Source organism: Oryctolagus cuniculus, chromosome 4, assembly GCF_051225735.1.
Source record: "Oryctolagus cuniculus isolate XC-2025 breed Fujian yellow rabbit chromosome 4, ASM5122573v1, whole genome shotgun sequence".
Taxonomy (NCBI): Eukaryota; Metazoa; Chordata; class Mammalia; order Lagomorpha; family Leporidae; genus Oryctolagus; species Oryctolagus cuniculus.
In genome coordinates, this window is record NC_142870.1 from 96,579,287 (window position 1) to 96,867,644 (window position 288,358).

Here is a 288,358-nt window from a genome sequence, read left to right on the forward strand (position 1 = left end):
CAAGACTCCCAAAGTACAGGCAACAAAAGCAAATTGGGGGGCTAGTGCTGTGCTGTAGTGGGTGAAGCCACTGCCTGCAGTGCCGGCATCCCATATGGGTGCTGGTTAGAATTAGAGTCCCGGCTGCTCCACTTCCGATCCAGCTCTCTGCTATGGCCTGGGAAAGCAGTAGAAGATGGCCCAAGTCCTTGGGCCCCTGCACCCATGTGGGAGACCTGGAAGAAGCTCCTGGCTCCTAGCTTCGGATCGGCGCAGTTCTGGCCGTTGCAGCCATCTGGGGCAGTGAACCAGCAGGTGGAAGACTTTTCTTCTCTCTCTCTGCTTCTGCCTCTCTGTAACTTTGCATTTCAAATAAATTTTTTTAAAAAGCAACCTGAACAAATGGGATTATATCAAACTCAGCAGCTTCTGCATAGCAAAGGAAATGATTACTAGAGTGAAGAGACATCCAACAGAAAGGGAAGGAACGCTTGCAAGCTACCTATTCAACAGAGGATTCATATCCAATACAACTTTTTAAAAAAAATGTATTTATTTACTTGAAAGAGTTACACAGAGGGAGGAGAGGCAGAGAGAGAGAGAGAGAGAGACAGAGAGAGGTCTTCCATCTACTGGTTCAGTCCCCAGTTGGCCGCAACGGCTGGAGCTGTGCTGATCCAAAGCCAGGAGTCAAGAGTTTCTTCCAGGTCTCCCACGTGGGTATAGGGACCCAAGGACTTGGGCCATCTTCTACTGCTTTCCCAGGCCATAGCAGAGAGCTGGATTGGAAGTGGAACAGCCGGGACTTGAACCGGCACCCATAAGGGATGTTGGCACTGGAGGCGGCAGCTTTACCCGCTACACCACAGCCCCGGCCCCACATATCAGCAACTTTAAGAACTCAACAACAAAGAAATGACAAAGCGAGTTAAGAAATGGGCAAAGAACTGTATTTCTCAAAAGAAGTACAAATGGCCAACAAATATGTGAAAAAAAATGTTCAACATCACTAGCCATCAGGGAAATGCAAATCAAAACCACGATGGGATATCACCTCACCCATGTCAGACTGGCTAGAATCCAAAACACAGAAAGTAACAAAGCGAGGATGTGGACAAAGGGGAACACTTACACACTACTGGAGGGAATGTAAATTAGTGCAGCCACTGTGGAAGACAGTATGGAGATTTCTTAAAAAAAACCAGAAATAAACTTGCCATAGGATTCAGCAGTTCCACTACTGGGTATATGCCCAAAACACATGATACGTTGTATGAAAGAGATGCCTGCCCACCATATTTACAGCAGCACTGTTCACAATAGCCAAAATATGGAATCAACCAAAGTCTTCATCAGATGAATGGATAAACAGAATTTATTTTATTTTATTTTTTTTGTGGGGCCAGTGTTTTTGTGAAACAGCAGGTTAAGCCGCCACTTGCATCACCAACATCCCATGTTGGAGTTCTGGTTTGAGTCCCAGCTGCTCCACTTCTGATTCAGCTCCCTGCCAATGCACCTGGAAAAGCAGCAGAAGATGGCCTAAGTGCTAGGACCCTTGCCACCCACGTGGGAGACCTGGATGGAGTTCCAGACTCCTGGTTTTAGCCTGGCCCAGCCCTGGCAATTGTAACCATTTAGGGAGTGAACCAGTGGATGCAAGACCCCTTTCTCTTTGCCTTTTCTTCTCTGTCACTCTGCCTTTCAAATAAAGAATTTTTTTTTTTTTTTGACAAGTAGATTTAGACAGTGAGAGAGAGACAGAGAAAGGTCTTCCTTTCCGTTGGTTCACCCCCCCAAATGGTTGCTACTGCCGGCGCACCGCGCTGATCGGAAGCCAGGAGCCAGGTGCTTCTCCTGGTCTCCCATGGGGTGCAGGGCCCAAGCACTTGGGCCATCCTCCACTGCCTTCCTGGCCACAGCAGAGAGCTGGACTGGAAGAGGAGCAACTGGGACAGAATCTGGCGCCCCAACTGGGACTAGAACCTGGGGTGCCGGTGCCGCAGGTGGAGGATTAGCCAAGCGAGTGGCGGCGCTGGCCAAGAAATCTTTAAAGAAACAGTTTTGTGTTATGTATTTGAAGGAAGGGAGAGTGAGAGACCTCCTGTCGGCTAGTTCATCCCTTACATGTCTGCAACAACCAGAGGGTGAAGCACACCAAAGCCAGGAGCCTGGAACAATCCAGATCTTCCATGTGAGTGGCAGGGCCCCAAGTACTTGAACTGTGACCTGCTGTCTCCCAGGGTGCACATTAGCAGGAACTGGAATCAGAAGTGGAGCCAGGACTTGAACTCTAATATAGGATGTTAATGTCCCAAGTGGCATCCTTATCACTCCCCAAATGCCCACTCCCCAAAATCACATTTTTGGTGACATAACTGTTGTCCTGAACATCTGATTTGGAGCATCGCTGCTCAGTTTGAGGGGAAAGACAGCATGGCAGTTCAGAGGAGGCCTAAATCAATCTCAGAGACAGGGGCCCGAGCAGACCGAGCATCTTGGAGGTCAGTGGGGTAGCCGTGACCTTCTCCGAGAGGTAGCTCAGATATCAGTGCCTGGAGAGTCCCAGACTGTACATTTGTGTGACTCTGTTTGTCTTTGACTTCCCAGGCCCTAGAAATCTATACTTAGTACTTGCTGGGTGAATTATTTTGGTAATGATTTTTTTTTAAGATTTATTTATTTATTTGAAAGACAGAGAGAGAGAGGTAGAGACAGAGAGAAAGGTCTTTCATCTGCTGGTTCACTCCACAATTGGCTACAGTGGCCGGAACAGCACCGATCCGAGCCAGGAGCCAGGAGCTTCTTCCAGGTCTCCCACGTGGGTGCAGGGGCCCAAGCACTTGGGCCATCTTCTATCACTTTCCCAGGCCATAGCAGAGAGCTGGATCAGAAGTGAAGCAACCAGGACTGGAACTGGTGCCCATATGGGATGCCGGCACTGCAGGCAGTGGCTTTACCTGCTACACCACACTGGCCTGTGTGCATCTATCTTGAGATTGTTAGGGTTGGAAATGCCTAGAATTAATGACGTAGTTTTTTTCAATGGTTACATTCTGGCAAGGATCAGAAAAACAGCAATGGCCTTGATTCCACAACTTGTCATTGTGACCTTAGGGGTGAGTCTATTTCAGCTCTGAGTCTGTTTTCACATCTGTAAAACTAGGGTTCGGGGGTGGGTTCTGTGGTGCAGGGAGTTAAGCTGCTGCTTTGGGACTCCCACATCCCATATCAGAGTGTGTAGGGGTCGGCGCCACGGCTCACTAGGCTAATCCTCCGCCTAGTGGCGCCGGCACACCGGGTTCTAGTCCCGATCGGGGCACCAGATTCTGTCCCGGTTGCCCCTCTTCCAGGCCAGCTCTCTGCTGTGGCCAGGGAGTGCAGTGGAGGATGGCCCAAGTGCTTGGGCCCTGCACCCGCATGGGAGACCAGGAGAAGCAACTGGCTCCTGGCTTCAGGTCAGCGCGGTGCACCAGCCGCAGTGGCCATTGGAGGGTGAACCAACGGGAAAGGAAGACCTCTCTGTCTCTCTCTCTCACTGTCCACTCTGCCTGTCAAAAATAAAAAAAAATAAAAAAATAAACAGAGTGTGTGGGATTGAGTTCCGCCTCCACTTCTGATCCAGCTTCCTGCTAATGCTCCTGGGAGGCAGCAGATGCTGGCTCAAGTACTTGGTTTCTCCCGCTCATGTGAGAGGCTAGGGTGTCCTGGCCCTTCCATGGCTGTTGCAGGCATCTGGGGAGTGAATCAGCAGATGGATGATCTCTCTCTCTCTCTCTCTCTCTCTCTCTCCCCCTTCGTGTGTGTGTGAACCCAGGCGCTCTGATATAGGACACAGGTGTCTTGAACGGCTCGCTCACTGCTCACTCCTGCCTCTGCGGGACTTTGCTTGCTTCCTGCCTGCAGTGAGGCGAGATCATGTGTCTAACTTCTTGCCAGCAGGATGTGGGCAGATCTGATGTGTCTCACTTTTGGGCCAGCACTGTAAACAGCATGCTTTTTCCACATCTCTCCCCTTCCTGTTAACTCAGACCCGTGGTGACCCACCTGCACCGGAACAGCTGAAGATAATATCCTAGGATGGCCCAGCATGCGTGTGAAAAGCCCCGACCCCCTGAATGACCACATGGAGAGAGTTGGAACCTCTCAAGGTTTGCATTACCTTAGCAGAAGCTGCGCTCAGGAGCCAGTGGTAGCTATCAAACCATGCACCTGCTAAGAGACATAGGTGTCTTAACCATTCGGCCAAATGCTTGTCCCTCCATGAACTTTTTGAAATCCCTGCATATACTCTACAACGCATTTGGAACATTCATCAAGATATATCAAAAGTTGGGTCTTTATATATTTCAAAGGATTAAAATCATACAAAGTACACTCTCCAATAATTACAAATCAGTGATAAAAGTATATCCCCCCAAATACTCATATTTAGAAATCAAGCAAAACTGCCTTAAATCACTCAAAGAAGAAATCACAAATAAAATATTCTGGCTTGAATAATATGAAAAGATACATACATTTTAAAAAAAGATTTATTTATTTGGAAGTCAGAGTTACAGAGAGGGACAGAGAGATTGAGAGAGATCTTCCATTCACTGGTTCACTCCCCAAGTGGCCATATTGGCCAGGCCAAAGCTGAGAGCCTGGAACTCCATCCAGGTCTCCCACATGGGTGGCAAGGGCCCAAGCACTTGGGCCATCTTCTGCTCTTTTTCCCAGGCCATTAGCAGGGAGCAGGATCAGAAGTGGAGCAGTTGGGACAGGAATTAGCACCCACATGGGATGCTGTCATTGCAGGTGGTGGATTTACCAGTTACGTCACAACCCTGACACTGATACATCAAATTTATAGGATATGTCTAAAACAGGACATGAAGGGACATGTGTACACACACACACACACACACACACAGAGAGCAAGCGAGCGAGCTCCCATCATCTGGCTCACTCTCCAATGCCTACAGCAACTGGGGTCAAGAGCAGAAGCCTGGAACTCAATCCAGGTCTCCAGGTGGCTGTCAGGAACATGACCATTTGAGCCATCATTGCTGCCTTCCAGCTGTTAGCTAATGGAGTCAGGAGTGGAGCCAGGAGTGGAGCCAGGTATCAAACCTAGGCACTCTGATATGGGATGTGGGAAGTGCCCAAACCACTTTCTTGACCGCCAGGCCAAATGCCCACCCCAAAATTATAGTTCTAAATGCTTTATTTAAAAGAGGAAAGGCGAGCTAAGCATTGAAGTGTAATGGGTTAAGTTGATGCTTCCTTGCAATGTCAGAACCCTTATTGGAATGCCAGTGAGTCCTGGCTGCTCTGCTCCAGATCCAGCTCCCTACTAATGCACCTGGGAAGGCAGCAGAAGATAATTGAAAAGTCAAGAAAGGTAACTCACCATACTACCAGACTCAAAAATTAAAACACACACGATCATGTCAATAAATGGAGAAAAACACTTTCCCCTCCAAAACGTATTCATGGTTCTCACTAGGCCTATTTAACACTGAACCAGAAGTCCTAGACATCTGGGAACTCCTTGTAAATAATTGTAAATTGTGCTTGTGTATATGAAAACCCAAAGAATTCCTTATGAAAGGAAAAAAAAATCCACCAGAACAAATGACTGAACTCAGCAAAGTTGTGGATTACAAAGTAAAAAAAAAAAAATACAAAAATCAATTGCATTTCTGTGTTCTAGTAGTAAGTAATTGGAAAATGAATTTAAAAATGATTTCACTTGCTTAGCATAAAAATCATATAGAAGTTAGGAATTTTGCAAGGAGTTGCCAGATGTCTCACTGAAGGCAACAAAACATTGCTGACAAATTAAAGATCTAAATAAATGGAGAGAGATGCCACAGTCAGGGATTGGAGGCTCCATATTGAGATGCCCAGGGGCTGGTGCTGGGGCATAGTAGCTTAAGCCTCGTCCTGCAGTGCCGGCATCCTGTATGGTCGCCAGTTCATGTTCCGGCTGCTCCTCTTCCATTCCAGCTCTTTGCTAATGGCCTGCAACACAGTGGATGATGGCTTAAGTGCTTGGGCCCCTGTACCTATGTGGGAGACCCAGAAGAAGCTCCTGGATCCTGACTTCAGATTGGCCCAGCTCTAGCCATTGTGGCCATTTGGGGGAGTGAACCAGCGGATGGAAGAGTTCTTTCACTGTTTCTCCCTCTTTCTGTCTGTAACTCTGCCTCTCAAATAAACACATCTAAAAAATATTAAAATGTCCATTCTTTCCAAATTGAATGGAATCAGCTGATTCCAAAATTTCTATAGAAATGTAAAGAATCTAGGAAAACCAAAGCCCAAAACAATCTTGATGACTGCCAGAGGACCTATGGTACCAGACTTCAAAGCAAACTACAAAGCTATGATGACCAAGGTAGTGTGCTGTTAGTGCAAGGGCCAATGAGCAGAACAGAACAGAACAGTGTTGAGAACAGACCCACACTTATGTCATCAATTTAACTTTTTTTACAGCTGTATCACATCTGTTTATTCACAAAGTGGAAGAACACGGATCTTAGTTAAAACAAACGCTTGTATGTTACATCATTTTAACAACTCAGAAGTTATCTCTGACTTAAAAACGCTCTTAAAAACATTTTCTTAAATTAAAATGCAAGGATGCAACTAGTATACAACTGTTGCTGATGTGCAATTACCATGCAACCCTAGCTCCTTTCATTGTTTCTTTTTTTATAATTTATTTGATAGGTAGAGTTATAGACAGTGAGAGACATAGAGAAAGGTCTTCCTTCCGTTGGTTCACCCCCCCAAATGGCTGCCACAGCCAGTGCTGTGCCCAAGCACTTGGGCCATCCTCCACTGCCCTCCCGGGCCACAACAGAGAGCTGGACTGGAAGAGGAGCAACCGGGACTAGAACCTGGGGTACTGGCGCTGCAGGTGGAGGATTAGCCTAGTGAGCCACAGCGCCAGCCAATTGATTCATTTTTAATTATCTTTATATACAGAAGATCAACTCTATACTGAGTAAAGATTTCAACAGTTTGCACACACACAGACACACAAAGTATAAAGTACTGTTTGAAGATCAGTTTTACCGTTAATTCTCATACTACAACACATTAAGGACTGAGGTCCTACATAGGGAGCAAGTGCACAGTAACTCCTGTTGTTGATTTAACAATTGACACTCTTATTTATGATGTCAGTAATCACCCGAGCCTCTTGTCATGAGCTGCCAAGGCTATGGAAACTTCTTGAGTTCACAAACTCTGATCTTATTTAGACAAGGCCATAATCAAAGTGGAAGTTCTCTCCTCCCTTCAGAGAAAGGTACTTCTTTCTTTGATGGCCTGTTCTTTCCATTGGGATCCCACTCACAGAGATCTTTCATTTAGGTCATTTTTTGCCACAGTGTCTTGACTTTCCATGCCTGAAATGCTCTCATGGGCTTTTTAGCCAGATCCAAATGCCTTAAGGGCTGATTCTGGGACCAGAGTGCTGTTTATGGCATTTGCCATTCGCCATTCTATGAGTCTGCTGTGTATCCCGCTTCCCATGTTGGATCGTTCTCTCCTTTTTAATTCTATCAATTATTATTAACCAAGCCACTATTGATAATTCTATGCAGCACATCTCTGGCATTGAAGTCAAAAGGTCAAAGGCAAGTCAAAGTCAAAGGCAAGAATTGCATTAGGTCCTAGCCTAATGCTGCCATCCATCCTTGGTGTGAAATGGACTCCTACGAAAGGAAATTGGCTATCTGGGACTGGATAAATGTTTCCTTTTACTAGATAGCATTTTTTGGGCTTCAGCAGCAGATAATCTCCCCGGAATGGTACAATGCGAGCATCAGGATTGCATCCACTCAACTCAGAAATACGGTCTGAGCAAAGTCCCACACACGTCACAACATACTGACTCCGAACTTCCTCTCCCTTTGTATTCTTTGTAACAATTGGATATTGCATCTCATCTTTATTTCTTGAAGGGCTTTCTTTAGCCATTTCAATATCACTTACTTCAAAATTAGTTAAGACAGAGCCACCTGCTTGTTGGAAATCCTGGGCTAAGGACAAAGCAACATATCGACAGTCTACAATGCCAGTGTATGGACAATCTACAGGCATCAGACCCCTGCAATATGATGCCCTCTTCTTTGTATCTTCCTGCTGGATCAGCCTCAGGCCTTGGGCACCATTCTCAGGCCTCTTATTCAGGGCCTGAAGTCTGGGAATTTCTTCTTGTTCAATAGCTACTATAAGCTGGCACTGGCGCTGGTGCTATGGTCACCCCTGCACAGTGACCAGGGCCTCCCTGATGCTGACCCACATGCCCTGGGGAAGCCCCCCACCGTAACGCAGCGCTGCCACCATCACCTTAGCCCCCTCCCCTCCCTCAGCCTGACTCCACCAAACCAACTGAATGAAGAGAATATTTTCAACAAATGAAGCTAACCCAAACAGATAACCTTATAGAGGTCAGGAGAAACGAAGACCCTCACAGTAAACCCATAAATTAACAGGGGATGACCACACAGCTAGACATTAAAGACCAAACCAGGCCAGCACTGTGGCATAGTGGGTAAAACTGACACCTGCATTGCTGGCATCCCATATGGGCACTGGTTTGAGAGCCAGCTGCTCCACTTCTGATCCAGTTCTCTGCTACGGCCTGGGAAAGCAGTAGAAGATGGCCCGAGTCCTTGGGCCCCTGCACCTGCACTGGAGACCTGGAAGAAGCTTCTGACTCCTGGCTTCAGATCGGCTCAGCTCTGGCCATTGAGGCCAACTGGGAAGTGAACTAGCAGATGGAAAACCTCTCTCTGCCTCTCCTTCTCTCTCTGTGTAACTCTTTCAAATAAATAAATATTTTTTTTTTTTTTTAAAAAGACCAGACCATAATGCACTCAAAAGAATACACAGGGAAAACATCTTCACAACCTTGGGGCTTTAGAAGACACAAGAAGCACTAACCATAAAAAGAAAAAAAAAAAGACATCATTAAAATAAAACTCTTCTGCTCTCCAAAATCATTAAGAAAATAAACAAGCAAGTCACAGACTGAGGGTGGTGGTGGTACTATAAATATACACATCTAATGAAGGACTTCTTTATTCTATATAGGATTCCTACTATTGAGCAATAAGAAAAAATGGCCAGAGATCTGGACATTTCAGGGAAAATGATGTCATCAGTAAGTATATGAAAATTAAGCATCATTAGTCATCATGCAGATTAAAACCACAGTGCTGTAACATTAGGATGGCTAAAACTACAAAGACTGACAGCAGCAAATGTTGGCAAGGACACAGAACTGGAACCCTCATAACTGCATGTTTACCTCCACTTTGGGAAATCTTTTGGCAGTTCCTTATACGGAAATTTTACTATTAGTTGTTTCACAAGTGTAATGAAGACATGCCCACAAAGAATACGTGAAATGTTTGTTTGCAATAGCCCGAAACTAACTAATCCACACGTTCATAAAGGATAAATATGTTCAAGAATCAGAATATCCTTGAGTAGCACAAAGAAACAACTATGGATACATGCAGCAATGTTGAATTTCAGACATGTAGAGCCACAAAAGCAGACATAAAGGTGAACATACTGTATAACTCCATTTATGTGGAATTCAAGAACAGAAAAATGGTTGCTGAGAGGGGAATGAATTCCCTGGAAAGGGGCATGAGGGGAACTTTCTGGAATGATGGAAAGTTTATTTCTGGATTGAGGTTAGGGTTACACAGGTGTATAGATTTGTCAAAAGTGATTAAAATGCAAGGCTAAAATGTATGCACTTTGCTATTTACCATTCACATCTGGATACAAAGCATTTTTGCCTCTGAAAATTAATATTAAAAATCTGATGTCAGAGGGCTTTCTGTGGTTTCTAAGAGCTGTTCACAGGGATGTGGTGACTTCTCTCCCTTTACAAAAATCTTGTCCTTTGTCAGCTCTTCAATATAAAGCTTATTTTTGAACTCACTAAATTTTCTGGTGAAACTCTGCTTCATATATATATATAGTTTTAACTATATATATATATATATATATATATATAGTTCCAAGTTTTTTTCTTGTACTTAACAATTCATCATGCTCTCCTAGTTACACATTAGAAGTCACAAAGTCACCTCAAAAATAGTTCACTAGGACTGGTGCAGTGGCGCAGTGTGTTAATGCCCTGGCCTGAAGTGCCGGCATCCCATATAGGCTCCGGTTCAAGTCCTGGCTGCTCCACTTCTGATCCAGTTCTCTGCTGTGGCCTGGGAAAGCAGTAGAAGATGGCACCCACGTGGGAGACCTAGAAGCTCCTGGCTTTGGATTGGCGCAGCTCCAGCCGTTGAGGCCAACTGGGGAGTGAACCCTCGGATGGAAGACCTCTCTCTTTCAAATTAGTAAATAATAAATAAATCTTTAAAAATAGTTTACTCAACTCCTTTTAAATAAAAAAGCATGCCCGGATAGACTGATTTGTCTAGGATGATAGTTATTCATTTCAGAAACACATAAACTGTGCATTGTTTTGTAAATACTAATAGTTGGGCAAAGATAATAGCTTAACTTTGTAAATAAATGTGGATTAAACAACTGTGTGCTCTAACTGGCAACTATGAAAATATTAGAAAATTGGAATATCTTAGATATATGTGTATATATCCGTTATATTTTAAAAATGCACATATTTTATATGGACCAGAGCATTTCCAAACCCACAGGTGCTTTGGCTGCTTCCGTGAATACTGTGGCTTTCGGGTGAAGTGATTTGTGCCATGGCTTTCGGGTGAAGTGGGTTGTGTTGGTTTCATAGCTGGTGCATTTCTACCATAGCCTTTGGCAAAGCTGTGCTGGTGATTTATAAAGCTGGGCTAATTAAAGGACTTCCGCATTAAAAAAAATCCTGCAGTCAGTGAAGAGCATAAATGATATTCCTGTACTATAATGGAAGGTAAACATGGAAAAACTGAACTTGAAACAAGTTTGGCAGTTCTGGTTGTGATGAACAGAGAAACGCTTAAAAATGCTTAAATGATGGAGAAACACTTTTCATTTTATAGGAAAATTTTTATTTGATAAATACAATTTCATAAACTTTAAAAAAATTACTGAGACCTGTACAGTAAAACTACATTTACCGACAATGCTGAGAGGCTCTGAAGGGTTACATTAGACGGCCACAGTGTCTGAGGTCTAAAATTTTAAACTAAATATTGCTACAGTCATTCCTCATAAAAAATCTAACAATTACCATTATTACAAACATTAGTTATAATCTGTTCCTTGCAGGAATATCATTCAAGTTATTCCACATAAAACAGCACTTTAATAATGCTTTAATCTTATGAAAATAGATGACTCACTTCAAGATAGAAATGTCTACATAGGGGGTCCAAAATTAATAAAACATGCTTTACACAGAACCCTTTGGTGTGTTGATTTTATTAATACATGCTTGTATCATCCTCTAAATCGATCTTAGGGGAAAAAGACAAACACGGAAGACCTTTCTTTCTCTCCCCAGCTCCCAGATTTCCAGAGTAGCATATTTGACAAATTTGGCTCTTAATTGGATTTTTCTTAATGGCCTTGACTTCTGCCTATCAGGATCTCAAGCTGATCAGACAAGTTCAATTTCATAAACCTCTGCAATAGGAGTGAAGTCAGCGCTGATGCCTGTAACAGGGCTGAGTGCAGGTATTTCCTCCCAGGATGATTTGCCCCTGCTTCAGGGCACTCAGGATACTGCGGGCACTGGGTCAGGTCTGGGAGCCTCGGGACATCGTGGTGATTCAGCCGCGAGGAGCAGGGCAGTTACAGATACTCAAACACTGTGAACTCCCTTCGTCCTCGACACAGCGAGCCTTGGGGGCTGTCTCTCCCTGACCCGCACTCTGCTTCTCCCAGGCTGAGCCTACGCCTGCCAAAGCTCAGGCAGGGTGCTGAGTCACTGACAGCTGATGGGCAATTTGGAGACCTGACTTGGCACCTGCCATTATCTTCAGGCCTACAGCCCAGGCCAAAGCAGGCAAGTGAGGCAAATAGATTTGAGACCATTAATTAACTAGCGCTAACACATTTAACATCGGCACCCTGCTTTTGGCAGATAAGTTTATTATCAACATCATACTTTCCAAAGAATTTGAAAGAAACACGCAGAGGGAACTTCTCTGAGCTTACTGGTTATGTAGTAATAGTTTTACAACATTAGCAGTAGGAAATGACAGAAAAGTTGTGGATTGTGTTGTTACTTTCTTAAATAGAAGATCCTGTTCTTAAAATTACAAGATAATTGTTCCTTTAAAGGTACAGTAGGCTTTGAACAAAGGGAGATGTGCACACAGTAGGTAGATACCATTTACTGTGTGTGTGTGTGTAAAACAGTCTCCTTAACTAACTCCACACGGGGAATAAAGGAAATGACATCAGTCCCGCCTGGAGCAGCATGCAGGCCAGCGGACTTCTGTCTTGCTGCTACTGGCCATGTGTTACTCGATGACTCGCGACCCTTCTCTAGGGGGAGCAGTTTGTCCGGTGGCAAAGGAACACTGTAAAGCAGATGTGACACAGGCTCACTGGCTGTCATTCTGTTATATGTGTGTTTTATAAAACAAAGAGGAAGCCAATTCCATGGCCGCCTTTACTAGACTACTGCACTGGAACATGAGCTGGTGAGTGCGTCCCTCGTGCCTGCATTATTCCTTTGGTGAATTTCCAGAGTAACTCATCTTCCCCGGCTCTACACTGGGAATATCAAAGTTAAAGAAGGACTAATTATGCAAATTACATTTTTAGCTATCAATTGGTAATTTAATACCCTTGCATTATTGAAATAGGTAAATATATTAGAAAGAAAACAGTTTACCAGCAAATATGAAAGCTTTGATTCCTGTCTTGATCATTCTTTCCTTACCAGCCCAAATGCAGAAGTCTCATATTCATGACAAGGGAAAGCAGTGGGAGATGCACAGTCTAAGTCCTCAAAAATGAATTATTATATTTTCAAGGGAAATCTGACAAAACCTCATTTAACCATTTTCTTATAATTTAAAATATATATTTATATAATCATTATATGCTTAGATGTGGGTAATAGTTCTTAAATAACAATCATCTCTAAATTTTAAAACATTTCTTTTTAACAAAATAAATGACAGTACTTGTAACTTTGGGAAGAGAGTTCAACTATTTTGAAGTGCAACTAAGTATAGTAACATGTAGCTGATTAATCATTCTCAGCACTGTAATTTATTGCTGCCATTACCTGATAAAAATCTCTGACAATGTACCTTATAATGGGACACCAGGCAAAATGCATATGCAGTAACTTTCTGCTGTAACTTAGAAAGGATATGCTAACCCCAAATAGGATAATTCTCATCTGAAATCCTTTATTATAAAGTTTAGCTTACAAAAAGGCAAGAGCAATTCTAGGTTGGCCACAAAAGAGGCTTTTCTCTTTTTTATTGATTGAGTTATCCATAATATTTCGATTTGTATAATTAAAGGTATTTGCAATATTTAAATACTGTCCAAAATTGTTTTTATTGATATGGTTGAACTTTACATTATCATAAAATACTATGAACAGAAGCTTCAGAGAAAATAAGGCAAATTTAGATACTTAAAGCATGCAAAAGATTCAATGATAACACATTAAATTAATAATATACTAATGGTACCCAATTTACCCACTATGGGTTCTTCATATTCTGTGACAAAAATAGTAAACATCAGTTTGAAATTTGGTGAATGGACCTGATTCCTGATTTATATGTAAGATATTCTACACCCTTTGCATTTATATGGTGCTAACTTTACTGGTTGTGTTACAGTACTTTAGGAGAAATCTGTTACCAGTATCAATTCACTACCCAGACTGCAGTAAATAATGGTTGGAAATGCATTCTCCTAAATTCACCTGCAAACTTCTAAAGCACTACTGAATTACCAAGGGTCACGCAGGGACCGAGATTCCTGACTATTCATGTTAGCTTCTCCCATGAAAAGCTTCAAATATAACTCTAATAAAAAAATAGAGTTCTCAACACAAACTTTCAGCATAATTTACAGAAGCAGATTTAAATAGAGTCAATAACCAAGCTAATACTAAAAAATACACATGAAGGAGGAAATCTCGCTTTTTCTCTTGATATTAAAATATAGTGGCCTCAGCAACAGGCTGAAATGCCATGAGGAGTCCCATAAGCACAAGGGACAAATCCAGACAAAGAGATAGAAAATGTCTCTTTATTCACAAACTGTGGCATGTTCAGGCTCAAGGTGGAATGTGCAGGATTCATGTTAAGCTTTCTGATTGTTTGCCACTGTAACTCTGTATGGGGGTGAACTACTCGAGGCTTCAGAAAGGGATTTCAGAGCTAATGTGGCCATTCACGGGATGATCGTACTCAATTTTAGGACAGGAGGTGAAATGGCTCCCACAAAGTACTACTGCCCCCTTAGCAAGTAGACGAGTCCATTGTGGAGAGAGTCAAGATGCTCCTGTCGTTGGTATAGAAAGGATCCGACGCACTCCATGATCTAAAGTAACAATAAGAAAAAAGTTTGGCTCACCAGGACCTAGGTTTTAATTGAGAAAAAAATAGACTCTGACACAGGATCAAAATGCAATTTGAGCTTTAAAATAATGAATGATTCATTTTTTAAATGCTAAAGAAAAGTTCCTCATGCTACACTGAATGCTCTATTCATGCCATCCAAAAACTTGGAAAAAATAATGCCCTAGTCATCATACAGAAATATTAGCCAAAATGCAGACATTCATTCGCATAAAGACAATCTCCATAGGTAGTAGAGCATGAGATACTTTTAAAATATTAACAATTATTAAGAAATAAGTATTTTATTAAGAGTAAGCATATTTAGTTTTACTGAAAAGCAATTAGGTTGTATTTTGACATTGCAGAAGCAAACAAAAATCCCACTTACCAAAAGCTCTGGAAATAATTAGTAGTTTGTTCATATTACTGGTCATTTCTTCTCTACTATAAAACTATTCTAAATATTTTAGCCTGATCAGCTTTTATGTAGTAAATGGTTTACTCAATAAGTATCAAAGACACCTGTAGGTCTCCAGTGTTTTCACTCCACTCTGAACACATGATCCTCTACTGGTCTGGAAAAGTTAACTGTTGTCTGAATGACAAGGTCCTTAAACAAAGTCATTCCATAATACTTTACTGGCAGCTGTAAACTTAAATTAGCTTGAGTTAACTTTAGCTAAAATAACTCAAGACCAAAAGTAACCGAACATGCTTCACATAGACTGGCCTAGTTCAAGGACAACATTAGGATTACCAAATAAAAGGTAGTTTTTCTTGTGAGATTAAATTGATGCCAGAGTTCCCACTTTCTCTAAGCAGAGATGTTAGTGCAAGAGACTAACATTTCAAATGGTCCCAATCCATCCTATACCTGTACATATCTCATTTCCTAGAGATTCTAAGCTTGGACTCAGTTTATGTTCGAATCAGTCATCAAGGGAGCTCAGCCACAGTGAAGTCTGACACGTTGAAATTTTACAGAGTTGGCAGACAGAAAGACAAGCAGCGATGGCACCAGTTCTCTAATTTAGTTTCTGGAAAACCTTGAAGTATCTCAGCCTATGGAAGGACCTGTTCCCCTCTGTTCTCTAGCACCTCGCACTGTGATTGGCACTTATTAGGTACCTGGGATTTACAGAATAAGTGAACAAATGAAATTATACAATTTCTTAAACAGCTAAGTGTTTGTAGGGGAAGCAGTATACTTTTAACTGTAACTTTGTAACTATCAGTGCCCAATTATCTGGAGTCAGGTGTCCAATTCTAAACTGTCAATGATTTATGTTAGTTTTTCCTCTTTCCAACCATTGCTTACACAGAAGAATCATGTTAGGTAAGTTTTTCGTTTTTTTTCTCTTTTCAGAGCATACATGTGCAGCATTCATAGCTTAAATATCATTTTTGACAGAACATTAAACACCTCAACCACATATACACTATTTAAACTCCTTTCCATTTAAAAGATAGTTTTGATTAGGATAAAGTTGCTGTTGGTAAAATACAGGACATCATTCACTGCTGAAATGTAGCTCTGTAGGATGTGACAGGGCACATTGGAGCACCATGACCCTCCCTTTGAAACTAAGCTTGCAATATGGCATTTTTCCTTAACAACAGCAATACAATCGAAGGAAAATTTTTGTGCCTGGGTGGTAAAAATTCCATCAGGAGACAACTCTGTCACATAGAAGCACTAGTTGTATTTCTCAAATGATGTCCATCACTCTTTTGCTTATTTATTTGAGAGGCAGAGAGAGAGAGAGACCAAGAGAACATGAGCTCTCATCTACTGGCTTATTCCCCAAATGGCTGCAAGGATGCTGGGAACCAGGAATACAATTTGAGTCTCCCATGTGGCTGGCAGGAACCCAATTACTTGAGCCACTACTGCTGCCTCCCAGGGGTCTGCATTAGCAGGAAGCTGGAGTCAGGAGCCAGAGCCGGGAATTGAACTCAAGCAATCTGACATAGGACATAGGTGCCTTATTGGTGGCTTAATGCCTAGGCCAGATGCCTGTGCCTAAAAATGACTTTTAAAGTTAAAATATTATGTTAATGGACCTATGGAAATTTTCAGATAGCCCTTTGAAAAGCACCAAGTAGCTCTGTGTGTTATATGATTTTATCCTCTAGAAAAAAATTATGAAATCTGAAAAGATTTTTTAAATCACTCATCTGAGGAAAAAAAGGGAGAAAATGACAATAATAATCAATAATATAACCTGAAATGTTAGATAAAATTGGAAGGGTATTTATAGTCTGTCAAATATTATATTAACTACTAAGTTAAACATTAATTAAGGAAAATGAAAAAACAAAATATCAGAAAAGAAACAGTACAATTTTAAGTGAAAAGAAGTACAGATGATAACAGCCACCTTCAGAACATATCAAAGTGAGTCTGAAAGCCCCGGGGCAGGTTCCACAGGGGTAATGCAGCAGAAACATAGCTATGTGATGAGAGTGACAGCACAGTACCTACACAGCCGACAGCAAGAAAATGGGCATATGTGTAAAGCAGAAAACACTTTTTGGCTCTTTTAAAATTAATTCTAGTTAAAAAAATCATTAGCAAAGATATACTTTGCCATTAAGGAGAAATTTCTGTTAAAATAGAAATTTTAAAAACTCTGTAGATATTTTATTGTGGTATTTTAGTCTAATTCTCATCTCAGTTCTTTGCAGTAAAGCTGTGTTATTATATTATGTTAAATAACATAAATTAGATCCTTCTGGAAAAACCTTTGGGAAACTCACTAGCCTAGGTATATTACAGAACTATTTTCTTATATTTTACAATACAATTGTGTACATTATAACAAAGTACTAATAAATTTAGTTGCTCATATAATCCTTTTATATGAAACAAATTACTACAAAATGATATCACAGTATTATGGAAATATTTTGGATCACATGTTATTTGTAATCAACTCAGAATAAATGGGAATTGAAACAAGAGATGTTATATTAATACAGACATGCCATTTATAAAGTTGATTGTACCATAAAGGCATGGGCCCAAAAAAAAAAAAAAAAAGAAGAAGAAAAATAGCTAAAACTAAAGTGACTACAAGTTCAACAGTAAAGGTTACCTGAATTTTATGATACATGAATGATATCATACTCTTCATTTTTTAGAACACAAAGCTAACTAGGTATTAAAATTCTTTCATCAACAGAAGAGAGTGGGGCCTTCTCACCCTTCTACTCCCGCTCTTGAGCCACACTTCCACTCCTAAGCCACGGCACAAGCAGGAAATGACCATGCTCAACTGGCACACTGAGGACAACGGGAATCGACCTCAGCTCCCGCCCACCGGTGCCAGGCTGCTCTGATCTGTTGAGTATGATATCATTCACTTGAAGAACAGCAAGCACAGAAAAAGCCATTTCTACTCCGTACCTTTTGGGGGAAAGTATGAAGAAATGAATCCCTTTCATTTTCAGGTGAATTTTAAATGGCATTTAACAAAAACTGGTAGTTTTGGTTAAAATCCACAGAAGCAAGCACTGTGATAACTCTAATTCAAGAAACAGATTCTGGAGGGGACAAAATGCTAAGATTCTTCTAATGTGTACTTTTAAAAGTCTATTCTAATTGCTACACTTTTAATTAGAGAATAAATACCAAACAAATGAAACTGAAAAATCATAACTTATTTTATAACATTTTTACAGACATGAGGAGTAGGGAGCAGAAATACAGCCTTTTATGTTCATAAATATCTCAAAAAGCCTCTGAGGACTGACTAGAAAACGCTCATGAAGAAAAGCAAAGCCTTTTGATTTGTGATGATTTTGTAAAGACAAAAAGCAAAATTTAAGAAATGCAGGTAATGAAACAGTATATAGGTGTAATTTAAAAAAGAAAGTTATACAAACTATGAAAGAGTAAAATACACACATTCCTAACCACCACATTTTGCAAAGATTATAAAACACTTTTTTTTGCTCATTAGATGAAGTCTCTTCAAAGGTGCTTTCTCTTCCTCTGTGAATGACAGAACCCTCTGCCCCAAGCTACCGTGCCATCTACCAGCCAAGTACGCTAGTACACTGTGGCCTTCCTGCTTCAGTTGGTAACACCAGCTGCTGATTTATTAGGGATCTGCAGGGGCAGGGTCATCCTGTTCCAGCCCAGAGGCTACTCATCTGCAGCACAGGCTACTTAGAGAAATTTCACACCTGCTGATGTGGGTAGGACTACATCTTCCTATAACTCGTTCCAGCATTCTTCTAACAGATGTGCACGTTGTTTCTCCTTCTGGGAAACAGCATAGGGAGTCCACGCACTTGATACTTGAATTTGTTTCAGTAAGCTAGAGGAGTTGAAGCAGAAAAAAATTAGTTATTTATAGATTTGGGACTTACAAAAAGCAATAAAAAACTTAAAACAAGCACTTTGCAGCCAAAAGTAATTTATATAGATAGACATGCTTTCCTAAAATATGGAAATGTATGAAAGGCTTCGATTTAACAGAGTATATTCTTACAAAAATACTTAAAAGTTTTATGCTCTAAATTAGGTGTCTACTAGAATAATTACATAAAACAAGTAGCTGGATATTATTTAAATCTGCAAAGGTTTAGGACTTTATCTCTTCAATACTTTATTGTGGTTAAAATGGTTTATATGTCAACCACTCAGAAACTTAATGAATTCTAATTCTTCTTGAGGTTTTTGTTTAGGTGGGACACTCCTGACATTCTTATGAGAAAAGTGGAGTGTCAACTATCTTGAAGACTGGGAAGGACAAATCAGGCAGGACCTAATCCCAATCTTCAGGAATGACAGCTACAATAACCACAACAACAGGGACAAGCACTTTACCAATGTTTACTATGTGCCCGGTTCTAAGCACTCTATATAAATCTATTCCATGATTACCTTTGGAAAAGGTATGATTCACCTTAAATCGCTAAAAAGCAATTAAATGCCAATCGTGCTAATTCTTTTTTTTTTTAACAGCAATGGCACATTGTTAAAATGTATTAATGAAATAATTCATACAATCAAGATTTAAAATTGAATTCAATTTTCAAATACAGATTTATATTGATTCAGGCATAGACAGCCCAGTAAAATAACTTAATTCTATACTTTTAACAGTCTTAATGGTGTTAAAATGGAAGGGAAAAATGGTGTGACTATGTCGCTCAATGAATCCCAACCCTGGTTTTGCTAGTCAAGAGTGCTCCTAATTTGTCAAGGGTTGCCATTTTTTTAAAAGTTATTTTATTTCACTTTTCTTTACATACAGAGCATCCTATATAACAAATCTTTTGAAGATTTTGAGGAAGAACAATAAAAACAAATTCCCTAGAGGTTGGGAATCATGGTATGTTGGGGACAGGCAATGGTGGAAATGCACACAATGGACACAGAGACAGATGTGGTGGGGCAAGAACAGCCTGGCACCCTGGTGAGGCTCAATGATCCTACTGGATCCGGAGCAGTGCAAGCTACAACTGGGTTCATTTGGCAACTATCCAAACAAGAAAGAGCCACATCGCACTTGCTCTTTCATCATAGTTCTTGGTTTAGCATCCATTAGGATACTGTTCTTCCACTGTGTTTTGTTTACAGACATTTCATGAAAAAAAGTTCTGCTGGCAATTGTTTGGGAAACACTAGTTCAACTGAAACTCTACCAGGGACTCTTAAAGTAAAGGACTGTCAGTAAGTCAGGATTCACAGTCAGTCTCCAGAGGGAAACGAGACATCCTAATTCTCCAACTTGTTTTTGGAGTAAATTCCCCTATCCCTCACCAGGAAAAGTTAATCAACATGGGGATGAACAATAATATTCAGAGTGGGGCAGGTACAACGGCACAGCTGTGAAGCTGCTGCCGGGGGCACCGAGTGCCTGATCCAGTCCCGGCTGCTCTGCTTCCAATCTCGCTCCCTGCTGATGCGCCTGGCAGGCAGCAGATGATGACCCGTGTACGTGGTTTCCCACCACCCATGTGGGAGACCCAGATGGAGTTCTCAGGGGAATGAACTGGGGGTTGAAAGATTTCTTCCTTTGTCTTTCAAACAAAATAAACAACTTTAAACACATATTCAGAGGAACAGTTTTGGAAATAAAGTTTAGGTAACAGGATTTAATCAGGTACCCAATTTTTACTTTGGGCCCCTGGGTTCCAGTTTCCCCTAATTTCAATTTTACCTTCTGCAAGAACCAGGATTCTGGGGCTTCCACAGGCTCAACGGATAAAGTACAAGGCTCAGGGGACCCTGAGTGCGCTTTCTAACCGGCCTCCATGCTGCCTTTCCTGCTCTACTTCCCAGTGCTCCTGTGTAGGCACCACACCAGCCGGGCAGCACTTGCTACCTGTGGTATATGGCAGGGCTGTCACCAGGTAGGGTCAGAATGCTGACTACCATGCCCAAGTTTAGTTTAAATTCCATCATCTCCTTGAAACTTCTCTCCCTTTGCCAACCATGACTAGTCACTTCCTATCTGGATCCTATTCCAGTGTTTTTATCATTTAAATGGCACAAGCACTTAAATTCAACTTTCATTTACTGAGTAGAGTACTGTGCCAGTTCCCACAGGGGATAGCAACCTTGCTCTCAGTTTAGAGTTAAGGGTAAAGAACACGGCGGGAGAGAAGACAAGCACAGGAGAGCATGCTACGCTCCATGCCAGGGGAAGAAGCCGCACGTGGAAAGTTCCACAACCTTTAACAACCCTAAGAGGCACCGAGATCATCCCCATTTTTGCAGATAAGACAAAGAGATACAAAATCTGTTCCATCACTCACTCAGCTGGGGCTTGAGTCTTGGTTTCTCTGATTCCAGACCCCAAGCCACTTTACCATGCACCATATTGCCTTCTTCTAACTGTGGTGTGAGGCAGACTGCTCAGAAGAGAGGAGGGAAAACTCAGGCTCAGTGGTTGTTGCAGTTACTGGTAAGAGGGCAAGAAAGTCTGGATGAAAAAGATGGTATTCGGCACATATCTGGAAGGATGGGTGGGATTTCAGTAGCTGGAGAAGGGAGAGAAAGGACATTCCAAACTGATGGAAGGAAATGAGTAACTGTGTGGGCAAAAGTGTGGATGGTATGTATCCAGCAGAAGCTCAGCCTGAGTGTAAGGGAGTACTATTATTATTATTGCCCTCTTGTGAGTAGCCAGTGTGACTCACATTGTGATCCCCACACTGCTGACCCATAAACCCTCAATTACGGGCCTGTGAGGAGGTCAGTGCTTCTGGTCTGTGAGAGTGACAGCTTTGAAAGTTTTACAGTAATCTGATAGAACACTCTTAACTGTTCAAGCCAATAATTTAAGAATCTGAACTTATTTCATATATCTTTTAAAATTAATTTTCCTAATTCTTTAGTTTACTTACAAAACTATTGGTTCACGATGGACTGGGAATTAAAAACAAGAAAACAAAACAATGAACTGGTCCTTCACTTCATGGAAATACTGAAACAGACCAGAAACTCAAGAACAAGGATCTTCTCTGGTATTTCTTAGATGAATAACATGTGACGGGGCTGGCACTGTGGCTAGTAGGTTAAACCCCCACCTGTGGGGGCGGCATCCCATATGGGTGCAGGCTCGAGTTCTGGCTGCTCCTCTTCCAATCCAACTCCCTGCTAGTGGCCTGGGAAAGCAGTGGAAGATGGCCCAAGTGCTTGGTCTCCTGCACCCATGTGGGAGACCTGGAGGAAGCTCCTGGCTCCTGGGTTCAGATCAGCCCGGCTAAAGCCGTTGCGGCCATTTGGGGAGTGAACCAGCAGATGGAAGACCTCTCTTTCTGTCTCTCCCTCTCAAATAAATAAATCTTTAAAGAAAATTAATAATATGTGCTTTGCTCATAGCTGGTGCTCAGTCAACTGAAAGGGATTTACAGAAGCTGACATCCAGCCAGTCACTAGCAAGTGCTGGTCCATCCACGTGCAGAACGCAGCTTGGGTGTGGATCTGACCTTAGGTAATTACATTATTTTGCATGCGTCACTTTTTCAGTTAAGAGCAGGTATTAAAATATAGGCAACCCGGCCAGCGCCGCGGCTCACTAGGCTAATCCTCCGCCTAGCGGCGCCGGCACACCAGGTTCTAGTCCCGGTTGGGGCGCCGGATTCTGTCCTGGTTGCCCCTCTTCCAGGCCAGCTCTCTGCTGTGGCCAGGGAGTGCAGTGGAGGATGGCCCAGGTGCTTGGGCCCTGCACCCCATGGGAGACCAGGAAAAGCACCTGGCTCCTGGCTCCTGCCATCGGATCAGCGCGGTACAACGGCCGCGGCGGCCATTGGAGGGTGAACCAATGGCAAAGGAAGACCTTTCTCTCTGTCTGTCTCTCTCACTGTCCACTCTGCCTGTCAAAAAAAAAAAAAAAAATATATATATATATATATATATAGGCAACCCAATGGAGAGAACAAACACTTTGAAGTTTCAGAAATATTATAAAGAAATGACTTCTTCAGATCACTTTCTGAACCAAATAAAATATATTTCCTTTATTCCTTAAACCAAATGAAGCCTGGCTAGTTTGAAAATGCTAACTGCTGGTTAACTGTGTAAAGTTATCTACAGAAAATGCTACCCTAACTTCCAAACTCGACTGCTTTCCCACGTACACATCTTTGATCCCAATATTCAGGAACTGGGAGCTCAGCCAGAGTACACGGAGCCACAGCTGCCAGGATAACCTGGGGTGGGGATGGGACGGCTCTGAGTTTCGTATCATCTGAAGAGAGGGAATCATTATATTTTGGGGCAAGGGAACAGAGAAAAGAAAAAATGCAAACTAATGGGAATCAGACTGCACCTGGTGGCACAAAAAATTAGCTTTTAAATTGTCAGAAATTTTGGTTAATTGGTAAGCCTCATTCTCCACCACACTTGCTTCACAGGAACGACCACATAATTTAAGAGCTAGAAGGTCTGCCAAGCAAAACAACTATGGATATTCAACATGACTATGTATGGCAAATGAAAATGTTCATCTTTTTAGACCTTCCTTCTTGAAATAAATTCTGGCTCGCTGCTCTTATTTCCACTATTTTCATATCAATGACGGTAAACGCTACAAATTTCTCTTAAACAAAAATATCTTCCTTAAATCTTATGTTAGAAAACTGTATGGCATTCCTAATTTATTTTTTAGTTATTTCTATAACATCTTATCCTATCAAGTCATTTCTAAAAAAAGTTTAAAGCCTGCCAAACTGTTAACCACATTAGGTCTTTCGCATTTCAATTGTATTACATCCTGTGCAATCAATGTGACCATCTTGCATAGCCTTAAGGGAGATATCTGGAAAGAAGCTTTAAACTGTAATTATAAAAAAAAAAAAAAGAAAAAGAAAAAAATTTGTGTTTGTGGGAATGATTTTCTTTCCAATGTAAAAGTCATCAGACATTACTAGTTTCCAGATCGACTAGGATTTGGCTGGAGTCATCAAATATCCGCACCAAGTAACAGCTTCCTCTCATCACTGAGAAGCCCAGCAAGGAGTGCAGTGCAGCGATGGGCAGCACCTGGATGGCTGCGGTCTGACTTGAGCCTGTCTCCCCCAAGCATGCGTCAAGCTCACGTTCGTCCTCTAAACTCCCTTCCCTCTTCTTTCCTAAGTAAAGCAAACAACTTGGAAATACTGGAAGTTGAAAGACAGTTTGAAAGAGGATTATAAAACATCAAAACTTCTATACTGTCTTTCAGGGATTTCCAGAGAGCAGATTTCTGTATGTGTTGCCTAAACTTAACTATGAAAATGACCATACGGTACAAATTACATTTATTGGTAAACTTATTTTGATAATTTGGCTTATTCTGAGTTTTAAAGTGGACTGAGGTCCCTTTATTTTAATGATGTACTTATTCAACTAGTTATATAAATAACAATATGTGACTAGGACTCTGTAGTTTAAGCAAAAAAGAATATCAGTATCTTTGAAAAAAAAATCTCCAAATTTAATGGAAAGGGTAAATTACCATAGGGTGTAAGGGAGAAAATTCACTTATCATTTCTTCCAAAGGCAACCATAATAAGGTACCTGTTAAATTCTAAAAAACACCCCCCAAAAAACCAAAAATTTCTCAACAGCTTTGTACATTTTAATAGAGAAATTAAGGCAAAGTGGCACTAGATCCATGTCTTATGAGATAACCACTTGAACTCAAACCCTTGGGGAATGTTTATCACACATGACATAATTTTATAGTGTTAGTATACTTGGTCCCAAGAGGATCTGTAGACTCCTCAGGGCATAACATCAATCCTGGCCAGCTCTTACTCTTGCAAGCTATTCACACGAGCTTTCCTTGCAGCTCGACAGGGTACGTTAAAAATACTAAAAATCTTTCTATACCAAAGCACAAGATAAATATATTGTAACTATGATCATGTGAGGCATACTAAAACAAAATATAAATTCACAATGTTTTAGAATTTTTTCTCAATTTATAATAATAATAAACTAAGGGCCAGCTTTGTGGCATAGTAAGTTAAGCATCCGCCTGCCATATGGGAGCCGGTTTGAGTCCTGGTTGCTCCTCTACTGACCCAGCTCTCCTCTATGGCCTGGGAAAGCAGAAGAAGATGGCTCAAGTGCTTGGGACCCTGCATCCATGTGGGAAACCCAGAAAAAGTTGCTGGCTCCTGGCTTTGGAGAGGCTCAGCTCCAGCCGTTGTGGCCATTTGAAGAGTGAACCAGTGGATGGAAGACCTTTCTCTGTCTCTTCCTTTCTCTGTCTGTAACTATCCTTTCAAGTAAATCAATCTTAAAAAAAAAAAAAAAAAAACACAAAAAACCAGATTTATTTAGGGCAAGTCACTAAAGAAATCTAATTTTAAAAAAGATGTCATACAATAATGCAGATTCTTCAAATTATACATATTCCATTGTTGACAGTACTAAAGTTAAAGGAGTTACAGTCTTCAACTGGCTTTGTTCTAAAGTGTTGCCACTGATTTATCCCACATGAGACAACAACATATCTTCTTGACTAGTAATTACAATAAATAAAATGACAACTAGTTCAAGCAAAAATATAATTATTAGTGATGGGAATTTTTAACCCTCATAATTAATCAAAATATTCTTCAAATTCCAGATAAGTCTAGGTCTTTTTAAAATTTATTCCTCAAAGGAGTGGTAATTCAAGTTCTCTCTTTTTTTTTTTTTTTGACAGGCAGAGTGGACAGTGAGAGAGAGAGACAGAGAGAAAGGTCTTCCTTTGCCGTTGGTTCACCCTCCAATGGCCGCCGCGGCCGGCGCGCTGCGGCCGGCGCACCGCACCGATCCGATGGCAGGAGCCAGGAGCCAGGTGCTTTTCCTGGTCTCCCATGGGGTGCAGGGCCCAAGCACCTGGGCCATCCTCCACTGCACTCCCGGGCCACAGCAGAGGGCTGGCCTGGAAGAGGGGCAACCGGGACAGAATCCGGCGCCCCGACCGGGACTAGAACCCGGTGTGCCGGCGCCGCTAGGCGGAGGATTAGCCTAGTGAGCCGCGGCGCCGGCCTCAAGTTCTCTTCAATTCATATTTTTTAACTACAAAAGTGTAATAAATAAATAAATAAAAATTAAATAAAAAATTAAATAAAAATTTAAGAAAAGTAAGAACAGGTTTTCTTGAACATATCATCAAAACAATTACTCCATACTAATTCTCTGTACTTATCCACTTGATCATTCAGTTCAAGAGGTAGATAAGTAATTTAGTGTGACTACATTAAACTATATTAAATGAAATGTACAACTATAACTTCAAAGAGGAAAAAGAGGTCAGAAACCATAGAAATAGCATAATGTATTTTCAAAAGAAGTGAAAAGGACTAATTTCTTGAATTCACGATAACAAGTTCTAAGAATACTTAGTTATGTTAGAATCTGAGGTGAAGTATGATTTATCACTGTGGCTCCAAAAAAGACTGATGAATACTCATGGGTGGACATTCAGAAAATGTGAAGACCACAGAAACAGAACACAACTAAATCAAAACAGCACATGAGAAATGATGTAGGAATTAGTAAAGAAGAGGTGGCAATGTCAGGTCAGTTTTCCCACAGCATGCCCCAAGCACGAGAACTTAGCAGAGTCCCCAGGAAGGTCCAGCGCGGTACTACCTAGTGCACGCAACAACTCTGCTGCTCGCTGCAAGCCTCAGCTAGCAGGTGCCTACTGTCCTCCCCTCTGTGCTGGCTTTCAGCAAGTTCATATGCTGAGCTGACTGAACCCTTATCTTCTTCCATCTGGAAGGACAGAAAAGCAGTGAGTCTCAGTTCAGAATGACACTCTCACCATACAGAGGTTTTGAATCAAAGCCACAAGCTGAGGTCCACAATCTGGGAGGCACAAATGAATGTTCACACAGTAGCACATTTACTATCACAAAAGACAGCAAATAGCAGCTTCTTAAGGGGAACACAACAAAGCACACAAAGCCACAATTTTCCAGTGCACAAAGCTAAATTAAGATCAGGTAGGTTTCCTTTAATAAAACTCAGTTTCTTCTATCAAATTTATTGCCATCAAGATTTAGGGTTCCTACTACAAAGGTATGCTAATGTCCCACCTCTTGAGCTCCCTTCTCAGGGAAGTTTTCTAGTGGGACTTCAGTAGAGCAGAAGGGTCACATGGCCTTACAAATGTCACAGATATGTGGGTCAAGGGCTACACTTGATTGATTAGTTTACACAGTAAACTTAATCCTTAATTTGAAATATGTTTGGTGGAGGTCAATTAATTTATGTGAATTTCAGTTCTTTTTTTTTTTTTAACTTATATTTACCTTAGAGACCTTCTAAGGAAGTTTACTTTAAAAATGTGCCTGTAGCATCTTTATTTTAACCCTTATTAAATTATGAGACAATGTCAACAATGAAAATTTACTTTTTGCATCATCTGTATGTGAATTAGGACTGATTAATAACTATTTCTATAAAAATGCAGTAGAGTCCTTTGGATTAAAGAGTATGCTAAGTTTGTAGAAGATAGCTTACAGGTTTTGTTTATAACACAGGGGAAGGGAAAAAATCCTCAAAATAAGCTTTCTTTTAAAAATTGCTTATAGTTTTATGCTAATGGTTTTTAATCTGATTAAATATTTGAAAGCTCTTGAAGATATCTAATATCTACACAATTTTCCTCTCAATTGCAAGAGTAAACAGTTAAACTACCCATGGAATGTTGATCAGAGCAGCTTAAAACACAAGATGTCTGTGGAGATAATGTATATATATAAGACATACAAAATATACTGTTCAATTTATAGATGCACTAAATAGTAGCAAGGATATGAAATACTTTGGCAGCCATTACAGTGTACAAACACAAATATGCACATGTATTTACAACACAGATTAAGGCAAGATAAAAATGGACAACTTCTCAGTTCTAAGTAACTACATCTTAAAAGCTTAAACTTTATGATGAATTTTTATAGCTTTAATTACCCAACATGCAGAAGCATTCTCAAAAATGAATAACATGACAAGCAGAAGCATTAGAATTATGCTAGAAAAGGTAGTTAAGGCAAAAAAAAAAAAAAGATAACAGATCTCTGTCCTGTTATCATGTTGAATTTCCATGTGAATTTTCTTCTCAAAAGAGAAATGGATTTTTTTTTAGGTTTTAACACACATTACTAGTAAAGGTCAAATTCATCAGAGACAGAGCTGTGCTAACAAAAACGCCCCACTCTTCATGCCTCTGCCCATCTTTTGGATACTGTTTAATTGACCTTTAGCATGCAGAAGGGTTAATGAGGTTCTACTCCTCCTACTCTACCTAAGTTTGCTCAGCTGATTCCTTGCCCTCGACAAAGGCTGCAGTGCGATGAACTCGTCACTTAAAGCGACTGTGTTGGAGTACATCTATAAGTGGACAGAAAAGGGATGGGACACACAACAAGTCAGTGAGCTGCATTCATCACCTATGAGACAGACACAGGACAAGCTTTGCAAATAATGTACATCTTTTCCTACAAAAGTAGGTAATATCATACATGACTGACATTTGTATGGCTGTTGGTTTTGTCATCAAAAGAATTTATTCTTCATTCTTAACTCCACATTGTTATTCTGGAGAAAAACAAAGCTCAGAATAAATGTTGACAGCTCTTTTGATACCAATTTTCTTGCTACTTTTGTTAAACAACAAAATAGCTTTTTAACCATTTCTCCATCATCTGAACTCAGAAGTGATGGTATAAGGCTAAAACACTCATTACTACATATAGCAAAGGAATAATGTCATATATAGGATTTAAATGATCATATACTGTTTCACTAAATAAACAACCAACCCCAAACTTTGCAGCAGGCTAGACAATTACTGAGAAGGTAGAGATTTCCTTCTTGGATTAGATAACCTAGTACATCTTGGGTGAGCCTTTTGGAAATGAATTCAGTGAACCAAAAAAGGAGATTATACTGGGTTTCACACACAGATAAAATTATTTACTGCCCATTCAATTTGTAATCAGTTTTGATTTATGGTATGGTAAAGGAATTTATATACATTATATTATCTGTATAAGCATTTTAAACTTTTTTCTAAGGGCCCATCTTAAGGTATCAAATATTTTCTATGTAATCCTTCAAAAAAGAAGCAACAGAAAAGATAACAAGAAGTAATATCTTTGTTTTATCATTAAGAAATCTTGATGAAAATACAAGCTTGCAAATACTCTGCCCAACACAGAATTTATAAGGAAAAATGAAAATAAGTTTGAATATTTACTTTTATAAAGAAGTAAGAATTAAAAGTGAAATAACTGATGGACTTTGGTGAAATATAGTTTTATGGAGGCCACAAAGGGAAAATAAATTGTTTGCTCTAAAATATATATATATTGCTATGAAAAATACATCATGTTAAAAATAAATGATTTTGCTTTAAATATTTCTGAAAATTAGAAACAGGAAGTGGGAAAATTTTTCTGAAATATATTTAAGCAATACATTGCAGAGTAGAGGAGTCTGTCTATACTGACATAAACATTTGTACAGCCATAGGCAGAGTAATCTGAACTTGTAAAATTTCAGAGCCCCATCCGGAGGTCCGTTATCACAGCAACACTGGCACCTGCTTCATACTTACAATGGCAGTGTCTTCACTGAGGACTGTTTGTAGAAACAGTGTTAGTGTCAGGTGTTATTGTCTTGCACAGTCATGTAAGGTAATAATTATTATTCTGATTTTACAGAGGAGGAGATTAAGGTCTAGCGAAGTGACCTGATCATGGATTTATGTCTTATAAGTGAAACAGTACTTGAATTCACATTTGTCGGGTTTCAAAGGTCTATGCTACCTCAATGATGTTAAAATGAATATTGGCTAGGATTAAGTTTCCACAGCAACTAAATGTTGAGGAAACATTGCTGATATCACTAATAATTAAAACCAATTCACTATTTAGGAAGCCTCATTCAGTTACCTAAATACTTAGGAAGTATGTGTTCTATTTGCAGGATGAATCTGCAACTAACTGCCCCAAATTTAAACAAAATTTGCTTGTTATGAAACAAATATGTAAAAAAAAAAAACCAACTTAATCTAGCATTTACAGTACATAAGCATTAATTAGAATATATTCTTCAGATATGTACTCAACACTATGGTACAGTTAGAAAGCCAACTTAAGATGGACTTCTAGCTCCTGTACTAGTCAATTATACAAAAAAGACACATCCAATTAACAGCTACAATTTCTTGACCATCTACTATATATTCTTTCATTTAATTCTCACTACAAAGGTAATGAGAAAGACATTTCTATTATAATTTTCCCAAAGAGGAAGCTGAGATGAAAAGTCACAGAATTACTAAGTGGTGGAGCTTGGATCTGAACTGAGACCTCTCAGGCCCCAAACCGCATATTCTTTCTTATTTAGAATGAAACATGGATATTTAAACCCCATATGCTTAAGCACTATGTAACATACTATGACTGTGTGCTATAGTTCAACATTTATTAATAAATCCTTAGTCATATAACACTTTATAAAAATCTACTCTATAAAGATTATTTAGGTTAAAGAACTTATTTCATACCTTGTAAAAACAAAATAGCATAAAAAATTATTCAAATTCTAATGTTTCAAAAGACATAGCTATATATCTCAATATATATCTGATTAAATGCTGTGAAAATATTATTTAAAATATAGCTATTGTTATTATCTGGATATAAATTAATAGTTCTGTATTCAAAACCTAGAGCTTTATTAATAATAATGTAATTTTAAAATATTATAATTTATCAGTAGTCATAAAATTAAAAATAATAAAACAACTTAAAATCATATTTGACAATGTTCATACTGCAAAATACTTGATACAGGAACAGGTAATTTCCTACTTTCTGATGTAAGCAAATTACAGTCATAGTTGTTCATCATTAAAGCTCATAATTAAAAAGATGTTGAATATAAAAGGTGGTTACCTGTGCCTTTTCAGTACTTGTAGGATGGAGTTGTCGGTCAAATACCTTCTTCATGACATCAAGAAACAAACATGTAACAACCATAAGAATTATGGCAAACCAAGCAGAACCACTTGATAGGAGCTGAATAAATACAAAGTACATATTCTGGGAACCCAAAAAGGGCCTGCAAAGACAGACAGTGGACTTCATAAAAGTAAAACTCAAAGACTTAAACCAAGACACCAAACAAACACACTATACCTGAAAGTAACAATTTTAAGAGCAGTCCAGGAAAATGTTCTGAATTGATAATTAATACAAGATGGGCTTTTCAAAAAATAAAATCCATTTCAATTATTTTTAGTAACAGTTATGGTTTTTATTAGTAGGGGAGTGACAAGCAGTTGACTAGATAACCCTCATTAAATGGTGGGACAGCAAGAGAAATACAGTAATTCAGATTAAGAGACTAAGAAAAGCAACAAAATATTTTCTACTGCTTTATTTATTTATTCTGCTTATTCATTCATAGGCTCTTCTTTAAAAACATATTTTAAAATAAATATACTCACAAATAATATTTCTAGATAGTAATAGTATTATAAAGATGTTCTATTGGGGTTTTACTTATCATTTTTGTTTTTTTTGTATATATCACTTCAAAAGAATATAGGGGAATACAGAAAGAAATGGAGAAGAGGATTATAAAAAAGCAATACTAATAGGAATATCTTTTTATGATCCTAAATGGAAGTTAATGTTTAGCTAATCTAAGTTTTTTTGACTAACTTCCAAAGTCTTTGCCTGATAAATGGATCAAATGCACATTAGACAAATATAATATAAATTTTCTAACAGAGAGACTTTGGGTGTCCATCACTTACCACAGAATCTTAGTAGAAGCATTAATTTTTCATAGATCAGAATAGTTAGCTAAGTATCTGATTCTACCAATGAAAATTAACCATATTACTAACCTGTCAGAGAGACATTAACTCAACAATCAAAATTTAATGGTTCTATTGGATTTTATTATACACATTAATAAATAATCTGGAGGTAATATGGTTAGTATAAAGAACACTCACTGTGAAGCAAAACAACTGAAGTTTAAATCCTGACTCTGCTACTTCTCTACCTTTGTAACTTTGGAGCTATTTCCACATAGGAAAAATGGGGATAATATTACTGTGGAAGATTCCAAGATGGTGGAATAGGGAGGGAGCTTACTGCTCTAGGCTAAGGGAAGATAGCTTTAAAAAGTGGAAAGAGTGAGATCTCGGAAAAGTTAGGGAGAAAACTGCAGTGGAAACTCCGTGGAAGGAAGAGGGATGCTGTGGCTCCACAAGGAGGCTGTGGATGCACAGCAGGAACACTGACACAACAAACCCCAGCACCCAAGAGCCTCAGCACCAGCTTTGGAGAGTGAAGTGAGACCAGCCTGCACCAGCCCAAGCCACTGGTGAAATCAGCATATGAAAAAGTTATCTGTACTCCCATGTTTACTGCAGCTCAATTCACAATAGCTAATATACGGAATCAACCCAGATGTCCATCAACTGAAGAGTAGATTAAAAAAAATTATGGTATATGTACACTATGGAATATGACAGAGCAGTAAAAAAGAAAAATGAAATCTTGTTTGTAACAAAATGGATGCAACTGGAAATCATTATACTTAGTGAAATAAGCCAGTCCCAGAAAGACAAATACTATATGCTCTCCCTGATCTGTGGTAACTAATAGAGTACCTAAAAGGTAATCTATAGAAGTTAGATTGAGACTTGGAGATGCACTGATTTTGAAGAGCCCTTGTCTTGACTGTTGAGAAACAGGTTTTTATTTTTCATACCATTTGTTAAACTCTTAGTTTAGGGTTAAGCTTATATGTTTAAGATAATTAAGATAGATCTTAGTAAAAAATTTGAATGGGAATAGGAGAGGGAGGAGGGAGAAGGGTGAGAGTATGGGCAGGAGGGAGGGTAGGGTAGGAAGAATCACTGTCTTCCTAAATTTGTATATATGAAATGCATGAAGTTTGTATACATTAAATAAACTGTTTCTTGGTAAAAAGAAAAAAAAAGTAAGATTAAAAAAAAAAGATTATACTGTAATGAATCATGCAGTACCTTAGATAAAACTTCTAGAATATAGTAGATATTCAATAAATGTTAGTTTTTCACCTCCATGTCAGTAAGATCAACCAAAAGAAGTGACTTTATTATCAGGATAGGGTATCAAAACTCTTCTAGGTGAAATTTATTCACAATGAAATCATCACAATAAACATTTATTATAGGTCAATCAATATAATCAAAATATAATATAGTAACTCACCAGAGAATCCCTCCATAAAACAAAGAAAACACAAAATAAAATATAATAGATCCCCAGGTAACAAGATGATTGATCCACGTCCAAAAATGAGTTTCCAGAGCCATCTAAAAAATTTTTAAAAAATCCTTAGAAATATAAAATAGTAAAGCTTTAACATGTTAGATAAAACTAAAGAATAAAACATTAATTTTAAGTGTCTAAAAGTCTCATGGCATAGTCTCTCAAAAGAAAAATACTTATGTAAGAGTCCTTTAAGAAACTGAATAATTTCAAGTTTATAGTATTTTTCTTTTGTGAGGAAGCAATGCTGAAATTTCATCTGATTATTCTCAACTACATGGCCCAAAACAAAGTTTGTTGTTTTGCATTACTTATAGAGAAGCAAAATTTCAATGACTATTATTTTTATTTGACCATAAGAATTAGCTAAGACTTTCTAAAATAATAAAAGATATTTTTGGATAAAATTTAAATGAATTATTAAAAAAGAGTAAGTGAAATTACTCATTATTCAGTAAGGAAAGGGAAATACCTAAAACTAAAGAAATGAAGACATTTAAGTACTAATTATATAAACACAAATGTGTCCAAGTTCATAATTTCAGTACTAACCTTTACTGTGACTGTAATAACCATGACTGTGAAGACCAAAGTGCCAAATGTCCAGTTCCCAAACATCTAAATAGAAAGAATAAACTATTACATTTTGTGTCATGATGTTAAACCAGACATCTGGTTAAAAAGTAATTTCATTCTTTATCATAAACATCACTTTTCTTATACATCATGATCCTTTGGATAGCATCAGACTGAGAACCCAAGAATGGGTTTAGAATTATGTTGCACAGGCTGATTTAGTTGTTCATAGCTACTTTATTTCTGTTACAAAGTAAAAATGCTAACAAAGCCATGTTCTCCCAACCAGAAGTTACAGCAGACCACTTGGCTTGCCACACTGTATAAGCAGAGCAGAAGAAAAGAAATTTACCTTAAAAATCAGTATCTGAAAGGAAAGATAATGGCCACTAGAATTACTCTTCAAAGGATTCCATGTAAAAATGCAGTTAATGCCAAAAAGGATTCTTTTTACTAAGGTTTATTAAACATACAGAATCCCAAAAGAATATCAAGATTTTATTTTCACATGTAGTAGAACAAGAGATTAATATTAATTTGGCTTACAAAGTAGTCATAATTTTAACATTAGTTTAAAGAAATATTTGAAAATGTCATTTAAGAATAGATTTCTAACAATTAGCATTACTTGATAAATTACTTAGTCCTACCTATAAACTAACTTTATTGTTAAATCTCGTAAGTTTCTATAAGAATTAGGGCACACAAAAAAGGACAGTAGATAACAAACCATCAGTAAAATAAACAGTTATTATAAGTTACTATAAAATAGTTATTACCAAAAGTGAAATATTTATTAAAATTCAAGTTATTTATATGAGAGGGAGGAGGAGGAGGTGGGGGGGAGAGAGAGAGGTAGGGGGAGGGAGGGAGAAACTAGAGAGACAGGGAGAGCTCCCATCTGCTGGTTTGTGGTCAGGGCTGGGCTTGGCCAAAATCAGGAGTTGGGCAATCCATCCAGGTCTCCCATGTGGGTGGCAGGAAGCTATTTACTTCTGCATTAGCAGGAAGCTGGAGTTAGGAGTCAGAACTGAGAATCTAACCTAATTCTGATCTGGGACACTGCTGTCTTTACTGTTAGGATAAGTGCCCACTCTCAGATTACAGACATTGAGAGTATTTGGAGAGTTTACTTGTCAAGAGAAGAATGGGAAAGTCATACTGAACTTGTTCTTACTTTCTTACTTTTATCATCTATAGAAATGATTCAGAAATGCTGAAGATAAGTGAGTCTCAACTCAGCACTTGGAGAAGTACCAGTCTTGTCTTTCAGGACTGTGGGGACAGATACTTCAATGTAGCCAGGGGACTTCGGCCATAGCGGATTTAGGGCTTCCTCTTGCCTAAGCCCTTTCCCAGGCCTTAGAAGGGGTCATGGAAACACTGTCACATTTGATGGGGGTGGGTAATATCATAAAGAGTAATGATTTCAACGGAAATCACTTAGTTTAGACTGTAGTCTCTTTCCATTATGACTTCCTGTTTTGCTGGTTGGTGATGAAGTGGGTGGAGAGGGTATTTTGGGAACCTGGCTGAAGAGAAATGAGTTGAGCTTACATTTGGTTTGGATGAAGTAGGACACATTTATGTCACTCACAGCACTTTCACATACAGTAACTTTATATTTGTAAAGTTTCTTTTTTCTTCTTAAAGAAGGTTTGGTAAATTTTACTAAACCTGGATCTATGCCTGCTCAGAAGAGACAAAGATTTTAAAAATAGTTTCTATCCAATTTGCCTCCTTCTGGAATCAGCTGCAGGTAGGAAGCATGCGTGCACCCAGTGTTCAGATAAAGAAGTGGGGCAGACGGCTGGTGCAGCGGTTAAGATGATGTCTGCATTGCCTTTATCACACAGTCGAGTCCCTAGACTTGAGTCTTGGCTCCATTTCCAATTCTGGCTTCCTGTTAATGTGCATCCTGGGAAGTAGCAGGTGATCACTCAAGTACTGGGGTCCCTGCCACCCACATGGGAGATCTGGATTGAGTTCTGGGCTCCTAGTTTTGGCTGTTGTGGGTATTTGGGGGAGTGAACAAGCGGATGAAAAATCTCTGTCTCTGTTTCTCTGCTTTTCATAGAAAACAAATTAAAAATAATTAAACCATATCCCCTTCTTTAAAACAAACAAACTCAGCCTTGGACTGAGCCCTGGACATTGCTCCATGGTGATTTTGTCCCTCAGGAGACATTTGGCTGAGTCTGAAGACATTTTTGGTTATCATTACCAGGGAGATGTTGTATGTGTGCTACCGGTATCTAGTGGGTCGTGGCAAGGCATGCTGCTAAACATTTTCCAATTCAGAGGACAGCCCCACAACAAAAAATTATCCAGCTGATTCTGAGGGCAGAAAGAAAAGACTGAAAGTGGGTAGTAAAAAATATTAGGAAGTCAAAGTTAAGTATGGAGGCTGAGAATAGAAGGAACACTGTGCCTGATGGTCAAATTCCTAAGGTCTGAGACATGCTCTTGGATTCAGTAATGCAGAACTGGTGGTGACAATAAAACCGTGATTTTAGATCATAAAGATCTTTAAGGGTGAACAGGAAGACAGGAAGTAGAAACAGTGACAAGGAATAACTTAATAACTTATTCAAGTTTTGCTCTAAATACAGAAAAAAATGTCACCAGAGCAGGCAGTTGTAGGTCCGGAAGTATGTTTTTTATTACAATATGGGACAGCATGTTCATAGGGTATTGGATTTGAGCCAACAGAGGACAAAGAAGGGCTAACTATAGGAACAAAGTCCTGGGTTAAGGAAGAATGAGTTTAAGAACAAACAAAAGATGAAAACCTTCTCTTTATCAGGCTTGACTATCCACCTATCTGCTTAAGAATTTGAGAATTACCTTTCTTAGAGTAATTAGTTGTTCAGCTCTCCAGTAGAAACTAAGTCATCAATGGTAACAAAAGACCAATTGTCATACCATAAGAAGAAAGATATATGTTTCTAAAGTTCAGTTACATCTGATTTTCAATTAAGTATCTGGAATATTGTTAGTTCTTTAAGTATGTGTCTCATGAATAAACCAGCATACAAGGAAATGCTACAATGGATTAGATAAAGATACCTTTACCATATAATCTTCTAATAAAAATTCTTATCTATCTTTAGGAATTAAATTATAGATGTTTTCTTGAATGACTGGATTAGAAATTACAGTAGTTGAGTTATTTGAATCGAAATAAAGGACACTGGATTCTCTGTGGGATACAGATACAATGTAGCATATTTCCAGCTCTTATCACCTAATGATTAGCTTTTAACAATTCATAACATGTATCGCATGAAAAAGAAATTAAAGGTCAGAAATAAGAAAAGAAATAATTAAAAATTACAGAAAAATAGAAAATACCACAACAAAGGTTTGTGTTTTTGCTTCTCAAAATTACAAGCTGAAATTTCATCTCCTTCATTCTACACTGCATTGCTAACTGTTCACCCCCAACTAATCGCCAAATGGCCTGAATCTTCAAGGCTTGATGAAGAGGTGAAGAGTTACTTTCTCTTTTGTCTTTATTTTCCATTTAATTTTTAATGTAATAGAATATTGTGTTTTAGCTTGGTAATGAAGGTCTGACAATCTCAAACTCTTTAATGGAGAAGCCTAACTGGAATTAGACTGCTCTAACAACTTTTCACTTTTTCTTCCCATCCTATATCTTTTAAATTTTAATTTACTTTTTTAAACGAGGTATATATTTTCTTTCTTTTCTTTTTTAAAGATTTTATTTATTTGAAAGACAGAGTTACAGACAGAGGTAGAGAGAGAGAGAAGTCCTCTATCCGCTGGTTCACTCCCCAAATGGCCACTACGGCTGGAGCTGGGCTGATCTGAAGCCAGGAGCCAGGAACTCCCTCCAGGTCTCCCATGTGGGTACAGGGGCCCAAGGCCTTGGGCCATTCTCGGCTGCTTTCCCAGGCCACAGCAGGGAGCTGGATGGGAAGTGGTGCAGCTGGGACCTGAACAGGCATGGATATGGGCTGCCAGCGCCACAGCCTGGGGATTTAACTTGCGGTGTCACAGCGCTGACCCAAGGTATACATTTTCATGAAGAGAAAATATCATTAATGATAGATATTTTCCTTTGAGGCCCTATACACTTTAGTAGTAAATGGACAAAACAAGACAAAACAGGAAGGGATCTCCCTTTGAAAAGTAGTTAGTGTGGTGCTGGTGTTGTGGTGCAGTGGGTTAAGCCGCCGCCTGCAAAGATAGGGGATGCTGGTTTGTGTCTCGGCACATAGCACATCAGATACACAGCAGCTACTATGAAAACACAGTTCTCAGATGAGAAGCAGGAAGGGGCAGACCACAACCCACTGTGTGAGCTAATTTCTGAATTAGCTTGATTGTCTAGTCATTTCAGTTTCATTTTCAGATTATATTCTCTATAGCCTTTCTGCTTCAATTTCTATTTGTGTGAAACTTTATAAAGTTAAAAATTTTAAACTTGTATTTACATTTTAATTTAACATCTCAAACTATATGAGTTAGATCTAATTTTTATTTTATTTTCTATGACAGAAAATTATCAAAAACCAAACCAAATAAAACTATTTAAGCATTTTCTTTCCAAAACTAAATATTTTACCTGGCCATTTCCAAGCAGAGATGCATCTTTGCCAATTAGAAAATAGGATCCAAAAAAGAAAATAAAGGCATGACTGAAACCCAGGATGGTCCAATAAAGAAATGTTTTAATGCTTAACAGACGATTTTTACTAATGTCTCTAAATTAAAGAAAAGGAGAAAGAGAAAAAGTGACAAATTAGGATTTATTATTTACCTGTTAAATAATAATATTTGGTAATTAAAAAATAAATTCTAATTTAAAACTGCTTGAAAATATTAGCAGAGAAAATAAATCCAAATTTACAAACCACCACTTCTAATATCATACATCCAAAGTTCAAAATACTTTCTCATTTGAGAAAGAAATGATACAGGCATAATTCTTCAGTTTAATTGTGACAAGCTGAGCTATCTGTATTATGTTCTTCTGTGAACCTTCAGTTACTCTGCCATGATGTTCTCTTTAGTGAGGTCATCTGAGTGAGGGTCAGCATTTAGATTCATTTTTTAAAAAAAGATTTGTTACTTACTTGAAAGGGAGAGTTACAGAAAGAGGGAGAGAGAGAGACAAAAAGAAGGCGAGAGAGGGAGAGAGATATCTTCCATTCGGTGGTTCACTCCCCAAATGGATGCAATGGCTGAGGCTGGGCCAGGCCAGGCCATCTGTGTCTCCCATGTGGATGGCATGGACCCAAGAATGTGGGCCTTATTCTGCTGCTTTCCCAGGCTCATTAGCAGGGAACTGGACAGCAGGTGGAGCAGCCAAGACCTAAACCGGTACTCATATGGGACGCCAGTGTCACAGGTTGTGGTTTAACCTGCTGTGCTACAACACTGGCCCCTAGGCTCCTTACTAATGTTCCTCTCAACAACAGCTATCAAGAGAAGAAACAACTTGTGCCACTCGTGGGTCATGCATACCCTGTCTTAGATATCCAGGAAAACCAAAGAGAGTTATTCCATATCTGGATAATGGATACCTCTATAGACACTTCTGTAATTACTTTACAGCAGACCCCTATGTTGGTCCAGAGGAGGATTCACATCTCTGTGTTTTCTTGGTTTTGGCAAAGCAGGAATGAAGCAGGAGAATCTGGGAAGGTAATTAATGTCCTCAACCCAGCATTTGGCAGTGATTATTACTCAAAAATCCGGTAATACCAAAACATAAACTACTTTTTTTTGGAATTCTAGAGATAACTAATTAATGAGTAATTTCTTCTATGTGAAAGACAGTATTACTGGTTTACAACAGTAAGTACAAATTACATAATCATCCAATGCATTTCTAGGATAAAAGTATTCATTCTTCAAAATGTTGGGAAAGTTATTCAAATTTTCTTTGATGATCAATAACCAATTAAGCCATAAGACAACCAAAGTACTTTCCTTAGTAAAGTATTAACCGCCAAGACACCACCTAATATATTTGGCTATATTTTTAGGTACATTTTAAAACTGGTAACTATTGCACACATTATTTGCAATCAGAAATGCTGTGGACATTTAATATCAGAAAATACTTACCGATAGAGGGTAGGCTTGTTCTGTAATATATGAGGGTCTATATGCTGTTCCAAAAGACTATATATCAGAATAGGTAGGGAAGTAAAACAAATGTTGTATAAAGTCAGGTACACACTGTCATACAGTGTCTAGAAAGAGACATTGGAAAAATTTTCAGAATTTAAACTATGTATTACTATTACCCTTTTGTATATAATCCCAAAGCAGCATATTAAATATAAGCATACAATTGTAGGTTTTACAGTTGACATCAAATTCCGTTTAAGTAATTCCAAGTAAATAACTCCAATTTATTTTTACGTAGACATATAATATTCTTAGATTTATATTCTTTGTAGAAATTGGAATGATTTGCTGTTGATGTTTCTGAAATTGCAGTGAATTGGATCTAAATTTCAAGATTCTCCACAATTTGGCCCTTGTGATATATTTTTACATATTTTTCCCACAAGCATCCTAGTGTCTTACCATGCCTTAGAAATGTAATACATATGATTTTGCTCTCATGGCTTGGTCACCCCATGTATGTCCTACATTTTCTTTAAGGCAATGAACAAGATTCTTCTTCTATGAACTTTTTTCATGGTGGTGCCAGTCCTTGATGATAGCTTCCTTCTCTGAGGAGTCATAGGTGATACTATTGGTACTAACTGCTTAGCACTTTGCTAAAGCTTCAGATACTGATTTTATTGTTATTAACACTGTCTCCTAAATTACAGTGTAAGGTCCCTGAAAACCCTAAATCAATCCAGATCAGGTCACATTGTCATATGATCTTACAGCATTCTTATTATCCTTATTTCATTCAGATAAAGAAATTGTTACTGGCAATCAGTGCTCAACCAGCTATTTGTAATTCAGAATTATAGACTAAAACCAGAGAAGACAGTGATTAAGCACAGAAACAGCACATGAAAAACAAAGATAATTAAGCTCTTAGTTTTTCAACAAATTAGAAACAATGCCTTAATCAATTTGAGATGTATAATGTGTTATGAAGAAAGGGGGCTCAACTAATCAGACGGAGTAGGTCCAAGTCACGGGTGACTCATCAACTTATGTGATCTTGAGCAAGCTACTTGATTTCTGTGGATTTCACTTTCTTTTTCTATGAAATAAAACAGTTCAGGAATGGCAAATACCTGACATGTGTGCCACTGAAGACTTCTCCCATGTCCGTGTCCACCACAGCCACTGCTAAACAATCACAGCATCTCCTGTCTGAACCTGTGGTCTCTGAAACCTTTTCAGAACAGTACTGGAGAGACCCCTATCAATTATTTAAAGCTAGTTCCTAAGATGAAACTTGCTTGCCATCCTGGCTAAATCAGTAAGTTTCCTTTCAGACCTAAAAAAGTTCTCAGTCAAAAATGAAACTGAAATGAATCTCCAATGCTCATCTGGCCTGATTTGATAAGGAAGCTACAGAAATATCACAAATAAGCTGAAAAAAGTTATCAAATTCTCTGAGAAGCTGTTAAGAGTTCATACATAGTTTAAAAAAGCATCCACAACTGAAAAATACTTTTGCACCAACACTTACTTCAAACTGAAAACCACAATAAACATGAATGCTATGCTGATCAAATATATGGATCAGAAAGTTTTGTTTAGTTACCTGCAGGACTAAGAAAAAAATGAAAAAAATCCTTCCAAATGTATTCAAAATTTAAATATACACATCTTACTCTAAAAGGACAAAACACAACTTCTGTTTACTTACTTGTTGGGAAAACAAACAGTAGAACTGATATAAAAACTGGGGTGTGATAAAACACACATTCTGAAAAACAAGATAAAATGAGATATAATTAAAATATTTAGGTCTACAAGAGAAAACAAATTCTGAAATGACTAGCTACTAAATTGGTCACACAACTTAGATTGATATGAAATAGATGATTGGTCTGTAAGGACTTGTCTGCATAAAATGGGAAAGTAGAATTCTCATTTTATTAAAAACATCTCCCATCTTTCTAAGCAACAGTGTATATGTCAGAATGAAAAAGCCTTAGCTTTGGTAACTGACAAGCAATGTCGTAATTTTTAATTTATAAACTTCTAATTTTTATTCAGTACTTTTATAGTTCAAAAAGTAAGATTTACCTAAACATTAGGACTATGAAAGCTTTATATATTACAAAAATATTTAAAGCACACAATAAATGGACTACCAAAACACCTTTCCATCTCAATGAATTGATAAGTAAAAGCTGGAGTAATAAGCTAGAAAAACACTACCATGCTCATCTGATACCAATATGCAGTCCACTAGTGTTCTTTCATTAGCTTGCAGCTGTTAATTACAGAAATATATGCAATATGAGACACTCTGGTTTATCAAGTGTCTTGGTAGCAACGGCTGTTTATATGGGTTCCAGATTCTACCCTCCCAAAAGGGTCCAGAGATAGAACAGTATTTCAACACAATTAGTTTCCTTGTAATCCTATGTTTTATTTATTTATTTTTTAAAGTTTTATTTATTTACTTGAGAGACAGAGTTATAGACAGAGAGAGGTCTTCCATCCACCTGTTTTATTTTACGCATATAAAACCACTATATTAAGGAGTACATACATTTTAGTACACTATCAAGAGGTCAGGCAGGGCACAAAAAGTGTTAAGAAACTTTGCTTGAAACCATCATACTGGAGTGACATGAAAATTTACTTACTGGTTCAAGACAAAGTAACTTTAAAAAAAAAAAAAAAGATTTACATTTGAAAGTTGGGATTATAGAGAGAGATTTTCTGTCCCCCGTGTTGCACCTCAGATGGCTGCAATGGCCAGGGAGAAACCAGGCTAAAGTCAGGTGCCAGGAGCTTCTTCTAGGTCTCTTCCATGGGTGCAGGGGCCCAAGAACTTGGGCCATCTGTTGCTGCTTTCCCAGGCTCATTAGCAGGAAGCTGGATCAGAAGTGGAGCAGCTGGGACTCCAACCCTCACCCATATGGGATGCCTGGATGTCGCTGTACCACAATGCTGGCCCCAAGACAAAATAACTTTAAAGAAAATCAGATTTAGTGGAGTGAACCAGAAGATGGAAGATCGACGTCTCTCTGTCTCTCCCTTTCTAACTCTGCCTTTCAAATAAACAAAGTAAATCTTTAAAATAAATAAATCAAATTTATTGTATCCTACAACAAACCACGTCACTTTAAACTGTAAGTTTTGATATTTTGACAAATTCAAATACAATAAAATTAGAGAACTTTTCTATCACCAGCTCTTACATTGCTTTCTAGTTAATTCTATCAACTGTACCTTTTGTTCCTAGCTACCACTGATTTGCTTTCTATTAGTATAAATTAGATTTATTTCAAAAATCCTGTAATTTTTTACATAATGAAACTACCAGAAGTGTTTATGGTTACAACATTCCTTAAGCTGAAACTTTAAATTACTATATCAATAATTGATTTTATTTATGCATGAAACTTACCTTATAAAAAAAATACTGTACAAGGGTAGCTATTCTAATATAATAAAAATGACCATGAACAAAAAGTAATTTGGAGAGGAATTTAAATCTAGCTATTGCATAGTCACTATTTCTTGCAGCCTGTCTTCCTTCTTTACCCATGATTCCTGTAATACAGAAAACAAAAAAGCATGATTACTGTTAACACACAGAATAATTTTCATCATACATCTGAAAATATCTTAATTGTTTATAGTGGTTGAACCTGAACTTACAAAGAACACTAAATCCTCATTTACAGCAGATAGCAGTTGTCCCTAAAAGTTATTCTACTTAAATATGTAATAGACAGTTGGAATACATACCTGACATGTAACATCAATTTTCAAGGAAGTATAATAAAATACAATATTATAAAAATAATATTGAAAGTTAAGGATCTAGTAGGTGCATAAATTATTATACTGATAAGCATAAAACATGGAGTAATAGAATTCTGACAGAATGCTATGAAATAGCTTGAATTTCACTATTACCAATGAATATATTCACTGAAATTATTCATATTGAATTGTTTGAACCTAGCAAAAAATAAGCAAGTTTAACTCTTTTAAAACTTTTATGTGTAAGTGCTTTTTCAAGAAAAAAATATTTAAAATAAAATTTTAAGTTGTACAATATCATTTAAATAATTGTAACCTTTTATCTGACAAATATGAGTATAATTTTTAGGTTACAATAATCATTTAGGCTTCAAAACAGCAAAAGAGTTATTGCCAAATTCATTTATTTTCAATATAAAATAAACTTTTAAAGCTTACTTTTCAAAGTTAAATTTTAAATTTTGTTATTAAAGTTCAAAAGGCTCCAAAATGTACAAAGAAAATTACCTATTCATGGTGCCTAGAGAAAACCACTGTTTTCTGTCTATATCCTTTTAGAATTTCCTTCTGCATACTTTGTGTCTGTGTATTTAATATATATAAGCAAATGTGTACAAAAATGAGATAGTTACAAAATGCTTTTGTTACTTAATAGAGTGTGGATATCGCTTATAATATATCCACGGGTACTTCAAAAAGATATGGAAAAATTGAATTAAAAGGTAAGCTATTTGGGGCCAAAAAAAACCTTTGCAATCTATACATAGTCTTTTCACAATATAAATTTTCCATGAACTTTGAGGCCCCCTCATATCTTTATCAACATATTCAATCATTTTATTAAAGAAATTCCTGGATGCATAACTGCAATGTCAATAGGCAGATATGGGGATTTAAAAAAGTTCATGGAAAAATAGGATTAAAATATAACGTGCATTTTCCATGAACTATGTACACTTACAATTTCGTTATGAATAAGAGTGCAGGGTATACCAATCTATAATTCCAGTAAGAATGCTTGAGAGTATCTGTTTATCTATATCTTTGTCAACTCAGGTTTAACAATTTTTGTAATTGCTGCCAATCTGATAGGCAATTTTAACCAGCATTGCTTTGACTGTTAGAGATTGAATACTTTTTCATTCCTTCTGCATATTTCCACTTAAGTTTTTTCCTATTCTGCTTACTTTGTTAATACATCACATATTAGGAATATCTGACTTCATCAGATAATCTGCAAATATGCTAGTGTGGCCTCTGGTTTTAAAATTTATTTTCCACCTTACGAGATTTGAAATGTGTCTTTCATGACCTACTTAGCAAAGTTTTTTGTACTTTAATATATGATATAGAGAGTTTCATCAAATTATGGAGATTTATAGAAACAACAATGTACAAACTAGAGAGGACATCGACTTTTCAAAATGAAGAGTTAATTATCTCAAAGAGGAAGGAGCTGATCTGGGAGATTCATTGGAGACATCAGACTTGACAGCTTCTCAACACAGGATATTACAGGCACTATTCTAAAACAGAGACTTGTCCAACTCTTCTGTCAAAGTTTATCCTTCAATAAAAAGTTCATATCCATATTTTCCTCTTTTGCTCTTTATTTGTAAAATAAACTTACAGAGGAAGAGAGGTCAGAATATGCAATGATTAATAAATTAAGAGGTTAAAATATGCAATGATTAATAAACTTAATGTAAGGAAGTAATATCAGTATTTTGAATCCAATAAAAATTTTAGGTAAAAATAGAAAATTGAATAAAGGCTTTTACTGAAATCAGAAACTATCTCACATTTTATATTTTTATTACAGTCTGGGTAATTTTCTACACCTAAAATTATTTTCAAAGTTCACTGTAGAATCTTTAGATTCACAAATAAAGTAAATAACAATAACATTCTAAAACAAGATTTTAAAACCATCAGGGCAACTCTGTAAATCACAAGCTTAGATTTTAAAAAGAGTAAAACAAGGTGTGCAAGTACTCTATAAGTTACAAAATGCATGAAAAAATAGTTTCTTTTATTCAGAAGAATTGGCAAAAATAAAATTCACTACAGTGGTATTTAATTCCTTAAAATTTGGAACTAAAATATCCTAAATGGTGAGTTTAATAGATTTTAACAGAGCTACACAATAATATACTGCTATGTTGCATTTAGTTTTGATTCACATGTCTACAAAAGGAAAATCTGAAACCACCAAATAATTACATCAATTTAAAAAGTTTAGGAAAAAAAAGTCAATCACCTATTCCAACATGTGCTTCCTGTATCATGCTTACATCATTAGCACCATCCCCAACAGCCAAGGTTATAGGTTTCTCAGGGGAGATTTTTATCAATCTGATTACCTGAAAGACAATGAATTAGCTCTTTATCATAGAATTTCAGTTTTCTCATATTTGCATAAAGCCATTTATCTGACCTGACTCTGAATTAAAAGAATGGTAATGAAAGAACTAATCTTGTAATATATAAGAAATGCACTGATTTTCACTTTTTTGAGAGATGTCTCCATTAAGATTTTAGGGAAGTCTTTCAGAAACTCATAACAAAACAGTATAACGTTTGCATTCTATCTCTTAAATACATTTTATATTTTAAAAAGCTTAATAATTTTGTTTTGTTAAAAAATCGCACTTTAATTGAATTCTGTTAGGAAAATTTTTTTCTTTCTCATGAAATGATTCTTTTCACTTGATACATAGGAACGATAATTGCTTTCTCTTACAAAAAAATTGAGAAAATTTTAATAAGCAATCAAAACTAAACCAGATGAAATAAAAATAAATCTTACAAATTCTTCAATGTACTTTTATAAAAAACCTGGACATAATCTGTTTATTCTCCAGTTTTAGTTTCTATAACTTACGGTATCTGAGTTACAATAATTTAGGCACTGTAATGAAATTTTACAAAGCCCAAAAAATTAGATGTCTAATCTATTAGATGCATGTGAAATAATCAGTACTTAATGTGCACTGCAAAAGATATTTGTGAAAGATACAGTCTAAGACCTCAAATTTCATATCTGGAATTAAAAAGAGTTTGTATACATTTCCATTTCAATCATGGGTGGCTGAAATTTAAATATTTCCTGAATATAGTTTTATATTACATTAGGTTGCTTTTCAACTTTTCTACTAAAGATCTGTTTACCACTTGATGGGCACTTTTAGCAAACAACTATCATTTCATGAGAGTAAGAACCACTCGAAGGTGCAGATGGATTGAAGTCTTCAAGGCTCCTTTACCAGCTAAGTAACTAATTTGTGTAATATTAGCTATCACACTTCAAATTTGTATTGCAGCAAGATAAAAAACTGCTGCCCCTCACAGATTTTCTAGTCATTATAAATACTTGAAACTTGAATGTTCAGAGGACTCTGAAATTCATTTAATATATATGGTTAAAGTGATTAAGATTCATATTCTACGTATCACCAAATGAAACTAGGTAAAGCATTAACTTAAAAATATTTTTAGATTTAAATATCTTCATGGGAATTCTCATAAAATATGCATACTTTCGCTTTCTGCAGTGGTGCCATACGACAGCATAACACAGCTGAACAATTCCTGCAAACTTCCATAAATAGTTTTTCATGTTCCCTGAGTGCAAGAGAGAGGCTGGTTCCATCCACCACCAGCCCATGCTGAATCACATGATCTTCTGTAATTCTAAAAGAGAAAACAATGATACCCTCCATAAGATACCCTGAAGTAACATTATTTACACTCATATAGAAAAAAGATTCTTATGAAAGATGAACAGTTCACTCAGTCTGTTTTAAGACTGACAGATCAGGGAACAAATTCAGTTACATAATCTGAAAGTTAAGATTAAGAAGAATTGAGAGACACTGATATGATGAGAGTTCAGTTATGTGATGAGTTTATACAGAAATACAATAACTATATATTTTTTCTTATTGAAGATGATGTATTTATTATTTGAAAGTCAGAGTTTCAGAAGGAGAGGGAGAGACAGAGGAGAGAGATCTTCTATTTGCTGGTTCACTCCCTAGATGGCTGCAATGAGCAGCGCTGGGCCAGGCCAAAGACAGGAGCCAGGAACTTTACTCAGGTCTCTCATGTGGGTGGCAGGGGCCCAAACACTTGGGCCATCTTTTGTTGCTTTCCCAGGTACACTAGCAGGGAGCTAGATTGGAAGTGGAGCAACAGGGACATGAGCCAGCACCCATATGGGATGCTAGTGTGGCAGGCGGCAGCTTTACCTGCTACACTGCAACACCAGCCCCAGTAACTATATTTTCTAAAATGTGAATTATAACACATAATCTAAGGATATTCTCACAAACTGTGAATATGGAAATTCTTACAAAAATATAAATATTATTAGCTACAATTGTAGCAAATTCTAATTTTGAAAAATTAAGTCAATCAAGAATGTTCAGGTAGATTCATGAGCTAGATTTACCATGTGTGTGAGCAGGAAGGAAAGAAATGAAGGACTCAATGCTGTCTTACTGTAACTGCTATAATGGATGATAATGACACATATTACTATGTTGGAACAGGAATAACACCTCACTTGTCATATGCTATGCAAGTGCTACTCAAAAGTATGATCTGACTACCGGCAGCTGGGCAAACTATTGGCTGCCAGAAAATGTGAGGAGGAATCTACTCAATGTACATTAAATTAGGGTTTTCTCTAGACGTATGATGATCTCACAACCCATGGGATATTTAAGAAATATGAAAAAGGGGCCGGCATTGTTACACAGTAGGTTAACGCCTGTGACAACAGCATCCAACGTAGAGCAGCAGTTTGTGTCCCAGCTGCTCTGCTTCCAACCCAGCTCCCTGCTAAAGTGCTTGGGAAAGCAGCAGATGATGGCCCAAGTACTTGCGTCACTGCCACCCATGTGGGAGATGAGGATGGAGTTCTGGGCTCCTGGCTTAAACTAAACCAGCCCTGGCCATTGGAATGATTTTGGGAATGAACCAGTAGATGGAAGATCTCTCTCTCCTCTCTCTGTGACACTCTACCAGTCAAATAAATAAATAGATCTTTAAAATATATGGAAAAGCTTATAGAGTTATGAAACACAGTAGACAGCACCTGTTCATCTCTGTAGCCTCTTAGTTTGCTACGGCCCACACCCTCTCCCACCTACCTTGTTCTGGGGCTACATTTTCCTATGGATTCTTGAGAAAGCCTCCCTCCCAGCTCTGTGAATGTGCATACCTTCCCCCTCTGCTTTTGGTATTTATCCAGTTAACTTCTCACCTCTCAGGAGGCAACAGGGTTTCAGTTCTTCCAGAGCTCTCCCTGATACTCTAGGTCCAGGCTAAGTTTCCCTCTCTGCCTGTCTCAGTCACAATTCAGTTGTGACAGATCTATGACAATGTATTTACTTCTCTGTTTTTCCTACAATCCATGTATTTTGAGAATAAACAACATATTTTATATGACTCTCTGTTCCAAATGGCTAGATAGGAGACCATATATGTTTGTGAAGAAAGGGATATATAAACTAAAGCAATCAAAGGTATGGAATTCCTGGCTCTACCTAAGTTTTTCATAAACATTTTTAGAAAGACACTTCCTGAAAGTCTATAAATTGAAATCCTATTAACTTACATGTCTATAGAAGAAAACATATTCTACCAAAAAGACTTAGTATCTTCAAAATATGGTATACAACTGATGGAAGACCTCGGTCTCTCCCTCCCTGCCTCCCTCTTGCTCTCTCTCTGTTTCTGAATCTCTAACTCTGCCTTTCAAATAAAAAAATAAATCTTAAAAAAACCACAAAAAATGGTATAAATTTCACACAGCCAAGTGCTATAGTCTGTCCCCTCCAAAATGCATGCTGAAACTTAAGCTCTGTAATGGTGGTATTAAGAAGTAGGGCACTGGCCGGCACTGCGGCTCACTAGGCTAATCCTCCGCCTTGCGGCACCGGCACACCGGGTTCTAGTCCCGGTCGGGGCGCTGGATTCTGTCCCGTTTGCCCCTCTTCCAGGTCAGCTCTCTGCTGTGGCCAGGGAGTGCAGTGGAGGATGGCCCAAGTGCTTGGGCCCTGCACCCCATGGAAGACCAGGAAAAGCACCTGACTCCTGGCTCCTGCCATCGGATCAGCGCGGTGCGCTGGCTGCAGCGCACTGGCTGCGGCGGCCATTGGAGGGTGAACCAACAGCAAAGGAAGACCTTTCTCTCTGTCTCTCTCTCTCACTGTCCACTCTGCCTGTCAAAAAAAAAAAAAAAAAAAGTAGGGCATTGAAGTTGGTGCTGTGGCTTAGCAGGCTAAGCCTCTGCCTGCAGTGCCAGCATCCCATATGGGTGCCAGTTCATGTCCCAGCTGCTCCAATTCTGATCCAGCTCCCTGCTTATGGAAGATGGCCCAAGTGCTTGGCCCCTGCACCCATGTGGGAGACCTGGAAGAAGTTCCTGGCTCCTGGCTTTGAATTGGCCCAGCTCCAGCCACTGCGGCCATCTGAGGAGTGAACCAGCAAGTGGAAGTCCTTTCTCTCTGTCTCTCCTTCTCTTTGCCTGTAATTCCAGCTCTCAAAGAAATATATATATATTTTAAAGAAGTGGGGCCTTTTGGGAAGTGATGATCGTAAGGGCTCTGCCCTCACGAGTGGATCACTGCTCTAGGACGCAGCATTCCTGGAGGCAACAACAAGGCACCCTCTTGAAAGCAGGCAGCAGCCCTCATCAGGTAACCTGCTGGTGCCTTGATCCTGGATTTCTCAGCCTCCAGGAGTGTGGAAAAAACAAGCAAACTCTCGTCTTTATAAATTACCTGGTTTCAGGTATTTTTCCATAGTGCACAAATGGACTAAGAAAGCAAGCCTTAAATCTACTTTGAGTATAGTCTTCACTTTAATATATAAACTTACGTTATTTATTTGTTGGAGGGGGAGGGGGAGGGGAGAGGAAGGGGAAGAGAGATGGGGAGGGAGGAGAATGAAAGAGCAAGCTTCCATCTACCAGTTCATTCCCCAAATGCCTGAAAAAGCTGGGGCTGTACCAGAACTGAAGCTGGGAACTGGGAATCCAGGTCTGCCACATGGGTAGCTGGAGCCCAGTTATTTAAACTGTCACTGCTGCCTCCCAGGGTCTGCATTAACAGGAAACCAGGAGTCAAACTCAGACACTCTGATGCCAAACACCGACACCTTAACTGGCATCTTAACTTCTAGGCTAAATGTCCACCTAGGTTCTTTACTTTGTAACTTTTGCACAAAAAAGGAAAGGAACAATACTAATCATTGTAACATATTCATGAAAAGCACTTATATTTGAAGACTTAAAGATATATGCTAAAATACAAATAGTATCTATAAATGCTTATAATTATTAAGCATTTAATATTTTTATTAAATGCATAAATGTATCTATAACTTTTAGTATTTTTAAGTATATATTTATTTATAATCAGAAAAAAAAAAGGAAATGAAATTTCAACAAACTTTTATTGACTAGGTTGAAATCATAGTAATAATTGAGTACAACTCCTAATAGAAGTCTACTAATGAGAATAACATCTTTTTGGGTGGGGAATAATATTTCACTTCATTAGAGTTCGAAGTTAATGTTCCCTACCTACCTACCATCAACATTAATTGTAAACATTTCCTTGTTAGCACTGATTCATCTGTAAGGAGATTTTAATTTTAATACAACAGAACTGTATATATGATCTAGATGTTAAATTCATTCTTGAAAATGTCTTTCCAAGCAGGTAGGCCAGCTAAAATATCACCATATAATAAACATAATAGTTTGCCTCCTAGATCAATAATAAAATCATCTCCACTTCACTGTTTCTTAAAATTGTGATATTGTAAGCCCATTCTTCTTTTCTTGTTTTGACATGATGGTCATACACTGACAATAAAGGGTACAACATGGTACTATACAGCATCCCCCACATCAAGTTCTATGAGGGCACTTTAAGATGTTCATGGAAGGCAGAATTAAAAATTCACAAAGGTTTTGAAATCCGTGCACAGCTTTTTTCTTCATACACATTTTCCAAGAACTTTCTAAAGGCCCCCCTAACTGCGGCACTGTGATTTGCAGCGGACCAAGCAGCAGTGTGAGGTATGGGAGAGCACTTCAGAGGTCTCTGCAGCAACTAGTCAGCTCTGCTGTTGGAAGAGAAAATCAGTCATTTGACACCATGTAACAAATCAAAGTGGCTGCACTCCAATCTACTCTACAGACACTGACATTTGAATTTCATTTAGTTTTCATGTCATGAAATTGTATTCTTTTTTGGATTCTTTTGTATCCATAAAAAAAAAAATGTAAAAACCACTTGACCCTGTCAAGAGCAAGCAGTGGCAATGGGACACAGTTTGCTGATCCCTGACCTGAATGATGTAGATACCTATATTCTTACCTTCTGGCAAGCTGCCTTAATTGTTCAGCACATTCGCTGTCTGATTTCTGGTTTGTAAGTTCAAGGATGTTCATGGTTCTATGAAAATGTCCACATGATAAACTCACACTAACAGCTGTTTCATGTTTATCTCCAGTAAGTACCCATACTTTGATGCCAGCCATTCTCAATGCTTCAATAGTTTCTCGAACTTTATCTTGCAGTCTGAAAATAATAGGAAGAAAACTGGTAGCAGAAAATACTCTTCTAACTCACTATGTAAGTATAAATCAGACAGTATATGTGAGGTAAATTTTGGAGTCCTTGACATAGGAATGCAATAGCATAGCAATGTAACTGGAATTTTCTTCCATTACAGAAGAATCAGGAATAATCAGATTAGTAACGATCTGGCTAATACAAAATTAAATCTACAAATTTGTATTTTAAGAGTGTATCTTCAAAGGTGATTTTGACAAGATCAATTTATGTGGTCTTCACAGAATCCTAGTTTATTATTAGGAAATCTAAGTTTCAAATCTCTCTCTTTTTCTAAGAAAATTTCTCTAATCACTCATAGTTCAAAAATCACACTGGAAAACAAAGGACTATACAATTTCAGGTAAGTCTCAGAAATCTCATGAGAACTAAAAAGTTAATGAAAATTAAAATGTAGATTTAAAAATCTAAAAACACCCTTAGATCTAGGGAGTACAGGAAAACAAAACAGTCCTGATTTGTAGGATTCAGCTTAATACAAGAAACTGTGAAACAGTCATTGAGATAGATGCTGGGGAACACAGACAAAGAACGAACATGCTTCCATGAATTCACGGGCTAACAGAGAAAAAAAATCTCTAAACAAACAGTCGTAATTCAGTGCTGTAACAGCAGAAATAACTATGAAACATGGAGACTTCACAAAGAGATTTTTAAACTGTTAGGTGTCAGGAAAGAGCTTGCCGTAGTGGGGCTAACATTTGAGCTCTAGGTTATGAACAGGTATTCGTAGATGGAAAGGGAGGACTCATCCAGGCAGAAGGCACAGCCTTGCCTTGGAACAAAGGTACAAAGCAAATGTTTTAACTACAGTTGGTGTGCAGTGGAGAACAACTGACAGCATGGCATCATTCAAATGAAAAGCAGGAGCGGGCAGCGGTGAGAGGGAGGCTGGAGAATGACACAAGTGCTTCAAATCTTTGTATAGTATATACAGGAGTAGTCCAAAAACTCAAGTCTACAGGGAAAACCATGGAGAGCTGGTTTCTTTCCTCTCTTTCAGATATGTGGCTGGAATGAAACTGTAGTGACTGGGAAAAAAATCAAGGCTTTAAGTCTCTATTTTGATTTTAAATATATTAAGTTATTACAGGATGTTAATCAGTGAATGCATTTCACACATTAGAAACATTTGGCTAGAAAAATTTTTGCAGAAAAAATGATACTTGCCTGTCTTCCACTGCTGTAGCTCCAAGTAATATCAGGTCTTTCTCTATATAATGGAAGACATCTGCCAATTTCTCTTCCCGCTGCTGCAGGGCAGTCCTGGCTTCAAACAGGCGTCTATCTATCACTTCATATTCTTTTGATGTAAACTGTCTATATGCTACACACAGAGTTCTTAGCCCTTTCTACAACAAACCAAAAACATTAAAGATAAATGTTGAATACAAATAACTAATGGAAAAATAAGAGGTTTTTTCATACTATTTGTTGAATTCTTAACATAGTTAAACATATGTGTATAAAGTCAATTGAAAATAGATCTCAGTGAAAAATAAGAGTGGGAATAAGAGAGGGAGGAGGAAAAGGGGTGGGAGTACGAGGGGTAAGAAGAGGGTAGGCACTGTGGGAGGAATCACCATGTTCCTAAGGCTGAAATTATGAAGTATATGAAGTTTGTAACTGTAAAGCTGTATAGTTCTGCATACATTCCTATAGACTCACTTCTAAGGGTACAGTTTTTAAACCGTAAGACCCAAAATCCCCTTAAGCTGGGTGGTAAAAATATCATCTTACATGTTAAAGTGATCATATGGATAGGATTAAGTGTCTGGTAATAATAACATATAGAATTTAAAAGGAATGAATGCTCCAACATGGAAAACAGTCTACACAACAGACTCAAAGAATGACAATCGCTTTAAGCAGCACTCTGACCTCAGAATCAGCCCTTAAAGCATTCTGGTCTGGCTGAAAAGCCCACGAGAACATTTCAGGCACGGAAAGCCAAGACACTGTGGCAAAAAATGTCCTACATGAAGGACCTCGGTGGGTGAGACCTCAGTGGAAAGAAGGGGTCGTCAAAGAAGGAGGTACTTTTCTCTGAAGGGAGGAGAGAACTTCCACTTTGCTTATGGCCTTGTCTAAATACTGACAGAGTCTGTGGATTCAAAAGGCTTCCATAGCCTAGGCAGTTCATGTCAATGTCAAGAGCCTTGGGGGATCACTGATGGCATACATAAGAGTGTTAACTGTTAAATTAACAACAGGAGTCACTGTGCACTAACTTCCCATGAAGGAGCTCTGTTCTCAAAAGAGTTGTATTATAATTATGTCTAAGTGTTCACAAAAGATGTATCATTCTTGGGTGCTTCTTTAAAGTTAATTAAGTTTCTAAAAAAAAAAAGAAGTGAAATTAATTTCAAGATGCAATGACTTTGAACAGCCCTTGTTTGGACTATTGAGGAACAGTTTTGTTTTTTTTCCCCCCATGAAAACTGTTGAACTCTTTACTTAGTATAGAGTTGGTCTTCTGTGTATAAAGTTAATTGGAAATGGATCTTAGTGAAGAGTGGAACTGGAAATAGGAAAGAGAGGAGGGGGTAGGATGGGAGTGTGGGTGGGATGGCAGGTATGGTGGGAAGAATCACTATATTCCTAAAGTTGTACTTATGAAATGCGTGAAGTTTGTATTCCTTAAATAAAAGGTTTCTTTAGCGAAAAAAACAGAAGCAATGATAGAAGGAACATAGGAAACATCTATATATACAAACAGTCCAGCTCTCTAGGAATAAAAATGCATTATGCATCAAAACAGATCTATTTTCAATTAACTTTATACCCAAAAGATTAACCCTATACTAAGTTGATTCACAACAAGTACTTCTGGAATATCAATATGCGCCAGCACTGTTTTACATATTAAAATGATGGTAACATAGAACAATGTCTGTGTTCTCTTGGATGGGACAGTGTGGTAGATAAATTAGAGCATAAACAATCAGGAAACAAAAAAATGGCGAAAAATAAACTATAAACTAGTAAAAGAAGAAGGTGAACAGAGATGAATATGGGGCACACATTAACAGAAAATAAGGCATCCTGAGGTCCAAGACTAAAGGAGAGTTGCTCAGTGATTTTCCTGCTCACATGAATTACAGCTCTTTGTTTTTGTAAGATTCATCTATATCTTTCATTTTAAAAATAAGCCCTCTTATTTAAATATAATTGAGACATAATTCACATTCTATAAAATATTCCCCTTGAAAGAGTGCATACATACCCAAGGGTTTTCAGTATATTCAGAGTTGTGCAATTATTATCACTAAGTCCAGAACATTTCAGCAACCTCAAAAGGAAAGTCCCATCCAGCTGCTTGCAACCACTAATGCACTTTCTCATTCTATGAATTTGCCTATTCTAAATATTTTTTTAAAGATTTTATTTATTTAATTGAGAGACAGAGTGACAGACAGAGGGAGAGGAGTGCCGGGACTAGAACATGCGTCCATATGGGATGCTGGTGCTGCAGGCAGAAGATTAAGCTACTGCGCCATGGTGCCAGCCCAAATTCTTTTTTTTTTTTTTTTTTTTTTTTGACAGGCAGAGTGGACAGTGAGAGAGAGAGACAGAGAGAGAAAGGTCTTCCTTTTGCCGTTGGTTCACTCTCCAATGGCCGCCGCTGCAGCCGGCGCACCGCGCTGATCCTGGCAGGAGCCAGGAGCCAGGTGCTTTTTCCTGGTCTCCCATGGGGTGCAGGGCCCAAGCACCTGGGCCATCCTCCACTGCACTCCCTGGCCATAGCAGAGAGCTGGCCTGGAAGAGGGGCAACCGGGACAGAATCCGGCGCCCCAACCGGGACTAGAACCCGGTGTGCCGGCGCCGCAAGGTGGAGGATTAGCCTATTGAGCCACGGCGCCGGCTGAGCCCAAATTCTAGATATTTTTAAGCAATGGAATAGGTGACCTTTTGTGACTTGCTTCTTTCATTCAGGATAATCTTTTTGAGGTTCATCCATGTTGTGAAATATATCAGTATTCTACTCCTTTAAACACCCCAAAATGTTCCATTATATAGATATACTAAATCTTATCCATTCATAAGTAGATATTTGCATTTTCCCATATTTAGGCTATAGCAATATACAGCTTGTAAAATTAATGTACAAGTTTTTGTTTTTAATTCTCTTGTGTGTATACTTAGAAGTCGAATTGCTGGGTCATATAATAAGTCTATGTTTATCTTCTGAGCAATTGTCTAATTATTTTCCAAAGTAGCTCTACCATTTATAATCCCATCAGCAATGTATGAGGATTCTAGTTTCTCTACATCCTCAGTATTCGCATATATTCTTTTTTTTTCTTTCTTTTTTTTTTTTTTGACAGGCAGAGAGGACAGTGAGAAGGAGAGACAGAGAGAAAGGTCTTCCTTTGCTGTTGGTTCACCCTCCAATGGCCGCCGCAGCTGGCGCGCTGCAGCCGGTGCATCACGCTGATCCGAAGGCAGGAGCCAGGTACTTATCCTGGTCTCCCATGGGGTGCAGGGCCCAAGCATTTGGGCCATCCCCCACTGCCCTCCCTGGCCATAGCAGAGAGCTGGCCTGGAAGAGGGGCAACCGGGACAGAATCCGGCGCCCCGACCGGGACTAGAACCCGGTGTGCCAGCGCCGCAGGTGGAGGATTAGCCTAGTGAGCCGCGGTGCTGGCCGCATATATTCTTTTAATAGTCTCTCTCCACACACTTTTTTTTTTCCCTTTAAAGATTGATTTATTTGAAAGTCAGAGTTACAGAAACAAAGGGAGACAGAGAGAGAGAGAGCAAGCGAGTGAGCTTCCATCCACTGGTTCACTCCCCAAATGGCCACATTGACCAGGGCTGTGCCAGACTCTAGTCAGGAACCTGAAGTGTCTTCCAGGTCTCCTATGTAGGTGCAGGGACCCAAACAGTAGGGCCATCTTCTGCTACTTTCCTAGGCACAGTAGCAGGGTGCTGGATTTAAAGTTGAACAGATGGGTCTCAAACCAACACCGATACAGGATGCTGGTGCTGCAGATGATGGCTTTATCTGCTATGCCACAATGCTGGCCCCAGTAACTCCCTTTTTTAATAGTGTTCTTCGAAGTTGTTCTTAAAACCAAAAGTACCCTTATTCTAATAGATTTGAAGAGAAGATACATTTTAGCAGGTTAAGTCACTGTTACAGTATAACAGAATGGCAGAATTTCCATAATTTTTAATAAATTATTAATTAAAAACTCAGACTTTTCATGAATATATTCTTTTTGGAGTTTTTTAAAATACAGAATTTATACTCACCAAAGCAAATTCATCTACATGAATTCTTGTTTTTTCTATTTCTCCACCTATACACTTGGGGAGAATAGATGACTCGGCTCCTTTAGCAAACAGAAATCTCTCACCTAAAAAGAAAAGAAAACAAGTTATCAAGCTTTTATTACTAGATAAATAAAACTCTGTGAAAGTTCATATTGGTTACCTGATGGTGCTTGAACAATTACACTCATTCTCCTACGATCTGAATCAAATTCTAGAACATGAAGCAGTTTGTACCTAATGGAAAAAATAATAAACATAAAAAATTTACTTTTTTCAATTATTCTAAGTGCAAATTTGGAAAGGGCCCATATTAAAGATACAAATGGCTAATCTAGAACAAGAAATTTATCTCAAGCATATTTCATGTTAATTTATTAATAACACTACATAGAAATAGAAGGAATTAACATCAATTGAGTACTTACCACAGGCCATATACATTATGTACCTTCTGTCATTTAATACCTATGAGAAGAAGGTCTTACCTCTTCTTTACAGAGGAAGATTACTAAACTCAGAAAGGTTAAAATTTGCTTAACATCACGTAAGCTTGAGAGTGGTAGATCAGGGACTGGAATCCAGACCTGCACAGGTCCCTGTTTTTCTCACTTTTAAGAAAGGTGACTGGAGGGCCATGTTATGTAGCAGATAAAGCTGCCGCCCATATGGGCACCGGTTTGAAGCCTGGCTGTTCCACTTCCAATCCAGCTCCCTGCTAATACACCTGGGAAGGCAGCAGAGGATGGCCCAAGAACTTGGGCCCCTGCACCCATGTGGGAGACCCAGATGAAGCTCCTGGCTCCTGGTTGTGGCCTGACCCAGCCCCAGCCATTGAAGCTATTTGTGGAGTGAACCAGCAGATGGAAAATCCCTCTCTCACTCTCTGTCTCTTCTCTTCTCTAACTCTGAATTTCAAATAAATAAATCTTGGGGCCAGTGCTGTGGCACAGTAGACTAAGCCTCTGCCTGCGCTGCCACCATCCCATATGGGTGCCGGTTCGAGTCCTGGCTGCTCCATTTGTGACCCAGCTCCCTGTTAATGTGCCTTGGAAAGCAGTGGAAGTTGGCCCAAGTCCTTGGGCCCTTGTACCCATGTAGGAGACCAGGAAGAAGTCTCTGGCCCTTGCTTCGGATTGGCCCAGCTCTGGCCATTGCGGCCATATGAGGAGTGAACCAGCAGGTGGAGGACTTCGTTCTCTGTATCTCCCTCTCTGTGTCTGTGACCTGCCTCTCAATAAATAAATAAATCTTTATAAAAAAAGACACCTGGTTATGTATGTACAGTGGGGAACAAATGTCCCTCTAGTGAGTCGTAAAAGAATTTGTGTGGATAGGTACATGTAGCTTGGAAAATATTGCAGATGAATCATATATAAATAATTATGTACATATAGAATGCTTTACACATCTCAAAGAAAATTACTGAACTGAATAATATGTTGATGGAATGAGCTAGACAGGCTGCCACATGATAAAAGCTGAAGAATAGGCCTAATTAGTATGAAAAGGCATTGTGGAAAAGCACAGCTGGATGGGGCTGGCGCTGTGGCACAGCGGGTTAAAGCCCCAGCCTGCAGTGCTGGCATCCCACATGAGCATCAGTTTGAGTCCTGGCTGCTCTACTTCTGATCCAGCTCTCTGATAACACACATGGGAGAGCAGCACAGGATGGCACAAATCCTTGGGCTGCTGCACCCATGTGGGAGACCTGGAAGAAGCTCCTGGCTCCTGGCTTCAGATTGGCTCAGCTCTGGCTATTGAAGACATTTGGGGAGTGAACCAAAGGATGGAAGACTTTTCTCTCTCTGTTTCTACCTCTCTCTATACTGTAACTCTTTCAAATAAATAAATCTTAAAAAAGAAAGAAAGAAGAAAGAAAAACACAACTGGAGTTGAGATATCAGAATTGATAAAACAATGAAAGGTATAAGTACAGTAAGCATGGACTAATTTATCAACGAGTGTAAAGATTAAATTAGGAAATATGAGGAAATTTTTCTTTATTTAGCAGAAATCCATGAAACTCAACTCTAAGAATGTCTAAAAATAAACATCTGGGTGCCGGCGCCGCAGCTCACTAGGCTAATCCTCCGCCTTGTGGCGCCGGCACACTGGGTTCTAGTCCCGGTCAGGGTGCCGGCTTCTGTCCCGGTTGCCCCTCTTCCAGGCCAGCCCTCTGCTGTGGCCAGGGAGTGCAGTGGAGGATGGCCCAAGTGCTTGGGCCCTGCACCCCATGGGAGACCAGGATAAGTACCTGGCTCCTGCCACTGGATCAGCGCGGTGCGCCGGCCACAGCGCGCCGGCCGTGGCGGCCATTGGAGGGTGAACCAACAGCAAAGGAAGACCTTTCTCTCTGTTTCTCTCTCTCACTGTCCACTCTGCCTGTCAAAAAAAAAAAAAAACAAACAAACAAAAAAAAAAAACCAAAAAACATCTGGGTAAATTCTGAAATCAATAAGCTGAAATACAGATGAAAAAGTCAGAGCAGAATATTGTTATAAATGTGATGAGATTCACAGAAATACTGACATCATTCTAGTGCCAGAGGTCAATAAACTTTTTCTGTAAAAGGCCAGATAGTAAATATCTCAGGCTGTGCAGGCAACCTATGTTCTCTGTCAAATATCCTGTTTTTTTTTTTTTTTTTAAACATCCTTTAAACATGGAACATCATCTTTGAGTTGTACAAAAGCAAATCATAGGTCAGATTTTGCCAATAGGCCATAATTTCCTGATCTCTATTCGTACTATATATTTAATATAGAGAATAATCCCTGTTAAACATAAGAGTGGGAATAAGAGAGGGAAGAGATGTGTAGTTTGGGGCGTGCTCGGGCTGACTTGCCCCAAATGGTGGAGTTGAAAACATACCAGGGGATTCCAATTCAGTCCCATCAGGGTGGCATGTGCCAATGCCATCTCACTATTCCAAGTGATCAATTTCGGTTCACAGTTGATCGTAATGAGAGGACTGGGAGTCAGGGGGAGCACATAAACAAGTCTAGTACCTGCTAACGCTGACCGATGGAATAGATAAGGGGGAGAGTGGTCCAGCATGGGAAGGGGGATGCTCAGCGGACTCGTGGAATGGCAGATGTCCTGGATGGCGCTCTGGCCTCAGAGTCAGCCCTGGGGGCATTCCGATCTGGCTGAGAAGCCCATGAGAGTGTTTCAGGCATGGAAAGCCAAGACACTCTGGCAAAAGATCTCTGCGAGTGAGATCCCAGTGGAAAGAACAGGTCTTCAAAGAAGGAGGTGCCTTTCTCTGAAGGGAGGAGGGAGCCTCCGCTTTGACTATGACCTTGTCTAAACAAGATAGGAATCGGAGAACTCAGAGGGCTTCCATGGCCTTGGAAACTCATGACTGGAGCATAGGGAGACTGCTGATGCCATAGACAGGAGTGTCGGTTGGTGGAGTCAACAGCGGGAGTCACTGTGCACTTGCTCCTCATGTGGGATCTCTGTCCTTAATGTGCTGTGTATTGGGATTTAATGCTATAACGAGTACTCAAACAATATATTTCACTTTGTGTTTTTATGGGGGTGCAAACTGTTGAAATCTTTACTTAATGTATACTAAACTGATCCTCTGTAAAAAAAAAAAAAAAAAAAAAGAAATTATCAACTCCCAACTTGACTCTCACTGGGATTAAACATGACAATAGGTCTGATCTGATTTCATCATCATTTAAAAAAAACATCTATTATTTTTCACTTTGTGTTTCTGTGTGGGAGCAAGCTGTTGGAGTCCTTGCTTAATGTATGCTAAGCTGATCTTCTGTGTATTAGGATAATCGAGGATGGATCTTGGTGTGAATGGAGGGGGAAAGGGAGTGGGAGGGGGGAGGGTAGTGGGTGGGAGGGACGGTATGTGGGGGAAGCCATTGTAATCCATAAATCGTACTTTGGAGATTTATATTCATTAAATAAAAGTTAAAAAAAAAAAAAAAGAAAGAAAAAAAAATTTTACCTTTCCAGTTTTCCAAGTATTTTAACTTCCATAGTTTCTTCAGTATTGCCCACAAAAACAATGCCAATTCTGGTGATTGAAAGAAGAAACGTAAAATTTAAGGGTTTATATCCATACTTATTCAATACACAATTATAACATAGCTAGAACAGAAATACGTAAAAAGTTCAAAATGTATTCCAAAACCCCTTCTTGTGCAAACTATATCATTCCTTTGAAGAACTCAGAGGATCACAATGGACCCATAATGATTCACATGCCAGTATTTCTCAGGTTTTATTACATAGAGTGGACAGTACCAGATTTTTAAGAGCTCTTTAAAAAATCATTTAGGACCAGCACTGTGTGTAGTAGGCTAAGCCTCCACCAGCAGTGCCAGCATCCTACATGGGTGCCAGTTTGTGTCCTGGCAGCTCCACTTCTGATCCAGCTCTCTGCTATGGCCTGGGAAAGCAGAAGAAGATGGTCCAAGTGCTTGGGCCCCTGCACCCGCATGGGGGACCAGGAAGAAGCTACTGGCTCCTGGCTTTGGATGGGCCCAGCTCTGGCCATTGTGGCCATTTGGGGATGAACCAGCAGATGGAAGACCTCTCTGTCTTTCCCTCTCTGTAACTCTATCTCTCAGAGAAATAAATAACAATCTTAAAAAAATCACTTAATAAAATGACAAAATTGATGACATACTTCAAGTTCTCATTTAAAATTCAGTTAAAATTCATTTCTATCTTAATTTATTATGAATTTGACAGCTTACAAGTATGTATTTATGTTTGAAAAGTTTATGTGAGAATTCTCCAACATTCTAATGTTTAATTAAAAGGTATTTTTCTTAATATTTGGGGAGAAGACTAATTACCGTGCGGCAGCTTCCACCAGGGCCTTTTCGTCTGGTGAAGATGCATAGTACTCCAACTGCGACGGTGCCAGGCTGGACTGCCAGGGACCATCACCAATGCCATCAGTTTGAACACTGCTAATCTGTACAGTGTGACAGAGACTGACTGCTTTAAAGAAGAGATCGTGTTCTTTAATCTATAGAAACATAACAGACATAATAGACAAATGAGACAGAATTCTAAGAGCTAGAACAAGAACACTACGAACCTGATTGCCCAAATAAACAGCTGGTTGCTTGACTTCAAAGTCACTGATTTAGGACTTTTCAATACACATGTATCTTTTTAGGAGGCATAAACAAAACTGTAAATAAAAGGGAACACTGTTGCCAAAAAAGTGAGGTCTCAAAAAGCATATTAAATAACTGTAAGCTCCATTTCTCAGTAAGTCTTTTTCACCTGAAGGCAGTACTGCTTTTCTTAGCTCAATTCTATTTAGATACCCAGAGAGCTAAGGCAGACACATATTAAGAAAAAAGCTAAACTGTGCTCTAACCACATATCTAGGATTATATTTTATAGCACTGACTCAAAAGATACACATTTCAAATAAATAATTCCTTGCTCTGCTAACACAAATATTTTTTCTTACCAATCATTAACTATTGAAGAAAAAAATTATTTCACATGAAGCTCTTATTTATTAATTAAAAAACTGCTTACTAGTTCAGTATCATTTTCAGGACTGGTTCTGAAAGAGGAACTGCTTGTAAGATGGGATAAACTGTTAACATGGGATAAACTACTCAGATAAGACAAATTTCCTTCTGAAGAATCTGGTGTTGGTCCTTCGGGTACAAGTCTACCATTGATTTCTTGGTATTTCATGCCATGAATTGAACATTCTCGAAACTGCATCTCATTTTCTGTCAGCGTACCCGTTTTATCTGTAAACACATATTCCACCTAGAGAGACCAAAAACAAAACAAAACAAAAATAGAACTTCTGTGTTCATAGCCTTAAATTAAACAACCAAAGCCTTGTCCTTTTTCTCCTGAAGTCAAGTTCACCTAGTAACATCTCATAATTCTTATAATCCAAGCATAACTAAATAATAAAGATGCTAAAGAAACAAAACAGGCAACATAAAATATTTTAAATTTATTTACACTCTGAAGTTTTTAGTATATTTAGATATATGTTCACCTCTAGAGCTGACTGAGAATGTCATGTCAGAACTTTATTTCTACTTCATGGCTAAGGTGCTTTTTAAGTAGTAGGACTCAGGCATTATCTTTGAAGTAAGGGTGAAAGAGATGCTGAATAACCTAGAATGAAAAAGGTTCCTGGGCCAGGACAGAACTGGAAATAATGCATGCCAATGATAGCAACATAGAATTTAGAGGTGAGAAGTTGCCTAAGACAGACAAGAACTTGAAACTAAGGGCAACAAACAAATTCAGTGAAAAAATAAAGGCTTTAAAGAAAAGAGCACATTCCAAAAGCAGATAGGACAAATTATTTTAACCATTTGGAAATTAATTCTAGAAAATCCTAAAAGAAGATGAGTCCATGAAGAAAAGGATGCAACAATCAAGTCTTGATACAACCAGGATTACAGTGAGGATCTGACTACTGTGATGATGATGACTTCAGAAAGAGTTATTTAAAAAGGGTATAGACATCACAAGGAAAAAACAATAAACAATAAACTCCCTACAAATGTAGATGCAAGTCAAATCTAGGAACATATAAAAAGGATTATCTACCATGGATATGTGAGATTTATTCCAGGAATGCAAGACTGATTCAACATAAAAATCAATGTAATCCTCCATATTAATACAATAGCACTTTCATTACCCTATTAACAAAACAACCATCTCAAAAGTTGTAGAAAGGGGCTGGCGCTGTGGCACAGCAGTTTAACACCCTGCCTGAGGCGCTGGAATCCCATATGGGCTCTGGTTCGAGACCCAGCTACTCCACTTTCGATCTAGCTTTCTGCTATGGCCTGGGAAAGGCAGTGGACAGTGGCTCAAGTCCTTGGGCCCCTGCACCCACGTGGGAGACCTGGAGGAGACATAGCTCCTGGCTTTGGATCTTGGCAGCTCTGGCCGTTGCAGCCATCTGGGAAGTAAACCAGCAAATGGAAAACCTCTCTCTGCCTCTCTCTCTGGTTAACTCTTTCAAATAAATAAATAAATTAAAAAAAAAAAGTTGCAGAAAAAGCATCTGACAAAATCCAGCACACTTTATGATAAAAATACTCAACAAATTAGGTATAGAAGGGAACTTCCTCAATCTGACAGAAGATTCCTATAAAACACCCAACACCTACAGCTAACATAATATTTAATGAGGAGAGTCTGCACTTGATCTTAGCAAAAAGGCTGAGAAGCGATAATGGGGAGAGTCTGAAAATTACCCTTTGAAGATCAGGAATAGATGTCTATTGCTCACTATTTTTATTCAATACTATATCAAGGGTTCCAGTCAGGGCAATTAGACAAGGAAAAAAAAATGAAAGTCATCCTAATTTTAAAAGAAATGTTAAACTATCTCCATTTGCACGATTTTATAGATTGAAAAATTGCCTGGGAAAAGTAGAGGAAGATGGCCCAAGTGCTGGCCACCCACGTGAGCATCCCGGCCCATCACTGGCCATCTGGGGAGAGAATCACCAGATGGAATCTCTCTCTCTCTCTCTCTGTAACTCTGATCTTCAAATAATCTTTTAAAAAAAGTTTTTATTTAAAAAGAGGTAAAGCTGGAAAAATATTGTTTTCATCTAGAAATAAAACTAATTAAGAAGCTGTATTTCAAGTTTTATATTTTCTAGTGAAAATACATCCGAGATGTAGAAATTCTGCTATATAAATTAATAGCAAAAGCTCTCACTATATTCTTCCCATTGCTAAGTGTTTGAACTCATTTAATCTTCTCAACAACTCCATGAAGTAGATATGATTTTATTTTAGAACAGAGGAAGCTAAAGAAGAATAAATTAAGTTATAAGAAGTCACAGCATGGCTGGCGCCGCGGCTCACTTGGCTAATCCTCCACCTGTGGTGCCAGCACCCGGGGTTCTAGTCCCGGTTGGGGCGCCGGATTCTGTCCCTATTGCTCCTCTTCCAGTCCAGCTCTCTGCTGTGGCCCGGCAGTACAGTGGAGGATAGCCCAGGTGCTTGGGCCCTGCACCCACATGGGAGACCAGGAGGAAGCACCTGTCTCCTGGCTTCAGATTGGTGCAGTTCACAGGCCATAGCAGCCATCTGGGGGGGTGAACCAATGGAAGGAAGACCTTTCTCTCTGTCTCTCTCTCTCTCATTGTCTAACTCTGCCTGTCCAAAAAAAAAAAAAAAAAAAAAAGTCACAGCTAGTAAATGGTGACCCTAGAAATAAAAGATAAAACATTTTAACTTTGCTATTTGATACTATAGATTGCCCAATATAAGTAACAAATGTGCAAGTGGAATTTTAAGGTGGATAGAAAAATACACCACTTACCTATACAAGTCAATTAAAAATATTTTAGATCAGGAAGATGAGAAATGAGGGATAAAGAAACTATTATGACATAAAATACATCAGCAGTGAAACAGAAGGTAACATTCCAGGGACAATAAGAATAGACACACCTCTTAGTCATGGAGTGATCTTTCAGAAAAAGATTAGGGGCCAGCATTGTGGTGCAGAGGGTTAAGCATCACCTGTGAAACCACATTCTGTCATTACAGTGCCAGTTTGAGTCTTGGCTGCCCTGCTTCTGGTCCAGCTCCCTGCTGATGCTCCTGGGAAGGCAGCTGAGGATGGCCCAAGGAGTTGGGCCTCTGACATCCATGTGGGAGACTCAACATGGAGTGCAGGTTTCTGCCTTGGCCTGGACCAGCCCTAGAGGTTGCAGCCATCTGGGGAGTGAACCAGTAGATGGAAGACCTCTCTCTCATTTTCTAATTTCCTTTCAAATAATAAATAAATAAATAATCTAACAAAAAAAAAGAAGAGATTTGAGAGTAGGAATGAATAAAATATATTAACTTTGATTTTAAGTTTAACCTTTTAATTTCAGTGATAAAGAGGTCATTTTATAACCCCCCCACACTTTTTTTTTTAATATTTATTAATTTACTTGAGATAGGGAGAGACAGAGAGAGGTCTCTCACCTGCTGGTTCACTCTCCAAATGGCTGTAGTGGGACAGAGCTGGGCAGATCCAAAGCCAGGAGCTAGGAGCTTCTTCCAGGTCTTCCAAATGGGTTCAGGGCCCAAACTCTTGGGCCATACTGCACTGCTTCCCCAGGCCTTAGCAGGGAGCTGGACCAGAAGAGGAGCAGCCGGGACATGAACCGGAGCGGATATAGGATGACAGTGCTGCAGGTAGACTTAACTTACTATGCCACAGCACTGGCCTCATTTTGTACCTTCATAAGTATAGTTTCTTAGATAACAAAAAATCGAAAGAACACAGCAGAGTGTAAAATAAAGAAGAGTTCATTAGTGTAAAAACAGAGTAAGAGGTCATAAACATATATGAAATACTTGCAATCATAGAAGTAAAAACAGAGGCTGAGATAATTGGTATTAAAATGTAATCACTCAAAGTATCTTTCAAGGTAGACATGGGTATGCACACAGAGTGAGAAAAGACAATTCAACCATGAAGGAAAGATGGGAGAGAAATGGGATAGAAAAGACTGGAAAAAACATTTGTTCAGAGAAGCAGTAAAAATGGGTTATGTTTTTAGGTCTTGAAGAACTGTGATGAATTAATATTTAGCATAAAGTATTTAAAATCTCCTAAATGCTACTAAAAATAAATGGAGTAGCTTCTGGTTAAAATTGGCAGGTCAAGCACATGCAATTTTATCTGTTTCCTCTTGAAGCTTCACCACAATGAGAGTACAGAAATAAAAAGGAACAAAAATAAAGGTAAAAGATCCAACATGATAGGGAAGATTTGAGAAGAATTTTGAAGATGAGAAGAAGGTGAATGAAAAGTAACTGATCAGGGCTGGTGCTGTGGCATAGCAGGTAAGGCAGCCACCTGCAGCGCTGGCATCCCATAAGGGCACTGGTTCGGGTCCAGGCTGCTCCACTTCCAATCTAGCTCTCTGCTGTGGCCTGGGAAAGCATTAGAAGATGGCCCAAATCCTTGGGCTCCTGTACCTGTGTTGGAGACCCAGAAGAGGCCCCTTGCTCCTGGCTTCGGGTCAACGCAGTTCCAGTTGTTGGAACCATCTGGGAAGTAAACCAGCGGAAGGAAGACCTCTCTCTCTCTCTCTCGAAGACCTCTCTCTCTCTTTCTCTCTGCCTCTGCCTCTCTGTAACTCTGCCTTCAAATATTTGAAAGGCAGAGTTACAGAGAGAGGTAGAGACAGAGAGGTCTTCCATCTGCTGGTTCACTCCCCAAATGTCTGCAATGGCTGGAGCTGCGCTGATCTGAAGCCAGGAGCTGGGAGCTTCCTCCGGGGTTCCCATATGGGTGCAGGGGCCCAAGGACTTGAGCCACCCTCTACTGCTCTCCCAGGCTACAGCAAAGAGCTGGATTGAAAGAGGAGCAGCCGGGACTAGAACCGGCAACCATATGGGATGCCGGCGCTTCAGGTCAGGGCTTTAACCTGCTGCGCCACAGCACTGGCCCCAATAAATAAATCTTAAAAAAAAAAAAATAGTAACTGATCTAGCAGAGCTTAGAATCTGAGAGCTAAACAATGTAGAAATGTAGCCTCTGAAACTCTCAAGAAGTAGATACACCAGGCATCCCTGAATGTGAGAGTACAGAATGGGGCTGACAATAGGAGGAACCAAGAGGAGTTTAGATCCCGAACTCCTGGGACAGGCACTATGGTGCAGCAGGTGAAGCCACTGCTTGGGACAATCACTTCCCACACTGCAGAGCTGGTGCAGGTGCTGACTCTGTGAATGTGTCCTGCGAGGCATCAGATGGTAGCTTGAGGACCTGGGTCCCTGCTGCTCACATGGGAGACTGCATGGAGTTCTGGGCTCCTGGCTCTGGGCTGGCCTAACCCTAGCTCTTGCAGGCATTTGGGGAGTGAACCAGTGGATAACACAGCGCTCTCCTTTTCTCTCTCTCTTTGCCTCTCAAATACACACTTAACATTTTTTTCTAATTAAAAACAACTGGTAATCAGAATGGCACTGTATTTCTGAAAAGCAACACTGAAAGCTAGAAGACAATGGAGAAATATCTTCAAAATTTTGAGAAGAAATGATTTTCTATCTGGAACGCAATGCCCAGGTCACTTACAAATCAAACGTGAAAAGAGAATAAGGTTATTTTCAGGCAAGCCAAGTCTCACACATCCCTTATCAGATCGACTGTTAGAAGATGTGCTGCATCAAAATAAGAGAATAAGCCACAGGCAGGAAGTCACAACACGCAGCAAACAGGAGACAGACAGAGGAATTTCCAGGGTGGTAGTAGCGGGAAGTCCTGAGTGACAGCTGAGAAGCTGGCCCAGAGAAAAGTTCAAATGGGGCAGAAAGATTAAAGTCTACAAAAGAACTGCTGAAAGGGAAAGAGAGAAGGAGGGAGGGAGGGAAAGAAGAGCAGGGGAGACGGAGGAAAGCCTACATTTCCTGATGTGTTTGAACATGTAGAGATGCTGCAAATCTGTCAGAGACTTATCTGTGGCACGTGGAAATTAAACAAATGAAAAACAGACCACTTAACTCTAGGGAAAACAAAATATGTTAAGAACAAAAATGCAATTATAGGTCATACATGAATAACTTTAACAATGCCAATAAATAAATATTTATAAATCTCAAATTTTGCTATGAAGAGGCAAAAAGGGAGTATGTATTTGGGTTTGTCTTTCTATTTCAAAGCAGATGATATCTACAAATTGAAAAGTCCAAAAAGAATACCAGATAGAAATATAGTGGTGAATAATGGAAGAAACAACTTAGGATTTAAAAAAGGGGAAATAAGAATTAGGGGTACAGCAGAGTTGCTTTTTCTCTATTAACTTTGTAATATTTTCTGTTACATTAATCCTCATACACATATTGCTTTGATAAAAATAAAAATTAGAAAAAAAATTAGGATTATTTTCACCTGTCCAAGCTCTTCATTCAGATCAGAAGTATTGACTTGAGCTTTCTGATCTGATTCTTCATGATAAAGATCAAGATCCCAGCCAATAAAAAATGATCCAAGAAATTTCTGCATTTCGACTGTCACATATAATGAAATTGGAATGATGAAATTGTAGAGTACCAAAAAGGCAAGGAAGTCTGAAATAAATCTCAGAATCTAGGAAAAAAGAAATGGTTGTCTGATAAGAGAAAATGCCTGAGAATTTCTTCAGCATCATTGAAGAAAATCATTAGAAAATTTCATGTCTAAATAGACCATCAACTATATTCTGAGGTAGAACAATATTACGAATTGAAATTCATTGATTGAATTGGCTTTTTGAAACTACATTTTCTCCGGATATCTTACTATTCATTAGAATCTTGACCAAAGTAAAGGAATAAATGGTTAAACTCAAATAATTTAATTTGCTATTTTTCAGATGTTAAAGTCACCTGGTATGACTAAAACTACTTTTGACCACATTCTAACTATAAGCTCTGTAGTGTACTTATCTATTCTACTCCTACCCTTCAAAGTCACTGGTAACTAAAACTCAGTATAACTTTAGAAAAAGTATACAACAATTGCTAGGCTAAAGTGTTAGAAATTACAGCTCTTATAATGGATTATGCAAGAATGGCCTACTTCAACAGTGTAGCAGCAGCACACTCTAACATGTATTCTGTGAAAGACAGAGTAGGTAACTGTCAAAGATACTGAAAATAGGAGCCTGTGATCATCTGTTTTGTGGTCTCCTGAGATTCAAATCTGTCTTCCAATATACATATTTTAACTGAAAGTGAAATTTGGAGAAGAATTATTTACCATAATTATAGAATAAATTTTCTTGGTAGTCTGTTTAAAATTTTGTATGACCTAATTTGTATATTATTTCATACCATGAGGATTGATAATGACTTCTTAAATTATTCACACAGAATGGAAAATAACATACTCTAATTCACTTACAGTATCATAAATAGAACAGAAAACTGAATCTGTAGTACTGAAGTGGAATGGAATTATAGAAAGACCTAGGTTTTGTGGTGTCTTTTAATTATGCAAGTCCTGGTGCTGGCGCTGTGGCGTGGTGGGCTAAGCCTCCACCTGCGGCACTGGCATCCCATACGGGCCCCAGTTCAAGTCCCGGCTGCTCATCTTCCAATCCAGCTCCCTGCTTATGGCCTGGGAGAGCAGTGGAAGACAGCCCAAGCGCTTAGGTCCCTGCACCCACATGAGAGACCCAGAAGAAGCTCTTGGCTCCTGGATTTGGATCGGCCCAGCACTGGCTGCTGTGGTCATTTGGGGAGTGAACCAGCAGATGGAAGACCTCTCTCTCTGTTTCTCCCTCTCTCTGTCTATAACTCTGCTTCTCAAATAAATAAATAAATAAATCTAAAAAAAAAAAAAAAAAGGTTATTCAAGTCATGTCATAAGGAACCCAGCTGCTAACTCCCTAAACTTCAAAAGAGCACACCACTACAAACATGGTGGTCACTCTTCATTTGCAATGCCATTTTGTCACCCTTTAGTACTAATACTCTTAGGAAACTACAGTGGTCCTTCCTATCAGAAGAGACTACCAAAAAGCATTAATTGTGCTAAAGAATAAAGTTTCATTTACAGCCGAGTTAAGACCACCACAAAATACCTTACTACTATTTCTTTGATGTTCTGTTTTTTGGTTATACCAAGGCTCATCCCATTTTTCTTCAGCTTGCCATGTATATTTCAAGATAGTACTGATGATGGCTTCAGAAATAAGGATTATAAGATAAATGATCAAAAATGTATTCATTGACCTGAAGTAAGAAAAAGAGAATATAAAACATATCAATTATGTGTTACTATAATCATGTGCTTAGAAAGATATTAAAATATATAAGAAATCAACAAAGAAGATATTAAAATACATATTACTGTAGCAGTTTCAAAGAATATAGTCACTATTTTTTAACATATGACCATCTAGCAGAATATATTTATCAGCAAAAAAAAAAAAAAAGAACCAATATACAAGTGTATTCATGGCTTTTGCTTGTTTCTATTTGGATTACTGTGTTACTGTTGAGTTTGAGAATTCTTAATTCTACTATTTCTAAATATAAGGTCTTTGGGAGATTTGTGGTCTGCAAATATTTCCCCTTGTTGGTAGCTTGCCTTTTTAAAAACAGTTTTAGGGTTTTCTCTTTAGACTTTTTTTTTTAAAGATTCATTTTTATTTACTTAAAAGGTAGAGTAACAGAGAGAGGGAGAGACAGAGAAGACAGAGATCATCTAACCACGAGTTCACTGTCCCAAATGCCCACAACAACCAAGGCTGGACCAGGCTGAAGCATAAAGCCAGGAACTCTTATGGGTCCTCAGTGTGGGCAGCAGGAACCCAAGTACTTGGGCCATCATCTGCTGCCTCCCAGGCACATTAGCAGGAGGTAGTAAGTATGGATACCAATTGTTCTGGTACCATTTGTTGAAAAGATCATCTTTTCTCATTGTACTGCTTTTGTGCATCGCCAAAAATCAACAGAGTATATTTGTAGTAGTCTATTTTTGGTTCTCTATTTTATTACACTGATCTCTGTAGCTATTTCTCCACCAGTACTTCTCTGTCTTGATTTCCACAGCTACACTCTAAGCCTTAACATTAGACAAGGGGCAAGCATTATGGTGTAGGAGGTTGAACTGCCATTTGGGATACTGGTATCCAATATCAGGGTGCTGTTTCATGTCCTAGCTGCTCTAGTTCCAAACCAGCTACCTGCTAATGTGCCTGGAAAACAGCTGACAATGGCTCAAGTACTTGAGTCCCTGTACCCATGTGAAAGACCTGGATGGAGTGCCTGGCTCCTGGTTTTAGCCTGGCCAAGCCCAGGCTATTGGGGCAATTTGGGGAGTGACCCAGCTGATAGAATCTCTCTCTCTCTCTTTCAAACAAGTCTTAAAAAAAAAAAAAAAACCACCCAAATACAAAGCATCAGATAGCAATTCTTCTCATTTCATTTTCATTTTCAAGACTCTTAGTTGGGGCTGGCATTGTGATATAGCAAGTTAAACTGCCATCTGCAATGTTGGCATTTCATACTGGTATCAGTTCAAGTCCCAGCTGCTCCACTTCTAATACAGCTCCTTGCTAATGCAACTGAGAAAGCAGAGGAAGGTGGTACTAGTCTTTGAGCCCCTACCCTGATATGGGAGACCTAGATGGAGTTCCAGGCTCCTGGCTTGGCCTGGCTCAGCCCTGGCAATCGTGGCCATTTGGAGGTGGACCAGAAGATGGAAGATCACTCTGTCTCTCTCTCTTTCTGTAATGCTGCCTTTCAAATAAAACAAGAACAACTCCTGGCTATGTTAATTCCTTTGTCTTTCTATGTAAAAATTCAGAATAAGTTAATTTATCATTACAAAAAAATATAGCTGGAATTTGCTAGGAACTACATAAAACCTATTAATTACTTTTGAGAGAATTGGTGTCTTTACTATATTGAGTCTTTCAATCCATAAACACGGTATATTGTCCCATTTATTTAGATCTGATTTCTTTCAGTGTGTTATAATTTACAACACAGAGATTTGTATTTTGTTAGCTGTATACTTAGGTTTTTCTTTTTTGCTAGGGCAAATGTAAATGGTATTGTGTTTTAAATTTTGGTTTTTGTCTGTGATTGCTTTTTCTATTCTAATCTAAGTACTGAATGTTATAAATTTATTCTGCAGCACTGCTTTGACTGCAGTCAATATGCTCTATTATCGCGAACTTCTAGGTATTCAAAAATTTTTTCCACTTCTGTTGCAAGTTTTCCCATATGTTTATTTAAATATTATTTTAGGCCCTATACTATATTTATAGTATCTGCTTTAAAGTTCTCATCTCCTAATTTCAAGATTTAGATGATTCTGGAGATAGTTGCTACTAAGTGCCTTTTATCTTTAAGTATGAATTACATTTTTCACATGTCCTCTTTTTTTTTTCCTCTATATTTATTTTTATTTATTTGAAAGCAGAGTTATAGAAACACAAAGGGAGAGAAAGAAAGAGGTCTTCCATCTGCTGGTTCACTCTCCAAAAGGCTCAATGGCCGGGCTGGGGCTGGGTCAGGCCAAAGTTAGGAGCCAAGAGCTACTTCTGGGTTTCCCACGGTGGGGTGGGGGGGTGGGGGAAGGTCCCAAGCACTTGCGCTGGAATTGCAAGCAGGGTGCAGACTCAAGCCCCAGCCACTATGAGATGTGAGAGCCTCAAACAGTATTTCAACAGCTGCACCAATGGACTTTATAAATAATAGGTTGCATAGAATCTGTGTTCTTTTATGCTTCTCAGAAAAGTAATGATTTTTATTCCAGGAAGCTCAAACTTTGTGGGGCTTAAACCCCTAACTTTATCTCCACTGTAATGGGCAGCAACACAACTCTGCTAAGTTCCTTCAGCTTCCTGCAGCTGTTTTCTGTTTTGTTTGGGCCAAGTCCACTAGGATCTCCCTTGTATATGCTTAGCTTTAGCAGTCAGCCACGGATTTGGGCAGAATTTACACACCGCTTTTGGAATTCATTCTTTCCTGTGGCTTCCTAACTGACATGTTTACCTTCTTCTACCTTGACCTCTGACACCTCACTCCGGGAAAGCTCACACTTTTTAGTGTCCTAAGCAGCACACAAATTGGTGTATACTCTCAAGCAAAACACTATATTCTTAAACCTTTCCCCTCCTGCTTTAATCTTTCAGGAATACACTCCTTGCCAGTTTCTGCCTGCTTTGGGCCACTCTCCAGTTCTTTCAAATAGTTGTTTACTTTAAAAAAATATTTTTCTTTTTTTTAATTGTTACCAGAGAAAGGTTAGTCTAAGTGATTCTACCATTTATCTAACAGTATTTATTTTTAAAGCCATGCTTTAGAACTTAGTATATGCTAGACATCAGGCAAAATGCTACATGTTTTGAAAAAATGATTTGTTCCCATCTCCAAGAATATCATGTTTACTTGATTTGACAGATATATTTTTATACATTTAATATTTCATACATTCATGAAATGATACACACATATATAACTATAATTACATGTAAATAAATTAAAAGAGACAGTTTTCTTACTTTTCTACTGCAGAGCGTTTCTGTGATTTGCTTTTGTAATTTAATGCCATTTTAGTTTCCATTCCAGTGTATACAGCGACGCCTGCAAAACAAAACAGTCTTTTAAACTAATCTTATAGTACACTTCACAAGAAATAAATGGACTCACCAGCACAAAAGCTTTCAGGAAAACATATCACCTGTAAATTGCAATCATTTAGCTTCCTTTTAAATCTTTAGTTTTTAAGGTTGTTCAAGTCTAAATTTGGGGCATCCCAGTCACTCAATCTGATGGATAAGAGGGGTATGGGGGTTCTGTTGCAGACTTAACAACAGATATCTAAATGGAAAAGATACTACATGAGTTAGAATTGGTGGAGGAAAAGGGTCTAGAAAAATAAAGATGACAGGGAGGGATATTAGAGAGAAAGCCAACAGTATTAACAAGACAGGAATGGAAAAGCATGTCATTAGCTTGTAACAGTGGATTGAGGCTGCAGTGTGAAAAGCCCTGGATCTAGAATCCAGACATCATTCCATAAGCAGTGGAGGGATCACCCAGAAGTCTGTCAGAGCACAAGGAAAGTGCTCTTTAAATATGTGTGCCTTGAGGTTGGCGCTGCGGTATAGCAGGTAAAGCCACTGCCTGTGATGCCAGCATTCCCATATGGGTGGTGATTTGAGTTGCAGCTGCTCCACTGCCATCCAGCTCCCTGCTGGTGGCCTGGGAAAGCAGCGGAGGATAATGTTTGGCCCCTGAACCCAAGTACTAAACCTGGATGACTCCTGACTCCTGGCCTGGGTCTGGCCCAGCCCTGGCTGTTGCAGCCATCTGGGGAGTGAACCAATGGATGGAAGATCTCTGTCTTTCCCTCTCTCTTTCTTTCAAAATAAATAAATCTTAAAAGTCCTGGTTGCTCCTCTTCCAGTCCAGCTCTCTGCTGTGGCCTGAGAAGGCAGTAGAGGATGGCCCAGGTGCTTGGGCCCCTGCACCTGCATGGGAGACCGGGAAGAAGCTCCTGGCTCCTGGCTTCAGATCAGTACAGCATGCGGGCTGTAGTAGCCATTTGGGGGGTGAACCAACGGAAGGAAGACCTTTCTGTCTTTCTCTCTCACTGTCTAACTCTGCCTGTCAAATTAAAAAAAAAGAAAAAAAAGACTAGCCCTTTAAAAAACTTTGTAGTCCATGCTTTGAACGGTACTTCTGCCACTTACTAGTTCTAGATTCTTGGGTAAATTATCTCTAGGAGTCTCAATTTTCTCATCTTTCAATGGGAAAAAAATACCTCATAGAGTAGCTAGGAAGTTTGAATGAAAAATCAGCAAAATGCCTAGAACCAGACATCAATAAACATTCACCACATCCTTAATATGATTTAAAAAGCACGGTAGGGCCAAGCTCACCTTCTTAAATATCTGTCCTGGGATTTTTATTGTTAGAATTATTCCTTAAAGGTAAGTACTACTCCTCAAATGACAAGGTCATGGAAATTATATAAATGTGGGAAAATAGCCAGAATAATGCAATAGGTATAGGTGTTGGTGCTGAGGCAAGCAATAGAAAGAGGCTTTAAAATGGTCATGGAAAATGGAAGTAAAAGATGATATAAAATCTTGGTGAACTTTCTGATATGCTCTTGTTTAAGATGCAGCTAAAGCCATGCAATTTTTCAAGAGTGTGCAAAATTTGGATCCCTGCTTTAAGCTAAATGGGATAAAGGTATTACTGCAAGAAAAGTATGTTCAAAGAGTGTTATCTGATGGCTTCTGCTATCAAAACGTTATGGATTTTAAAAAATAATTGTAAAATATATAAAACATAGAATTCATCATTTTAACCATTTTTAAGTACATAATTCAGTGGCACTTAACACAATCACAATTTTGTGTAACCATCCTTACTATCTAACTGGAGTACAATTTCATTATCACCAAAGAAAACTCTGTAGCCACTAAGCAATCACTTCCTCTACTCTCAGCTCCTGGGAACCATTTCTCGGCTTTCTGTTTCCACGAATTTGCCCATTCTGGATGTTTCAAATAAATGGAGTCATACAATACACAGCTCTCTGTACCTGGCTTTTCTTTCACTCAACATAATATTTTCAAGGTTCATCCACGGCACGCATTAGTACTTTCCTATGGCTAAATACCACTTCATCACACGGATATACTATATCCTATTTACCCATTCATTAGCTGACGAACATGTGAATTGTTTCCCACCTTTGGCTATGGTGAACAGTGCTGTTCTGAACAGTCTTGTACGGGTTTTTTAAAACACCCACTGTTAGTTTTTTGGGGTTCTATATCTAGGGTGGGACTGCTGAGTCATGATAATTCTATGCTTAGTGAAGAGCTGCCAAACTGTTTTTCACAGCAGCTGCAACATCTTCCATTCCCATCAGCAAATGTAGGATGATTCTAATTTTTCCATGAACTTGCCAACACTCATTATTTTCTGGGTTTTTAAAAGTGATGAATGGATTCCTTTATCAGAGAGCTTAACACTAAGACATAAAATATAGTACAGGTAGAAGGAAAAAAGAGAATGAAGAAAAGGACCTCAAAATTTGTAACAGTGGACCCAGATACTAAGGGCACTTGGAGCTAACAGCTGAAGGTTATCATCATCAGCTTCACAATTTTCCTAGGGTTGATTCAGAATGTACTAATTTAATTTAGCTCTCCAAGGCAAGAGCACTATTTTTCATCCTTTTGATCCAGTCAATATATGTTCCAACGGTAACTGGTATACAGCCAAAGGTAAGAATTTGTTGAAAGAATTAATATAGAAATGAATGTAGGAATGAAAGAGTCAGCAGTTTTTAACTCAGTACAAGAATAATCATAGTAAATTTACAGAAATGGTTTATTACACAAGGATACATTATAATGTTCCTCATCCACCATTACTAGAAGTGCCAGAATTATCTTCTTAGCACTCAGTTTCACAACTATCCACAAAGACAATATAAGAGCAAGGTTCTAATCTACTACTCAAAAACAAGACCAACAACAAATAATACAACACAAAACTACACTAATACAATCTTTGTAACAAAATTTTATCTTAAATACCAGCTAATTAAATAATAAATTATCCAAACAAAAGATCACAAATGGCTGTGCTTTTAAAAATACTTTATATAAAGGATCAACACAAACCAATAATTAAAATTATGTACAAACCAAAAATTTCTTTTGTGTTTTTTAATCTAGCTCCACGAAGCAAGAGACTCTCTGGCCCCAGAGGTCTATGGAAAAAAAGAAAATAAACAAAAGCATTGAATATATTACCAATTCAATTCAATTCTAAAATGTAATCTTCAATAGGAGGTATTTAAGTTACAGCTACAACGCGGCCTAGGCCAACCATGTTAGGTACTGTAACAACAAACACCTGCTTTAGCATTTCAGTAACTTTAAGGTTAGTGGCTTAGAAATAAGATTACGCGTGTAAATAAACCCCCAAAGCCACTAGTTTAAAAAATTTTAAACAAATATAACAAAACCATATGATTAAGCAGTGCTTCAAGAATGCTTAGCAGAAGATAAAAGTTTTAAAGTTTTTGAGCAAAATTAATAAACAGTTTTGGAAGTAAGAGAATTAAGATGCCATGTAAACATACATTGTGGTATGACATGTATAAATGCATGAGTTTGGCACAATTCAAATTACATGGATTACAAAACGTGATGTAGACAGGACGTTAGTGCTTTCTGAGGGCAAGACTGCACAGCTCAACTTGACTACTTGCATTGTATACTTCTTGGAGCATGGGTCTTCTTGTTTGAAATTCTCTCCATGAAGGAGAAACATAACGACAAGGAATAACTAGAAAGGAAATTGTATCTTCTTAGTGGTAGCCAAATGATAAGTTTGTATGGATAAGTTAAAAAGTCTTTATTTTGTTGATCTTTACAGTTTTCTGAAACATACACACAGTTATGCAACCAAACAGAATAGGAACCATTTATGAAAATACCTACAAACCCAAACATTTAAAATAAAATCACAAGCCAAGGAGGACCAGGTGTTTGGGACATGGTTAGTAAGTATGGTTTTATTCCATACTCATATCATGGATATTCAAAATCTAACATGGCAACTATTCAGGAGCTATAAAATGAGGGTTTTCCAAAAGTTCATGAAAAATGCGTATTATGAAAAAAAACTATGCACAGATGTAAATGTTTGCACCAAAATAAACTTATGTTTAAATCCCATTTTAAAAAATCTCTTTGAAGCTCTTTCCTACTTGGTGTTGATTTTAACAATCAGGACAGATCTCTGAGCTACACTGGTATATAAAATTGGGGTATAATCACTTTTTCTGATTAAAAGAATTTATTAGTTCATTTCTTTGTAAAGGGTACAGTTCATTTCTTTAACTCTAGGAGTAAAAGTTACATAATTGCTATTTTTTATTAACCGCAATATTTTAATGCAATTCAGACTACACACATATACTTTTTTTATTTTTCACCATAAAAACAAAACCTCATAATTGATCAGCAGGGGTCCTACACAGTGGACAAAAACTCTTAAAACAACAGTTTATTGAACATGCTCCTATGTTAATGCTCATTAAAAATGTGAATCAGTGTTGATGCATGATATTTTTGGTAGCTTATCTGAAGGATTTCATTAAGAAATACCCAATTCTTTCTGTTAGTAACTTATTTCATGCAGCCAGTATAAATCCAAAGTGCTTGGATTCTAAATTAAGCCTTGCAGTCGTCAATAACAATGCAATCTCCATATTGTATCAGCAAATTTTTTACTGACCCAAATCCTTTCGTTTAGGCACCTGAATACTGAGGAAACTGAACAGAAACAATCAACCAAGCAAAAAGCCAGGCAGAAGATTCAGTGACTGGACTGGCTCCTGACTACTCCAACTTGCAGGGCATGATTCTAAATGAAGAAGACCACGGTATTGATGCTTGCTCAATGACACATAAAACATTTTTCACATTCTTTTCCATAAGTGTCGGAGCATGAAAGGTGTAAGGATATGAATAAAAGCAGCTATGCTTCCTTTTACAGTTGACTCTCTAATATGATTAGGAAAAGCAAAACAAGTACACCATTTTACTAAATTATTTTAACATTATTTCATAGGATCTGTTTCATCCTTACTTGCTCTGCTGCACATTAAGCAGCACATGTAATGTGAAAGGCTTTCAAATGAACCCTTTCCCATAGTGTGCTGCTTATTTACCTGATCTCCTTTTATCTTTTAATCCCTCCCCCAAAAGTTCTCACTTAAAAGTAATCAGATAACATGAATTTATTCTTACCTTACAATTTCTTCCATTTGTTGAGTTATTATCATTCGTCCCATGAATCTATCAAAGAATTCATCACATTATAAAAATATATGATGCTCTGCTTATGACATCAATGGGTAGAACATTCAGACAGTTTTAGCACTATTCTCATATAGGAGATAAAACTGACCTTTTGTATACATGAATGGCCTAATATTCATGTTATGAACTAGAAAGACAGTTTTTCAGTTTTAACAAATTTAATATTCTTGCCATCTCTACTCCAGCTACAAATGAAGAAATGGATGAAAAATTTTTCAAAATGACAATGGAAATGTTTGCTAGGATTTGGCTAAGAGTTTGAATGTTCCCCAAAGATCCTTGTATTAGGGACTTGTCCCCAAAGCCTTATGTTAATGATTAATGGAGTAATAGTAAAGGGTAATGGGTTAAGGGTGGAAACTTGACCTAATTATGATGTCTAGGAGTGGGCCTCAGGGGAAGTCCTTAGGTCACTCACTGCGGCTTGCTTTCAGATGATGCTCTCCCTAGACTCTTGATTCTACAAGGGAAGAGTGCTTCTTGGCTTACTATGTGAATCCTTTCTCCACATGCATTTCACCCTCATCAGAAGCCAGACTACTAGGGCCATCTGATCTTTGACTGTGAACTTCCAAAACTGTAAACCAAATAAGCCTCCTTCTTAAGAATCTCCATTCATGTTCTTTTAATTAAAGCAATTAAAAGTTGATTATATGGGGCTGGCACTGTGTCACAGCGGGTTAAGCCACCGTCTGCAGTGCTGCCATGCCGTGTAGACAGCAGTTTGAGTCCCGGCTGCTCCGCTTCTGATCCAGCTCCCTGCTAATGCATCTGGGAAAGCAGCAGAGGATGGCCCAAGTCCTTGGGCCCCTGCACCCACATGGGAGACCTGGAAGAAGCTCCTGGCTCCTGGCTTTGGATTGGCCCAGCTCTGGCTGTTGTGGCCATCTGGGGAGTGAACTAGCAGATGGAAGACCTTTCTCTCTGTCTCTCCCTCTCTCTCTAACTCTGCCTTTCAAATAAATAAATAAATATTTTTTAAAAAGTTGACCATACAAATTTTTTAAAATATTTAATTATTTATTTGAAAGGCAGAGTTACACAGGAGAGGAAAGGCAGAGAGAGAGAGAGAGAGAGGGGTCTTCCATCTGCTGGTTCACTCTGCAATTGGCCGCAATGGCTAGAGCTGGGCCAATCCGAAGCCAGGGGCCAGGAGTTTCCTCCGGGTCTCCCATTCGGGCACAGGGGCCCAAGGACTTGGGCCATCCTCCACTGCTTTCCCAGACCATAGCAGAGAGCTGGATGGGAAGTGGAGCAGCTGGGTCTCGAACTGGTTCTCATATGGGATGCTGACGCTTCAGGCCAGGGCGTTAACCCACTGCGCCACAGCACCGGCCCCCAAAAAGTTGACCATACAATGTTATATATCATTACTATTACTAGTTTGGCCATCATGAGAATTTATCATTGCTATATAAAGAAATTTACATTGTCTAGTCAACAATGAATGTTCACATATTTCATTACAGTTTACTGAAGAAAGCCTCCTGTGATTTAGAATTAGATCATACTTTGGAATCAGATCTGATTTGGAATCAGATCATACTTTGACCTATTCATTCATTCAACAATTATTCATTGAGCAACTACTATGTATGAGTTAACTGGTAGGGACAAGGTGGTAAGTAACAACCTTTCAAAACGTTGTTAGCTTTCCAGTTATATTTCAATTGTTTTAAGAGATTATTTTATTTATTTGAAAGGTAGAATGATACAGAGGGAGAGACACAGAGTAAGAGACTTTCCATCTGCTGGTTCACTCCCCAAATGGCCATGACAGTTAGGGCTGGGCCAGGTTGAAGCCAGGAGCCAGGAACTCCATCCAGGGCTCCCATGTGGGTGGCAGGGCCCAGGTACTTGGGCCATCTTCCACTGCCTTCCCAGGTACAGTAGCAGGGAACTGGATCAGAAGCAGAATAGCTGGGACTCAAACCAGCACTCTGATATGGGATGATGGCATTGCAGGCAGCAGCTTTACCCACTGTGTCTCAACATTGGCCCTAAAATATTTTAATTTTTGATTGCCTGAAATCTAGAGTGAGTGGCCTGTTATCATAATGAATTTTCCATTCAATATCTGCTTAGTGAATATACAATATAAATTTTCACATACTCTTAAGCAATAATTTGGAATTCTATCATTCATTCAACAATGTTCATGTACCTGGTACTGCTTTAGGTACTTCAGTAGATAAAGTGAACTGTATACACACACATCTTGCTGATACGTATCATAAAGAAGTAATTAAATACAAGGAAAATTTAAGTGCATAAAATTAAGTACATAAAGATGTTTGTTTCCTCAACTGTCAACAAATACATAGCAAGGCCTGCTCTATGCCAGACACCATTCTAGGTGCTTCCGGTACATCAGTGATCAAACCACACAAAGTGGCTTTCTTTGGAGTTTACATTCAAGTGAAAGAGAGGTAATAGCAATAAACATAACAAATGACTAAATTATACAGTATATTAGAGCATAGTATTGTTATGAGAAAAGAGAATAGGTAAGAAGGAGCAGGCCACCTAAGTATTCAACGCAGGCCTCACTGAGGAGGCGATTTTAACAAAGATTTGAAGGTGGTAAAAGAGTTACACAAGGACTAGCTAATGAGAAGGTGGGGAGGCGTACGCATATCTAAAGAGAAGCAGGGAAGCCAGTGTAGCTGGAGTATGAACAAGAGGGAGGAGGACAGGAACTCGGGTCAGAGGAGAGTCTGGGGACCAGGGGAGGTCAGGAAGGTCTTACAGATGGTGATAAGGATGTGGGCTCTGCCTCTCACTGACATGGAGAGCCGCTGCAGGGTTTGATCAGGACAGACCTGACTCACATGTAACAAGAATCACTGTGGCTGCGTCTGTGAGAATGGACCGCAAGGGAGAGAAGGGGAAAAGTGGAAAAACCAGCAAGTGGGCCTTTGAGAACAGTGATTCAGGCAAGAGATAGTATTGGCATAGATGGAATTGGTGAGAGAGTCAGATTTTGGATGAATTCAGAAGGTGAACTACAGAATGTTCTGAGGAATTAGGGTGAGATGTGAAAAGAAGTAAAGAAAGATGAGCAGAGAGATGGGAGGAGTCATGGTTGAACCCGGGTTTTTGGCTTGACCCAACTGGAAGGCCAGATTGTCAGTGACAAAGATAGAAAGACTGTTGGCAGAAAAAGTCTGGGAGGGATCAATAATTTCTTACCCTGACTTTTTGGAGATTTCTACTAAATTTCCAGGCAGAATTATGGAACAGGCAGTTGGATGTAAGAGTGTAAAGTGTGGGAAGGAAGTGTGGATGCAGAGATAAATCTGGAAGTGATCAGTATGTAGGTGGCCTTTAAAGTCATCAGATTGGATGAGATCACTCAGAGAATAAGTGCAGACAGTGAAGGGTACAGGTAGGGAAGGGAAGAGGCCCTCTGACATGCTCTGACACGGAGAGTTCAGGGGGAAGAGGAGAAATCAGCAGGACACACTGAGGAGGGACAAGAGAGGGCGGAGACCAGGAAATTAAGTACACAAACTGTATCAAATGGAGGAGGGAAGCAATGAACTATCCAACTGATTTGTCATAAGGCACCATGTCATATGTCTAATATAAAAACAACAGAGTTGGGTATTAAGAGTTTAATTTGGTTCTAGTACACTCACTTGGATTATTACATAGTCATTAAATACAATCATTAAGAACACTAGTAAGATGGAAAACACCTTTTCTTAAAATACTTTTTTGAACTATAAAACCAATCTATATTCTTTCAAGAAGTATTAGAAAGTATGAAAAAGTAGCTATTTTAAAAGCATCTGAAATATTGCCATCAGCAAATAACCATTAATGTTATGATAGATAATTTCTCCAGGTTTTTCTTCCTCTATCTTGCTATCTAACTACTCAGCTACTGGATCACACACAAACATTATTTTTACATAACTGGGATAATATGAAATCTGTATTTTTGACATATTTTGATATGTAGCTATGTCATGAAATTCTCTTAAATTTTTTTTTTTTGCTTTCTTTTTATTTATTTGAGAGGCAGGTAAACAGACAAAGAGCTCCCATCTGTAGGTTCATTGCCCAAATGCCCACAATAGCCATGGCTGGCCAGACCAATGCTGGGAGCTAGAAACTCAATCCAGGTCTTCTATAAGGATAGCAGGGATCTAACCACTTAAGTTACCACCTGCTGCTTCCCAGTGTAACACCAGAAGAAGCTGGAATCAGGAGTGAAGCCGAGACCTGAACCCAGGCAGTCTGACAAAGCTTCCCAAGTGGTGTCTTTTTTTGTTTGTTTGTTTGTTTGTTTTTGACAGGCAGAGTGGACAGTGAGAAAGAGACAGAGAAAGGTCTTCCTTTTACGTTGGTTCACCCCCCAGTGGCCACTGCGGCCAGCACACTGCGGCCAGCACACCGCACTGATCCGAAGCCAGGAGCCAGGTGCTTCTCCTGGTCTCCCATGGGGTGCAGGGCCCAAGCACTTGGGCCATCCTCCACTGTACTCCCGGGCCACAGCAGAGAGCTGGACTGGAAGAGGAGCAACCGGGATAGAATCTGGCACCCTGACTGGGACTAGAACCCGGGGTGCTGGTGCCACAGGTGGAGGATTAGCCTATTGAGCCGCGGCGCCGGCCCAAGTGGTGTCTTAACAGCTAGAACAAACACCTGCCCCTAAAAACATCATTTTTAATATTCCCATATATCCTTAAGCATTCTCCTACTTGAACACTTAATATGCTTTCAGAATTTCATTTATATAGAGTAAATAAAATGAAAAAAAGAAATTTATATAAATATTCTCTTTAACTCCTATGAATTCTTCAAAGGTAGAAACTATTCTTATTCATTTTATCTATCATGTACCTCAATGAGACATTCATGCTCGATAATAATTTGTAGAATTGGGCCGGTGCTGTGACGTAGCAGGTAAAGCAGCTGCCTGTAGTGCTGGCATCCCATATGGGCGCCAGTTTGAGTTTTGGCTGCCCCTCTTCCAATCCAGCTCTCTGCTATGGCCTGGGAAAGCTGTAGAAAATGGTCCAAGTCCTTGGTCCCATGCACCCACGTGGGAGACCCGGAGGAAGATTCAGGCTCCTAGTTTCAGACTGGTGCAGCTCCATCCATTGTAGCCATCTGGGGAACGAACCATTGGATGAAAGACCTCTCTCTCTGCCTCTGCCTCTATGTAACTCTGCCCTTCAAATAAATAAATAAATCTTAAAAAAAAAAAAAACTAGTAGAATAATTGAATAAGCAAAAACAGCAATCAAAGTCTTTTTGCAGTATTATTGAGTTATTTTTCTATTATAAAAAACATGCTTTGGGAGTAGCTGTCTGCACAACAGTTGAGATGCCATCTGAAACTTGGAATCCATTATCAGAGTGCCTAGGTTGGAGTTCTGGATCTACTTCCAGTGTGTTTCCTGCTGGGGAGCAGCAGGAGATGACTCAAATGCTTTAGCCCCTGCCACCCTCCTGGCTTTAGCTTGGCCCAGCCTCAGCTACTGGGAGCATGTAGCGAACGAATCTGTGGAAGAAGATCTTTCTCTGCTTTTCAAATACATAAATGAATTTTTAAAATACCTTGTTTAATGATTATATTACATTTATATTTTAAATAACATATACACTGCTATAAAGTGGAATTGTCTGTTAATTTAAAAAGTATTTTTACTTTCTCCCCATTTTCCAAGATAAGTTAAAAACCATAGACCAAAGTACTAGTCATATTTGATCTCACATTAATCTTATGTTTGCTTAATTCTGCATCATTTTGAAGTCTCATAACTTTTTTTTAAAGATTTTTATTTATTTGAAAGTCCAAGTTACACAGAGAGACAGAGAGACAGAGAGACAGAGAGAGAGAGGTCTTCCATCTGATGGTTCACTCCCCAATTGGCCGCAATGGCTGGAGCTGCGCCAATGAGAAGCCAGGAGCTTCCTCCGGGTCTCCCACATGGGTTCAGGGGCCCAAGGACTTGGGTCATCTTCTACTGCTTTCCCAGGCCATAGCACAGGGCTGGATCTGAAGTGGAGCAGCTGGGTCTCGAACCGGTGCCCATATGGGATGCTGGCTCTTTCGGCCAGCGTGTTAACCTAGTGCCGGCCCCTGAAGTCTCATAACTTTTAAAAATTCACCATTACTGAGATCATAATAGCAATAAAAACATCTTAAGGTACTTAATTCTTCACAGTTAAGAGAATCTTGTAGTTTATAGTGTTTAAAGCATTTAAAAAATTATAAAATTTACTTTTAAATATGTAAAGATTTAACTTTGATGAAATGGAAGATTTTACAACATCACTTGGAGAAAATCCCCTTTACAAAGGTGTAATCCAAAATAGACGTGCAGATATTTGAAAAAGCCAATGACTAAAGATAAGAGTTTGAAATATTTCAACTAACAAGAAGCTGAAGGCGATTTTTATAATCTGGTTATAATTTATAGTTTACTATCAATTACTGAGTAAAAATGAGTTTAGTTTCCCATCCATTTCATAATCCAAGATGACTTATACTATAGTTGTATTTAATAAACTATAATGTTAAAAGAATTTAGTTCTTCTGTTTCTTTCCCTGTTTTCAGAAACAAGATCTATAAAAATCTAACAAATGGGGGCAGCACTGTGGCATAGCAGGCTAAGCCTCCATCTACGGCGCTGGCATCCCATATGGGCACTGGTTAGTGTCCCAGCTGTTCTTCTTCTGCTCCAGTTCTCTGCTTATGGCCTAGGAAAGCGTGGAAGATGGTTCAGTTGCTTGGGCCACTGCACCCATGTGGGCAACCAGAAGAAGCTCCTGGCTACTGGCTTTGGATCGTTCCCAGCTCTGGTGATTTCGGCCATTTGGGGAGTGAACCAGTGGATAGAAGACCTTTCTCTCTGTCTCTCCCTCTCTCTCTCTGTAACTCTACCTCTCAAATAAAAAAAGTTTTAACAAATAAAGAAAACATTAGGAGGTGGGTATTCAGTGCATCAGTTGCATCCCATATGTGTGCCTGGTTTTGAGGCCTGGCTCTGATTCCAGCTTCCAGCTAATGAACACCATGGGAGGTCGCTGGAAATGGCTCAATATTTGGGGCCCTGACACTCACACAGGAGATGCAGAGTGAGTCTCGGGGGTTCCTAGCATTGATCTGGCCCAGCCAGAGCTGTTGTGGACATTTGCAGAGTGAACCAGCAGACAGGAAAGCTCTATGTGTCCACTTTTTTTAAAAATTAAAGAAAACATTTATTTTATGTTTCCTGTAATGGAGGGTAAATAAAATGAATAAGATTAGTTTCTGTCCTTAACTCATAGCTATTAAAGATAATATTTAAATAAAGTTGTAAAAATTTTATTATGTGCTATATATAAGGAAATACTGAAAGCTATATAAATTGTAAAGTTCTGATTTAAAAGAGATATATACTAGTGAAACTCAAGACATAGCTCCTGCCTTCATGGAACTTATAAAAAAATCATTAGATAATTCTTTCCAAGGGAATCATTTTTTTTAAAAAAAAGATTTATTTTATTTATTTGAAAGGCAGAGTTACAGAGACAGAGAGGGAGACACTGGGAGATCTTCCACCTACTGGTTCACTCCCCAAATGGCCACAACAGACAGGAGTGGGCCAGGTTGAAGCCAGGAGCCAGAAGCTTCATCAAGGTCTCCCACCTGGGTGCAGGGGCCCAAGTACTTGTGCCATCTTCTGCTGCTTTCTCAGGGGCATTAGCAGGGAGCTAGATTGGAAGTGGAGCATTAGGGGACTTGAACCAGTGTCCATACGGGATATCAGCATTCCAGGAGGTGGCTTAATTCATTATACCACAGTGCTGGCCCCAGAGGGGAATGAGCTTACTTCTACTATAACTACTGTTATAAAGTGAACATACTAGTTCATAAGGAAATAGAAGGTAATGGGAAGGACCTTGTGAATGATAGCATTCTTTTGAATTAATATCTTTTGCTTAGAATTCTGGAAAATTCTGTGGTTAGTTTTTTTCCCCCCTAAGATGCACTTTCCCTGACTTTCCCACAAATAATGCCTCCAATTAGCCAAAGGATTCATTTTATGATTATGGTTATAAAGCCAAATTTGTAAACAGGACTTAAAATGAGTATGCTGAATGATCACACCATACCTGTACAGGTCTGCTTCTGGTTGCTGGCATTCTATCACAGCCACTAGGGTGTCCAAATTGGCAACTGTTTGTAACACTGCTGTTTCTGGAACCGCCACATGAGTCTGGGGGGAAAAGGATTAAACCGAACAGTTTCAGGATCTGACTGAGCCCTTAGTTAGCAAAACAGGAGAAAGAAGGATGTAAAATAAAGAAGGAGATAGTTAGCTACTGTGATTTGGCCTTTCCTGTCTAGCGAGGCCACTTGCATATGAAATAACTGTGTGTATAGTCACTAGTGCTCAAAGTTTATCATAAGCAATTTCATTGGGAAAACGTGAATTTTCACCCTTGACTGTACTCTGACAAAATTTCAAGCTGTTGGTTATTTTTTAAAAGCACCAAAAATATTATGAGACTGTATTTTTCCTAAAAATGCTTTCAGTTTTTAACTTGAACTGACTAAACCATGTAAGACTACTCTTGAAATAAATCAATATTAGTTGCTTTTTAAAAACTTCATGTATTTTTAAATTTCAGTAATTAAAAAGATTTTTCCTTTATGAGGTCAAATTTTATTATTGAAAGCAAAGAAAAATAAGACCATAGCCATATACATCTCACTATATTTTGTTTACCAAGACCAATAATGAAAAATGTACATGGAACAAACCTTCAGGTTAGTTTCTCCATCCAAACTAGCAGTTGTAACGTGACATGAACCATCAAGTCTATCTGAGGACAGAAGCACCAAGTCTGCAGGGAAAATTTCATCTTTGGCTATTCGAACAATATCACCTACCTATGAAGAATATGGGGAAAAGTGAATATACAAATTTTAAAAGGCAGGGACTTAGTTGTATTTGGTTCTAAGTAAACGGCCTCTAGGAGGAAAGCAGGTTTTGAACTAAAATATAATCCAGATTAGAATTATGTGCTACCAAAATATAATGGATTTCTAATTTACCAGATGCATACCCGAATATTTTTTGATCTAGTTTTTACAAGGCCACCACTTCGAACAACATAAACAGGAGCTCCATTTACTTCATTATCTGAGTTATGTCTCAACCAATCTTCGTACCCCTGTAATATCCAAAGAATAAAAAATATATTTTCAGCATAATTTGAAAATATTTTTAAATATTTTTATCAAATGAGAAAAAATTTAAAATTGGCAAACATTTCATTCACTAGAATTATATTTGGCTATTTTGACACATATGCTCATAAGTAGTGGACATTCATTCCTACTAGAGACACTCTTGCTTTTTATTATACACATGTTCCTGGTTTCACAGGATAGTTCCAGTTACTTCTCACTTTCCTTATAGGAGGCTCCATCTGTGCAACCTTAGGACATTTCCTCAAAATTTACTCTCCACTAGGAGATTTCTTTCATGCCTGTCTTCAAATTATATAAATATTCTGGCAATTCTGAAATGTATATCTTCATCTATCTCTCTCTTCTGGACTCCAAACCTGAATATTTAACTACATTATTAGTATCTCCATTTGAATGTCTTATGAATATCCTGAACAAACTCAAAACTAAATTAATAATATCATTCTCAAAGTCTGCTGCATTTCTAATGTCTCTCATTTTCACAAATGGCATGATTATTCACCAAGGTACTCATGCTAGAAAGCTGGGAAGACAATTTTTGACTTCTACCTTTTCCTAACAGTATTCAATCACTAAATTAAATTATTTCTATGTGTAAATGAAAAGGCATAAATTCAGAGGACTATTACAGATAATAAACAGAAAAAAAAAGAGAACAGATTTTGAAATGGAGGTAGAGTTCCATCATTTCTTAAACAACAGACCATTTGCATTAATTGTAACTACAGGTTCAATATCCCTATTTTGAAATTCTGAAATCAGAAATGCTTAAAATCCAGAACTTTTTGAGCACTGACATACCACAAGTGGAAAATTCCATATCTGATCTCATGTGAACCTTTCTTTTATGAAGAAAATCATGAAAAATAATGCATAAAATTACTTTCAGTCTATGTCAATGAGGTGTATATGAAATATAAATCAGTTTTGTGTTTAGACTTGGGATCCTACCCTGAAGATAATTTATTATGTACATGTAAATATTACAAAATTCCTCTCAGCGAAAGTCCAAAATCTCAAATACTTTTCATCCCAAGCATTTTGGCTGAAGAATATTAAAATTCTAGTACTTCAAAAAATATGTAAGCTATAAGGATCAATGTTAAAATGAGAAACACGTATAACCATTTCACCAAAAAAAAAAATCTTTTGGTTAAATGTTAAGGAGTGGTGATTTCCTTTTAAGTGGAAATGCAAATCAGTATTTTTGTATTTGGTCTTACCTTTCTACTTCATAGATTTTTAAGCTTCTAGAGAGTAAAGACTATTTTACTAGAGCACTGTATCTTCCATTACAGAACTGGAGAAATGACTTACTATGTGCATATGCTTGGGAAAAGTTAAAAATAAGTAACTGACCACCTCACTAAATAACTATTTTGATAAAAGCACAAAGGGCAAAGATGGCCTAAAAGGGGATAAGAGAAGAAAGGAAGGTTGGAATTCGAATGAAAATGACAGTTAAACTAATAAGCAGTATTTATTATACAGAACAACAGGTAGTGACACATGATTTCAAGAACAAAGGCTCAGGGAAGGAAATCAGAATGTGGCATAGTAGTCAGAAAAGGCCAAAGTTTTAAGTTTCCAAGTTAAATGAGTGATTGACCTGTACAATTATTTGGTGGAAGAACTTCCCAGGAAGCAAGAACTTCCCAGAAAGCAAGCCTTGAGATAGGAGCACACTCACTTCTGAGTATAAGAAGACTGTGGCTGCAGCACAGCAAATAAAAGGAAGAACGGTAGGGAGTGCAGTAAAAGAAGGAACAGGGACTAGAGTGTGCAAGTCCTTCTAGATCACTATAAAGACTTTTGTTTTGGTCTAAGTGTGATGGGAAGCTACTGCACAGCTTTAAGGTGGGAGGGTAGTTATGATCTGACTTTAAGAGATCTGGCTGCTGTGTGAAAACCGTAGGAGGGAAAGTGCTAGAACTACTGGGAGAGGAATGAAAATGTCCAGGGAAGGGAAAATGATGGCTTGGATTATGAGGTTGATCTTGAAGACAGGAATAAAAAAGTCAAAGGATAATGCAGCCAGAGCTGGTGGTGGTGGATGGCAGTGCCATTTAATAAACTGAAGGTTAAGAGGGTAGTATAGTTTTAGAGGAAACAAAACCAAGAGTTCTGTTTGAAATTATTCTAAGATATCCAAGTGGCAATGTTGTGCAAACAGAGTTTGGAGTTCAGATAAGTTTCAGGACAGACAAACATTTGAGAACCATCAACAGACAGATGACACTTTAAGCCACTGGATTAGATGAAGTCACCTAAAAAGTATTTCCATACAAGAGACACATATCTATTACCTTGAGGCAATGACATCTGCAAAATCAAGTAAACATGTGACAGTATGAGGAGACTTGGATGCTTACTAACTTACACACGAAGTCCTGTCTCCAACAGAACAGTGAAAAAAGGAAAGGCAAATTTAGTGAGAGCTGTGGCATAATATTCTGACACACCAGATGTATGACATAATTGCTAATCTACAAGCTCCTTTTAGTCTTCTTATATAAGTGATAAAGAACATACTTCATCTCAGAAATGTAAAAATTTTGTCAATTTTATGCTGATATTAATTTATACCTTATCCCTATATTTTTAAAATGGAAATTAACCACTATTACTTAAGAAATTTCAGTCACCACTCTCTCAGGTGGAAGAGCTCATTCTATATTAACTCAGACCCTGTCAAGATATGACAAGTGGTAACCAAAGTGACAACACATTTCTATGAATTTAATTCTTATTCAGTATGTTTATCCGATAATCTTGTTTTTCTACAATCAGACTTTGTCAATTTTATTTCCCCCAGAGTACCACTTTAATAATCAACTTCAACAGAAAATCATGTAAAACAAAGGAAAGCTCTACAGAACTTTTTCCCTGAATCAATTCACCATTCATTGCATCATTAAAAACCACAAATTAGACTTAGAATCCAGGTTCTTGTTTCTGTAGCCCAACAACTTTTAGATAAACTTCTCCATCAGATCATAATTTAAGGATGTCCTTAAACCAAACATATAATTAAATATAAATTAACTCTAACTCATTGTATATATGAGGGTGTCTTAAAAAACTCATGAAAAAATGTACTATGAAAAAATTATGCATGTATTTAAGACCTTTTTTGCACCAAAATAAACTCATCTTTTAATTCCATTTTTCACACATTTTGAAGTCCCCTTACATAACTCCTGTTTTTGAATGCTTTAGGCATTAACAAAGAAACAATATATTTTAACAACTGTAGTCATTTCATGAGTGACCAGGTACTGAAACACAACATAGCAGTTAAGTTTAATTTTACCATACATAAAACAAATTTGCTGCTTTCTTATAGAAATACTTTTCACAGTGATAAAAGTGACTTTGGAATGGAAATACAGTTTTTAACAACTTCAGAGTGACTTTGCGGGAAAACAACAACAGAAAATATTCCCATACCTGTTTTATAGCAGTTACTGTTATCACAAAGAATAATGGAAGTCCACTGGTAATTGGACTGGTAGGTGTATCAATCATAAGCTAGTAAAAAAAAATGCAGATTATTATTTTTTATATTGTTCACATCACATGATCAACATCTAAACTCTCACACTGTTGTATGGTCAGTATAGTTTAGCTCACAATTTCTTAACTTCACTTTGTTGGCTATTACATGGGATTGGTAAAATACTTATATCTATTGCACACTCATTGTATTGCCAGAGGGGACTCAGTCACTTTTTTCTTAACACACAGGTTAATTCTTCCTCAATATTCATCTACAAGTGGTGCTACAGCCACTTGTATATGCACATTTCTCTGCACAGCCTGATAAATGCTGAAAAGCCTGTCAGCAACTATTTTTTAAAAGATTTATTTATTTATTTGAAAGGCAGAATTACAAAGAGGCAGCAGTAGGGCGTCCTTCCATCCACTGGTTTACTCTCAAAATGGCCACAACCCCTGGAGCTGGGCTGATCCGAAGCCAGGAGTCAGGAGTTTCTTCCAGGTCTCCCACACGGGTGTGGGGGCCTAAAGACTTGGGCCATCTTCCACTGCTTTCCCAGGCCATAGCAGAGAGCGAGATCAGAAGTGGAGCAGTCAGGACTCAAACAGGCGCCCATATGGGATGCCGGCGCTTCAGATAGTGGCTTTACCCGCTAAACCACAGCACCGGCCCCCTGTCAGCCAATTTTATGCTGGGATTCAAAATAAACTCCATAATAAAAAAGAGACCTAGGAATGGGACTATGAAAGAGGCTTTTTCTCTAAGTGATTTTTTTTTACATTGTAGCAGAGCCAGAGGGAGATAGAGCTAGGAAAACGATGCTGCAATTATTTTCTAAATCACAAAATTGAGGTTTCAGTAAATCATGGAAGAAGTAAAATAAATTTGTAATAAATGATACATATTTCAGGAGATATATATATGCTTACCCTGATTGGAACACTATAAAATAAATAAATATATTGAAACATTACATGATATCCCACAAATTTGCATAATTTCAATGTACCAGTTAAAAATAAAAATTAAATAATACATTTGCAGCAAATACCTAGGGGTAGAACCTAGATGTAATGAATTATTAATGTTTCTTTACTCTGAGTAGGCTGATCCATTTGTTGTATTTCATAGACACTTTAAATTTCTGGTCTTGGGGCTAGCACTGTGATGAAGCAGGTGAAGGTGTTGCCTGCAGCACCGGCATCCCATATAGGTGCCAGTTCGAGTCCCAGCTGCTCCACTTCTGATCCAGCTCTCCGTTATGGCCTGGGAAAGCAGCAGAAGATGGCCAAGTCCTTCGGCTCCTGCACCCGCGTGGGAGACCCAGACAAAGCTCCTGGCTCCTGGCTTTGGACTGGCCCAGCTCTGACCATGGCAGCCATATGGGGAGTGAACGAAAGGATGGAAGACCTTTATTTCTGCCTTTCCCTCTTTCTGTCTATAACTCTGCCTGTCAAATAAATAAATCCATCTTTAAAAAAAAATTCTGGTCTTTCCTACTGATTTCACAAAAGTATACCTTTTTAAAGGAAAATGAAAATCAATAGTTTAGAAATATTTATTTATCTGAGAAAGGGGCAAAGACAAGAAAGAGCTTCCATCTGCTGGTTCACTCCCCAAATGCCTGTAACTGCCAGAACTGGGCCAGGCAGAAGCCAGGATGCAGGAACTAAATCCAAGTCTCTCACAAGTGGTAGTGATCCAATTACGTGCGCTATCACCGCTGCAGGTAAAGCCACTGCCTACGGTCTAAGCATCCATATGGGTGCGTGTTTGAGTCCTGGATGCTCTTCTTCCCATCCAAGTTTCAGCTAATGTGTCTGGGAAAGCAGAAGAAGGTCCAATTGCTTGAGTCCTTGTACCCACGTGGGAGACCTGGAAGAAGCTCCTGGCTTCAAATCATCTCAGCTCCAGCCGTCACCACCATTAGGAGAATGAACCACAGGACAGAAGACCTCTCTCTCTCTCTGTCTCCCCCGGCCCCCATAACATTGCCTTTCAAATAAATAAGTATTTAAAAAAAAAAAAAAAACTTCATTTATACTCAAGTTTCACAGGCTGTTCTGTTGATACACATATATAGTATACACAAAACAATCTGAAAATTAGGAAACTGTCAAATAGACTGTAATGAACAGAGGTTTAAGCTTAGAAAATGATCTCCTAAATAAAGGTTCTAACCTCATAGGGATGCTTAAAAGTTGATATAAACAAATTAAAACCTATAGAAAAACTTACTTTGTACCATGGTGATTCCATAGGTAGATATGTGCAGAAAACATGAATGAAAGAAGCCAAAATATTTATATTATGAGACAAAGCATCTGAAAGATGATGGGTCATATTTGTGGCTTATGCTTATTAGCATTAAAGCATAACAGTGATGAAATGAGCTATAATTAATCTTAATATGCAGAGGTGATTTCTTAGAAATTTAGAAGTGACTTAAATCATTGCAGTGACTGAATACAATGAGGATGCTTAGCGGAAAAAACTGGACCCACTGTCAAACAATTAAGAACACAAAATAATTTTTCCTTATTCTGAGATATATTTTTAGAAACCTTGTTTACAAACTTAATTGAGCAACAAAGCTTACCTGAACCAAAAATATAATAAGAAAATAAAAGTTTGCCACTCTTCTGAATTGTTCAAATAAATTTTTTGGAACAAAATTCCACACAGTATACTAAAAAAGAAAGAGAGATCAATAAATTAATATTTTAAAACATACATATTATTATATATAATAAGAAAGGTAAAATAAGATTTTACCAAGATTTTAGACAAATTCATGTAACTTTTTTTTGCTTTGGAGCCAGTATTGTAGAGCAATACGTTAAGCCGCCACCTGCAATGCCAGTATCACGTATCAGAGTACTGGTTTGAGTCCAGGGCACTCCACCTATTTTTTTTTTTTTAAAGATTTATTTATTTGAAAGTCTGAGTCACAGAGAGAGAGTGAGAGACAGAGAAAGAAATCTCTAACTGCTTTTTCATTCCCCAGATGGCCACAATGGCCAGGGATAGGCAGGTCTGAAGCCAGGAGCCAAGAGCTGAGAGCTTCTTCCAGTTCTCCCACATGGGTGGCTGGGGTCCAAACACTTCTGCCATCTTCCCCTGAGTTTCCCAAGAAAGTAGCAAGCAGCTGGTTGGGAAGTGGAGCATCCAGGACTCAAACAGAATGCTGGTGTCTCAGGTGGCAGCCTTACTGGCTATGCCACAACACAGGCCCCTCATGTTACTCTTGATGTTACGGAAGCAATTTATCTGGTTTCTAAAATTCAGAACTTTTATTCCATTTTCCATTTTATTTATCATTTATTGATAATTTTAGTATAATTTTTAAAAATTAGATAAAGTGGAACCTATCAATCTTGCTATAAAATTCTTGATTTTCTTTCAGAAGTATAGAAAGTAAATCTATGGGGCTGGCACTGTAGTGTAGTGGGTTATAGCCTTGGCCGAAGTGCCAGCATCCCATAAGGGCGCCGGTTCTAGTCCTGGCTGCTCCTCTTCCGATCCAGCTCTCTGCTATGGCCTGGGAAAGCAGTGGAAGATGGTCCAAGTCCTTGGGCCCCTGCACCCACTTGGGAGACTCCGAAGAAGCTCCTGACTCCTGGTTTTGGATCGGTGCAGCTCCAGCCATTGTGGCCATCTGAGGAGTGAACAAGTGGACTGAAGATCTCTCTCTGTCTCTATCTCTCTCTGTCACTCCTTCAAATAAATAAAATAAATCTTAAAAAAGAAAGTAAATCTAAAATATTTTAATAATTTCATTTATTTTATGTTTATCTAGTTCAGTGTCAGAAACAGGAAATGTTGGGGCTGGTTCTGTGGTGCAATAGGTTAATCCTCCGCCTGTGGCCCCAGCATCCCATATGGGTGCTGGTTCTAGTCCCGGCTGCTCCTCTTCCAGTCCAGCTCTCTGCTAATGGCCTAGGAATGCAGTGGAAGATAGCCTAAGTGCTTGAGCCCCTGCACCCATGTGGGAGACCTGGAAGAAGCTCCTGGCTCCTGGATTTGGATCGGCCCAGTTCTGCCCAGCTTTGGCCATTGCAGCCATTTGGGAAGTGAACCAGCAGATGGAAGACCTCTCTCTATGTCTCTCCCTCTTTCTGTCTGTAACTCTGCCTCTCAAATATATAAATAAATCTCTAAAAAAAAAAAAAAAACAACCAGGAAATGTGATTACAAAATTATTCTTTGTTTATTATGGGATATGGAAAATTAATCTAGAATGCTAAAAAATGTTTTAGATAGATGATCACTGGGATAATTACTAAGAAAATTTCAAAAAGGATATGAAAATTTGTCACAATGTCAATTTTAAAAGGTAAGACAATAGAGTACGGTGGTCAAGAGCATAGATGCTTGGGGATTAAACTGCTGTGGCACATATCCTAATTATAGCACTCACCAAATGACCTTGGACTTAATCTTTCTGCATCCTACTTCATTTCTTTATAAAATGAGGATAATCAAGTTGTATCTTACAAAGGTCTTAAAAAATTAAATGAACTAACACATTTATGAAGCACTGAGGATAGAACCCAGCTCACACTAATTACTATACAAGTGTTTGTTATTACTATCATTAATCAGCTCGTAAGTCTATAAAACTATATTACAGGGATAGTGTTATACACTACAATTTTTACTGGTATCACAATTCAAAACATAACTTCATATATAAAACAAGGAAGGAGTTTATAGAACTTTTACTTCACCCTAAGGACATTCTCTCAGTAGAATGAAAGATCCCTGAGGCCAGAGACATTGTTTTATGCACTCACTTAAATATCTACTTGGTACATACTTGGAGATCAAAAGTTTTGTGGGATTAATGAATGAATAAATAAGCATGGCTGAATGTGTTTTTTTTTTTCAGATAAATATGATGTCAGGCGATGAAGCCTTAATGATTACTAACCAAGTCAAGATTTTTAAAGACACAGTTTAACCTAATTTTCTCTGCTGTAATTCAAGATGGCTGCTATTTCTAAATTCTCATATGTCACAAGTTCACTTTGTGTATACAAATATTATAATATCTAACATTCTCTCTTTGTTGGAATTATATCTTCAATTCTAACCTAGGATGTATAAAACACTTTCACTCAGTAGTGGCAGCACCAGTATAAAAAGGGAATATTGAGAGGCAGAACTCATTAATGTTCAGGATAAAAGTGACAGCACCCATATAGATAGATACATTCTTGAAACACAGCCAAAGACATGAATTTCACATCTCTACATGTGAAATTATACATGAAATCTATAATCTCAACAAACACATAAAATCTACAATTAAACGTGATGTTTAACAACATGAAATCATAGCAAAGGCATACAGACAGGTGAATTCATCATGAGTTGGCGGAATGGCAAGTAATCTGGTGTGGAAGGAGTTTAAGCAATAGCAGCACAATGAAGAATAAAGAGATGAGAGACAGTATTTATGTTAAAAATTTTAAAAGGCAATGTTTACGTAAATATATAATTTTTGAAACTGTAGCCAAAACATTTTAAACCTAAGACTTCTGCTAGAAAAACAGCCACACCCAGGTAATTCATTTAATTCCAAAAGTTTTCCAGAAGGACACACAGCTTCCAGCACTAGTGTGGGAGTTAAATGGTCCATTGACCACCCAGTAGATGAGGATTGTAAAAACTAGATTTAAAAAAGCTATTTAAAAGTCTGGAAAGTATCCAAAATATAGATAGAAACCAGAAGAGTTTAACTTCAAAAAAACTGCAAATGGAAAAGTATAAATTGTGAATTGTTGGTTTCTTAGCTTAGAAGGGAGAAAACTACAACCTTATCAAAAAAATGTGGCTTAGCTTAAAGTTCAGGACTAGAAAAATAGCTGGAAATAAAAAAGGGAAAATGTAGGTAGGGAGAGAACCACACAAAGAAAATTATCCAAATTCAGAACCTAAGCTATCCAAACCCAAGCTGACAGCTGAACTATACATGAGAAAAGAATGCACTACTGACACTGATATCTGCAACAACAAAGGTGAATCTCAAAGCATCATGTTACGTGAAAAGGAGTCAGATACAAAGACTTGCTTGTATATAGGAAAGTCTAGAAAAGACCAAACTGTAGTCACACAAAGCAGATCAGTAGTTGACTGGCTTTGACGGTGACAACAAGTGAGAGTGGTTACAAAGGAGCAGTAGAGAATTTCGCGAGTGAGGGATATGCTCTCTCTCTATCCTGACTGTGGTAGGGGTCACATGATAGTACACCACTGTCAAAACTCATCAAGTGACACACTCAAACCCAGTGAATTTTACTGTACATAAATTATGCCTCAAGTTACAAACCAATCTTAAAGCTCTCACTAGTTCTTTCATAAATTACTCAGAACTGTCTCACTGAAGTTCCTCCATCCTTCCGATATTTACTCTTCATTTCCTTTGTTTCAGAACATTGTTCAAAATGAGAGATGTCCCCAAGGTAATGTTACATATGTGAACATGAAGACAGAAAAAAGGGGGCATCACTGTGTAAAATGACACCAAGATTAGAGGGGAGAAAAAACATTAGTCATTTTGGGAAGGAGCAGTAACACAAAGATGTTTCCTGCGGTGTCCTATCAAGCAATAGTTATGGTTTGAGGAGAATGCTACCTTAAGTATCTTTGACTCACATCCTTATGACTGCACTATCCAATAGGAGAGCCACTAGTCATATGTGGCTACTGACGCTTAAATGAATTTAAATCCGATTACAACTTTGCTTCCTCGGTTGTACCAGCCACATTTCAAGGCCTCAATGGTTCCATGTGGCTTGTGGTTAACCTTCTGCACTGTGTGGAGACATTTCCAACAAGAGTAGAAAGTCTACGGGGTAGCAGCACTCTATAGTCTTCACCTTCAAAATGAAACTAAAATGTCTTAGAAATGCCATGGAGAAAAACGAAACAAGGAAGAATATGTAAGAGTGAAGCAGTAGTTCAGCATCATAAAATGTTTACAGAAGAGTGATAAAATTGGAGGAAACATGCTTTAAAGTTACAAGGAACTGAGTTCAAACTCCAGTCTAGCCACTAACTAGTGTGCAACCTTGGGAAAATTATTCCATTTCCCAGCACTTCAACTGGAGAAACACAATAAAATCAGTATAACAATATTTTGTAAAACAGGTTTTATGGCAGCTACCTAAAAGGTTTGCTGCAATCACAAAATGTTATAATATTAGAACTACTCAATACAGTATCTGACACACAGTATAAATATTGGTTCCTTAGTTTAATTTCAGTGAAGATAAATTTTTTTGACTGTTGACCTAATACCAGCAACTAACAACTTACTTTATTTTATCATTTTGATTAAGATAAATCTATCAACCACCATTTTCCTGAACTTGTAATTGATATAAATACATACTTTAGGGGCCAGCGCTGTGGCACAGTGGGTTAACACCCTGGCCTGAAGCACCAGCATCCCATATGGGCGCCAGTTAGAGACTTGGCTGCTTCACTTCCGATTCAGCTCTCTGCTATGGCCTGGGAAAGTAGTAGAAGATGGCCCAAGTGCTTCGGCCCCTGCACCCACATGGGAGACCCAGCAGAAGCTCCTGGCTCCTGGCTTCGGATTGATGCAGCTCCAGTCGTTGCAGCCATCTGGGGAGTGAACAAGTGGATGGAAGACCTCTCTCTCTCTCTCTCTGCCTCTCCTCTGTGTAACTGACTTTCAAATAAATAAATAAATCTTTAAAAAAAATACATACTTAAACATAGGCTAAAACACTTTTCAAAAAGTTTTAATAATGAAAGGATTAAACCTTACCTTAGATGAAATGATCCGATTATCTATAAATTTCTGAGGTGTATAAAGGCCATTCTGAGGAAATCTGTTGGCTATGTAAATAGTTCTTGTGTCACTTTGATGTGGTGGGTCAAAACCCTAAGACCAAGCAACAGAAAAATATTAATCTCAAGGTTAGTTATTATGATACTTCACTGCTGTTTTATTTACTTGAGCACATACAATATTACTGGTCTTAAACTGGTTATAGATACCAATGTGAATAACTATAAACACAGCAAGTCCTCTTTATAAGAGCTATGGAAGCCAGGTGAAAGAGTACAATGCCTTAAAAAAGGTTACCTGGAAGAAAGCAAGAAGAAAAGAGCTGCCAGCATTACCACACCTCCTAATCTAACCAATAATGAATAGCATTAGAGTCAATAATTAAAAAACCTCCCATCAAAGAAAAGAACAGACCAGACAGCTTTACTGCTGAATTCTAACAGTTAAAGAAGAATTAACACTATTCTTTCTTATTTTATTTCAAAAAATGGAAGAGGAGGGAATTGTTCCAATTCATTCTATGAAGCAGCATTACCTTGATACCAAAACCAGAAAGGACGCCACAAAAAAAAAAAAAGACAAGCTACAGCCAATATCCTTGGTGATATACTGCAAAAACCTTCAACAAAATACTAGCAAACTGAATCCAACAGCACACTGAAAAGGTCACTCACTGTGATCAAGTGGTATTCATCCCAGGTATGTAAGGACAGTTTAACATCTGCAAATCAATAAATGTGATACACCACATAAACAGAATGAAAGACAGAAACCATATGGTCACCTAAATAGATGCAGAAAAGGCAACTGATAAAATTCAACATCTCTTCATGATGAAAACTCTGACCAAATTAGATATGGAAGGAACATAGCTCAACATAATAAAGGCCCATATACAACAAGCCAACAGTTAACATTAAACTGAATGGGAGAAAGCTGAAGGCTTTCTAAGATCTGGAAAAAGAGGATGTCCACTTGACTTTTATATAACATAAAAGCTAAAGCAATTAGGCAAGAGAAGGAAATAAAGAGCATCCAGATTGAAAAGAAGAAAGCCAAACTGCCACTGTTTGCAGATGACACGCTGTTACATACAGAAAACCCCAAAGACCCCACCAAAAATCTGTCAGAACTAAGATACATGTTCCATTAACTTGCAGGATACAAAGTCGGCGTACAAAAATTAGTAGTATTGTTATACACCAACAGTGAATCATCTGAAAAATAAATCAAGAAAGTAATCCCATTTTCAAAATCAAAATCAAAATCAAATCCTGGGAATAAACTTAACCAAAGAGGTAAACTGTATCTATAATGAAAACTATAGCACTGATGAAAGAAATTGAAGAGAATACACAAAAGACAGCCCATGTTCATGGACTGGAAGAACAATGCTGTAAAATGTGCATATTATCAACTGACTTACAGATTCAATGCAATCCCCATAAAAACCCTAATGACATTTTTCACAGAGCTAGAAAAAACACTACTAAAATTTGCATGGAACCACAACAGACCCCGAATAGCCAAAGTGATTTTGAGCAAAAAGAACAAGCAAGAGGAGTTGGCATGTGGTTCGGCAGATTAAGACGATGCTTGCAAAGCAGGAATCCCATATAGGAGAGCTGGTTCAAGTCCCTAATGCTCTGCTTCTGATCCTGCTCTCTGCTACTGCACCTGGGAAAGCAACAGAAGATTACCCAAGTGCTTTGGCTCCTGACTCCCATGTAGGAAATCCAGATAGAGTTTCTGGCTCCTGGCTTTGGCCTGGCTCAAAAATAGATATTGAAATACTGCAGTCATTAGTGAATGGAAAAACCTCTCTTTTTCTTCCCCAACCCCACCCTACAACTCACTTTAAATGAATAAATCTTAAAAACAAAATAAGAGCAAGTCAGGAAGAACTACACTATCTAATATAAAATATATGACAAAGCAACAGTAATTAAAACAGCACGGTATTGGCAGAAAAATAGATCCAATCAAAACATAGGCCAGTGGAACAGAATTGCAACCCTAGAAGTAAATCCACGCATCTACCATCGAGTGATCCTTTACAGAGATGCTAAGAACATGCACTGTGAAAAAGACAGTCTTTTCAATAAATGGTGCTGGGAAAACTGCTATCCACATGCAGATCTTTATCTCTCACCATTATCAATTCAAAATGTATTAAAGACCTAAATGTGAGACCCAAAATTTTGAAACTTTTAGAAGAAAACATAGGGGAAACACTTCAGGACACTGGAGTAGGTGAGGGTTTTCTATACCAGATCCCAAAAGCACAGGAAACAAAATTTAAAACAAGTGAATAGGATTTCATCAAAGGAAGAGAGTTTTTGCATGACAAAGGAAACAGTAGACTGAAGAGCCAACTCACACAACAGAAGAAGGTATTTGCAAGCTTTCATTCTCAGAAGGGATTAATTTTCAAAACATATATGGAACTCAAACAACTCAGTAGTAAACAAACAAGTAAAAGCCCTTCCCAAATAACCAAAACCCTCAAATAATCCAATTTAAAAATGAATAGATCTGAATAACATTCCTCAAAGGAAAACATACAAATGCCAACAGGTACATGAAAAAAATCCTCAGCACTGCTAGTCATCAGAAAATGTAAATCGAAACCACAATGAGCTATCAGCTCACACCAAAAAGACTGGCTATTATCAGACACTAAAGATCTTAAGTGTTGTCAAGGATGCAGAGAAAAAGAAACCCTTGCACTGTTGGTGGGAATGTAAATTAGTATCATTGGAAAACACTGTGGCTTTTTTTTAATGTTCCTCAAAAAGCTAAAAATGAATCCACTACATGATCCAGCAATCCTACTACTCGGTTTTGTATCCAAGGTAAAGAAAATCCATCTGCTAATGAGACATATGACCTCCCATGTTCATTGCAGCATTTTTAAAAATTTTTTTTGTTTTTATTTTTATTTATTTTTTTTAAATTTCTATTTAGTAAATATAAATTTCCAAAGTACAGTTAATGGATTACAATGGCTTTCTCCCCCATAACTTCCCTCCCACTCGCACCCCTCCCATCTCCTGCTCCCTCTCCCATTCCATTCACATCAAGATTCATTCTCAATTATCTTTATATACAGAAGATCGATTTAGTACATATTAAGTAAAGATTTCATCAGTTTGCACCCACACAGAAACACAAAGTGTAAAATACTGTTTCAATACTAGTTATAGCATTACTTCACATTGGACAACACATTAAGGACAGAGATCCCACATGAGGAGTAAGTACACAATGACTCCTGTTGTTGACTTAACAATTTGACACTCTTGTTTATGGCGTCAGAAATCTCCCTAGGCTCTAGTCACGAGTTGCCAAGGCTATGGAAGCCTTTTGAGTTTGCTGACTTCGATCTTATTCCGACAGGGTCATAGTCAAAGTGGAAGTTCTCTCCTCCCTTCAGAGAAAGGTACCTCCTTCTTTGATGGTCCCGTTCTTTCCACTGGGATCTCACTCACAGAGATCTTTCATTTAGGTCTTCTTCTTCTTCTTTTTTTTTTTTTTTTTTTTGCCAGAGTGTCTTGGTTTTCCATGCCTAAAATACTCTCATGGGCTCTTCAGCCAGATCTGAATGCCTTAAGGGCTGACTCTGAGGCCAGAGTGCTGTTTAGGACATCTGCCATTCTATGAGTCTGCTGTGTATCCCCATTGCAGCATTATTCACAACAGCCAAGAAATGGAAATCACCTAAGTGGCCATCCAATGATGAATGGATTAAAAAAAAGTGATACATATTCACAATGGAGTATAACTCAGCCATAATAAATGATGAAATCTTGCCATTCACAACCCCATGGATAGAACCAGAGGTCACTATGTTGAGGAAATAAGCCAAGCTCAGGAAGACAAATATCATATGATCTCACTCACATGTGGGCTATAAAAAAATAGGTAATCCAGTGGCTAGGGAGGAGAATAGGGCACCCAGGACGGGTAAAGGCTGACTGACTGAAAGATAATAGGTTACAGTAGATAGGAATAAGATGTTCTTGGATTCTATGGCACAGCAGAGTAACTACAGATATTCCATAAATATGCACAATTTTTATGTTACCTCAAATCCAAACAAAATGAAGTGCTTTGGTCAACTAATAGTTTTTACTCCATTCCCCAAAATAGTAAAGTGACAGTTCTAAAAGGAGAATAACCTTTCCCTTATTCCCAAAGGTGACATAATATCTACTTGCACATTTTGAGCTTTTTCAGTTATGATTAATTTACAGAATCTCATCCAATCATAATGTGTGGGTGTATACGTGTATTTTTCACACATAAAACAGTTAAACTTAACATACATGACTATAGCAAAATTATGGTTAAATATCCTTTATGAAAAGTAAACCTGCAACTTCAGGTCACTAGTATCAAGTAACTCTACAACAAATTAGGCAAGCCATGAACTAAATAAAAAAACAAAACTGCCCCCAAAATGCAAAAATTGAGTTAGAGCAGAGCCCATAAATTGGCTTCAGTTATGTGAATCCCTGAAATTATATGCAAAATTCCATATATGTGCGTTTTTTGACAAGAGTATACATAGGTTTCATCAGATTTCCATTATGTAAATAAGCTTGAAACCTAGCAAAAGAGGATTTTTATTTTTCAATAGTATCTGTACCCTCTTTAGCAAGAGTCAAAACAAACATCTATTATCAAAATAAATCATATAACTACACTGTTAGTTTAAAGTTAAAGTATAGTTTCACACTATTTCTAGCAAGCATTATCAGCAATGCTGACACTGATGAAGAAATACAATCCAAAATCCCTAATCATTAGGGTGGTTATGTGTCAGGGTTCAGAAACCGTTGGCACGTATTACATTTTCTGTTGTCATACTAGACAACAGAACTCTCAACACTCAATGCTCACAGTCTCATCCCCTTAAAGTTTCTTGCCTGCTCCTTCCTCTTCTAATTTCATCTTGTTCTGGGCAAAATAACTGTGATAGACTAATGCCACTCTAGCCACTCTGATTTTATGTTGAAATCTGATAAAAAGTAGAGAATATGAGTATTGTAGGCCCAAGTTTAAACTATTTAAAAACTATCATACTTTAAGAAGCATGAAATTCAAACACTTCTTTCCTCTTCTGACTGGTTTTGTGAGCATATGTTAAAGCCACAGGCTCTGAAAAAAAATAAGGCTGGAAAGCATGTAAGGGGGAAAATTTCATGGTGGCAGATAGGGAAAGAACTAATATAAAGTGCTGATTTGAAAGAGACTCCTGGAGCTGGTGCTGTGGCATAGAGGTACTGGTTGCAGTCCTGGCTGCTCCTCTTATGATCCAGCTCTCTGCCTATGGCCTGGGAAAGCAGTGGAAGATGGTCCAGGTGCTTGGGCCCCTGTACCCACGTGGGATACCCAGAAGAAGCTCCTGGCCTCAGATGAGCTCAGCTCCAGCCGTTGTGGCCATTCAGGGAGTGAACCAGCGGATGGAAGATCTTTTTGTCTCTGTCTCTCCCTCTCTCTGTCTGTAGCTCTACCTCTCAAATAAATAAATAAAATCTTTTTTTTAAAGAGATGCCTTTTGTAACCATAAATTGAAGAGACACAGGGAAACCAAACCAGCTAATAGCCATGTGACTTTTAGAAGCTGGTCTCTGGCATAAAGCAGTATTTGAAAATTAATTAAAACATCTTACATTTTCTAATAAAATATGTCAGACTCTGCTCTATCTTAAAATCCTTAAGATCTTGGGATGGTGTCTGGCAAAGCCGTTAAGATGCTGTTGGATGTCCACATCCCTTATCAGAGCGCCTGGGTTTCAGGCCTGGCTCTACTTTCAATTTCAGCTTCCTGCTAAAGTGTACCCTGGGAGGCAGCAAGTCATGGTTTAAGTACCTGGGTTCTTGTCACTAATATGGGAGACCAGGATTGAGTATACGCTCTTGATTTCAGCCTGGCCCAGGCTCGCTGTTGCAGCCATCTGGAGAATGAGTGAAAAAATGGAAGATGTCTCTGTCTCTCTCTGTCTCTATTTCCCTGCTTTTCAAATAAAATGAGAACAGTTTTTTAAAGCTCAAAGAGCTTACAGAAAATACAGTAATTACAAATAAGAGCCAAGAGAATAATGTGATTAGCCATCTTGTAATATAACTAAGAAAACATCATCTTTAGAGTTCATAGTGATTGAAGTAAATTTGTGCCTTCTACCATTCTTATACGTGATCTCCTTGCTCCATGATAGAAAGAAAAAGCTTCAAAACAAAGAAAAACCCTAAACAACAATAAAAAAGAAGCTTCAAAGTAAAAGCTGCAATAGCATTAAGTCATTAAAATAAATGAAGAGAAGCTGTATTTATATCATACACTTTACAGACAGACAGTGGTTTATATTAGCTAGAGTTTCAATGTACACAAGCACATGAGGACAGCCTAGCAAAAATCCCAGTTCTGAGGAAGAACAACTTAATGCAGCTTACCAAAATCTACAAAGTTAATCTGGATTAGCATTAATGGCATAAACTTTCAATAAAATATAATTACATGAAATAATATAAGAGTAAAATAACCTGACACTGTTACCAGGACCAAAGTAAAGGATGGGAGTAATGTAACACACCCATGATACACACTACACAGTACTTTAACTTTTTATTTCATATTATGTAACTTTCATTTTGGTATTTAAGGTTCCTTACCATCTACCAGATCAGTCTGAGGGTCTAAGAACCCTGGCTTAGTGCAGCTCTGGATTGGGACTGGCTTTCAAATTATGAGATATAAAATCTACAGTGATTTAGAAAAAGGTAACTCAGAATTCTCAAATTATCTGCCCGTACTACAGGAAGCTCATCTCATATAGGTTATGATACTACTTCCCAAATTTCATTTCCTTCTCTAACATACACCTCCAGCAAAAGTCTACTCATCCTTCAAGTTTCAGCTTGAGTTTCTTTCTTTTTGGAGCACTAGCTGAGGCCTATCTTTTCCTAGAAACGAGAAGGGTATGGTTATTTACTACTCTCACCAGACCTTTTACATCCTTCCATTATAGATTTCATTACACTGAATTGTAATTGCTTGTCTGTATATACATCTCCCCCTCAAGACTGTATGTACTCAGATATGTATCTGTACAAATTAGTTATTTAGTGAATATTTATACCATGTATTAAATTCTCCAGTTCTCAGGTTCTAAGTTTGGTTTTAAAATATCTTCAAAATAAATTTTCACCAACATTAATGTAACTTCAATGACATTTAAAAGGAAAACATTTTTAAGTGATCTGTGAAGTCTACCACAACTAGTGAAATAAGAAATGGTAGGAAACTGTTTTCCTGGTGTTCCTACTTTTGTTTTATTCTCATCAAAGCCGTTTACTATGGCTTTACAATAGGAGGGTGTCCACTTCTGGATGTCAAAAAAAATCAACTTTATTTATTGGAAAGGAAGAGCTAGAGAGGGAGAGATAGAGAGATCTCCCATCCGATAGTTCACTCCCCAAATGGCCACAATGGCCAGAGTTGGGCCCACCTGAAGCCAGGAGCCAAGAGTTTCTCCCACTTGGTTATGGAGGCCCAAGCAGTTGGCCCATCTTGCACTGACTTCCCAGGCACACTAGCAAGGAGCTGGATCCAAGTAGAGCAGTTGGGACCGGAACTGGTTCCCATATGGGATGCCAGCACCACAGGCAGTGGCTTTATCCACTATGCCACAGCCAGCCCAAGAAATCAACTTCTATCAGGGAAATGTAAATCAGAATTACAAAGAGATATCACTTAACATCCATTAAAAAGAACAACAGGGATGGGGATTTGCCTGAGCAATTAAGAGGTCCATGGCCCATACTGGAATATCTGGGTTTGATTCCAGGCTTCAGCTCCCAATGTCAGCTTCCTCTAAGTGCAGATCCTAGGAGGTAGTACATGATGTAGCTGGGTCCCTGACTCCCACGTGAGACACCTGGATTGAGTTCTCAGCCCTTGCATTCTGTGGGTATCTGGGGAGTGAACTTGTTGATGGGAGCTCTCTCTCTATGTCCCTCAAATTAAATAAATAAATAGAATAGAAAAGAACAGAATAATAAGTATAGGCAAGAATGTGGAGAAACTGAGACTCTTATACAGTGTTGGTGGGAAAGGTTGAAGCAACCCAAGCATCCAAAGTGTTCACTGACATATGAATAAGCAAACAAAATGTGGAACAGCTGTCCCGCGGAATCTGCCAAAATCCATGAATGCTCGAGTCCCTTATTTTCCCAGTATTTGTATATAACCTAGGTATATCTTCCTATATAGTTTATCTCATTTCTAAATTACATATAATACTTTAGCATATATGAATGCAATGCAAACAGTTGTTATACTATATTATTGGGGAATGACTAGGAAAAAAAGTCTGTACATGTTCAGTTTAGTTTCAATTAAAAAAAAAAAATATTCTCCATTCATGGTTGGATGTGGAACCACATACCAGAAGGCTAAATATATATATATACATACATTATAACATTATTGCACCTTAAAAAGGAAGAAATTTTGACACATACTGCAATACTGTAGGGAAAGAGGGCCCCAAGGCAGAGTTAGAGAAAAAAGGGTGGACTCTGGGCAAATTCCAGGAAAATTCCACCCTTGGTAGACAAAATGTAAGAAAACACAATTTAGAATAGACCAAAGGGAGGAGGAGGGGCGATATGGTGCCTAAGATAAGGCTATGAGAAACATTAACCAAATACCGACCCTTCCTACATACAGACAGAGGTGAGGGGCATCCAGTTACTGACCCTTCTGTGTGTGGAGAGCAGTAGAAGAGCTGATCCAAATAGGACTCCTACTGCACGCACTAGGCGTGGGACCCACACGTCACAGATTAGGGAGCAGGCAGAAAGAAATAACATAAAAGAGACCAGCCCCAGGGGCTGCACTGTGGGGCAGTGGGTTATTTCCAGGCCTGCAGAGCTGGCATCCCAAATGGGTAATGGTTCGAGTCCCAGCTGCTCCATTTCTGATCCAGCTCTCTGCTAAAGCACCTGGGAAAGCAGCAGAGTATGGCCCAAGTCCTAGGGCCCCCTGGACCACTGTGGGAAACCCAGAACAAGCTCCTGGCTCCTGATCGGCTCAGCTCTGGCCAATGTGGCCATTTGGGGAGTGAACCAACAGAGAGAAGACCTCTCTCTCTCTGTCTCTACCTCTCTCTGTAATTATTTCAAATAAATAACATACATCTTTAAAAACAAACAAACAAAAAAAGAGACAGGGGCAATGGATTCCCAGGTCTGGAACCTCTCCCTCAAATGGGGGCGCTTCTGTTGCTTTTCATAAATAAACTTGCTTTCACTCTTGCACTTTCGCACAGACTTTTCTCCTTATTTTTATACAAAGCAACAAGCCCAGGGGCAGGGAGAAAGCATCTCCCCAAACAGGATGCATCAATATGAAAGAGCCTTGAAAACAGTGTCTCCTGGTCTCTCATGCAGGTGCAGGGCCCAAGGACTTGGGCCATCCTCCACTGCATTCCTGGTCCACAGCAGAGAGCTGGACTGGAAGAGGGGCAACTGGGACAGAATCTGGCGCCCCGACTGGGACCAGAACCCGGGGTGCCAGCACCACAGGCAGAGGATTAGCCTATTGAGCCACGGCGCTGGCCAGGAATTCTTAAATAATAAAAAAATCGTTTTCCTAATAAATTTACCCACAAATTTTAAAATTCTGTATGAAAAATGATACAACAAACAAATACAAGGGATAGACAAAGTTTAGAAGGCTCTTTAACATATACAACAAAGACATAATATGGAATATTATGGAAGAAATAAGAAAAATACAAGCTACCCAATAGAAAAATGAGCAATCTATTCAAAAGCATGAAATAAAGGACATCTGAATTTCACTAGCAATCAGGAAAATGCAAATTAGGACAAAAAAAGATACTGTTTCACACCCATCAGTCTGGTAAATTCTTTTTTCAAGTCCAAAGTGTTGACTAAGTTGTAGGGAAAGGGGACCTGTCATATACTGGAAAAGAACTTCAAAATATGTAGTAAAAGTCACAACATGTATACCCTATGACCCAGCAATTCCAATATTCCATTTCTAGGTATTCCACTTACAAAAAAAAATACACTACAACTATTTTTGTAACAGGAAGAAAACTGGCAACAATTCAAATGTGCATTAGAGAAGAACCTCCTGGAAGACTTAGCTGCAGCAGGGTTTTCTTCATCTTGGTAGCTGCAAAGCCTAGCAACATGCTACCACAGCACACACAGTTCAGAAAATGCATGAGTAATGGGGGGAACTTGTGATAACCTTAAAAAGGGATGCAGAGTTCAGAACAGCTTTTGTTGGATGGCAAACTAAAATAGACAAAAAAGCAAACAAAATAAAAACCCTGCTTTCATTTGATAAACAAAGTAAGTAATTATGAGTATGTTAAATAGTGTTAAGTACTAAGAGAAATAAAGCAGGAAAGGGGAATAGGCAAGTATTAGGAGTTCGAATTTTATACTAAGTGGCCACAAAATGACTCACTCAGTGATAAGGCAGTATTTGAATAAAGGCTTATAAAGGAGAGGAGACAGCAGTTATCTGTGGGAAGAACAGTCCAGATAGGGATAACAGCCAGGACAGAGATCCTGAGTTTGGGGTGGGTGTTTAGGTTAGGAGTTGAGGCACCTGTATCACTCTTCAGCCTGGCCCAGACCTGGGGTAATAGGCATTTGGGGAGTGAACTAGCAGACCAGACCGGAGCTCTCTCTGTGTCTCTGCCTTTCAAATAAATGGAAACAAAAACCAAAAACCAAGAAACCCTGAGACAGCAGCATGCCAGGGACTTCAGAAGTGCAGGGCAGCCAGTGTAGATAAAGCAAAGGGACTGAAGAGTGGTGAGGAATGCTAAGTGGTCTGGGTGATGTGTGTGTGGAGGGGAGCAAGCACCTAAACCAAGAACTCTGAACAAGAGAGCAAGCTCTGGAGAGAGTTCAGGAAGTGGAATTACACTCCCTAACCCGTTTAAGTACGATCACCCTGGCTGCTATGTGGAGAATAGGCTGCATGCTGAGACAGAAGGGGAGAAACAAGAGATGGACTAGAAAGCTTTGGCAATAATCCAGGTAAGAGATAGGGGTGGCTTTTAGTCTGAGGTTGTGGGAGAGGAAAGGGAGATACATGATTCTGAATATATCATATTTTAACAACACACATGATTTGCTCCACAAACATTTAAAACTGTACTCATTATTCCATTCTTTTATAAGTCTTTTTAAATTTTAATTATCAAATGAAAATTACATGTATTTATGATTACAATATTGATTTTTTTGGGGGGGACTCATGTGCCCCCTCTCTGATTTGTCTTCCTCACAGATGAATTCATAGGGGAAATGTAGTCACTTTTAAAGAACTTTAGGGGTCGATGCTGTGGTGTAGTAGTAAAGCCGCTGCCTGTGATGCTGGCATCCCATATGGGTGGCAGTTTGAGTCCCGGCTGCTCCACTTCCGATCCAGCTCTCTGCTATGGCCTGGGAAAGAAGTAGAAGATGGCCCAAATGCTTGGGCCCCTGCATCCACGTGGGAGACCCGGAAGAAGCTCCTGGCTCCTGGATCGGCGCAGTTCCAGCTGTTGCAGCCAATTGGGGAGTGAACCAGCAGATGGAAGCCCCCCCCCCCCCTCTCTCTCTGTCTCTCCTTCTCTCTCTATATAACTCTTTCAAATAAAGAAATAAATCTTTAAAAAAATTAAAGAACTTTACCTATGGGTTACAGCATGAGGATGGGAGGAAGGGAAGCAGGAAGAGAATGCAGGGAATTACAGTTATATGCTTAAAAAGAGTTATCTTTTGGAGATAAATATCAACACTTCTATGGGTGAAACTGTAGAATGTCTTGGATATGGCTCAAAATAACCCAAAAAGGTAGGGGGAATGGAAAAGTAAGATTGGCCACAAACTGATAATTGTTAAAATTGAGTAAAGGGGAAATGAGCGTTCATTTTCTGAGAGGCAGAAGCAGAGTTTCCCTCTGTTGGTTCACTCCCCAAATGTCTGTGACGGAGAGGGCTTAGATCTGGACTAAATCCAGGTTTCCCATGTGGGCGGCAGAACCCCATTACTTGACCCATCATTCACTGTTGCCCATGGTCTGCACTGGCAGGAAGCTGGAGTCAGAAGCTAGAACCAGGTATCAAAAGGTACACTGATATGGGATGTAGGTGTCTTAACCACTAGACTACATGTCTGCCCTCCACTTTTGCAAATGCTTGAAATTTTCCATAATTTAAGAATGCAAATAACATGTACTAGGCATACTGGCTTCACATAATAATAATTAGTTATCTATATACAGCATCTGTTTTTCTTCCTAACTTTTGCATAATGTAGGGGAGTGATTTAACGGATGGTATCAGTGCATATTATCCTATTCTTTCTTTCCTCTGGGTATTCCCATTCCAATTAAAATTTGAAGATAAACAAAGCTTAATTAATTAAAATCTGTAATTAATTTGACATTTGAACTAAATTTTGTATAATAGTTTTAAAGAAAGTCTGACCTTCTGCATAAGCTAACTTTTTAAAAAAAGATTTATGTATTTATTTGAAAGAGACACACAGGCAGAGGCAAAGGCAGAGAGAGAGTCTTCCATCCACTGGTTCATTCCCCAGATGTTTGCAATGGCCGGAGCTGTGACAATCCAAAGCGAGGAGCCAGAAGTCTCCCATGGGTGGTGCGGGAGTTTCTTACGTGGATGCAGGGGCCCAAGGACTTGGGCCATCTTCTACTGCTTTCCCAGGCCATAGCAGGGAGCTGGATCGGAAGTGGACCAGCTGGGACTCGAACTGGCGCCCACGTGGGATGCCGGCACTGAAGGTGGCAGCCCTACCCACTATGGCATAGTGCTGGCCCCATAAGCTCTTAATATTAACTGGGATACACTATCTGTTATAAAATTTGAAAATAATTTGGCAATATAATATAGTCAGCCTCTGTATCTGTGGTTACCACATCCACAGATGCCAACAATCACAGACTGAAAATATTTGAAAAAAAATTGTGTCTGTACTGAACATGTAGCATTTTTTTCTTGTCACCATTCCTTAAACAACATAACAACTATTTACAAAACATTTATATTACATTATGAATTATAAGTTATCTGGAGATGATTCAAGTATGAGAGGTTATATGAAAATACTATGGCATTTTATATAAGGGACTTCATTTGCAGATTCTGGTATTTTGGAGGGGTGTCCTACACAGATACTGAGGAATGACTGCACCATGTTCAGGATAAGGAAAGAGGAAAATAGCCCTTTTGGCTCTCTGAGCACCACCACGGCAGTCGGCAAGAACAAGCGCCTTACAAAAGGCGGCAAAAAGGGAGCCAAGAAGAAAGTGGTGGACCTATTTTCTAAGAAAGATTGGTATGATGTGAAAGCACCTGCTATGTTCAACATACGAAATATTGGGAAAACACCGGTCACGAGGACCCAAGGAACCAACATCGCGTCTGATGGACTCAAGGGTCGTGTTTTTGAAGTGAGTCTTGCTGACCTGCAGAACGAGGAAGTTGCATTTAGAAAATTCAAACTGATTACGGAGGATGTTCAGGGCAAAAACTGCCTGACTAACTTCCACGGCATGGATCTTACCCGTGACAAAATGTGCTCCATGGTCAAAAAATGGCAGACCATGATTGAAGCTCATGTTGATGTCAAGACTACCGATGGCTATTTGCTTTGTCTGTTCTGTGTTCGTTTTACCAAAAAACGCAACAATCAGATACGGAAGACTTCCTATGCTCAGCACCAGCAGGTCCGCCAGATCCGGAAGAAGATGATGGAAATCATGATATGGGAGGTGCAAACAAATGACTTGAAAGAAGTAGTCAATAAATTGATCCCAGACAGCATTGGGAAAGACATAAGAAGGCTTGCGAATCTATTTATCCTCTCCATGATGTCTTTGTTAGAAAAGTGAAGATGCTGAAGCAGCCCAAGTTTGAATTGGGAAAACTCATGGAGCTTCACGGAGAAGGTAGCAGTTCTGGAAAAGCCACTGGGGATGAGACGGGTGCAAAAGTCGAATGAGCTGATGGCTACGAACCACCCGTCCAAGAATCTGTTTAAAATTTAGACTTTGGCCAGCACCGCGGCTCACTAGGCTAATCCTCCGCCTTGCGGTGCCGGCACACCGGGTTCTAGTCCCGGTTGGGGCGCCGGATTCTGTCCCGGTTGCCCCTCTTCCAGGCCAGCTCTCTCCTGTGGCCCGGGAGTGCAGTGGAGGATGGCCCAAGTGCTTGGGCCCTGCACCCCATGGGAGACCAGGAGAAGTACCTGGCTCCTGCCATCGGATCAGCACGGTGCGCCGGCTGCGGCGGCCGTTGGAGGGTGAACCAACGGCAAAGGAAGACCTTTCTCTCTGTCTCTCTCTCTCACTGTCCACTCTGCCTGGCAAAAAATAAAAAATAATAAAAAATAATTTAAAAAATAAAAAAATTTAGACTTTAATAGTGACAAATAAAATGTCCTATTTGTGGGGAAAAAAAGAGGAAAATAAAAAACTAAATTAAAGGGATCATTTTAAGTGAGGCAGTCACAGCATAAAAAATATAGCTTTCTAGCTTTCTCCTGAGTGTACCCAAGAGTCACACAGCCCCCCCTACAGCCATTTCCAAGTGCTAACGAGCAACAGAAATTCGATGCATGCCTCACAGTACTGGAGAAAGCTTCCTGAATCAGTTACAATCACATATCCAGAGGAATTAAATACAAACATCTATGGACTTCTAACTGGAAATACTGGCTTAAAAATAAGTCTAGTAGTTTTTCCTATATAAATATCTCATCAGGAATGTTTTTCTTATACTAAATTTTATAATAGGAACTGTCAGGAAAAAAAGTAAAATATGGAACACTTGAGAATAAAATTATATCTATGAACTCAATAGAATCAGTTTTGGTATTCTGAAAGAAGCATGCATTTCTGGTAAAAACTAGGCCAATCATGAATGTTATCCTGTTTATAATGATCAGCAGATAACTACAGAAAAAAACAAGAGAATAAACATCACCATATCCTACCCACCTCCACAGCACTCAACGCTGACTCTCCAAATTCTTCCTAGTGGACCAGATCCTCGACATACTAAACAGTGTCATCAGGTACCCTCTAATCTCTTGAATGTAACATGGACTAACATCATGCAAATAGGAAAATTCACAGCAAAAAAGCATGAATGAAATCACAAAGTTCTTGGAACTGGAATCTTTCTTGGATCTGCCTATGCCAGAGGTTATAAATCATTATCATAATCTAAAATAAGGGGCCAGCATTGTAGTGCAGCAGGTTAAGCCACCGCCTGCAACCCTGGCATTCCATAAGTGCTCCAGTTTGAGTCCAGGCTGCTCCACTTCTAATCCAGCTCCCTTCTAACGTGCCGGGGAAAGCAGTGGAAGATGGTCCAAGTACCTGGGCCCTTGACACCCATGTGGGAGACCTGGAAGAAACTACTCACTTTGTCCTGGCCCAGCCCTGGCTGTTGCAGCCATTTGGGGAGTAAACAGTGAAGCATGCTCTTACTCTGCCTTTCAAATAAATAAAATCTTTTTTAAAAAATCTAAAATAAATGCTATCCAACAGAAATACAAGCCATATAATTCTTAGTTTCCATATTTAAAAATATTTAAAAATTAATTTACCTTATTCATTTATATAACCCAATATAATTTTGACATGTAATCAGAAATTAGATATTTTACATCGCTTTTCTTGCCAAATTAAGTCTTTAAAATACAGGGTGTATTTTACACTTCCAGTACATTGTAACTCAGAGTGGGCACATTTCAAGTCTTCAATAGCCATATACCACACTGGAAAGCATAGGTCAAGAATATAGTAAATGAGTATAATGTTAATCAAAAAGCTCTTTTGAGGACCTGGAATGAGGTCCCTATTTCAGTGCTGCTGGAAATACCTAGAATTCCTCTAGTATTTTACCCTTCAACCAAATGAAAAACTGAGTTTCCAAGAAATGAGGGTACTTCAAAAAGTTCACAAGGAAAAAAGGAATTTAAGATGTTTATTTTTCTGCAAATTTTTTGAAGTCCCTTCTTATATATCTGAACAAGAAGCATGTATTTAAAGATGTAGATTCTTAAACATTAATTCCTGAAGTTTAAACTCAGCCACACAAAAATAAAACTGTTACAGGCTATTGTTTCCTTCTGCAATTCCTCTGTTTCTCAGAAGACAGGCAAAGAACATAGGTACTTTCCAACTGATGCTGGATTAAATCAGGTATTCATTTATTCAACCAACATTTGGACAATAAGTACCTACAATGGACAACCTACTGTCTTGAGCACAAAGGTTATAATAGAAACAAGATAGAGTTCTTGCACAAAGACATTTACAGTACAGTCTCACGAGACATGGAGACTTAGATGATATGCCATACAGAAACACAGGCTAACTTTTAATGTTATGCAACAGCACTAATGAAACATAACATAAGCCACAGATGCAAGCCACATAGGTAATTAAAAACTTTCTAGCAACTACCTTTGAAGAAAGTAAAGAACAAAAACAAAACTGCAATAACGTTTACTTTACCTAATATGACCAGAACATTATTTCAGCATGTAAATAATCAATATAAAACTGGACATTACCTTGTACTTTTCATACTGTTTTTAAAATCCAATGTGTATTTTATATCTAAGAATATCTCAACTCAATTTCAAGTGTTAACAAACAGTAGTATCATTATGTAGGATAGACCTACTTTTTTTTTTTTTTTTTTTTTATTTTTTATTTTTTGCCAGGCAGAGTGGACAGTGAGAGAGAGAGACAGAGAGAAAGGTCTTCCTTTGCCGTTGGTTCACCCTCCAACAGCCGCCGCAGCCGGCGCACCGTGCTGATCCGATGGCAGGAGCCAGGTACTTCTCCTGGTCTCCCATGGGGTGCAGGGCCCAAGCACTTGGGCCATCCTCCACTGCACTCCCGGGCCACAGGAGAGAGCTGGCCTGGAAGAGGGGCAACCGGGACAGAATCCGGTGCCCCGACCGGGACTAGAACCCGGTGTGCCGGCACCGCAAGGCGGAGGATTAGCCTAGTGAGCAGCGGCGCCAGGATAGACCTACTTTTTACAAAACTGCCAAAGAGTTTGGCATTTACAGGACAAAAGCATGCTCACAGGTTAAAACAAAAGAGAAGGAACAAACACTAGCAAGTAGTTGATGTGGAGTATGATGAGCAGGACGAAAGAACAGGGTCAAGCGGACTGGTTCCCTTGGAAAAGAGGAGGGGCTGCAGCTTCTTTTGTGGCAGGTGGAAAGAAGGGAAGAATTAAGTACTCCTGTAAGTCAGTTTGGTGAGTGGGAATAGGTGGGAGAACGGGCAAGTCGAGGGAGTTCAGGTTAAGAGTTTCCTGTTTTTCTCACACAACCAGAACAGAATCTTATCAGCCTCCTTCTACAACTGTCAATACAAATCTGAAGGAATTACATTTGGGGAACAATTTAAGAAATATTTCTGATAGTATGACATATTAGGGTATGCTTTTCTAGCGTTACAGTCATTCTCTAGCTTTCTTCTGGTCAGTCTTGAACTTTGTCACTTTACCTCCACATACGAATACTACCAGATTCATTCTTCCCTCATCTATCCATCATTTACTCAGCAAACACCGATACAATGTCTACTCTACAGTCAAAGAAGTGAGAGCACTGACCACAGGCTCTCACTGAATTCCATGTATTAGCATAGAATAGCCCCATATTCAGCATATTCTAATACCTGCATGCAGTGTTTTAAAAAGATCTTATGACCCTGCTCTGTAAAGAAATATTACATGTCAATTAAAATATGTATTGACAGGGGCTGACACTGTGGTATAGCAGGTTAATCTGCCACCTGCAATGCCACTGGCACCCCACATGGGTGCTGATTCGAGTCCTGGCTGCTCCACTTATGATCCAGCTCCCTGCTAATGTGCATGGGAAAGCAGCAGCAGATGGCCCACATACCTGGGCCCCTGCCACCCACTGGGAGAGGTGGATGGAGTTCCTGGCTCCTGGCTTTGGCCTGATACAGCCCTGGCAGCCCTAGCTGTTGCAGCCATTTGGGGAGTGAACTAGCAGAAGGAAGCACTCTTTCCCTCTCTCTTGCTATCTTGGTAACTCTTTCAAGTAAATAAATCTTTAAAAAAAATATGTATTGAAACATACCTTCACTTTAAAGTCTAAAAAAGTGCTGTTCAATAGAATTTTCTATGATAAACTGTTCTGTGTAATGTTAACATGGTGCCAATGGCCACTCTGAGATCAAATTTTAATAGTCATAATTGCTTTAAGTAGCACTCTGAACTCTGAACTCTGGCAAAAAAATGTCCTACATGAAGGACCTCGGTGGGTGAGACCCCAGTGGAAAGAAGTGATCATCAAAGGAGGTATTTTTCTCTGAAGGGAGGAGAGAACTTCCACTTTGCTTATGACCTGGTCTAAGTACTGACAAAGTTTGTGGATTTAAAAGGCTTCCATAGCCTAGGCAGCTCATGTCAAGAGTCTCAGGTGATCACTGACATCGTACATAAGAGTGTTAATTGTTAAATTAACAGGAGTCACTGTGCACTAACTTCCCTGCAGGACCTCTGTCCTAATAGAGTTATACTATAATTATGCCTAAGTGTTTGCAAAACAGGTATCATTCTTGGGTGTTTCTTTAAAGTTAATTTTCTAAAAAAAAAAAAAAAAAAAAAAGAAAAGAAAAAAAGAAAAAGAAGAAGTGAAATTAACTTCAAGATGCAAATGACTTTGAATAGCCCTGGACTCTTGAGGAACAGTGCCCCCCCCACCCGCCCCATGCAAACTGAACTCTTTATTTAGTATAGAGTTGGTCTTCTATGTATAAAGTTAATTGAAAATGGATCTTAGTGAAGAATGGGACTGGGAATGGAAGAGGGAGGAGGAGGAGGGGTGGGAGTGTGGATGGGAAGGGAGGGTATGGTGGGAAGAATCACTATATTCCTAAAGTTGTACTTCAGAAATGCATGAAGTTTGTATTCCTTAAATAAGAGTCTTCTTTGGGAAAAAATTTTTAATAGTCACATGTGGTAATGGCTACCAGACAGCTCTACATATCAGAGTATGGTGAGTAGCTAATGACATTTCTACTATTATAATAAAGGGGTCATCTCTAATGAGTTACTACATCTGTGCTGCTGAAAAGAGTACACTATGAATAATATTAACTGTACCAGAACGACACCATGTGAAGATTTTCTTAGCATAGAATAGCTTACACATTGTGAACTGAAAAAGGAAAAAGGGAAAAGATATTCTAACTTTTTTTCACTTTATTTTTCCAAAGGAAAAATAACACCCACCTGATTTTTCCATCCTGTAAAGCAGTGAAAATACTTATCACAATAAGAAGTCAAACCTTTCCTTTTAATTAAAAACAGATTACTAGAGCATAGAAGTTTCTGTAATAAAATAACTTTTTTTTGGCAAGACAACCTAAATAGTTGAAAAATCAAGATTCATATGAATAACATATGCTTGTAACTCTAAACAATCTGTCCTTGTGATTCGCTGATCAATTTTTCCAAATCTGTCCCATTTAGCTAAATTTTAAAATAAACCCCTAATTGGGACGGGTGCTGTAGTAGTAGTAGGTTAAGCCTCCTGCCTGAGGCACTGGTATCCCATATGGACACAGGTTCGAGTCCTGGCTGCTCCACTTCCGATCCAACTCTCTGCTTATGGCCTGGGAAAGCAGTAGAAGATGGCCCAAGTCCTTGGGCCCTTGCACCCATGTGGGGGACCTGGAAGAAGCTCCCGGCTCCTGGCTTTGGATCAGCCCAGCTCTGGCAGTTGTGGCCATCTGGGGACTGAACCAGTGGATAAAAGACCTATCTCTCTCTCTCTCTCTCTCTCCCCTACTCTCCCACCCTCTCCCTAGCTATTAACTGCTTCTCAAATAAATAATATTTTAAAATAAAATAAACCCCTAACTAAAAAACATGGTTATTCAATCCATTCAGCAAATGGAATTATAATTTTAACTAGATTTTAGTTAAATAATTATTGGTGTAGTAACTAGAATGAGTGCTTATGACTAGGATAGTAATATGTTTTCATTACTCTGCATATCCAATATCCTTAATGTATAATTTAAATGACTACACAAACTTAAGCAGAGATACAAAGTCCTACATGAGCACGGGTCTGATTACATACTTAGAAGATCTGATAACTTAAAAGTAAATCCAGTGAGTTGAGCAAGTAAATGTCAGATAGCATTTTTTATGCGCAACAACTTGTTCAACTTGTTAACCATCCCTGTAAGACAACTGCCTTGTTAATTAACCACACAACTTCTAGTTCTGCCTCTTAGTTACGTTCTGTTTGAAGCCATTTTTGAAAACACTGCCAGATTTTGTGTCTTGAAGATGACAGTGGTTACACAACCAGGATTTTTTTCGGGCTAATAAAAACCTAACACTGAGAAACAGTGTCTTAGTCTACTGGGAAGGGCTGTAAGACAACCAAATTGGAATGATTTTCCTAACAATACAAACACCATCAGGTGAATAAGCCTTCTACATAATATGGAGAGCTAACAAACCAAATACATGAGATCAGATGTGTAATAATTAACTTGCAGAGTCAAATTACAGTTCTATGGCTTATTGCAACAAAGCCAAAGTATTACAACAATCTGGTATTATAATGACATCATTAGTTTGGTTTCCTAATAAAGCATATATCTGGAATATCTGAATTTACAATGAGCTAAAAATAGAAAGCCAACATTTGTGTCTGAGGGAGTGGTAAGTAGTTCTAATTTTGTTTGCAAGATTTTGGAGGTGGGGTGGAGAATGATGCCCACTGCAAAATGAAGTAAGAGAAAGCTAACTCTGCAACATCATAGAGTCTTAATATTAAAACGCGCTTCTAGAACAAGGAAAAAGCGGCATAGATGCTTCAGTCTTACCAAAATAGTTCTCCTTCACTGAGACCACTGCCTTTAGCATCACTAAACCAAAGCACTGAATCGCAGAAGTACTTAACGCGATTCGGAAACCAAGCAGTAGCACACCTCCCCATACAGATCAGGTCAGGCTTCTTGAGCCAGGGGCAAAGTCTGTCCTAACTGTTCTCGCTGCCTTCCTTAGTGCTGTCGTCTCTGGCCTGTAGTTGCCAGGAGGCATGAAAGAGTTTGTTTTTCCCTCTGAGTTAATTCTGGGAAAAGTAGGGCTTTATGCTTTCAATCACCCTTTCCTCAGATTCCCCTTTGGCCTCCAGGTGTTCCAGTAAACCTGCCTCTTTCCAAATGCCCCTGAGCAGAACGGGTGAAACGTGCGGGTCCCGTTCCCAAAGTTTCACCGGCGCTGCGGTGGGCAGGAAACCGCAGCCCTACTACCTTTTCCCAAAGTCGACGCGGAGTTGGAAGATTGGCCTTCTTTCCCCTATCCAGACCCTCGGTAAAAAATTCCTTTCTCCGAGATCTGTCAGACTGGACAGGGTACCCGGCTCGGCGATCGCCGAAGACAGCCCTCCTCCTCCCTTCACCCAGACGCGTCCCAAATGCGGAGGCAGGAAACGCACGCCTCTCTCAGCTCCCTCACCCAGCCGCCTCCGAGGGGCTCCCCGACCCCCTGGGGACCCTCGCTTCTGGCCGCAGCTGCCCAGGAGCTGCCAAGAGGAGGAGGAGGAGGAAGTAACCAAGAAGCGCCGGCAGGGAGCGGTTCATCAGCGCCGCTGTCCGCCGCCCGGGCTCGCAGGCTGCGCGCGGGGCTTCTCCGGCTTCGGGGCCCGCGCCCGCCTCCGCCGCGGCCTAGCCCAGCGCCCGCGCCCCGGCCTCGCGGCTCGGCGGCGCCGGCCTGTCCCAGCCACCCGGGGCCAAGAGGCCGCGCAGAGTCGGACCGCCCGGAGGTGGAGGAGCGGAGGCACCTACCAGCTGCTGCCGGACCCAGCGCCACATGCCCCCGCCGTCGCCGTCCGGGTCCCGCGGGGCGCGGGGGCCACGGGGCTGCAGGTGGAGGCCGACGAGCCGTGGGGGGGTTGGGGGGTGGGAGCGGGCGAGCCCCTCCTGCTGAAGTTCCGCTCGCCGCCGCCGCCGCCACCTCACTCCCCGCGCCGGGTCCCCATCCTGCCGCGCCGGCCCCGAGGTCCTACAGGCGCGGTCCCGGCGTCGCCCCCGCCCGGCGCTGCCGAGTCTGCCGCCGCGCCGCAGCCACCTTCATTATTGACCGTTGTCACCCGAAGCACCCCCTCCACCCCACCCCCGCCCTGCCCGGCTCCCCGGCCCCACCCGGGCCCGCCCCCGGCGCCCCGGCCCGGCCCCGGACGTGACGAAAGGGGGGCACGGGCCGAGCCGGGCCTGCTCCGAGCCCGGGCGGGCAGTGCGGGCGGGGGCTGCAGCGTGGGAAGGGGTCGGGTCTCGGACACGGCCTGGGTCCCGCGCTCCCGCGGTGTGCGGGGAGCTCCTGTGGCGTCTGGGGGGTTCCGCCTGTCTCCCGAGCCTGCAGCTCGCGGCCGACTTCTCGGTCGCTACCTCCTGTTGCCGGTCTGGTCCTGGCTCTCCGCCTGCTTCGGTCCACGCGGCCGCCAACACGCAGACGCACAGTCTGGAGTGTGCACGACTGAAGGTTAATCCCCAGAAGTCCCGGTTTGGGTTGGCTTTTACCTTCTCAGAGCCGGAGGTGGTGTCCCCCTCGAACTCAGCCCATTTCTTTAGCGAGGGATGGGATGATTTTGGAAGGCTTGCAGTTCCCCTTGTCCCGGTTCGACATGGACCGGTCGGTGTTTGTAGGAGAAAGGACGAGATATTCTGCCTTGCTGCGCTAACTTGGACAGGTTACGGGAGAAAATACTTTGTCGTTAACTGCCAAACCCCTGAAATCAAAAACACCTTAGAAGAAGTAGCTTGACCTAGGTTAAGTGTGTGGATGAGGAGATAACGTAAAAGCAGGTGGCACAAGGCTTTGAAGGTCTGGCTTTGTTCAAAACCAGCTCCCTGTATACATCCTGTTATGAATATGTATTATGTGCGGTGTTTTTATTGAATTAAAGCACCCTTCACCAACAGACAGACGCTTGTGGTGTAAAAAAAAAAAATGTAGCAGAAACAGACATCTAAATGAGATTTGCATGACTGGGCAAGACATTGCATATGTGTACTCGGTCTTGTCGTTTCAGTAGATATTCAGTATTATGTAATGCTTATCCAACACCACAACTAGAGCCTTTTTTGAGGGAAACTGATGATTTATAATACACCTGGTGGAATTTTGTGTTATGAGCTCCCAGCTTCAAAAACAGCTAGATACAAGTATTTAAAATGAGAAAGTAATCTTACTTTTGTTCTTATGATTGAACCTTACTTTATAATCCTAAAATGAAGTTTGAGGTTCTTCCTTGGTGGAGCACTGTATATCCCAGGCCCTTTGTCAAACATTTGCAAGCTCTGATTTAGCACCCAGCAATTCTTCCTATTATATGGGTGCAGAATGGAGGCTCACTTTAAATAATTTGGCAAAGCTGGGTTTCTCTTGAACTGTCAGGAAATAGAGTTCATGCAATATTAACAAACCAAAATAATGACCATGTTACCTTATTCGCATGCAAATGGTTGGATTACAAATTGGATCTGAAAATTTTTATTTATATGCCACTAAAATTTGTCAAGATAACATAAGAAGTAGCAGTCCAGAGGACACTTTGTGCGTCATTATTTAACTTTGTCCCAAATTTTGGAAGATAGCAAGTGGGAGGAGTTGACTCTTAAGTGCTATGAAAAGATAGGGTAAAAAATTATCTCAAGATAACCATGTAAATATCATGATTGAATATCAAACTTTCAGGAGCAGAATGAGCAGTCCAAGCAGTATTTTGTTCTAAGTATTTTTCAAGAGCAATATTACACACTTCATAGTAATGACAGGAGCGTGAGATGGGGAGTATTTTTATACTGTGGTTATAACCTGTAAGTGGTGGTTAAGTCCACTTAATGTGTCATGATCAGTAGTTTTTAAAACTAGAGTAGAAAACAGCATACACTGCACATTGTAATATATTGTTTTGTGAAATTTTGGGTTCAGGTGTGTGTATGCACACACATGCGCATGTGCACAGTATAGAAGGAATTTCTTTCTATTGGCTGTGGCTGGAAACGTTTGAGGAATTTTGAGAATGGAACATGCAGGACTTAAAAAGGCAAATACCAGCGGTAAAAGAAAGGGGGGAAAGAATGATAGAAGGCAATATTCATTCATTTATTCCCTGCTATTTCTTACATGTTTCAAGCATCAAAAGTATGCATAACAACTGCCTGAAACCAGCAGGATGGAGGGCCCCCTTCTCTTTGAGTGGAATTCACAGTCAAGCTGGAAAGAGGAAGTACATAACCATCTAATACAGTGTATAATAAAGAATTATTCTGACAGTAGTCACTCATTGTAGAAAACTGATGCCGGCGATAGCAGTTGGGCAGGGCTTCAGAACAGAGCTGAGCTTGACAAGGGAGGCTGAAGGGAGGCAGAACAAACAGATGTTTGAGGCCCAGCAAGTGTGGAGTCGTGAGAGGTGGGGTTGGGAAGGGAAGTCATAGAAAGGGGGAATTTCTAGCTGCTCACAGAATTCACAGGAAATAAATCATTCCTGGAGTTTTCTAAACAAGGAAATGGCAGGACAAAATCAGAGCCATAATTCACAGACACTGTGTGATAGGCTGGAGAGAAGAAAGGTCAGGCGGGAAATTCTGCAACAGCGCAACAAGAGTTGAAAAGTGCTGGCCTGGGAAAGAGCCAGAAGTGACTGCATGTTATTGGAATAGGAAGTTGTGTGTGATGGATGACAAAGAAACCTGAAACTTCAGCCATTCCAAATGAGGTGACAGATGCTCCAAGAAAGTAAATTTACCAGCATCATATAACAGCCACTGAATTCATGGTAAATATGGTTGTGTTCATGTGCGAACTTGTTAATATGATTCTGTGCTAGTTATACTTGTGAGACGTGTTCATTCCCAGGAAAAACACATCTCCAAGTTCCATGTAATAGTGATTCTGAGGTATAACACAGACAAAACAAAGAGTGTGAGTTTTCTTGATCTTGGACCGCCAATAGCACAGACTGTCACTTGTTAAGGTCTCAATTCACAGCTCATTCATTTTGGTGCTCACAGTGTCTAAAGAGTGCTTCCTAAATGTGAGATGAATGAGGAAGTCAAGGCCAGTGAGTGAGTCGTTAGGGAAACCTGATCTAGTTAGGAATACCAGTGATGCAGAGCAGAGCATACAGACTGCTGGATCCACAACTGTATGCAGTGAGACCAGGGGTCACCACCTGTTAGATCCAGGGGACTCTGTTGCATGCCTGCCAGGCGACTTTAAGGGCCGGTCTGCTGGGAGAATACAGAGATTGGCCAATCTCTTGCTTTGCAACAGATTTCTGTAGCCATGGAGCTCTCAGAACAGGCCCCAGAAACTGCTCTGTCTCAGTTTTTAAAGAGGCAACTATCCACTTCCTCAAAAGTTGTTAGTGGATTACAAATGATTCCACTTAAAAGTCATTTCTTTCTGACAATATTCCCAGAGATGAGCATTGTGGTGCAATGGGCTAAGCTGCTGTTTGTGACACCAGCATCCCATGTTGGCACTGGTTCTAGTCCCATCTGTTCCACTTCCAATTCAGCTCCCTGATGGTGCTCCCAGGAAAGCAGCAGCAGATGTCCCAACTGCTTGGACCCTCGCCACCCCTGTGGGAAACCAGAATGGAGTTTCAGGCTCCTGGCTTTGGCCTTGCTCAGCGCTAGCCATTGCAGCCACTGGGGAAGGAAGATCTCTCCCTCTCTCTTTTTCGATGTCCATGTATCACTCTGTGTTTCCAGTAAACAAATATGGAAATCTTATTTTTTAAAAGGCAAGCCAAAAAAATTGTAATCCCAGGATTTTCAGACTAAACTTTAGGCTTTTTCTAGTACTGAACAGGCCTATGTATTTTATCCTCTTGTGAAGAATTTCATTAGGAAAAATATCACATTACATATTTTCATCTGTTCTTGAAAATCCATCGAGCAGATGCCAGTGTGGGCTAAGTTATATGAACTGTGTTTTTTTCATTGGGTTATTTATGCTTACAGAGAAGTGAAACTCAAAGCCACTGTGAAAAATCAGAGTCTGTTAAAATGATCTCATTCTTGAAAGGTAAAAAGGATGGAAAATATAAATGTGTTCTGCACATCGCTAGGTTTATTTTTAAAATTTTTATTTTTATTTGTTTGAATGGAATAAACACAGAGACAAGACAGAGAGTTCTTCCATCTACTGCTTCACTCCCCAAATGCCCACAGCAGCCCGGGCTGGGCCATGCCAAAGCCAGGAGTCTGGAACTCACTCAGGGTCTCCCAGGAACACAAGTGCTTGAGGCATCATGTACTCCCCCCCTCCCAGGGTGCACACTTCTCAGGAAGCTGGACTTGAGGCAGAGGAGCTGGAACTCAAAACCAGCACTCTGACAGGGGGTAGGCGGTGCAGGTGTCCCAGGCGACACTTTAACCTGCCGTGCTACAATTCTCACCCCCGTTTCCTCAATTTTTATAAAACAGCATTCACCCTTACCCTGGTTCTCATGACCACTCATGCAAATGAACATGCTATAAATTGCCCATGCGACTGCTTAGCGCGTATTAGCAGGAATGCTCAGCTGGGGGAGTACTGTTTATGGAGGATTTCCTGAAGTCCATGCACGTGAAAGAAAAATCATTAGAACTCTTTGGTTTTTTTTTTTTTTTTTTTTTTTTTTTTTTTTGTTTTTTTTTTTTTTTGGCTCTTCCTGTGATCACTTTTACTGAACTGCAGTTTGGGAGCACACAGCTTAGGTCTAGGGACAGAGAAGCAGGGTCAGGAGCCCTACAACCATGTCTGCTGGGGAGAAGCGAGCGGCTGAGACCAGGGCTCACTCGCACGTTGTGGCCTCTTACCAAAGCCAGCTCTACATTTAACTGTGCTTCTCTTGAGCAACTAGTTTGTTTTATAATCTTGTGGGCATTTCGAATTATGTAACTGAATATGCTTCCTTTCGTGTTTGTGTTGGTTGTTTAAAAAGGCAGAGGCTTACATATATCAAGTTCCCAGACCCTGTGATAATTATCTGATTAATTACTTTTACTCCAACTTTTTCATTTGCCTATTCTTAGTTTCCTTTTGGCTGGTTACTCTTTTAATTGTTTTTAATTTATTTGAGAGGTAGAGCGAGAAAGCCCTCTCATCCATTGGTTCATTCCCCAAATGCCTGCAATGGCCCAGATTGGGCCAAAACTCAGAGCCAGGAACTCAGGCCAGATCTCCCACGTGGGTGGCAGGAACCCAATTACTTGAGCCATCACAGCTCCCAATGTCTGCATTAGCAGGAAACTGGAGTTAGGAGCTGAAGCCAGGCGTCATACCTGGGTACTCCAACATAAGTGGGCATCTTAACAAATAGGCCAAGTACCTGCTCCTACTTACTCTTTATATCTTTATAAAAATATCTTTATATATATAATTTATATATTTTTAAAAAGATTTATTTATTGAAGGGCAGAGTGACAGAGAGAAAAAGATCATCCATCCACTAGTTTATTCCCCAGATGGCTGCAACAACCAAAACTGGGCCAGGCAAAAGTCAGGAGCCAGGAACTCCATCCGGGTCCCCCATATGGGTGGCAGGAATTCAAGTACTTGAGCCATCATCCATTTCTTCCCAGGCACATTAGCAGGGAGCTGGATGGAAGTAGAGTAACAGGGACTCAAACCAGCACTCCAAAATGGTTGCAGGCAACCCAAGCAGTGGCTCAACCCATTGTGCTATAATGCGACCCTCACTCCTCTTTATTTATATATACTATATATATATATATGTGTGTGTGTGTGTGTGTGTGTGTGTATAATATATAATGTGTGTATGTATCTTTTCTAAATCACCTTGAATATTTTTTAAATAGAAGAAATAAAGGGGGCTGGTGCTGTAGCGCAGCGGGTTAACTCCCTGGCGTCCTATATGGGCGCCGATTTGAGTTCTGGGTACTCCACTTCCAATCCAGCTCTCTGCTATGGCCTGGGAAAGCAGTAGAAGATGACCCAAGTCCTTGGGCCCCTGCACCCACATGGGAGACCTGTAAGAAGCTCCTGGCTCCTGGCTTTGGATCAGCGCAGCTCCAGCCGTTGTGGCCAATTGGGGAGTGAACCATTGGATGGAAGACTTCTCTCTGCCTCTCTTCTCTCTGTGTAACTCTGACTTTCAGATTGATAAATAAATCTTTAACAAAAAAAAAAAAAAAGAAATAAAGGAAAGCATATGACATGTCACTTATGATTACAAAGTTAGTTTTAAGGGGCTGGCTTTGTGGTGTAGCAGGTAAAGCCACTGCCTGCAGTGCTGGCATCCTATATGTGTGCCAGTTTGAGTCCCAGTTGTTCCACTTCTAATTCAGCTCCCTGTTAATGCACTTGGGAAAATCGTTGGAGGATGGCTCAAGCGCTTGCGCCCCTGTATTCATGTGGGAGAGCTGGAAGAAGCTCCCGGCTCCTGACTTTGGCCTGGCTCTTCCCTGGCCATTGCAGTCTTATGGGGAGTGAACCAGCAGCTGGAAGATTTTCTCTAATCTTTCAAATAAAATATTTATTAAAAGAACTCAAATATGTGTTTGTTTGACCATTCCATAAAAAGTAAACAAGTACTAAGTGACAAATGGGAAAATCAGAGAATCTTCTAAGTGGTAAATAAAACTTCACAAACTATTTAATTTGGTCTTCTGGTAAGGAAGTTTTCTCAAGATAATTCCTATTCAAATATGACATAAGTCTGTCATCATAGTCAATCTATTATTGATGGTTTTATAAGACTTAGTCATAAAATTGTACTTAAACACTTGCCTGTTCTGATGTCCAGGTACTGGACTCTGGCTGTCCACCTCCACTGTCACCTATTTTGCCGCCAGTCAGTTATTCAACAAATGTGTGCCAAGTGTTTAGCAAATGCCAGCATTGCGCTAGATATCTGGGTGAATATTCGCATAGGCCTTGCCTTCAAGAAGTTCATGGTCTAAGACCTGGGGTACTGTCCCAGAATTAGGTTGTTGATATCAGCATAATTTTATGTCTGCCAGCATAAGTTTAATCAAAAACATTGTAGGTAAAAGAAATCAGAAAGGTGCTAGCTGTACCTACATGGGAAGTTACAGGTCTGTAGAATACAGAAGCTCTATAGAAAGAGAAACTTAGAAATTCTTAGATCTGTTACCCTGATTTGAAACTTGAGACCTATTTTTTTCACTGATCAGTTCTTTCATTCTACGAGGATGTGCTAATACCTTGGATGGAGCAACCCTTCTTGCTAATCAGCATGCACACACCCAGGGAAACTTCCTGTCTGTAGAAAAGGAGAGTGATGATGTTGTCAGCGTGTGAGTGTTCATGCACACATTTATGCATATGCGTGTAAATGCTTGTGCCAGGAAGAGAAGTTGGGGGAGGTGATGTGTGTGTGTTTTGTTACTTAGCTCACTTGATATTTATCCAGAGTTACTAATCAGTGTAAAATGTAGGTTCAGTCCCCAGGGGTGGTTGTTAGCTTCACACAGAGAGAAAATCTCTGTCCTATGACCATCGTTTGCACTTCCAGTCCCAAAATGCAATGAGAGAGAGCAAGTGACTCAATGGAATCAGTAGCATGACCAGAAAGCTCAGTCGTCTGATGGTAGATAAATATTATCATTATAAATAAGACAGAGGATAAATATTATCAGCATAAATAAAAGATAAATGCATATTAACATTATAAATAAAAATAAATTATAAATAAATAAATATTGTCAGGGCCAGCACTGTGGTGCCGAAGGTTAAAGCCCTGGCCTGCAGTGCCAACATCCCATATGGGTGTCAATTCAAGTCCCAGCTGCTCCACTTCCGACCCAGCTCCCTGCTAATGTGCCTGGGAAAGCAGTGGAGGATGGCTCAAGTGCTTGGGCCCCTGCACCCATGTGAGAAACCTAGAGGAAGCTCCTGGCTTCTGACTTTGAGTAGGCTCAGCTCAGCTCAGCTTTGACTGTTTTGACCATTTGAGGAGTAAACCAGCAGATGGAAGAGTCTCTCTCTCTCTCTCTCTCTCTCTTTTTCTCTTTCTGAAATTCTGTCTTTCAAAAACAAATCTTTAAAAATAAATAAATATTGTCATAAAGAAATTGGATCATTTAGGAGGAGGGGAGAAATCCTTAATTATAATAAGAAAAGTAAAAAACTTTTATGTGCATGTTTTCTTCTGCATTATTTTAATATGTTCTTTTTAAATGTAAGTACCTGTATAGAAAGTAGTGTTACTTAACCTTAAATAATATAATAATACGTGTGACTTCTAAGGAACAGGCTTTAGTTCCACTGAGGAACGAATGCAAATTCATGTGATGGTTCCACAAGGTTGCATTAGAATCCTCAATGATGTGCTCAGTTCACTTCACTGAGTGGTTTTGATGCTTCAGGTGAGATGCTTTCTGTTGTGTCAGTGAATTGACAGCAGATTGGGAGTGATGCCAGCGTGTAGGTTGCACGATCCTTTTGATTTTCAGCTCTGTTGTGTTTTATCAAGTTACTGTTTAATCCCGATGCAGTACTTGGTTGTCCCACTACCTCCCATAAAATGAATACCCCAGCAGCTGGGGCCGGGGTGCTAGTCACATGCCAGAAAGAACCAATCTTACTTGAGGCCACTTCGTGGCTGCCTCAGAGTCTCAAAGTCTCAATGGGAGTTTTCGGTAAGGCTTTCTCGAAAGAATGTAGATGGGATTTGTCTCCAGTGGAAACTTAGAAGTCTCTTCTTCCTAGATTTTCCTTCTTCCCCTCCCCACGTGTTCCTGTTCCAAATTCCCACCCCTCAATTCAGAGGTCAGGGAGAGCCGCTGAATCTAACTTGGGAAAATGACAAATTACTTGCATTCTTCAAAGCAGGACATTTGCTATGATGATGGCCTGTTTTAACATAACTTTGATGCTGTGTTATTAGTTTGCATATTAATGCATGCAGTTTTTTTTAAATTGTGTAGAACAGTAAACACCTTTATTGCCTGAGGTCGGACAGGAGGGAGGAGGACTGAACCTGCAGCTGGAAGTCCAGCCCATTGCCCTCTAGCATGCAGCCATCGGCGCCCGCACTCTGGTTCCAGGTCTTTTTTTATTATTATTTATTTATTTATTTATTTATTATTTTTGACAGGCAGAGTGGACAGTGAGAGAGAGAGACAGAGAGAAAGGTCTTCCTTTTGCCATTGGTTCACCCTCCATTGGCCGCCGCAGCTGGCGCATTGTACTGATCCAAAGCCAGGAGCCAGGTGCTTCTCCTAGTCTCCCATGTGGGTGCAGGGCCCAAGCACTTGGGCCATCCTCCACTGCACTCCCAGGCCATAGCAGAGAGCTGGCCTGGAAGAGGGGCAACCGGGACAGAATCCAGCCCCCCAATCGGGACTAGAACCCAGTGTGCTGGCGTCGCAAAGCCTATTGAGCTGCGGCGCCAGCCAGGTTCCAGGTCTTGCTGGGACACAAGCAAGCAGCCTGCCCTGCCAGAACCTCGCCTCCAGGAGACAGATGATTTTGCATCCCTTTTACTTTTCATTATCTATTTTAAAATTTTTCTTTGGGGCCGGCGCCGCGGCTCACTAGGCTAATCCTCCACCTTGCGGCGCCGGCACACCGGGTTCTAGTCCCGGTCAGGGCGCCGGAATCTGTCCCGATTACCCCTCTTCCAGGCCAGCTCTCTGCTATGGCCAGGGAGTGCAGTGGAGGATGGCCCAAGTGCTTGGGCCCTGCACCCCATGGGAGACCAGGAGAAGCACCTGGCTCCTGCCATCGGATCAGCGCGGTTCGCTGGCCGCAGCGCGCCAGCTGTGGCGGCCATTGGAGGGTGAACCAACGCACAGGAAGACCTTTCTCTCAGTCTCTCTCTCTCTCTCACTGTCCACTCTGCCTCTTAGTAGTTTTTTTTGTCTGTTCTACTTAATATGACTGGTTTAATTCTGTAATTAATACACAATTATTCTTAAGTGTTGAAATTTAACTGAAATGTGATCCCTGTTAAACATAAGAGTAGGAATAAGAGAGGGAAGAGATGTACAATTTGGGACATGCTCAAGCTGACTTGCCCCAAATGGTAGAGTTAGAAACATACCAGGGGACTCCAATTTAATCCCATCAAGGTGGCATGTACCAATGCCATCTCACCAGTCCAAGTGATCAATTTCAGTTCACAATTGATCATAATGAAAGGACTAAGAGTCAAAGGAAGCACATAAACAAGTCTAGTACCTGCTAATACTAACCGATAGAATAAATAAAGGGGGGAGTGATCCAACATGGGAAGCGAGATACTCAGCAGACTCATAGAATGGTGGATGTCCTAAACAGCACTCTGGCCTCAGAATCAGCCCTAAAGGCATTCCGATCTGGCTGAAAAGCCCATGAGAGTATTTCAGGCATGGAAAGCCAAAACACTCTGGCAAAAAAAAACAAAAACAAAAACAAAAAACAAAACAAAAAATAAACCACACAACTAAATGAAAGATCTCTGTGAGTGAGATCCCAGTGGAAAGAACAGGTCTTCAAAGAAGGAGGTACCTTTCTCTGAAGGGAGGAGAGAACCTCCACTTTGAATATGACCTTGTCTAAACAAGATAAGAGTTGGTGAACTCAAAAGGCTTCCATAGCCTTGGAAACTCATGACTGGTGCATAGGGAGATTACTGATGCCATAAGCAGGAGTGTCAATTTGTAAAGTCAACAACAGGAGTCACTGTGCACTTACTCCTCATGTAGGATCTCTGTCCTTAATGTGCTGTGCATTGAGACTTAATGCTATAACGAGTACTCAAAAAATATATTTCACTTTGTGTTTCTATGGGGGTGCAAACTGTTGAAATCTTTACTTAATGTATACTAAACTGATCTTCTGTAAAAAAAAAAAAAAAAAAAAAAAAAAAAAAAAAGAAGAAGAAATTATCAATTCCCAACTTGATTCTCACTGGGATTAAACATGACAATAGGTCTGATCTGATTTCATCATCATTTAAAAAATCATCTATTATTTTTCACTTTATGTTTGTGTGGGAGCAAACTGTTGAAATCTTTACTTAATGTATGCTAAACTGATCTTCTGTATATAAAGAGAATCGAAAATGAATCCTCATGTGAATGTAAGGGGAGAGGGAGTGGGAAAGGGGAGGGATGCGGGTGGGAGAGACGATATGGGGGGGAAGCCATTGTAATCCATAAGCCGTACTTTGGAAATTTATATTCATTAAATAAAAGTTAAAAAAAAATTTTCTTTGATCATGTTTTGTTTGTAATCTCTTCCTCCTCTTACTCCTGGGGAGTCAGCTTGGCTCCTGTCTTGTGTCCCAGGTGCGGTGCAGGTGGCATTCGTAACACCACGCTTAGAGGTGCTACCTAATGAGCTTGATGCAGTTCTCCCCCGGGTCTTGGTGCCGACCAACTGGTTACTCGATGCATTATAGACCATGTCGACCTTCCTTCAGCCCCAGGAGAAGTTCTGCCCATCCAGTCTCAGGGCACAGGACTGCTTGTCACCTCCCTGCACATGGACTGTGTGTCTGCAGCAGGGCCAGTCTTGGTGTTGGCAGTGGGATGTCCCAGCTCGTGCATGTTTCCCTCCCCACCGTTCCCCTCTCTTTTCTTCTCCCCTCTTCTTTCTTTCCATCTTTCTTTCATTCACTGTTTCTTTATTTTCATGTTCTTTGAAAGAGAGACAAAGAGACAGCGAGATTTTCTACCTGTTGGTTCAGTCCCCAAATGCCCACAACAGCCACACAGTTGAGCCGGACTAAACAAATCCTAGAAGCTGGAACTCCATCCAGGTCTCCTATGTGGATAGCAGGGACCCAAGAACTTAAGCCATCTGCTACCTCCTAGGGTGTGCATTAGCAGGAAGCTGGATCAGAGGCAGAGAAGCTGGGACTTGAACCAGGCCCTCCGATATGGGATGCAGTCTTCCCAAGCAGCATCTTAAACACTGAGCCTAAAGCTTACCCCTGTGCTTGTGTTTCTTGTGGTAGGGCTTTTGCCCCCAGTACTGCAGTACTTGTGCCAGTTGTTCTCAGATGCCCCTGGCACAAGGCTGGTTGGGTGTCGCTCCCCATCTTCGTGGAGGAACGACACAGGACCCTGCGCTGTTCTTTCATCTGCTCAGCCCTCCCCGGGTTTGCTGCTGGTTCTTCCCGGGTTGGCTACCGACCCTTCCACCTCCGTGGAAGGGCGGTTCCCCCTGCCACATTCCCCACTTCCGCGGGGGAGCGGCACACCGCTGGCCGGCTCTCTCGGGGGCTGCACAGGTGTTCCTCAGGTGTTCCTCTTAGATGTTCCTGGTGCATGCCGTCTCTCTCCTCCTTTATAGTCCTCCTCCGCCAATCCCAACTCGGCTGCCCACACGCCGAGTACGCTGCTCTCCTCCAATCAGGAGCAGGATCAGTTCCTGGAGGTCATCACTCAAGTTGGCAAGAGGCAGCTGCGTGGAAGCTGTTTTCTCCTCTCCCAGCGCCATATTGTGGGAGAGCAGATGCATAGAACAAGTCTTAATTCCAGTAACTCAGTCCAGTCCGGGTTGCTCCCCACAGTTGGGTTGGGAAGAACAATAGTATTTTATTAGATCACTAATAATTACAAAACCTTATTAATCAGAGGTGAGCAAGCACAGTGCATCTTGCTTTTTAACTTCTCTTTCTTCATCTGGCTGAAATTTCTAGGGAGTGAGGGCCAGGCATTTGGCCAAGTGGTTAAGACACAGGTTTGGATGCCCGCATCCCATATCTGAGGGTCTAGATTCTGTTCCTGACTCTGGCTCCTGACTCCAGCTTCCTGCGAATGCAGACCCCAAGAAGCAGCAGATGATGGCTCCAATGATTGGGTCTCTGTGACCCATGTGAGAGACCCAGATTCAGCTCCCAGATCCAAGCTCCCAGCTTTAGCCTGCCACAGCCTTGGCTGTGGTAGGCAGTTGAGAAGCAAACCAGCAAATGGAAGCACTCTGTCTTTCTCTCTCAAAAAAAAAAAAAAAAAAAAAAAAATAGAGAGGACAGTGCTATGGTGCAGAGGTTTAAAGCTACAGCCTGCAGTGCCAACATCCCATATGGGTGCTGCCTTGAGTCCTGGCTGCTCCACTTCCAATCCAGCTCCCTGCTAATGCACCTGGGAAAGCAGCAGAAGATGGCCCAGGTGCTTGGGCCCCTGCACCCCATGTGGGAGGTCCAGAAGAAGCTCCTGGCTCCTGGCTCCTGGCTTCAGCCTGGCCCAGTGCCAGTTGTTGCAGCAATTTGGGTTGTGAACCAGCAGATGGAAGATCTCTCTCTGTCTCTGCTTCTCTCTCTCTCTGTAGCTCTGCCTTTCAAATAATAAATAAATCTTTTTTTCTAAAAAAGACTTAGAATACAAATACGCTTAATTAAATTTGGCTACCTGTAGAATCTGCCATATACTTACAGAAATCTGTTTAGGTACTGTTCAAGTCCCAGTTGTTCCACTTCTAGTCTAGCTCCCTGCTAATGCACCTGGGAAGCTCCTGGCTCCTGGCCTCACCTGGCACAGCTCTGATCATTGTGGCCATGTTGGGAGTGAACCAGCAGATGGATGATTCTCTCTCTCTGTCTCTCTCTCTCTGTCTCTTCATTTCTTTGGGAAACAGGATGCCACTTCTACTGAGTTAATTTTACAGTACAGAGGTTGGTTGGTTGGTTGGTTTGTGCTTATTATGCCATGAAGTCACAGAGAATGGCTTCCAGAAGCTCAGGCTCCTTTCCCTGGGTTCTGACAAAGTGGGCTTCCCTGAGTGGAGCAGGCTAATGCTGCAGTTGAACCGAGATACTTTTCTTGTTGGCTTCCTTCTGGTTCTGATCATTTTCCTTTGCACGTTTCAGGAAGCTATCTTGGCTCTTAAAGTGCTTACCTTGCTCAGTAGGCACATTGATTCTCTTGGTAAGAATCTTGCCCTTCACTATTTGTTTCCAACAGTAATGACATCGTGCCGGGTCACACTGCAGTTCTGCCATGGTCACACTTACGGGCATTCCTTTTTGAAAGGTCCCCGTTCCCTTGATGTCTACAATGTCACCTTCCTTGTAAATGCACATGTGTATGCCCAACGGGACAACTCTGTGTTTTCAAAAAGGCCTGGAGAACATGTATTGGGTGCCTCTCCTCTTTCCCTTTGTGTTTGTCACCTTGGCAAATTACTGGGAGATGGTGGTTCTGGCCAAAAGTCAATAAATAAATATTTTTTTAAAAAAGAAAATTTTAATCGTGAAAAAATAATCACACTATTGAGTCCTATACATTCTGGGCTGGTGCTGAGGCATAGCCAGTAAAGCCACTGCCTGCAGTGCTGGCCTCCCATATGAGCACTGACTGGTTCATATACCAGCTGCTCCACTTCCCATCCAGCTCCCTGCTCGTGACCTGGAGAAAGCAACAGAAGATGGCCCTAGTACTTGGCCCCTGCACCCACATGATGAAACTCCTGGCTTCTGGTTTCAGTCCAGCCCAGCACTGGCTATTGCAGCCATGTGGGGAGCGAGCCAGCAGATGGAAGATCTCTCTCTGTATCTCTGTCTCTTTTTCTCTGCTGTAACTGATTTCCAAATAAATAAATAAATAAATAAATATTTTTCAAAAATAAAAAAACTATACTTTCTTATAAGTAATGCAGAATTCTTCATGACAAATTTAGTCATTAATAAGGAGAGACATCCATATGGTGCTTACAGAAAATAATTGTGTAACAGGACATCTTTTGTGACCACACAGTGCAGAGGCTCAAAGTGTGAAGTATGTGTTTATATTTCTCTCTGCAACAAAGTGACTCTGTGGATGACAGAGAGATCTTTCATACCTTACTCTCACCTCTGGTTCTTATCTGTGTCCCCAGCTGGTTTCACCTTCCTTCCCTGCAAACAGTTGTCTTTATTTTATCATTCAGACAGACTGAGCCTGTTGAGAACTGATGAATCAAAGAAGCAAGAAAGTGATGTGTGCGTACTGTATGTTTAATACTCATGTGCAGTCTGGGTAATGGAAGTATGGTTTTTTTTTTTTTTTAATTTTCTGTTCAAACAGAGTTTATGTGAATAGCAGCCTCTGTCCTCTCAGGCTTACTTGAGTGGAAAAAATCCCTTTGAGGCTTTATCAGAACTTGTGGTACAATATTGATTAATTGGTAACACAAATTAGCTTTGAACTTACCATCAAAATATGAAAAAATATATTTGGATCAGTTCTGGCTGGTGCTTTCTTGGGTGGTTGTTACCGTCAGACACATTTCCCTCATGATGAAGGTGAAGATTATTAATTGACAGAATTAAAAAAAATAATCGATTGACCTTTCCAATCATACCTGAATAAAGCCTTCAACAAGAAAATGCTGTTAATTTTAGTGGTAGCTAAATTCAATAGAGTTTCGCTTCATCTCAACCACATTTTCCAAACCACCAGACCACTAAATGTCCGCTTGAGACTTTAAGGTCAGGGTAAAATGAGATAGCAATTCGGTAATTAATTGATGTAATATAGAGTGACAAGAAGCAATTTAGGCTCAAAACCCATAAACCTCAAATCCATTAAATTATCATGTTTTGAATGCTTTTTTTTAAAGTGATTTTAAAAATAGCCATTTCCTTTTGGGTTATATACTCATAGTCTGAGGAACTACTGAATTGTGTAGGAGTAGAAAGCCTGCAGGAGAGTCTGCAGACTTGAGCTGAGGGCTGTCTGCTTCCTGGCTCCCCTGCGACAGTTCCCCTGCAGGGGCCTGCGGTGGCCATCTGCTGCCGTCACCAGAGGACAAACCAAAGGGGCCACCTGGTCTGGCACTCGAACCTCCAAAGCCCTGGGCTGAATAAAACTCTTCTTTCTGTAAAATTAAGAAAGGGAGAAGGCATTTGGCCTGGTGGTTAAGATGTCTGCCTTCCACATCAGAGGACTTGGGTTCAATGCCTGGCTCTGGCTCCTGACTCCAGCTTCCTGTTAGTGCAGACTCTGAGAGGAGAACAGTGAGGGTTCAAGTAATTGGGTTCCTGCCACCCTCATGGGGGAACCTGGATTGCATTCCAGCTTCTGACGTGTGGGCATTTGGGCAGTGAACCAGCAAGTGGGTGCTCTCTGTCTCAGTCTCTCTGCCTGTCAAATTTATAAAACTAAAAATTAAAAAAAAAGCTGATGTATTTCATTAAGGAAAAATTATTACCTACTTGCTCTTTGAGCCAAAAGTATTATTTAATCTCTGATATAAACTCCAAAATGTAAAAAAAAAAAATTGAATTGCAAATGTTCAGTAACAGTCAAAATTCAAGTCACTTCAGGGATGCTAGAATTAATTTTACCATTTTGTCAGTTCCTTTATATTGTGCCTTCTCTGAGTTTAATGTATCAATGCAGTTATGTTTATGAATTTAATTTTCTTGTACACTGTATGACCAACTAGGTAGATTCCCAGATGATAAAGTGGCATGTAGTAATTACTTCGTTTTCCTTAAACTTATTCACTGATTTTTTTCATACTATTTCCCATGATCTCATTTGATCTTACAGACATGAGTGGAGTAATCTCTTGGTACCTAGAGAAGCTATAAACTCTGCCCATTTTGCCTAGCCCTGACGGGTCTTGTAGTCCACTGCATCCATTCTAGTCCACTCACCAGGCATTAACTAGCAACAGAGGGAGACTCGATATTGATGCCTGCCATTTGCTGAGCACTTCCTAGGAGTCAAGCCCTGAACTGAACACCTAACACAGTATCTGATTTAATTCCCTGTATAATCTGAGGATGGTATTCGCGTATTCCTGTCACAACACTAATTGTTATAGCTACCATTTATTGAGTTAGTATGAACTGAGTGCTTTACATAGATGATATCATTTAATCCTCACAGCAACTCTTTATTTTAGGCATAGTTGTGTCAGCTTGATGACTAAAGTGGTTGCTAAAATTCTGACATTCTTCTGTAGTGGCCAGTGAAGAGCTGCTGCCTTGAGTTTGCCAACTGCTTTCTGTACCCTGCGTCTCCAGCTCTTCCTCCATCTTCTCTTCTCCAAAGTCAGAATCTCCAGGGTTAACCCTGGGCACAACAGAGGCTGTCTGGGATCCCTTCTTGAGGGCAAGTCCAGAGTCTTTTCTGATTGGTGGGTGCTCTGGCCATGAACAGGAATGCAGGCATTGATTGACATTTCTGTTTTGCAGGAGGAGAGTCACTGAAGTACATAAAAGTTAAGCCCCTTGACCAGTATCACCCACCTAGGAAGTGTCAGGGTCGGGATTCAAACCTAGGTCTCTCTCGGGTTAAAATCCTTGTTCTTGACTAGTCCGGTGTATACTAGAAAGCAGAGAAAGCCAGCCAGCCATTGCTGTCGACTTCCCAGGCTCCGTGAGCATAGTGTTGGGGCCATGTATTCTGTGTCTGATTATTTGTACAGGGAATTTCACATTTCATGAAGTCTGTAATACTTGAAACTGTGAGAAAATCTTCAAAAACAAAAAAAAAGCTGTGCGAATGCTGTTGTCCTAACTGGTCCCCAGCCTTACTAATTTGCATGCAGATTGATGATGGGAAATATTTTGTATTATTTTTCCAACATCCTATATTCACTAATTTAGCCCATGATATATTTTAGAATAATTTCTCTAGAGGTAGAAATTACCCCATTCATTTTGTGACCACGACACCAGATCAGCAACCTTGAAATTGTCTATCCATTAAGTACACCAAGAATGATAAATTACAGAAGTGACACTTTTATGTGCTTTTATTTTCTTGGCCATGGTAATCTGTTTACTTGTGTTCATACCTTATCAGCATTTATATACTTTTAAATTATGTATACTTGTATGTGATTTTAATGTCCAAAATCCAAATGCTGAAGACTAAAAACACTTGGCATTATATTTTATTTCTCTACTCCGTCTTATCTACCATGTCTTTCTCTCCATTTTTGGTAAAAAGCTAACCTCCAGTTTAGTATACATAATGTCCAAGACGCTTGTACTCATAGACGAACTTCTCATATTATCACAGTACTCTGTATCTTTTAAAGGCAGTCACTTAGACCCAAGTCTGCTGGCCGCAACATGCATTTATTTATCGCAGTGCAGCAAAGCTCCTAGAATTGGGGATGCCACGTGCATGTGTGAGAGCAGGAAAATTTGACAAGGGGAAAAAAGCAGAAATACTCTGGACATCGTGGAAGAAATGGTGCATGTTATTGGTAGGTGGTATTTGGAGAGAGAAGTCACAGTAAGACCACTTGAAGCTATGTGTGGCAGCAGGGACAAGTCCAAGAAGGTTTCTTAATGAAGGCCCTAAGATTGCAGCTGAAGACAGTCTGACAGAGCAGGTGTTCGGTGCAGCAGTTAAGATGTCACTTGGGACACCCACATCCCATATTGGAGTGCCTGGTTTGAGTCCCTGCTCCTCCACTTCCAGTCTGGCTTCCTGCTAACCTGCACCCTGGGAGGCAGTAGGTATTTGGGTCCCTGCCACCTCCCTTGGGAGACTTGATTTCCAGGCTTCTGGCTGCAGCCTGACCCAGCCCTGGCTTCTGAGGAATTTTGGAGAGTGACTCACCCAATGGAAAATTTCTCCCTTGTGTCTCGGTCTCTCTGCCTTTCAGATAAAATAAAAACAAATAAGTAAAAATGTAAAGGCAGCCTGACTTTTGCCTATCTCTTGCTGTGATCTTATGAAATATATATTTGTTCTTGTCCTCCATATGCTGACATACAACTCCTAGAATCCTTGGAATCCTTGGAGTGTCTTTGGTATGCTGATGAGAGACTACACTCCCCTGGGTAGCCTCAGGCTAGGAACTTGTTGCCATGGGAACCAACCTTGCTTGGAGAATTGGAACTCTCAGTTTCACCACATCCCTACTTAGGGAAGTAGAGAGGGGCTGAAGGTTGGTTAAATGGGACAGGAGAGGCTCTAACATTTGAATGGCCAGTGATTTAATCACCCCTACTTAAGGAAGCTTCCATGAAAACCTCACTAGCAAAATTCATGAAGTGCAAGGAGTGATCATGGGAACCTTAATTTATACCTGGTCTATCCTGTTCTTGTGACTTGCCCAGGAAGCGGTGGTGGTAGAAAGCAGGCTTATGGGACTGAGCCTGTAACCTATAGGATCTAATGCTACCTCCAGGTAGATAGTCCTGGAATTGATCTGAATTAGAAGACACCCTGGTGGTATCCACTGCAGAACTGCTGGTTGTATGTATGAGACCCCTACACCCCTGGGGTCCCGGAATTATTCTGTGTTGTGAAGTAAAGTAAAAGAAATTTCTCTGTATATCCTTATACTTGATCACCCATTCAAGTGTGCAGAGGGCTTTTGGGCTCTCACTGTGGCTCCTGAGACCGGCAGAGGAACCAGCTGGCCGCAGCACCAAGCAACCTCACCCCAAAGGTACCTGCTGGTTCTCCTGGGCCCTGAGCAACACCTGAGGCCCTAGGTTATGACCACACAGCGCTCTGGGGATGTTTACTCCTTGTGCTTTGAGTAGCATTTAGGAAGGGATGCAGCCTAGCACAGAATCACCTTTTCACAGATTCAAGGTGGCTGCAGGCAGGATCTCAGCGTGGAGAGCTGAAGGTAGATGTTTTCCTCATCATTCCCTCCGAGGGGATCTGAGTCAGTGGGGAGGAGCCAAGGCAGGAGCTAATGTGCTTATTGAGGACTGGAACAAGCCAAGCAGGCGTGGGAATGCCCTGGGGGCCATGGCAGACCTAAGGGGCCTGGAAGGGGAGGGCTGACTCTCCAGCAAATGCACTGGAGGGGTCTGAGCCAGTGACCATTGCAGTAACTTCATTTCTTTGCATTTTTCTCCCCCTGGCAACTTGGAGAATGCATACTGTTAGCAAAAAGCTCACCCGAGCATGGCAAGTTCTGTTCCCTTTAGGGCCACACTGAGAGAGTTCACAGTGCAGTCATTTCGCAGTAGTGGGGAAGATACTGCCAGGGGGCGGAACCGACCACCACCTTTCAACATGTGCCTCTTGAGCACCTACTGCACAGCCCTCATTGCAACGTTTTGAGCACCTGTTGCACACCAGGAGCTGTATTTGCTATGGCATAATTCAAGGGAGACGGGACAAGGGACAAGGATTGTCACCACAAGGACACAGTTGGCTTCTGGGTATGGTCCCTGTGCATCTCTCTGCCTTTAGATTCCCGTTCTGTGGCTCAGTGTGACTTGCTGCACGTCTGCCCTGTGTTTTGGAACGGAAAAGCTTTGCTTGACGTACAGTGATGCAGAGGTGATGACTCAAGGAAGACTCAGAGAAATCATTGTTTCATAGGATCTGGGCCCAACAGCACAGGATTAGAAAACCTGTCGTATCAGTACTTGATCGGATATTGTGTGTTCAGTTTAGCAAACCTCTCAACAGAAGAAACCAGAAATATATCTTATTTATTTACAATGGGAAATAAAACTTCAAAAATGGGGGAGTTCATTGCTGAAGTTCTCTTCATCTCCTTTTCTCTGAACAGGAGCCTCCTAAGCAGCTAAACCTTCAGACGATACCTTGAGGAGCCAAGACTTAGAAGAAGAGATATTTGTGCATTTGATGGCATGGTGTTGAGAGAAGCAAACACACGATGCATTCTGGCTCCAAGGTTGCACCCTCCGAACAGACCCGATCCTTGGCAGAAGCAGCTGGACGGGTTCATTTTCCTCAGCCAGCATATAGTGGGATGGGTATGTCTGTGGCTGATCGGATCTCGTTACCATTCTTGCCTTCCATGTGTTAGGTGGCAGGCAGTGTAGTTTTTCTAAGGCGACTTTGCGCATCTCAGTGTTGCCTTTGGTTTAACACCCAGAGTGCAATTTGATTTCCCCTTCCGGAGTATCTTCTCCCAAGTGTTGTTCATAGAATGACTATTAGAGTTTAGCTATGGATTATTTTGATGTCCTTTCTAACATTTTATTAGTTTTGGAAATGTAAGAAATAGAGCGTGTGCATCAATGGCAGGCTAGGTTTAAAATTAGTGTTTCCTATGGCCTACACCCTTTGATAAATCTACTAGTTTTCAAAAGTGAATTCTCTATTGTTATTGCTATTCTAATTAGCATGCTTATTATTTAATTGGGCACTAAGGTGCCAATTAAAAGAAGAAAAGTCTTACATACTAGGGAAAACAATTGATTAAATTTCCTAGAAGTAGAATCCGTGGGAGATAAAGGATGTTCTATATAGTAACTGCCACATGGGCTTTCTCGCTCTGTAATTGTGTCTCTATAGGTCAGGAAAATTGCTAAAGCCAACAAGGTGTTCCAAATGGATAAGCAAAACTCCTTGTCAGTTTTAGATCAGCTCAAGTCAATCTGGTTGCTCACCCACGAGAATCCTGGCTGGTATACAGGGTCTAGCCGGGGACAAGTTTCTGCCGAGCACTCTGGGAATGTTGTCTGCAGAGCTGCCTCCTCCTCTCACTTGCTGCTTTGGATTCTGCCCGAGCCCTGGGTAGGCTTGGGAAGTCTCCTTTCCAGCAGAGCGAGCAGTGAATTGACCCGTAGGTGGATGGCCACAGGATTGGCTGCTAAAGCCACTGGGATTTCTGCTGGAAGAACCAAACAGCAGGGAATACATTCCAGTCCCCAGGGAAGCCGCCTCCCCCAACCTTGCCTCCATTCCATCCTCAGGAAAGCCAATTAGTAAATTAATATTTGCCAGATAAATTGATTTTTCAGAAGATAAGCTCTTTAATTTCTATCTAGATACTTTTTTATTTTTCTCCAGTAAATGGGAATGGGAAGAGGCTAATAGTTTTGTTATTTGGAGCAAATTCCCAACTCAAAGTGCTATGTTGTGTCCTCTGAAAATTGACATGTGAACTCCCAATGTGCTAGTATTCAGAGGTGAGGCTCTGGGGTGGCTGATTAAGTCAGGAGCATGGGGTCCTCTCCAGTGAGATTAACCCCTTACCATGTGCACACCTGGCAAGAAGGCTCCGCCCCCCCAAAGCGTGGAGGGAACCCTTCCCAGACGCCCTATCTGCTGGTGCCTGATCTTGGACTTCCTGACCTCTTGATCTGTAAGAATACATTCTTGTTGTGACTGAGCCAGCTGGATCAGTATGTTTTGTTACAGTGGCCTGAACAAGCTAAGATACCAAACTCAGGCGTAGAATTGAATATAAAATAAAATAATATTTGCTACTAAAATTTTAATGATTAGCTTATGATTTTGATGTTATACTGCAGAATCAATCAATACTCATCACTGTCAGCTGCAAGATGTGTGTGTAGTCTCTGTATTACACATTTCTGGGATGAAATGGATGCTCATTTTCCGTCAAGGTCAATGAGAGTATGGTGTCTAGTTTCCAAAGATGATTAATCAACATTTTAATCTGTACTGTAATACTGATCAATTTATTTATGTCAATGTCTGATTACTGTGGATAGAGGTGAAGAATGCATTCATGTATCTATCTCTTTATTTCTTTGAATAATTTTCTTGGGATAAATCCCTCAAAGTAGAATTAGTAAAACAAAAAGTGTGACTATGTTGTGGCTAGTGCTTAATCCATCCTGTGCGATAAGTAAGGACCTATGGCTTACTGGCCTCACAGCGCATGCCTCCTTTTGTGGTGAGAATGCAAGGGTTACAGGCACACTTTAACAGCAGAATTTGTGCTTGTTGTTATTGTTTTTTTTTTTTAAACAAATGTGAGAAATAATTCATTTGCTATTGACAGGGCAGGGAAAACTAGACAAAAAAGCTCTCAATAGGCTCTGGGGAAGAAAGATACGGCGCTTCAAAGGAAAAAGCCAATTTCCAAATGGAAAGGTCTGGAGTACACGAGCAGCACCCTCCAGGCTTTAGTCACAGAACAAAACTGATCTGAGTTCTATGCAAAGAATTCCCAGATAATTGAGGCAAATATAAGATGTATCATCTCTTTTACATTTCAATATGCATTTTTTAAAAGATTTGTTTACTTATTTGAAAGTCAGAGTTACAAGCACAGAGGGAGAGACAGAGAGAAAAAGAGAGAGAAAGCGAGCCAGCTTCCATCCACTGGTTCACTCCTCAGATGACCACAACCACCAGGGCTGAGCCAGGCCAAAGCCAGGAGCCAGGAGCCAGGAGCTTCTTCCAGGTTTCCCACGTGGATAGCAGAGGCCACTGCTTTCCCAGGCCATTAGCAGGGAGATGGATTGAAAGTGGAGCAGCTGGGAGTTGAATTGGTGCCCATTTGCGATGCCAGCAATGCAGATGGCAGCTTAACTTTCTGCCCCACAACCCCAGCCCCAATGTGCATCTTTTAAAAAAGAACTTCTCAAAAATAAAAAACAAAACCAGAAAAGAACTATCCTTTGAAATAGTAATGATATCTCACTCCTCCCAAAAAAACTACCAAAAAATATTTAACACTATCAAATAGCCAATAGTATACATTTTCCTTATTCTTTTGTGTTTTTTAATTTATTTGACAGGTAGAGTTATAGACAGTGAGAGAGAGAGAGAAAGGTCTTCCTTCTGTTGGTTCACTGCCCAAATGGCACTATGGCCGGCGCTGTGCAATCCAAAGCCAGGAGCCAGGTGCTTCTTCCTGGTCTCCCATGCGGGTGCAGGAGCCCAAACACTTAGCCATCCTCCACTGCCTTCCCAGGCCACAGCAGAGAGCTGGACTAGAAGAGGAGCAACTGGGACTAGAACCCAGCACCCGTATGGGATGCTGGCACCACAGGTGGAGGATTAACCAAGTGAGCCATGGCGCCGGCCCCTAATCCTAAAATTTTTAAAAGCAATTTACTCAAATCTGATGAAGCAAGATCTGTATATTGTTGTTGATTGATACATATCTTGAATGTTTTCTTTTCCAATTTTATAAGTTTCTCCATAGATCTCTTTCCTTTGTAATTTTATTGTTGACGAAAAATAGTTAGAGTCTTGTAGAAGTCCAGTCACTGCCTGGACTTTGTTGACTGAATATCTGCGGGGTTATTAAATATGTTCTTCTAGGCTGTGTATTTTCCATAAATTAAAATCCAAGACTCAATCATTTTTAGATTGAGGAGGAGAGGGTAAGTGACAAGACAACCATAAAAGGTGTTAAAAACTTGCATCAGTGGCCGGCGCTGCGGCTCACTAGGCTAATCCTCCGCCTAGCAGCGCCGGCACACCAGGTTCTAGTCCCGGTCGGGGCGCCGGATTCTGTCCCGGTTGCCCCTCTTCCAGTCCAGCTCTCTGCTGTGGCCAGGGAGTGCAGTGGAGGATGGCCCAAGTGCTTGGGCCCTGCACCCCATGGGAGACCAGGAGAAGCACCTGGCTCCTGCCATCGGATCAGCGCGGTGCGCCGGCCACAGCGCGCTGGCCGTGGCGGCCATTGGAGGGTGAACCAATGGCAAAGGAAGACCTTTCTCTCTCTCTCTCTCTCACTGTCCACTCTGCCTGTTAAAAAAAATTAAAAAAAAAAACTTGCATCAGAAGCTACATAGCATCTGGCTGTCTCCTGTTACTGAGCCATGCTCGTATAGTGATGTTTTAATTCTATTTTTTCTTCATTCATTGGCTGTAATACTATATAAAAGAAACTTTCCCTCACCAGCTAGCAGGTTACTCTGGGGCACAGGTCATATTTTCTTTTTTTTAAGATTTATTTATTTATTTGAAAGTCAGAGTTACACAAAGAGAGAAGGAGAAGCAGAGAGAGAGAGAGATAGAGAGAGAGAGAAAGAAAGTGGTCTTCACTGGTTCACTCCCCAAATGGCCGAAATGGCTGGAGCTGGGCCTGTCCAAAGCCAGGAGCCAGGAGCTTCTTCTGGGTCTCCCACACAGGTGCAGGAGCACAAGCACTTGGGTCATCTTTTACTGCTTTCCTAGGCCACAACAGAGAGTTGGATTGGAAGTGGAGCATCCAGGACTCGAACCAGTGCCCATATGTGATCCCAGCACTGCAAGCAGCAGTCTCACCTGCTATGCCACAGCACCGGCCCCACAGGTCATATTTTGATCAATGGCTACAGTCAGTGGCTTAAGCCACTGTGTGCCACAATGCTGTCCTCTGAAACTCAAATTTATTTACTACTTACTCGGTATCCAGAGCTGAGCTAAGTGCTTTATTTAATCCTTATAACACCTTCATAAATAGGTGGTATTATTATTCCTAAAGTGCTAACAAGGAAACTGAAGTGTAGCCAACTTTGGGGAACTTGCTCACATGGAAGGCAGATTGGTATAGTAAGGTTTGGAACCCAGCTGTCTCTGAAGTCAATATGCATGCTAGACACAACTGCACAAACTAGCAGTTATTCTATTCAGTCAGGATGTAAGCCAAACCTTCGTTGTACAGAACACATAGTAAACACCTCCTCCAAGAATGCTTTGATGGTTAATTTTCTATCATCTGGTCTTACATTGTTCTGGGGGTTTCTTGAAAGATATTTTTGCATGAGATTAACTTTAAAAAAAAAGATTTATTTATTTATTTATTTGAAAGGTGGAGTTACAGAGAGGCAGAGAGGTAGAGAAAGAGATCTTCCATCCACTGATTCTCTCCCTAAATGGGTGCAATGGCCTAAGCTGTGCCGATCTGAAGTCAGGAGCCAGGAGCTTTTTCCAGGTCTCTCATGCAGGTGCAGGGGCCCAAGCACTTGGGCTATCTTCTACTGCTTTCCCAGGCCATAGCAGAGACTGGATTGGAAGTTGACCAGCCAGGACCCATATGGGATGCTGGCACTACAGGTGGCGGCTCTACATGCTACGCCACAGTGCAGGCCCCTGAGATTAACTTAAAAAAAATTATTTGCAAGGCAGAGAGACAGAGATGCTGGTGCCGGGTTGGGCCAGGCTGAAGCCAAAAGCTGGGAACTCAATGCAGGTCTCCTGCATGGATGGCAGGGAGCCATCCACTTGAACCATCACCTACTGCCAACCTGGGTTCATATTAGCAATAAGCTGGAATTGGGGGCAGAGCCAAGACTGGAACCCAGGCATTCTGATATGGCTATCCCAAGTGGTATCTTAACTGCTGTTCCAAATGCCCACCCTGAGATTAGCACTTGAATTGGTAAAGCAGGTTGCCATCCTTAATGTGATGGGCCTTGTTCAGTCAGGTAAAGGCCAGAATAGATTGACGCGTCTGAGCCTCCCCCAGGTAAACAGGAACTCTGCAGTGGATTGTCCTTGGACTTTAGTTGCCCCATCGGCTCTCCTCTGGCTCTCTGCCTGCTGGCTCACTGCAGTGTTGGGCTTGCCAGTCCCTATAATCACATGAGCCAAGTCCATATAATAAATCTCTTTAGATAGCTAGATAGATTCTATTGGTCTGTTTCTCTGGAGAACCCTAATACAGGTTTATTTTAAGAAACCCAAATGAAAGAAGCAGTGTTTAAATTGCCCCTAAATTTTGCAAGACTGACACAATAATTTTATATGAAAGTGGCCTTTCCTTCCCATGAATCATATTCCTGAAATAATGTGCTTCTAAAAATCATGAACAGATGGTCCTACCTGCTATATCTGATTTTGTGTTAAGAAATGACTAAAGGAAACAGATTTTGGTTTTGTCATCATCAGTTTTCTTCCCATATCATTTCATTGGTAGGACTGCAGATGTTCTATTGGTCTTATGCTACTACTTTATGAGACAAAATTATTTATTAACTCAGCACACATTGGCAGGCCCAATGCTAGGCATTGCAAATGGACCCTGATCCTACCTAACTGAATTGAGAGTCAGGCAAATTAAAACCATTACAATACAATATGATATCTCCTATGCTGGGGGCATGTCCCAAATGCATTGAGTACAAACAAATGATATCCAAATCTATAGGAACGCCAAGAAGACATCTCAAAAACAAGTTTTAATATGAAATGTGTTTTGGTGGGTCATCAAGGACTGATTTTCCTTTTCGATTTTCACTGAAGGCACGTTCCATGTTGTAGCAACATGAAAGGAATCCTGATCCTATATTTTCCTAGTTGCTTGGCTTTCTCTATCTGGTTCTAGAATTAATAAGGATTCTACCTTAATACCCCGGTATTAATATCATGTTTTCCTAGGTGATTTTTCATCCACTACAGAGTCTTGGAAGGGTGTTTCAGAGGAATGTTCCACTGAATGAAGTCATGCATCATCAAAATGTTGCATTCCTTTTTCTCCTCTGAACTCCAGATCAGCCTCTGACTCTAGCTGCAGCCCTACAGCTAAATGATTCATTTCTCCATTGGTTTTTCACACTCAAAGGCAATTAAAGATTTTTGAAATTGTTTAAAATAATTAACAATAAGGTCTCCTACTTTTCTCTCTTCTCCGGATTAGATTTCCTTGTGAGCTATTCCTGGGAGGTAATATTTAAAAGCTTGATCTTCATTGACATTAATGAGATTAAAAGATGTTAAGCAGCCCCTTTATACCTAATTACTCAATCAAAACCAAAATTAATCACTTCAATGAATGCTGGAATTTAGTGTTCTCAAATTGGACTCCTTGCCAAGTTGCCTCTCCTAGTAACTTTCTTGATCTAATTAGAATTATTTTAAAATTATTTATTCAAGAGGTAGAGGTTCAAACAAAATAGAGGAGAGAGAGAGTGTGCTCCCATCCATTGTTTATTTCCCAAATGCCTGCAATGGCCCTGAGTTGGACAGGGGATGAAGCTGGAAGGCAGGAACTCTATCCAGGTCTCGCAAGTGGGTGGTAGGGACCCAAGTACCTGAACCATCCCTGGCAGCCTCCTAGCATTAGTAGGAAGCTAGAAGCATGAGCCAGAGCCAGGAATAAAACTCAAGCACCATGATATGGAACACGATGTCCTACCCAGTATCTTAACTGCTAGACCAAATGTCTGCCTCCAGTTAGATTCTTTATTAGAACACATTTTCACATCTGTTGACAGAGAAGTCATGGTGAAGTTTTAGTCAGAGTCCTGTGATTTGAAACTGGCCAAATTGTTTATATATATATAGCACATACAATTTGAATCAAGGGAAGGTAGCTTAGCTGTATTTCATTATCATGAAAGAGTTTCTGACCCTTTCTATCCCTTCTTCCCTCACAGAATGGCATTCTGGATGACAGTATTAGGAAAAGAAGAGAGATTTTAAAGCTCAGACAGATCTGTGATTTACTAGTTAGAAATGTACCTCTTAGGGCATACATATGGCATCTTGCTGCTTGGAAGGTGAAATAGCCTGATAATCTTACTGGGACTTGGGAGAGGGTGGCATGTAACAAAATTCAGTCTATTTCATGCAGGCATCAGTGGCTAACGGCATCTGAATTGAGGGGACAGAGCAGCAACACTGTTCGTAAAATGGCACAGTCTTATGTGTGGCACCATCTATGCCCCAGACACCATCCTAGGCTCTACTCTCCACCCCCCCACCCCCCATTGCTGGAAGCCAGGTGACCAGATGGCCCAACCGCAGCTGTCAGCTCCACCCCCACCCTAATAGGATTTGCTGCTCCTACTTCCCTGCCCCCTGGCAAGGGTTTAACAGGACCTGCTTCTTGTACACATGGGCTCTTACTCTCTCCCCCTCTCCCCCAGCCCATCAGGGCTTCCCCTACCCGACAATAAACCTTTCCCTCACTCCGGTGTTTGACGTGTTTTGTGGCAGCCTACAAACCCCATTTCTGAATCTTGTGAGGACTGTATTGTAAATCAAAGAGGTGTGTCTGTGATGAGATGAAGCATACCAGGGTCTTGCCCTGGAAATGAGGCCTGCGGTAGCTAAGAGAAAGGAGCACAGCCAGCTTGCTGGAGGTCAGAGCTGGCTCCAGTCTCACAGAGACTTGGGAAAGAGATGCAGCCAGGCTCAAGGACCAGCTGCGAACCTGCATGTTCGTTGTTGTGAGACTAGATGGAAATAGTGACTAGTTCTCACCTGGGCATCCAGGGCTTGCTTTTCATCATGGTTGAGCAGAGGGGCATCATCCCTAGAAGAGAACCAGGTAAGAATTAGGCTGCACCTGGGCAGGATGGAAGTTCCAGCCAATTATAGCAGAGTTAACAGAGCCCATCCAAGTTGGGGTTAGCCTGAGAATTAAGAACCAGGGACTTGAAGGGGGTCCGTTATGCAGGCTGACCACACGCAGGAGAGATTGCTACTAATACGCTCCAGAGTTCCATCAAACATTTCCACTTATGCCACATTGTCCAGGATGTAGGCACATGGGCAAAACTAGTGACAAGAAAGGCTGGGAAATTTGTCTTTCATGTCAAGTGACAGCTTATCCAGATAAAAAACTGAGATTCTGTTGAGGAAGAAGAGGAGGATTGGTATAGGGAGGCAATACTTGCTACCATGGTCCCTCTTGTCCTCTGTAAGAGCTTTGCTTTTTCTTTCTAAATCCTGACTGCCACTTGCTAGTCCTATGACCAAGAATAAGATAACTACTTATCTGTATCTTAGTGCTAGCGTATATAAAAAGGGCCGATCACTACCTAGCTTACAGGTTTATAAACATTAAGTAACAATAATATATATAGGCAATACTAGATACATGCTGCTTCCCCTTGTCCCCAAGTTGCTTCTGCTTTTCTCTTGGCTCTTCTCTTTTCTCTCTCTCTCTCTCTTTTTTTAAAATATTTATTTTATTTATTTGGAAGGCAGAGTGACAGAGAAAGGGAGAAAAAGAGAGATGGAGAGGGAGAGAGAGATCAACTCATCTCAGATCCTGCCTCCTCAAGGAAATTAGTTGATCGTATAATAGAACATTATGTGAATTCTTGGCATTTACCAATTACAGGGTTCATGATAATTTTTGAAGACATTTGTTAATTTGGGTCTAAACTGGCATACTCCTAACTGGTGCCTTAGAAACAGTTGATATGTCATGCTGACAACAACATTGAGGTTGTAACTTATTTAAAATAGTTATTTTTGTGTGTGCCTGCTCTAAACTACGAAATTCATAATTTATGGAACAGTAGCACTGTAGTCCTTGCTGCCGTAGAGTAAGCCATTTCTGGCAGCACTTTTCTCTTGTCATATGATGGTCACCTGTTAGACCTCACAGTCACAGACTCATACCCGTGGCTCTAGCTGCTATTTGCTCATGTAATGTTAAACCTAGATTAGATCTGAACCCGTTGCCATGTTCAGTGGTTGAAAAAGTCCCTTTAGGATAGCAATACCTGATTGTTCTTCCCACCTGCTCTTTGCCTGGTCTCTGTTATCTTTGTTACCATAGAAACAACTTGGCGGGGTGAAGCTGGAGCAGATCCACTCTTTCGCGGCGTGGAAAGCAGCGGCTGCATCACTGATGTGACATAGAAGAGTTGAACCTCAGACAGCAGCTAGTCTGGCCTTGGAAGGAGGATGGGGGAGGGGACCTCAGCCTCTGCACATTGTTTTTCTGCCCCTCCTCTTTTCCCTCTACAAGTCCCGGATGCCCATTTCCCCCCTTGGTTATTCTCTCCCACTTAGACTCCTTTGTCCTTTTCCAATTCTGTCCATCCGGCCGGCTCTGAGTCCTCTCTCCAGGTGTGCAAGGACTGTAAGCTTTGGAATGGAGTCTCTTAGGAGCTAGAGCACTTGATTCTCAATCTCCTGCTGCATGTAATGGAAAACCTACTTTTCAGAGTTATTTTGAGGATAAAATAAGCTATTTGTGCCTACCGTTCTGGCTATGCAGTAGGCATTCCATAAATGTTGGTTTCTTTTCCTCCATTTTAATCTTTCTCTTCTGACCACTTCTGTGTTCTTCTTGCCTCTAAGACTCTGCTTACCTCAACTGTGGTGCGTGGACCAGCACACTGGAGATGCCTCGTCTTGGGCCCCACCTGGGCCTCCTGAGTCAGAATCGCATGTTAATACCCCTGTATTTCCTAGAGGTGATCCAGATTGCAAAGTGCCACTCTAAAATGAACACTTGCTTGTGCTGGTACCCCTTTTGCTAATGGGAAGAAGGAAGAAGGAATGGCCACCACGGGTTGCAAACCTGCCTGGTGCCAGATGCTAGTTTCCGGACCATCACTTCCAGAACTCTTCCTCGCTCTCTGAGCTTGGCACTGTTGTCTCTTCTTGACCTATAGGCAAAGAGACTAAGGGGGTTGACTTCTTAGCCGAAGATTAAATAGGAATGATACAGGCGAGACTCAAACACCTTGTACTATCTACTCCCAAACCACGTAGGCCTGTGGTTTTTGTTTTTGTTTTTTTTTTCCTGGAGAAGATAGAAGTGGGGAGAAAGAGAAAATTAAAACCATAAGTCCTGTCAAAATATGGAGACATAAAAACATGAAAGGTAACCTTGTGTTTCAATGACATCAGTAGAGAACCATGTCCTTGAAACTAATTCCAGCTGTCCTTAATTCTGTTCCTTGCCCTTTGTTTGATATTGACATTTTGACACCTAATAGAGGTTAATAAGATATTTCCTATACACAAAGTAGTTGTTTAATTTTCAGCCTCTTTAGTGAAATGACGTATCGGCTAATTGTGGCAACTAGCCCAGCATACGATTGTGTGACTTCGTTCGTGAGTTTTTCCAGATATCTTCTTTCTCTCGATTAGACTGTGAGACTGTTGAGGAGAGATAGTCCCTGCACTCTGCCTTCTCCTTCCTTCCATGTGATTTTATAATGGCAAGGGGGAAAATCCCACCAGTAATTGTAATTCTGGAACGGGAAAGGAAATTTTGCTTCAGGTATGTAGTAATTTTAGTTCATTTGCAATGAATGTCAAGAGACTTATTTAAGAATGTTATAAAGGTCAAATACAAGAGAGCTTCCAAAAGTTCATGGAAAATGCATATTATGAAAAAATCATGCACACATTTCAAAATTGTTTTGCACCAAAATAAACATCCTTCATTCCACTTTCCCCTAAACTTTTTGAACTACATGCTTATTCGCCTCTGAGATCTCGCCACAAGCTTAAAAATCAGTTCAGGTTTCCAGCATTTACCTTTTCGATTAAGAATGTTCTAGAAGAATGTAAGGTTTATTCTACATGGGTCAATAATTGTATTTTATTTATTTTGACCCATATGGAATCACTGGTATAATTTTTGCAATTCACATTAGAAACAAATATTTCAGTTAATTTTTGAGAACTATCAAGTACAAGGTTGTCATAAAGTAGAAAAGTTCATAGTTATGGAAAAAATGCATAGATTTCAAAAAGAGAGAGATGGCTCACTCCCCATATGGGCCAATCCAGGAGCCAGGAGCTTCATCCAGGTCTCCCATGTGGGTGCAGGGGCCTAAGCAGGATCTGAAGTGAGCAGCTGGGACTCAAACCACCACCCATATGGATCCTGGTGCCACGCAGGCATCCCTGCCTATTAACTTTTGAAGTGTACTTTCATTTAATTTTCTTAGTGGGTTTTCCAAACCTGATGTTTTCATGCTTTTCTAATTCCAAAAGTCTTATTTAGGGAATTTGTTCTAAATAAAGCAAAAAAACTGGACAGAGATTAGTGTAAAAGACAAAATATTCGTATAAAATACCACCTCTTGATCTAAAATGAAATTAGCATAGATTTCTTCTTCAGACCAAGATATATATCTACTTTACAGGATAGTTTTATGGGTTGTTTTAGATATTTCATAGCATGCAAATATGACCTGTGGGGTTGGCGCTGTGGCATAGCAGGTGCAGCTGCCGCCTGCTGTGCCTGCATCTCATATGGGTGCCGGTTCGAGTCCCGGCTGCTCCACTTCCTATCCAGCTCTCTGCTGTGGCCTGGGAGAGCAGTGGAACATGGCCCAAATCCTTGGGCTGCTGCACCCGCGTGGGAGACCCAGAAGAAGCTCCTGGTTCCTGACTTCAGATCAGCACAGCTCTGGCCATTTCGGCCAATTGAGGAGTGAACCAGCAGATGGAAGACTCACTCTCTCTCTCTCTCTCTCTCTGCCTCTCTGCCTCTCTGCCTCTCTTCTCTCTGTGTAACTCTGACTTTCAAATAAATAAATAAATCTTTAAATAAAAAGAAAATATACACTTAGAATTATGCCTGACACGTGTTTAGTATCCAGTAAATGCTAGATATTAGTTAATGCTTTTTTTTACTGAATGATGCACCACTAGAAGTGCTCATGCTATACAATTTGTCCCATCAATTGTTTCTGAATAGCTGTTAGGTGTCCTTCTACTGAAGATTGTTCTCTATGATGTATTTGACATATTTACTTCTTTGAATAACAATGAAGCTTCTGAAAGTCCACCCAGTGTTATCAAATGATTGTCAATCATGATGTCAATCATCAGACTGGAAAAACCTCACCATGGAATCGTATCATATACAACCACCTCCTAACCAACACCCACACATTCGGACATATGTAGCAAAAGGTACTGCTTGCCTCACCCTTTGCATGTGGAGCAGCGAACAAGAAAATACCTATGTCTATGAAAATAGAAGGTTAACTTTTCGTGAAAACATAAGGATTTTTATTTTGGGAACATCTTTTAGTGCATTGCACATGTGTGCTACTATATTTTAAATTAGCATCACTCAAGCTTTCTGAAGTGTGATGTACTTCATTCCTTCTTTTATATCAGGTCCAATAACAGTGGTTCCTAAAAGTCATTGACCAGTTACTTCATGCCTGTGCTTTCCTTCTATTAACTTGCAAAAACCCTGTGAAGTGAATATCCATTATTTCCATTTTGGAGGTGTGGCACACGAGTTTGAGTAACTTCCCTAAGGTTAATAGCTAGTCCATGGTGGAACCAGAATTGGAGCCAGACAGTCTGGTTCTAGCAGCAGCTCGTCTTACACCATACTATGTAAGAAGTCTTCAAAAGTTTCATGGAAAATGCACCTTATGAAAAAACTACACATGAATTTCAAAAAGTTGTACAACAAAATAGACTTACTTTTTCTGTAACTTTTTGACGTCCTTGTACACTAAGATCTCTATTAGTGAGTGGAATATACTCATAGACTGTTCTACAAAATGCTTTATGCATTTGCCATGGGGTTGAGTTTAAATCAAGTGAAAATCAGAAATATGACTATATTAGAGTGAACTCTTATAACATTTCTGTAAAATATTTTATATAGAAATATATCCTAACCAGTTAACTTGAGTTTTGTTTTCTTAAGCTCTAAGCTGTTTTTCTTTTTTTAAATAAACAATTCCATAGTGAAGTTCACTTTGTCAAGGAATACGTTGAATGAGACAAAAAATAATAAAATTATCAACTTGTGTTTGCCTGGTGTTTTATTTTGAAAATTTTACAAATGGTGAATTTTCTGGTACAGGAGAGGTGATTCTTTACTTTGCAAGACAGGTCTTTCTCTAAGAATTTCGTAATTACAGTCATGTAACTAATGAACTCTAAAGCTTCACCGATACTATCCACTGCCCTCAGGCAGCAGTAAGGGGGGAAAATGTTACCGAGTTAGTGGCCTCAGGAATGCTGGACTGATAGGGGAAAGTTTGCGCTCGTGTTAATTCCAAAGAGATTTTTAAGAATGCATGGTGTGGGAGCCAGTGCTGTGGCACAGCAGGTAGGACCACTGCCTGCAGTGCCGGCATGCTGCTCCACTTCCGATCCAGCTCTCTGCTGTGGCCTGGGAAAGCAGTAGAAGATGGCCCAAGTCCTTGAGACCTGCACCCACGTGGGAGACCTGGAAGAAGCTTCTGGCTCCTGGCGTTGTATCAGCACAGGTCCGGCCATTGTGGCCAACCGGGGAGTGACCCAGCAGATGGAAGACCTCTCTCTCTCTCTGCCTCTCCTTCTCTTTGTGTGACTCTAACTTTCAAATAAATAAATACTAATAAAAAATTTAAAAAATGCGTGGCGTGTAAGTGATCTATTGGTTTATACAGGCATCCCCCTGAGCCCTGGCTCCGTGATCAGAATTCCATTTGGGGAAAACTGTCCTGAGAAGCTGGAGGCTGGTGAGCAGTCTCCACATTGTTCACTTTCATTTCATAAGCCCCCTGGTCAATTTGAGATAGGCCTGGGTTTTGGGCTAGGGGTAAAATCTTCCCCAGTCTGCGAGTTTTTCTGCTGCTTGGACTCCCCTTAGAATCATTCTTGTCCAAAGTCTGTCCTGTCCCTTCCAGAAGAGCCCCACAGATAGCTGGGCCTCATTGCTTCTCTAGGGAGCCCCTGACTTTCTTCTTCTGTTCTTCTCTTTCCTCTTTCTGTCTTGCTTTGTTCTCTGTTTACCAGATCCTTATAACATCCACTTACTGTTTTTTTTTTTCTTAATCCTTTCTTCAGGGCCATACAGAACAAAATCATACCCTCCTACAACTAACTAGAGACAATTCTTACTGTTATTCATTCTATTTAAAGGTTATGGATTCTTTCAAGCACTTTTTATAAACCAAGAGTAACTTTTGTTGAATGCCTACTATGTGCCAGGCTGCTAGGCACTGTTCATAGCCACTTCTAACTAATCCTCACAACCTGGCCAGATAATACAATGACAGCTCATACTTAACACAGTCTTTAGAATCCACTCTCCTAGGATATGGGCACAAGTAGAGGACTTATAGTAGTGGTAGGCATTCATTATATGTTAACATATTCTAGTAAGATTTCTGAGAATTTTTAAACTACAGTGTTCTACATTTATCCTCTTCTTTCTTCCTTTTGCATTTTATCTCAATGGAATTCACCTGAGAAGACTTTTTGGCTCCTGTTGGACTGGTTCTCCCAGCTTTGTATTCATCACATGTCAGTCAAATGAGTGATCATTCAAATGAGTGATCAAGGATCGAGGATGGGGACCTGCAGTTTTCAAAAGTTTCTGTTTATTCTGGGCCTGACCTTCTCTGCACAGTTCTTTGAGGTCTGCTTCTTCCATGGATGAAGCACTATCCTGGGGGTTGGCATCCAAAAGCCGAGTTTCAGCTCAAACAGAAAGCTGCCAAAAACTCAGCTGTGGTTAAGTTTCACATATTAAAATCCATCCTGCAAAACTGTACCTTCTGTTGCCTCAGTTAAAGAGAAGGGGAAATGGTCCATGGCTTGGTTGATCAGGAGTGGGGCTGCTGGTGGCAGCTGCCACTCCAGCCTAAGAAGTGGCAATAACTGTTGGGAGAGCACCATTTAGTAGACAGGCAGTTAGGCACTTAGGATATTACTATTCTTTCTGGACATCGCTCTCTTGCTCCTAGGAGTAATAGGTTGGGCTTTGGGGCCAGTTGCCTTGGGCTCACACTGCTATGAACTGGGCAGGACTGGTGGAACCGGTCCTAGGTGGTTAGAGCAGCCACGGCTCTAACCCAGGATACTGTATCCCAGGATACTGCCCTTCAGGAAGGGAGCTGCTCTGAGGAGAGTTGCCAGTCAGATTTAGGAAACACGGGAAGAAGCCTGGTGGGAGGAGCCTGGGCCTTGGTTCCTGGGTGCTACACCCAACCTCAAGTCGTGCTGGGAGCTGTGCCTGCTTTGAATCTGACTGTGTCAGTCCCACCATTCCTTATTTTCTGTTTTTTTCTTTGGCCCCCTCCTAATAACTTCAGTTTGACACAGAGTTAAGCTATGGTCCACAACGTCACCTCTGGTTATTTGCTGTGTCACAGGATGTTGTGAAGAGTTAGATGGGTTCATAAGCAGTTAGGTAAGGTTCTTGTTAGGATCGAAAAAAGGGACAAGGTCTCTTCAAAAGTGAAAAGAAAATGCTCCCTCATGGGGGTGGCCTCTAGCCACGCATAGTTTCATCATAAAACCTGAGTGTTTGCTAAAAACAGCCCAGGGATGCCTCCCTGAGACCCACTAATTGCTGATTGGACAGAAAGTTCCCTGATTGGTTGTTATCCCCTACCTGCTGATAGGCGCTAATTGCTATCCCTGACTTTCTGAGTGTCCTTGAGTGGCTATTAACCCCTACTGCATGGGCCAATCAAAAGTGTATTTTTCCATGCCCCACTGACTGGAAATTGCTTTAGTCCCTTAAACTAGCCAAATAGTTACATGCCCTTTTTGTGTAATAAAAAGTTTGCACTTGCAAGCTGTGGGGACAATTCCTCCCTTGGAAGCCCCCTCCTGAGTGGTGCGTCAGGAGGCTCCTAGCTTTCAATAAAATTTTCTCTTTTCACTCTTTTTGTCCACCTGGAAATTCTTTTTGGTGTAGAACAAGACCCAAAACTGTCCTCCGGCTATAAGAATGTAGGTCAGAAGCAGAGGGGGCTCTCCAGAAAGCTAAGGAAACTTAAGCGTTGGAGCCCCCATCTTGTATTGGCCTCTTCCCAGGTCCTGGGAGGGACCAAGCAATATGTTTATATTGTTAAAGGACAAAAGTGTGTTTTAAAAAAGGTAAAACCATGAGTCTCCTATAAATAAAATGAACATGTATCAAGTATTTCACTTAACTCATTAAATGATGAAGAAACCAGTAAGAGGTTATAATTAGTCCAAGGGAGAATTCACACTAAATGTGATATGTAGATGGATAGACCCCAAAGTAGTCAACATCAGTTGTATTAATTGACAATAATAAGAAATAACAGGCAATAATCAACTGTATCCCACAATATAACATATAATTGTATTTCCATATACAGCAATCATTTACTTTATTATGAATTTTCTCCATTTTACAGGGTTGTAACATATCGCAAAGACAATGAAAAGACACAGGGCCCTATAAACTCAAATAACCAAGTTGGACATACTAGAAAGACACTCAGTAACTTCTTTTTTCGAGGAAGGAACATCCATTTCAAAGCTGTACACCTTTTTCCTAGCAATGTGGTCAGATACTTTTGTAAATTTCAGTAGTCAGATACTTTACCCGCAATTGATTAATTTTGCAGTAACTTTCCATTCCGACTTGACTTCTTTGCCACACTTTCCCTCAAGGCCTTGAAGTGGTAATGAATGTTTTGAGATCCAGCTAAGTGACCTTTGATCTGTAAATACGTCTAGTGGAGATTTTAGTCAGGTGTCCACACAAGGCCTGCTGTCACTCCCACATACAACACTTTTGCTAGTTGTTCAGATGTAGGAAGTGGAATGACTTCTTAGAATGTTCCTTCTGACCTCTGTGCTGACACATGTCATCCTTCAACCAAAAGCACAAGGCTAGAATTCTTGTCATATGTATATGTTCCACAGCACCTAGTACCAGAGGTACTAGGTTCTGAAAAAACAATAAGTCTTTTTTTTTTTTTAAAGATTTATTTATTTGAAAGTTACACAGAGAGAGGAGAGGCAGAAAGAGAGAGAGGTTTTCCATCCGATGGATGGTTCACTCCCTAGATGGCCGCAATGGCCGGAGCTGTGCCTATCGGAAACCAGGAGCCAGGAGCTTCTTCCGGGTCTCCTACGTGGGTGCAGGGGCCCAAGGACTTGGGCCATCTTCTACTGCCTTCCCAGGCCATAGCAGAGAGCTGGATCAGAAGCGGAGCAGCCAGATCTCGAACTGGCGCCCACATGGGGTGCCGGTGCTTCAAGCCAGGGCGTTAACCCACTGCACCACAGTGCTAGCCCCAGCAATAAGTCTTAAAATATTAGGACTAATCTGAAAAATTTTTCTAAACTATTATAAATTTAAAAACAAACAAACTTGAATGGTAGAGATTTTCTCAACTTGACTGTCTTCCAAATATTTTATTTATTTATTTATTTTCTATAAGACAGAGAGAGAGATAGAGAAAGGGAGAGAGAGAGGCAACATACTCCTACCCACTGGTACACTCCCTAAATGTCTGCAAAGGCCCCCAGCTTGGGCCAAAGCAAGGATCTGGGAACCTAGTCCAGCTCTCCAATATAGGCAGCAGGAACCACTCGCTGAGCCATCAGCACTGCCTCCCAGAATTCACATTAGCAAGAAGCCGGAGTCAGGAGCTGGAGCTGGGAATGGAACCCAGGCACTCCAGTGTGGGGTTGTTACGGAAAGCTCCATCCCTGTCCTCTGTGCCAAATCACAATAATGAGGACAAGGTTTTGGAAGAGGGAGAAGACATCTAATCTATCGACAGGAGCAGGTGGTAGCAGGCCTCTGGGGCGCAAGGACTGCCGTTCTGCTGGATGAGGGTGTTTTGGAGCTTAGCAAGGGGCAGCAATCCAGCCCTGAAGCCTCAGCTTCCAGCTTTACAATTAAACAGTAAAACTCATTTGCTTATGTTACTTTTTAAAAAAAGATTTATTTATTTATTTGAAAGTCAGAGTTACTCAGAGAGAGAAAGAGAGGCAGAGAGAGAGAGAGAGAGAGAGAGAAAGAGAGGTCTTCCATCTGATGGGTCATTCCCCAATTGGCTGCAACGGCTGGAGCCGTGCCGATCCAAAGCCAGGAGCCAGGAGCTTCTTCCGGGTCTCCTAGATGGGTGCAGGGGTCCAAGGACTTGAGCCATCTTCTACTGCTTTCTCAGGCCATAGCAGAGAGCTGGATCAGAGTGGAGCAGCCAGGTCTCGAACCAGCGCCCATATGGGATGCTGTCATTTCAGGCCAGGGTGTTAACATGCTGTGCCACAGTGCTGGCCCCCTTATATTACTTTATATCTGGCTATAGGATGTGGGTGTCTCGACCACCAATCCAAATGTCCACCCCCTTTGAAAATATTCTAGTTATTTATTTGAGGGTTTGGGGAGAGAGAGAATCTTAAATACTTATATGACTATGAAATACGACCTGTGAAGCTGAAATAAGTTTTGACATATACCAATAATTAACAAAAAAAAGCCTCAGGTAGGCTAGAGGAAATACTAAGCCAGCTTTCCATTTTCTTTACTGAAAATATTACCAAGTAGTTTTGAAATGAAGAGCTGATTGAAGGATATACAGATGAAAATGTAGCAAACAAGTGTTGTATTACAGAAGGTTGCCAGGCAGGTGACTAATAAAAATATTGCTGCTTTTGGGTCTTGTGATGTGTCAGCTTCTCAAAACTTCAAATTAGCTTTTATTTACTTTCTTGTTCTAAATAAACAGTCACTTTCATACTAACTTATTCTGTCTTAAGCAGTCTTTCAGTTAAGTGTCCACAATGTGACAACACAGTTTCCAGCTCCTGCCCAATGCAACTCATAGTCAACCAATATTAATTAAGAGAAGAAAAGCATAAATTGTGGCAGTCTAAGATTCAGGTGGATACGTCTTGGGTTTGCAGGATGAGTGGAGTGTGAAGAGGTGGAAGAGTAGTGGCCTTAGCAGAGGCATAGAGATGGCAAAGACCATGGTGATGTCAGGATAACTAATAGTTAAGACTGGCCCAAGCCAAAGTCTGTGTCGGTAAGTGGTGGGAAAATTGGAAGGAGGTTTTAGGGCTCGTTAAAGCACAAGGATCCTGAACATCACACTAAGGGAGTTTAACCTCAGCATTCAGCCACAGGGCGGTAGCTTGGACGTTTGTTGCTTTTGCCTTTGCGGAGCTCATGCCTCCTCTGGCAACAGCAACTTAGATTCTACAGGAACCCGGCTTTTCGGGCTCTTACTGCATGTGGGCTGGGTGAGTTGACCTCACTCTCCAGGCTCTAGGGTTGGTCCATGCTCCAGGGCTTTGGAATCGGATTCAGTGTTAAGACTTTCGGTGGGCAATTGAGAGAGCCCTCCCTTTCTGCAACTGAGGCTTCCCCTCATAGCAGAAGTCTGCAGGTGCTGGCAGAGAAGCCGATCCACAGCCAAGAGGTGGAGGAAAGGAGACTTCTAAAGATAGTGCTTGAGTAGCTCAATCCAGCCATGCTCAAAACTGCTACCTGGGCCTTTTCATTCAGGTGTATGTCAATAACTTTCTTTTAATTGCTAGTTCTAATTGGATTTTATTTATTTATTTATTTATTTATTTATTTATTTATTTTTAACAGGCAGAGTGGACAGTGAGAGAGCAAGACAGAGAGAAAGGTCTTCCTTTACCATTGGTTCACCCTCCAATGGCAGGAGCCAGTTGCTTCTCCTGGTCTCCCATGGGGTGCAGGGCCCAAGCACTTGGGCCATCCTCCACTGCACTCCCTGGCCACAGCAGAGAGCTGGCCTGGAAGAGGGGTAACCGGGACAGAATCAGGCGCCCTGACCGGGACTAGAACCTGGTGTGCCGGCGCCGCTAGGTGGAGGATTAGCCTATTGAGCCGTGGCGCCGGCCCTGAAAACTTCTGATTAATATAGGCAATAGATGCTTGTGAACAGGGTTTTATGACGATTAATCTGGTAGCAGATAGGGTACAGAAAGCAAGATCCTGGCAGTGGAAATAGAAAGAAAAGAGATGAGCAGTGGGAGAATGAAGAAGCCTTGATGATCAGAACAGAGCAAGAAAGCAGGACTGGAATTTTGAGACTCCTAAGTGCGTGATAGAGAGAACCATTCGTAGAAGTTTGGGAGTCAGAAAGGGCACCATGTTCTTCCGCCCCTCCAAGGGTAATGCATTTATTCTTAGGATATGAGTTTGAGATGATGATCAGAAAAAAAAAAGTAGAAATATTTAGGAGGTGGTTTAACAATGGAAGTGAAACCTCCCGAGAAATCTCAGCCAATGTGTTGCCGAGATGAGAAAAGGCGATGATCTGAGGGCAGAGGTGAGCCTGCAATCGTGAATGAGAAGTAGCCTGGTGGGCAGCAACGTCAAAAGGAACAGGGCTAGGAATGAAGCAAGCCTTTCCCCTGCCAGACTTCTCCACCTGCTGCAGTTCAGGAAGCCAAGTTTATGAAACAGGGACATGTCCTTGGGTAGGCACAGACGCTGAACCGTGCCCCACAGAGCCAGAACTGAGCGCCTGAAAGTTGTGAGTGGGGCTGAGAAGCAGGAGAAGAGGGAAGAAAGTAGGGTTAGGAGGTTTGATTAGAAAACCTGGATTTCAAAGAAAGTGAACCTTTACTTAGCGGGCCATCGACTGCTGCGACCTGCAGAGAGAGGGGAAGAACATCACTGAGCTATAGATTTACTGGAGGTGGCGTTAGAGTGAAGTGAGTGGATGGTGTAAAAGCAGGGGCAGCGGGTCAGAGCTAGAACGTGGGCAGGGAAAGATGGGAGGGAGCAGAGGAGTGTAGTGATGGAATACCTTAGCAGAGGATTTGGGTTTGGTTTGTTTATTTCTAGGGTAGAGGAGGCTTGCTTCAGAGGATGGAGGGCAGAGACAGGATAGTGAATCCGGGAGCTTGAGGATGAGAGGGAGAGGGAGAGGGAGAGGGAGAGGGAGAGGGAGAGGGAGAGGGAGAGGGAGAGGGAGAGGGAGAGGGAGAGGGAGAGGGAGAGGGAGAGGGAGAGACCCAGCATAAAGAGGAAGGAGGGGTGAGTGGTGGGGAGAGCAGGTGGGCGAGGTGGCAGTTCATTTCCTGCTTGAGACCAGCAGAGAGGAAGAAAAGGCATAAGAGAGAAACCTGGGGGCCCGACAGGGAGGAAAGGGGCCGTCTCTCATGCGCTTCCAGCTTCAGTAAGACAGGAACATGAGGTGTCTTGCGCGTTCAACAGTCTTAGAATCAAGTTACAGCGAGGATGTCCAAATCGCTTTTCTCCCCGGGAGAGTTCACGGAAGATTATGTTACTGTAAACTGATGTTTAAGCTAGGAAAAAAAAAAAATAATGAAAGGGACATGCAGTCTGCTGCAGACTTTAGCTTTGTAATGTTCAGTAAACACGGGGCAAATTGTCAGTGTTGGCAAGACAGGAAGCAGATATCGCAATCCCACAATGACATAATCCATGCAGCACAACTTGTCATCACTTCTGTAAAGTAAAAGTACAAGCTTAATGGAAGGGGACATGGATTTCACAAATGTGGGCTGTGAAATATGCACTCCTTTCTCTGGGAGGATCCCCAAGAAACCAATGATCAAGTCTGGCAGCTGTGACTTACTTGGCTGAGTAATAAATACATCAGAGAAACCAGAAAGACTTGCTGTGAATCAGACGCAGAGCCAGGAGGTAGCCCGTCCTGGGTTCTTACCGTCAGAGCCAGCTACCCAAGGGCAGAAGAACTGGTGCGACCTGCTGGGAAGGAGACACCATGCTGCCTCGTCTGGGAGAGGGTGCTGCCTTCCTGCCCCTGCCCCCGGGGTTGGACTCTTCCTCAAGGCAATGCTCGTTGCCCTGGAAAGGTGGCTTGTGCCAATGTGTGATGGCAGTGATGCCCCCACCCAGGTCCTCCCATTTTGATGCAGTCATTCCGCATGCAAACCTCCTCCCAGCTGGCAACCCCATCCTTTCCTGGCACCCTCTGTGCTCCTGGGCATACCTCTACTTGAGTCTACGTAAGGAAATAAAAAGCAGAGTCGGTAGAGGCATTGGGAGGGCAGGTGTGCGACGCGGGACAGGACTCTTATTAACAACTTCTTACTTAAAGATAGCCCCTTCAAAGAAGTATAAGCCAAGCAAGAGCCAAAAGTCTAAGCTGATGCTTGTAGGGGCAAAAAAGAAAAAGAAAAAGAAAAAGTGTGGGGAAACATGAATATGTCTTGCAAAGTAGGAAGCTGAAATTATCTCAGTATCAAGGATAAGTGTGGACGTGACTGAGTCGCATCATATGACCACGACAGATGAGACTTCCCAGCGGCATCCAGGGGTCCCAATAAAGGCACAACCTGGGCATCCTAGGGGTCCACACTGCCCAGGGAGTGTTAGGCGGCACGGTCACAGTGATTGGGCGCTACTGGCCATCAGTTAGAGATAATTTGACAGCGATACTAAGTGTCCGGCATTGACAGCAGAAACAGTCAACCCAAGGACAAATGACCCCATGGAACATGCTGCTGTCACCCCGTTAGAGGTCCCAGAGAACGCTCACTCACCGCGCTAGGTTTCACAGCTTTCAGTTGGAAGAATCAAAGTCTTTGAAAATGCAACATACAATGAAGTTGGATATTTTTGATTAATTTCAAAAGGACCCCAAGTCTGCAGAGAATGAATAAAGTTGTTTGCCTTTGTCTAAAATAAGATATGAATGGCTTGACAATTGCTCAGGCCTCTCATTTCAAACCTCTGAAGCAGAAATTCCAACTAGCAGGGTTAGACGTGGCAAACCATGGAGCAGGAGAAGTTTGTATTTTGAGTCCCTAAATATCAACCTTTTTGTGCTGCGACCTCCTTCCCAGCAGTAATTTTCTCTGCCGCACTCCTACAAAGCCTTATGCAATGACCCCTGTGCTTGGTAGAGTGCTGTACAGTTCAGGGAGTGCTGGTACTTACGGCGTCTCATTCATCTTCTTGTTTCCTCCCTTTCCCTGTGTGCTTCCGCTCTCCTTGCAATCCATCCACAAGTCCTGTTGGTTTACCTCTGCTTTGTATCCACTTTCCTGGCCTCCACCCTGGTGAGGCCATCATTGTGTGGGAACTCAGAGATCTTGGCCCTGCCCTGGCTCTGCCGCTTACATCGCTTAGGAAAATTCAGGTTTTCCTAAACATGGTTTTGAGAAGATTGATATAAAAAATTAACTTTAATCATTCCTTCATTCATTCACTGAGCAGATATTCACTGAATGCCTGAGATACAACAGGTGTTATTCTGGGTGTTGGTAATAAAACTGGGAGCCACATGGACAAGATCCTGCCCTCATGTGCCAGCAAGTGAACAGGATAATTTCAGATTAAGGATTGAGACCATAGTAAACAGGATGACTAGGACGAGGGAGGGGGTTTTAGAGGAGTATGATGGGGGTACCCAGGAAGCAGTCAGGAGAAGATGACAGTGGCGCAGTGACTTAAAGCAGGAGAACTAGAGGCCGGCTACTGGACATTCCAGGCAGAGGGGGAGCTGAGTGTGCTGGAAGACGAGAGAGATGCCAGAAGCACAGCAAGCAATGCTGCAGCAAGAGGCAGAAACCAGGAAGGAGAGAGGAATGCTAGGAGGCGAGTTCTACTTCTCTTGAAAAGGAAATTTCATTTACTTGTTTTATTTGGTAGGGAGAGAGGGAGAGAGCATGAGAGAGAGGGAGAGAGAGCATTCCCATCTGCTGGTTTACTCCCCAAATGTCTGCAAAGGCCAGGTCTGGACCAGCCAGGAACTCAACCTGGGACTCCCATGTGGGTGACGGAGACCCAAGTGCCTGAGCCATCAGTGACTGCCACCTAGGGTCCCCAGGAAGAGGAAGCTGGAATGGAGAGTGGCACTGGGCCTGAAACCCAGGCATTCCAAGTGGTGTCTTAAATGTCTAAAATGGTTTAAAATTGCATGTTAAATGCGAAGGAGGATGTTGAATGGTTTGGAGTGGAGGACTGACACGAGATGAAGAATTAGGTAGAAGACATTGTGTGGCTGGTGTGAGGAGAGGGGGCAGGGAGTGGAGGGAAGAGGCAGAAACGACCCATAGAGAAGTCACTGACGGCTATTGCTGGAGATCAGCAATATTTATTTAGCTGAAAGGCAGAGTCGCAGAGAGAGGGAGAGGGAGAGGGAAAGAGATCTTCCAGGCACTGATTCACTCCCCAAATGCCCACAACAGCCACGGCCAGGGCACAGCCAGGAGCCAGGAACTTCATTTGGGTCTCCCATGTGGGTGCAGGGGCCCAGACACTTGGACCATTCTTTGCTACTTTCCCAGATGCATTATCAGGGAGGTGGATCCAAAGTGGAGCAGCAGGAATTGAACTGGTGTCCATATGGGATGCTGATGCCGCAGGCTGCGGCCCAACCCGCTATGCCACAGCGCTGGCTCCTAAAAGTGACTTTAAAGTGTTTTTTTTTTTTTAGAGGCATAGTTTTGTTCATATAATAAACAATACTATATATAATATTATGCTAACTTTGGAGAGGTATAAAATATAGAGATCTAAATAAATATACTTATTACTATTGAACAGTGGTTCCTAGAAGAGAAATAAATCATCTTAAATTTCTACATTAAGTCTCCTTCCACACAGGTGGTACTGTAAAAGCAAACAATAGGGCTGTATTTTATTAGATGCTAGTAACAAGTGAGCTATAATATATGATAGAATAAATTCCTGCTTGGTCTATATAGACAGAATAAACATATCAATAAACATGGGCACAAAGCATATGTCAACATAAAACCAGTTTGAATGCATTTCAGTACAGATGGTGACAGCACATGTAGCCAAACAAAAATTTCAGTAAAAGCTAGCACAAATGACAGGAACGAATAATGGCATAAAAGGAACGCCAACATCACAGTCATGCGGGCAGTTAAATGGTTTACAGATATTCACACACAGAAAGCAACCAAGAAAGAGATTGAATTCCTATGGAAAACAGTGTTACAATTAATACCATATCCCTGTAACAATGAGCAGAAACAAGAAAAAAGATGCTGTGGAAGTTTTTTTTTAAAGATTTATTTATTTATTTGAAAGGCAGAATTACAGCGAAGGAGAGGCAGGGAGAGAGAGAGAGAGAGAGAGAGAGAGAAATCTTCTATCAGCTGGTTCAGTTCCTAAATGGCCAGGGCTGAGCAGAGGCCCATGGATTGGGCCATCCTCTGCTGCTTTCCTAAGTGCATTAGCAGGGAGCTAGTTGGGAAGTGGAGCAGCTGGGACTGGAACTGGTGCCCATATGGGACATCCGTGCTTCAGGTGGCGGCTTAGCCTGCTGTGCCACAGTGCCAGCCCTACCATAGAAGCTTTATCTTCAGACTGTCGTAAATCTTTTCCTTTAACATCAGCCAAACCAAACCCTTTGTCACTGCTGAATCCCGATGTGTTTCTTCATCACTGGGAGTCACTGTGCTGGAAATGGAGTCAACATTCGTCCCTAAACAATAAACCCACACTTCAACCGATTTCATCACTATTCTTAGCTTTACAAGAGTGCATTTACTATCAACTCACTATTGTCGCTCCCCCTCTTCGTGGAGGAGCAACACAGGACCCTGCGCTGTTCTTTCAGTCTGCTCGGCCCTCCCCGGGTTTGCTGCTGGTTCTTCCCGGGTTGGCTACTATCCCTTCCACCTCCGCGGAAGGGCAGTTCCCCCTGGCCACATTCCCCACTTCCGCAGGGGAGCGGCACACCGCCGGCCGGCTCTCTCGGGGGCTGCACGGGTTCCCTTAGATGTTCCCCATAGATGTTCCCCGGTGCATGCCGTCTCTCTCCTCCTTTATAGTCCTCCTCCGCCAATCCCAACTCGGCTGAGTACGCTGCTCTCCAATCAGGAGCAAGTCCTACAGTTAATTGGTTGAACTGGAGGCAGCTGTGCGGAAGCTGTTTACTTCTCTCCCAGCGCCATATTGTGGGAGAGCAGATGCATAGAATAAGTCCTAATTCCAGTAACAGTATAGTCCGAATTGCTCCCCACAACTATGTACCTTACTGCTTTCTTCAAGTCTGTAATTTTCTTGGTTGTTGCAAAACCTGAATACCATTTAGCAACCCCATTACAGTCTTTCCTCTCAAAGTCTTAAATTACTAAACTGATTGTAATGTTTGAGAAATGCTTGTGTTGCTTTTGAACCACAAATTATGGGAAAAAACCCCAAACCAAAAAAAGCTATAATATGGAATATAAATTTTTACAGGACTAATATAAACTTTACACTGATTGACGCTGTAACCTCTGATGCAATCACTGTAAGATAACTCTGCAAGCGTGTTTTATGTTGCTGCACCTGCCACAGGTGAGTGTCAGAATTCACCACCCTCCCTGCTTCCTGGCATCATTCTTCTTCTTGTTAGTACTTAATTTAACCTGGGATGACTCTTGGGATACCTCTTTCAGAGGGAAAAGTACGTAGCAGACATTAACTAATGTGATAGTTTAAATCACTTATATACATAGACACAGTCTATTTAGGATTTATTTATGTATGTGCAACTCAGAGTCACAGAGAAAGAAGGAGAGACAGAGAGAGGGAAATCTTCTGTGTGCTGGTCTACCACGCAGATGGCTGCAGGGGCCTGCACTGGGCCAAGCTGGGGCCAGGAATTCATCTGGGTCTCCCACGTGGGTGGCAGGTGCCCAGGTCTCTTATGAACATCTTCATTTGGAGAAGGCATCTTAGCCTTTAACCCAGCTGAGCTCTAGTTTCTCCACTTGGGTGATGTGCCTGTTGCAAGGACACAGTGAAATAGCCTAAGTCAAGCATTTGGCAATAGCGCCTGATTCAGCAAACGTTCCTTGTTTGCTTCCTTCACCTCTCACTGGTAGACCTCCTCCCATACACTGAGGACATCGCCGAGTCTCTAAGACGGGGCCAAGGGAAATACATGAGAACTCCATGGCTGGAGAACCACTTGGTCCTACGCTTTGCCAAGTTAAAAACTAAACCATAAAACATTGTAGTTAACAATGAAAGGGAACTGTGCCAGGTGGGACTGTCTAAAACACAACTCTCTCTTTACACAGAGTCTGATTCTCCTACTCTATGAGAAAGGAAGAGGAGTGCTTTGGCCTCCGGGTGGGTGCCCCAGAGGGAAGAAACCCTCAGTGTCTCTCTCTGCCACCTGCCCATACCCTCCGGCATCTGCCAGTGGCCCCTCGCTGGGTAGGCAGGGTGCAGTGGACACAGCAACCGCCATGGGAACCCTGCTGGGCTTTCAGGGGACCTCCTACTGTGGCTCCTTGAAAACCACTGCACTGGCTGGGTGACTCAGGAAACTGCTGTCTGGCTTGTGGTAGCCAGGATAGGGATCTGTCCTATGTGGTTGGTTATAACCCAGGGTGAAGTGGGATGGGAGAGAGTCATGGTGGTGGAGACATTCTATGTTAGAATGTTTGATGAGTTTAATTTAAAAATCATTAGATCTCCCCTCCTTTCCCAAGCACAACTGGTATACAATACCCATGGTAGGTTGTATAATGGTCCTGAAAGATATCCAGGTCCTAATCCCTGGAAGCTGGAATGTTGCCTTCTGTTGAAAAAAAATTTTTGCAAGAGTAATTAAATTGAAAGATCTCACTTGAGATGGGAGAGGATCCTGGATGACCCAGGTGAGCCCTAAAGGGAACCATGAGAATCCTTTCAGGAAAGAGGCAGAGGGAGATTTGGGACCGAGGAAGGCAAGGTGAGCACTGGAATGAAATGCTTGCTCTCCTGCCAGCTCTGGCCAAGGAAGAAGGGGCTGTGAGACACGGACTGCAGCTTGAGGCGCTGGAAAAGGTGAGGAAACAGGTTTCCCTCCATAACGCCCCAGCACCGCCCTGCCCACATGTTGCGTGAGCCCACAAAACCTCTGATATTCAGAACTGTGAGAGAGTAAATGTGTGTGTCGGCCTCAAAGCCTGTGGGCTTTTGTTACAGCAGCTACAGGAAGCGAATACAGAGTCCTACATGTAAATTTTTTTTTTTTTCCCCGTATCTAAGGTGGTGCTGTACAGAAGGGAGCCTGGGCCCTCTTCTCCCTTCCCTTAGGGAAAACGTAATTGGCAGGGGCTCGAGGTGACACCAAGTCCAGTCTCTCAGTGCTCATTTCCCTCTGTGGTTTTCTTTAAGAATAAAGCAAAAACCTGGCTTTGGACAAAGAGGCTTCTTCCCAGGCAGGCCTCGCCTTCATGCCCTCCCCTGCCACGTCCAGGTACTTCGAACTCTCGGGATGTGGTGAAGTGATCTGTGGATGGATTTTCAATTAATTCTCTGCTTTTATTTTATTTCCAAGATTTATTTATTTATTTGAAAGGCAGAATTACAGAGAGGGAGAGGCAGAGAGAGAGAGAGAGAGAGACAGAGATCCATCTTCCATCCACTGGTTCACTCCCCAAATGGCCACAACAACTGGAGCTGAGCTGATTCGAGGCCAGGAGCCAGGAGCTTCTTCCAGGTCTCCCACATGCATGCAGGGGGTCCAAGCACTTGGGGCCATCTTGCGCTGCTTTCCCAGGTACGTTAACAGGGAGCTGGGTTGGAAGTGGAGCAGCCAAGACTCGAACTAGTGCCTGTAAGAGAGGTTGGCACTGCAGGCAGCGGTTTTACCCGCCCCACCACAACACTGGTCCCCAATTCTCTGTTTTTAAGCTTTGACAACATGTCCCATCTTCTGTGGCTCCTGGTACCTCCAGCTCCTGAGCCTTGATATATCTGTAGTCACATTGCTTTGCTTTGTCACATTCGCTTTTGCTCCTCTTCCACAGAGCTTTGCAGTGGCTCTTTCCCCTTTGGTAATGCAATCTACTTTTTGTCGTGTACAAATGTGTTACAAATCCTGATCCCCCCTCTCCTATGCCCTTTGTTCTTACGGGTTTATACCTTTTCTCTCACTTAGTGACACTTTAGGAGGACTTAAATAGGAGAAGAAATTGATGGATGTGAATAATCTATGTGTTTGACCAGATGTCAGCCTTTACTTTTAGTGGTTAAATTTGTTCCTTTCCTTTCCTTTCCTTTCCTTTCCTTTCCTTTCCTTTCCTTTCCTTTCCTTTCCTTTCCTTTCCTTTCCTTTCCTTTCCTTTCCTTTCCTTTCCTTTGCTTTCCCTTTCTTTCTTTCTTTCTTTCTTTCTTTCTTTCTTTCTTTCTTTCTTTCTTTCTTTCTTTCTTTCTTTCTTTCTTTCTTTCTTTCTTTCTTTCTTTCTTTCGGGGAGAGAGAGAGTGAACACCAGACTGACTGACAAAGAGAGCTCCCATCCACTGTTTCACTCCCCAAATGCCTGCAAGGAGCTGAGAACTCAAGCCAGGTCTCTCACGAGGGCAGCAAGGTCCCAGCTACTTGAACCAGTGCTGCTGCTCTAAGGTGTGCACTAGCAGGAAGCTGGAATAGGGGGTGGAGTTGGGAATCGGACCCAGGTACTCCATCTGATTTGGAATGCAGGTATCTCAACCTCTATGCCAAATGCTTGCCTGGATTTTTTCCCCTTTATTTATTTATTTGAGAGACAGATACGTAGAGAAAGCACTCTTATCTATTGATTTATTCTCCAAATGCCTGCCATGACAGGTCTGGGCTGGGCTGTAGCTGGGAATCTGCAACTCAGTCTGGATCTCCCATGTGGGTGGCGGGTGGCAAGAACCCAATTACTTGAGCCTGCTGTCTCCCAGGGTCCCCATTAGTAGGAAACTGGAGCCAGGTATTGAATTCATGCATACCAATTTGGCACTTGGGCATCCTAACCAGTGTCTTAACTGTAAGGCCAAATTCTCACCTCCTCAATTTGTTTTTGTGTCTTCAGAATAGCACATGATGGAATTAAACAATAAAACTTTTTGGAGGGAAAGTGAAACTTTACTATTGTCCTCTTAAGGTCCCCAGCTGGACCCGAGAGAATCAAATTGACATCAGATGATTAACAGGAGAAAAGTATGACAACTTAAGTTTTGCATGACACAGGAGCACTCTTAAGGAAATGGAGATCTAAGAAGATGTTAAAGCCGGACTGAATGAAGAGAGGCAGTTGCAGAAAGTAGTTAAATTATGTGGGGAGGCCACAGGGAGATAGGAATTATTTTAACAAAGTCCACTTGTATGGAATTCTCTTGGCAATGCCTCCTTATTGCCAATGTTTCTTTTCTTCTGGTACAAAGAGAGCATCTTTCACCCAGGAGTTTTGAGTCTCCTGCTTTCAGTAAGAAAAGAGGAAGTAGAATGTCCTTATTGCAACTGTCATTTTTGAGCCTTTGGCTCAAACTCTTACAATGAACTGGCATATTGTGAGGTACTTATTCTGTCACTTCAGTTCCCATGATCCCTTTAATTCAAGAAGGCAGTTCTTTTAATGTTTTAAAAATTTATGTATTTATGTATGTATCTTTGAAAGATGAAGGGAGAGAGAGAGAGAGAGAGAGAGAGAGAGAGAGAGAGGCCTTTCTACCACTGGTTCACTCCCCAAATGCCTGCAACAATTAGGCCTGTGCCAGGCTGAAGTCAGGAGCCTGGAGCTCAGTCTGGGTCTTCCACCAGAGTGGCAGGGACCCAAGTGCTTGAGCCATCCTTGGCTGCCTCCCAGGGTGCTCATTAGCAGGAGGCTGGAGTCAGAGTAGAACTGGGACACAAACCCGAGCGCTCCGGTACAGGCTGCCGGCCTCCCACGCAGGGCCTTAATCACTGTGCCAAATGCCTGCGCCTCTCCATGGGTCCTTTTGTGGAGTTTTCATGTCTCCCTATTGAATCACTTTAGTTGTATTGGTTTTAGCACATGTGGTCTTCATCTAATATCAGTGTAGAAAACTGTTAGATGCTCTAAACCCAGTTGTGTAGTTTAGTCTTCAAACACTTCTATTCTACAGCTCCAAATTCTGTTTAATGATTCTCAAGCCCATCCCTATATTTCATCCTCCAAACTCCCTACTCGGTAAAAAATTGTCAATATTTTTCAGGTGGCTACTTTTACTTTTGAGGCATTTTATTATTTCCTAATAAAATAATAATAATATCTGCCTAGAACTCTATTGCTTTACAAGTGTCTTCGCACGTACTCTCCGGGGTTTTCCTCCTCACCACCTGTAAGGGTGGCGGTGCAGACAGTCCCCAGACTGACAGGAAACAGACACTGGGTCCACTGCAGGCCACTGCAGCTCCCAGCAGGGTGCTCTTTCCACTTTTCAACCTCTGGTTACTTTCTCCTCATTCATTGTCCCCTGCCGCAAGTCTCAGGCTACAGCCACTTTACTGAGTGTTGCTCTTCCCCAGGCTACCGTGTGCATGCGCTGACTCCTCTCATGCTTGGGTGTTCATTCGACGTCCTGGGCGTGTCTTCTTGCCACTTCCTGCCCAAGCTTTTCAGACTTATGGTCAACGTCCTCCGACCACCTTTTAGCGCCTACTATCAATGATGGGGTACTTCCTGGACTTACTTAATTTTACACATGAACTTACCAGTCCCATGGGATAGTTCTACTACACCATTATCATTCCTGCTTACAGGGCTGGGAGTGACAGGGGGCATAAAAGCAAAATTGTTTGCAATGCTACCCTTATACCGATTAGGTGGCAGGCTTGGTGTGTGAGCCCATGCTGTCTGCTCTGCAGCTTCACAGAGTCCCTACAGCCACCTTGGTGCCATTCCCACTCCTCCTTTTCCTTCCTTCCTTCCTTCCTTCCTTCCTTCCTTCCTTCCTTCCTTCCTTCCTTCCTTCCTTCCTTCCTCTCTTTCTCTCTTTCACCTATTTATCTATTTGCAAGGCAGAATTAGAGAAAGAGAAGGGGAGACAGAGTGAGAGCGAGAATGAGAGAGCGAGAGAGAAAGAGGGAGAGAGTGCTTCCATCTGCTAGTTCATTTTCCAGATGGCCACAGTGGAAGCCAGAAGCCAGGAGCCAGGAGCTTCCTCCAGGTCTTCCACGTGGGTGCAGAGGCCCAAGCATTGGGGGCCATCTTCCACTGCTTTCCCAGGCGCATTAGCAGGGAGCTGGATCAGAAGTGGAGCGGCCGGGACTTGAACCAGCGCTCATATGGGATGTGGTATAGTGGGAATCTCAGACAGAGAGGCGTGACACCAAGGCTTTGGTCCAGACTCTGGACCCTGGCGCTAACAACTGTCAGTCTCCTGTTCTATATTTGGTTACATATATTTTGATTGGATATTTTGGAATTATAGCATGGCTTACATAACTATTGCAAAGCTGCACACGCATATACCAAAACTGCTTGGGTTGCAAGGTGGTTTTACTTGGAAGTTTCTTTCCGTGAAAGTCCCTACCGTATCTGCCCCTAGCCAGTTCCCCTTTGCAGCTGAAGTTTTCATTTTTTTTTTTTATCTTGGGAGAAGTCATTGCCACATGGGCACTGTAGGCCACAGCTTAACACACTGCACCACAGCGCCGGCCCCCCTTCCCATCCCTTAAATCCCATTACACAAAGCCGCTCAACTACACCCCAGATTAAAATCCAGTAGGATTTTAAGCCAACTGCAACTAACTCACTTTTTCTCTCGTTTCTTCCCCTTAAATTGGGTCTCATTCGTTCTTGCAATGGCCAAAGATGCATGAAGGATTTTTCCAGCCTTTGCCCATCACCTGACGTGAAGAAAGTCCAGGCTCACTTGGACCTCAGACCAAGTCCTTGGAGAAGGTGTGGGTTGAAGCTGAGGTCTGTTCTTAACCTTCACGTTTATCTTGCCCTCTTGTTACCTGCAACACTAGGCATGGTGTGTTTCTTTGGGTTGTTCTCGTAGACAGTCTCAAAGTCACAAGGTTATTTTATTTATTTCCTTAGCATGAGCTTTTTTATTGGCCTGTCTCCCCCTGCTTCTCTGTACTGTAAACAGGATTGTATGAAATAATTTGAACTAAATGCATCAAAATGTTAATGGTTAAACATTTTTTTCTTTTGAAAATTAATTAATTAACTTTGTTGAAAAGCAGAGAGAAAGAAAGATCCTCTATCAGGGCTAGTGCTGTGGTGCAGCGGGTAAAGCCGCTGCCTGCAGTGCTGGCATCCCATATGGGCACCGGTTCGAGGCCTGGCTGCTCCTCTTCCGATCCAGCTCTCTGCCATGGCCTGGGAAAGCAGTAGAAGATGGCCCAAGTGCTTGGGCCCTTGCACCATGTATGAGACCTGGAAGAAGCTTCTGGCTCCTGGCTTTGGATCAGCTCTGCTCTGGCTGTTGCAACCATTTGGGGGAGTGAACCAGTGGATGGAAGATATCTCTGTCTCTGCCTCACCCTTTCCGTAACACTGCCTTTCAAATAAATATTAAAAAAAAAAAAAGAAGAAAAGAATCCTCTATCTACAGGTTCGCTCTTCAAATACCACAATATCCAGGGCTGGGCCAGCCCAAAGTCAGGAGCCAGGAACTTGAATCAGGTCTCTCACGTGGGTGGCAGTAGCAGGGAGCCGGAATTGGAAGTGGAGTTGGGACTTGAACTCACGCACCTTGATATGTATGTGGGTGTCAAGTGGCATCTTAACCACTGTGCCAAATACCTGTCTCATCTTTTTGAAAATTGAAAAATATTAATTGTGGTTAAAAACACATAACATAAAATTTATCATCTTTACCACTTAAAAAAAATTTTTTTAATTTATTTGAAAATGAGACAGAGAGAGAGAGAGAGGGAGAGAGAGAGAGAGAAATCTTCCACCTGCTGATCCACTCCCCAAATATCTGCAATAGCCAGGTGTGGGCAAGGCTGAAGCCTGGAGCCAGGAGCTTCTTCCGGGTCTCCCACATGAGTGGCAGGAACCCAAGTACTTAGCCATCTTCTTCTGCCTCCCCAGGTGAGTAAGCAGGGAGCTGGATGGGAAGCAGAGCATCCCGGACTAGAACTGGCATCCCACGGATACAGGATGCTGGCACTGCAAGTGTTTCCTTGTCTCTGCACAACCCTTAACCATTTTAGAATGTACAGTTCAGTAGTGTTAACTATATTCTCATGATTTCTCACTGGTCTGTGAAGGTTAAACAAATTTAAAACAATATGGTTCTAGGCTGGTGTTATTATTAGTTTTGTTAGGGAAGAAAAAAAGAGTCAAATGTTGGACATTTAGGCATCTGGAAAATAGTGGTAGGCAACTGAGTGGGTTGAAACTGGGAAACAGGGGGCTGGTACCGTGGCTCACTTGGTTAATCCTCTGCCTTCGGTGCCTGTATCCCATATGGGCACCAGTTCTAGTCCCGGCTGCTCCTCTTCCAGTCCAGCTCTCTGCTGTGGCCCGGGAGGGCAGTGGAGGATGGCCCAAGTGCTTGGGCCCTGCACCCGCATGGGAGACCAGGAGGAAGCACCTGGTTCCTGGCTTCGGACCGGCGCAGTGCAGGCCGTGGCGGCCATTTGGGAGGTGAACCAATGGAAGGAAGACCTTTCTCTCTGTCTCTCTCTCTCTCACTGTCTGTAACTCTACCTGTCAAATAAATTAAAAAAAAAAAGAAAGAAAGAAAGAAAGAAAGAAAGAAAGAAAGAAAGAAAGAAAGAAAGAAAGAAACTGGGAAACAGGAAATTTGGGAGGCTGGCATTTTAGGGAGGGTTTCATGGTTGCCTCTGTGTTGTAGTATTATGCATGATCGTTTTTTCTGAGTATTTTCATTTTGATGACTTTACTGTGTATGTGTTTTGTTTACCAGTAGTGATACGAAAGAAACAGAAAAGAATAAAGCTTTGGCAGATTCAACTTCTGACTCAGTGATATCACTACAATGGAACAGTACTTTAGGCATGCTTTTGTAGGGCTCCTTTCTTGGTTCCACCCAAGATGAAGCAATTTCAGAAAGTTCAGGAAGCTACCGGCAGCAGGAATTCCTTGAGGCTATCCAGGTACCTTTGGACCAGCCGTGTACAACCTTGTCCGGGGTGTAGACCCTCAGATTAAAGCATCCTTTGGCGCCACCTGATGTTAAGTGGAAGGAGTTGCACTAATGTAAAACAATTTAGATGGTACTATCCTCTTTAGCTTAGAGAGATAAGGAGCCTATTTTTGTACCTATACATTGTTAACTTTTCCCCCAAATTTAATACTATGTGATGTGGTGATATGATATTCATATTGATACCAGGATTCATGAGTCAGTTAAATAGTGGTTTAAGCAAATATTTATTTGAAATATATATATATATATATATATATATATATGCATACTTGTATCAGGTTCTTCTTCTCTTTGTATCAGAGGATGTCCTAAGATAGCTCCATTTTAAAGTCCAGGAAGTGGAGACACAGAGGAATTTAGTAACTTGCTTAAGGTTGCATATCCAAAACTTGAACTTTAAAAAAAGATTTATTTTTTTGTGTGAAAAGCAGAGTGACACACACAGAGAGAGAGAGAGAAAGAAAGAAAGAGAGAGAGAGAGAGAGAGAGAATCTTCTGTCTGCTGGTTCACTCCTTAAATGGCTGAAGCCAGGCGCCCAGGACCCCATCCAGGTCTCCCCTATGGGTGGCAGGAACCCAATCACTTGGGCCAAACTTTTGGCCGCAGGGCTCACAGTCACTGGGCACTACTGCCCCCAGCATTGAGACAGCAGAGCTAACGGCCTCCATTTCTTTAGCAATGACCGTGTCAGGTCAGTGCCTCGTGTGCTCCCACTTTATTTAGTCACCACTGTAACTTTATGAGGAAGATGCTGGTTATCTCATTTTAGGGATGAGGGACTTGGGTTTAGGGAAGTTAAATAACTTATCCAAAACCATACAGCTGTTAAATAACTGAATCTAGGCATGAAAATACAGGAACAATGTCTCAAAAAATGTGGCAGTGTGGTCCATTTTATTTATGGGCAAATAGCACTACAATTGCCAGGCGGGCACTGTAGCATTGTATAGTAGCTGAAGTGCATAATGATTTCTCGAAAAGACCTAGAGAAAGTTAAACTGTTGTCTTGAAAAGAGCAAGACATGTGTGCAGCATTGCATTACAGAAAGTCTCACAAAAACGGTCAAGATCCATTTTGAAAAGTGAGAGACGTGCCATATTTTTGAGACGTTGTTTCTGTATTTTCAAAGTTTTGCTCTGGCTTCCAGATATCATACTGTTTTATCTGGTTACTTCCAATGTATTTCCTAGAGTAGCTCATGTCTCACCTCTAACATCAATATACAATTGTCACTAAGAGAAAAAAGAACGAAGACAAATGAAACTTCAAAAGAGGGCATGGAGATAACAGATGGGAGGCTTAGTGAATAAAATTTGTTTAATCTATTTTGATTCTTTGGAGAATTTGTTATTGCCTGTTTTACTTGTATTCTGGATAGATGAACTGTCTAGATGGTTGAATTCTAATTCTTTTTTTTTTTTTTTTTTTTTTTTTTTTACAGGCAGAGTTAGACAGAGAGATAGAGCGAGAGACTGAGAGAAAGGTCTTCCTTTTCTGTTGGTTCACCCCCCAAATGGCTGCTATGGCCGGCGTGCTGCACCGATCCAAAGCCAGGAGCCAGGTGCTTCCTCCTGGTCTCCCATGCGGGTGCAGGGCCCAAGCACTTGGGCCATCCTCCACTGCCCTCCCGGGCCACAGCAGAGAGCTGGACTGGAAGAAGGGCAACTGGGACAGAATCTGGCGCCCCCACCGGGACTAGAACCCAGCGTGCTAGCACCACAGGTGGAGGATTAGCTAAGTGAGCTGTGGTGCCGGCTGGATAGTTAATTCTTAAGAGATGAAGTGTTACCATACATGGAATAAAATGGTTATTTTTAATTTTTAATTTATTAATTTGTATTAATTGGAAAGGCAGAGAGACAGAGAAAGAGAGAGACAAAGATGGGCAGACAGAGAGAGCTTCCATCTGCTGTTTTTCTCCCCAAATGCCTGCAAGAGCCAGGGCTGACCAAAGCCAAAGCCAGGAACTGAAGACTTAATCCAGGTCTCCTATGTTGGTGACAGGGACTCAAGCACTTGAACTATCTATCACCTGCTGCTTCCTAGGGTGTACATTAGCAGGAAGCCCGAGTTGGGAGCGTAGCTGGGGTGTTCCAACATAGGATGTGGGCCTCCCAAGTTGTGTGTGTGTTTTTAAAGATTTATTTATTTATTGGAAAGTCAGAGTTACATAGAAAAAGGAGAGGCAGAGAGAAAGAGAAAGAGAGGTCTTCCATCAGCTGGTTCACTCCCCAATTGGCCGCAGTAGCTGGAGCTGTGCTGATACGAAGCCAGGAGCCAGGAGCTTCTTACAGGTCTCCCACGTGGGTGCAGGGGCCCAAGGACTTGGGCCATCTACTGCTTTCCCAGGCCATAGCAGAGAGCTAGATTGGAAGAGGAGCAGCCAGGACTCGAACCAGTGCCCCTATGGGATGCTGGCACTGCAGGCAGCCGCTTTTCCCACTAAGCCACAGCGCCAGCCTCCCAAGTTGTGTTTTAAGGCTATACCAAAGACCCGCTCCTGAAGTGATATTTAGACATCACGCCTATCTTGGACTATGTGATACTTAACATGTTTGTACACTTAATCTAGGAATGGGAAACTATTTTCTCTGTGGCGCTGCGGACTGCTCTGTGAGGGTGTCCTGACTCTGCAGCCTAAGCCCGATCACGAGTTCAGCTGCAACTCCGCGCTCACCTCTTTTGTGCGATCTGTAACTTTTATTCCCTGTTCCTTTGCCTGATCTCTTTCCACTCAGAGACCATCTCAGGTCACAGAGGCAGCCTGGAGCACCCAGTGGCAGACGACACCCGAGCCCACCCTGCCGGTGAAGAAGGGACAAATCAGGACTGACGACCTAGCTTCACAACAGGTCCAGACTGTCTCAGGGGAGTGGTGGCCTCGGAGGCAAGGCAGTAGGGACTCGGGTGCCAGAGCCTCAGGGGGGCGGATGGGGACAGCAGGGTTTCTGTCCCCCACGCTGAGGGCTGCGAGGGGCCCAGCTGGAAGACACGCAGGGGTCCCCGCTGTCTTTCACTGAGTCTGATGACACGTTCGCGTTCCTTGCAGTCTGGCCATCTTAGTGAGCAAGCATTTTATTTGTCAGTTCTACAGCTGTAGGTAATCTCGGTGGGAAAAGGAACTTCTTGGAGAGTGTTAAATCATAAGCAGAAGAGCGAGCTACAGGTTGTTTTCCACAAAGCTGATGCAGCAACGGAGTGCAAGTACAGCTTCTCTCAAGTCTCTCCGTACCAAGAGCTTTCTGTGGCGCCTGGAGTAAGGCCCTTGCAGACCCTACACGATGTGGCCGCAGCCCTCCTACCCCTCAGGTTTGCTGCAGGCCCTTGTACCGCAGCAGTGGCTCTCAGCGCCCCTCGCCCACCACCAGGCCTCTGAGCTTCTCTCTTCTGCCCGAGGAGGAAGCTCTCAGACAAGAGCTGGCAGGAGAATTTCTTTTGCTCCTGCCCCTACCTCCCGACCAGACCTGGCACTCCCAAGATGGCCGTGTGCAGGGCAGCATGTCCCTTTCTCTGGGGAAATACATCCTCGTTTTAGTGGCATGAACCTTCCATGTTGTCACTCAGTCACCTCTGTAAATTAAAAGCTCATGGGTACAAATGAGACACTCAGGAGAAATACGAGGATTCCCACTATTATTCAGAATTTTAACTGAGTCCTAGTCTGAGCAATAAGATTTAAAGAAAAAGAGTATAAGAATTGGAAGGAAACAAAATTGCCACTATTTGAAGAGGACATGATTATGACATAGAAACTCCAGAAAGCTAAAATTTATAATCAAATTCAACAGTAAATCAAATATGAAAGTTAATTGCATTTCTGTATATCAGCAACCAATATATAGAAAATGAAAGAAGAATAGCTACTTTGTTTTTTCTGAGTGTGTATGTTTAACACTTGACAATTGAATTCCAAAAGTAAATAGGTAGAGCAGAGGAATTATTACTATAAAACCTAGGAACATTGTTAGAAGAGGGGAAAGTGATTTGAGTCAGGGTATCCCTAAAATTAGGCAATGGTCAAGAAGGCAGTGAGATACATTTTTTTTAGAAAGATGTTATTTATCTATTTTAGAAGCAGAGTTACAGAGAGAGGGAGAGACAGAGACAGAGAGAAAGGTCTTCCATCAGCTGGTTCACTCCCCAATGGCTGCAATGACCAGAGCTGAGCCAATCTGAAGCCAGGAACCAGGCACTTCTTCCGGGTCTCCCACATGGGTGCAGGGGCTCAAACACCTGGGCCATTTTCCACTGCTTTCCCAGACCATAGTGGAGAGCTGGATTGGAAGAGGAGCAGCCGGGATTCGAACCGGTGCACATATGGGATGCTGGCACTGCAGGTGGAGGCTTAGCCCACTGCAACACAGGGCTGGCCCTAGATACATAGTTATTTCATTCCACTCCCACATTGATGATTACAGAAGTATGGCACCTGCAGGGGCTGTGGGATAGGATTCTTTCACTAGGTAGGCATAAAGTAAAACTCTGAGGGGATGAAATTCAGGGCAGGTGGGAGAAGAATTAGTGGAAATAGGCTGGAGTGGATAAGATCCTTCTTGGGACAGCAGAGGGTAGCTAAGGAAGAGACTGTCCAGTTGAAGGTTTGCATTTGACATATAAAAGGAGTTATGGCGTTGACGCGTATAAAACTTCATACATCTCACAATTTATCCTCAGATTCATCTTGCATAGGAGGCAAGTACATAGCATGGGTATTGTATCTAGGATGCTTTTGACTTCAAATGTTTTAATGTGGCAAGCAAATGCATCACTCAATGAATTGTCCATTTATCTTTCTATATATGTCTTGTGTTTCTCATCAGAGGATTCACAATAAAAAATGTATATATCAAAAGGATTTATTTGAATCTCTTGAGTAATTTCCAAACAAATGCACGTTGGAGGGAAACATCTTTGACAGAGCAGACATTCTGAGTGTTGGTTCAGGGGCTGGGATCCACCATCAATGTAGCGTGAGGATCAGTCTGGTCTTCCCATGGAGAACGAGTTTCCAGCTGGAACTCTGGTGAAGCTGGCGCCAGCAGGGGGTCTTCCTACCCACAGAAGGGCAGCAGTCACGGCCACACATTGTTTGACACCGAGATGCCTCCTCCAGCCTGCACCTGTGTTGACTGTAACTTAAGACCGAGTGATCAGAGCTCGGGACAACATAGACAGCAGATGACCATCTGTTGAAAAAGGCATCTCATCAGTGTTGTTAACATGCTTGCTCTTGTCTTTTTTTTTTTTTTTTCCTTGAGGATTTTCTCCTTTAGTTTTCTGCGGGCTTCAGAACAACCGCTAAGAAACAGTTTGGTGTTACTGAGGGTGGGTGGAGTTTTGGCGCTGTGGATACGGGAGGGAAGAAAGTAATGTGCACATTGATCTGGCTATGCTTGCTCAGCTCTGAAGTGATGACAGAAATAATGAGGACAAGAATATTGGCTTTGAGAATGGTTTGGCAGCAATTTTATTTGTTGTGCCATAAAATGGCTGGCCCGTGGCTGTGTATGCAGATTTTGAAGAAAAATTTCAAAGCATACTCAGGAGGCATTGCACGGTAATCCCATTATCTGATAACAGGATTTTGTGCACATGCCTCCCACATGCAGCATAAGGAACTCCCCCACCTTTTAGTATTGCTGTGAAATGCAATTTGCGTGTTGATGAAAAGTTTACAGAACATGGGCCTGTGCCACGAAGCTCAACAAAGCCAGCGCACCGTGTGGCCAGTTTCTGAGCTTGACCCCTGTCGTTCCCATGATCCCCCTCCTTATTGATTTCTTTCCCTTGACCAAGAGAGCTTTGGGATGGCCTGCATTGACCCAGAAACTTTCAGAATGAGCTAATCAAATAGGTGCGGTAGAAATCGACCCTGAATTTCTAACAGACTTTGGGGACAGGCCGTAACAGGATGTGGGGAGGTGATGGCAGAACACAGGGTGTGAGGAGGCCAAGAGACATGATTTATGTTCATTATTTCAGCAGAAAGAGTCACAGAGACAGGGAAAGCTAAATCTAGGAGAAAATGCTTGTTAGAGTCCAACACAGGCAGTGCTGTAGGAACAAGGTCCTGGGGTAGGTGATTAACAGCAGTTCAAGTCTCTGCTGGAGAAGCTCGCATCCCGTATCGTGTGCCTGGTTCAAGCCCCAACTGGTTCACTTCTAATCCAGCTGCCTGATAATGTGCACCCTGGGAGACAGCAGGTGATGGCTCAAGTATTTGGGTCCCTACCACCCGCGTGGAAGGCTGGATTTAGTTGCAGCTCCTGGCTTTAACCTGGCCTGTACCTGGCTGCTGTAGGCCTGTGCGGAATAAAACAGAGAATGTAAGGTCTCTTTCCATCTCTTTCTTTCCCTATTTCTCTCTCTCTCTTTCTATTTTGCAAATAAACATGGAAAGAAATGCACGATCTTCTTTTTTTTCTTTCTCAGAAGCCTTTTACAAACTTCTATGCTCTTCATAAACACAACTTCATACATTTTTTTTTTTTTTTATAAAGGTACTGTTAGGGGCTGGCATTGTGACATAGCGGATAAAGCTGCTGCCTGGGCTGCCAGCATCCCATATGGATGGTGGTTCGTGTTCTGGTTGCTGTTTTTTTTTTTTTTTTTTTTAAGCTTTATTTATTTATTTGAAAGCCAGAATTACAGAGAGACAGAGAGAGACAGGTCTTCCATCTGCTGGTTCACTTTCCAGCTGGCCAGAATGGCTGGAGCTGCACCGATCTAAAGTCGGGAGCCAGGAGCTTCTTCCAGGTCTCCCATGTGAGTAGAGGGGCCCAAGGACTTGGGCCACCTTCTACTGCTATCCCAGGCCATATCAAGGAGCTGGGTTGAAATGGAGCAACCGGGACTTGAACTGGTGCTCATATGGGATGCTGGCACAGCAGGCAGTGACTTTAACCCGCTACGCCACAGCACTGGCCCCTGCTGTGCTTCTGATCCAGCTCCCTGCTAATGGCCTTGGAAATCGGCAGCAGACCACTCAAGTGCTTGGGCCCCTGCATCCACATAGGAGACATGGATGGAGCCCCTGACACCTGGCTTTGGCCTGGCCCAATCCTGGTTGTTGTGGCCATTTGGGGAGTGAACCAATGGATGAAAGACCTGACCCTGTCTCTGCATTTCTCTGTCTCTTCCTCTCTCTATATAATTGACTTTCAAAATAAACAAATCTTTAAAAACGGTCTTGGTATTCATATTTTAAAGTTTTGGTTCACACATGCTCTACTTAGCTTCCTTTTTGATGGGATTTAAAATAACTGGCATACATCTTTATATAAATGTTATATAAGGAGCAGCAGGTGTTCGTGACATAGATGCTGTGAAAAATACAGAAAAGTATACACTCATTACTTCTATTGCTTGTGAGTGAAGAAATTCAGATTCACAGTTTGTTTTCTGGAAAAACTGTCGTATGGTAGTCACCCGTTAACACGGGAACTTGATTCTTCTCAACAAGCTGATCAAGAAGGGAAAGTTATTCTCATTTAATGTATTTATCTACACCAGTGCTCATATTAAAATGTAGTTGTATGTAGTTTAAACAGTGCATGATTGTTCAAAGTAAAATAGATTAAGCCATGATTATAGAGCAAATCAACTTAGTCTATTTAGGAAAATTCTAAATCCTAAAGATAGTATGAGATTTGGTATAGGACTCCTGTGGGTGCCTGGTGGGAAAATAGGCTATTCTAGGTGTTTTCCTTTCTACACAAATTTTGGGAATCTGCTGGTCTATTTCTACAAACCAAAACCAAACAAATAAATAAACAAAAAATGGCTGAAATATTGATTTGGGATGTGTTGAATCTGTAAAATCTAGTTGGCAAAATTAGTATCTGAATAATATTGAGTATTCTGGAGGCAGGCAGTGGGGCCAGCAGGTTAATGCCCTGGCCTGAAGTTCCAGCATCCCATATGGGCGCCGGTTTAAGTCCCGGCTGCTCCACTTCTGATCCAGCTCTCCGCTGTGGCCTGGGAAGGCAGTAGAAGATAGCCCAAGTCCTTGGGCCCCTGCACCCATGTGGCAGACCTGGAGGAAGCTCCTGGCTCCTGGCTTCGGATCTGTGCAACTCCAGCTGTTGTGGCCGTCTGGGGAGTGAACCACAGGATGGAAAACCTCTCTTTCTCCCCCTCCCCCCTGTGTAAATCTGACTTTCAAATAAATAAATCTTTAAAAAAATATTAAATATTCTGGTCTGTGACTTCTTACATCTATGTAGGTTCTTAATTTTCCTTAGCAATGTTTTACTTTTTAGTGCATAGATTTTACACTATTTAGCTAGATTTGTTCCTAAACATGTCATGTTTTTGATGCTTTTGTCAATAATTCTGCTTTTAAATTTCAATGTTCAATTCTTCATTCTAGTATATAGAATTATAATTGACATTTTTAATATTGGCCTTGTATTCTACAATCTTAATAAATTACGGTTTTGAGTATATCTTTTTTGGTAGATTCTTTAAGACTTTCTTCATAGAAAATTATGTCTTCTAAAAATAAAGCCAAGCTTATTTCTTTATTTCCAATGGCTGCAATGGCCAGAGCTGAGCCAATCCGAAATCAGGAGCCAAGAACTTCTTTTGAGTCTTCCACACAGGTGCAGGGGCCCAAGTACTTGGGCCATCCTCTGCTGCTTTCCCAGGTGCATTATTAGGGAGCTGGATCAGAAGTGGAGCAGCTGGGACTAGAACTGGTGCTCATACAGGAGGCTAACCTGATGTGCCCCAGCACTGGTCTGGACATTCTTATCTCATTTCTGATCATTGGGAGAAAGTACTCAGTCTTTTATCATTAAACAGAGAAGTGATTTTTGTTTTGTAATGTCCTTTATCAGCTTCTACCTTAAGAAAATAGAAAAATAAGAGCAAATGAAACCCAAAGTAAATATAATAAGGGAAAAAAATAAAGAGAGTCAGTGAAATAGGAAACAGAAAAACAATAGAGAAAAAATCAATAAAATAAAAGCTAATTATTTGAAGAGCTCAACAAAATTGATAAGTTTTGAATGAGAAAAAGAAAAAGACACAAATGACCAAAGTCAGGTATGAAAAATTGGACATTACCACCAACCCTATAGACATTAAAAGTAAATGAAGTTTCACATAGAACTTTAGTCTCATGAACTTAGCAACTTAGGTGAGATAGGTGAATTCTTTGAGAGGACAAAATGTCAAAACTAATGACATTGGGAGGCACTGTGGCGTAGGGGGTAAAGCCACCACCTGCAGTGCAGGCATCCCATATGGGTGCCAGTGCAAGTCTTTGCTGCTCCACTTTTGATCCAGCTCTCTGCTATGACTTGGGAAACACAGTGAAAGAGGGCCCAAGTCCTTGGGCCCCTGCACCCATATGGGAGACCTGGAAGAAGCTCCTAGCTCCTGGCTTCTGGCTTCGGATTGGCACAACTTCAACCAATACGGCCAATTGGGGAGTGAACCAGTGGATGTAAGACCTCTCTCTCTCTCTCTCTCTGCCTCTGCCTCTCTGTAACTCTGCCTTTCAAATAAATAAGTCTTTAAAAAAAATAGAAGAGACAACGACATAAGAAATCCCAATAAGGCCCTGTCATTTGTGCTGCACTCCTCACCACATTTTGAAGTTCTGATGTTACGTTTTTTCATCTTTCCTGCCTCTCACCACTTCAGTAATTATAATTTGTAGTCTTCACAGTAAAGCTATGCATCTTTCCAATCTCTTTTTAAACATGACTATCTAAAGCTTTAAATTCCCCCTCTTAAGCCTGGTTTTATATGCAACCTATAACTTTTGACATACTGTATTTTATTTATGGTTCAGTTGAAAATGTTATCTAATTGACATTATGGCTTATTCTTTGATTCTATTATTTATTTTATTTTTTTATTTTTTATTTTTTTGACAGGCAGAGTGGACAGTGAGAGAGAGACAGAGAGAAAGGTCTTCCTTTGCCGTTGGTTCACCCTCCAATGGCCGCCGCGGCCGGCGCGCTGCGGCTGGTGCACCACGCTGATCCGATGGCAGGAGCCAGGTACTTCTCCTGGTCTCCCATGGGGTGCAGGGCCCAAGCACTTGGGCCATCCTCCACTGCACTCCCTGGCCACAGCAGAGAGCTGGCCTGGAAGAGGGGGCAACGGGGACAGAATCCGGCATCCCGACAGGGACTAGAACCCAGTGTGCCGGCGCCGCAAGGTGGAGGATTAGCCTAGTGAGCCACGGCGCCGGCTCTTGGGTAGTTTAGAACTGTACTGCTCATGGTTTCTAAGTACATAGACATTCCCTACTACTCATTTTTCATTTCTACCTTGGTACCCCTGTGGTTACATTCTTATTTCATCTTTTAAAATCCATTAAGATGTTTCATTAGAACAGATAGTCAATATAGTCAACTCTTTTTTTTAAAGTTTTTTTTTTTTTTAATTTATTTGAGAGGTAGTTACAGAGAGAGGGAGAGACAGAGAGAAAATTCTTCCTTCTGCTGGTTCACTCCCTAGATGGCCATAACGGCCAGGGCTGGGCCAGGCTGAAGCGAGGGCCCAGGAGCAAGGAGCTTCATCCATGTCTCCCACGTGGGTACAAGGGCCCAAGCACTTGGACCATTGTCCACTGTTTTCCCAGACACATTAACTGGGAGCTGGATTGGTTGTGGAGCAGCCGGGACTCGAACTGGTGCCCATATGGGATGCTGGAATGGCGGACGGTGACTTAACCTGTTGTGCCACAGCACTGGTCCCCATGTACTTTACTCTCAATTCCCTCCCCTCTTTTCTGCTCACTCCTTGGAAGGAAGATCCATATCCCTGGGAGTATCTACATCTGGAATTCTTTCATACTGGGTACTTGCTCCTTTTCTGCATTCATCATTAATTAATAGCAGTATGGGCTCATGGAAATTTATCTCTTACTGTGATCTATAATCTGGGACTGCGTGATTCTTTTGTTGTTTAAGTTGTTCTGGCTTCAGCCTTTTGGAGCTTTTGTGGCTGGCTTCTGAGACCCTTATAGATTCCCCCATCAATGTGTGTGTGTGTGTGTGTGTGTTGGGGGGAATACTTTTTAAATTTTGGCACCACGAGAAGCTCCAATTCATCTTGTATCTTTCCTGCCCTGGTCCTAATCAGTCGTTTCTCCAAGGAGCTCTGGTATCAGAAACCAAGGTCTAGGTGGCTGGTGTGTTCATTGTTTCTAGGATGCTCTTTCTTCTAGGACTTTTCAGCTGACAGAGCAAAGACATATGTGTGTGCACCTTTGTATATGTACAAATTGTGTATACTTGTGTGTACACATATTTGTAAATATTTCCATATGTAACTGTATCTAAATTATTAAATATGATATGATATGATAACTACTGAAGTCTCTAATTCATTACCAAATACATCATTTGAACTTCTTCCCTTGCCTTATTTATAAATTCCCATGTTGACAGTAAGAAAGCCGCTTCTCACCATCTGCTTTTTTTTAAAAAAAGATTTACTTTATTTATTTGGAAGTTGTAATTACAGAGAGAGTGGGAGAGACAGAGACAGAGAGATCATCCCTCCGGTGGTTCACTCCCCAAATGATCACAACAGGAGCCAAGAGCCCACTGCATTTTATTTTATTTTATTTTGTTTTTTTTTTTTTTTTTTTTTTTTTACTTAATTGCTCAATTCCTGTACACATGCATCATAATATCACAGCTGTCAATCACACCTCTAAGGGACACATTTTATTGATCAGAATAGAGTGCTCCAGCACAGTTCTTTTTGCCTTTGGTCTCATGGATGCCATGAATTTCAAAGCAAAGTGTCTTTTGAAGAGTAATTTTAAATTTTAATAAAGTCCTGCTTAGGGTTTTTTTTCCCATGGGTTGTATGCTTATAGGATGGTATCTAAAACACATCTCTAGACCTAAGATCACCTATAATTTCTCCTGTGTTGTCTTCTAAAAGTTTTATAGCTTTGCATTTTACATTTATGTCTATGGTATACTTTGAGTCAGTTTTTGTGAATGGTGTAGAGTTTGTGTCTGTACCTTTTTTGTTTTCTATAGCCTCCGGTGGCTACAGTGCCATTGGTTGAAAAGGTTGTCCTTTCTCCATTGAATTATCTTTGCTCATTTGCCAAAGATCTTGCCTTTTTTAAAAAATTATTTATTTGAGAGGTAGAGTTATAGACAGAGAGAGGGAGAGACAGAGAGAGAGGTCTACCATCCACTGGTTTACTCCCCAAATGGCTGCAAAGGTCGTAGCTGAGCCGATTTGAAGCCAGGAGGTTCCTCCGGGGGCCCAAGCACTTGGGCTGTCTTCCACTGCTTTCCCAGGCTGTAAGCAGAGACCTGGATTGGAAGAGCAGCAGCCAGGACATGAACTAGAGCCCATACGGGATGCCAGCACTGCAGGTGGAGGCTTAACCTATTATGCCACAGCACTGGTCCCAACTTCTTTTTTTTTTATCAAGTTAATTGCTTCAAGTATTTTGTTACAGTAACAAAAAGTTGGCTAATACAACTGTGTTATTATTATTATTGGTAGTATTATACTGTTGTATTGTGTTATAATAGTTTTGGACTTGTTTCTATTAATGTAAATTTCCCCCATTTGTTTAACTCTTTCTTCTTTCTTCTGTTTGCCTTTTAAAAGTTAATTCAGCTTTTCAGTTGGATTTTTTTCTTAACCAAATGTTTCCTCTGCCTACTTAAATGGCATATACTCTTTTTAAAAATAATTAATGCTGAAATTTTTATCATATATATTAAATTTAAGTTTAAAGTAAGTCAGTTTGTTGAATACTATTGTAAAAAAATAAGAATACTATAACACGTCCCGATCAGATCAGCTACCCAGCTCCGATTCAAGTGCACTTCGAGGTTAGACTTTAGTTCTGCACTTTACTTCAAACTCTGTAAATGAGACTCATTCTTTCCCTATCTGTCACTCTTTCTTTTCTTATTCCTCCTCTTGCTATTTCTCTTTTCCATACAAATGATGTATTCTTAAAATTATCCACATCTTCACCAATTTATTATCTTTGCATTTAACGTTTTTCCTTTTATGATACTTTCCTTTTGTACTGAAGTACATCTTTTAGAAATTCTCAGGGGCCGGCGCTGTGGTGCAGTGGTTAAAGACCTGGCCTGAAGCACCAGCATCCCATACGGGTGCTGATTCTAGTCCCAGCTGCTCTTCTTCTGATCCAGCTCTCTGTTATGGCCTGGGAAAGCAGTAGAAGATGGCCCAAGTCCTTGGGCCCCTGCTCCCGCGTGGGAGACCCAGAAGAAGTGCCTGGCTCTTGTCTTCGGATCAGCGCAGCTCTGGCCTGTTGCAGCCAGTTGGGGAGTGAACCAGCGGATGGAAGACCTCTCTCTCTGTCTCTACCTCTCTCTGTAACTCTGTCTTTCAAAAATAAAATAAACTTTTTTTTTGACAGGCAGAGTTACACAGTGAGAGAGAGAGACAGAGAGGAAGGTCTTCCTTCTGTTGGTTCACCCCCTAAATGGCTGCTACGGCTGGTGTGCTGCACCGATCCAAATCCAGGAGCCAGGTGCTTTTCCTGGTCTCCCATGCGGGTGCAGGGACCAAGCAGCTGGGCCATCCTCCACTGCCTTTCCAGGCCACAGCAGAGAGCTGGACTGGAAGAGGGGCAACTGGGACAGAACATGGCGCCCCAACTGGGACTAGAACCCGGGGTGCTGGTGCTGCAGTGGAGGATTAGCCAAGTGAGCTGCAGCGCCGGCCAAATAAAATAAATCTTTAAAATAATTCTCACAGTGAAGAGCTTTTGGTAGCAAATTCTCTAAGTTTTTATTTAACTGATGTCTCTAAAGACATTTTTCATCATCTCTAAACAGATGGCTTTACTGAATACAGCATTTTAAGTCGACAGTTCATTTCTCTCAACACTTTGAAGTTATTAGCCACCTTTCTTTTGTTTTTCATTGCTACTATTGAGAGTCGAATAATCATTCCTTTTTTGTAGGTAACTTCAAAAATTATTTGAGAGAGAGAGAGAGATCGAGAGAGAGAGATATCTCATCTATTGGTTCATTTCACAAATGCCTGCCAAATCTCAGAGCTGGGAAGCCAGTCTTGGTCTCCCACACTGGTGGCAGGGATTCACCTAACTGGGCCATCACCTGCTGTCTCCCAGAGTGTACATTATCAGGAAGCCGGAGTTGGGAGTGGAGCTGGGACTTGAAACCAGGTAACCCTATTTGGGATTGGAACAGCTTTTTAAAAAAAACCATTTATTTTATTTAAAAAGCAGAGTTACAGAGAAACAGAGAGAGAGCAAACAAGAGCAAGCTTCCGTCTGCTGGTTCACCCTCCAAATGGCCACAATAGCCAGAGCTGGGACAGACCAAAGCCAGGAGCCAGGAACTTCATCCGGGTCTCCCACATGAGTGTAGGGACCCAAGGACTTGGGCCATCTTTTACTGCTTTCTCAGATGCATTAACAGGGAGCTGGATTGGAAGTGGAGCAACTGATAATTGAACTGGGATGCTGGTGTCACGGGCAGTGACTTAAACTGCTATGCCACCATGCTGGCCCTGATGTGAATGTCTTAACTGGCATCTTAACCATTGACCCAAACATCTGGTGGAAGGCAACTTTTCCTGTGTTCTTTTTGTCTTGTGTGGCCTGTAATTTTATTTATTTATTTATTTAATTCAGTTAATATAAAGAACAGATTTCAAGTAGTTCTTAGATATAATTCTAATGTAATGATACTTCTGCCCCTCTCCTTTTTCTTTCCTTTTAAAATGTTTGCAATAATGTATATACATATATGTATATATATGCACATGCATATATATGTCTATATATACATATATGCTGAAATTCTTATGTATATTAAATTTAAGTAAGTTTAAAGTAATCATACACACACACACACACACACACATATATATGATTTATTTGTTTGAAAGAGTTATAGAGAGAGGGAGAGGTAGAGAGAGAGAGAGAGACATCTTCCATCTGCTACTTCACTCTCCAGATGACTGCAAGGCCCAGGGCTGGGCCAGGGCTGGTCAGGGCTGGGCCAGGCCCAACTCAGGAGCCAGGAGCTTCTTCCAGGCCATTATTAGGGAACAAGATTGGAAGAGGAACAGCCAGGACACAAACCAGTGGCCATATGGGATATCCGTGTAGTCAGTGGCTTTACCCACTGTGCCACAATGCAAGACTCACAATACTATATTTTTAATTTACTTTATATTCACAGACTTAATGCTCTACTGAACAGAGAGTGCAGCAAGTAAAAAGTGGAAAGAGCACTGTTCAGCAGGACACAGACAAGGGCTGTAAACAATGACCGAATCCCAAGATGTTAATTTTATTGGACAAGGTGTATCTTTGTAGATTTATTTTTATTTACCTTGTTTATTGTACATTGACTTCCTTTAGCTGTGAATCTATATATTTCATAAATTCTATAAATTCTTGGTCATTTTCCAATATTGTGGCTCTTCCATTTCCTTTATTTTCTTCTTTAGAACTCCAACCAGAAGTATTTTAAAGTCTTTTATATTGTATCCTCTGTATCTTTTTAAGATATATTTATTTAATTGAATTTATCAGAATCACAGAGAGAGGAAGAGACAGATAGAGAGAGGTCTTCCATCTGCTGGTTCACTCCCCAAATGGCTGCAATGGCCAGAGCTGGGCCAATCTGAAGCCAGGAGCCAGGAGCTTCCTCGGGATCTCCCACATGGGTGCAGGGACCCAAGCACTTGGGTCATCTTCCTCTGCTTTCCCAGGTACATTAGCAGGGAGCTGGATTGAAAGTGGAGCAGCTGGGACTCGAACTGGTACCCATATGGGATGTCGGCACTGCAGGCAGCAGCTTTACCTGCTATGCCACAGTGCTAGCCCCTGGCTTGTGTCTTTAAGTCAAAATACTTTCCCCTTTTTATGACAACTCATCGTCATGCATAAAAAACAAAACTATTTTGGGAAGAGTACTCTAAAGATTTCCTGTTTTCCTTACAAATCCAGAAGTGCAATAAAGGGTAGTTTATTCAAGACCTACTTGTTTTTAGGGAAGGGCGGCTTTCCAGAATATTCAGTCTCTCACTGCCAGAAGCAGAAATCTGAGGGCCTTTTTTTTTTTTTTCAAATCTCAATCTCTCTCTCTTTAAATTTTTATTTATTTGAAAGGCAGATTTAGAGAGAGAGAGAGAAAGAGAGAAGAGAGAGAGGAATCTTCCATCCACTGGCCCACTCCCCAGGTGGCTGCAATAGCTAGAGTTGAGTCGATCTGAAGCCAGGAGCCAGGAGCTTCTTCTGGGTCTCCCACGTGGGTGCAAGGGCCCAAGGACTTGGGCCATCTTCTACTGCCTTCCCAGGCCATAGCAGAGAGCTGGATTGGAAGTGGAGCAGCCGGGACTTGAACCAGAGCCCCTATGGGATGTGAGATGCAGGCAGTGGCTTTACTCGCTGTGCCACAACACAAGCCCCCTCAAATATCTCTTTAATAAGGTTTATTATTTATTTATTTATTTGACAGGTAGAGTTATAGACAGTGAGAGAGAGAGACAGAGAGAAAGGTCTTCCTTCCGTTGGTTCACTCCCCAAATGGCCATCACGGCTGGAGCTGTGCCATTCCAAAGCCAGGAGCCAGGTGCTTCTTCCTGGTCTCTCATGTGGGTGCAGGGCCCAGGCACTTGGGCCACACTTCACTGCCTTCCTGGGCCACAGCAGAGAGCTGGACTGGAAGAGGAGCAACTGGGACTAGAACCGGCACCCACATGGGATGCCGGCACCGCAGGCAGAGGATTAACCAAGTGAACCATGGAGCTGGCCTTTAATAAGGTTTAAAATGGGGCCAGTGTTGTGGTGCAGTTGGTTAAGCTGCCACCTGCGATGCCAGCATCCCATATGAAGGCTGGTTTGAGTCCCAGCTGCTCCACTTTTGATCCAGCACTCTGCTAATGCTCCTGGGAGGGCAGCAGAAGATGACTTGAACACTTGGACCCCTGCCACCCACATGGGAGACCCTGGTGGAGTTCCAGGCCTCCGGCTTTGGCCTGGCCCAGCCCTGACTGTTGAGGCCATCTGGGAAGTGAGTCAGTGGATGGAAGAGATCTCTCTTTCTCTCTGGCTCTCCCTCTGTCTTTCAGATAGTAAATATATAAATGTTAAAAAAGCGCTTTACAACACGTACAAGCAGGTTTTCCAATAGATTTCAAGAGCGCGATTCAGACAACAATGCCTATGATAAGGCAGCGTGGCTCCTCGCTGCACCTCCCCGGCTCCCCATTCACTTCTCCTGCCCGAGGAGTGTAAACTTGCCATGGAAGGCTACATTTAGAATGTTCAAATGAGCAATTATCTTTTAACACCAACACAAGTCATGCATACAATTTGGTAGATTGAAGATTACACACAGAAGAGCCTTGAAGTTCATTGCAAAACAAATAGAGGAGCGCGAGGACGGTGCTGAGTGAAAACCAATGAGCTTCCTCCGTAAAACGTTCGTGAAGCAGCACAGAAATTAGTGAGTTGATATTAATGAGATGGGCCGCCGCTAAGACTTTATGAAGCCTCTCTCTTCAACCTCCGTACACGCCCAGAGCCTCCAGAGCTTGGCTGCAAATGCGGTAGCCTGTAAAATTTCTCCGTGTGCAAACCTGACTCTGAACAGTTTGTGACTGTTTCTGAATCATATACCTAAAGTTCGAAAGAGCGGATAAGGCAGGAAACCATAGAGTCGTCTTGGTGACACGGGTTATGTTTTTCAATGATATACGCTGTGTCTTTTTCCATGTGCGCCTCTCAGGTCACAAAAGACCAGATGCGGTTAAGTAGAAACTGTTGACATGAGCAAGCAGAGAACTGGGTTTCTGAAACCCACGCCAGGATCTTCAGCGTGGGCCTGATTGGCGCAGGGCAGCAGTTGAGACTGGACGAGAAGGCTTGGCCATGCAAAGTCTTGGCGCCCACTCCCACTTTAAATCGTCTCTTCAGCTTTCTTAGCTGAACTTTATGTTCACTTCTGCCTCTCTGGGTGCCAGTTCCTTCCTGCACACTAAGGAGACAACGCGGCATATTCCATAAGCTTTCTCCTTGTACTAATGGTTTGGTGTGCTGTGTGTACCCGGGATAAACCTCGGGCTAGCAGTCTGTCCAGGAGCTGTCCCTGAAAGTCTCACCTTAGATTGCAATTCCCACAGGACACGCAAATATCCCGGGTCAGTCGCTCCCCCGTTTCCCAGTGAAAGCAAAAATGAATGCTTTCTGGAGAAAACTTGGAGGTGTCCGCCACAGCCTCCCTCTGCTGGCATTTGTGCCACAGCAAAAGAGAGGCCCAGTTCTTCCACCGTGGCCCTAAACAGGCCTGCCGCAAAGCAGTTTGCTTCGTAAGTGCCGCCTGTTCTGCAGATTAGTTTCTTTTTGGAAAAAGCGTCCCTATCCAAACGACTCCGCTAGTTCATCTGATGCTCCTTAGAGGATACTGAATATCTCCTTTAGGTGCCCGTGACGGCACTGCTGGCTCCATTCACTTCCCCCTAAGGTGAAGCCCACACCTGAGAAGATACAGCAGAGCAGTGGAAAGAGATGTGCACTTCCGTGACACCCTTGGAGCCCCTGGCTGGAAGCCGGAAGTGGATTTTTCAGTGATGAGTCAATGCATCGCCCTCGCTCTACAAGACAGATTTGGGTTTTGGTCCCTTGCAAATCAAAGCATCCTAATGAAACTATCTGCTATTAGGGTAGAACTTGAACACAGGACTCAGATAAAGGTTTATCACCTGTAATGAACAACAAAGTTCTAGGCCAAACGTGTCTGTTGTAAGGAAACCAAGGCTACAGAGGTGCAGATTGATGAGACAGGAAGTCATTTGCATTTTCAAAAGCAGTTTACATGTCTTATAGGAGGTTCCCTGCATTTCACTCACTACATCTCGGTATTTAGCCAGCTTTTCTAGTAAACTGGAAATGGGATCCCCCGGATACGGACCTTTTCAGGGATGTGTCTGCTGTGTGAGATGGAGGCACGCCTGTTCAGGGCTTTTGGTGTGCTTAAATGTCTCCTCTGTACTCAGCTTCTGAGGATCTATCTGGTCATGGGCAGCTTTTTATGGAAGATGTCCAAGCTCCTTTCTCCAGCAGCTTGGAGAGTGCAGTCTGGGGTTTGGAGCTGGACATACCTCTGATCAAGCAAACAAAAACAAGTGACCAGGTAGCACCTACACGGTTTCTGAAGAATGCGTACTGAAGTACATTCATAGAGATGTAAACGGTAGCAGGTGCACAGTTACCCACTCGCTCATCGTGGCACAGTGACTCTCTCTCTTGAGAGAGTTTTTGTGCTTAACTCTAGGTTTAGAACCATGTAAGTGAGGTGCCCTTATATCCCAGTTTCCCAGAATAGTCCTAGTTTGTGCTATAATAACTGGTAGAGGTACCAGTTCCTGCTTAGAAACTGCATGATTGAAGAGGGGAGACTAGCAGGTGGAGATGCAGAGATCAAATTAATTTAGGAATAAACGGACAGAATTATAGAGTGGATCAGTGTCTGGAAAACTAGGCTAGAGGGTACCATTGTGTAGGGAGAGTTTTTGCTACCATGTATCACATAAATAAAGTTTGAGTTACTTTTCCGCAGTGTAAAGTGGCTACCGCGAAAGCACTGTTTTGACTTTGGAAATGAAGTCCAGCCACAATGCCAGTGGCTAGCGCTGTTATGGATCACTAATACAGGGTCCAACTCTTTGGAAGCAGAGTAATTAGCTCACCTCTGCCCCTTACTTTCTGCATCTCATCACTCTTTTCCTTTTGACCCCAGGCTTGGCCTCAAGCAAATTCTGTAGCAGCCACCGCCAATCGCTGATAGCCAGCCCGAGTCAACACATATTTGAGCTTCTTGACAGTTGTTTCTACCTGCACCTAAAGGTCAGAATGAGGACTAACACAGCTATGTGTTTTGCAAAAAGAATGTTCTCCCCTTTTATCTTCAGCTGGAAAGCTATAGGAGGAGACAAAAGGATTTATTCAGTTTTTAACAAATATTTAAGTTTCATGGAAGAAAAGGAGTGAGATTGAACTCACAGGTGTTAATGGAAAAGTGACATCCGACCTCCTAGTGGGCAGAGGTAAACTCAGGAACAAGATAGCTCCCCCGACAGACGTGCTAGGAAAGAGCACTGCAATGGCCACCTTCGGCCACAGAGGGGCGCTCCAAGCCTACCACTGACTACCTCCACCACGCTGATTTTAACGATCAGTTCTAGAACCAGAGCTTCCAATCTTTTCTCGGTGCCTACGGACTTTAAAGTTTCTAGAATTAAAAGTACGCATTCAGGGCTCGGTGTGAGGCAAAGCCTTTTTGATATCCAACCCTACGGCGTGCCAGCACTGTATTCTAAATGAATTCATATTTTAAAAAAGTAATAGAAATGCGTTCAATTTGAAAACAAATTTCTTCGTCTGGAGCTCTGCTGTTCAAACGATGGAATTATATGGGGTCAAGGTAGTTCTCATTTAAAGCTGAAGTGTGGCTTATCAGAGGCTACCGCTTTCATCATAGAAATTAAAATGAGACCTCGGGCAAACAGAATTTTAGGTAAATGGAGCTGTGTTTCAACGTATTTTCAATATCTTTAGCCCTGCATCTGGAGCCGAAATCTTCCTCCATATTCAAAGGCCCCATTGCACTTCCAAATCCGCAGGGATAGGGGGTGGGACCACGATGCGTACTTGATGCCAGGGTCGCCCTGATCATTCGCGTTTTAAATTCCAAAACGAAACCATCACAGGGGCGACCCTTCCCTTTCCCAGCAAAGCAAAAAAAAAAAAAAAAAAAAAAAAAAAAAAAGGCGTTGAAGGCCCGAGGGCTGGAAGGCGGGCGTCCGTGCCGCCCTGCGCTGACCCGGCTCAGCCTGGCCCGGGCGCGGAGCCCGCACGTCTGCGCCCGGCTGGCGAGGGGCGCGCGGGCCGCTCTCCGCTCTCCGCCGCGCGCCGGGGCCAACGGAAGGGGCAAATTGGTTTGCCACGGAGCAGCGGGTTGAAAAGGCAGCGTTCAAAGCCCTGGGGAGCGGCAGCCCAGATTGTGGGCCCGGCCGAGCCGCGGGCTCCAAGGGTCCCCGGGGCGAGAGGGGAAGGGGCGGCCGGCCGGGCCGCGCGCGGGCAGATGGAGCCCGGGCCCCCGCGGCCGGCGCGCGGGGGGCGGCCGCAGCGGCGTCTTCCCCGTCGGTCGGTTCCCGAGAGCTGGAGGAGGAAGCGCTCGGCCTTTCATGTCCAGCGGCGGGTTTCTGCGGTTTCGCACTCCCGGCGGGCGCTGGTGCGACGCGGGGGTTGTGCCGCGTTTGAAGTTCCCCATGTATTATTAAAGAGAAGCGGCACTGATAAGTTCTGAGGACTCAGGGAGCGAAGTCAATATTTACTAAACAAGAACGCGCAGACATCAAGGAACGGCTCGAACCGGGTTTCTGGATCCCGGCGCGGCCCCCAGGGGAGGTGCGCGCTTCCCTTCGGTCGGTCGGCGCGCGGCCCCGCGGCCCTTCCGCGCCCGGCCGGGGATACCCGGGCCGGGGTGGAACCCGGTGCTCTGGGGCTTTACTCCCTTCAGAGTCCGTGTTTATCTTAGAAGGACGGGAGTGACTCTAGAGACCAAACTTTGGGTCTTTCTTTTACAAAGAAGCAAGAAAGTAGCATTTTACCGCTGTAGTTTGAGGATGGGTTTGTGTTGCTGCCAACATTTTCTTAGCCCTAGGCTGCTCCCAAATGTACCCGAATTGTGAGCCTTTGGAAGAACGTGCTTATGCATATTTCAAAACATCGTGTTTTACACCATAGCTGTACAACGTGTACATTTGTCAATGAGAAAAGAGACAAAAATATATTTAGAGTTTATTTGGCAATGGATGGGCATGATGGTGTCATTCATCAAAAGCGTTCACGTTAGCTATTTTTTTTGGAAATACAGTGCCAGAGCTCCTGTGTGCTGCTATGTTCCCCCAAATGCTAGCAACAGCCAGGGCTGGGCCTGTGAAGCCGGAGGGAACTCAATCCAGGTAGGCTCGCTGGGAACCGAGGACTTGAGCCGTGGGCTCTGCCTCCCAGCAGGAAGCTGAAGTGTGGAGGCAGAGTGAGGAACTCACCCCAGGGACTCTGCTGTGGATATCTCAACCACTAGGCTAACGGCCAGTTCCCCTTCAGTTATTTTATTTTCAAAAGCTTTTATTTATTTTCATCTTATTTTGAAAGTCAGAGAGACAGACAAGGACAGATCTGTGGGCTAGCTTACTCTCCAAATGCCTCCAGCAGCCAGCACTGGGCCAGGCCAAAGCCAGGAGCCAGGAACTCAATCGGGATCTCCCATGTCGGCAGCAGGGACCCAGGCACTTGAGCGATCATCTAGTGCCTTCCAGGATGCGGGGTACCAGGAAGCTGGATCTGCAGCTGAGCAGCCGGGACTTGAAGTAAAGCAAAGTAAACCAGAAGATCAACTCAGCTTGACTAAGCTTCCATATGATAGAAATACGGCTTGATGTAAAGACCTTAAAAATACTCATTTATTTGAAAGGCAGAGAGGGAGAGACAGAGAACTAGAGAGAGAGCTCCTGTCCACAGAGTCGCTCACCAAATGGCTGCTACAGCTGTGCCGAGCCCTGCTGAAACCAGGAGCCTGGACCTCCCTCCAGGCTCCCACGCAGGTGGAAGGGGCCTAAGCACTTGGGCCGTCTTCTGCTTCCCCAGGCACATTAGGAAGGAGTTGGATGCGGGAGATGGGGATGGAGTTCCTGGTTCCTGGCTTTGGCCTGACCCAGCCCTGGGTGTTGTAGCCACTGAGGGATAAATCAGTGGATGAAAAACCTTTCTTTTCTGTCTCTCTCCCTTTCTCTCTGTCACTCTGCCTTTCAAGTAAACAAATAAAAAAAAAAAAAACAGAATTGCATTTAATACACATACCCAAATGAACACTGTAGCCTAGCCTGGGCTACCTTAGAGGTGGTCAGAACATTGACAGTAGCCCACAAGTTGGTCAAAATCATGTAACAAAGTCCATTTTCTAATAAAGTGTGGAATCTCTCATGTAATTTACTGAATGCTCTATTGGAAGGGAAAAACAGAATGGTTGTCTGGGTGTGTTTTCCACCATTATAGTCAAATCCTAACTCAAGGACCGTCTGTGTTTGCTACAATAGCATTTGAGACTTCCTGAGTATGCATATTGTATTAGTCTGCCAGGACCGCCATAACAAAAAGTCAAAGACTGGGTGGCTTGACCAGCAGAATCTGATTTCTCCCGGTTTGGGGGCTGCAAGTCCAGGTCAAGGTGTTGGTTTCTTCTGGGTCCCCATGGCGGCCTGTCCAGCTTCTCCTTCTCCCTGCATCCTTAGATGGTCTTTTCTCTGTCTGGGCCCATATTGGTGTCCGCATTTCTTCTGCTTAGAAGTGCACCAGCCAGACTGGATAAGAGGCCTCGTTTTAACTTAACCACCCCTTTGGAGACCTTATCTCCAAGTACACAGACATTTGGAGATAGTGGAGTTAAGGCTTCACCTGTGAGTAAGGATTTGTGGGGACACAGTTCAACCCATAACATGTGTTTAATGGGTAGATATATCAAGCCTTTCTATTTGTTTTATTTGAGTCAATATCAGCAGAAATAAAAACATGGTATAGAAGCCAACAACACTATAGCATTTAAGTCACAACAGTGGACAGGATTTCATAGTCCATTCATGTAGCTGCGGTTACATTAAGCTGGAGCCCACCAATGAGAGAAGCTTACTTGAAGAAGGGCTTCCTTCCTTCCCTCCCTCCCTCCCTCTTTCCTTCCCTCCCTCCTCCTTCCCTCCCTCCCTCCTTCCCTCCCTCCCTCCTTCCTCCTTTCCTCCCTTGTTTCTTCTTCGATTTGTTTTATTTATTTGAAAGGCAAAGTTACAGGGAGAAAGGGTGGGGAAGAGAGAAAGAGAGAGAGAGGTCTTCCATCTGCTGGTTCGCTCCCCAAATGGCCACAACATCTGGGGCTGAACCAAGCTGAAGCAGGGAGCCAGGAACTCCATCCTGGTCTCCCACATAGCTGGCAGGGACCCAAGCACTTGGGCCATCTTCCACTGCTTTCCCAGGCACATTAGCAGGGAGCAGGATCAGAAGTGGAGCAACTGGGACTTGAATGAGTGCTCATAAGGGATATTGATGTCACGTATGGTAGCTTAACCCATTGTGTCACAATGCTGGGCCTCTTTTTTTCTTTTTCTTTTTTCTTGTTTTCCTTACATCAGCATCAGTTTGGGTTATCTGCAACTCCGCTTCTTTACTCTAGACATGGAGACACACAACAGTCTCTGGGGCACTACTGGTGCTCAGGCTGAGCTTTGAATCTCGGAGAATCCCCAGCTGGCTGTTGTAGCTTCTACTGGGAAGTGATACACATCCTTTGGAGCTGTTTAAAATACAGTTGTTCAGTTCAATGAGTGTTTGTGATTGCTTGTGGAGTTATTCGCTTGGGACTTTTGGAGGGTGAGAGAGAAGGGAAGGAGAGTTACCGCCATCAGGTGCTGATTGGTTTACTACGTAGCCTGCATGACCTGTTGAGATCCTGGAATCTTCTTGGGCAATTCCAGTCAATGGCTGTGCTTCTTCCTGCCTGTTTGTCCTTTCCTTACTCCTTCCATAAATCTTTATTGAAAACAAGTATGAGTAACGGGCATGACAGGTGTGGTGTATGCTCCCATGGAGCTCACTTTCCAGTGGGAGGAAACAGACAATGAATAAGGATTCAAGTAGAGAGGACAACTTCAGCCGAGGGAGAGTGGTGCAAAAACCTCCACTGGGTGAGATGCCAGAGAGTGCCAGGTCGCGCTGAGGCCGGTTGACACACGATGGGCAGGAAGGCCTTGCTCAGTGGGTGACGCAGGAGCTGAGACCACGCTGAGAACAAGCGGCTGGTTGCACCTGCTGAGGCACTGACCAGTCCAGAGTCCCTAGGGCAGGTGAGGGCAGAGCAGAAGGCAGGCCAGTGTGTCTGGATGTCAGTGGGAGTGACGATGGCAGGTGCGATCTCAGAAGTGGGCAGGGCCCAGGCCATCCAAGCCTTTGTGGCGCTTTGGTGAGCAGTGAGTGTATTCCCTGCTGCCTTCGCCGTCAGGTGAGGTGGGAAAGCAGGAGAAGGTTTAAAACCCCACAGTGGCGACCTCTGGGGTCTGTGCTCCAGCGATGTCTCAGCTTGCTCTGTGGAGCACGGCCAGAGGGTGCTGGGGCATGGAGGTCTCCCGTGTCGGGGTTTGGCCTTTGTCAGACTGATGCAGCGAGGCCTCAGTGTAGGTTACAGCACTTTCAGGACAGGCACGTGCTGTTTTCTCTTCCTCCTCCTCTTCGTCTTCCTTCTTTCTTGTGTCCTCACTCCTAGAGGGTCTAACGTGTTGGCAGCATAATGGGCCCAGTCAAAGTTCGCCTGGAGTGGGCCAGCCCTCTGCAAAGCACTGCCATAGCTTTGAGGATGCTGTATTGGCCCGGAGGACTTGCCATTTGCTTTGAATGTGTGGAATCAAATTCCTTTAATGGTTTCAACTTCATGTCTTCATGGAAAGAAAGCCACTGCATAGTGAAGAGGTGGTGTTTTCTTTAAAGATATTTTAAAGACTTTTTATTTATTTATTCAAGAGGTAGAGTTATATACACAGAGAGGGAGAGACAGACAGAAAGGTCTTCCATTTACTGGTTCACTCCCCAAATGGCCGCGATAGCTGGAGCTGGGCTGATCTGAAGCCAGGAGCCAAGAACTTCTTTTGGGTCTCTCACATGAGTGCAGAGGCCCAAGGACTTGGGGCATCTTCTGCTGCTTTCTTAGGCCACAGAAAAGAGCTGGATTGGAAGAGGAGCAGCTGAGACTCGAACTGGCACTCATATGGGATGCTGGCTTGCTGGGGCCGCAGGCAGAGGCTGAGCCCACTATACCACAGCGCCGGCCCTGAGATGATGTTTTCTTTTTTCTTCTTTTTCTTTTTCTTTTTTTTATTTTTTGACAGGCAGAGTGGACAGTGAGAGAGAGAGACAGAGAGAAAGGTCTTCCTTTGCCGTTGGTTCACCCTCCAATGGCCGCCGCGGCCGGCGCGCTGCAGCCGGCACACCGTGCTGATCCGATGGCAGGAGCCAGGAGCCAGGTGCTTTTCCTGGTCTCCCATGGGGTGCAGGGCCCAAGCACTTGGGCCATCCTCCACTGCACTCCCTGGCCACAGCAGAGAGCTGGCCTGGAAGAGGGGCAACCGGGACAGAATCCGGCGCCCCGACCGGGACTAGAACCCGGTGTGCCGGCGCCGCTAGGCGGAGGATTAGCCTAGTGAGCCGCGGCGCCGGCCCGAGGTGATGTTTTCTTAACACATCTTTACCACAATGAATATTTTCTCCTTCTTGAAACTAGTCATTGTGGCATAGTTAATAGAGTAAAATTGAAAGATTGGGGGCCTTTTGTTGCTATATGAAAGTAGATCAGTCATTGCGTCTTGTGAGTTTTCCTTCATTCTTTAGTAGCAATGATTAAAACCTTGCCTCAACCGATTACCAATTCTTGTTTTCTAAATTTCTCTTCAGTGTTGTCAGAGATACCAATAAAGAAAACAATCTGTCTTTAGTTGACCCCCTATAAATATCTTTCCTTTGGCATCTTGTATTTATATAGTTGTAACTCTGGACTCTCCCTGTTCACTAGTCCTAAACACAGAGGTGTTGGAGGAGGTCCCAAGAAGCTGCCAGTAGACGTTTGGATGCTTTGCTCCCACTTACTGCAGGTGAGGACCAGGGGTGGAGGGAAGAGCTGCCGCTCGGGAGGGGGAAGCCAGGGGAAAGGAGTTGGTGTGGCTGCGAATGGAGGTGGAGTAGAGCCAGAATTGGGGGTTGGGGATCCCTGCTCTGCAGGCTTTGAGGCTGTGTCTGCTTTGGATCATAAAATAAGAGTCTTTTCCTGCTTATCTTTCTTGATCCTGTAATAGCTAAGAACACAGACTTTGCTCACTGTGTGACCACACACAAATTCTTAAACTCAGTAAGACTCAATTTCCAATGCTGCAATCTGGGGCTAACCGTAGTAACCATTCTTTGTAGTATCTCCTTGAGAATTAAGTGAGCTGGGACATGCGATGCAAATTTGGCGTATGTCAGTATTCAATAAATGTTCACTATTGCTATTAGGGACACATTATGGTAGTGACACCTTTTAATCGAACCCAATTAAGAAAATACAGAAAAGGGCTGTCATTGCACTGTGACACAGTAAGTTAAGTTGCCACTTGCAACACCAGTGTCCCATATTGGAGTGCTATCTTGAGTTCCAGCAGTTCTACTTTGGATCTAGCTCCATTTGAATGAACCTGAGAAAACAGCAGAAGATGGTCCAAATGCTTGGGCCTCTGCTACCCATGTGTGAGGCCAGGTTGGTGTTCTTGGCTCCTGGCTTCATCCTGTCTTAATCCTGACGGTTGTAGGCATTTGGGGAATGAACCAATGGATGGAAGCTCTCCTTCTCTCTCTCTCTCTCTCTCTATCTCTCTCTTCCTCTCTCTGTGTTGCTCTGCCTTTCAAATACATACATACATACACACATGCATGCATACATGAAATTTTTAAAAGATAAAAATGCAGACAAGCAAAAGGGAATAAAATATGTACAGTCCTCTCATCCAGAGATAGAAACAATCTACTTCAAATCATTTTCTCTGCATTTCGTAAATTTCATTTTATTATATGTATCTATTTTTAACATTGTACATCATTATATAATCTTCTATAATATTATAATGACTAACTGAATAGAACTCTATTGTGCAGAAGTACTGTACTGTAGTTTATCCTGCCAAATTCCTTTTGTCTGACATCCAGGATAGCTTCCAAATTTTCACTATTGCAGAGCATGCAGCAATAAATATCCTTATGCACACTTTCTTTCTTGCATATATCCATGATAATTTCCTTAGATTCAAATTATAGAAGTGGAGTGCTGTGTTGAATAATATCTGTGTCGTTAGGTTTTAGGATCTTTACTGCCCAACCAGAAACCTGTTAAAGTCTGTATTTTAGCAAGTAGTGTATGAGGATAACCTGTTGCCCCACACCCTCACTAACCCCAGGCATCAGCTTTGACAACACTTTTCCAATCATTCTCCCAATATTTCTTGAGTGCATGCTATGGGCCAGGCAGTATTCTAGGTGTGAGATGCAAAGACATCCCTGGTCTCATGGATCTTACATGGAGCATGCTAGATGATGTAGTTGTGAGAGAGGCAAATAAATCCAGGCAGAAAGAGAGAGAGTGCAGTCCGGGAATGGAGTGATGTGAAATTTTATATAGGGCTTCAAAGAAGACCTCATAAAGTAGGCAAATGTGTGCAAAGACCCGAAGGAAGTGAGCAAGTGGGCCTTGAGGATTTCTAGATGACCTTCCCAGGTAAAGGGAAGATCGAGTGCAGAGACCCAAAAGTAGGAACATTTCTGGCAAGTTCAAGAAAGAGCTAGGGAGTAAGTGCACAGCATAGCAGTTAAGATGCCCGGGTCCTGTGTTGGAGTGCTGGGCTCCAAGGCCTGCCTTTGGCTACCAACTCCATCTTCTTGCAGGGCCTGGGAAGAAGCCATGATGGCTCAGGCTGGGAGACCCGCATTTAGTTCTTGGCTCCTGTCTTTGGCCTAAGCCAAAGCATGGCTGTTGTGGGTATTTGGGGAGTGAATCAGTTGATGAAAGCTCTGTCTGTCTCTGCTTCTCAATCTCTTGTTAACTAACTAAATAAATAAAAAGAGAAATGGCCAAGAGACCTGCAGAGGAGAACAGAAAGCAAAGAGGTTGGAGAGGTGACTGGGACTCAGGCCACGTAGGGACTTTGGCATCATCGTGAGGCCTCTGTGTGAGAGGGGCAGTCATGGGAAGGTTTAGAGCAGCGGAGAGACATCATCTAATGGGTGTTCTAGAGGATTCCACCGGCTGCTGTGTTGAGAACAGACTGAAGGGACCCAAGGGTGGAAGCAGTAGGGGGCATGGCTAGAAGGCTATGGTGTAATTTGAAAGAGGGAGGATGGTCTTTTAGACCATGGAGGTGACCGTACATTTGATGAAAAGTGGTCCCAAAGCAGGGGCAGAGAAACAACAGGATTTCTCGTGAGTAAAAGAGAGGAGCCAAGGTTTTTGTCCTGCACAGCTGGAAGGCTGGTGTTCCCACTCACTGAACCAGGAAGCCTGCAGGAGGACCAGGCCTGGGGGAGGCTGGGGGCTCAGTGTAACCACGATACCTTTGAGATGCCTTCTGGGCATCCGTTCGGACATGTTACCTGGGGAGTGGAGTCCATGAGCGTGAAGTCGGGGAGTGAGTGACTGAGTCTGGAGGAAGCAGTGGTTTAGGGAGGTGAGCAGGCTCTGGCTGGGGAGCAGTGTCTTTTTGAAGCAGGATAGATTCGAGTGTGTTCTATGGAGCATGTTAGACGAGAGCAATCCAGTACAGAAGGACAAACTGGTGATCGTGAAGAGGGAGAATCATGGGGGTGATGCCTTTGAGTAATTAGACAGGTGGGGGGCCCAGAGGACAAGGGGAGGGGTCGCCTTTGCATGGGGACACAAACAGCCCTTCCAGAGCAGCGGGAAGGAAGGCAGCCGGATGAAGGTGGACACAGCCGGTGGCGACGTGAGGTGGCAGAACTTTGTGGAAGTTTTCTTTCATCTGTTTCTAGTTTTTCAGTGAAATAAGGAAAGAGGTTATCAACTGAGCATGAGAGGGCTTGGAGAGCTATGCCAGGGTGTCCGCAAAGCTCACCGCTGCTGCAGCAGGCTGGGGGATGTGCGGGCTGGGCCAGCACCGCCCTGAAGACAGCACTGCGGTGGCTCTGGGGAGAGAGCTGCAGTGTGCACAGGGGAGGAGGCCTGCAGGGGTGACGAAGTATGCTTTGGGAATGGGACACACAGAACTTGCTGATGCATTAGAAGTGGGAGTCAGAGAAGGGAGGAACCAAGAATAACATGGTTTTGAGGGGCCAGCGCTGTAGCACAGTGGGTGAAGCCAGCGGGTGTGATACTGACATCTGTATGGGCACAGTTCAGGTCCCAGCTGCTCCACTTCTGATCCAGTTCCCTCAAAATATGCTGGGGAAAGCAGAAGAAGATGGCCCAAATCCTTGGGCCCCTGCACCCACGTGGGAAACCCAAATGAAGCTCCTGGCTCCTGGTTTCAGCCACAACCACTGGCTGTTGTGGCCATTTTGGGAATGAACCAGCAGATGGAAGATCTCTCTCTCTCTATCTCTCCCTCTCTCTCTATAACTCTGCCTTTCAAATAAATAAATAAATAAATACAACTTTTCTTTCTTTCTTTTTTTTTTTTTTTAAAGAATAGTATAGTTTTGAACAGGACCCTAAAAAGGCACTAAATTATAAGTGCTTCAGCTCTATTGAAATGAAGTCCTGGGAGCTTTTACTCAGAAAGCTCACACAATGAAAATTCACTATATTTCTTATCATGTCTAAATATCTTGCCTAATATTCTGGTCATCTTTGGTTTGAACTTATCGTGGTTTCAAACAGCATAAATGATTTTAAAGGAGGCTGTGGGAAGTCACTGCGCTGGGTGAGTGTGTAGTAAATCCTCATTTTGTACATGAAGGGACCAAGGCCCAGAAAGGTTGCTGGAGCTAATTACAAATGTCAGGGAGGAGGGGAAATCAAACAAACACTGCTTCATTAATTTAGAATAATGAATAGTACTTTACATCTTAGATTGCAGAACAGTACAAGCTCATTTTGTTTTATAATGCCTGGGACAGAATCTCATGCAAATAGATACTTAAGAAATGCATTTGACAATGATTCTGCATGATACATTAATTGCCATTGATTGTCAAAAGACCCTTCTAAATATGTATAAAGGAATTTACAATATTGGCAGCCTCTTATATGAAGGTTATGAGCTTCCAGCTCTTCCAGGAAAACTAAGTACTTGTCACTTCCTGTATCTGTGCTTTGAACAGAAACATGAAAAGTAGACAGTAAATTTTAAGCACTGATTAAAAGTTTTCCATGGGATCTTGATTTTTCTGGTATATGTCTAATTCATAAGAGTCTTTGATAGTGGGATTTCATGGCAATGGTTTTTTAAACAATGTTTTCTATGCCAGTCAATCTTGTTCCTGGAATATAATGGCTTCCCCTGAAAAGCAAAGTGACAAAATACTAGAAATAGCTCAGATATTTTATTCATTGCCTTAAAGCTATCCTTTAGTTGTTCACATAAAAATAAGCTTATCAGGCACTCTCTAGATCTCGGGATTGTTTCGAGGAAGGCTTTGCCTTTACAACTTGAATATCAGCCCAGTGAGGACAGGAAAAATTCATGCTTCTGCACACGCTCCACACAACAACTGGCATAATACACACTAGTTGTTCATCAACATTGTGGTATAAACATCATCCAAGCCCTTACATTTTAGTTTCTGTTCATTTCACTGGGTACATTTTAAGAAGTCACGTTTCTCTTGGTGTACAAACGTGCATGTAAGAACCACATTGTCCTTGGATTCGATTCATCTACCTCTGACAATTAACTATCTAATTAATTAATCATCTGATAATTAAAATGACCTCCTTTTGGCTGATACTGGATCCCAAGGAAGGTTCAAAAGAAACTTGACACATCGTGTTGTGTCATGTTCCATTGTGACACATCCCCGCTCTTTATCACGTTATGTCATATCTGATCCCATTGTGGTAATGTCAAGTGAAATAAAACATGGTACCATATCAGAAAAAATCCAGTACATTAGATTTATATAAGTTCATCCACCCTTTACTCTTTCAAAATGGGATAGTCGCTAGATAAAGCTGGCAAATTTAGCATCATTTAGACATCAGCAAATCTAGAACTGTCAAGTTCACACCACCAGGCTTAGCCTTTCCTTCAATTTCTAGTTCTAGGCTTATTTATTTATTTTAATTTTAAAAATATTTATTTATTTGAAAGGCAGAGTTACAGAGAGGCAGAGGCAGAGAGAGAGAGAGAGAGAGAGAGAGAGAGAGCGAGTGAGCTTTCATACACTGGTTTACTCCCTAAATGGCCACAACAACTGGAGCTGGGCTGATCTGAAGCCAGGAGCCAGGAGCTTCTTCTGGATCTCCCACAGGGGAGCAGGGGCCCAATGACTTGGGCTGTCCTCCACTGCTTTCCCAGGCTCAGCAGAGAGATGGATAGGAAGTAGAGCAGCTGGGACCTGAACCGGTGCCCATATGGGATGCTGGCGCTGTAGACATTGGCTTTACCAGCTACACCACAGCAGCAACCCCTAGTTCTAGGCTTAGATTAAAGCTCTTTGGAGAACATACCGGCTTATGTGGCTTACAAGTCTTGCATAATCTTGTGCTTTTTTCACTCCCCAAATGGCTGCAACAGCTGGAACTGGGCTAAACCGAAACCAGGAGCCAGGAGCTTCTTCTGGGTCTCCACGTAGGTACAAGGGTCCAAGGACTTGGACCATCTTCTGCTGCTTTCCCAGGTACATCAACAGGGAGTGGGATTGGAAGTGGAGCAGCCAGCCGGAACTTGAAACAGTTCCCATATGGGATGCCGGCACTGCAGGCGGCAGCTTTACCTGCTACGCTACAGGGCCAGCCCCAATCCTGTGCTTTTGTCTACTGAATTCTTAAGACAGCATTAGTCCTCACAGTGAAGGAAACTTAGAATACAGAATCTTTCCTTGCATTTAAGACACACCATTTTTCTCCCCCTGTCTCCTAAAAAGTGATTAACAAGAAAGAATTGCAATGGAAACTGCAAGAAAACCCAAGTTTTATAGTCTTCATTTGTCATACTATATCAATGGCAGCAATATTATTACCTTTGTATTGGTGGATACAGCTTTGGTTCCAAGATAATATACTGATTTGCAAAATTATAGTAGGATTCTATGGTCTTGTGGAATACTGTGAATCCATAGCAATATGGTATATGTTTAATATTGTAGAATACACAGTAGGCATGGGCCTTAGATAAAAATCACAGTTTTCCCTTACTGTGATTAGTGTATTTTGTTACCCTGAAATAACATGGAGTTTTAGAAGGATTTATGCAGTAAAAATGACCTATGACTGACATGCTGCACCTTTAATAAGCTACAGATGACATGAGTCTCTTCTCAAAGGGGATATTGGCTTTCTGTATATAATTAATAACAAGAAAACTGTATCCTGACTTTAAGGTCTGCAGTAGCGTCCTAGAACAAAAAGGGCCATAAATTAACATCAATTATGTATTAAAGTTCCAATTAACCTGGCTGACACTGATATACTTTAACAAGGCACATTTAGATAAAAGAAGAAACTCTCTAATTACTTGGAACAGGACCTTATGACCCATCCTGCTCTTTTATCCCAATTCCAACCTAATGAACAATGAAGTGAGAGGGAGAACATTCCACATAAGGTGACAGTACAGCACCGGAAAAGATCCCCTGGCTACTCTTCTAGAGCCAGAAACTCTAAGAGGGATATTATCTTGTCTTTGAGTTCTTAAAAAAACATATACAGCCTCTGAGAAAAAAGGGTATATATATTTTTAAAAATAATATTGTTTGGTTTAGAGACAGAGAGAGAGAGAGAGAGAGATCTCCCATTTGTTGGCTCACTCCCCCAGATGTCCACACTGGCTCTGACCGGGCTCGCTTAAGCCAGTGTAGGAAACTGATCTGAATCCGGGTATCCCATGTGAGTGGCAGGGATATAGCCACTTGAACCATCGCTGCTGCCTCCCACGAAGCTGGAGTTGGGAGGTAGAGCTGGAAATCAAACCCAGGCACTCCAGTACGGAACATGGGTGTCTTATCTGCTAGGCTAACCACCAGCTCCGGAAGTCAAAAAGGGTGGCATTCTTTGGGATTTCCTATTGGAGCCAGTTGTGCACATTACAAACATTTACTTCCCTCATTCTGCCAGGACCCAGGTTAGATACATTCTCTATGAAAAGAGCTTATTGATCATAATTACTTTTGCTTTGCTCACTCTCCCTGACCCCTAATCTTTGGAACATCTTCCTGTTTTCCATTTGACTTAGGAAGAGCCTTCTGGTCCCCGATCCCCATCTGTTGTCCAGGTGGCTCTTAGGAATTTGTTTATCTCTCTTGTGTGTCCACTGCCTGGGCATCTTGCCCACTTAGTTCTCTAGGTCCTCGTGTCCCTCCTGGTGCCTGTTGGCTTCATCCACTATGGCATATGTATTTGTATGCTGCACATTGCATGCTTTGAAGTGCTTCTTCATCTGAACACACAGAAATAGCAGATGAAGATGTCCTTAGAGTGAGTAGGGAGAAAATATGGTGACTGTGGGCCCTAGAGAGGGCGTGGGAGCAAGGTTGATCCTAATAGCTGAGGAGACAGAGGAAGGAAGGACACACAGAATGACATAGGAAGTGATTTATCCTCATCATCTTTTTATCTGTCAGTGGATTGTGATCAACTGTCATAGTCCTCTGCCCTCCTGCAGTGATCGCTTGTTAGATATTTACTAATTTCCTGATGTCCTGCGTCTGTGGTCCAACTCCGCCTCCACAGTGCACAGAGGAGCCTTGTGTCGTTCGTCTCACCCTTTATTCAGCCAGGCTTCCCTACTCAATCCCCCTCGCTCCCCCCACCTAGTAGCACAAGGCATAAATACTTTCTTCTAGGCTCTTCCCTGCCTACATCCAAAATGAGACAAACTTTTTATAGACATGAATGAACTCAGCTTTTAGCCAAATATGAAAGAAAGCGTCAAGAAATGCATCTAAATAAAGCAGAATTTCTACTTATACATTTGAATAAATATATCTGAGTTCTTTCAGGGCCACAAGATATGTGTGAATAGATACTTAGATCTATCTAAGTACTAAGTAAGTATCTAGAACAGATGCTTATGAATAGAGATGAAAGTAGACATACAGAATTTAAATGTTGTCAACATATGTGGCCAACGAAATTATTGCCAAAAATAGCTCTGTCCATTTTCCTTGCAGAGGAAAGTGATAGTAAAAGCATAGAGTACAGGATGCTGTTAATGCCGTGTGAGGGCTGGGATCTAAGGTTCAGTGATCTGGACTTAGGTAGATGGGGGAAGGTTAGGTGAAGAAGGCCCTAGGAATTTCCTTTGTAAACCGACTCTCTGTTCTTAACTCATTTTGGTCTATGTGCCTCAGACGCAGAGCTCACAATTTTTATGTCTCCAATTTTGTGTCCCCCCGACCCCTTTTCTTTAAGTAGCCGGATTGTATGAAAAGTTCAGTCCATGAGTTTCTTATAAAGCAAGCTTATTGATTTATTTTTGTTTATTTGAAAGTGGAGAGAGAGAGAGAGATTTTCCATCTGTTGATACACTCCCCTAAATACCTGCAACAGCCAGGGTTGGGCCAGGCAAGAGCCAAGAGCCAGGAACTCCATCTGGGTCTCCCCTGTGAGTGTCAGGAATTCAAGTCCTTGGGCCATCATCTGCTGCCTCCCAGAGTGTGCATTAATAGGAGGTTCCATTGGAAGTGGAGAAGCCAGGAGGGACTCATCCTGGGAACTCTTAACACATGATGTACACATCCCATGTGGTGGCCTAACCCACTGTGCCACAACAATGCCTTAGTTTTGTGGTTTTCTGAACTTGATTTGACAAACTAACTCTGTTATCTTAACTTTTTTTTTTTTTTTTTTTTTTGACAGGCAGAATGGACAGTGAGAGAGAGAGACAGAGAGAGAAAGGTCTTCCTTTTCCGTTGGTTCACCCTCCAATGGCCGCTGCGGCCGGCACACTGCGCTGATCCAAAGCCAGGAGCCAGGTGCTTCTCCTGGTCTCCCATGTGGGTGCAGGGCCCAAGTACTTGGGCCATCCTCCACTGCACTCCCTGGCCACAGCAGAGAGCTGGCCTGGAAGAGGAGCAACCGGGACAGAATCCGGTGCCCCGACTGGGACTAGAACCTGGAGTGCCGGCGCCGCAGGTGGAGGATTAGCCTAGTGAGCCGTGGCGCCGGCCTTAACTATTTTTTTTTAAATATTTATTTATTTGAAAGAGTTACATAGAGAGAGAAGGGGAGGCAGACAGAAAGAGGTATTCCATCTGCTCGTTCACTCCCCAATTGACCACAATGGCCAGAGCTGCACTGATCCGAAGCCAGGAGCCAGGTGCTTCTTCCCAATCTCCCACACGGGTGCAGGGGCCCAAGGACTTGGGCCATCTTCTGCTTTCCCAGGCCATAGCAGAGAGCTGGATGGGAAGAGGGGCAGCGGGACTAGAAACGGCGCCCACATGGGATGCCGGCACTGCAGGCAGAGGATTAACCTACTGTGCTACGGCACCGGTGCCCTTAACTCCTCTTAATACTGCCCTTGCTTCACTGGAAACGTTAGTCCAAAGACAAACAGGCATTCTTACAAGTTTCCAAAGAGAAAGAGCATGTTCCATAAAAAAGCTGAAAACAGTAGCAGGGACCTTGTTCCATTTGTTTGAAACATGAAATCCAGAAGACAATGGAATGTAGCACCTACAGAAGACTGATATACAATTATTACAATCTTTTTCATACAAGAGGAGAAAAACAAATGAGTGAACTCTTGACCCAACAGATGGTTCAAGCCAGCCCGGTCTCCTGGCTGGATGACTGCAGAACCGGAGGCTCCTCTCCACACAGCAGCTGGAGGAGCCCCGTGATAGCAATGGATGGACTGAACCGTGTCTGTGCTCCAAACCCCTTAGTGGTTCTTGTGTTTTCTTTGTTTGCTTTTTTAAAATTGGATTTTTTGGCTTTATTTAAAATGCAGAGACAGAGAGAGATCTTCCATCTGCTGATTCACTCCCCAATTACCTGCAACAGCTATGGATGGAGGCCAAAGCCAGAAACCTAGAACTCTTTGTGGGTCTTCCACTTAGGTGACAGGCATGTGAGTACTTGAGTCATCATCTCCTGCCTCCCAGAGTGAGCATTAGCAGGAAGCCAGCTGGTAAGTGGAGGAACAGAGACGCAAGCCAGGCACTCCAATATGGGATGTGGGCGTCCCAAGCAGTGACTTAATGCCTACACCATGCATCCACTCCTCTCCTTGGCTTCCTAACTTCACCTCCAACCCTTCTCCCATTCTCACATCTTACTGGTCACAAAGGTCACCAACTAGTTGAATTTTTGAGAAGGTCTTGGAATCAATCACAGTGCTTATTAAAAATGACTAGATTCTCGAACCCCAATATCCAGATCAATAGAACTAGAATTGCCAGGAGGAAGTTCCTGGAATCTGCATATTTCCAACTTTTAAATTCAATATTTCCTCCTGTGGTTCCTATCTTAAGGCAAGTTTGGAAAAATCTGAGTTTAATCTTATAACAAATTAATCCAGTTAGATTTCTAGTAACAATAATTGCAGCTTGGGCAAACGTGTTTGGACTGGTAGTTAAGATGCCAGCGTCCCATTTCAATGCCTCTGGCTACTGACCCCAGCTTCCTGCTAATGTGCGATCTGGGAGGCAGCAGTGGTAGCTGAAGCAGTCAGGTCCCTGCCACCTACATGGGAGATTTGGATTGTATTCCCTGCTTCCAGCTTTGGCCTGGAGTAGTCTCAGCTGTTGTGGGCATTTTGGGTGTAAATGAGTTGATGAGAGTTCCCTCTCTGATGCTCAAAAAAAAAAAAAAAAAAAAAAAAAAAAAAAAGGAAAGATAATTTAAAAAATTTGTAGTGTGTTTTATGTGCCTGAGTGGGTATATGAGTCTGTCTGTCTGTCTGTCTGTCTATCTATCTATCTATCTATCTATCCATCCATCCATGTATCATCTATCAAGAGTTTAACAGGGAATTTGTAGCAGGAATCCTATATGAGAATTCTTGAAATTGAACAGATTTTTGTTATTTGACCCATTCTTTAATTCATTTTCATTACAGTTTCAATTATAGTTAGTCCAGTTGTGTTTCAGCACTAAGTTCCTTTTATCAACAGACAGATGCAGCTGGAAATTCATAGACACGATATTGTACTCATTGAAAGGAGCTGATCTGTTCATTTTAATGGGAGGAGGGAAGGACTGAGACCCATGGTCTCTCTGGTAATACTTCTGTAAGACACACTAGGATCCTGTGGCTGACGTTTGGTATAAGGGCTAATTATTCTCCTCCTCTGCGTTCTCTGAGAGCAGCCCTGTTACAGCCTGGGACCATAATTCGAATTGCTATGACTATACATATTGGAGAAAAAGCTAGTTAGACCCACAGTACTCAGTTTTAGAAGGCAGGGAATTGTCAAGATGGTTAAGTGTGGGTAACAGAAAACACCATTTGATAATTAAAGCAAACAATTGTTTTGAAAATATAATTATGGCAAAAACTAATTCCTGGATACCAGATAAGTAAGATAATATTGCATAAAATAAGATCCTTGAAAACAAAGTAAATGTAATCTTGGTGGAGAGACAAAGCATGTAAAAACATGAAATAATTAAAGAGCAATGAAACAGTGCTCTTGTACAAGTTACCTAATTGCTATGATTCACACAGTATCCTCACCAACAAAGTGGTTATAATAGTGTAAGTCTCCCAGGGAGGCTTGTGGATTAAAGTAGATAATTCACACCCTTAATAAATGGTCCTGCCACTAACTGAGGAACAAGAGAGGTTCGGAGAAAGAAGTAATGACTGCACGTGAACATTGCCAGGACAGCCTGTATGGCGACGGAGAGACTGGAGCTGGCTTTTGAAGAAAAATACTTGACTTCTAGGTAGGAGAATTAGTATGGGCAAAGGTGTGGGGGTGGTAAAGGCCACTGGGATGTGGGTCAGAGAAGGCAAGTTTGACAAGGCAGTGATACGTCTCCAGAGTAGAAAATAGAGACAACAGAGAGAAAAGATCAGTGCCCATGATTCTACCACTCAGAGGTAACCACTTTGGTATGCTTCCTTCTACCTGAATTTTTCTCAATGCAAATGTTTACTTTTATAATTAAAACATAATTTGGGGTAAAACTACACAGACACTTTTGTAGTTTGCTTTTTAAAGATAATTAAAAGTTTTTTGATTGATGTGATACTTTTTTTCTGAAAAATTTAAGTTTATTTTCACTTTATTTGGAAGAGAGAGAGAGGAAGAGAGCGAGCGAGTGTTTCCATTCACTAGTTCACTCCGTATATGCCTGCAGTAGAAGGGGCTGGGCCAGTCTGAAGCCAAGAGCCTAGAACTCAGTCAGGGTCTCCCATGTAGGTGGCAGGGGCCCAGGCACCTGAGTGATCATTTTCTGTCTCTCCCACGTTGTGCTTTAGTTGGAAGCTAGGATTTTAAGCAGAGCTGGGACTCAAACCCAGGCGTTCCAGCGAGCTTTCCTCATCTTTGTACCAAATGCCCACCTTCCATGTAACGTATACACCTGTACACCCCGTCAAGTGGCCAAATTGGGTAATTAGCATTTTCGTTTTCTTACTTTTTCTTGATGCTCGGAGGCTGCCAGCTCTTCCAGCTCACGTGGCGTACGTATCATGCCCTGCTGTGAACTGTGGTGGCTGTCCCCGGCCGTGTGGTGGGCACCAGCACCTGTTACTGGTCTCTGTGTTTCCGCACGCGGTTTCCAATCTGCCTCTCAGCCCCTTCCTCTGTCCTTCCCAAGCCGGAGTAATCACTGCTCTGAGTTCAGATCAACAATTTTTTAAAACTTTCACATATGAGATAGAACATGTAATATTTGCTTTTTTTGTGTCTACATTATTCACATTTTTGCATAACTGCATTTTCTTTGCAAGTGTGATTTGTGATGGTCAGAATCTGTAGCCTTGAAATTAATGTTGGACTTTCAGGTTGCTCTGTTTTTCTCTAGCACATAACACTACTATGAGAATGATTTAAGAAGTAACCTGATTTCTTTTACTCCACAGAAGAAATTTCTAGAATGACATGTCTTGGTCTAAAATATGTGAATATTAAATTTTATTAATAAAATTGTTAAACTGCTTTGCTGATAGGTACTGGTTTGTAATTCCACTAGCAGAAGATGAGAGTGCGTATTTCTCCGGGCTCCGCGGCGTTCTTAAACACGGGAAGAGCGGTCTGGCAGCAGCAGGGGGATGGGAGGCAGGCGTGCGGGCACCACCCAGTGATGCGGGGATGCCAGGGCCAGGCACTGAACTTCCGCAGCCCAAGTATGGATAGAAAGGAAGGAACGCGACGAAGAAAGTCTCCCTCTCTTCTGCCTGTCCTCTTTCCCTCCCTGCCTCTCTTTCCCTTCCTTCCTAATAACTTGCTTTTCCCATTTATAAAAAAGCAAATATGTATCACTGTAGAAAATGCGTAATCTATAGACATGTAAAAAGGTTAACATACAGCATGTATCAATCAATGCATTTTATAAGTGTTTTCACACATTAAACATTCTTTGCGAAAGTGAAAGCATTCCCTTTCATGGATGTAGCAATTTATTCGCCCATTTTCCACTGATGGATATATGAAAGACAGACTTCTTACTTTATAATGATGCTGTTATAAATACCTTTGTCTGCATAGTGTCTTTATTTCTGATTTTTCCCCTGGTAGAAGGAATTACTGAACAGATTTTAGGTTTAGGAAGCATTTTCAAAATATGAACAACAGTATTCTTACACACAGACCCACAACTAGGACAAATAAAAATGATCCTTCTGTTTCTTTTTTTTTTCAAAAAGATTTATTTATTTATTTGAAAATCATAGAGAAATCTTCTATCCACTGATTCATTCCTCAGTGGCCACAACGCCAGGACCGGGCCAGGCTGAAGTCAGGAGCCAGGAGCTTCATCCGGGTCTCCCAAGTGAGTCCAGGAGCCCAAGCACTTGGGCATCTTCTGCTGCTTTCCCAGGTATATTAGCAGGGAGCTGGTTCATAAGTGGAGTAGCCAGGACTTGAACTGGCACCCATATGGGATGCCAGCGCCACAGGCAGAGGCTTAAGCCCACTATGCCACAGTGCCAGCCATAGTGGTACATTTTTATCATCTGATCTTTAATTATGCCCTGTCTTATATCCTATTTTGGCTGATAACATAGCAACTTCAGCTTTCTTTTGGTTATTGTTTTCCAGGAATATTGTTTCCATCTTGTTATTATTCGCCTTTTCAGTCCTTTTGCTTTTGGTGTGTCTTTGGCAAACACATCTGGATCTTTAGTGGTAAGTTTAGTCCACTTTTTTTTTTTTTTTACATGGATACATTTTAGCCTATTTCCATTTTTTTTTTGTTTCCATTTTCTTGCACTAGCCAATCATACTACCTTAAACATGCCAAGGATAGCAAGGTCATGATTCTATCTCAGTGACTCATAATCTGCTGTCAATCAGACTTATAACATCAGAAATGCCTTGGGGTGGGGCTCATTGGTTTGTTTTAACAAATATTCCAGGTGGTTTTGCCCTGGTTACTCACGTTTGAGGGGCATTGCTCTAATCCAAGAGGTTGCTACTTTTTTTTTTTAAAAGCTTTGACCATCTTAGCAATAACTAAGATTTTTGAGGGTTTAATTTGTTCTTGACATTGTTACAAGGCTTTTCACACATTAGTGGATTTAATTTTCACTAAATTCCCAGGGGGTATGTATTTTTTTAACTGAGAGAGAGAGAGAGAGAGAGAGAGAGAGCAAGAGAGTACACTCTCATCTGCTAGTTCATTCCCCAGATGCTTGCAATGGCCTTTGGGTAGGACTGAAGCCAGGAACTGGCTGCTCTGCTGTCTGTCTTGTGAATGGCAGAAACCCAATCACTTATGTCATCACTGCTGGAGAAATCACTTCCTGCCTTAGCAGGAAGTTGGAATCAGAAGTGAAGCTGGGCATCAGATGCAAGTACTGCAGAGGGGGGTGCACACATCTTCTTTTAAAAAAGGTTTATTCATTTATTTGAAGGATGGAGTTACAGAGAGGCAGAGGCAGGGCAGAGAGAGAGAGAGAGAGAGAGAGAGAGAGAGAGAGAGAGACATAATAGATAGATTCCACCAACTGGTTCACTTCTCATATGCCAGGTCTCCCATGTGGTTTCCAGGAACCCAAGCACTTGGGCCATCTTCCTCTGCTTTCTCAGGCCATTAGCAGAGAGTTGGATCAGAAGAGGAGCAGGTGGGACTCGAACCAGCGCCCATATGGGTTGCAAGCATCGCAGGCGGCAGCTTAACTTGGTATATCACAGCGCCGGCCCAACTGATGAGCCTTAACAGGGCCTTTCCGATTGTTAGACAGTGGGACTACAGGCCATGTTATGGAATCGATGGAGGCTGGGTGGTGGGGTAGGTGACATTCGTGGCATCTCCCACCATAATAGTGTGGCAGACTACACACGGGGGAGACCACAGAGCCCCCGGGCAGAACAGGCACTTACAGAGCCACATAAACAAGCACATTGGCCGTTTCTGGGTTGGTAAGTGTTCTGTGAAGACCTTTGCAAATGTTATTGATGAAGCAAACTTTTTTTTTTTAATATTTACTTATTTGATGGGCAGCGTTACAGAGAGGGGACATACACACACACACACACACAGTTATCCTCTGTTTCACTCTCCAAATGGCTGCAACAGCCAGGGCTGGACCAGGCTGAAACCAGGAGCCAGGAGCTTCATCTGGGTCTCCTACATGGGTGCAGGGGCCCAAGGGCTTGGGCCACCTGCTGTTGCTTTCCCAGGTGCATTAGCAGGGAGCTGGACAGGAAGTGGAGCAGCAGGGATTCCAACCAGCTTGCATTTGGAATGCAGGCCTTGCAGGCAGAGGCTTAACTTGCTGCACCACAACCCTGACCCCACAGCAAACATTTCTCTAGAGATATATTTGATTATAAATCTGTAACTAAACACCAAATTAGGGTAGAGGGGACTTTTGTGGGTGACAAATAACCTCACCTCTGGAGCTGTCTTGGGTTTGGAGTGTCAGACTTTGTAACTCTTTTGATTGTCCTAAGTTCCCAGGAGGTCTGTCCCTGTGTGTGACTATTCTATTTTTTCTTCCACATATACAAGTGGTCTTCCATAATTTCACATAAAATGTGCATTATCTTTTAATTCTTTTTTCCCATGAACTTTATTTATTTATTTATTTTTTGACAGGCAGAGTTAGACAGAGAGAGACAGAGACAGAAAGGTCTTCCTTCAGTTGATTCACCCTCAAAATGGTCACTATGCCTGGCGCGCCACGCTGATCCGAAGCCAGGATCCAGGTGCTTCTTCCTGGTCTCCCATGTGGATGCAGGGCCCAAGCACCTGGGCCATCCTCCACTGCACTCCCAGGCCACCACAGAGAGCTGGACTGGAAGAGGAGAAACAGGGACAGAATCTGGCACCCCGACCGGGACTAGAACCTGGAATGCTGGCGCTGCAGGTGGAGGATTAGCCTAGTGAGCTGGGGCGCCAGCCATCCCATGAACTTTATAATACTGATTTATTTATTTGAAGGGCAGAGTGAGAGAGAGAGGGAGAGATACACAGAGAAAGATCTTGCATCTACTAGTTCACTCCCCAAATGGCCATAACAGCCAGGTCAGGGCCAGGCTGAAGCCAGGAGCCAGGAACTCCATCCTGGCCTCCCACATGGGTGGCAGGGGCCCAAGCACTTGGGCCATCTTCTGTTGCCTTCCCAGGTACATTAGCAGGGAGCTGGTTATGAAGCAGAGCAGCCAGGACTTGAACTAGGACTCTGCTACAAGACACAGGCATGGCCAAGAGGCAGCTTAATCTGCAAAGCCTCAACGCTGGCGGCTCTGTGAACTTTTTCAAGTACTCTTGTATCAAGAGTATTATTGTTCCTACCTTGAAAATGCTTAAAGCCAAGCACACCAAAGTGAGAAATACTCTTGAATTCTCAAATGCTCATGCAGGCAAACGAGGAACCCATGTTTTCGGGGGGTCAATCCCAATCTCTTCTTCATTCTGGAGGCTGTGGTTCTGAGCGTGGATGGCCTGTTCTATTTCTCCCGTCTTCTTCTGTTTTCCTATAGCCGCAGGCCTCGGGCCTCTCAAGAAATCTGTCCAATAACTTGTCAAATCATCTCAGTCTCACCCGTGAGCATTCTCCGGGGCTGTTGTTTCCTGTTAGCAAGAAGTTCCCTCACTCAGCCGTCACAGCTCCCTGCAGTCAGGGTCTTCTGGAATGCCCAATACTGTCGGGATATCATGCCAAATGTGTTTACAACAGGACACAGTTCGTTCAGGCTCAAAGCTGTCTGCACAAATAAATCCCATGACTGTTCTTCCTCTTTCCACCAGTCCCTTTGAAATCGAACCATGTGGTGTGTATAATTGGCCTTAGTGCGGACATATGCACTTGCTTCTTTGGTATGCCTGCGTTGAATGGTGCCTATGCCAGGTGGGGGTGGTTGTGCTAGGGTTGCCTATGTCTTTCAAGGCCTGGAGTTTTGGGTGCATTCTCTCGGGTTGAAAGGGTATTCTCCCAGGGCCACGGACAGCTGGATACTTCCTAGCGATGGGAGGATCAAAGTTCTGCTTTTGCATCTGACTTGTATTGTCCTGGAGTGCTGATGCCCCACCCTTTAGATCTCTGGACCTGTATCTGTATTTTGGTCCTAACACAATAATATTGTTACACCCTGTTCTTTAGTCTGTAGAATTCACACACTGGTTTATGTCTTTAACATTAAAAATTTGAGTTTGTAGAATAGAATCCTTCCACCAAAAAATCATGTCTAAATAATGATGTTCTTTTGTTTTGTCCAACGACAAAATATTCTCTATATATTTAAAACAAGAAAGGAAATGTTTCCCTTTATACAAGAACCATTTAGCTTACATTTCAACACCATAGAAACTAGGGTTAGGATCTTCTCTGCCTAGATATATCCCTCGTTTTCAATTATCCTTTCTACTTCACCAAAACGACATTTGCGATGCCGCCACCATGTTTACAAGGTTTTCCTTTAATGCTGGAAGGATCGCACTGGGCCCGTTCCCCCACTTTGTCATCCCAGCACTGTCACTTTAAGAGATGCATAGCTTGGGGCAGTCTGAGGGCAAAGGAGTCTCTCTCAGACATTGTGCCACAGCAATGCGGAATAAGATTAAAACATGCCTCACATGAAGAGTGGCCCCTTTTAGCTCTGTCACTTCCACAGGATTAGAATCCTGGAAGGAAAAGCTACAGAACTTCCTTCCTTTGAGAGTAGGAGCCTCCCTCCAAGAAATGTCCCCCGATGTCCTGTTAGCATCATTTACAAAGTGAGAAAAATACACAGGCTCATTAGTAAGAGAATGGGCTAAAGAAAGGGAATTATTATAAGCTGTTCTGCTCATCCAGAGTCCATGAGGAGGAGAGAGAGAGAGCCTTTCTCTTCCCAGCTTTTTATGTGCTTTAGAAAAACAGAAGTGATTGTGTGGTACCACGCCCAAGTCCCAGGTAAGAGGAGGTACTTCCTGGGGAGGGGTCCCCTGATGGACAGGTAGATGAACATGGCAACACAGAGCGAAGCAGGTATAACTTCCAGTTCATGAACGTGAAATTATCTACCTGAGCTGTCCCACGTCACTACCATGCAGAGACAGTTCAATATGAGGGCACCCCCTGAGTTCTAGGAGACCAAAGACACTGTCTAGATTTGACACTTCATCCCAGGGGCGTGGTAGTTAGTAGGTACTCATAAATGTTGATGAATGAGTGGAGTTTGAAAGAATCTTAGAAAAACCTGACAGCAGAATGTTTCATTTCACGGAGGGGAAACTTGAAAACCAAGGGAGTGTATTTTTTTCACTTTGTAAATAAAGTTTACCACACTGCATGCCATGTTTGGGCCTGTATTTACAATTTTTCTCTAAGTAAAAGGCAAGAACCTGGAAACTTAATTTAGGCCCAAGCCAGGCCATAGCAGTGGGAATATTGACCATTGCATTTGATATGAATCTTAGTTTTTGTTAGCCTTTGTATTATCTCCCCATCTCATTCCAAGTCATGCTTCTTTTTTTTTTTTTTTTTTTTTTAACTTGCTGGTCTTCCTCAACAATTCCCAGAAAAATATAGTGTTGTGTCCTATGTCGAATAATTGTAAAATTCATCTAGAAAATTTCAGATATATTTTATCAGTCAATATTTGTCTTAATGAATTTTGGTTGGATTCTTCTCCATTCACGAGTAGAAAGAAAGAATTCATTAGATAGAAATAATAGATAATTGCATTCCACATATTTGTCTTACTGCTGTGTCGTAATTATATGGCCATATGGATAAACCTTCTTCAAAATAAAATGTAATTGATATCTCCCCTCCTCTTAGTCTCATGAAAAATCTTCCTTGGGAATCAACCCATTGAACCATTCCTACATAGATTGATATATTGCATTTCATCAGTGGGCTTATATTTTTGAGTGCCAATGTGTGTTATTTTCCTACACAAACAGCTATGTTTGAAGCTTAATGAAGTAGGAAAGGCATTCAGGAAAAGCTAGAGCCAACATCTTGTATGTTTGAACCTGTCTGTTCTGCCAGTGACCCATAGAGTGAAGCGCTGTGTCAGCTAATCATTTAGCTGACCATTGCTGACAGACAAATACCTTGTGCTGAGCTTGGAGGGAATAGCACAAAAACACCAGAAGTCAACAAGGTGACACACAATTCCTGTGGGGTCCTATACTTTTCTTCTTTTGCCATTGTTTGGAGCTCAACAATTACACGCAAAAATGCATCCTATCTGCAAATAACATACACATTTTAAGCATCTAAATTACTCTGTTTTGAGAAGGTGTTTTTAAAACCACTTGGACACATATTTTTCCAATGATGATAATTAGCAGATTAATAATATCATAGTCATCAAAAGAGATAGCAGGTTTTCAAAATCATGCAACAATAGATGAGTCCCTACATGGCTTTAATTGGAACACCTAATAATTATAACCTTGTATGAGAAAGAAGAAATGTTTTCAACTGTAAACACAAACACAGAAAACAACAAAAATTTGTCAGTGTAAGACCGCCTGCTTATGTGACTACTAAGCCAGAAAGCAGCTGCTTCATTTAATATATTTTTCCCCAGAGGATGTGGAGGTAGAGTTTCCAACATTTTGCTGACATCAAAAATCTACTTGGCCCATGGCGTGTAAATTTTTTAAAGATTTGAAAGGCAGAGTTATGGGGGGAAGGCGGGGAGAGAGATGTCTCCCATCTGCTGGTTCACTCCCCAAATGGCAGCAACAGCTGGGGCTGGGCCAGGCCAAAGCCAGGAACCTGGAACTCCATCAGGGTCTTTCACACAGGTAGCATCAGCCCAAGCACTTGGGCCATCCTCTGCTGCTTTCCCAGGCACGTTAGCAGGGAGCTGGATTGGAAGTGGAGCAGCTGGGACTTGAACCAGCGCTCATACAGGATGCTGGTGTTGCATCTTAACATGCAACATGCAGGCCGGCGCCGCGGCTCACTAGGCTAATCCTCCGCTTTGCGGCGCTGGCACACCGGGTTCTAGTCCCGGTCGGGGTGCCGGATTCTGTCCCTGTTGCCCCTCTTCCAGGCCAGCTCTCTGCTGTGGCCAGGGAGTGCAGTGGAGGATGGCCCAAGTCCTTGGGCCCTGCGCCCCATGGGAGACCAGGAGAAATACCTGGCTCCTGCCATCGGATCAGCTCAGTGTGCCCTCTGCGGTGCGCCGACTGTGGCGGCCATTGGAGGGTGAACCAACGGCAAAGGAAGACCTTTCTCTCTGTTTCTCTTTCTCTCACTGTCCACTCTGCCTGTCCAAAAAAAAAAAAAAAAAAAAAAAAGCAACATGCTTAACATCTTAACACGCAGCTTAACATGCTGCCCCACAACACTGGTCACATAATCTTTATGATTTCTTTCTCATCAAAGAATTGTATTTGTTAAGTTATTAAGAGTTTTTCCATTCTAATAAGCAGACAATTATGGCTACTAGTTAACCATTATGATCATGATATCCAACAGTGAATTGCTGTAATTCCCATCTGAACCAAAGAAACTTGTTGTAGGTATCATAGATTCCTTTGTGGTGAAAGAATACAGTTTCCTTTAGATATTTAAAAAGTCTTGAAAATGGCTCATAGAACCCATTACTACTGTTATAAATTTCTAGAGTTTCAGAGATTTCCTAGCTGGTAACTTAATGATGTATCAAAATGACATTTGTGAATTTAGGTGTGACTGATGCATCTAAGAGTCGAATAAGCTGTTATTGTCACTCCTTGTTCCAAATGTTCTCAAAATGTGAAGAACTGACCTGTTTTTTCCTAATAGAATTCAAGAAACCTTAAGAAGCTCCCACTTTAAGATGACTTTGATGAGGTTCTTTGTAAGCTGAGTGTTTCAGTAATTATCAAATGATTGGTTCAACAATGGTACTGTTTCTTGTCCTTCATAGACCTGTGGTGTGTGCGCGCAACTTAAAACAAACTAGGATGCAAAGAACAAAGAAAATAGCTAAAAAGAATATGCTTCATAAAAATGTAAAGTGTCAATTCCACTGTGAGATGGTTGATCTTGCAAGAGATACAGAAAGTTAGGACGATATTTTTTCTCCTCATTAACTGTACTGTCTCTGAGAATGAATGCTGGTCTTGGGAAGTGTGTGTGTGTGTGTGTGTGTGTGTGTTCCACCAGCTGTCTACTGAACAGATTTTATGTTGGGAATATAACACCAAAAAAGATCTACTTGGAAATGTTGGGCCAATTTTGGACAGCATTGTGGTCTTCAAGGCCTAAAGCTACCGCAACACCATCACCTGCAATTCCCCCTCAGCTCCAGCCCCAGACCTGCTGTGCTGCCTGCCACTCTCAGGAACTCCTTTGGATGGTTTTCTTCTAGACTGACTATGCCAGACTTTGGGAAAGATATTACTGGTGCAAAGAGGATGGCTATGTGAGGTGAGATCCTCTCTAGAAGGTAAGAAGTAAGATTGCTGAGCGTGGGACAAGAGGTTGTGGCAGAAATGTCCCACTGAGGTGGCCTGTCTGTAAGTCCACAGGAGCAATGTAGGGGCCAGGATGCATGGGACTTTGAGCAATCCCCTCCTACTGTGAAGTATTTTCCTGGATTCTTGCATGGTCCAAATGTTTGTATCCCTCTAAAATTCATGTTGAAATTAATTCCCATTGTGGTGGGATTAAAAGACGGGGTCTTTGGGAAATGATTTGGTCATGAGGGTTCTGCCTTCATGGATTGGATTAGTGCCCTTATGAAAGAGGCTTCAGGGGGGCATTTGCCCCCTTCTCTCCCTTCGGCCATGTGAGGGTGCAGCAGCAAGGGGCCATCCTGGAAGCAGACAGCGTCCTCACCAGATGCTGAATGTGAGGGCCCACCCTCCTGAATTATGAGCAGTAGATTTTTGTCATTTACAGTTGACCAAGTGCCAGCTGTTTTGATACAGTAGCCAATGGACATAGACAATGCTCTACCCTTGGATGTGAGGAAAGTCATATAGAATTTTAGTTCTATCAAAACACATTCTACCTACTCCACTCCCCTGTGGTTATTATTTCTTGTTACTTCAGCCATTCGTTCAAGACTGATGTATCCAAAAACATTTGTGTGCTGGTGTCATAGAGGACTAAGGAAAATGAAGCAAAAGGACATGCAACCTTCCCCCACTCCTTTGACCCTCCAACTCTATTAATTATAGAGGACTGTGTAGGGTAGACTGATGACTGAGCTTCCTTACGTATTGCCTCCTGCCGTATTCCCCAGTTTAAACCAATAGGTGCTCCATCCATCACAAGACAGGATTCTATGATCAAATGAATTTGGGTAGTTTTTATGTGATGGGAAAGCCCCGAAATATATTATTAGGCTAAAAAGCCCAAGGAGTCCTGCCATAAAGAAAATTACTCAATTTTGCTTAATTCAGAATTTTCCCTGAGATTTGGCCAGTCTCCCATTTTCACAGGACATGGTTTCCATGAAACAAGATTGACATATGGAGAACACAATAACATCTTATTTCTTGAAGCACTTTCTTCTTCTACCGGTTTTCCTCTTAACTCTCTGGATGCTCCTTCTGTTTCCTTCCCTGGCTCATTATCTTCTACTCTGTCACTAGACATTAGATTCCCTCAAGGCTTGGATCTAGGTCCTCTTGTCTTTTCATTCCTTGTGTTCCTCTTCTCTTCCATACGGTGGCTTCCATGACCACTTTATGCAGAGGTCAAACAGATGTCTAGCTCCAGTTTAGACCTCTTATCTGCATCTCAGCCCTGCATATCTATCAGCATTCTTGACATTCTACTTGGATGTCTCAAAGGCGTTTTCAACTCAATGTCAAATCAAGATCATTGTCTTCCTGTCTTTGCCCAGTCCCCTATAGAGTTCCTGCACTGCATTTTGTTCTACTACGCAACTCAGAAATCTGAATGTCATCCTCGACATCCCCTTCCATCACTTTCATCAAACAGTACAGATCCTACTCTGTAAAATCTACTTCTCTCCATCTTGTCTTCCCCCTTATCTGGTCCAAGTTACCAAATTTTCTCACCGGGGCTCCTTTAAGACTTATTTGGCCATTTAATATCCAAGTTTGCCCTCTCTAATCCATTATCCAAAGAGAGCCAAAACAATGGTCCTTCTAACAAATTTGATCATATCTCCCTTACTCTTAGAACAAAGACCAAATCTGAAAGTTGCAAAGACCCTGCATGAATGGACTCTTATCTCTTGATTCAGCCTCATTTTTTATTGTATTGACAATATTCCTCTCTACTGCTCTTGTCCTGGTCTTTAGAAATTGATACATTATCCACATACCCTAGTATGCATTCTCTTGAAGTGCATTTGGTATGATTTCAAGGTTGCTCAACCACCACTACTATCAAACTCAGAGTACTTTCATCTCTGCAACAAGTGGCTCATTAGCTGTAACTCCTCATTTCCTCCTCCTACAGGTCTCAGCAATCACTAGCCTACTTACTGCCTCAATGGGTTTTTCTATTCTGGAAATGTGATATAGAGTCATAGAATATGTGGCCTTATATATCTGACTTATAGCACTAGATTTTCCTTGTTGGAACATGTGTATGTCATTCATTGCTTTTTATTGACAAATAAAAAAATTGTGCTGTTACACCACATCTGGTTTATCCACTCCTCAGTTGATAGATATTTGAGTCATTTTCACCTTTTGGCTATTATGAATAATTCTGCTGTGGGCATCCATATACAAGTTTTTGTTTGAACATTTTCTCTTGAATATATAAGTGTATATACTTACGGGGAGAATTACTTGGTAATATTGTCTACGTTTTTTTTTTTTTTTTTGACAGGCAGGAGTGGACAGTGAAGAGAGAGAGGCAGAGAGAAAGGTCTTCCTTTGCCGTTGGTTCACCCTCCAATGGCTGCCGCGGCCGGCGCGCTGCAACCAGCGCACCGCGCCGATCCGATGGCAGGAGCCAGGTGCTTATCCTGGTCTCCCATGGGGTGCAGGGCCCAAGCACTTGGGCCATCCTCCACTGTACTCCCTGGCCACAGCAGAGAGCTGGCCTGGAAGAGGGGCAACCGGGACAGAATTCGGCGCCCCGACCGGGACTAGAACCCGGTGTGCCAGCACTGCAAGGCGGAGGATTAGCCTAGTGAGCCGCGGCGCCAGCCAATATTGTCTAAGTTTAATTTTCTGAGGCTCTGCCAAATTATTTCTCAAAACAGCTATACCAGTTTACATGCCCACCAACAATATGTGAGGGCTCTGATTTCTCTGCAGCTTTGCCAACATTGTTTTGTCTCTCTCTCTGTCTCTTTCTCTCTCTTTTTTAAAGATTTTGGACCAAGCCAAAGCCAGAGCTAGGAGCTCCATTCCAGTCTCCCACAAGGGTGGCAAGAGCTGGGTCATTATCTGCTGTTTCCCTAGGTGCATTAGCAGGGAGATGGAACAGAAGCGGAGTGGCAGAGACTCCAACTTTCACTCTCATATGGGATGGTGGCAGTAAAAATGATGGCTTAACCCACCACACCATAACACTAGCCCCAAATGTCTATCATTTTTATTATTGGCATATTCATAGTTATGAAGTGGTGTCTCATTGTGGTTTTGATTTGCATTTTCCTGATTCCTAATGTGGTTCTTGGCCTGCTTTTAGTTTCTAAAATGCATCATTCTCTCTTGACACAGGGTATTCATATGTATGTGCACTTCCTCTTTCCCCAGTCTCTTCACCTGTAACTTGATTCTTCCTTCTGCTCTCTTTATGGAGATCATAGTCATCATTTCCCTAAGGAAGGATTCTCTGTTTTCTCTAGGTCAAGTCCATGGACTATGTAATTTGTAAAGACTTTATAATTCCAACTCATAACACCGTAATTGCAACTCTATATTTATGTGATTTAAAAAAGTTAGATTTTATAATTGTACAAATTTATGGAGTAGAAGGTGAAGTTTTGCTTACCCATTTTCTCAAACATTTATTGTTTCTTTGTGGTGAAACATTCAAAATCCACACTTCTGGCTTCTTGGCGATCAGTGGCTTCTCTCCTAACAGACCATAAGTTTAACAAGGGCAGGGGGCCTCTTTATATTATTTCGTATAGCATAGATAATGCCCAGCACATAAGGTTAGTAAGTATTCTTGGAACAAATAGTTAATTCTTGGTTATAGAAATAGCTTCAGTAAGTAAGGACATTCAGTACCACTATGTATTTTTGTGTAATTTCTCAGGGGACAGTTTGTGGTCACAAGTTGTCTGTCTACATAATCATATACTTTGGGGAGAAGGTAAGTGGGCATCCATAGGGGTGAAGGGTAGGTGCTTTCAGCAGTTTACTTCTGGATGCTCTTCTGAATGCTAAAGCAACGAACTGTGATTTGGGATGGCTTGTGGAAATCAACTCCTTGCCTTTTAAAATCATTTCCTTATGGATTAGTTCCCCTAAAACCAGTAAAAGAAAAATTCAGTTCCTCTGTAGGGCATTGCCCTGCTTTGACTAATCATTTTTACACTGGCTGGTGGGCCCTTTCTGGCAGGGCTTGCACTTCTTTTAAAAGAAGCCAAATGGAAGAGTTCTGCCATTGACACAAATACCTCCTTGGGCATGCCTACCTGAAACCCAAGATTCTTGTTCATTTCAGTTGAATGCTTTCGCTAAGCATCAGGTGACATTTATTTATACAAATGGAAGGTAGAATTTCAGGAAAATCTAATCTAACATCCTCCAGCATTTATCATGTGAAGTGACCCACACTGAAGAGCTGCGCGCCCACCTCAGTGCCCGGTCACTCTGCAGGGTATCAGCTAGCAGTTAGGACACTTGACTCAAATGTGTTTGCTCCAGCTAAGGAAGAGGGAGACCAGTGCCCCATATGCATCAGTAAACAAGGACACCCTGAAGCAGAGTGATACCGTCAAGTTACCCCATCTCATTTGTAGCCAACTACAGTCTTGGGTAATACAGATGGAGCAGAGCAATCCTAGAGAAAAGGCGCCTGCGAAGTGGCTTTTACTAAATGGCTAAAGTGTCAAGATTCTTTCCCTTCTCTCTGCTAGGACACTCTTCATGGTTGATGGCATGGAGAGCTAATGACAGGAGAGGGACATACCACAGACAGAGGTGTCCCTTGGACCCCGGAGGTCACAGAGGGACAGTGTGTGAAGGAATGTGCATCCTTCTTACGTCTTTGTTCCAGCGGACAAGGTCCACTGGCAAATCCTGTTGCGCTAAGATTGGAGGGCACAGATAACCCAAACATTAGCCAGACATGTGGACATTGTTTTCTTGACACGGCGTTCTGAATCCGAAGTGTATCCCCCTGCTGCTCACAAAACAAACCTGGCTCTGGTTTCTTCCTGTGTGGAGAGCTCCATCTCTGTAGGCCTCTATCATTTTCTCCTTTTCTTTCAAGTTCTAACTCTCCTTCTCCCTGTCTCTTGCTGGCTTTCAGTCTTTCTCTTTCTAGTTCCACATTTCTCTCCTTATGTGTCCATCAAGTAAATAATTACACATATGACTTTATTATGTATGTGATTCTTTGACTTTGTATGGAGATTATCTATATATAGCTGACCTTTTTATTTTTTTTTTATTTTTATTTTTTTTTGACAGGCAGAGTGGACAGTGAGAGAGAGAGACAGAGAGAAAGGTCTTCCTTTGCCGTTGGTTCACCCTCCAATGGCCGCCGCTGCAGCCGGCGCACCGTGCTGATCCGATGGCAGGAGCCAGGATCCAGGTGCTTTTCCTGGTCTCCCATGGGGTGCAGGGCCCAAGCACCTGGGCCATCCTCCACTGCACTCCCTGGCCATAGCAGAGAGCTGGCCTGGAAGAGGGGCAACCGGGACAGAATCCGGCGCCCCGACAGGGACTAGAACCCGGTGTGCCGGTGCCGCAAGGTGGAGGATTAGCCTATTGAGCCACGGCGCCGGCGACCTTTTTATTTTTAAAAATTTTATTTATTTTTAATTGATTTGAGAAGCAGACACACACACACACACACACACACAGAGCAAGGAAGAGAGCTTCCATCCTGTGGTTCCCTCTTCAGATTTTCACAATGGTCTAGAGGCCAGGCCAAAATCAGGAGTGGGGAAGGTAATCCAGGTCCCTGATGTGGCTGACAGAAACCCAATTACATGAGTCATTATCTCTGTCTCCAAGGGTCTGCATTGGCCAGAAGCTGGGGTCAGGAGCCACAACCAAGCATTGAACCTTGGTACTCTGATTTGGAACGTGGGTGTCTTAACTGCTAGGCTAAATGCCTGCTCTCAGGTGACTTCTTAATATCTATTAAATATGTAGAATATGTGTTCAAATCTTGTAATTATATATCTTAAATATTTATAATCACCATGTAAAAAGGAATTTCAATTCAATCTGTCATTGAAAGGCTACACATAGACCAGATTTTTTAAATCTTTTATGAAAAACACCAGGATAGCTTTGTCAGAAATAGTGTGAAGATGAACTGGGGTGTGTGGCTATGGCTCTGCACATGCTTGGTGCTCTCAGCTGCGCCACAGTCACCCTATCAAGAACTTGAAGGCTATGTGTCCATTCTTTGGATTTATCTTGATTCTTCCTTTGGAACCTTTCCCAGATACTGCATCTTATCATTGTTAACTTTACCCTGTGGATTCTGTCCTATTTGCCACCTGTCTGCCTATACCTGGTTTGTGTGTCTGTCTGGCTCACAGATCCACCTTCCCAGGGAGTGCTGACCCCATTGCCCTGAAGCTACAGGAAAGGAGGTCAGATAGTTATTCCAGGGAACTCCTGCTGGTCTCTCTGCTCTGGATTCTCTACCTCCATGGACCCATCAGTCCTCTAGTAGCAGCAGATTTTGGGAGAGCAGAAAATCCTTCTTGTGTGGTTTCAGAAAGTGTGCCTTGACCTTAATACCTGGATTCTCAGAACTAGATTCTTTAGCATTAGGTCTCAGAACCTTCCAGAAACCAGAAAGGGATATGCCATATTGGCAGAGACCGCACTGCCCCCTCCTCATGCTGCAGCTGAGGGAACTTGTGTTCTAGCACACAGCCCAGAATACCAGGTCCTGGTGGCGTTTCTGCTTCCCCAGTCCTGTAACAGTTGCACTGGGAGCCATTTACCTGCCACGCAAAGACATGGCTGTATTTTGTTTTACAGGTGTAATTACACGCTCCATTGAGCTGAATGCTCAGCCCCTGCCTCAGTTTCTGTATGTATAAAATGACAGTAATCATAATAGATACTTCATGGACTAGGCACATGGAGAGCCTAAAAAACAGTAATTACTCTTAGTATCATCGTCATCACGATTGTCGGCTTTCATGGATCACCCAGGATCTGAATGTGTTTCATGACTTACTTGTCCGGACCCTCAACATCTGTCTAACTTTTATAGTCAACACTGCCAAGTGAACTGCCAAGTGGAATTCCAAGAGGACCCACTTATATATACTTTGACACAAGGGCAGCCACACAAAGGAAATTTTCCTTCATAAAATTGGAATTGAACTTCTGTCACAACATCTGAATCTGGTGTAGTTTTACCATTTACCTCTGCTACCTCTGGGCACCTCTATACTATCCCTGGAGTGTCATCAAGGCCCAATCAATTAGCCAGTAGCTGATCTATTTCACAGCCTTGCAGGATGAATTATCTCAGCTAAAATCCAACTATGAAGCATGCCTTCTAGCACTGGGACCCTAAGAACATCATCTCATACCAAAAGAGTGCATGCCTTCTCTTCCTAGTCTACAGCAGTGGTTAACTTCTGGGGATCTTTCAGGTCCATAGTGGCCCCCAGAAGCTGTTGCCATCTTTCATTCCTTTCAAATAGGGTGTCTTTTAACCCAGCAAAGCCATATTTTCACCTATGCCTTGTTGACCTGTCCCAATAACTACCATGGGGTATGAGGAATATTTGATAGAAAATATTGGACTTAACAATGAGGCCAGAGTCAGCTCCTGCATTTAGTCTACTGGAAGATGACAAATAAAAGCCATCATCGGTGAAAATCTTTGAAGAACTTAGACATATCACCCATTGGAATCTTTGCCCTAAATGATAAGGGCAGAGGGAAAACCGGGTGAATAGCACCTGAACCTGCACACAGTAGGATTTTTGCTGGTTTGAACCCCACTGGTGCTGAATTCAAAGCCTAGTTCCTCAATGCCTGTTTCTGAGGACACAATCTCTGCTCTGAAAAAGACCCACCCCCTCAAAGGATGTAAGAAACAGATTAGCTGATGCCTGTGTGATGTTTGAGCTGGTCTTTGACACGTAGGCGGAACCCACTCAGGCAGGAGGAGGAAGGCGAGGATGCACGTGAGGTGGGAGGCTGGAGAGCTTATCTGGGAAACAAGTATGTGAGCAGCGCGTGAACCCAAGGTTTGCAGCCGTACCAGCTCCGGAGGCTGCAGGGTGTTTGTGTGGAATGCGAAGATACCTATGCAGAGGACATGCAAGATGGCCGAATAGGGCGTGGCCACACGAACTCACACTGCTCTGGGTTATGAAAAGAACAAAGGAAGGTCTCCAGGAGTCTGACTGACAAAAACTGAAAACAAAACAAAGCAAGGCAAAACAAGAGGAGAGGAGACAGAGACACCTGGTGCAGCCAGCTGCCAGCTGTGAGCCGCCATCTTACCATGTCAAGGCAGAAAAAAAATCACCGCACACCCCACTGCTCAGCGTTTTAGCTGGAAGGGAATTCCAGTCACCCGAGGATTGTTGCTTCAGCCTGGAGAGCTGATGGGGGCCCAAGAACCTGCCAGGCTCGGAGCAGGGAAGCTGGGACGCTTTCCTCTCCTCCTCCACTCCCACGGAGCACCACACTCGGCAACAAAAGCCATGCAGCACACCTCTGTTCTCCTCCCAGCACCATAGAGTCAGGGCCACATATCGGGCAAAGGACGGAGCCCCTGCATCCTGCAACTGTGAGCATTTCGGGCATTAGTCCCAGAGCTACGCTCATGCACACTATCCGAACCGGAGGGATTCGTCTTAGCTTCTGGGAGCTGACACGATCAGTAGCCCATAAGAAAATCTGCTCCTGCCCTGGGAGAGCTGGGCAATGACCCCACTACAACACCAGGACCACAACATCAGGACTGTAACAATTTGTTCTAGATTTCTCAGCACCACTCTTGTCTACCTGGTGGACGTGGGAAGAGCCTACCTGCATTCCACCTCTCTGCACTCATCACCTCCAGAGTAAAATCTCCTGTATACCTTGCAGGCACCCTGTAGGACTGGAACAGGGGTCACTCCACATCCTGCAGGCCTAGGATTAGGGCTGTTGGTATTAAAAGTCACAGCACCAGTTGGCCTCTCCTAGCAGGACCTGAGGAAGGGTGCATCTGTACCACATAGTCCTAGAGCCACAGCAATTGGTGCCACAAGCAAGGCCCAGCTTTAGTCAGTCTTGCCAGCAGGACAAGGAGGCAGCCTCCTTCAACTTTCCCAGCACCAAGAACAAGGCCCAGGCTATCACATTCACCAGGAGACTGACACCAAACCCTTTGTGGGCCAAAGATATACACCCAAGGAAACCTTTGTTTATCTCAAAGCCATACTTCCACTCCTATGAACTGCAGCATACTAGACCACTATGTCACTTACAGACAGACACAGCTGACATTGATTAAGACAAAAGAAGTAACAGGCTGGTGCTATGGCACAGCAGGTTAAAGCCCCAGCCTGCAGCACCAGTATCTCATATGGGTGCCAGTTGGAGTCCCGGCTGCTCCACTTCTGATCCAGCACTCTGCTATGGCCTGGGAAAACAGTAGAAGATGGTCCAAGTGCTTGGACCCCTGCACCTGTGTGGGCGATCCAGAAGAAGCTCCTGGCTTCTGGCTTCGGATCGGCATAGCTCTGGCCACGGTGACCATTTGAGGAGTGAACCAGCAAATGGAAGACCTCTCTCTCTTTCTCTCTCTCTGCCTCTCCTTCTCTCTCTGTGTAATTCTAACTTTCAAATTAATAAATCTTAAAAAAAGAACCTGCTAAATGAAATAATAGTTGAAAATTTTCTAGGTCTTGAAAGAGACATGGACATCCAGATACCAGAAGAACCCCAAGCAGACTCAATCAAAGAAGGTCTTCTCCAAGGCATATTGTCATTCAGTGTCAAAATTTGATGGTAAGGAGAGAATCCTAAAGGTAGAAAGAGAAAAGAATCAAGTTACATATACAGGAAAACCAATTAGATGAACATCAGACTTCTCAGCAGAAACCTTACAGACCAGAAGAGAGTGGGATGATATATTCAAGGTCTTAAAAGAACTTCCAATCAAGAATATTATATACAGTGAAGCTATCCTTTAAAACTGAAGGAGAAATAAAGGACTTTCCAGATAAGCAAAAAACTGAGAGAATTCACCACCACCAGACAAGCCTTACAAGAAACTCTGAAGGAGGTCCTGCATTAGAAGTAAACATGAAACACACGTCACCACCAAATTCACTAACAGAGCAGGTAGACTCAGTATTTGAATCAGCAAAATGACACAGGTCTTAATTCTTGTCTATCAATACCAACCTTGAATGTAAGTGGATTAAATTTACTAACCAAAAGACTTAAGTTGGCTGAATGGATTAGAAACCATGACCCCACTATATGCTGCCTACAAGAAACTCACTTCACAAGCAAAAATACACATAGAGTGAAAGTGAAGGGTTGGGAAAAAATAGACCAGGCAAAGGGAAACCAAGAATGAGCAGGCACAACCATCTTATTTCAAATAAAACAGACTTTAAATAAAAAATTGTAAAAAGAGATAAAAGAGATATTTTGATATAAGGTTCAATTCAGCAAGAAAACATACAATCATAAATGTATATATACCCAACACAATACCACCCAGAAATATACAGCACATACCATTAGACCTAAACAGAGAGGTAGACTTTAATACAATTGTAGTGGGTGACTTCAACTCCCCACTCTCATCAATGGATAGATCATAGAGACAGAGAATCAATAAAGATACATGGGAGTTGAAGCATAATACTGAACAAATGGGCGTAACAGACATTTATAGGACATTTCACCCAACAGCTGAAAAATATCTTCTTCCCCTCAGCACATGGAACATTTGCTAGGACAGACCACATATGAGGCCATGAATCAAGTCTCAGCAAATTTAAAAGGACTGAAATCATACCATGTATCTTCTCAGATCATAAAGGAATAAAACTAGAAATCAACAATAAGAACAATAAAACACTCATAAATACTTAGAAATTAACTGAATGATTAATGGATCAATGAAGAAATCGAAAAGGAAATAAAAAGCTTTCTTGAAATAAGTGAAAATGAAAACACAACATATCAAAACCTGTGGGTACAGCAAAAGCAGTGTTAAGAGGGACGTTTATAGCATTAAGTGCTTATATTTAAAAAAGAGAAAAGTCTCAAAGATCTAATGATACATTTTGAAGACTTAGATAAACAAGAAGAAGGGCCAGAACTGTGGCATAGCAGGTACAGCATCCCCTATGGGTGCCAGTTCGAGTCCCAGCTGCTCCACTTCCTATCCAACTCCCTGCTAATTCTCAGAGAAAGCAGCAGAGGATGTTGCAAGTCCGTGGGCCCCTGCACCTATGTGGGAGACCTAGAAGAAGCTCCTGGCTCCTGGCTTCGGATCAGCTTAGCTCTGGCTGTTGTGGCCATTTGGGGAGTGAACCAGTGAATGGAAGATCCCTCTCTCTTTCTCTCTGTCTCTGTCTCTGTCTCTGTCTCTCTCTGTAACTCTGCCTTTCAAATAAATAAATCAAACTTTACAAGATTAATTTATTTATTTGAAAGGCAGAGTTACAGAGAGGCAGAGGCAGAGGCAGAGGCAGAGGCAGAGGCAGAGGCAGAGGCAGAGGCAGAGGCAGAGGCAGAGGCAGAGAGATTTTCCAACAGCTGATTCACTCCCTAAATGGCTGCAATAGCCAGAACTGGGCTGATTCAAAGCCAGGAGCCAGGAGTTCCCTCAGGGTCTCCCACACCAGTGCAGGGGCCCAAGGACATGGGCCATCCTCCACTGCTTTCCCAGGCCATAGCAGAGAGCTGGATCAGAAAAGGAACAGCTAAGATTCGAACCAGCGCCCTCATAGGATCCCGACACTGCAGGCAACAGCTTTGCTCACTATGCCACAGCGCTGGCCCCAATAAATCAATCTTAAAAAATAAAAAAAAAAAAGAAAGAAAGAAAGCAAAACAAGAACAAATCAAACCCCAAATCAGCAGGAGGCAAGAAATAAGAAGGATCATAGCATAAATAAATGAAATTGAAACTAAAAAACAAATATACAAAAGAGCAATGAAACACAAAGTTGGTGTTTTGAGAAGATAAACAAAATAGTTAAACCTCTAGCCAAACTAAAAAATAGAAAATAACTCAAATAACTAAAATTGGAGATGAAAAAGGAGACATTACAAGTGAAACCACTGAAATCCAAAGGATTGTAAGAAACTACTATGAAGAATTATATGCTAGTAAAATGGAAGACCTCAAAGAAATGGATATATTCTTGGATTCGTATGGCCTACCAAAATTAAATCAAGAAGATATGGACAACTTCACAGACCCATAATAAGCAATGAGACTGAAGTAATAATTAAAATTCTTCCATCAGGCTGGTGCTGTGATGTAGTGGGTAAAGCTGCTTCCTGTAGTGCCAGCATTTCATATGAGTGCTGGTTCAAGTCCCAGCTGCTCCATTTCTGATCCAGCTTCCTGCTATGGCCTGGGAAAGCAGTGGGAGATGGCCCAAGTCCTTGGGCCCCTACACCCACATGGGAGACCCAGAAGAAGCTCCTGGCTCCTGACTTCAGATTGGTACAGCTTCAGCAGTTATGGCCATCTGGGGAGTAACCAGAGGATGGAATCTTTCTCTCTCTCTTTCTGCCTCTGTAACTCTGATTTCCAAATAAATCAGTCAATCTTTTTTTAAAAAAAAGTCTTCCATCAAGGAAAATTCCAGGACCTGATGGCTTTACTATTGAATTCTACTAAACATTCAAAGAGGAAGTAACTCCAATACTCTTCAAAGTATTCCAAAGTATTGAACAGGATGGAACTCTGCAAAACTCTATTTATGAGGCCAGCATTACTTTGATATCAAAACCAAAGAAAGACATGACATGAAAACTACAGACCTATGTCCATAATGAACATAAATGCCAAGATTCTCACCAAGATACTAGCAAATTGAATCTAAAATCACATCAAAAAATAGTACATCATGATCAAATGGGATTTATCCCAGAAATGCAAGGGTGGCTCAATAAATGTAATAAATAAATAAAAAATTGCAATAAATGTAATAAATCACATCAATAGAATGAAGAACAAAAACCATATGGTCATCTCAACAGATGCAGATAAAGCACTTGATGAGATTCAACACCCTTTCATGATAAAAGCTCTCCACAAATTAGGTATAGAAGGAACATTTCTCAAAATTATAATGGCTGTATATCACAGAACAATAGCCAATATCATGCTGAATGGAGAAAAGCTGAAAGCATTTCCCTTCAGATCTGGAAGACAAAGATGCCCACTTTTGCCATACTTATTCAATATTGTACTGGATATTTTAGCATGAGCAATTAAGAAGGGGAAAAGAATTAAGGGTATCAAAATTGGAAAAGAGGAAGTCAAATTACCCCTTTTTGAAGGTACATTATGTTGTACATGGAAAAACCTGAATATTTCATTAAAAGTTGTTAGAATTGATAAACCAATTCAGTAAAGTTGTAGGTTACAAAATAAACACACAAAAAACAGTAGCTTTTTTTTGTATGCTAATAATGAACTCACAGAAAGAGAAATCAAGAAATAAATCCCATTCAAAATAGCCACAACAAAATTCAAATATTTAAGAATAAATTTAGCCAAAGAAGTAAAAGATATTTATAATGCAATTATCAAACATTGATGAAAGAAACCATCAAGGATACAAAAAAATGGAAAGATATTCCATGGATCAGACGAATCAATATCATTAAAATATCTATACTACCTAAAGCAATCTACAGATTCAATACCATCCATATCAAGACACCAATGACATTCTTTGCAGAATTACAAAAAGTAATCTCCTGAATGAGAAAAATTAAGCTGGAGGCACCACAATACCTGATTTCAAAGCATACTACAAAGCTATAGTAATCAAAACAACATGGTACTGGCATAAAAACTGATACATAGATCAATGAAACAGAATAGAGAGCCCAGAAATTAAACCACATACATATAGCCAATTGATTTTTTTTTTTTGACAGGCAGAGTGGACAGTGAGAGAGAGAGAGACAGAGAGAAAGGTCTTCCTTTACCGTTGGTTCACCCTCCAATGGCCGCCACGGCCGGTGCGCTGCAGCTGGCACACCGTGCTGATCTGAAGCCAGGAGCCAGGTGCTTCTCCTGGTCCCCCAATGCGGGTGCAGAGCCCAAGCACTTGGGCCATCCTCCACTGCCCTCCCGGGCCACAGCAGAGAGCTGGACTGGAAGAGGGGCAACTGGGACAGAATCCGGTGCCACGACCGGGACTAGAACCCAGGTGTGCTGGCGCCACAGGCGGAGGATTAACCTATTGAGCCATGGCGCCGGCCACCAATTGATTTTTGACAAAAGTGCTCATACCATACAGTGGAGTAATTTCATTCATTCATATGTATTCATACATATGAATATATATCAAATATATATTCATATATATTAATATTCCATTCAATGGAACATATATTCATGCGTATGAATATATATTCATACATATGAATATGCATGAATTCATATGTATAAATATGTATTCACATATATATGAATATATATGAATGAATGAAATTAGATCCATACTTCACACCATACACAAAAATCAACTCAAGATGGATCAAAGACTTAGACTTAAGGGCTGAAACTGTGAAGTTGCTGGAAGGTAACGTAGGGGAAACACTCCAAGACATTAGTGGAGGGGATGTCCTCTTGGATCAGATCCCCAAAGCACAGGCAACAAAAGTAAAACTGTTAAACATGTGTGATTATATCAAACTCGGAAGCTTTGCACAGCAAAGGAAACAATCAATAGAGTGAAGAGACATGCAACAGGATGGGAAAAATATTTGCAAACCACCTATCAGACAAAGGATTAATATCCCGAATATATCAGCAGCTTAAAAAACTCAACAACTAGAAAACAACCAATCCAGTTGAGAAATGGGCAAAGGACTTCAATAGACAGTTTTTAAAGGAAGAAATATAAATGGTGAACAGATACATGAAAAAATGCTCAACATCGCTAGCCATCAGGGAAATGCAAATCAAAACCACAATGAGGTACCCCTCACCCCTCACCCCTGTCAGAATGGTTAAAATCCAACATACAGAGAGTAACAAATGCTGGTGAGGATGTGGAGAAAGGAGAACATTTATACACTGCTGGAGCAAATATAAATTAGTGCAGCCACTGTGGAAAACAGTATGGAGATTTCTTTTCTTTTCTTTTCTTTTCTTTTCTTTTCTTTTCTTTTCTTTTCTTTTCTTTTCTTTTCTTTTCTTTTCTTTTCTTTTCTTTTCTTTTCTTTTCCTTCTCCCTCCCTCCCTTCTTCCTTCCTCCCTTCCTCCCTTCCTTCCTTCCTTCCTTCCTTCCTCTCTCTCTCTTTCTTTCTCTCTTTCTTTCCTTATTATTTGTTTATTTGTTTAAAAGGCAGAGTTAGAGAGCCAGAGGCAGAGGGAGAGAGAGAGAGAGAGCGAAAGGTCTTCCATCTGCTGGTTCACTCCACAAATGGCCACAATGGCTGCAGCTGGGCCAATCCAAAGCCAGAAGCCAAGAGCTTCTTCTGGGTCTCCCATGTGGGTGCAGGGGCCCAAGCACTTGGGTCATCTTCCACTGCTTTCTCAGGCCAGAGCGGAGAGCTGGATCGGAAGTGGAGTAGCTGAGACTCGAACTGGCACCCATATGAAATATGGGCACCTCAGGTGGCAGCTTTATCCACTATGTCACAGTAAAAAGCTAGAAATAGACTTGCCATATGATCCAGCAATCCCACTTCTGGGTACATACTCAAAAAACATGAACACGTTGTATCAAGGGGATACCTGCACCACCATGTTCATAGCAGCACTGTTCACAATAGTCAAAATTTGGAATCAACCAAGTTGTCCATTATCAGATAAAGGGATAAAGAAAAATGTGGTATATATACAGAATGGAAGATTATTCAGCTATAAGAAAGAATGAAATTCGACCATTTGCAGCAAAATGGATGCAACTGGAGGATATGCAATGTTGAATGAAATAAGCCAAAGACAAATAATGTGGGTGATCCTGTTCCTGGCTGGGAGACTGCCTGCCTAGGCTATGCAGGAGGTCAAGAGGGCATGGCACACCATGCCCCCGGAGGGGAAACCCTGGTTGAGGACTCAGCACACTGAGACCCACCCATGACCTGACTGCTGGCAGGTGACAGGGGCCCCAGGCACATCATCTGCCCCCCTACTTCCTGCTGAGGGGACTTGTAATTGTCAGCTATATAGACAGCTCCCAGGTGTGGCCCAGACCCATAAGACCACCTGGAAGGTTATGTAGGCTGCATGATGTTCAAGCTGATTGGAGAAGCATAGCAGCTCCAGTATCAGCGTTATCCTATAGAACTAGTGTTACTGTCCTGAACTAGCTACTCCCCCTCGCCTGCTCTTTAAAAGTTGTGCCTGATTCTTAATAAATGGACATGTTCACCAAAACTTTCTCGGTGCTTCTTGTTGAAAAACACTATTGCCCCACCATCCTGACCATGTGGGCTTTGCAGGACAAGTCTGCAAAATAAGACAAATACCAGATGTTCTCCATTATATGTGGGAGCTAAAATTTAAAAACAAACAAAACAAAAAAATAAAGAAATGTCTGTGTATCAGCACTGCTGTAAATATATTTTGCAAAGCTTTGTTTTATACCTTGTCAAACCAACGGTTAGGATTGTTACATTACTACAGTGACCTGTGATTACTTTAAAATTACTGTGTATGGGTGAAGTGGTCATTTTTCCATTCAATTATAGTTTATAGCCATTGTCTGTATTCCCACTAAACCGGGGTCTTCTTGTGTTTTACTTATTAAGCTTGTTATTCATAAATTTAAAATGTTATATCAAAACAAAGCAAAAAAAAAAAAAAAGAGAGAGAGAAAGGGGAGGGAAGGAGGAAGGGAACATCATTATGTTCCTAGAATTGTATCCACACATCACATTGAATCTGCTAAAAAGCAATTAGAACTTAAAAGTACCTACACAGTCACAGCGACTGTGAAGCACAGGTGGATTATAGGTAACTTAGGGCCTTTTCTTCCAGTCTGCCCTGTGTAATCTGCATGTCCTTTGGTCATGCCTGTGAATTAGCCCACTGTACTTCACACTGCTGCTTGTGTCACTGCCACTGCTCTGCTCTGGGCCCTGTCTCATGACCCCTCCGGCTGCTGACATCATTTGCCTATGAGCTGTGCTTCTGTGTGCTGTGCCCGGGTCACCCATTCCAGAACTGCCAAGCGCCACATTCCTTAGGCCTCAGCAAACCCAGGCACCCTGCTCCCAGGCACTTTCCCTACTGCTCCTGGCCCTGCCCAGCTCCCTCCCTAACGTTCTTATCCCTACGGCCTGCTGACCTGGCCCCTTGATCCCTTGCCTATGTGAGTATTTTTGGAGTGGCTCCAGACATAGCTGTTTTCGGCCCGAAGGGGTTTGGCATTCTCACCAGGGCCTGGGCATGCCTGAAGCAGGTGATTCAGTGGCTACTCGGTGCCCCATCAGTGTTCCCCGCGCTGGGCACATAATAAAGTAGGGGGAACCCAGGTCCTGCCCTCACAGAGCTCCCACGGCAATGGAGGTGACTGCCCACCAACAAGTCTGTTAATAAACACAAATAATGTAGTTTGTGATGGGGAAAAGTGCTGTAAGAACATGAGTAAGGTTAGGAGAGTTGATGGTCAAAGCAAATACTTCTGAGGGAAGGGATGTCAGCCTTGCACATTTGCTTTTCTCCTGGAGAAGCCTTCTTTAATAAAAGTCTAATGAAAATGCATTCTTTTAGTGCCATTGTAGTAAATTAAGGCATCTTTGGGTAATGAATGTAGAAGTGTTGCAAATGCATATTCTACTTTTATGTAAATTCACCTGTCAGGAAAATTGGATGTCAGTTTCTTACACGCACACACACACAAATCTGATGTCAGTTCTGAAAAACTTAGATTTAGAAATATATATTATAAAGTGATTGTTCTGCAGTAATTGAAAACGCTAGCTGACTGTTGGCTTTCCAGACTCATAGGATTGCTCCTGGAGCTGAGCTGAGAGCTCAGAGTCAGAGCTCATTACCTGTGTTCCCCTTCGTGCTCATGATTGTGCTAATTACCTGCAGCTGTCTTTATTTCCCCTCTGAGACGAGTAAGGCTTTCACCTGGCTTAATTCCAATTAGGATATTTACCCTTTTTCTATGCAAGCATATTTTCAATGTGATTTGTGGTTAAACTAACGGTGATGGCGATGATGATGGTAACGGGAAATACTGGTGTAGTGTTTTAAGTTAGAAACCTCTAAACAAAAAAATTCAGTTCATAAGTTCCTAGGATATACTGTCCATAACTGTTATTTACAAACATACAGATTTGGCTGGCGCCGCGGCTCACTAGGCCAATCCTCCGCCTTGCGGCGCCAGCACACCAGGTTCTAGTCCTGGCCGGGGCGCCGGATTCTGTCCCTGTTGCCCCTCCTCCAGGCCAGCTCTCTGCTGTGGCCCAGGAGTGCAGTGGAGGATGGCCCAGGTGCTTGGACCCCGCACCCCATGGGAGACCAGGATAAGCACCTGGCTCCTGCCTTCGGATCAGCGCGGTGCTGTCCGCGGCGGCCATTGGAGGGTGAATCATCAGCAAAGGAAGACCTTTCTATCTGTCTCTCTCTCTCACTGTCCACTCTGCCTGTCAAAAAAATAAATAAATAAAAAGAAACATACAGATTTGTGTATATATGTGTACACGTGTGAAGTAAAAGTAAGTTTTCTTAACATGGGTTGTATGCCACAGTTTTATTACAAATTTAGGTCTATACTTTAAAAAAATACTGAGACAAAATTTACACACAATGAGAGACACAGGTCTTAACTGTAGTGTTCATATGAATTTTGATAAATGTCTTTACCTTTGTAAGCATCAGCCCAAGAAAGATATGAATCATTTCCACCATTGCAGAAAATTCCCTGGGTTAGGGATCATATTTTGAGGTATGTAGCCTATATTTGCATATAAAAATAATTGAAGTCAGAAATTTGTCTTATTCATGCCAATAAGTTAAAGATATAGGATTCATCAATGCACTTAAAAGCATCTTAACCAAACAAGTCACTTTCTTTAACATTTGCTGCCAATTGGATGTTGCCCATTGCCCAAGGAACTTTATCAGCAGTGACAAAATCATTGGGGAAATTAAAGTTTACTCAGGAGGTAGCGAAAGCTTGCTGATTAATTTAACAACGAGCTAATTATAAGTAGCTTATTGTAATTAGTCCAAAGCAGGAGGTTTTCTTTCATTTACATCAAACATGTCCATCATTAGGTATCTTTGGGGCCCAGTAGGCGACCTCAGTTTTCCTGCTGAAGTTGACCTGTGCCACTTGAAGAGACATGGACTAAAGCAAGAGCTACACAGATTTTATTTTCATTCATTCACTCAACAGATTAAACTATGTGTCAGGAACTGCTAAGTGCTGGGAGACCAGCAGTGATCAGAACAGACACACGGTCTCTTCATGGAGACATTGGAGTTGTGCTCTGAGGAAACTGGGAGTGTGTAGGAGTCTGGGAATAACACATGCAGAGGCAGGAGGCAAAAGGTGCTCGAAGTTTTCCAGGAACAGCAAGGCGACAGAGAGGAAGACGAAAGAGCTGGAGAAGGGAGAACTCAGGTCATTGAGTCCCGCAGGGCAGTCTAGACCATGGAGGGCATGGGAGGGGAGCCTTTGAGGTTTTTTAAAGCCAAAATTGAAGGTCTGTCACTCTGAAAGTGTCTTGGTTATCTTGAAATGATAAAACTAGGGGCTGGCTTTGTGGCACGGAGGGCTAAGTTGCAGCCTGTGGTGCTGGCATGTTGGAGCCTGTGGTGCTGGCAACTTTTGGAGTCCTGGCTGCTCTGCTTCTGATCCAGCTTCCTGCTAATGCATATGACAAGGCATCCGAAGGTCTTGGGGCCCTGCCACCCATGTGGGTGACCTTGATGAAGCTCCTGGCTCCTAGTTTTGGGCTGGTCCAGCTGTGGCTATTGCAGCCTTTTGGACCAGCCTTTTGGATGGAAGACCTTTCTGTCTGTTTCTCTCTCTATCTCTGACTGTAACTCCACCTCGGAAATAAATAAATAATAAATCTTTAAAATAAAAGTCTCAAAGAGAGAGAAGCCTTAGCATAAAGAAACAAACAAGCAAACAAAAACAAAGAAACTAAGATAGTTTAACCTAGGGGAGCTGATTTCGTTAGAGCCTCCTACGTACTGGACCTCATATTTTAGGTGCTTTACTTTTGTTGTGAGTAAGTCTTTCAGGCCAACAAAAAAGCAAAGGTACAGCTCTATTTTTTCTGTAAGTGGTCTTAATTTTATTTTAAACTCTCTCTTTTTTTCTGTTAAAAAAGAAACTGTTCAATTCCTGGGGTTACATCACTGACTTTTTGCTTATTTTTATTTATTTGAGAGCGAGAAAGAAGAAGAAGAAGAAGAAGAAGAAGAAGAAGAAGAAGAAGAAGAAAAGAGAGAGAGAGAGAGAGAGAGAGAAAGATCCTTCATGCCTCCATGTGCTCGTTTACCCACCAAATGCCCTCATCAGCCAGGGTTAGGCCAGATCACGGCAGGAACCAGGAGCAGTATGTGGGTTTCCCACACAGACAGCAGCACTTGAGCCATCATCTGCTGCCTCGCAGGGTGGGAGCTGGCAGGAATCTGGAATCAGGAGTGGGGCTGGGACGTGAACCCAGGCACTCTGGTCCGGGAGGTGCCATCCCAAGCTGCGTCTTGCTAGCTGCACTGAAGGCCCACTCCTTGTGCCATGTTTAATTAAGCACATATGAATCTGTACTTTCCCTCTTCTTTCTACTCTTCCTTCCTAGCACGGATCCTCAGAACTGCAGAGGTTTGTAAATACGTCACTGAGGATTTGGGGGTGAGGATGACCTAGCCGCTGCTGATCCTGCTCTGTTGACACCTTGCTCCACCTCCTGTGAGATGTAGCTGCTTGGCTCGGTCTTTGGGCATGTCCTCCACATTGGCACTCTCTTAAGAAATAATTGTGTTCTTGTCAGCAGCCCTGAGGGATGCTACATGCCCCCTGTTCTTCTTGGAATGTCTCCCTGATTCTGCCTTGGCACTCCTTACCCGTCCTACCAAAAGACGCTCTCAGAGCGTGCAGGTTTGAAGCCCCTTCTTTTCAGGGATCCTCAGACCACCAGGTGTTCTACAGCTCCCTCCTCTGGCAACAACACTCTACAGAACCCAGCCCAAAGCCGGCAGAGGCTTGGCACCCTAGCCAGCATCTCCCTTGTTCTCGTCACTTCTCACAACTTGTAGAAGGCTCTTATTCTAGAGGGGGAGAAGAGGCAGAAGTGAGAGACCTCAGCCAGTAGTCTTCCCAAATCTGCTATTTATTGGGAAAGCGGGTCTTTGGAGACCAACAAACAAAAATCAGGAATTCTTTTTGTTTCTCGCTGTATGGGGCAGAGAGAACTGGGAGGCGTCAGTGGAGGCTGGGGTGCAGTAGTGTTTGAAGATTTGGGTAGCAGAGCATAGGAGTGGGAAACAGATTGGCAGGGCAATGCAGCTCTTATATCACCTATTGCGTGACTCTTTCGCTTGCCTTTATATTTGCTCTGTGAGTTTCGTTTTCTTGCCCTTGCTTCGTAAATGAGAAAGCTAAGAGAAGTCGCAAAGAATTAGCCAGGCTTGTTGCAGATAAGCATGTGTTGGTAGGACCGGCAATCATAACCAGACTGCCTGACATCAATGGTTCTGACACCAATACCTGTGTCGTATTCACTACTGCTCATACTTACAGGTGCATACTGACATCTCCTTTGCAAGTCCAGGACCCAGAGCTTTCCAGGAAAGCCCTGCTCCGTCTGGGCCGTTGGTACGAGCCACTGATGGCACCCTCTTGGTCAGAATGTGTGGACCATCTATCTCCCTTTCTCTTCGAATTTCAGCCTTCACCCATAGTTACAGAGTGTCCGTAGGGTGTGCAGGGAGCAAGGGTGATCAGGACAGGTCTGGGCTTCCATGGGGAGAGGTGAAAGATGGCGAAAAGATTCTTACAATTCCGGACAGCCACACTCAACAAAGAAGTGAGCCGGCTTCCTGGGAGAGACCCAGGGGGAGCCCCACCTCTGCCCCAGGGCTCCACAAAGACTTCCAGGTTGAAAGCTCAAGGCTAACCCGGTGGGTGGCGACCGGAAGTGGGGCGGTGGTGAGGAGTGTGGCAGCGGGCGGGCGACTTGTTCTGTGGAAGCCGTGTTCTTCTCCTCCTTCCTAGCAGGAGAAGCGAGCTGCAGCCGAGGCCGGTCGAGAGACAGGCCATCTGTTCCCGACTGCCTCTTCCGAGATCCTGGAGAGCTTGCGCGCAGCCAGCGCTGGCGCCTCTCGCCATCCGAGTGGGCGGCCGGAGCCACCACCGCCCCTCGCCGCCTACTGCTTCTGGAAAGCCTTCCGCCGTTCCCTCCTGTCACTTCCTGGCCGGGGAGGGCCAATCAGTGGCTCCTGAGCGAGTTTGTGAGGTCAACACCGCCCGCCCGCCCGCCCGGAGCAATCCACAGCCGCAGCAGAAAGACGCAAAGCAAGCACAGGTCCTGGTCCTCGCATCCGCATCCGGAGGCCCTGGCAGGGGCCGAGGGCCGCGCCTGCTGGAGATGGCGGCTTCTCACGTTGAACAGGCAGTGTGTGAAGAAGAGGCGCCAGGGAAAGCAATGTAGTGACGTATAAGATGCTGCCTTTTCCCGTCTTCTCCCTGCGGCAGGCTTCGGCTCAAAGCCTCATTTTCTCCCTCAGACATTTCCGCTTCTGAATTTATTTCACACGCACAAAAGAGCATGACTTTTTCCCCTCCTTCTATGCTTTCGGAGGCGACAGCGAGTGTCCCCTTGTCTCCAGCATTTTCTACCCGTTCCTTCCGCAGGGCGTGGGAACACACTCTGAGCAGCCAGTGGCTGTCAGCTCCCAGCCCAGGGGCCAGAGGCAGATGGAGCCTGACGCGTGTCCTCCGGGGTTTCCGTGCTGTGGTGGAACATCTTACCCGGATGTGCAGGCTTTTATGCTGTGTGTGTGTGTTGGGGGGACAATGGAGTCCCTGGGGCCTAGGGCAAAACAGAGTGTGATCCAGCGGCCAGCATGCTGGGCTGGGCTTCAGGAAGTCCAGAGTGAGCTGCTGCCTCCGGGGCGGGGTCCTGGAGCAAGTCGCTTCCTGTCTCGGGCTGTTTCTGCCCAGGGAGTTTGAATGGGAGCCAGCCAGAACCACCGCGTCTGCCTGCAGAACTGCGGTGGGGAATCCCAGGCCTCCGCTCTCCCACACACACATTTTTCTGGAGCCTATTGTGAAGTGACCTCCTTTAAGAAAACCCCAAAGAGAAAGTCAGAATTTTTTTTGTGACAGTGCCAGCGGGGTGGCAAGGGAAGAGATGTTGGGTATTTATGCAGCTCCACCGCATTGAGTCCTTTATGCAACAACATCTAAGCTGTTGTTGAATTGAAAAATTCCATGTGGTGGACTCTTTCTCCAAGGGGAGATATGTATAGCTGGTAGGAGACAGGGAACCCCGAATGTGTTGCATGACCTTTGACCCCGTTGCCTCATAGAGTCCTCGCAAACACTGAGGTGTTGTCATCCCGACTTGGGGGCCAGGAAACAGGTTCAGAGGCCACGGTATTAGCAAGTAGCTTCTAATCGGCTGAGCCAAGATTCCAAGCCAAGGTCAGTGACCGTGGCTGGGAGTCAGGGCCCTGAGGTTGGAGCCTTGGCCTCCCTCCGCAGAGTCTGATTCTCAGCTGAAGCCTGTCTTTCGGGCTCCACCGCATTGTTCTAACAACCACCACCGCGAGCCTACACTAGGAAGTGCTTGGTAAATGACAAGGCATTATGCAAATACCGGAGAAATCATTATTCCTTTGTTGCACCTCTTGATGGATTACTGAAATAGTAGCTGAGGACCTGCCAAGCAGTTTTGCCTCCTGTAGCAAAATACTGAGTGAGGCCCCTTGTCAGCTGAGCACATGTCTCATTCCTTGCTAGTTCCACACCAATGCAGTGTGCAGGCCGTGCAGAGGGTATGTCGGGAACTCTTAAGAGCAGGCTGCTGGGGCCAAATCGCTGCCTCTGCTACTCGGCAGCTTTGTGACTTGGAGCACATTGCTTACACTCTCTGTCTCAGTTTTCTAATCAGGAAAATGGGATAAGAATGGTAACAGCTCTGTCTCATAAGATGATGGAGGAGATGCGATGAGTCAGTTCATGCCTGGAACATAGTGAGTGCTGGTTATTATACTTGGTTGTTGATTTTGACCTTCCTGATCAGGCTTGCAGAAGCCACCACTGGAGGCAGTGGTAAGCTCCAGGTAGACCGTCACAGCATAGAAGGCTCCAGATCAGTGCGGCTCTCAGAGAGTAGCATTCATCGTGGCTCTCTAAGAATTGGCTTCTGTGACCAATAGTTCCTCTCTGGAGCAAGTGCTGGTGGTGGGCTTGGTGAGTGGCTAGGAAGTCCCTACCCTATCTAGCCTAGTCTCCAGCCTCATCTCACGCCATGCCATCCTGGAACTCCACATCCCCCCCCCCCCCCACCTCCCGCTAGGTCCTAGGGGTGATGTGCTGTCTTTCCTCTCAAACACACTGTCCTTCTACTTGGAGTACTCTTTCCATGCTGTTGAGCCCCTGTGCTCACCCATCAGCATGCTCCCATCTGTCTACAAACCCCTCGGGTCTCGTTGAGACTTCGTTTCTTGGGGAGGTTTGTCCCAGTGTCCCCTTAGCCTCATTTGGAAACAAGTGTTAGTGTTATAGGACAATGAAGCTGATCTTGGTTCTTGTCTCATGTCCAGGAAGAATCTCCACACAGCAGGGACAGTAAGCAAAGTGAGATTTATTGAAGTGAGAAGCCTCCGGCAGCAGCCGTCAAGAGGGGGGCTCCAAGAGAGGACTTGCCAGGGAAGCCTGCGGGTACTGGTTCTTTAAACACAGACTGGCTATCTCTGATTGGCCCTAGCTTTATCCAGTCAGGGGATGAGCAGAATAACAGCTAACAGCCAATCAGAGGGCTAGAATAACAGCCAATTAGGAGGCAGGGAAAAACTCAACCAGGGAGCTTGAAATGGTAATCCTGTCTAGCCTGCTCTCAAGATAAAACTAGGTGTTGCTAAAGGCAGCCTCTGGGAAGAAGCAAATGCTGGGTCCACTCTTAAAGGGACACTGCCCCTTTTCTAATTCTGGCAGGGACCTGACCTGTTAGCCATCTAACTCTTCACATGAGGATGTAAGTTAGACACTAACAGGGATTGAAATGAAAGATGTTACCCTGAAAACTCTGGAGAGGAGCGATATTGCTTATGCAGTTGTACACTTATTTTTGTGTACTGAAAGTCGTTTACATACTATATTCTTTGCTTATTCAAAGTAGTTCACTCAGTTTTTAAATTATACAAATTCCCTTTTTTTCCTCCTTTGGTTACCTACTCTCTCAGTTGCCAGCTTTCGACAAAATCAGAACTGACTCCTGACTTTATCATTCTTATTTTAAAAGAAGTAACGAATTAAGTTTTAGACCTTTGGAAAAAAATCCAAAAAATACCAAATGTTTCCATTCTTTAAAAAACTTTCTCCCCATATCCCAGTATTGTATAACTTCTATATATTGCTAATTGTTTTCAGCCCTTACTTAGAAAATATAAAACACTGTCTATGGCTATACCTTTCTGAATGCACTAGATCTAATGTGAAAATAAAAGCCATGGGAAAAAAAGACAGAAATATTTGCACCTTGGTCTACTAATATTATCCATGATAGGTAGGTAAAAGTGAATTTTACTTCACTCTTTTTGCTTCTTCTGTAGTCTCTAAACTTTCTACAGTTAGTGTATATTATAAGAAGAAGTCATTACAAAATGAAAAAAAGAAAACCAGGAGAAGTTCAGTGTTTCTTAAATGCAACCCCAATCAACAGCATTCCTTAGCCTAAGAGGCAGCATTCAAAAGCAGAGCAGTCCCCCGCCCAGGGGAGAGCACAGCCTGAAGACCAACCGACCACACAAGCACCCGGGGACGTTTTCCATCCTCAGCTGGATGCTTTAACTGTGTTTTCAATTTCTTTTTTAAGATTTATTTTATTTATTTGACAGGCAGAAGTGGGGGGGGGGAGAAACACACACACACACACACACACACACATCTTCCCTAAATGGCTACAACAGCCAGGGAATAGAACTCCATCTGGGTCTCCCACATGGGTGGCAGGTGCACAAACACTCGGTCATCTTTGGCTGCTTTCGCAGGTGCATTGGCAAGTAGCTGGTTTCGAAGCGGAGCAGCCAGGACTGCACCTGGGACTCCCACGTGGGATGCTGGTGCTGCAGGCGGCAGCCTTTCAATTTCCATTTCCTTCCAGCTCTCCTGTCCCCTACGTTCTCCCTCCCTTCCTCCTTTTCTTCCTCTCTCTTTCATTGCTGGTGCCTGCCCTCCTGACTGCTAGCTCACGCATTCCAGGCAGGCTGTTTCCTGGGGAGGAAGACTGCCCACTCTTTTTCCTCAGCATTTCCTCTCAGAATTTCCTGATGTCCTCTGTCCAGTTACCCTGGATTTTCTTTTCCTCACTAATGGGGATCGAGGAGAGTGTGAAACATTGACATTTTAGGGGCCAGCGCTGTGGCACAGTGGTTTAGTGCCCTGGCCTGAAGCGCCAGCATCTCATATGGGCTGCTCCACTTCTGGTCCAGCTCTCTGCTATGGCCTGGGAAAGCAGTAGACGATGGCCCAAGTCCTTGGGCGTGGGAGGCCTGGAAAAAGCTCCTGGCTCTTGCCTTCGGATCAGCGCAGCTCTGACCGTTGCATTCAGCTGGGGAGTGAACCCCTCGGATGGAAGACCTCTCTCTCTCTCTCTCTCTCTCTCTCTGCTTCTCCTCTCTCTGTGTAACTCTGACTTTCAAATAAATAAATAAATCTTTAAAAAGAATTGACATTTTAAAATATCCAGGGGTCTCATTTGAGTCGGTGCATAAAACCTTTCCTAAACCACACTTCACAGTTTTTACAGGCAGCAACTGGAATTTTAATGATTTAAACCAATTCTAGCCGGCTCCGCGGCTCACTAGGCTAATCCTCCGCCTAGCGGCGCCGGCACACTGGATTCTAGTCCCGGTCGGGGCACTGGATTCTGTCCCGGTTGCCCCTCTTCCAGGCCAGCTCTCTGCTGTGGCCAGGGAGTGCAGTGGAGGATGGCCCAAGTGCTTGGGCCCTGCACCCCATGGGAGACCAGGGTAAGTACCTGGCTCCTGCCATCGGATCAGCGCGGTGTGCCGGCCACAGCGCGCCGGCTGTGGCGGCCATTGGAGGGTGAACCAACGGCAAAGGAAGACCTTTCTCTCTGTCTCTCTCTCTCTCTCACTGTCCACTCTGCCTGTTAATAAAAAAAAAATTCTAATTACACTGCGAGCAACACAGATGAGAAATTTAGCCATCTGAAATTATATTTCAGAGACCCTTGGTCAGATTTCCTTTAGCAGACCTAAAGGGTCCTGATACTTACTACGTACTTAATGATATTTACCACCCTCTTGCAAAGAACTGGAAATAGCATATTGTGACTCTTACCTATTGCTTTCTAGTGCCTCTCACCAGGCCCTGTCTGCACTGTTCTCAGAAAGAGAAATTTTACATTTTAACAAATAAAACATCTGCTTTTGAAGTACTTGTAAGAAATTTCTGGCAAAAATTGTGCCAGCTTCTCTTCTAATGCTACAGCTGAAAACCAAGAGAGGATCTGCCCAGTGAACCCACCTCAGTTGAGGAACAGAACTGTAATTGAACTTTTCCACTGCCCATCATTTTTGTCTAAAGAGTGGTCATAAAAGGGGTCAGAATACCTCCTCCTTCTGAAATATGAAAACCTCATTGCGTTTGCACCACAAAAAATCTGGGATGCTGTCTGTTTAACTATTTGATAAAAAAAAGTAGAGATCAGTATTGTAGATGAAACACAGTAGCTCATTATTGTTTTAACTTTGATTATTCTGAATATTTTCCATATGTTTATAGATCTTATTTGGAATATTTTAGATTCTTGCCCATTGTCTTTTTTTTTTTTATTGCTATGGTTGACTCCATGTGGATTTATGTGAACTATCCGTGCACGGAGACACTATCCTTTACTTGCGTATGTTTCAAACGTTATTATTTTCCAAGGTATTTATTTTTCAGTTTTGTTTCTTATGTTTATTTAACCTGCATAAAATTCAAAATATGTGTAGTTGTATATCTGAATCTTTACGTTTAGAAATATGTTTGCCATTTCTAGTTTTCCATTTTCCCAATCCATTAGGGTGCAGGGAAGGAGGAGCCGGGGTGGGGGGAGTAGGAGGGGGAGAGAGAGAGAGAGAGAGAAAATTTGTGACCAAGCATTAGTGCTGCACCTGCCCCTAGAAATGTGTTATTGCCTTTGAGGGTTAGAGAACAATTGTGTTCCATTTACCAAATGGCAGGGGAGAAGACATACAAACTGGTGCTCACTGCGGAGGGAAGCGGCTCTGACTCGCCTGCATTCCCATGTTGGAGCTGAAAGGAAACTCAGCAGTTAGAAGCCTTCTCCTCGCAGCCCACCCCCGGCCTGTGCTGTCTCCACTGCCTCCTTAGCTGCCTCCAGCAGAGCCCACTGGGCTCTATCTGAGCTTCTGAGGGTAGCTGGACACTCCCCCCCCCCCTTTTTTTTTTGACAGGCAGAGTTAGACAGTGAGAGAGAGAGAGACAGAGAGAAAGGTCTTCTTCTGTTGGTTCACTCCCCAAATGGCCGCTATGGCTGGCGCTGCGCTGATCCGAAGCCAGGAGCCAGGTGCTTCCTCCTGGTCTCCCATGCAGGTGCAGGACCCAAGGACTTGGGCCATCCTCCACTGCCTTCCTGGGCCACAGCAGAGAGCTGGACTGGAAGAGGAGCAACCGGGACAGAATCTGGCGCCCCAAACAGGACTAGAACCCGGTGTGCCGGCGCCGCAGGCGGAGGATTAGCCTAGTGAGCCACGGCGCTGGCGGACACCCCTTTCTTAGATGGTGCTAGAGTTTGCCTGTTCGAAGTTCCTTCAGTCAAGTCTCTTTGCCTTTTGGGACCCCATAGACAGAGCTGGTCCACCTGCAAAAATATCAGTCAATTAGAGAAAGCTGCGGCATCCCACCTCCTGTCAGACAAGAGCCTTGAGCTCTTTCCTGTCCCTCCTCCCACAGGGCACTGTCTTGGGGACACATTCCTGTGTTTCTCTCTCTTTTTCTGTAGGTGCGCAAGACCGAACCTGACAGCGGCAGAGCTGATGCCCAGACGACACATTCGAGTCCTTCCTCTGCTCCTCCTGGGGCCCCTCGGTCTTCGTGTGCTGCCTTTCACTTTCTCAACCTGGGGCTCAAGTTTCTCAGGAGCCCCAGAACTGGTGGTCTGTGCCCTTTGCCGTTGCACTGTCATGCCAAGGCTTCTTACTTAGCTGTGTGGCAAGAGCTCTCGAGGATTCCACATCTGCCTCTACTTCCTTTTCTCCTGGTTTGGAAGCTCCTGCCTTCTGCTTGCAATGGCAACAGCTTTGGGTTTGTGGGTTGCAGTTTTGGATGTGGGCTTGGCAGCGCTCTCCTGCTAGACTGCCTCTCAGGCCTGGCCAGACTACAGTGCTCTACTGAGGCTTTCCAGGGCGAGTGGTAGGGCAGGGCAGGGCAGGGCTGGGGTGAAGGTAGGGTGATTGGAGCTACGTGGGGCTGGGATGCATGAAAAGCTGTCTTGCTTCTTGAAATCATTTGGTTTTGATGAAGACAGTGCTGGTAGATGACAGAGGAGCCATCCACCAATGGCAATTGAGAAGTGGGCTCAGTGGAGTCCTAGTGCTGCCTAACTCGCTGGGACACCCTGGGTAAGTCATGTGTCCCCTCCAAAGGAAGGCATTGGACAGCAGTGTCAACTTCTGCTGTCTATGAAATGCTGACTCAGGCACCGTAGAGCACTGCCCAATTTGAGTACAGCAACAAGCTGGCTGAGAGAGTCCTATTACAATGCTTATTCTACTTGTGAGGATATAGGAACTGAGAGAGGTTAAGTAACTTATCGAAGGTCACAGTGGTAGTTGGCAGTTGAGTTAGGTGGGATTTGAATCCAAGTGGTTTCTAACCACATTGTATTTCTAACCACAATGCCATGCACTTCCCCCTTCTATCTGCCCCTGGCCCCAATTCTCTGATCTATGGCTTGTCATAATTCAGGAGCAGCTCTGGGGTCCTGGGAGGACCATGTCCAGGCTGTTGGTCATTAGTGTGGCAGTAGCATCCTGGAGACTGTGTCCTGGTTCCTCATTGTCCTACCTCTGAGCTAAGGGCCACCTACTTTCTGCTAGCCTGTTTCACACAGCCTGCAAATAATCAGGTAGCAAGAGCAAATTTCTACTTGAAATACGTGTATATCAGTTTTGGTATCATGGTCTCCACACCCAGCAATTAAAAACCCAGAAACAAAACTAAGCGTGAGTTTCCCTGGATTGGGACCTCTTACTAAAACATTATTATTAATTATCCTCATTGACTGAGAATGTTTACTTAAAACATTTTTCTATTCTTGTAGACATAAGAAAAATTAAGTGCTCTGGATTTTTCTCTCTGATTTATGATGCCCTGGCATGCCATTGCCTGAGAAAACTTGACCTACGGAATGAGTAATGCTTTGTAGCTAAGGGCTGGAATCTCAGTTGCCCAAGTTGTAGAAAACTTTGATTTTTATTAATTTATTTTATGTATTTGAGAGTGGGGGAGGAGAGACAGAGAGAGAGAGAAAGAGAGGTATTTCCCATGGCTGGTTCCCTCTCCAAATGCCCATAACAGCTAGGCTGGGCCAACTCAAAAGCCAAGAGACTGCAACTCAACTTGGGTCTTTCACATGGATGGCAGAGACCCTAATTCTTGAACCATTACCTGTTGCCTCCCAAGCTGAGCATTACCAAGAATCAAGAAGCTGGAATTGGAAGCAGATCCAGGACTCAAATCTTGTACTCAGATATGGGATGTGACTGTCCGAAGCGTCATCTTAGCTGCTGCACCTGCCCCTAGAAATCTTACTGCAACGTGAGAATCAGTCCCTCACAGATGAATGAATGAATGAATGAATGAAGCAACATGGAAAAAACCCTTCTCACTAAGGATTTTAATTTGCCTTCCTTCAACTTAGCAGGTACAATACTGGAGATATTTTCTCCTTGGATTTGTATATAGTATTGACAAGGCACAGTGATCCTTGGATTTGTTTAGCACCTTCTATAAAAGTGTAGCATTTTTAGAATTATTATCACAACTTATGTGTGCAGGCATGTGTGTATCTGTGAGAGAGAGAGAGTGAGAGAGAGCGCCAGGACTAGGGAGGTGTTTTCACTTGGAAAAGCTGCAGGTTGGAAGCTTCTAGAATGACCAGCAAACTGGTGAGGGCCAAAAGAATACACCAGAGAGCCTTATTTTCGTAGAGTCATGTACTTTGTGCCTTGGAGACAGAGTGCTGCCTTCCAAGAAAAACACCCCAATGTTTTATACACAAATACTACCTGGCACATAATAGCTACATTTAATACCTGTCAATTCTCTTCTTCTCCCCTCCAATAATATAATCATGTTTAGCGTATAATTTCATTGCCATAACAACTAAAAGTAATTGGTACTGTCACACGAAAGTCAGATTTCTGCCTCTGTAGTTGTTTGTTTTTCAGTTTGTCTTGATCCCAAGTTATATCACAATCAGCTTTCCAGTAGCATTATCTAAATGTGGTTGTAGCTCACATGGTTTCTCCTGAATTCTCTATCATCTGTCTGTATCTGTTTAGAACTTAATCTTCTACTTTTTTGTTTTCTTTCTCCTAAGTGAAAAACAAGTATCCCAGGATTTCTCCAGGACACCCCTGTGCTCTGTTACAGAGCAGCTGGTGTTGAGGAAGAGTGTTTTTGTTACACAGGTGGTGATTGGTAGGCCTCAGTAGGTAGGGTGTGTGTGTGTGTGTGTGTGTGTGTGTTGGGGAAGGTGGCTATGTTGACAGGGTTGTTAGCAGATGTTGCTTGAGTGTGCTGAATGCCAAAATGTAGTCATAAATACACATGACACAAGAACATTCTAATGTGTGCACACATTGGTACACAATCTTTCTTTCTGGGGTGCGCCCTTTCCTACATGGTCTTTTTCAGGTAGTTCCTCTTTCTTGACATCATGAGAGAAAACCAAAGATGGAGAGACTGTTCAGTTCACAGCACGCACTGTCATGGGTTTGGGTGGGGTGCCCCTAGAGATAACTGATTTTTCACTGGAGTTCAATTGCTTGTTTTTTTTTTTTTTTTTTTTTTCAACACCCAATGCACATTTTACATTCATGCTGCAATGGAGAACTGGACATAGACTGCAGTTCTGATGGGAATTTTAGATGTCACTACAGCAGGCAGAACAAGGGGCCTAAATCTGGGGCTTTTGGACATGAACTCTCAAGCTTTATCACTTGGGTTAAGTGTTCTGTTGTACGTGCAACTGCAATTGGACTCCGTGTGGCTTGGATGGGAAGGGGGCTACATGTGGGTTGATTTCAGCTCCCCACTTCAAGACTGGACACAGAGCATGCCCTACTCATTGCTTTCTTTTAAAGAAATAGCAATAGGCTCTTTCCCATCTTGCAAGATGGCAGGTGGACAAGCTCTGAAGTCGGTCACTGAGAAGAAGCCGCAAACCAAGAAGTGGCAGAGTTCAATAGGGAGCAACCACAAGGCTCAACAAATAGCGCAGGAAGGGGAAGCCCCACTGCAGCCGAATCCCCGTCCGTGGAGAGGAGTTGGCGGATATTTCTGTTCCGCTGTGTATTCCAGAAGGCCAGGTGTAAGAGGGAGTGCTCAGCTCCCGCGGTCAGGGATTGGGAAGGAAGAAGAAGGAGCTACGGTCACAAAACCATCAGTGGTGACAGGAGTGGTGGTACCAGGGTGGTCCTAGTTCACCAGCTGTCTGGAAAGTATCCCACTGGAGACGGGCCATGAAAGCTGCCGGCCAGGCAAAACCCCTTCAGTCGGTGTGAGACACTGCTGGCCAGCGTCACTCGGGGTCCCTTCTGACCATCCTCGCTGGCATCTCCAGCGGCTGGGGAGTGGTTTTCCTGTAGCAGCTGAGCGGTGAGTGGCTCATTACCTGTGACTGGACCTCTTCCCCCCATTGAAGTTCTCTGTGTAGAACACACCAGAAATTTCTCATGGTCAACTCCATGAAAATTGATAGCCGCGGTGTGAGAATCCCCAACATCTCACTGATGCTTGTTTATTTTATTTTATTTTTTTTTATTTGACAGGTAGAGTTATGGACAGTGGGAGGGAGAGTCAGAGAGAAAGGTCTTCCTTCTGTTGATTCACTCCCCAGATGGCCGCTACGGCCGGTGCTGCGCTGATCCGAAGCCAGGAGCCAGGGGCCTCTTCCTGGTCTGCCATGGGGTGCAGGGCCCAAGCACTTGGGCCATCCTCCACTGCCCTCCCGGGCCACAGCAGAGAGCTGGACTGGAAGAGGAGCAACCGGGACTAGAACCCGGTGCCCATATGGGATGTCAGCACCGCAGGCGGAGGATTAACCAAGTGAGCCATGGCGCCGGCCCCTGATACTTGTTTTAAGAAGAACCTATGGCAGCCTAGACACCAGGAAGTGACAGCCACAACAGGGAAAAGAGAAATATGAGATGGCAGAGCCTCTCAAGTTGACCAGAAAGTGCAGACTTGCAAATTGTGCCAAAAATTAAATTGATCCTCAGTTCCAGGGTTACCTGCCATTGGTTTTTGCTCTAATGAATGGAATTTGTCCCCACTAATTGGTGTTCTAAATTTCTTACCAAGAAATTACATAACTGATTACATTGAAATAAAAAAAGAAGTATCATTAGGATGTTTGCCCACTATCCAAAAAATGAGTAGTCTTTTAGCCCTCTACTTCCTTCTTTTGGACTCAGCTTCTTCATCTATAAAATGGGGAGAATAAAAGCAAGGGGCAATTTCACCCTCTAAAATAACACACGAAGAATTTTGGCTTAAAAATTACGTTTTATTCTACTATTAATGAAATAGTCATCTGAGAATATTTGATTTTACTGGCAGTCAAATAAATGTGTCTGAACGAAAAATGGCATTATATTTGATTGTTATCTATCAGATCATTAGAGATAAAAAAATTGATCAGATGCAATGTTCTTGAGGATGTGAGTATGTTGGATCAACTTTTCTGTGAGGTGCACTGTCAAAATATAAAATTTTTGAAATTGAAAATGTTCACATGCTTTGATGAAGCAATCCTTCTTCTAGAAATTTCTTCTCAGGGGAAACTCAGAAAACTATTCAAAGATGTATTTATAAGTTTGTTTATCTAAACTTCGTTAATAAAAATGAAAAACAGTAGATGAGTCACATGTTCACTGCTAGGAAAGTATGGAAATTAATTATGACATATGAGAGTCTTTCCAAAGGTTCATGGGATAATGGAATTAAAAATAAGTTTATTTTGGTGCAAAAAATTTTGAAATCCATGCAGGTTTTTTCATAATCTGCATCTTTCATGAGTGTTTTGAAGATTCTTTGTACATACCCCCAAACAGAATAAACATTTAGTGGCTATTGAAAAGCAGGCTGTTATTCTCCATTTACTGATAGGGAGAGATGTCCATGAGGCATTGTTAAGTGAAAAAAATTTCTTAAACTGTGTGTTTGGCATTATTCCTCTTAGATGAATGTATGTTTATATTTATATCAATATGGAATGCATTCATGTGTAACGGTCTCTGGAAGGAAGGGCTATTGAGGAAGGACCTTCACTTTGTACTTGATACCCTTTGGACTTATTGAAGCATTTTTTAAAACAGTGAATTTTGTTGTGTTTTATAATCCACCAAGACAATAACAATAAAGAAAAACGAATACAAAGGGCATTTAAACGCAACTTTTAATTCTACTGTGTCTGCTAATTTCCGTCATTTGTAATATGAGCATTGAATTGGAGACACTCAACTTCTGACCAGGCAAGTAGGTCCACAGGCTGGGGCTATTACAGGGGACTAAAGGAGCAGTACAAGATAAACAAGTCTGAGATAAACAGTATGAAGATATGCTATAAACTGCTGGGGCCTGCCATAAATAACACACTAATCTATTTCATGAAATAATAGATGACAGGCACTCCATGAACTTGGTGAATTGAATATCATGTGAAAATGTTGGCGTAAATGATAGGGCCCCTGGCTGGGGGTGATAGGCGCTGTATTCAATGCTGTGGGAAGCAAGGTTCTCTCCAAGCTCTTTTCTTTCTAAGAGACCCAGTGGTGGGCACTAGAGACTTTCAGTCTACTTTGCCTTTATTTTGGATGGAGACCTAGATGCTATCATGTAAAAATATCCCTGCTAATGCATATTAAGATGTGACATGCTTCCTTTTTTTTTTTTTTTTTCTTATTTTGTATGCCTTTGTATCATTAACCTGAGAAGAAGAAAAAGAAGAAGAAGAAAAAAAAAAAGAACCCGTATCCCAGTGTGTAACTAAAAACCTCCCGGTGGGATTTGTTTTAGTGTGAGAGAGTGATTAGTAATTTCTCGTGATTAGTAATTTTCTCCCTCAGGTGGTTCTGCTGCATTCCTGTCGAGACCGTGTACACAACAGGGCTGCCAAGTGGGAAGCAAAGGCTCAGACAGAAAAGATCACGCTTTAGCAAACAGTGTGTGTGTGCGTGTGTGCGCTTGTGAGCGCGTGTGTGTTTTAAACAACTATTTTAGCTCCTGCGACAAATAAAGTGCTTTGGTTTGGACTCATTCCTTTGATGTTGTGTACAGTCTCTGGTCTTGCAAAAAGTCCCAGCGCGGACTCATTTTATTTGAGGGACTTGTATCTGCGGCCCCATTCACTCACAACCCAGTGTCCTCCCCACCCTTCCTGTCCCCTGGCCAGTGTTGGAACAGCAAGCCCATTCTGTAATCCTAGCATAAGGAAGCCTCAGGGTTTCAGCTGCAGTTTTTAGGACCTACTGTGGAAATCACAGGGTTGAGGCAGGAAGTTTAGCCTTTTCAATGGAAGGGGAAAAAAAAGACTACTTGATGTCTGCACTGAGAGCTTCAGGGTGGAGGGGACTTTTTCAGGTCCTGCTGGGTCAGCGCATCCCACTGCCCAGTTAAGTGTGGATTCACATGGGCTGAAGGCCCCTAGACCATTGGGTTTCTGGCCAGCAGGTGCGGTTGTTTTTCCTCTGTCCACTCCCTGGGATTGAAGCTATTTAGCACAAAGGTTAAGCAACCTGTGTGGTCTCAGGATCCTACACTTGAAGCTTTCATTGTTGTATGTTTGCACGTATATGGACCCCTATATGGGCCAGGGACTTCATTAGTAACTGTTAGCTCTCAGAATGGTGCTCTCTGAACCCAAGAAAGGCACACACTGTTTGGGTTATTGGTTGTTTCTAAGTCTAAAGTTGGCACCTACAACAGCTTATGAAATAAGCTGTCGCAATGAGAGGTAATGTACTGACAATGACAAAATAGAATAATTTGCTGGCTAACATTATCCACAGTGGACGTGAGACATGCCATCTTCCACCACCACAATCATCATCCCCACCATCACCATCTCTCATATGATCTATGGCACTGTGCAGTTACAAGTACTTTCTCATGCATATTTGTACTGGGATATTGTGGCAGTTAAGGTCCAGAGGGGTGTAGATTGTTTCACACATCAGATACAGAGTCTTGGAAAGCACAGTCCACCATAGGAGCAAAGAAGAGAGACGTAGACTTGCTAGTTCTTAGCTCTACACTCATCCTGAAGCTGTGTGTGTGTGTGTGTGTGTGTGTGTGTGTGTGTGTGTTTGGGGGGTTGTCTAGGAGGGATACACCAAGCACTTTGGCTCTGGGTTGAGATCCTAGCCTGCCTTGAACTCTGATCTCCAGCAGAGACTCAGGTTCACTGTAGAGTACAAGCGATGCCTTTGAATGGATGCATTAGTCATTCTGCAATCTCAGTGTAATGATCTAAGGAAATATTCCCCCTTTTGTAAGCTGGTCATGTGATGGCTCCGGGAGGCGTCCTGACAGGCTGGAGGTGTCACCTTGTGAGGTCTGCCTCAGGGACCTTGTCAGGCTCCCTGTTACACGCAAGGAGTCAGCCCAACCCTCCAGCTGCAGAGCCATCTCCATGGAGACAAACAGAGCTCACACTCCTCAGGTCTTTAAACCTGACTATGAACTGTAATGCCAAATTGGCTGTCCTAAGCCACTGAGGGCAGCAGGAAGCATTTACATGCTCAACATGTTAAATGAACCAAAAATAGGGATGAGTGAGACTGACTCACAGCTGGATATGAGGCAAAGTAGATGACTCTCCTTCACCCTGTCTAGAGACTTGGATGAGCTAAAATGCATCCTTTGACCACACATCCCCTTGCATCCTGGCCAGGCCTGCCTACCAGACTGCAAGATGTTGTGCACTGAGGATGCAAGAAAGGAAGCTGGGTTGGGGTGGGGGTGGGGGAGTGTGGACTTCCCACAAAGCCTGGCGCTGGAGTGGACTTGCATTCCAGAAGGCAAGACAAAAGGTCTCTTACTAGACTGCGAGCAACTCTAAGGTTAGGGTAGCACTTCTGATGATGTTTATATTTTGCAAGCTTACTGAATGCAGTGTCTGGCACACAGAAGCATCCACAAACTGGCGTGGACCTGTGCTGGCCTCATCAGCCGTTTCCTCTACGGAGCAAGCTCTCAGGTTGAAATTCTTGGCTCTGTGTAATGGCTGCCACTGGGATTGCCACTCTGACTTTGCTCCCATTGGCGGACCCCCATGTTTTTGGCTGACTTTCGGGGTTTGCTCAGGTCCCTAGCCCTGGTCTTCTATTTCTGCTGCTTGCACTGAAGTTCTGATGGTATCTGTGTCAACGGTTTAAGATTTCCATTTCATTATAATGAAACCCCAGACTCTGCTGGGAAAAAATATAGTTCTTTTTAGAAAATTGTGAAACATGATTTTTGGAATCACATGAGACTTCATGTTGTTTTACTAAAATTTTAGGTCTAAAGAAGCAAAAAGTTCAGACTTTCTACATGCAACTTGGCAATATCTACCAAAATAAAGTATAAACACTTTGATTCAGTAATTTCTGTTCTAGACATCTAACTTACAAAACTACCTAAGGGTGCAACATTTTAACTGCAAATATGTTTACTGTCACATTATTTGTGATTGTAAATAAAAGAAAGTTCATTCGTGGGAAATGGTTAAAAAGTTATAATATATCCATAAAAATAGAATATTATTCATGATGTAAAAATAATCAGGAAAAATCTGGAATGTATTCTTACTTTTGATATGCAAGGCACTGAATATGCATGCATGATCATACTGCCTTTTTTAAGCCCCTACATGTGTGTGTGTGTGTGTGTGTGTGTGTGTGACAGGGTGTGAGAATCTGGAAGGAGCCATGCCAAGCAGCCAAGAATGGAAGTCCACTGTGAGGCAAACAGAATAGGATGACCCAATAGCTGAGCAGCTGCTGTTCCGATGTCCTCTCTTTCCTTCTGCTCGTTGGCTGGATGTGTATGCATAGGAAGTATACGAATTTCTTTTGTTAGCTGGAAGTTCTGTGAGAATGTGGGAAGTGTTATGGTGAGGATGATCAAAAGTGATTCCATATTTGGTCTGATCTGATTCACTGAACCTTTAAAAAGAGCCGATTGTAGAAATGTGGTTTTCTCCATTCCTCTGCCCTGGTAGCACACAGTTAAAGCCAACGTTCACAGTGAAATTGAGTATTTTGGTTTTGCCTATTGAATTTCTGTTGAGAAAGTTTGAAGTGGCCAATTATTTAAAAAAAAAAATTGAATGGTGTGACAGAATTGATTGCTTGAAATATAGTTTCAGTCTGAGAAAAGTCTATGCAAAATATAAGAATATTTGATTGTAAGAATATTACTTTGGGGGGCAGGCATGCAGTTCAGTGGGAAGCCCAGGTGCCATGTTGGAGTTCCTGTTTGTGTCAGGGCCACTCCACTTTGAACCAGTTTCCTGCTCATGCATACCCTGAAAGGGAGCAGATGACGGCTCAGATACTTGGATTCCTGATCCTGGCTTCGGCTTGGCTCAGCTCTGGCAGTTGCAAGCATTTGGGGGAGTGAAGCAGGGCGTGGCAGATCTCTCTTCATCTGTCACTGTCTCTCTGCCTTTCAAATAAAATGAAAATAAATAAATCTTAAAAATTACATGAGACAAGATAGCTAACTGACATCAACATCAACGAGAAACCGATGTTGGGATTACCCGGCAATAATTTGTTAAAAAAAGAATTTTACTTTGGCAGCATATTCAAAATATCAAAGCTTGTGGGATAGTTTATAGCCCACTCTGTGGTAGTTTGGGATAAAGTTCTCTATAGCTTCCCATCCATTCTTTTCTTTTTGAAAGATTTATTTATTTACTTCTTTATTTATTTGAAAGGCAGAGAGGGAGAGGGAGAGACAGATATCTTCCATCTGCTGGTTTACTCTCTGAATGGCCACAATGGACAGGACCAGGCAGGCCAAAGCCAGCATCCAGGAAATCCATCGAGGTCTTCCACGTGGGCAGAAAGGGGTCCAAGTACTTGCACCATCCTCCACTACTTTCCCAGGCCCATTAGCAGGGAGCTGGGTCAGAAGTGGAGCAGCTGGGACTTGAACCAGCACCAGTATGGGCTGCTGGTATTGGAACCACAGCTTAACCTGCTATACCACCAGTCCCAGTTCTCTTCTCATTCTCACTCTACCTGCATTCCTTTTCTTTTGTCTGAGTGATAGATAACTTCATAACAGCAAACTTCAGAAAAGAAGCATGAAACATCAAATGTAGGGGTTGGGCATCTGCATCCCATATTGGAGTGACCAGATTTGAGTCCCAGCTCTGCTCCTGATCCTAACTGCCTGTCATTATGCACCTTGAGAGGCAGCAGGTGATGGCTCAAGTAGATGAGTCCCTGCCACTCATGTAGGAGACCTGGATTGAGTTCTGGGCTTCTGGTTTGGCCTGGCCCAGCCTGGGCTGTTGTGGACATTTGGGGAGAGAACCAGCAGATGGGAGATTTCTGTTTATCACTTTGTCATAAATATCTACATACATACCTAAATATTTTAAAAGTTAACTTTAGAATCACTAGATCTTTCTTAATTGTAACTTTCCTTTGGTACCATAAGCAAAACCTTGAACTTAAGGTGAGCACCACACCTGATAGAGCAATGCTATGACACAAATGTGTCTAGTAAATTCCCCTGTTGGAAACTTAATCCCCAATGCAGCAGTGGTGGGAGGCAGGGCCTTCTGGGGCCCAACAACCAGTGGAACCCTCACAAAACTGTTAATGCCACTGTTAATAAAAAGCTTTCAGGAATGGTGGAGCACCCTCTTGCTTTTCTGTCTTCCACTATGTGAGGCTGCATCCAGAAAATCCACACCAGATGCCAGCACCCTGATTTTGGACTTCTCAGCTTTCAGAACTATGAGGAATAAATTTCTGTTCTGCACAAATGATCTAGTTTCATGTATTTTGTTACAGCAACACAAAATAAATGAAGACAACCAAACAGATAAAAATGAATAACAAGGAAGGAGCAAATCTAAGTTCTTTCTACCAAGTAGCAGTGTCTCCCTGATGAGACAGTGTGGGAAGTCATGATATCATCAGATACACTGACAAACTAACAAAGGAAGCTGGTGAGATCTCTGGTCTTGCCTGCATGGGGGCTTGTGGGGGACATGTGCCTTGGCCCTGAGTCTCAGTTTGGGCCCAGCTCTGGAAATCTCAAGTTATAAGAGGTCCTTAAAGACCTCATGGCAAGTGCATATTATGGAAAGACTAGGCACGATCTTCAAATTTTTGCACAAAACCCAACTTTTTTTTTAACTTTTATTTAGTAAATATAAATTTTCAAAGTACAGTTTATGGATTACAATGGCTCCCCCCCATAACTTCCCTCCCACTCGCGCCCGTCCCATCTCCTGCTCCCTCTCCCATTCCATTCACATCAAGATTCATTTTCAATTATCTTTATATACAGAAGATCGATTTAGTATATATTAAGTAAAGATTTCATCAGTTTGCACACACACAGAACATAAAGTGTAAAATACTGTTTGAGTATTAATTATAGCATTAATTCACATTGGACAACACATTAAGGACAGAGATCCCACATGAGGAGTAAGTACACAGTGACTCCTGTTGTTGACTTAACAATTTGACACTCTTGTTTATGGCGTCAGTAATCTCCCTAGGCTCTAGTCATGAGTTGCCAAGGCTATGGAAGCCTTTTGAGTTCACCGACTTCTATCTTATTCAGACAAGGTCATAGTCAAAGTGGAGTTCTCTCCTCCCTTCAGAGAAAGGTACCTCCTTCTTTGATGGCCCCGTACTTTCTACTGGGATCTCACTCACAGAGATCTTTCACTTAGGTCCTCCTTTTTTTTTCTTTTCTTTTTGCCAAAGTGTCTTGGCTTTCCATGCCTAAAATACGCTCATGGGCTCTTCAGCCAGATCTGAATGCCTTAAGGGCTGATTCTGAGGCCAGAGTGCTGTTTAGGATATCTGCCATTCTATGAGTCTGCAGTGTATCTCGCTTCCCATGTTGGATTGTTCTCCCCTTTTTTATTCTATCAGTTAATATTAGCAGACACTAGTCTTGTTTGTATGATCCCTTTGACTCTTAGACCTATCAGTGTGATCAATTGAGAACTGAAATTGATCACTTGGACTAGTGAGATGGCATTGGTACATGCCACCTTGATGGGATTGTACTGGAATCCCCTGGCACATTTCTAACTCCACAATTTGGGGCAAGTCTGATTGAACATACAACTTTCTACATTTTTGAACTTATTATTCATTTTAATTTTATCTGAAAGGTAGAGAGACAGAGAGAAAGAGAGCTTCCATTCTCTGGTTTACTCCCCAGATGGCTGCAACAGCTACAGCTGGGGTAGGCCAAAGCCAGGAGCCTGGAACACAGTGTGAGTCTCCCATGTGGGAGGTTGGAATCCTGGGACTTGAGCCATCATTTGCTGCCTCCCTGGCTATGCAGTAGAAGGAAGCTGATGTGGAAACTGAGGAGCTGGGCTGGAACGAGGTGCTTTGACCTAGGCTGCGGGTGGTCCAGGCAGCATCTTGACCATGGCACCGAATGCCTGCCCCTCACACTTATCTTTTAATTCTGTGTTCCATGAACTCTTTGAGGTACCCTCATTCTCTTGTTGCATGAACTTTGGGGGAGATATTAAATCAGTTTGTGGGAGAAACCATCACTTCTTGGGTTAAAGCCCGCTGTCACCTAGGGCCATCTCACCCTGAATGCACCCGATCTTGTCTCCAGTCCATCCTCTGAGGAGTCAAAACCTCCTGGCCCCTTTCCCTTTCCCAGGGGAAGGGTCTGGATTTTTCTGAGGCAGCCAGTGCCTCCCTTGACTTCTGTTTTGGGTCATTTGTCATCGCTGTCAATCACCCTCTTCTTATGCCCAAGAAGTGAGTTTCAACACGAGGGGAACAGGTCCTGGCTCGTCCGTCTGGCTCTGTTTTCTCTTTGCTGAATTAGTGAGGGACTCCTTTGAGGAACACGGACACTTCCATCGCGGGCTGTCACTGTGCCCCATCACCACTGAGACAGCGAGTCAACATTAAGAGTGATTACGTACATTCCGGTGGTTAGTTTTATGTCTTCCAGTACAACACAGTCTTCAGGCCTTCTGTGCAAAAGCCTCTTCGGTGTTTTCAGTTCTACCCAGTTGCTCCTCCGTGACCTCCCCAGGGCTTCCCTGGTCTCCTGACGGGCTCTACTTCATTCTGTGCTGTGGCCCCTGTTGATCCCCATACCATCAAAGGCAACTGAGCGAAGCCCTGTGACTGGCTCCTCACTCTCTGCCGATCTTCACGAGAATGTTGATACTCTTCTAGTACATTCCAAGGTTACAAACCACGGAGATGCCCAAATGACACACTTTCACCTTTTCTTCCACTGGACTTGCAATTAGGAGAAAGTTCCTCTTCCCCAGGGTGTTGCCCTTTGCTGCTTGGTCATCATAGAAAACACTCTCTGTGCTCCATTGTTTCACACACTCCAAAGCAAAGCAGCTCGCTTGTCTTCTGATTGAAGCCTTGTTTTTGGAAAGGCTCACAGCTGGCTGTTCGGGATCTCTGGGACTGGAGAAGCTCTTGGTATTTCTAGGTGTCTCTAGCCAAAGTCTTCCTTACAGACCTTTGGCTCCGGTCTCTGTGCTGTGGACTGAACAGGACCTGGCTCCCAAGGTCATTCAGATGTTCAAACCACGGAGTCTTATGTTCATGACTGTTGGATTAAGGGTAGAGACTTGATCCAAATATGCCCTGGGGTAGGCAGGCCAGGGGGAAGTGTTTAGAAAGTGCTTCTCAGGAGAGGTTGGTGGTAAAGTCTGAGTGTGCTTCTTGTGCCTCTACCTCCTGGCTCCCTGTGTAATTGTTCCTCTGCACGTGTTCTGCCAAGGACAGCCTCCACTGGACTCTAGATAATGGGGCCACCCCATCTTGAACTGTGACCTCAAAACTCCAAGCCAAAATACACCTTTGCCTTCCCAAGAAGCTCCCCTCGGGTGTCATAGCTAGAATAATAAAAAGCTGACTATTTACAAGGGTGTTTATCTCTTAGGGCCTTCCTCCTCCCCTGCAGGAGAGAATCCCCCAGAACAGTTCCTCCCCCATTTCACTCACAAGAACCTGGTCATTTGGTTGCCAGGGAGGTTGAGAAAGTGTGGTCTTTTATTTCACAATTAATGTGCTTCTGTTAAAAAAAAAAAAAAAGGAGGAGAACGCATTTTGGGGCATTAAAACCTCTGCTACAGGTTTTAACCCATTTCTGCAGTTTCTTTCTCTAACCGCCTCTCCCCTTCGCACATCTTACGTAGAAGATACCGGGTTTATGCTGCGGTCTCAACATGGTACACATTTTCCCACATCTGTGCCCTTCCTCATCATGTTCCCTTGTTTGAAAGACCTCTGGACTCCTTGTCCTGCTCTGCTCCGATTTCTCATCCTTTAAGGCTCCGATTGGGGTTCTCCTCCTACACAAGGTGTGATGGTTCCATTTGCTTCCGATTGTTCTTGTCTACCTTTCCTGGCAACTTTTACCTCTTTAATTTACACAGAATGCCTTCCTTGGAAGCCTGTCAGTGAAAGGGCTGATAGGTTTTCTGAAGCAGAGAATCTCACAAATGCCTTACTTACAGCCAGTGCTCAATAATTATTTATTTTTGCTCTTACTGATAAGCCAGGCTAAGGTTTGGTGAGGAATTTTGAGGGCTGTCATAGTTGCAACCTGAGTATAGTTAAGCTAAGTCTTGAAACTGTGCCATTCCTGTACCTCTCCTCTGCAGGGTGAAACCCATACAAGAGGTGCCAGTGCATCACAGTGGAGTGAGGAATGGGACCAAGGAAATTCAAAAATCATTGTACCTCAATCAAAAAAGTATGCCCTCCTATGTTTGGGTAACAGTATCAGGATAATCACAGCACATTATTCTTATGGTTTTTTGAATGGGTAATATTCATATGCTTCAAATATAAACCAATATCAAAGTTATTCATTAAAATTTTTTCCTTGTTTCCTGTTCATCCAATCATCCTCTGGTAGGTAACCATTATAATTGATTTCTTATCATCCTATGGTATATATTTAAAATTCATTTTAAAAATATTTATTTGAAAGGCAGAGTTACAGAGAGAGGAGAGAGAGAGAGAGATCTTCCATCTGCTGGTTCACTCCCCAAATGGCTGCAACAGCCAGGACTGATCCTGGCCAAAGTCAGGAGCCAGGAGCTTCACCCAGGTCTCCCACATGGGTGCCGGAGTCCAAGCGCTTGGGCCATCCTCTGCTGCTTTCCCAGGAACATTAGCAGGGAGCTGGATTGGAAGAGGAGCAGCCAGGACTTGAGCTGGCATCCATATGGCATGCCGGCATTGCAAGCTGCAGCTATAACATGCTAAGCCATAGCGCCGGTCTCTAAAGTTCATTTAATCAAGAAGCACACACAGATACACACACGAACACAGAATCAGAGATGATTGTAGTGAGAATTGTAGCACATATACACATATATATTCCCTTTCTGTCTCTTTTTGAGAATAGCAAAATACTATACATAACTTACTTTAATTCAGGATAACTTAGAGAATTTTGTCATGTAAATATAATAATAATTTCTTAATTCCTTTCCACAGCTGTATAGTTTTTCATTATGTGGATGTAACACAATTTACTTAATCAGTCTCCTGTTGATGAAAATTTAGGTTGCTGTGTATATATTTTTTTTTAATATCACAATCCTGTGGGTAACATATTTAGGTAATATATATAGGATTTAGGTAACATATTTGTATTTAGCCAGTTTTGAGTTTGTATATCTTAGCATGCATTCCTAGAAGTAGATTGCTAGGTCAATGCAATATGGTATCTGAATCTTTCATAGATACGGCCAAACAGCTCTCCGTAAGAATTCTACCAACACATACCCTCATAAAGGATATGAAAAAGTACTACTTTTTAAAATATTCATTTTTTTGAAGGGCAGAGTGACACAGAGAGGGAGAGAGGGAGCTATTCCCTCTGCTGGCCGCAAGAGCTAGCGCCGGGCCAGGCTGAAGCCAAGAGTTAGGAAATCCATCTGGGTCTCCAACATGGTCCCAGGGACCCAGGTATTTGAACCATCATCTGCTGCTTTCCAGGCACATTTGTAGGAAGCTGGATATGCATCAAAGCAGCTGGGACTCAAGCCAGACACTCGAATACGAACGTGGCTGTTGCAAGTGGGGGCTTACACTGCTGCACCCCTACACAGCTTAGCCAACATAGATTATCAAGCTTCTGGATTCTTGCCAATATGATAGACTGGGAAAATCTAGTTTTAATGTGCATGTTTGCTATTAGGAGCCAGCGCCTATTGGCTGCTTAAAAATCCACTGTTGGGGCTGACGCTGTGGTGTAGTGGGTAAAGCCGCAGCCTGCAGTGCTGGCATCCCATATGGGCACTGGTTCAAGTTTCAGCTGCTCCACTTCTGATCCAGCTCTCTGCTATGGCCTGGGAAAGCAGTAGAGGATGGCCCAAGTCCTTGGGCCCTGCACCCACATGGGAGACCTGGAGGAAGCTCCTGGCTCCTGGCTTCGGATCTGCACAGCTCCGGCCGTTGCGGCCATCTGAGGAGTGAACCAGTGAATGGAAGACCTCCCTCTCTCTCTCTCTCTCTCTCTCCCCTTTGCTCTGATTAGCTCTGACTTTCAAAAAATAAATAAATCTTTTTTTTTTTAAAAAAAGGTACCTTCTTTAAAAAAAAGTCCACTGTTAAATTTTCAGGAATTTTGTGAGCCTCATAATGGACAATGGTGAAAATATTCAAAGGAATTGGCCAGCACCACAAGTCAGGGCTTTCTTTGTTTTCTCCTCTCCTACCACTTTTTTTAAGTAGGGAGCTGCTTGTTGAAGACCTGATTGGGTTGTGCTCCCACAGAGCCACTCCCCTTGCCTTTCTGTCCCCACGTCAGGGTCCAATAGCACCCATATACCTTGCCCTTCACAAATGAAAGCTTCTTGAAATGTTGAAGGAATCAGATTATTATAAGATAGGCAGCTGACCTATGTTGTTAAGTTGGTGGCAACCTAAAGAAATCCAAAGTAAAAGTTTTAAAAGAAATTTTATAATGTTGAAAGTTCATTAGTTTAGATATACTTATATCTAATTATTAATTGGTCTATCTATGCAACTATAACAAAATATCTGAGGCTCAGTAAGTTTTAAAGAGAGGAGAACTTCCAGGGCAGGATGCTGGCATCAGCCTGGTGCTAGAGAGCAACTCATGGAGGTCATTGCCATGGCGGAGCGTGTGCTAGACAGAGAGGCAACATCATCAGATAAGAAGATGGAGAGGCATTCAGGGCTCAGGTCCAGGTTTTTACAACAGTTCCCTCTAAGGAGGGCTATCTCAGGGTGCCTACGAGAACTAGTTTAATACCCTCAGAGGGCAGCCCAGTGACCCAGACTAGGTCCCACCATCTTCCACATCTCCCCACTGGAGACCACTCCTCCAAGACATGGACTCTCGAGTTAGACAAACCACAGCCAACCGCAGCAGATAAAGACACCAATAACATATCTCCTTCACAGAGCTGCTGTGGGGATTAAAGGAGCAAATGTGTGCAAAGCACACAGAAGAGCGTCGGTCACAGAGTAACTTAGAGCAAGCAGCATACAAGTCAAGGTCAGCACTGAAGTTAGGATGCAGAGTTTATACAAAGGAGCTTCCTTTGAGGTGCTGATAATATGGAAGGTAAATAGGAAACTTCAACTGAGTCTCTGTGCTCCATTCAATCAGCTGAAGTGATCTCTTGAATTAAAAACAACCTGAGGATTTAGGATCTTGGCTGGTGTGGCAGGAAGAAAGGCAGAGAGCACCATGTCCTCGGAGGCAGGAGAAACGCTGCACTTGCTTCTTTTTGCCAGCAGTGTTCAGGCTTTAAATGAGAACCTTGTTTTTTTCCTCTTTGATTTCTTTCTGGCTCCCTAGTCCTATAAGAAGACTGTAGAAGAGAGAAGGCCATACCAGACAACCTCTGGTAGGTTACTAATCTAGGTGTTTTTAAAAAGTAATTATTTATTTATTTTTAAACTCAAAGTTACAGAGAGAGAGAGAGAGAGAGAGAGAGAGAGATCTATCCACTGGTTCACGCCCCAGATAACTGCAAAAGCCAGTGCTGGGCCAGGCCTAAGCCAGGAGCCTGGAACTCCATCCAGGTCTCCCATGTGGGTGGCAGGGGCCCAAGCACTTGGGCCATCTTCTGCTTCATGTCTCAGGTGTATTAACAGTGGGCTGGACTGGAAGTGAAACATCTGGGACATGAGATGACACTCACGTGGGCTGCCAGTGTCAAAAGCAGTAGCTTTATGCGCTGGCCCCACTTATCTAGGTTTTTAAAATCTGGAATCTTACCTTGGACAGAATTCCCCAGCCTTCCTAAAGACGAAGAGTATTTCTGTGTCTGCTAACCTATTTTTATTTACTGGAAGGGCTGAAGGTAAATTTTCATAAGCAGATCTTAGGAATATTTTGTTACTGTTTTTCTATTTGGTGGTGTTGTTTCTTCACTGCAAATTGCAGTTGTTCATTGCTGGCATGTAGGGAAGCAAGGATTTTATATTTTGACCTTATATCCCCAACCTTACTAAATTACTTATTAGTTACAGGAGTTTAAAAAAATTTTTTTTTGAGTTTTCAGCTTTAACAATAATGTTCTCTGCCAATAATAACAGTTTTATTTCTTCCTTTGTAATCTGTATACATTTATTTCTTTTTCTTGTCTTATTGCAATAGCCAGGACCCTGAATAGGAGCGTTGAGAGAAGGTATGTATGTTTGTCTCACTACCAATCTAAGGAGGAAAGCATCCTTCAATGATACCCTTTTATAGACTAAGAAATTCCCCATTTATTCCTCATGCTTTTGCGACTCATGGAGTGTAAGTGGGCTGTTTTAATCAGATCTACTGAGAGATTTGATTACGGTCATTCCTATCCGGATCTGGGAGTGATTCCGGGAAGGAGGTCATCCCAGCCCTGAATCTGAGGGTGACTCGTCCCTTAGTCAGCCCTCTGCCTTCTTCAGCCTCTACCCCTCATCACAAAGCCAGGCACAGCCGTGCATGGGAAAGAGGCGGCGTGTGGTGGAGTGATGAACTCTTCCATCTGAAGAGCTGCCGCTTCTCTCTGTGATGAAACTTCGATTGGGAGGATGGACTGAAATGGTCATAGCTCTGAGGTATTCTATAAACTCATGTTGTCTTTAAGATGGTAAATAAATAAATAAATAAATTCTTGGAGGACAGGATTCAAGTCAGTTCATTTGTATGGCCCCCAAATAGTCTAGGGCACAGTACCTTGCACATATGAATCCCTCCGAGATGTCATCATTTACTCCTGGGCTTTGTGTTGACATAGTGGGTATTACTGCTTGGGCTGCCAGAGTCAGGCTCTGTGGCTCAGACAAATCACCTAGAAACCCTAACAAACGGCTGGGTTTTTGGAAGACTAAGTAAGATAACCCAGGCAAAGCTTTCTGCAAAATATTGGCTCATGACACACACTCAATAAATGCTAGCTGTTATTTTTATTTGGGTAGCAATTTCGTTAGAGAACTAGAAAACTTGGGCAGAAAAGTTGTGGACATGTTTGGTTTATTTGTTCATGGTTCGTTGGTTTTTGATGTCTCTTTGGGAAACTTTCTTGTTTGCTTATGGTTGCTCCTGGATGAAGGCAAGAATGGGGGGACAGTGTGGCCCAATTTATGCAGAATCACGTTTTCTTCTTTCCCTGGTGTCACCTCGGCCACTAGGTGCCACTGTTTACTCATCTATGCTGCTCCCTTTAGGCCTGCACAAGTCTAAATTCCAAAGAGTGTGTTTTTGTTTGGGGTGGGGGCGAGCGGGCAGGAATGTTGGGGACGAAAATATAAATGAACTACTGGTGACCAGTCTTTGAGGGACAGCTAGGGGGTCAGTTGTCACCTATGGTTATGCGACTTCCCGGGCTAATGTCAAAATATTTCTTAAACTGATTTTAAGAGCAACATTCAATTAGTCTCCACTTCCATTCCAAGAGATGCAGAAAAGCACAGGCTACGTCCCCTTGCCAGTCTTTGCCCAACCAAAGGGTGCAATGAAATGTGGCTTTGAACACAGAATTGAGCAGATACTGTTGGATATTCGTGTGTTGCCCCTCAGGCCTCAACACCTGCTAATGAGGGCGCAGACCAACAACAAGCAGTTTAAGTAGCTTTTAGGCCACGCTGAAACTGGGCCTTCAAATCTGACCACAACTAGTCAGCCCTGAGAATGTGTCTGTCTGGACATGGAGATTTGGAGCCGCCCTCTTTGCTCTCCAGGCTCGCTGTGACTCCATTTCAGCATTGCTGTGTGGCTACACACTCACTGGAAGGGGTCCTTCATCTGGATACTACCTAGCTGAAATGTGTGATAACACCAAAAATGATACTAGGGACTTTTGGCAGCAAAAAAAATGAATGCAACAGGAATTTCTCCTCTTGCATTTCCATGCTGGGGACCAGAGGGAGTGTATCAGTCACAATCAAACCAAACGGTGGAGAAATCAGAGTGAATGCATTTGCCATGGAATTCAGGCTGTATCTTTTCTATTTATCATCACCTCTTCATTGTCCATATTACTGTTGAAATGAACATATTTGTGCAGCTTCTGTTTATAAGCTTCATTTTTTTTTTTTGTCCTCAGAAGTAACATCTAACATTCTCTAATACAGAATGTTCCTAAAGCTTCCCTGGCCCTCCTTGCTAATGAGCTCCAATTTGCTTTGCTTTTCTGTGTGTCTACCAGCACGCACTACCTTGGGTTGGTGTGTGATAAACAGCTAAATATAGTCAGAGTTTTGGCAGCTAACTTTTGGAAGACTGTCACAGGCCCCCTAAAACAGGAATTAAATAGATTCCAAGTGAACAGGCCAACTCTTTCGTGCTGGGGAGGAGAGGACGTTTTCCTGTGTTGGGAGCAGTTGCTACTGCAACGTCTTCTGTGTGTCTATGCCCCACTTTATTTAAGTAGCGGTAATCACTATAATGATTGTTAGCAGAAGCACTGGCAAATACTCAACGGCCCTCTCTGCAGTGGGGTCTCTTCTAGAAAATTCTTTCTGTGAAACCCACAGTCACAGGGAGAGGTTGGGATAGCAGCCTCTGCACACCACACACAGGCCAGCGAGAGTGGCAGAAACATGTATTTTGCTGCTTGGTTAGGTGGAGATGACTAATGATGACATTTGAGATTTGCCCACTCTGGTCTCCAGCCTGCCTGGTCCTTGGAGGAAGAAATGAGAGAGCAGAAAATAGGGAGAAGAGAGAGAAACAGAGAGAAATTCAGGGCTGGCTTCAGGACCTTTGAATTCTAACTGGGGCATTCTTCCAAGTCGTGCATATTAACGATGTTGAGTGTACATTGTGTCATATTTTTATAAATCAAAGCAATGTTCCCAGGAGAAGGGTGAAGGCCACCAAGGCCATGTCATTCAGGATGCCACCTGAATTGAACGCCAGGACTCCAATGGGGCGAGGGTACTGGGAGTTTGTGTCGTTTCCTGGCCAGGACCTGGCGCTGAAGCTGCTTCCTGGACGTGAATCCTCACGCTGTTATACAGGGCTTGCATGGAAAACAATAATCTGCTATCGGGGACAGCTACAGCCCTTTTTGGGAACATTGAGGGGAAGCATACTATTTCGCAGGCTGTGGGTTGTTGGGCTTTTCTCAGGGAAAAGCAGCACTGGGAGATCGTGGTGGAGGACTGTGCTGCTCCCCCGGGAATCCCCTGGAGGCCTGTCTGGGTGCACTCTGTTGGTGAGAATGGGAGAGCGCTCTCCCGAGAGCACCCTTTGACTGTGTGCGTGGCATGAGAGCACTGTCGCCCCTCGGAGATCCTGTCTTAGCTTTCAGAAGAAAGAAGAGTTTCTCTTTCTCATGGTTGTTGTCTGTTGGAGCTTCGTGAAGCACCTGGGAGAGTGTCAGTGTCTCATTCTTTAAGTCTTCAGTGCTTCTCCCCAGTTTGTGAAATGATGCTGAGACTCAGCAGGGGCAGGAGCTTCCCAACCTGGTGCCTTCTCCAGCCTTCCTGCCCCAGGAGGCTCAGCCGTGTTTCCTGGACATGGACTTGGCTCTCCCAGTCTTGCTGAAGCTGGTCATTCCCACTTCCTGGGAAGCCCCCAGGCAGCCGCCTCCCAGCAAACCATCCCTTACTGGAATCCTGCTTACCACCGAAGGACCAACTGATGCTGCTGTTTGAGAAGTTCACCTGTCTCTTCTGTGTCTCCCTCCAGCCAGGAGTGACTTTGCATTTTCAGTGCATACTGTGTTGTGTGCAGCTTCTTTCCAATGGGACTTCAGGCTCGCAGGAGTTGGAGATTAAATCATCTGTATCTACCTCGCATGTACATGGGCACGGCATGTTCAGAGCATGTGTTCACAAAGCTATTTAAATTTGTTTTTATCTACTTATTAGTGAGAAGAAGAGAGAAAGAAGAGATGAGAAAGAAGAGAAGAGAAGAGAAGAGAAGAGAAGAGAAGAGAAGAGAAGAGAAGAGGAGATACCCTATATGGCCACAATTACTGGGACTTGGGCCTGGTGGAAGCCGTGAGACAGAGACTCAACCCAGGCTTCCCATGTGGGTGGCAGGAACCATTACTGCCCTCCAAGGGTCTGTATAGCAGCAAGCGGTAAGCAACAGCTGGAGCCAGGAATGGAACCCAGCGACTATGATATGGGACATAGGCATCTTAAACAGCACCTTAACTGCCAGGCTAAATACCTGCCCTCAGAAAGAGTTTTGAGTAAATGAACGATCTAAACCATCCACACTCTTTTGTTGGACGAATTTAAATAGTTGTGTCTAGCAGCTGGTGATATAAAATAATAATGTCAAAAATAGAGTAATTAGGAGTCTATTCCTTTGTATAGGTTCTACTTCCATGGACTTTTTCAAGCATCTACATTCTTTCAGATGGGCTTAACACATAGTGGGTGCTCTGTTATTTGACTCCAGGCTGGCTGAATGCAGTATCATAAAAATGATAGCATTTTATAGCAAGGCAGAGGGAGTTTCAATCAGACTTTTGTGAATTTATGAACTAGACAACAATTTTTTCAGATACTAGAAAGCTTGAAAGGTAGGATGAACAATTTCTATTCTAATTTCATTTATTTGGAAGGTAGAGAAAGAAAAACAGACATAGATCTCCTAGCCACTGGCTGACTCACCAAATGTCTACAGTAGCTGGGGTTGGGTCAGACCAAAGCCAGGAGCTGGGAACCCAGTCCAGGTCTCCCTCATGGTTGGCGGGGACTCAGCTACCTGAGACAACCCTGCTGCCTCCCAGAGCATGCACCAGCAGGAAGCTGGAGTTGGGAGAAGCGCCGGAACTTGAACCCACCCCTGATGTGGGTTGCAGGTGTCTCAGTTGGCAGCTTTACTGCTGTGCCAAATGCCCACCCCACGTCCATTCTTGATGCATGGAGATCTATGGGCTGCTGATAGTTCAGGATGAGAACCGTGATGCAAACTCAGAGTTTTCTGGTATGTGCTATATAGTAGGTACTGTGCTTATCAGTTTATCTGCATCCCTTCTTTTGGCTCCAAGTCATTGTTATTTCTGTTTATGGATAATACGATGAAGTCTGAGGCAAGTTAAGTAAGTCACTCAGGGGTGCATAGCTAGTAAGTAGCAGAAGCAAGATGTGAGCCCAGGCTGCCTAACTCTAGTGTACACCCCATGCCGCCTCCTTGTGCAAAGGCTATGGAGTACAGCACTCTTTGAGTAATGCTAGAAACGGAAATTCGAATTTAGTCCAATTTTTTTCCAAGATTTATTTTAATTATTTGAAAGACAGAGCTACAGAGAGAGGTAGAGGCAGAGACAGAGAGAGAGAGAGAGGGGTCTTTCATCTGCTGGTTCACTCCCCAGATGGCCGCAATGGCCGGAGCTATGCCAATCCGAAGCCAGGAGCCAGGTGCTTCTCCTGGTCTCCCATGCGGGCGCAGGGCCCAAGGACTTGGGCCATCCTCCACTGCTATCCCAGGCCGTAGCAGAGAGCCGGATCAGAAGAGGAGCAGCCGGGACTAGAACTGGCGCCCATATGGGATGCTAGCGCTTCAGGCCAGGGCGTTAACCCACTGTGCCACAGCGCCGACCCCAAACCTTTTCTTAGTGTCTCCATTTCACAGATGAAGAACTGAGGCCCAAAGAGGCTAAGATCCTTATGCCGATCACAAAGCTGGTGAAATCTGGGATTGCACTCCTAGTGAGACGGTGCCGTGTTATTACGCTAACCTAGCCAGTGTCCCTCGGACGTAAGCTCTACGTGCAGTGAAAGCCGCAGGCACTGTATCCATCCCTAGGATGATGCTAGGACTGTCTGCCTTACAAAGGGGTCTCATTGCCTGTCTTTCTCCTCTGTGACTCAGCCTGCAGGACTCATCTCAATCTGACATTTATAAACTGTGATATTTCTGAATTGCTGACCGAGACAACCAAGGGTGCCGAGGTTGGCCATTTACGCATTGGAGGCTGAGACATTCTTGCCTCTGTGGCTACCTTTGTCTCAGCAGGGTGGGAAAAGCTGGCCTGGGATGGGTTGCGTGTATGTGTACCCACACAGTGCTGTTTGGAGGCCTCTCCTGACTTTGGGGACCCCATGTGTCCACATATCCACAATGAAGGGTTTCTTAGGGTTCAAGCTCTCCTGAGCTAAGGATGCTGAAACTGTGGAAACACAATGAAATCAATGAGGAGTAACTACTCTCACCAGCACCACCACCTCCTCCACTCTCACAACACAGCAAAGCATTTAGAGAGAGAAAGCCCGAGGCTCAGGCAACAAGGGCCAGCCCCCAGGGTGAATGCTGCCACCCTCCTGATGAAGGAGCAGGTGGCCTTGCCTGCGCCTCACAGGGGACAGGAGAAGTGCACGCTTCTGGGTGTGGAGATGGCTCTGCTCCTTAGTGCCTGGTGAGCGCGGAGGAGCTGCTTGGTCTGTTTGTGGCTCAGTTTCTTCATTGGTAAAATACATAAATCTTAAGGGGCCACTACAGAGATTAGGTTATATTGGATAATGTGCCTGAGAGCTGTTAGTAGATTCAGCACTACACATGCATCTGTTCTCCACGTAATGACCAATTGATGTATTTAGGAAGTCTAAAAAGAAAATATTCACTCTCAGAGAGCAAATTGTTATTTTAATATTCATATTATCTTCTTTTAAAATTATTTATTTGAGAGAGAGAGAGAGAGATGATAGATAGATTTCACCAACTGGTTTATTCCCCAAATGCCCATAATATCCAGGACTGGGTCAGGTGGAAATCAGGATCCCAGAGCCCAGGCTGGGTCACCCATGTGGGAAGCAGGGATGTGAATACACATCATCTACTATCTCGTGGGGTGCACATTAGCAGGAAGCTGGACTAGGAAGTGAAGTCAGGACTCAAAGGCAGGACTTTGACATGGGATGTAGACACCTCTAGAAGCATCTTAATCATGACGGCAAAAATCCACCCTATCTTCTTTTTAAGAAAATGGTGTCGGGGCCAGTGCTTTGGCATAGCAGGGAAAGCCACCACCTGCAGTGCCGGCATCCCACATGGGCACTGATACAAGTCCCGGCTGCTCCACTTCCAGTCCAGCTCTCTGCTATGGCCTGGGAAAGCAGCAGAAGATGGCCCAAGTCCTTGGGCCCCTGCACCCATGTGGGAGACTCAGAAGAAGCTCCTGGCTCCTGGCTTCGGATTGGCAAAGCTCTGGCCAATGCGGCCAACTGGGGAGTGAACCAGCAGATGGAAGACCTCTCTCTCTCTCTGCCTCTCCTTCTCTCTCTGTGTAACTCCTCTCTGTGTGTAACTCTGACTTTCAAATAAGTAAACAAATCTCAAAAAAAAAAAAAAAAAAGAAACTTGTGTCATGATAAAGGATGATTTGGGAGAAGGGGATATTTATGAGGGCCATTCTTAGGCTGGGTATACGGGAGATAGGAGAAATCAGGGCCAGAGCTTTATGTAAGGGAGGGGCTGAAGAACCAGTGTGAGGGCTATGGGTTTGGGGTAGAGGAGAAGAGGAAGAAGGGGTTCATCAGGGCAAACATTTTATCACAGCATGGTGTGGCCCAGGGATGTCCTTCTGTTGTTGTCTGAGTTACCTTGGGAGGTCTTTCTCAGTCACTGGGCTTATAAGCTGTTAATGTCAAAATTACCATGGTGACCCAGCAATCTAGAAATCTTGCCATTATCAGATAATGGAGCCTAGTATCCCAATAGCAGGTACACAGAGATGGAAGGAAGATTGAAATGAGTTTTAATGATTGTGTTTCTTCTACTGGTATTTCACACACCTGTGCCCTCTGCTTGGAGGGGTGAAGTTAGGTTATATACTATGTTTTATTGCAGAGAGGAGTAAACCTTAAGTATTAGGGTGATTTTACTTTTGCATGTAAGATAATTCCCCAAAACAGACAGATGCAAATATCAGGTAATACAAAGCATTATGGCACCTACTCTGTATTTAGTAATTTTCTTGCCAAAAATCAAATCAGGAGGGCTGGCATTGTGGCATGAATTAAGCCAGCATCTACGGTGCCAGCATCCCGTGTGGGTGCCAGCAGAAGTCCCAGCTGTTTCACTTCTAAATCCACCTCCCTGCTAATGCTCCTGGGAGAGCAGTGGAAGATAGCCCAGGTACTTGGACCCCTGCCACTCATGTGGGAGACCCAGATGGAGTTCCAGCCTCCTAGTTTAGCCTGGCTTAGCCCTGGCCATTGTGGCTATTTGGGGAGTAAACCAGTAGATGGTAAATCAATCTCTCTCTCTCCCTCTCTCTCTCTCTCTCTCTCTCTCTCCCTCTCTTACTCTCACTCTCCCTTGTGAATGTGTGTGTGTGTGTGTGTGTGTATGGATGCCTATCTCTCTGCAACTCTGCCTTTCAAATAAATAAATAAATATTTAAAAATAAAACCAGGGTTTACGATTCTTAGGATTTAAAGATAATGTAAATTGTTTTCTATTCTCTACTCATATTTCAGCCATCCTCAACCAAATGAATTTCTGCCCCTGGGAGCAGCATGCCTTGGAAATCTACTTCGATATTTTGCTAGTCTCCCTTCTGTATGTTAGTCCCATGGGTTTCAATTTTCCCTCATTGAAGACTGAAACTAGCTTACTGCCCCTCTTCCTGTGTGTGACACTCAATATGTCACATTCATTTTGGCATTCCTATCACTTCCCATTGTGCTTGGCCCAGAGCAAGTATTCAATTAGTGTTTGTTGAATGAATGAATGAAAAGGTACATGAGTGAATGAATAAGTCTTCTAATTTGCTCCCTTGGTGTGTCTCCTTTTAAGTGACAATAATTCTAGGTCTTTTATGTTTCATGAGAAATCTGCCTTCCTTCCTTTTGAACAGCTGAACCTTTGGTTGGCTCTTTACTCAATCCTCAGTTTTTCATGTTCTTTTTCATTTGAAGTCCAGAATTGGAGACCAGTGACATCTCTCAGGTAAAAATGCTAAAGCTCTTCTCAGTAAAAAGCTTCAGTTTGGGGAGTGTGTGGCTGTGAACTGACTCAGGTGTAGCTGGAGCCTTGGAATGTTGTACTTAAAAGGGATGGAAGGCATTACTGTCACATGGTTTTTTTTTTTTTGTTGTTGTTGTTTTTGGTCTTGCAGGTTTGTTTGTTTTGATATAAAGGTGACGGTATGGTTAAGGTAAAAGTACTTATCTCTTAGAAATACTCCAGTACTTACAGATAAAATGTTATGATGTATAAGGCTTGCTTTACAGAAAAAACAATAACCCCTATTAGCAGGAAAGAGGGGTGGAAGTTAAGGTCGTAGAAGTGAAATAAGATACGTCAACAATTATCTCTACTTTTGTGAATGAAATTTTCCATAACACAAAGTTACAAAAAATGTATGTAGACACATGTAATCATTCTACATGAGAACAACCAAGAGCTGGAGGGGCAAGGAGCTGTGCCCGGCATCCCAGAGCCAGGTGGTGGAGGACCTACACTGGAGAGTGGGTCTGCCTTCCACCACTCAAATGCTCCTTCCACAGCCCGTGAATCGGCACCTGCGGTTGTGTGCTCTCTGCAGACCCTGTTCACATCCCCATCATCCTGCTAATGACAACTTCGACATGCAGAGGTCATGGCCATGTTGTCTTCTGTCCATCTACCTCAGTTTACTGTCTGCTGTGATTTTAATAAGCACAAAGATGTTCCCACTCCGTGTTTCTGTCAGAAGAGAAAACGATGCTGCTAAAACTCTTTGTGCCATTGCACTCTTAGAGACTAAAATAAGGGAGCAGTAGGGGGAAAAAAAAAACAGACAAACGTGTGTAAGGAATTTCAACTAGTGAGTAGTCGCTGAACATATTTAAACTTTTAGACAAGGAATTGCATGCCACAACAGAATCTAAATAATGTCCCAGAAGTAATTACTAATTTAAGTGTGTAATAAAATGATAAAATGCTTTGATAGAGCTCTGGCCTGCAGAGTCTCTGTGATACATCCAGCATCTTGGCAGCCATCCAACGCCTGGAGTCGCTTCGTGTTTGGAACATCTATTTCATCGGCAGCCAGGAGCACCTCAGGAATGCACCTGCTTCCAGAACGCACAGTTACACGGTTTTAGCCATGCTCTTCTGCAAACAGCGAGCATCTCTTCATGAGGGGGACAGAAATAGGGCTGGTCTGAAGAGAGGCGGGGGTGGAGACTGCTGTGTGTGCCCGGGTGGGTGAGCAGGGGTGTGGGAAGGAATAGTTGGGGAGTTCATTCAGGCAGGTGTAAACCTCAGGTAAATACCGTGGGACGGTTAACAGCCAGGTGTCAGAGTGGAATAGCAGGAGTGCCGGTTTGTGGGTGGCTAGCCTGAAATCAGGTGATTTACTCAGGTAAGAAGTGTTTCAAGGGGAATCCAAGTTGCCACCCTGTTCAGAGCAGGGAGAGGTGGTTCCATAAACCGATAAGTGCCGTGGAGGGCTGGAGGCGCTAAGGAAGATTTTCTGAGCTAATGAGGAATTCAAATAGCATTCAGTTCCTTAAATAGTTCCACAACATTTTCAGATTAGTCTTCAGACACTTTCCTAAGCGATTTGTACTTCACAGGCAACACATAGTATTTTGTTGATTTTTTCCCCCCAATTAAAGTGAATTCTCTTTGCTCCCAGGATATATGTCATCAGCATAAAAGTGTTCTTTTCACTCCCTATACCCTTTAGATTGTACTTTCTGATTCCCCAGCGATTTAAAATTCAACAGAGGTTAATATTAACTATGGATTTCAATTTTAAGCCAGCTTCTCAGTGAGAACCAGCTACACATGAAAGCGTACTTGCCAGTGAATTGTGCATTCATTTAAAGTTTAAGAACAAAAATAAAAACAAATCCTGCTCCATTCCCACCCAGTGTGTAACTCCAGGTCACCACCCCTGGAACATTGTGCTTTTGAGCTTTTGACTGGGTTTACTTCTGAGGTTAAGAGAAGTGTGTGGCAGATGTTGGGAGGCAGTTGGGGATGGGGGTGGAGTGCAGAGATGAAGGGGCTGCCAGATGTGGAGCGGGATGGTGGGGCGTGGGGATGAAAGCCCGCCAGATGTCTGCAGTGCAGAATGCTGGGCACCTGCTTCCCATGATCTTCAGAAGATGATTTATGTCACATCAGTGGACCTCATAACGGGCCTCCTTCTCCCCAGTAAAGAAGAAATCCAGGCTCTAGGAAGCACGAGTTCCCACACGCTTCTGTGCCTCCTATCATGTCTTATAGAAATTCAAGCTGAGGGTTATGTGAATGAAAATATACAATCAACCAATATGCTCATTTGTAAATAAAAGAGGGTTGGGGGCTTTGCATTTAAATCTGTTGGTTCTAAATTATAAAGACAATCACCTTTTATTTTCTATTTATTTTATCTTTCCAACAAGAAGTGATTTGCTCTTCTCTCTCCCCACAATGGATTTAATAGATTTATTCAGCAAGTTTTCTAAATTTAGACACCAAACTGATGTTTTTCTCCTACTGCTTAATTTTATTCTTAGCAGCACTTACATAAAGCCAGGCGGTGAAAGATATGGCAAAATCACGGACTGTGACCTGAAATGCCCTGATGGAATAAAATAACAATAACGAAGATTGATGCACCGGAGAGACTTAATGCCATGTGCCCCTAATGAGATCTGTTTTGTGCTTTTGGTTTTTCCCTTACAGCGTTCTTGGCCATGTGCTTCCTATGGTTTTGAGCTGTCTAGGTTTTCCTTGTGATGCTGGGACTAGACTCAGTTCTTAGGTTAATGGATGAACCATACAAAAGAAAATATGTGCATCTTATCATTTCCTTGGATTTTAGGCAAGCTCAGTGTTTTCTAGAACTAGATTTGATTACAATGGGTAAAATTCCTCTCTCTGATCTTGTTTAAAAGGCTTAGAACTGAGGGTATTTGGGGGTGAACAGAGAGACGGGGAAGGTCAAGAGAAGAACTCCATCTATCCCCGTGGCCTCCAATCTTTACATAGCTGAAGCTGTCATGCACCCTGGCCTATGGCTGGCAGTGGTGAGCACTGCTCTCAGAGGCTGCACGGTGCTTCGTGCCGTCAGTAAGCAAGTAGCAAGCACTTCACAGGTGCCACTCCACTCAGTCCTGGGAATACGGATGGTCCCCAACTTCCGATGGCTTGAGGATTTTACAAGTTTATGATGATGTGAAGGAGTAGGCACAAAACCATTCCAGTTTTTCACTTTCAGGATAATATTCAAGTACTTATATGCCTATTCCACACTTTACTATAAAACAGGCATAGTGTTAGATGGGTTTGGCTCACTATAGGTTAATGTAAGTGTCCTGAGCACATTTAAGGTAGGTTAGGCTAAGTTATATGTTCAGCAGTTTAGGTGTATTACATGCACTTTCAATTTAAAGTATTTTCCTCTGCGTTTATCAGGCCGTGACTTGATTGCACACAGAGGAGCCTCTGTATGGTAGCAAAAGGGGCTCCTTCTTCTTAGAGTCCCAGTATGCCGGGGAAAGCAAATGGTGACTAGCTAATTATTGAATTAATTATTTTTAAAAAGATTTATTTATTTATTTATTTTAAAGGCAGAGTGACAGAGAGAAAGAGAGAGAGAGAGATATTTCATTTGCTGGCTCACTCCCCAAAGTCTCACAATAGCTTCGGCCAGGCTGAAGCCAGAAGACAGGAACTCCAGCCAGTTCTCCTATGTGGATGGCAGACTCAAGTACTTCAGCCGTCATCTGCCACCTCCCAGGTGCATTAGCAGGAAACTAGATCGGAAGCAGGGTAGCTGGGACTTGAACCAGTCACTCTGATACGGGATGTAGGCATACCAAACGGCAGTGTAATCTGTGGCTCCACATGGCCACCCTGCACTAATTATTCACAAGGGTTTAGTGCTGTCAGATAAAAGAACAATATACGCTATGAGAAATGTAACAGTGACGTCCTTGGTAGGTGTCTCCAGATAACCAAGGAATGTGCTTTATGCTTATTGTGGGTCATTATCTAGCCACTTATTTAGGTGACTCAGCTTTTTTTTAATGGTTTATTTTATTTTTTT

General features: G+C 42.3%; 1 protein-coding gene, 1 long non-coding RNA gene and 2 pseudogenes across 10 annotated transcripts; 2 read left to right on the forward strand and 2 right to left on the reverse strand.

Annotated features, from left to right (window-relative positions):
• Positions 1 to 7,404: 7,404 nt before the first annotated feature.
• Positions 7,405 to 8,232, reverse strand: LOC103350523 (L-2-hydroxyglutarate dehydrogenase, mitochondrial pseudogene; annotated as a pseudogene).
• A 2,766-nt stretch (positions 8,233 to 10,998) lies between these two features.
• ATP11B (ATPase phospholipid transporting 11B (putative)) lies at positions 10,999 to 123,438 on the reverse strand. 9 transcript variants are annotated; one of them, XR_011388037.2, is made up of 33 exons: positions 122,571 to 122,843; positions 100,607 to 100,723; positions 95,405 to 95,494; positions 92,757 to 92,837; positions 89,159 to 89,266; positions 88,854 to 88,982; positions 88,202 to 88,305; positions 80,014 to 80,061; positions 78,468 to 78,544; positions 77,899 to 77,963; positions 74,728 to 74,809; positions 71,293 to 71,443; positions 69,618 to 69,815; positions 63,257 to 63,499; positions 62,554 to 62,729; positions 61,698 to 61,766; positions 57,888 to 57,961; positions 57,707 to 57,810; positions 53,618 to 53,799; positions 52,190 to 52,393; positions 47,333 to 47,486; positions 46,054 to 46,156; positions 43,432 to 43,577; positions 41,713 to 41,772; positions 39,990 to 40,117; positions 38,482 to 38,620; positions 33,864 to 33,929; positions 33,252 to 33,355; positions 30,933 to 31,098; positions 28,274 to 28,359; positions 26,611 to 26,736; positions 18,708 to 18,841; positions 10,999 to 14,496 (listed from the first exon to the last, which is right to left on the reverse strand). XR_011388037.2 is itself a non-coding variant. In XM_089332123.1 (32 exons), exons 7-31 carry the CDS (start codon positions 88,229 to 88,231, stop codon positions 18,736 to 18,738), a joined length of 2,961 nt encoding a protein of 986 aa, XP_089188249.1. In that variant the 5' UTR covers positions 88,232 to 88,305; positions 88,854 to 88,982; positions 89,159 to 89,266; positions 92,757 to 92,837; positions 95,405 to 95,494; positions 100,607 to 100,723; positions 122,571 to 122,843; the 3' UTR covers positions 10,999 to 14,496; positions 18,708 to 18,735. The 9 variants fall into 9 exon arrangements, 7 of the variants coding, with proteins under 7 accessions (XP_089188249.1, XP_089188248.1, XP_069928559.1 ...); XR_011388036.2 differs by lacking the exon at positions 78,468 to 78,544 and having other exon boundaries at positions 122,571 to 122,941; XM_089332123.1 differs by lacking the exon at positions 26,611 to 26,736.
• On the forward strand, positions 113,784 to 114,736 carry LOC100341881 (small ribosomal subunit protein eS1 pseudogene; annotated as a pseudogene).
• Positions 123,439 to 125,344: 1,906 nt separating the features above from the next.
• Positions 125,345 to 128,963, forward strand: LOC149127054 (uncharacterized). The gene is made up of 2 exons (XR_016233220.1): positions 125,345 to 125,566; positions 126,311 to 128,963. It is a non-coding gene; the product is annotated as an uncharacterized LOC149127054 (long non-coding RNA).
• Positions 128,964 to 288,358: the final 159,395 nt, after the last annotated feature.

Excerpts from the sequence above, each read along its gene's own strand:
- ATP11B (XM_008266558.5), bottom strand. The coding sequence starts at position 122,597 with ATGTGGCGCTGGGTCCGGCAGCAGCTG. Across the intron at positions 71,444-74,727 it reads AAACGCTCTGCAGTAGAAAA|GTCAATGAATACATTTTTGA; the intron begins GTAAGAAAACTG and ends TTCTTACTTCAG. Across the intron at positions 41,773-43,431 it reads TACAGTATTTTTTTTATAAG|AATGTGTGTTTTATCACACC; the intron begins GTAAGTTTCATG and ends CTTGTTTTTCAG.